The sequence below is a fragment of the Zalophus californianus genome, chromosome 10, assembly GCF_009762305.2.
Source record: "Zalophus californianus isolate mZalCal1 chromosome 10, mZalCal1.pri.v2, whole genome shotgun sequence".
NCBI lineage: Eukaryota > Metazoa > Chordata > Mammalia > Carnivora > Otariidae > Zalophus > Zalophus californianus.
Window position 1 is genome coordinate 5,456,685 of NC_045604.1, and position 250,290 is coordinate 5,706,974.

The window sequence follows — 250,290 nt, forward strand, 5'->3', positions numbered from 1 at the left end:
TGCCAACATCAAAGGCTGGAGTCAAACAAGGTCTTCCAACTCCAAAGCTGGCCATCTTTCCAGGACACAACACACTCCTGAGAGCTCTGAAGGGCACAGTCTGAATTATAACCAGTCTTCTTTGGACATCCATCCATTGGTCCTAATTTTCTTCCTTGAGGCCATCCATAGAGTAGTCTTTAAATTGTTCTATAGCTTTCCATCTTTATTTGTGACCAGTTGGCTTTTTGGACCCAGAGGCAGAATCTTACACTTACTACTATTGAATTTTGGTCTATAAGATGGAGTGTATCGTTCCTGCCTATTAAGATTTTTTTAGTTTTAATTCCAATGTAGTTAACATACAGTGTTATATTAGTTTCAGGTGCACAATATAATGATTCAGCAATTCCATGTATTAGTGCTCAAGATAAGTGGACTTTTTTTTAAAGATTTTATTTATTTATTTGACAGAGAGAGACAGCGAGAGAGGAAACACAAGCAGGGCGAGTGGGAGAAGGAGAAGCAGGCCTCCCACGGAGCAGGGAGCCCCATGCGGGGCTCGATCCCAGACCTGAGCCGAAGGCAGATGCTCGAGGACTGAGCCACCCAGGCGCCCAGAGATAAGTGGACTCTTAATCCCCTTCACCTGTTTCACCCATACCCTCCACACACACAACCCCCCCCGCCAGCCCCTCTGGTAACCATGTTTGCTCTATTGAGATGTTTTTGAATTCTCATTCTGCAAGCTGATGATGTTGCTCTTCTCTTTGCCATCCACAAATGTATGTATGCCTTCTGGTTTTCACCTGTCACTGGCAACATGCAGTGGCTTTATCCTTCATTCCAGAAGGTGGCACTCATAGGCCACTCTGTCCCGTAGATCCTGTTGGGATGGCAGACTCAAGACTTAACAGTCACAGTTGGAGGGGAAACCCAGGTGGACATCATTACTTTCAATGTCCTCTCCTAACACCCACACAGCCACTTCTAAAAAGAAAGTGAACTTGTTTCAGCTCCTCCTCCTCTTTCTGCATTCTTTCCCATTCAGGAAACTTCTCTCCCAGTTGTCTTGAATCCCAGACCTTCCACTTGCCTCATACTAGTTGTGAATTTGGGTAAGTTACTAACATTTGTGCCGCTTTTTCCCCACCTGTGGAATAGGGAAATTAATAATACCCTACAAATAAATTAATGGATGATAATCATTCAACAAGTTACCCCTCCAAAAAATTTTTTTCCATTGCATTAAATTTTCACAGCTAATACCAAAGGGGTACTAAATCAGAGGAGCTACAGAATTAGAGCTTTTTTTCCCTTAAAGTTGCATTTTCTTCATTTATTCCCCTTAAGTTGTCCCCATACCCCCATAAAACATACTTGTCCCTTCATTCAGAAATGGACCAAACCTATTTCCTTCCCTCATCCTTGATCTGTAGATTATGTTGTGGGTTTTTGTTTTTTGGTTTAAGTAAGATCCACGCCCAGCGTGGAGCCCAGCACAGGGCTTGAACTCAGGATCCTGAGAGCAAGACCTGAACCAATATCGAGAATAGGTCACTTAACTGAGCCACCCAGCTACCCCTATTTTTTTTTTTTTGAAGATTTTAAGTAATCTTTACACCCAACATGGGGCTCAAAACCACAACCTCAAGATCAAGAGTTGCATGCTCCACCAACTGAGCCAGCCAGGTTCCCCCATCTGCAGAATCTGTTAAGACAGAACACATCCTGGGGCGCCTGGATGGCTCAGTCAGTTAAGCATCTGCCTTCGGCTCAGGTCATGATCCCAGGGTCCTGAGATTGAGCCCTGTTGTCAGGCTCCTTGCTCAGTGGGAGCCTGCGACTCTCCCTGCTTGTGCTGTCAAATATAAAAAAAAAAAAAAAAAAAAACACATCCTTGACCATCATTTTATCCCCAATCACACTGGGTTCCTGTCCACACAGAATTGCTTCCCCCCAAGTGTTAATTCAATGTAAGAAATGTCCATTTGCATCAACCCCATTCAGGAACAGGCCAACGGTAAGTTTAAGGAATATCAGGCTCTGTGGAAGGATACCTCAAAACTCTTAATAAGACTATAAAGAAGATTTTGAATATCCAAGTCACTCTGGAAGTCCCTCTTCTTTTAACACAGACCTTAAGGATTTAAACAAACTCAATGTGAAAAATAAACGTTTATTACAAAAATGAGTTTTGACATTTCAAAATGAAAACAGACAAGGTGTTTTCCAACTCAAAGGGGCTGTGGTAAATTCCAAGGCTGGTAATAAATGCCTCCTACTCACATGTGACTGAGAGAGTGAGGAACCATTCACCTCAGACTTGAACAATGAATCACCTCTGCTTCCTTGTGGTGTTTTCTCTACGTCCCTCCCACCCCATCTCCCAAGTAGGATACAAAGCTGAAACATACTTTTTTTAAAATCTCATTCTTACTGAACCGTTTCATAATCTCTACTTTTATTGTTTCATTATTTCCATCTGGAATATTTGTTTTTTTATTGGTGCATGACCCTTAACTGATGGTTTGGTTGGCTTTGTTTTTCCTTTTGGATTCTTGATAAAACAATTCTGTTAGGGATTTCCAGATAAGGGAATAAAACATGGCAAAGTGGGGCTCAGCATCCTCCACAGAAAGAAATAAGCAAAATCAGCCCTAGAAAACCCCTTATTTGCCCTCTTACTAGTTAATAAATACACTGGGGGACTGTGGTAGATGGGGAAACAGAAACCTAGGGGCAAAAAAGGGTCCAGAGAGACAGGGGAAAGCAATGAAAGGCAGGCCCACCTTGCTTACTGCTGCTCACTCCCATGCAGACGGCTTCACAGCCTGGTCTCAAACTGTCTTTTCCTTAGACAGCACGCCCCTCTACCCCTACCCCACTTAAATAAAGTAGTAATTACTACTTTCAACTACTACTGAAGGAGTTCTCTAAAGGGTTTGAGGAACCCTCCTGCCTCAGGCTCCAGAGCACTTTGCCCACAACCTCAGAGAAGTCCTATTAATGCATCTGTTTTGGCAGAGGTGGGAGGGTGGGCACTTTCTCCTCTCACTTGGTGGATCAGACCAAGCAGAACCCCAGAGCACAGCCTCAGCTTCGGTGGGGGGGAGGGGGTTGGCACTCCTCCAGAAGGCTCTCCTCCTGCCACGAGAGGGCTCTATAGAATGAGGGTCCAATGCTCCGGCGCTCCACCTTGAGACAGGAACCAGGAAGGGGTGGGACAGGGAGCCAGGACCAACCCAGGTTGCACGGAAATGGGGCCTCAGGCAGCTTCTTGTTTGTACAAAGGAGCCCAGGAACCTCATTTGCCCCACTTCCCACAACAAGAAGCTTTGACAAACCAAGTTTTTATTTCCAGCAACATCCAGCTACACACAAACACACACCAACAAAATCTCACTGAAGAGCTAAGAAGCCCTCCAACACACACCGGTTTCAGTGGAGCTCACACACACACACACACACACACACACACACACACACACACACACACACACGCTCGGCAAAGAGCTAAGACTACTACACACATTCCCACAGCCCTGCAGACGTCTCAACAGCGTCCATCCAGTTGCTCCAGCCAAGGGTGATGGCTACCAGCTCCAGCTTCCTTTTCTTTAGATCAGTGGTTTTAAAAACTCTTCTGCTCCATGTCCCATGAAAGCTCACTATGCTCTCCATAACCAAAGCTCCTGGGTTTTCCTAGACACAGCTGGTGTCGGTCTTCTTGTGTTTAGGACGGTGTAAGAGGATCCCAGTGGCACTTCCCATGGGAAGACAGAACTAAGTGGGCTGCAGAGGCAGGAGAGACTCGGTGTTGTCACCAAACAACCTTTTCAGCTGCTTGGTGTCCAGTCCCCACTCTGAAACAGCCAATACCTCCTTAGCCTGGGAGGAAAGGGCCGAGGGATAAGCTCAAGATCGCTACTAGCGGGCCACGACACACAGGGGGCATGATGCCCACCACTGTTGTCGCCTACTTGGAAGGAAGTCAACGGGCGTCAATCAGGACTCCCGCCTGATCCCTCATAGGGGTGGGGAAGGAAAGCTTTAAACAAGTCCCCGGCCACTCAGCAGTGGGGGGAAAGGAGGGGAGGGATGCAGGATGAAGGGGTACACAGCCGATGTTGTAAAAAACAAAACAAAAAAAAAAAACACATCCTAACTAAAATCAAAGTGGGGACCCCTGTGGGGGCTAGAAGACACATAAGGCATCCTGTGGGAGTACAGACATCACGGGCCAGAGTCTGGCAGCGCCGGCGTAAGGCAAGCACAGAGGACAGGGTATGAGCCGGACCTGGGTCACACCAGGAATGACGAGGTCTGCCTGAAATCCCCCTGGGGAAATAAAAATGCCCAAGTCAACTCTATCTTCTTCTTTAGCTGATCATCTCCCATACCTGTAGACACAGGCTAGAAGCCCCCTCCTCGTCCCGGGGTAGCGCACTCACTTCACTGCGAGCAGTGGGCTGGCTGTAAATCACCTTCTTGCTCGAGGTCCTGCAGACAAGTCAGAAGACAGAGATGCTCAGTCCCCTGGTGCTCTCCTCAGCCCCTGCCTGCCAACTCTAGAGGTGGGACTGAGAGCTTTACAGAAGCACAGAGTTCTCAGCAGGGGCGTGTGGGTGGAGGGAGATAGGACAAACGCAAGGCCACAAGGAACAGGGAGAGGTAGAAACCCGGATGTCCGCCCAACCAGGGCTGCCTCCACCTCCAGCCCCTTCCCCTGGGCCCATCTCAGCTTCAAACCACAGGCATCCATGTTTTCAGGCCCAGAGATCCCCAGGACAGCGCCTCACTCACCCTTTCTTTGTTCCTAAAAGAGAAGAAACGGGACCGTGACTGTGAGTAGGGCAGAAGAGAGCTGGGCACAGAAGGGCGGGGGGACAGCATGCAGCAGGTAGGTGGCGCTCACCCGGGAGATAACCCCGCACATGTGGGCTCACTATCAGGTCAGTACTCACATGGCACCCAAGAACCATGACCTGAAAGGGGGACGATAAAAAGGAGAGCCTTTGAGGGCCAATACTCACTGTCAAAGTAGCCTCGTCTATGGGCGAACCAGATGCCCAAAATCAAGAATCCAAGGAGAATGAGTGTGACGAGCACAGCTGCCACGATGCCCCCCACATTCAACTCCGCTAGGAGACACAAACGAGAGGTCAGTGCCCTGAAGGCTCACTCACACCGCTGACACTGCCACCAAAGCCAGGATGCAAAGCAGACCCCAATCCCCACCCCAGGCCTGAGCTCGAGCCCCTGCTCCACACACCCTTGCTCACCAGCTTCCATGTGCACAGCATCTGACTTCATGGGGGCCCCATACCCATTCTGTGCCTGACAAGTGTATTCTCCAGTATCCGAGGCTGACACGGGATCGAAGACCTGGAGGGAAGAAAACAGTTGGCTTCCTGCCTGAAAAAGCCAAGTACTTATTCTTGGTTTTTTGTTTTGTTTTGTTTGTTTTTTAAGTAAGTTCTACGCCCAACATGGAGCTTGAACTCAGAACCCCGAGACCAAGGGTCGCACGCTCCACCGACTGAGTCAGCCAGGCGCCCCCCTATTTTTGTTTTTTAATTGCACTAGAGTTGACATATGATATTACGTTACTCTCAGGTGTACAACACAGTGATTCAACAGTTCTATATATTATGCAATGCTCATCCTGGTAAGTGTCCAAGTACCCATCTTTTGTCTCCTGACCCTGATGCCAAGTTCACCTTGTTGCTGTTCTTCTTCCCCACCTTGAAGGGTTCTATAACTGTGCCCCCCACACCTTTCCTTGCTACCCCATCCCTACCAGCTCCCCTGTCTTGTGATTCAGGCTATAGGAAGAGTTGCTGAAGGCACGGTTGCTCTTGGGTTCTGTAGGCATCAGGACCCCGTCCTTGAACCAGTAGAATTCAGAAGGGGGAGAGCCGTCTTTCTCAGAGCAGGTCAGCACTGCCCGACTCCCAATGGTGGCAGAGGAGGGGATGTTGACCGTAGGCTTGGATGGAGGCACTGTGAAGGGACAGAAGGGGCTGAGCACAAGGTCAGAGAGCGCTGCCTAGAGGCTAAGTTGCGGACAGTGCCATCCATCAGCTCTAGCCTCTATCCTTCACCATGCCCTCAGCTTCCCCCTACCCAGGGCCGCATCCCCTCTCTGCCGGCACCGTGACTCTGAATCCCCCCACCCGTGAGTGTTCTCACCGTCAGTGAGCTCCAAAGCTTGGCAGAGCCTGTGAGGGTTTAGGGAAGCAAGGAATGCCAAGACCACACAGAAAAAGTACAGCACATACCAAGCACAATGAGCTTGACGGTGACCTCCCCATAGGTGTTGCCGCCTTCCTCAGAGACCATACACGTATACATCCCCGTGTCTTTCCGGGTCACAGAGTGGAAAGTGATGCCACTATGTGAGAAGGTAACTCGGTCCTCATAGGAAGCTACCAGGAGAGAAGGAGGAGGGGCTGAATGAGCTGGGGCCTAAGAGAAGCTGGGGATGGTGGCAGGAGAGGCCACGGGAAGTCCACGGGACCGGAGCCCCCGGCTGCACCTCTCCCCTGGAATCCAGGCGCAGCAATCCCTCCACGACCGAGGCCATCAGGAAGGCAGGGAGCAACTCACCCGTGATCTTGTTGTTATAGCAAACAAGGCTGGTGATGTCACCTTGGGCAAACTTCCACTCCACACGGGGAGACGAGAAGCTGGAGTAGGAGCAGGACAACTTGGCAGCTGCAGACAGGACAGAAAGAAACCGGGGGAAGGTGCAGCAGCAAACGGGAAAGGGGACGTGGCCCCCAACCGCAGTCTGTGCTGGACGCTCTCCAAGTCCCCGGGGGCCCTGCACCTGCTCCTGCCAGCCCCAGACACCCCCCCACCCCACCCCCACAGCTGCCCGGCACTCACGTTTGTTCTCAGCAACTCGGACTTCAGGTTCCGAAGTGTATACTGAACCCTTGCCCCACGCCAGGGAGCCTGAGGAGGACAGAGGCGGACCCATCAGGAGGGGACAGAAGAGCATTCCCGCTGATGGAGCACCTGAGGCTGGGCTCCTCCCACACCTTCTTCAAGGTGAAGAGATTCAGGAGATCCAAGGTCCTCCTGGGTCTCAGACCCCCTCACCAATATCTTAAATATTTTCTTTAAATGCTTTTTGCCACAATTGCAGGCCAATACTTCCATTATCAACGGAAATAAAATATTTCTTTCAAATGTAATTTCTTTCCCTTTTTATGTTTCCCTCTGCAACTCCCAATAATCTTTTTTTAATTTTTAATTTTTTTAAAGATTTTATTTATTGATTGATTTGAGAGAGAGAGAGACCAAGCACAAGCAGGGATAGCTGCAGAGAAAGAGGGAGAAGCAGGCTCCCCACTGAGCAAGGAACCCGATGTGGGACTCGATCCCAGGACCCTGAGATCATGACCTGAGCCAAAGGTAGACACTTCACCTACTGAGCCGCCCAGGTGCCCCTGCAACTCCCAATAATCTAATTAGACTCCTACTAGTCCAAGAACAGCTTCCCAAATGACATTTCATGGTTCAGAGAAAGCTTCTCAACAAATAATTAATTGCAACCACTTGTCAGACACTCCTGGCAGGAAGCCAGCAAAGCTGGAGGCCAGGAGGCAGGGAGGGAGGGAGGGAGGCAGGGAGGCAGGAGGGAGGCAGGGGAGGAGCAATTATGAGGATAATAACAACACTCGACATTTGTAGGGCATTTTGTGTTTTTTAAAGTGTTTTCACATACATTAGGTCGTTTGATCCTTGAAACAAGCACGACAGATCAGCAGGACAAGTGTCATTACCCCAGTTTTCCATGAGGAACCAAGCCAATGAGAGGGAAAGAACCGTGCCTACGATCACACAGCTGGGTCTGAGAGGGAGCCCGGGCTCTAGCCAGAACTGCGCTAGATCCTCTCCCGAAACTCTCCCCCTGCCCAGTGGAAAAGGAAAGGAAGAGGTGGTGGGTACTGGGGGTGAAGAGCTGGGTGAGGGAAGGCAGGGCTAACTGACTGAGGGCAGCGCTGGGTGGGCAGGAGGATCCAGCATTCGACAGTAGGCACCAGTGACGGGACTCTGGGAGACCCAGACTCCGCTGCAAACCTGCACGTGCACAGTCACCCCCATTCGTGTTTTCCACGCTCAAATTCACCAAGTGTGCTTTCTTTACCCTTCTAAGAGTCCCGTCTTCCTTAGATTAATGCAAGCACATTTTTGCTTTATGTAATTACTCACAGAACTGAATATGGTCTTGAGGCTCCCTTTTCTCATCTGAAACATGAAAGGTTTGAGCTTGATGTTCTCTAAAGTCCTTGAGAGTTTTTGTTTTTGTGTTGGCATTAGTATTTAAAGAGTACTTTTATACTGGGGCACCTGGTAGCTCAGTTGGTTAAGCATCTGCCTTTGGCTCAGGTCACGATCCCAGGGTCCTGGGATTGAGCCTCACCCGCGTCGGGTTCCCTGCTCAGCAAGGAATCTACTCCCTCTGCCTGCTTGTGCGCTCTCTCTAACAAATAAATAAATAAAATCTTTAAAAATAAATAAATACAATTTTAAAAGTACTTTTACACATTTATCTCAATTTGACACAACACTGTAAATTAGTCCAGATAAATATTCTCTCTCCCATTTTACATATGAGAAAATTAAGTGTCTAGCCCATGTTTTCATAGCTATGAAATGGCAGAGCTCAGATTAGCACACAGCCTCCCCTTACACCCTCTTTTTTCCCTTTTCTATCTTATTTTTTAAAGACTTATTTTTATTTTTTATTTATGAGAGAAAGAGTGAGAGCCGGGGGAAGGAGCAGACAGGAATGGACAAGCAAACTCCAAGCTGAGCTGGGAGCCTGATGTGGGGGTTCGATCTCACGACCCTGAGGTCATGACCCGAGCTGAAACCAAGAGTCTAATGCTTAACCGCCTGAGCCACCTAGGTGCCCCCTTTCCCCTTTTTATACCATACTTTTATAAGCCATGCTGTTTCTCAGAAAAACCATGATTCAATGGGGGAAAGACTATGTAATAAATGTCGTTCTTTTATTTATTTATTTTTAAAGATTTTATTTATTTATTTGAGAGAGAGAGAGAGAGAGAGAAACAGCATGAGAGGGGAGAGGGGAGAGGGTCAGAGGGAGAAGCAGGCTCCTCGCTGAGCCAGGAGCCTGATGCGGGACTCGATCCCAGGACTCCGGGCTCATGACCTGAGCCGAAGGCAGTCGCTTAACCAACTGAGCCACCCAGGCGCCCCTAAATGTCGTTCTTTTAAAAGTCAGGTCCAGGGGCACCTGGGTGGCTCAGATGGTTGGGCGTCTGCCTTCGGCTCAGGTCATGATCCCGGGGTCCTGGGATCGAGTCCCGCATCGGGATCCCTGCTCCTTGGGAGCCTGCTTCTCCCTCTGCTTCTCTCTCTCTCTCCCTCTGCCTCTCATGAATAAATAAAATAAAATCTTTAAAAAATAAAAAATAAAAAATAAATAAAAGTCAGGTCCATTTTACCTGTGAATTATTTCTACTACATTGTATCTGTATATCTGGCATTACATTTTAATGTCAAATTTATAACCAAACGTAATAACCGATAAGAAATTAAATCAAATAGCCCTCACTTAGTTGAAAACTGAGCACTTGGACATCTCTTACTCAGCTGTTATGGGGAATGAAATGAAAGCTGATAATGAAATGCTTTGATTTTTGCCCCAGTCGGCTTTCTCTGCTTTGATGAGGGGAACTCGGTTTTTTTAAGATCCTCAAATTTTACAACTTGCTACCTGTGATGTGCAGTGTGATGCTCAAGCCTGACCTCCCTGCAGGAATGAAGGACTTGTTTTCCAGCTGCTGGGACTTCTGCCAGATGAAGGCCCTAAGCTATCAGCCCTTTTGAGGACAGGCAGAGGGGCATGCCTTCCACATGGGGCAGGGGCAGCTGGTATCTACTGCCTCACCAATGAATGAGAGGAGGAAGGCAGCTCCAGGGAGCCCCAGCTCTACTGCCCGAATGCCCCAACCCCCAACTTGGGACAACACAGAAAGGCTATTCCTGCCCCAAAGCTCCCCTGGGGCACAGGCTGAGGCTACAATGCAACTCAACTTCCCCCTCCATCCCACCCTACTCTTTTTTCCCTTCCCCAGGTGTGGACCCCAAGAGCACTCCCTAATAAATGTCTCGGTACGATAATTGACACCTCAGAGTCAGCTTCCTTAGAATCCAACCTATGACACGACCCAAATAAAGAATAGCTTCTAATTAAACTAAATACTATTGTCTGAAATAAAGGGCCACCAAAAAAGAAATCACAGCATATGAATTTGGGGATTGTTTCTGCATCACTTCTTTTGCTCAAGTTCTTTTGAGACCTCTCAGACCTTCAGATCTAGAACATTCAAGAATAGGGGCACCCAGCTGGCTCAGTCAGTAAAGCATGCAACTCTTGATCTCAGGGTTTAAAGTTCGAGCCCCATGTTGGGTGTAGAGATTACTTAAAAAAATAGATATGTATATACATACACACACATATATATTTTTTTAATTAAAATTAAATCTTCAGGGTGTGCCTGCATGGCTCAGTTGGTTAAGCATCTAACTCTTGATTTTGGCTCAGGTCATCATCTCAGGGTCATGGGATTGAGTTCTGCATTAGGGCTCTGCACTCAGTGGGGAGTCTGCTGGAGATTCTCTCTCCCCCTCTCCCTGCCCCTCCCCTGCTCACACTGTCTGTCTCTCTCCCCCTCTTAAACAAATAAATAAATCTTTAAAAAGAAGAATTTAAAAAATAAAAAATAAATAGAACATTCAGGAATCACATCACATACACACACAAACGTCCTGGGCTACAGCCATCCTCCCCGGCTCCTCAGAAGTCCTGACCTCTGTTGCCTAGTCCAGCCTTCTCCCGTTTAAAACACAGGGTCTAGCCCCCAGTGCCATCCCAGCCCAGGATCTCGGCTGACCACCTGTGGCCTGATGGCCAATACTCAAGCTCTACTGTGCTCGCGAGTCCCTGCACGTGTCGAGCCCGGCCTCACAAGCACGCCCTCCTTGACACCTCACCATCACGGCCCACATTCCCCGTCCCTCCTGAACAAGCCTCTGGAACCAAGCTGCCTGACTCAAATCCCAGCTCTGGTACCTCCTAGGCTGAGTGACCTGGGCAAGCTACCTTAGCCACTCTGAACCTCGGTTCACCTATCTGTCAAATGGGGATAATAACAGTTTCTACATCAAAGGCCTGGGGTTGAGAGTCAAACAAGCTAATACAAATAAAGTGCCTATAACAGGAAGCACCAAATAACTATTATATCTTCTCCTATTATTATAATTATCATCATCTGCCCATAGGTCCTTCTGTACACACTCATTTTTCTGACTTCAAAATTTTCTTCAATAAGACATATATAAATAAATATAAACTCTGCCTGAAAAATGCTTATATCCCAGCCCACCAAACCACCTGTCCTCTCTCATGGTATCTGCCTTGGAAAGGCTACCTCTTTTCTAGAACTTTCATAGATAGAGAAGCAGAGTGGAGGGCTTTCCCTCACTGCACCCTATCTCCCTCAGGACACCCACAGACTCCCTGCCCATTGTCCTCAACTATTTTGTATTTCCCTTGCCTCATCATGCCCCACCCCTTTGCCCTGAAGCTTGGACCTATACTTGGCTCACTGTACACATACACAGATGTCCCGCTAATGCATGTGGTAAACCAAAATAGAAGGAAAATTCATCCTTTTCACGGTGACATTTGATTTACTCTAAGTTCACAGTAAGAAAAGCCACAAAGTCAAAGGCATCAAGAGATTTTTGGCCCTTTCATGTACAGAAAGCCTGCCTTCAATCTTGTACTCCATAGGACTCCTCAGTGTTTTCAGCCCAACACACTCATTCAGTAGATCTTTGGCTCTCACCTTGGAATTAAAATTGCTTTTACCAACATCACCAGATAGTGCATCTCTCAATTCTAAGATGCCCTGATTATATGATATACATCGATTTAATAATAGCTGCTTGGGGGGACATCATATTAAATGTATACCTAGGCTTTAAGTTGCAACCCAATTTACAAAACACTGAAGTAGTCTTAGAATTAAGGATATCCACAATTTGATTTTTCAGTTCCCTTCAGTGGCCTCTTTAAGACGCCAGGCCCTGCAGACGGTTCCCTTCCTCAGAAGTCACTCTGGGAGCACCTGGGCAGCTCAGTCGGCTGAGCACCCGACTCTTGACCTTAGTTCAGATCATGATCTCAGGGTTGTGAGATGGAGCCCCGCATCAGGCTCTGTGCTCTGTGTGTAGTCTTCTTGAGATTCTCTCTCTCCCTCTCCCCCTCCCCCTCCCCCTGCTTGCTCGCTCTCTCTCAAAGTAAATAAATAAATAAAATGTTTAAAAAAAAAAAAAAAAAAAGAAGAAGTCACTCCGCCCTTAGGTTTCTGTGTGCCACCCCTGGGGACCATTCTCCTTTTTGAACCTTGCTTCCTCTGTCAATCCCTTAATACGAGTGATCCCCAGCATTTCATCTCAGGCCTTCTTTCCTTTCCACATTCTCTCTGGGAAATCTCAAACACAGCCCGAAATTCATCTGCACCCACCGAGGGCCAGCTCCAGTCCCTGCCTCCCACCAGAGCTGCAGATGCCTATGGCTGAGCCTCCTTGTGTCCTCTCCACCAGGACTCCACACACCCCCTCCTGCTCCCGTCTCCAGGTTGGTGGTACCACCATGTACTTGCTCACTCAAACCAGAAGGCTTCCCACAGTCATCACCTCTCCCTCACTCCTGTCAATCAAACAGCAAGCGTTACACGTCACTTCCCAAATGTTCCTCCAATTTTGGCCACCACTTTTTAGTACCATCATCATCGGCAGAATTGCAACTAGTCACTCAATTACACTTGTTTTCTCTGTCTTGTTTAATCTTGACCCACGCAAATCCATCCTCCATCCCACTGCCGGAGGAAGAGCTAATATTTATTGAGTGCTTACCATGTGCCAGGCACTGCTACAAGCATACTACATGGACCGTCATTTATCCCTACAAGACCCTTAGGAGTTGGGTAATACTGTTATTATCATCTTTATTTTTTTTTTTTAAAGATTGATTTATTTGAGAGAGCGAGAGAGAATCTCAAGCAGACTCTCCGCTGAGTGTGGAGCCCAATTTGGGGATTGATCCTAAGACCCTGAGATCACGACTTGAGCCAAAACCAAGAGTCAGCCGATTAACCAACTGAGCCACCCAGGAGCCCCTATAATCTCTATTTTCTACACAGGGAAACTGAGGCCCAGAGCAGCTAAAGCGGTGGTGCAGATTCAAACCAAGGCAGCTTGATACCATACAGCCTTCCTAAAAATGCACATCTAACACTTGCTTCTAGTTTTCAAGGATTCCACGTTGCCTCTCAGATAAAATCCAAATTCTTCACCCAGACAACCCTCTGATAAGCCTTTCTACTCTTGCAGTTTATCCTCTAGCAGTACAGACTCCTTAAAACTCCCAGCAAAGAGCAGTTTCACAACCTCTACTTTGCTCCTGCTATTCCAGCTCTGTGGAGCACCCTTTCCCCTCTTTCTTCATCTGGTCAGCAGCTATGCATCCACATTATTTTCCAAGAAATGACCCACCCACCCCCAATCCTACCAGAGCCGGCTTCAGACCTCTTTCCTAGGCTTTAACTACCCCATGCAAAACAGGGGCAAAGCACTGCCCACATTACAATGACATCATCTGTGCACGGGTATGTCTCCCCTACCAGACAGTAAACCCCCAGGGAGCAGGGACCATGTGTTATTTATTATTCTGAGTACTCAGCACTTTAGCATAATGCCTGGTACGAGTTGACATTGAACAACATAGAGTCTTAACAAATTAGGTCATAGCAGACCATTCACTACAACATCTACTTGTTTAAAGTTTATCTACAAAGATAAGCCCATTTTTCAAACTGGCACACGGGGCCCGCCCAGATGAAGAAAAACCAAACTTGATCCATAGTTAAATCTTTTTAAAATTTTAATAAACTGTTCTATTTTCAGGGGGCGGGGGAAAGATGACTATTCCATTGATGTTTTTCTTTTGTTAAAGATTTTATTTATATTATATTTATTTATGTGTGTGTTGTGGGGGGAAGCAGACTCCCCACTGAGCAGGGAGCCCCAGTTCAGGGCTTGATCCCAGGACCCCAACTGAGCCACCCAGGTGCCCCTCCATTAATCTTTTCCCCAAACTTAGCTTCAGAACTTAAAAATTAAGTGGTTTTTTTCTAAGATTTATTTTTAAGTAATCTCCACACCCAATGTGGAGATCAAGAGTCATACACTCCACCGACTGAGCCCTCCAGGTGCCCCCAAAATTAAGTGTTTTTTAAATTTCATAGTTTTGAAACAGAATGAAACTTCTCTGCACATGGGCAATTTCCAACAGTCATTTTGCAATAGGGATTGATTTCTGCCCCTGGGGCTGCAGCATGTCTGCAGGTGTCTGCACACACAAAGGTAGAGGCTGCTTTTCTGCATCCCCGGAGGTGTGCACAGACAAACGTGGAAGCGCCCAGAGGTTTTTGATGCAAGCTCTACAACAGCAGCAGAGGGGCGCCCGGGGGGCTCAGTCAGTCAAGTGTCTGCCTTCGGCTCTGGTCATGATCCCAGGGTCCTGGGATCCAGCCCTGCGTCAGGCTCCAGCCCTGCATCGGGCTCGGTTTCCCTGCTCAGCCAGGAGCCTGCTTCCCCCTCTCCCTCTGCCCTTCCCCTATTTGTGCTCTCTAATAAATAAATAAGTTCTTAAAAAAAAAAAAAAAAAGCATCCAACTCGTGATTTCGGCTCAGGTGCTGATCTCACAACCTGGGAGATCAAGCCCTGAGGCAGGCTCTGCCCTCAGCGGGGAGTCCGCTTGGATTCTCTCCCTCTGCCCCTCCCCCCACTCATGCATGCTCGTGCTCACTCTCTCAAATAAACAAATCTTTTTTAAAAAAATAATAAAAAATAAAATAAAACAGCAGCAGATGGGCGCCTGGTGGCTCAGGTGGTTAAGCGACTGCCTTCGGCTCAGGTCATGGTCCTGGAGTCCCAGGATCAAGTCCCGCTTCGGGCTCCCTGCTCAGCAGGGAGTCGGCTTCTCCCTCTGACCCTCCCCCCTCTCATGTGCTCTCTCTCTCTCAAACAAATAAAATCTTAAAAAAAAAAAAAAAACAGCAGCAGAAAGTGGGGGAAAGATGTGAATCCATCTAAAACACCCCCACTCTCTTCATGACCACAAGAACAACCAAGAGACTCCAAGTAGGCCCAGGTCAGCTTAGGAGGAGACTGATCAAAGCATTGCCCTTTTTGCAGGGGTAATCTTCAAAATGGTTTATACTTGTTATGGACTGAATTGTGTTCCCCCTAAACCCCAGTACCTCAAAATGTGACTGTATTTGGAGACATGGCCTTCCACAAGGTAATGATGTTAAAATAAGGCCCTTAGGACATGCCCTAATCCAGTCTGACTGGTGTCCTTTATACAGAGAGACACCAACTGTGCTCCTGCAGAAAGGACAAGCCCAACAGTGTGGCTTCACAGGAGACCGACCCCCCATCAGCACTGTGCTCTTGAACTTCCAGCCTGCAGAACTGTGAGAAAAGAAATCACTGTTGGGGCGCCTGGGTGGCTCAGTCGGTTAAGCATCTGACTTCAGCTCAGGTCATGATCCCGGGGTCCTGGGATTGAGCTCCGCATCCAGCTCGAGCTCAGTAGAGTCTGTTTCTCCCTCTTCCTCTGCCCCTCTCCCAGCTCATACCCTCTCTCTCTCATAAATAAATCAAATCTTTAAAAAAATTTTTTTTCATTAAAAATCTTTGCAAATTAAAAAGAAAATAAATTACTTTTGTTTAAGCCCCAGTCTGTGACATTTTGTGATGGCGGCCCAGGTGGATGAACACACAGGTCGGAGTGGAACTTCAGCAGTGGGCGTTCTGGCTGAATCCCCAATGACTACAGCCTGACTTAGGTAATTATGATGACATTTCCACATAGTGAAAGAATCAACATTCTGCACAGCAAAGGAAACCATCATCAAAATGAAAAGGCAACCCACTGAATGGGAGAAAACTATCTTGCAAATCGCATATCTAATTCTAATATCTAATAAATCAATCTAAGGATTAATATCCAAAAAATTGAGAACATATAAAGAACTCACAAATTAACAGCAAAAAAACCCAAACAATGCAATTAAAAATCTCTGGGCAGAGATCTGAATAGATGTTTTTCCAAAGACATAGATACAGCCAGCAGGCACATGAAAAGATGCTCAACATCATTCGTCATCAGGGAAATGCAAATCAAAACCACAATGAAATGTCGCTTCCCGTTATTATCAAAAAGACAAGAAGTAACAAGTGTTGGTAAGGACGTAGAGTAAAGGGAGTATCTGTGCACTGCTGGAAGGAACGCAAACTGGTACAGCCACCATGGAAAATAGTATGGGGGTTCCTTAAGAAAGTAAAAACAGAACTACCATATGATCCAGCAATTCTACTACTGGGTGTCTATCTGAAGAAAATAAAACCACTACTTCAAAAAGATACACGCACCCCTATGTTGACTGCAGTATTATTTACAATTGCCAAGATAGGGAAACAATCTAGGTGTCCATCAATGAATGAATGGATAAAGAATATGTGGTACATATAGGGGCGCCTGGGTGGCTCAGTCGTTAAGCGTCTGCCTTCGGCTCAGGTCATGCAGGGTCCTGGGATCGAGTCCCGCATCGGGCTCCCTGCTCCGTGGGAAGCCTGCTTCTCCCTCTCCCACTCCCCCTGCTGTGTTCCTTCTGTGTCTCTCTCTCAAATAAATAAAATCTTAAAAAAAAATACATATGGCCACCCCAAAGGTCAAAGTAGATCAATTTGTACTAGCACAGAAATATATCCAAAAATATAAAAACAGTATGTAGAATGATCCTATTTTTTAATAATAAAAATAATCTGAGTATATGCATAACAAAATCTCTAACAGACTCCATGCACACAACTGTGCCTATTATCTGAGACCATAGGCAGCCTTTCTTTTCTATCTTCTATATTTGTATAAAGAGCAAGCATGTATTAAGTGTTTTTTTTTTAAAGATTTTATTTATTTATTCATGAGAGACAGAGAGAGAGAGAGAGAGAGGCAGAGGGAGAAGCAGGCTCCCAAGGAGCAGGGAGCCCGATGCGGGACTCGATCCCAGGACCCTGGGATCATGACCTGAGCCGAAGGCAGACGCTTAACCATCTGAGCCACCCAGGCGCCCTTAAGTGTTTTAATTTAGAGAAGAAGGAGGGGGGAAAGGGAATGAAAAAGGGGAAAAAGAAAATCAGATCACAAGGAAGGAAGAATAAAACAAAGCCAGGAAGGAGAGGCAAAAACATTGATTAAGCTTTAAAGGTGGGGGAAAAAAAAAAAACTTTAAAGGTGAAACGAGGTACCAGGTAAGTAAGAAATATGAGATTAGGGGTGCCTGGGTGGCTCAGTCAGTTAAGCACCTGACTCCTGATTTTGGCTCAGGTCATGATCTCAGGGTCCTGAGATGGAGCCCCACATCCGGCTCCCTGCTCAGCATCGAGTCTGCTTGAGATTCTTTTTCCCTCTTCCTCTGCCCCTCCCCCCACTTGTGCTCTAAATAGACAGACTAATTAAACAAATCTTAAAAAAAAAAGAAAGAAAGAAATATGAGATTACTATACCATCAAGATCCTGGAGAGTACAGGTGAGTCTGATAAAATTCAAGGAGAGAAAAAGGGTGACAGCACACATACCTGGAAATAATTGTAGTTGACAACAGTAGGTAGGCGGAGTGGCACAAGGGGGTGGGAGTGGAAGAGGAGGTGAGCTGGGTAAAGAGAAGGGGAGGTGGTGACGTAGCCACTAATACCTAAACCAATCCCGACATGCTTGCGTACATGTCAGAAGAGTTGGTGGTGTAGAAATCTGTAAGACTGAGCATATAATTCTTGAAAATCACTATGTATCTGAATAATAAAACAACTGTGGCAAATTGTATTTTCCAAAATAGACATATGGAGCTATGTGTTTATCTCATCCCCCATGCTTTCCTTACACTGGGACTGAAGTAGAGTCTAGGTTTCCTCCTCTTGAATGTGGGCAAGTGTCATGGCAGAAATGGCACAGTGAGCCCTCCCATCAAGGTTGGTGCCCTATGCATTGTCTCCCTATTTTTTTTTTAAGGTTTTATTTATGTATTTGAGAGAGAGAGAGACAGAGAGAGAGCGCATGAATGGTGGGGAGGGGCAGAGGGAGAGGGAAAAGCAGACTCCTCACTGAGTGGGGAGCCCAATGTGGGACTCGATCCCAGGACCCTGAGATCACGACCCGAGCCCAAGGCAGATGCTCAACCAACTGATCCACCTGCACCCGCACCGTCTCCTTAGATTCCAATCACAAAAATGCTTGAGACAGTACTACTGTTATAATCCCATCTCACCTGGGATGAGAACGCTGAGCTTAGAATAGTTGCCCAAAATCACACAGCTATAAACAGCAAAGTGGGAAGGGAATCCTTTTTTTTTTTTTTTTTAAAGTAATCTCTACACCCAATGTGGGATCAAACTCACAACCTGGAGATCAAGAGTCTCACTCTACCGACTGAGCCAGCCAGGTACCCCATGGTGGGAAGGGAATCTTAACCCAAGTCTGCCTAATTTTGAGGTTCCAAAAGTATGATGCTACAGAGCGTCTCCATCAGACAAGCAAGGAAAGCCCACTCAACCTTCAAGATCCTGTCCAAATCCCCCTTGATCCACTATGACTTTCCCCAGTCAACATTAATCTCTCCCCAACTTCTAGGAATGTAGTCTAAGAAAATAATCAAAGGTTAAGCTTAAAGATGTATGTACAGGGACAATTTCATATTATTTAGCATAGCAAAGAAAAAGAAAACCTAAAAGTCCAACAAAAAGTGAACAGTTAATTATAATATAGCCACGCAGTAGAATACTATAGAATGGAGGTTGTTTAAAACACATTTTGCTTGGGTGCCTGGGTGGCTCAGTTGGTTAAGCGACTGCCTTCGGCTCAGGTCATGATCCCGGAGTCCCGGGATCGAGTCCCACATCGGGCTCCCTGCTCGGCAGGGAGTCTGCTCCTCCCTCTGACCCTCTTCCCTCTCGTGCTCTCTATCTCTCATTCTCTCTCTCTCAAATAAATAAATAAAATCTTAAAAAAATAAATAAATAAAAAAATAAAACACATTTTGCTTAAAAATACATATACATAATATATATATAAAGTATATATACATATATATATCATTATTCATAGAGGAAAGACTGCAATTAAACACAAGTACTGTTTATTTCTTAATAATAGAATTACATGTGATTTTTATTTTCTCTGTATTTCTGTTTTCCCATTTTTCTGCACTGAGCATATACTATTTAATAAAAGTTTATCTTTTTAAAAACTTTATCTCTTTCCTTGTATGCTCCCAAAACATTTTGTACTTTGATGACAGCGCCTGGCACACTCTGCTGTTTGCTGCTTAGTCAGTATATGTCTGTAGTTCGTTGGGAGGAGAATCCAAGTTGTTTGTATCTCCCCAGCTCCTAGCACTGTATTTGCCCAGAAGAGTGTTCCATGCCCCCCACTGAAGCACACCGTGATGATAAGGTGGTCACAGAGGGCGAAGGTGTCTAGACTTAACAGAACCCACCAGCAACCTATCCTTGTACATGCAGATCAAACCCACCACAGAAAAGCTTCCTTCTACTGCTTTATTAAGAAACCTTTGTTTCCTCTATACATCCTGTTAATTATTAGAATGTTCCTTAAGTTGCTTTTGTACCCTGAGTTTGTTTGAATTCCATTTTTTTTTTTAAAGGGAAGGAAAAGGAGGGAAACCAGCCAGCCAGCCAGACTCTCTGGTTTTCTCTAAGAATTCACCCAAACTTCCCCTCTAGGCATATGAGCTTCATAGGCCCCTCCAGCTGTATGGGAGCTACAGCTGTGGAATGAGGAGGAAAGCCAGGGCCTCTGGCTCCGAAAGGCTACTCAGTTTACCTTAAGGTGGGCTAACTGTTTCCAATACCCCTGGCTCCCCTCAGGAGCAAGTGTGATTCACTGCTTTTTCCCTTATCTCTAGCACAGTGCTCAGAACACTGGAGACACCAACATTTCCTGGATTAACAAATGAACTTGACAAAGCAATACCATTAGAACCTGGACCTAGGGCTTCTACCCCCGGTTTGCCCTTTCCTCCCCACCAGTCACCCTGTAAAGACTCAACTGACTCCTGGAGGTGAGGGTAGGACGGATAAGGAATGCGTGGGCAGGAGCAATGCTCTGTGAGCCCAACAACAGGCTGGGCTGAGACTAAGCCGCCCTTCCTGGCTGCGCTTTGAGTGACGTCAGTGGCTGGAATGGCCCTCAGGATGGCAGAAGGTGGGATCAGCAGTGTGGGACAGGAGAGCTTTCACTCCACGGCTCCCTCCTGCCCTCTCTGCAGAATTTCCAGTTCTACCTGCTCCGCTCCTCCCGCTCCCCACCCATCTCCCCAGTACAAGGGAAGGTTGTGCCCCGCCCACCCAGGGCTCACTCCAAGGGCCTGGCATCAAGCCTCCTGTCAGCCAGCTGCTTCCTCCTGTCCTACCCCCAACATTGCAAAACTAATGCCACAGCCGGACTTTAGACAGAAACCCTGCTTATCAGGGCGTCCCAGACAGATGAACTCTGAGTTTTCAATGCCTGGAAAAGCTCAGTATGCATCCACTCACGTGGCTTCCCACAACCCACTCCCCACAACACTGCACCCTCTTTCACAATTACATCTGACAAGTGGTCATCCAGATCTTTCCTGAACCTCTGAAAAGGAAGCAAGTCTGAGTTTAGAGGTCCCCAAGGTCTCTCTCCTCAATACTAACATGTGAAAAATAAGCTCCATTATTTCCCACTCAATCATGCAAAATGGGTATAGTTTTTCAATCTATCTTTGAGCGAAGGTGTCAGCCCTTTCAGTGTCCACAGAATAGGTGGCCTTTGATCCGGTGACTTGGGGGAGGGGGGTGGGGGGTGGACAGTGGTGGGATCTTGAAGACCAAGACCATTGGGCGCCTGGGTGGCTCGGTTGGTTAAGCGACTGCCTTCAGCTCAGGTCATGATCCTGGAGTCCCGGGATCGAGTCCCGCATCGGGCTCCCGGCTCATCAGGAAGCCTGCTTCTCCCTCCGACCCTCTCCCCTCTCAAGCTGTTTCTCTCTCTCTCTCTCTCTCTCTCTCTCTCTCTCTCTTAAATAAATAAATAAAATCTTTAAAAAAAAAAAAAAAAAAGACCAAGACCACAACACCCATAATGCCAATATGAAAAGATCTCCGGGGTATCCAAAGTGAAAAAAAGAACGTGACTGATGGAGTACATGTCTGTGGTGTATATCAACGTATTAACCTGTTCTAAGTATAAATAAAACTTTATTTTTTTTAATTACAAGAGCTCTACCCCAAACCAAAACTAGCCTGGAGACCCCAGGCATGCCTAGGTCACAAAGAAACTAGAAACATCGTGAAGTCAAAGTGTCCTGGAGCCAGGAGGTACAGATGGAGGCGGGCACTGGAATCCCACTACCGGGCATTTCCCAGTTCCTAGTTCCACCTGGCTGCCTGGCAGTCGTCAGCCGCTAGGTTTCAGGGCTAGGTTTCAGGTTTCGAGGGAACAATTCTTTCCTGGGAGTAAATTCAACCAGTGGTAGAGCGAGGGGAAAGGAGAATTGACTCACCAATGTGCAGTTTGAGGTAAAGCGAGCAAAGCTGAACAGCAAAGGTGGAAGGGCTTGAGTCAGAAACATCGGAAGAGAAGACAAGCACTCAGACTGACCCACACACGGGGCAGCAGCTCCTGTCTTCTGGAGTATCAGGTGGGGATCCCCCACTCAAGTGGGATGGGAGAAAAGAACCAGGGTTCCAACCCAGGCTCCCCCTTCTTCCCCGTGGTTACACCCAAAGTCCTCCTATTCACACAAGACGCTGCTATAAGCAGAAATGCCTCTCCCTGCCTGGGAGATTGCTGGAAACCTTTCTAAGTGCAGGCTCCCCGGGAAGAGGGAGACCGTGCTTTTGGTCACTGGTTGTGCTTTTCCCAAGCCCAGTTCCCTCAGTGTTTGGGCTGCAATCCCTGCCCCAGCAGCTCAGGCTTTCCTCTCCACAAGGCTTCCCAGGGCTGGCGTTGGGCCTCTGCTTGAACTTGATCATATCCTGCCTTTTGTTCTTCCTCCCTGATGGCAGAGCCCACAAGGAGCAACAGCCGTGGTGGGAGAAGAGACAACACAAGGGCACCCACATATGCTCCAGACACCCCAGGGCCAGAGGACAGACCAGACACCCAAGAAAAAGCCCTTACCTTTTTACCTTTGCCATTTGGGATCTAGGAGGAGGAAACCTTGCTTCCTTTGACCAACTCTCCTGGGGCAGCATTCTTTCCTCCTCACAAAATCCAAAGGGGTTAACAGCTGCCCAATGATAGTCATCCCTTCATGGACATGTAATGTAGTTATTATCCTGGTCAACCCGCAGGACAAGCATTATTACTCCTGTCCACAGATGGAAAGACTGGGCACTAGCCTAAGATCACAAATATGGCAGAGAGCCAAACTAGAAACCAGGTGAGGTCATCTGATTCCTATTTCCATCCTCATTTTACTAATTAAATTCCTCCCCCCAGGTCTAGCCGGATTTAAATGTGATATGGTCAGTTCCCCCATCCCCTGGGCATGTCACTTCCCAGCACCCACTGTCCTGTCAAGCTAATGCAACCTCACCTCAGGCTCCATGTGAATCCCTGAACAGACTAGAGGACACCCCCAAGCTCAGAATGGGGCTATCCCAACTCTTTCAGTGCCAGTATGGGCTACTGGGGGATGTCACAATGTAAAAAATGAGAGAAGAAGGAAGAGGAGAAGGAAGAAGGATGCCAGCTTCAGGAAGCTTGTAAGCCCGACACACATGGTCACAGATAGCATCACTGATGAGAAACTTCGGGGGGGGGGGGGCGGCGGTGGGAAAGCACTGTTCAGCACGAGGTTCTGTACCAGTAGGAGCACCACAAAGAACCAAAGGAAGACCATGAGTGTCATGAGCAGTTCTAAAATACAGGCAGAAGTAAGAAAGGTGGAGAATAGGAGAAACATGGAAACTGAATCAAAGAGGAAAGTGGAGGCATAGAATGAAAGGGACAAGTTAGAGAAGGTAAGAGAGTGGACCCGGGGGCGTTATGCCAAACTGATGTTTGAAATCATGGTTCCTGTGCCACGGGGTGCTTGAGATGCTGGACCCAGCAGTGGAAAAAGGAGAAGGGGCTCAGGAAACTTTGGTTCCATACCCACATGGAATGTCAATCTGGAAAAGTCATTTCCCCTCTTTGGACTTGTTTCCGTATCTGTACAATAGGGATAGGGTTAGACTTGCCTCTGGTCCAGTTTACCCCAAGGGCTTATGTTTTTGTGATAAGGGACAAAGGAGCTGTCAATCCACCCGTCTAAGGGCAGGGAATCCATTTCCACCCTTCAAAACAGCAAAATGAACTGCCTTATAACCACCGATGCTGACTGTAACTGTTCATTTCTTTTACACTTCCTAAAGCATGGACCTCGAGGGAAAAACAAAGGTTCCTACAGATCACGTACTGACACAAGAATCCACAGAAGCACACTTACAGGCACTCATGAACCTGACAGATATACGTCCAGCTGGGGACACAGGGTGCCTAACTGGGTGACCCAAACCATACACTCTGTCCGCCCAAACCTATCTATAGACAGAGGCATGGCCCAGCAAGTGAGCCTCATTGTTCCACAGGAAAGGGAGTTTACAAAGGAAACAAAAACTCCCAGAAGCGGTCGGGGGAGGGCAGAGTCCTGGCTGTGAGAAGGATCCAGCCAACCAACAGACAGGTCCTCCCCCTGGGAATAGTCACTCAGTCAACATTTATTAAGGACTCTCGAGGTAGCTACCCCAGAAAGGAACTTTAAGTGCTGTGCTCTGAGAAAGGTGAGATCTCAAATTTATTTCCTTTCAGACTTTGCACCCAGACACTTTAGCCAGAGCAACCACCGCAACCCAAAGATCCGGGGGAGCTAAGGAGCCCCCTTCAGCAACAGCCAGGGAAAGAGATGTCCACCCCACCTGACCTCCATTAGATTTTCCGAGGGCCCTTCAGGAACAGGGCATTCAGGGGACAGAGGAGTCAGGGGTGCGAGGCTCAGGCTTCTCTCGGGTAGTGCGCGGAATTCGTGTGCGTGTTGGAGGGCATGATGGCCCTTCCCAGGTGCGTGCGGAGGGGTACGTCTGGGTGGATGTGTGCAGGGCCCTCGACAGTAAGTGAGGCTGGGAAAAGTGGGGCTACCCCAACCCTCGTTTTCGGCTACGTGCGGAAGCCGCGGCTCCCTCCCGGTGGGTGTAAGGGGACCTGTGTGGGGGAGGGGAGCCAGCCACCGCCAGGGTAGGGAGGAGGGGAAACAGGGGAGGGCTGGGGTGGAAAGGGGGACCAGGAGGGTGAGGCTGGCAGGTTTCTCAACTCCTCCCCTCCCGCGGGCGAGAGGCGTGGGGAGCACCTCCCTCCAACCGCTGACCCGACGCACCGATTCCTCCCGAAACTCCGGGAACTTACACAGGATGACCGATGTGAAGAGAAGCAACAGTTTCCTCCCTGTTCTCATCTCCGTCCCCATGACGATCAGGGTACCGATACGACACGGCGACTAGAGCCCCGCGGGGTGAGACAGCTTCACCCGCAGCCGCTCGGGGACTAAACTGCAGCCACCAGGTTGAGCTCCGCCCGGCTCCGCCCCCCCCCACGACGATTGGCCTGCGCCCCGCCCCTGCGCGTTCCGATTGGTGGAGGGAGCCGCCGCTCCCTTGAGTGACTCACCGTCGCCAGGTGCGACCTCGCCCACTCCTCCCCACTTGGACCGATTGGCGCCTTTCCAAGCCCGAGCCGCCTCCGATTGGCCCAGGAGACTGTCGCGTAAGGAGACCGGGCCTCACCTTCTGCAGGTGAGGACACCCTGATTGGGCGGCGTTCCTGAAGTAGGGACTTTCTGACTGGCTGGGTCCTGAGTGAGAGCTGGGGGTGGAGGGGAATACCTCGAAGGAGGAGGGAGGCCAAGTTGTCGTACTGCGGGGCCGCGGAGAGCAGCCTGGTTGCGTTTTCTGTGGTTTGTGTGTTTGTTTGGATGTAAACTGCTGGCGGCTACGGAAACCTTGGCCAGTGAAAACCACACATTCATGTGCGAGGGTGCGGGGAGAGGACCGGGAGAGAAGTGGAATGATACCTGGAGACGAGCCTCGAACCATGAACCTCTGTCGGCCCCACTGGCAGCATTAAGCTTTGAGGGGGACTATGCAGAGAGAAGGGAGGGGAAGGAGAGGGGAAGGGAGCCCTCAACCCAAAAGTGGGAAAAGCAGGATTGCATTCTCTCAAGAACTTTCAACACCCAATATGTACACCAAACACACCCAGGTAATACAAACTGACCTACAGACAGATGTTCTGTAAATATCACTGTGAGTGATTGCATTTGTCCTTTACACATGTTCGATGAATCAGCGGAGCCCTGCCTTTCAAAATTGTTTCTCTTCTCTCTGTGCCTGATAGTTGGGTGCTAAGCCCCTCTTGCCATAGACTATGTTACTACTCGAACTTTCTGTTAATATTTATATTATTGTGTCGCTTTTAATTGAAACTCAACACTTTCACTATTTCTAGCTTTTATTTTACAATGACTTAATTTTAACTGATCTTGCCTGTTGGAAAACTTCCTGAACATTATTTCATTGCAAGTAAGAAGCCCACACCTTTATGCAAAACGGTAGTATTCTTCGACCTTTTGCATCTCGCACCTTTGCTCCCAGTCCTTGGTCCACTTCCAGTTGCACTCAATTTAAAGCAATGGTTATCAAGCACCTAGTGGGTGTTGTAGGGAAGGAAATACAGATAAATATAAATCACAGTCTCTGACTTCAAATGGCTTACTATCTACTCCCAAGACTGATACGGGAAACAAGACAATATGTTACCAAAAGAAACCTCGTGTTACTAAATCGAAACAAATATTTGGGTGCCTGCCATGTGCAAAATTCTGTTCTTTACCCTCAAAGGAATGTAACGCCTTGAAGAGAGAGGCAGATACAAGGGAATGGAAGAGCCAGGGGAAGGAACCAATCACGGGGCGGGGGGCGGGGGAGGGGGCGGGCTGTGAGTGTCAGAAAACTTCAAGATGGGGGAATTTGAGCAGGTTAGAGGAACTCCAATACTGATAGGGAGTCTTTAGGAGGAAGAGTCATCTTAGAGGTTATTTGGGTCATCCTCTTGCCCTGCATAGGAAGGTCCATACAACCAGAGTTTAAACAGCCTCTGCTTAAACTCTTCTGAAAATTCTCAAGGCAGACCATTCTGCTTTTTGTAGGACTTTTTTTTTATTAAGGTTTTATCTATTTAATAGAGAGAGAGAGAGAGAGAGAGAAAGAGAGAGAGAGCACGAGAGGGGGGAGGGTCAGAGGGAGAAGCAGACTCCCCCTCCCCAGCAGGGACCTCCCATGTGGGGCCTGATCCCAGGACTCCAGGATCATGACCCAAGCCAAAGGCAGTTGCTTAACGTACAGAGCCACTCAGGCACCCTTTTTGTACAGCTCTTAACTGTTAAAGTATCCTTTCTGGAATCTGCTTCCTGGTAACTTCAGCCTCTGCTCTCTGGAGTTACACAAAATAATCTCATTATTCTTTGCCAATGACAGCCCTTCCTTCAAGTATTTCAATATTCTTATTATGAGCCTTGTAAGTCTTTCCTTCTCCAAGCTAAACATCCTTAAATCCTTCAAAGAGTCTTCATACAGTATGGTTTCACAAGCCTCCCCCACCCCCGCCCCCCCTACCCCCATCGCACCCCACCCCCTGTCTGGAGATAACCTCTTATATTTTACTGCCAAGATCTGAACTGAGCACTGGAGAAACCAACTCTCCATGAGATGGGCAGATCTCAATTCAAATCCATTCCCCCTGTTTCTAGCTAGTCCTTCGCCAGCTCACATCTCTGAAAATTTCTGCCTACAGAAGGTAGTTATGACAGTAATACCTTCTAGCAAAACAAGGATTAACTAATGTAACACATGTAATATGCTTACACAGCACCTGGTCCATTTTAAGCACTGCCATGCCATGACGGCTCTCTCCATCGCTGGTACTTACAGCACAAGAATGCATTCACAAATACAATAGCCATATCACAACCCTGAGTTAGTTATAGTCAACTTGTGGCAAACTAAAACCCACAAGTCTTTATTTTCACTCGGACGACTGTTAAGTCAGGTCTCTCACATCCTATACTTGTACAGTTGTTTCTTAAGTAAAGTTCATTTGCTTTTAACCTTATTTGATTTCATATTTTTTGCTTTGAAAATGAAATATTAATGTATAGAAAAGTAGGCACAAAAATGTCCACGGTTAAAATTAAATGAAAAAAGTAAATACAAATAGTATGCATCCCAGTTATTTCTATACAAAATATTTGTGTATACAAGTATAAAGCATGAAAATAATTTTGGAGCATGCAAATGATTTGATACTCCAAGTTCCATAAAGTTGCTTACATAAATAGTAAGTTCATAAATCTCATTGTCATTGACATTTGTTTCTTGTTGTCTTTTTAAAATTCTTTTGGTGGGGGGCAACCCAAATGGGACACAAACCTTATAGTCTCTTTTTTTTTTAAAGATTTCATTTATTTATTAGAGAGAGAGAGAGAGAGAGCACCATCACGGGGAGGGGCAGAGGGAGAAGGTAAAGCAGACTCCCCGCTGAGCAGGGAGCCTGAAGTGGGACTCAATCCTAGGATCTTAAGATCCTGACCTGAGCCAAAGGCAGACATTTAACTGACTGAGCCACCCAGGTGCCCCAGTTTTCAGACTGGTGAGTTTGCCTGCAAAGTAGAAAATTCTGGAAAGGATTATTAAACATAAATCTTGATTCTGTCATCCAATACATTAGCATTTGCATCTGAATTTCTGTTATATGCAAGTTTCATAAACATGCTTTCTATAGCATAATCCAATAGGTTAACAAAAATATTGAACAAGGACGGAGTTGAAAACAGAATCCTGAAGTGACCTCTTTCCAAGCCAGCATGGTACACTCCCAACATTCTAGGTATTGATATTCCCAGATGTTCCTGTTGAGAGATGCCACATTTCTGTCATATATTTGTCTTATGGATACCTTGAATTTTATAAGCAATCCTGTTAGGCATTTTGCTTTGGTCTCTAGGAAAACCAAATTCAAATCTGCAATTCAAGTCCAAAAATTGATATACATTCCTGACTCCGCCCGACTTTATCCTGACTACGCTCTGCCATTTTCCGTTAGGCTTGACATATTTTTTTAAAAAATCCTTTATCCTTGGGGCACCTGGGTGGCTCAGTTGGTTAAGCGACTGCCTTCGGCTCAGGTCATGATCCTGGAGTCCCGGGATGGAGTCCCACATCGGGCTCCCTGCTCAGCGGGGGGTCTGCTTCTCCCTCTGACCCTCTTCCCTCTCGTGCTCTCTGTCTCTCATTCTCTCTCTCAAATAAATAAATGAAATCTTAAAAAATAATTCTTTATCCTTTTTGAAATGTAAAGTTTTGTGCACGTACAAACATGCATAGTGACATGCTTCCCTTCAGGAATAAGGACTGACTGCCGCAGTTGTTGGCTTCTTTGGGAGTTCACTGAAGAGAGGCACCTAGTCCAAAGGCACACCCCTTCCCAGGGTCACCTGTATCTAATAACTAATCCTCGTGTGTCATTCATGGGTCATCTTGAAAGAAGTTTCAATGGAGTAGTGGGGTAGGCAATAAAACCTGCATGGAGTAGGCTAAGGAGAGAATGTAGATTAAGGAAGTAAAAAAAAAGGAAGTAAAGACAGTGACCACAAACAGTTCAAAGGGGTTTTGCTGGGAGGGCAGCAGAGAAAAGGAGCAGCAACCTGGAGGGCAGGTGGAGGAAGTCAGAGTATGTATTTTGTTTGCATGGAAACACTGTATGCTAATAGCAATGATCCAGCAGAGAGAAAAAAACATCCATGCTGTATGAGAAAGAGGGGACAGTTGCAGTACCGAGTTCTTGAGGAGAGAGGAGATGAGATGCTCAAGTTGAGCGTTAAAAGGGAACAGAGCTAACCATCCTCCGCAACAAGAGGAAAATGCATGGTACAGGCGGTTCGTTTGTTCGTGGGGAAGTGACTGCTTTCTGTTCTTAGTGGAGTATAGGGCAAAGTCAGTTGCAAAGAGTGCAGAGGGAAAAGGAAGCTCGGGAGATCTAAAGAGTGGGGAGAGCTTTCTGTACCAATAACACTTCCACAAATATGGTGAGTGTTTCTAGAATCTGCCAGACTTTCTGTGACAGGTGTGGTGAGCACCAGCCTACAAAGTGACGCAGTATAAGGACAAAAGATCTGTAGGCTCAAGGGAAGCGGCATGATGACAGGAAGCGAAGTGGCCATGGTGGGCAGACGGAGCTCATTTTCCAGTAAAAGGCTATAATAGTACAAAGAAGAGAGCACTGAGGGCTGAATGTGTTGAGCCCAACTGCAGATCTAAGAGAATGCTGGCTGTTAGGAGACGCAAGGGAGGAGATAAGAAGGGCCCAGTGATCCAGTTTTAAGCTTCATATTTTGTTTTATTAGGAAGACAATGAAATCTTGAGGTTGTGTTAAAAAAATAAATACAGGGTGGGGAGAAGTGGAGACAGGAACTGAACATACTTGGAAAGTGTGTATTAGTACTGGTGAGCACTGTTAACTGCGTACTAATATTTGGGAACATAAACTTTGAAGAAAGACCAGTCACACTGGTGTAAATTTACTCTAGCTGTTTGACTGCAGGAAAAGAGTTAGTGGTTAGTTGGGTTTGACCATAGTTGGGTTTTTCCTAAGCAAGTGGATGGAGAAAGCAGCAAGAATGCTAAAGAGGTTTACATCTCTTACTAGTTCTTTTTTTTTTTTTAAGATTTTATTTATTTATTTGAGAGAGAGAATGAGAGAGAGAGAGAGCACATGAGAATGGGGAAGGTCAGAGGGAGGAGAAGCAGACTCCCTGCTGAGCAGGGAGCCCGATGCGGAACTCGATCCCGGGACTCCAGGATCATGACCTGAGCCTAAGGCAGTTGCTTAACCAACTGACCCACCCAGGCGCCCTACATCTCTTACTAGTTCTTACTAGTTCTCTGTCCTTCCAGGGTTTCTTTTTGCTAAACATAAGCAATTATAAATAATTAGGCAAATTAAATAATTAATTATTGTGTGGATATACATACATACACATCTCCATATTATCTTACTTTTTTTTTTACACAAAAGATAGCATAGAACATCTTTTATCATGTAACAATGCATCTTGGAGGTTCTTCCTGAGTACACAGAGAGCTTTCTCATTCCTTTTTTTTTTTAAAGATTTTATTTATTTATTTGAGAGAGAGACAGAGAGTGTGAGCATGAGATGGGGGAGGGTCAAAGGGAGAAGCAGACTCCCTGCTGTGCAGGGAGCCCCAATGCAGGGACTCGAACCTGGGACTCCAGGATCATGACCTGAGCCAAAGGCAGTCGCTTAACCAACTGAGCCACCCAGGTGCCCCGAGAGCTTTTTCATTCTTTTCTACAGTTACATAACATTCTGTTGTATACTTATGATGTTTATTTAGCCAGTTTTGACTTAGAAACACCTGGATTACTTACAGTCTTTTGCTAACATAGGTAATGAAATGAATAAACGTGCACGGGTATCATTTCACACGGATGGAAGCTTATTTGTAGGATAAATCTCAGGACATGTGAATGCTGGGTCGGTCAAAGGTGTATGCAGATATTGACAGATAGTCCTCGCTACAGTTCGTATCCATATATATTTACATAATCTGTTAGCATATCTATTCTCCCATAGTCTTGCAAAAGAGTGCTTTATCAAACATTTGCATTTTTGCTAATCTGAATAATGTGAACTAAAACCTCAGTTTAGGGGCACCTGGGTGGCTCAGTAGTTAAGCGTCTGCCTTCAGCTCAGGTCATGATCCCTGGGTCCTGGGATCAGCCCCACATCAGGCCCCCTGCTCTGCGGGAAGCCTGCTTCTCCCTCTCCCACTCCTCCTGCTTGTGTTCCCTCCCTCACTATCTCTGTCTCTCTGTCAAATAAATAAATAAAATCTTTAAAGCTAAAAAAAAAAAAGAATAAAGCAAATGGTGACTTTAAAAAAATAAAAAATAAAAATAAATAAATAAAACCTCAGTTTAGTTTTAATTTGTGTATCTCAAACTGAACATCCCCTAACTTTAAGAGTCCTGTGTATTCTATGAACCGTCTCTTCATAGGTTTTGCTCATTTTTTATTGGGGTAGTCTTTTTCTTATCCATTTGTAAGGGCTCTTTACACATTCAGGATTTAGACCTTTGTGTACACTCTGAGTTGATTTTTCCCCCAGTTGGCTGTTTGTCTTTTGACTCGACGTGTGTGATGTTTGTGTCTTTGCCAGGCAGGCAGAAGGCTTTCAATTGCTTGTTTTGTACTTTATCCGTCTTTTCTTTAATGGCTTCTAAATTTTAACTCAAAGTTAAAAATATCTTCCCCACTTTAAGATAATCAAATAATTCTTTGTGTATAAATTTTTTAATTGAGATATACTTGATATATAACATTATGTTAGTTTCAGATATATAACAATGATTCAATATTTGTATATAGTATGAAATGACCTCAAATCTAGTTAACATCTGTTACCATATTTAGTTACAAATTTTCTTTTTCTTGTGATGAGGATTTTTAAGATCCACTGTCTTAGCAACTTTCAAAAACGCAAAACAGTATGAAAGAATTCTTATTGATAGTTTCCATTTTTACTTTAAAGTTTTGATCCATGGGGCGCCTGGGTGGCTGTCATTAAGCGTCTGCCTTCAGCTCAGGTCACGATCCCAGGGTCCTGGGATGGAGCCCCGCATCGGGCTCCCTGCTCCGCGGGAAGCCTGTTTCTCCCTCTCCCACTCCCCCTGCTTGTGTTCCCTCTCTCGCTGTGTCTCTCCCTGTCAAATAAATAAATGAAATCTTTAAAAAAAATAAAAAATAAAGTTTTAATCCATTTGATCCATTTGAAATTTAGTTTGGTATATGGTGTGGTTTATAGAATTCATCTATCTATCCATGCACATTGTTTTAATTACTAACAGTCGCTCCCCTTCATTGATGCTGTTTTTCTAGCTTTTCTAGCTATTCTTAATTTCAACTAAACGGATATATTTAGGAAGTTGAGTCTTCTCATCCAAGAATCTTTTAAGTCTTTTCTTTTGTACAAGACTTTTTTAAAGGTCTTTTCATTGTTTTAACATTTCCTTTTTATAGGCCTTAAACTTTTTTTTTTAAGTTGTTTTTTTTTTTTTTTTTTAATAATCTCTACACACAACGTGGGGCTCGAGCTCACAAACCCAAGATCAAGAGTTGCATGCTGCACCAACTGAGCCAGCCAGGCACCCCATGGTCTTGAACCTTCTTTTTCTTTTTAAGATTTTAGTTATTTATTCAGAGAGAGTGCACAAATGAGGGAGGGGGTGGGCAGAGGGAGAGAGAGAATTTCAAGTAGACTCCGTACAGAGAGCACAGAGCCCGTCACCGGCTTGATCCTACCACCCCAAGATCATGACCTGAGCTGAAATCAAGAGTTGGATGCTTAACCGACTGAGTCACCCAGGTGCCCCTTGAACTTTCTTTCTTTTTTTTAAGATTTTATTTATTTATTTATTTGAGAGAAAGAGAGAGAGAAACAGCATGAGAGGGGAGAGGGTCAGAGGGAGAAGCAGGCTCCCCGCTGAGCCGGGAGCCCGATGTGGCACTACGGGATCATGACCTGAGCCCAAGGCAGTCACTTAGCCAACTGAGCCACCCAGGCGCTCCACCCCTTGAACTTTCTTGATAAGTTGATTCCTAGTTATACAAAGGAATGAGATAACGATGAACCATGCATAGAATCTACTGGATTATGAGGAAAACAGAGGTGTAAGTAAAATAATAAATAGCAAAATTTTGGTGAGGTCAATGAATTGGATGACTTGATAGGTTGAGGAATGATTAGGAATGGGAATAGAAGCAGAATGAATCAGTGGGAAGGATATCCCACTGGGAAATCTGACAACTGAACCTTTTTTTTTTTAGATTTTATTTTATTTATTTATTTATTTTTTTATTTTTTAAGATTTTATTTATTTATTTGACAGAGAGAGACACAGCGAGTGCAGGAACACAAGCAGGGGGAGTGGGAGAGGGAGAAGCAGGCTTCCCGCCGAGCAGGGAGCCCGATGTGGGACTCGATCCCAGGACCCTGGTATCATGACCTGAGCCAAAGGCAGACGCTTAACGACTGAGCCACCCAGGCGCCCTATTTTATTTTTTTTTTTAAGATTTTAAGTAATCTCTACACCCAATGTGGGGCTCAAACCCACAACCCCGAGATCAAGAGTCACCGGCTCCCCCGACTGAGGCAGCCAGGCACCCCGACAACTCAACCTTCTTGACTCATGTTCTCTTTAGAGTCTCTGGCCATGAGCTTAACTTATGTTTTCTTTCAGTTTTAAAAATCTGCTTTCCTATAGTCCTCTTCTTGTGTCTAACTCTGCTTAGTTTCTCTTCTTTGGTTAATAGGAATCCCAGGAGACATGGTATATAAGTCCCATGTAAGCACTGACCACAATGAAGCTGGTAGGAAGCTGAGAGAACAAGCAGACAAGAAAATTCTAGAGAGAGATACAGATGGGAACAACATAATTAATTAACTGGACCTAAGTGACATTTAGGGGACACTATACCCCAAAACTGCAGAATATACCCTCTTTTCGAGTGTTCATGGAACATTTACAAAAATTGACTGCACATGGGCGCCTGGGTGGCTCAGTTGGTTAAGCGACTGCCTTCGGCTCAGGTCATGATCCTGGTGTCCCCGGATCGAGTCCCACATCGGGCTCCCTGCTCAGCGGGGAGTCTGCTTCTCCCTCTGACCTTCCCCCCTCTCATGTACTCTCTCTCTCTCATTCTCTCTCTCAAATAAATAAATAAAATCTTTAAAAAAAATTGACTGAACAGTTGGCCAAAAAGCAAGTCACAACAGAGTTTAAATCTGTGCATACAATGTATGTTTTCTGACCACAGTGGTGGTTAAATGAGTGTGTCCACATTGTAAAAATCCATCCAGCTACACCCTTACAATGTTTGTCTCTTCCATTAAATATATTTTCTTTGAAATATGACATACACTCCCACAGCCTGTCACAAGTTCCCTTCCACCAAGTATCAAAATCCGTATGCTATTTTATATACCTCCTTGTGCTTATTACATATGTCTCTAAATCCACACGTTCCACATGGCACGTACTTTACATTTGTTATCCTAATAAACTTCCACAACTATCCAAAGAGATGTCTTTTATTTATTTTTTAATATTTTTTAATTTATTTGACAGAGAGAGACAGCGAGAGAGGGAACACATGCAGGGGGAGTGGGAGAGGGAGAAGCAGGCTTCCCGCTGAGCAGGGATCCCTATGTGGGACTAGATCCCAGGACCTGGGACCATGACCTGAGCGGAAGGCAGACGCTTAACAAATAGGCCACCCAGATGCCCCAAAGAGATGTCTTTTAACCACCATTTTACAGATAGTTGGAATAGTTAAAAAGTAACTGGTGGTGACCACTATTGTAGCCTTTGCTTGTTACATCATAACCTGCTACCTTTCATAAGTATTTTTCCCAACTCTCTCCCCTTGCATTTTTCTCCCTGAGAATTACTAAACACCTCAACAAAAATTCCACATCTGCAGAAGTAACGCCTATAAGCCAGGTCCTGGTGGAGTTGTTGGCCATACAAAAAGGAAATCAGCAAGGTGAAGAGCCATTAAAGTTATAAGACAGCATGGTAAGTGTGTACCTTATCCCCTGTTCTCCTGGTTTTCCTGCCCTTCATGGAAGCCGGTTATATAATATTATCTGGTTATTTTTCTCCCTTTTTCTTCAGTTTAAAAGCCCTCTGGATGAGGATAGCAAGTGTCCTGCCAAATACATTCTTCTAATTCTTGTGAAATTCGGAGTAATAACAAAAGAGACTGGAAGCTTCCCAAACAGGGGAAATGGTGAGCAAATGCCAGGGTCAGGAGGGAACAGAGTCTACTTATGCCACTAAAGAAACCAGGCTGGTGGCGGCAGGCACAGAATGAGAAGTTTGGAAAGGCAGGGTGACGCCAGATTCGGGCTACAGATTGCTTAAAAGGCCAGGCCGAAACAAGGGCCTGGGCCACTAGACAACAAGGACTTATTATAAATGATCAACTCTGACTGATAAGATAAAAATGTTATTTTTAAATTTTTTCTTTTTCTTTTTATGATTTTTAAGTTATCGCTACACCCAATGTGGGGCCCAAACTCACAACCCCGAGATCAAGAGTCACATGCTCCACCGACTGAGCCAGCCGGGCGCCCCAAGAAATCAACTCTCTCTCTCTCTCTCTCTCTCTTTTTTTAAGTAAGCTCTACGCCCATCGTTAGTCTTGAACTCACCACCCTGAGATCAGGAGTCACATGCTCTGCTGACTGAGACAGCCAGGCTCAGGCAGCAATGTTTCAAAAAGGCTGAAATTAAAAGATTCTGGAAGTTGGCAGGCTGGTGAGGCTCAACAAGCACCTACGGAGAATTTGTGTTGTTCCTCTGGGGCACCGCTGGTCAGGGACTGCAAAGCCGGTTCCTGCCTTTGAAGAGCTCAAATCAACTGGGAAGGGATAACAACAAAAATGTTGAGTGGTGGGTATGACATGAGTATATGGGCAACACAGCCTGCTGCAGACAAAGTCTGAAGAGGCCAATGTAGTCTGGAAAGAAAGGCAGAGAAGGCAAGGGCACGGACTGCTGGTAGACTCGGGCTCCCCCAGCCTCACCTGCCAAAATAGCGATGAGGACAGGGAAGAACTTTACAGGGCAAAGTAATGGGATGGGACAGCTATCAACGTTATGAACCAAAGAGTTAATGAGGGAGAAAGAGGAATGTTCTCTTAACAATCGATGATCAAGCCAGAGGGCACGGTCGGTCATGTAGCAGGCCAGCTCAGTTTACCTCCAGGACCCTCTCTGACCCTCACTGGCTAAACAGAAGAAAGCAAATCATGTAGGTTGGCAGGCTAGGATGGAAGCTAAAAACCTAGTTTATGGTGATAGAAGACAGAAAAGATTAAGGATGCGGTGCCTGGGTGGCTCAGTTGGTTCAGCGTCTGCCTTCGGCTCAGGTCATAAACCTGGGGTCCTGGCATTGAGAGCCCACCCACATCCGCATCCGGCTGCCTGCTCTGCTTCTGCCTCTTCCTCTGCCCTTCCCCCCATTCTGTTCTCTCTCTCTCTCTCTCTCTCTCAAATAAATAAATAAAATCTTTAAAAAAAAAAGGAAAGAGGGCGCCTGGGTGGCTCAGTTGGTTAGGCGGCTGCCTTCGGCTCAGGTCATGACCCTGGAGTCCTGGGATCGAGTCCTGCATCGGGCTCCCTGCTCAGCGGGGAGTCTGCTTCTCCCTCTGACCCTCTTCCCTCTCGTGCTCTCTATCTCTCATTCTCTCTCTCTCAAATAAATAAGTAAAATCTTAAAAAAAAAAAAAAAAAAAGGAAAGATTAAGGATGGAACTGAATGGAAGGAGGCCCCAGAAAAATTCTGGGGATTTTAGAGTCCTAGATCTTATCAGGATGGTAGTCACAAGTGAGCATACAACTGTCAAAACTCAATGAACTGAACACTTAACTGTGCATTTTATTGTAGGAAAAGTATGCTTCCAAAAAAAAAGAAAGAAAGAAAAGAAATGCTATAATCAAATTATAATACTTGAGGAGGGGGAAAAAAAAAGACTAGAACAGGGGCGCCTGGGTGGCTCAGTCGGTTGAGTGACCGCCTTCGGCTCAGGTCATGATCCCAGGATCCTGGGATCGAGCCCTGCAACGGGCTCCCTGCTCAGCAGAAAGCCTGCTTCTCCCTTTCCCTCTGCCTGCCCCTCTGCCTACCTATGCTCTCTGTCTGTCAAATAAACAAATAAAAAATATCTTTTTTTTAAAGATTTATTTATTAATTTGAGAGAGCGAGAATGAGAGAGAGAGTACCTGAGAGGGGTGAGGGCCAGAGGGAGAAGCAGGCTCCTCGCCGAGCAGGGAGCCCGATGCGGGACTCGATCCTGGGACTCCGGGATCATGACCTGAGCCAAAGGCAGTTGCTTAACCGACTGAGCCACCCAGGTGCCCCAAATAAAAAATATCTTAAAAAAAAAAAAAGACTAGAACAGTTAAGATGCAAACAAAGAGAGAAATTAGACCCCAGGAAAAACTTGAACCAGTCTGAAAACCAAAGGGATGTGGGTATTTGAGGAAAGTACAGACATCTACTATTTGCCAAACCTTGGCCTAGAATCACATATTTCGATTTATCTGCAGACCTAGCACTACCCAGATAAGTTCACAGTATTGTGCTGTGGTTCGCCCAGGGGGAGGATGGGAGAGCCGTGACAGAGGACCTGCACAGCCCAGGCGAACAGCAGATTTTGTGACAGTGCAGGGTGGGTTGTGACATAAAAGATGGGGGAGGGGGGCCTAGGTCCTCCGGTCCAGGAGGAAGAAGGGGAGAGAAAGGCAAGGAATGCAAGCTATGTCTGAAGGGATTTCTCCAGAAACTTGAAAATTCAGAAAATTGGGTCCATCCGCGACCCAACTTTCTCTTTCACAAATAAAGGAATAGAATTTCATTTATTTATTTATTTAAGATTTTATTTGAAAGTAAGAATTTATTTATTTATTAAAGATTTTATTTGAAAGTAATCTCTACACCCATCATGGGGCTCGAACTTACAATCCCCAGATCAAGAGTTTCATGCTCTATGGACTGAGCCAGCCGGGCACCTCAAGGAATAAAAGCTTCAAATACCAAACCTAAGAAGTCAGAGCTCTGATGTGAAAACATGTAAAAGGTCTGGAAAGATATGCATCGAACTATACCCCATAGTAGAGGGAAGTTACACACCTACTGGGTAGTGATGAATTTTGTCAGCAAGCATGAGCTTTCTCATTTTATCAATTAAATTTTGTTCAATCCAGTGTTGGATCAAAGAACAGTGCTGACGGCGCCTGGGTGGCTCAGTTGGTTAAGCGGCTGCCTTCGGCTCAGGTCATAATCCCAGCGTCCTGGGATCAAGCCCCACGTCGGGGTCCTTGCTTGGGGGAGAGCCTGCTTCTCCCTCTCCCTCTGCCTGCCGCTCTGCCTACTTGTGCTCTCTCTCTCTCAAATAAATAAATAAAATCTTAAAAGAAAAAAAAAGAACAGTGTTGATAAAAACTGGGGCCTGTCTTTGGTGGCGCCGAAGTCCCCATACCTGCAATCTATGTTTGAAACACCTGTGGGCATGAAGAGTGACATCCATCACTCACTGCTGGGCACCGCCCTTTCGTTTGCTAAAGCCAGTGACAAAGTCTCAGGGAGGTGAGGTTGGGCTGGGGACCTGAAGGTCTGGGGCAAGGGCAGGCAAACCATGTCTAGAAAGGACTAGATAATAAAAATGTTAGGATCTGAAGGACACACAGTCCCTGTCACACTATTCTGTCATTTTTTGCACAAAAGCAGCCATAGACAGTATGTAAAGGAACAGTCATGGCACAAGGCCAACCAAGCGAGGCCTGTCTGCTGACCTCCGGAGCAGTGGGCCTGGCTCCTGACTGCACATCAGATTCACTTCAAAGGCTCATAAAACCACTACTACCCAGGTCCCACCTCCAAGATTCCAAATCTGGGAGAGGGCCCAAACATTTTTTTGTTTGTTTTTAGGTACCAGATGATTCTGATGTGTATCCTGGGCTGAAAACAACTGTTCTAGGGGCGCCTGGATGGCTCAGTCAGTTAAGCTCCTACCTTCGGCTCAGGTCACGATCTCAGGGTCCTGGGATCCAGCCCCACATCGGGCTCCCTGCTCATTGGGGAGTCTGCTTCTCTCTCTCACTCTTTTCTGTGCTCTCGTTCCTCTCTCAAATAAATAGATAAAATCTTTTTTAAAAATACACACACACGGGCGCCTGGGTGGCTCAGTTGGTTAAGCGACTGCCTTCGGCTCAGGTCGTGGTCCTGGAGTCCCGGGATCGAGTCCCGCATCGGGCTCCCTGCTCGGCAGGGAGTCTGCTTCTCCCTCTGACCCTCTTCCCTCTCGTGCTCTCTATCTCTCATTCTCTCTCTCTCAAATAAATAAATAAAATCTTTAAAAAAAAAAAAATAAAAATAAAAAAAAAATACACACACACAATTGTTCTAGAAGGAGAATCACAGTCTCAGGAAACTGCTGGAGTTTTGCGGGCGGGAGTGGAGGGTGCAGGGTGGGGGACAGATGAATGGAGGACCCATGGCTGAACTGAAGTCTAGATTAAGATTAGGACTCTGTGCAGTCCACCTGACAAATTAAGTGCTTCCAGTATTTTGATTAAATGCTCTTTATTTGATGCTTTTGCATGCGCAGCACTATAAGGAGCTTACCCAACCTGAGGAGTCAGCCCCTTCACCACCCTTAGTTAAGGCGGCCATGGGGCCGAGGGAGAGAGGGCAGTAAGTCAGCCACTTTCTACCTAACCTTCTTTCTGGGACCATTCTCTATAGGCTCCTGCGAAGTTGCGAGCCCTGTGGAGACAAAGGGGGTGAGGAAGGACAGGCCCGAGAGGCAGTCCCCAGTCCCTCCCCCAGCTAGCGCCCCACACCTTCCCCATACCCGGTGTATCCAAGGCCTTGCGCCAGCTGCGTGGCCTGCAAGCCCCGCCTGCCCATTTGACAGAAGAAAATGAGGTTCTCCTCTTCCAGCTTCGGCTTCTCCGCGGAGTACAAAGCCTGGAAAGCAGCGGGCTCCATCTGCAGGGCACTTTCCAACTCAGACACTGGGAGGAGTCGCGGGGTTAGAATGCAAAGTCAGCAGTGGGCGATAGCAGGTTCAGACCGGGCCTGGAAGGACTGTGTCCTGGGGCCCGGAACAAATCTCCAGAGGGCCCCAAAACAACATTCGGTGACCACTCCCCCTCCCCTCCAACCTCAAGGACCAGACAGGCCCACCTGCGCAGGAAGGCAGCCAAACAGCTGAACGGGAGCCACCTCCCCAACAGCGAGGAGGAGCGGCGCGGGGGGGGGGGTACCCCACGGGGGTGGGGGGGAGAGGTCAAGCGTAGAAAAGCGGGTCCGCCCCTTCCTCGCCGCCTGCCATCCGCTCGAACTGGAAGGGCCAGTTCCGCCGCCAGGATCCGCCTCCCACCAGCCCTTCTCCAGCAAGCTGGGGTGGGGGGCTCAGAGGAATACAGGACCCCCTGGACCGTGCTTTCCCCACGCCGCCCTAGGAGCCCCTCCTGGACGGCCTCTAGGCCACCCGCGCGGGCGTCCCCTCTGTCCCATACCCGGGATGTTGAGCGCCCCCGGGATGGTCCCCGCTGCCGCCTCCTCCCGAGATCTCACATCGATGAGCCGGGCCTGGCCGGAGGCCAGGAGCGAACGCAGTTCAGGGAGCGAGACCGTGGGCGCTGAGGAAGGAGGCACGAGAGCCCTGAGCGGAGCGGGCTGCCCGGCACTGCCGCGCGGCGCCCCTCCACCTGGCAGCGCCCCAGCCCGGGAGCGGGGCCGAGCGGACCTGAGCCACGCCCCCCCGCCACACCTCCCGGGGGGCTCCACGCGCTCCCAGGGGGGGCCGCAGGTAGGACGGGACGGGGTCCCAGGTCTCTCCCTGCAGGTACCTCCAGCCATGGTGCGCGTCGCCACGGCGAGCCGCAGGAATGCAGCCCCGAGCCGCCTCCTCGGTGCCGGCAGCATCTCCCCCGCCCTCGCGGAGCCGGGACCGGAAGCGGAAGCGAAGGCACCGCCTCCCGCACCGCCCCCGCAAGCACCTGTTCGCTGATACCCGCTCGCCAGGGAAATTCTTGCGATTGCCCAGCGCCGACTGCCCAGCGCCGGCGGGCAAACTGGTCCGGCCTAGGCACCGGCACTCAGGGTAAGGAACACAGGAGCAGCACCCCACCCTAACCTTGGCCCAACCCTTACTGGGCAAAGTGCAATGCGCCTCCCTCCCTCCTGCCCCAGGGCCCACAAAAGGAAAACCAGGTGACAACAGCGGCTCTGAACGTTTTATCTTTAAAAAAAAAAAAAAAAAAAAAAAAGGAAAGGAAGAAAGAAAAAGGAGAGGAAAAACCATCCCCACAAGGGGAAGGCCCCATGTGGGCCCATCTGTCGTCCTCCCTGGCTCCAGAGACTTCTGCACAGGCCTTAGCTCCTTGCCCGCCGATCTCTTCCCGCGGCAGCAGCCACCCACTGCTAGGTATCCTGTTCCCCACTTGTCGCTAAAGCCTGATGCCCACAGTCCCCGAGTGCACATCTGAGCTCCGGGGTAAGGAAGAACCAGGGGCAGCGCCAGAGCCCTGGGGCAAGCCAGAGCATGGCTTGTGAGTAGACCCTCTGCCGGCCCTCTCAGCAAGCACAGGGCAAGCCCCCACGTTGCCTGGGTCCGGTATCCAGCACGGAGACAGCACATGCATCTGCAAGAGCACAAGGGCCCGGGGGGGCTGCGTGGTGGAGCCGGGCCAGGCTGTCAGCGCGCACCCAAGGGTGTGTTTCACACCACCGCAGGTGGCTCTGCCACAGGGCCTCGGGTCAAAGCCACGCCTTCTCAGCTCCCCCTGGTCCCCCGCCAGAAGCGGGCAGTGAAGGAAAGGGGCACGGGGTTAGCCTGTTGCTCCTGGGCTATGTGCAGTTCTCAGAAAGGGGTGGTAGGGCCCAAAGCCCCCAGGTCCCCACAGTTAATTGCTGTCATTCTTGATGACAACCTCGACTCCGTGGTGCCGCAGCTGAGCTCGGAGCAGCAGGTTCTTGTTTTTCAGATCTTCCACCTGGCATGGAAAGGAGGCCGTGGAGAGAGTGAGCAGACAAGCTGGCGCGGCCAGATCCCACACCATATTCACACATCCGCTAGTGAGGGGAAAAGATGAAGCCCCCTCCGTGGAAACCAGAGGCAGGCATCCCTCACTGGCTCACTGGCCATGGAGTTGAGGAGGGCTGGAATGAGGAGGGGTCTGACCTGCTGTCGAAGCACATCATTGTCCAGCTGCAGCTGGTCAAGCCCCTGCAGTTCTTCAGACAACCGGTGGTTACTCTGTCGAAGCTCCTGGATATAATCACAGGCTTTGGACAGAATTCCACCTTTACTCTGCAAGAGAAGGCCAACGAAATGAGGACTAAAATAGGTGACACCTGGCTTGCCTTCCCAAAGCACACACTTGGGACCTCACTTTCCCCTAAGGGTAAAATGTGGTAGAACACTTCACAAGGATACAGGAACCTCAGAGAAAGATAAGCAAAGATTACTGCCATGTGTGCCCTCTCTACTATTTCTGGAAACCATATCAGGAGACAGAATTCAGGCATCCTGCCCACTACCAGGGTCTTGCCATGACCTGGCCAGACTTGGTGCTCTCCATGGAGCAGTCTGGGATGATCTTGGACAGCTGCACAATCCAGTTGTTAATCTTGTCTCGGCGGCGGCGTTCCACTGTGGGGCAAAAGGGAGGACGGGGTGACTCAATGAGAACTCAACCACAGACCCTGTAGAGCTACCTAAGCTCTCCCGCTCAGACACCACTGCTGTCCCCAATCCCACCAAATAATACCTACCTTCGTTATGCTGAGCCCTGCGCTTCTCATCCCGAGTTGTCCTGGGAGCTTCTGACTTCCTGACAACAGAGCCCAGGGTGGCCGGAGTAAGGGAAGGATAAAAAAATAAGATTGGAGGTTGGGGTAAGGATCGACACAGGACTTGGCAAGGATCAGGACCCACCATGGCAACTGAGAAGAACCGGGGCCTACTCACGGGGAATAAGGGTGAGTCCTGGGGGCAATGGAGCGCTGGCTTCCTCCTTGCAATACTTCTTGTGGTGACATCATCACAAAGAACTGTCCTGTGAAGATGCAGGATAGGTTGCGTCAGGACATGGGACTTAGGAACCTCATCAGGCTCGGAGGCCAAGGTCCTAGGCTCCTCCTCTAAAAAGGGAGGCTACTTCCTCCTGCTGGAAGGGCAGGCTCAGGCTCAGTGCTGCCCAGGTCTTAGTGAGCATTAAGGGGTCATGGGAAAGGCCCACCGCCCCCAGCCATGTCCCACGGCCGATCCTAGCCCCTCCGGCTAGCACCCTCACAAAGCTCACCAGTGCCGGGAGGGGTCGCCTGCCCCAGCAGTGCCTCCGAGCCTTGGGTGGTAACAACAGCCGCTGTACCCCCTGATGTGGCACCCCCTGCCCCATCTCCCACTGCAGTGCTGGGGAAGTAAGTATAGTGCGTCTCGGCGGCTGTGCCCTCTGTGTCAACTGCATCATCACTGGTGAATGCACCCTGGATCACCGCCTGGGAAGGGCAACAACAGGACAGAGTCCAGGGACAGTCAGATACTTCCCACTGAGCTACTCTGCAGCTTCTATGCCTGGGGGGAAGGAGGGAGAAACATCCAGAAAGGGAAAACCTAGTGCCTTGAGACAAGGCAGCCCCAGATGCCTCACGCCACCCCCAGCTCCACCCCCATCTCACGGGTTCAGCTTCATCTTACTCCTCGCTGCTCCAGTTCCCTCCCCAGCCCGGGCCCTGGCACCTGGGTCATGGACTGAGTGGCAGGATAGCCACTGATGGCGCCAGTCCCCTCAGTCTGGCCATCCAGCTGCCCCTCAGACACCTGGATCACCCTGTACATCACCTAGAAGCAGCGAGGAAAGGGAAAGGTGGGGAGAGAGAATACAAGAGTCAATGCCGGGGACCCCGGGCCTCTCATAAAGCTTCTCTCGGACAGAGCCCTGAAACAAGAGTGCTTCAGAGACAAAGCTTCAGCCATCCCCCCTTCCGTCCCCAGAGGTTTCAGCCTAGCCCCCACCCCTCGGCACCCCACCCCAACCTCTACTCCAAACCTCCTCCTCCCAGCCCCGCCCCCAATGCCCCCAGCCCCCTCAGGAGTCCACATCTTCACCGCCACCTCCAAACCAGGTCTCCCCACTGACAGGCTCATTACCTCCCTCAACCCCAACCCCAGGTAACACCTGCAGGCAGCTGGCCCCCTCCCTTACCTGGCCCCCATTCTCAGTTCGGAAGACGTACTTGACGTTGGGATCAGGGAAGGTGGCAGCTGACTGGATGCTGGCAATAGCCACACTGGTTGGGTCCTCCCCAGTTGCCACTGCTCCTGAATTAAAAGAGCAAAGTAAAAGTCTGTGACTTACTGCCTTTCTCCCTCTGTTCCGCCTGCATGTCACTTAGAAGGACCAGGGTGCACAGCAGATGTGCCCATGGGGGGAGGCGGAGAGGCCAGGCTGGGCTCCTGGTCTCAGGTCTGTTTCGACCACTCACCCTCCTGAATCTGCACTGTCCCCTCTTCCGCTTCAGCTGTTTTCTGCTGCCTGTTTGTGACAGGACAAAAGAAAGAAGGGAAGAAGGGAATAAAAAGCTCACTGACCCAATAACATATGGCTTCCAAACTCAATGGCATCCCCAGTAGATGCTGGGTTAGGTTAGAATACCAACAGCTAGTATTTACTGAGTGTTTACTGCGTGCATAGCACTGAGCTAAGCACTTAACACACGTCATTATTTAATATTAAGAACAGCACAATGGGGTAAGTAGCGCTACTTGCATTTTGTAGATGAGAAACCAGATCACGCAGCTAGTAAGTGATGGAGCTGAAACCAGAATCTAGGTCTGCCTAACTCGGGAGCCAGTGCTCTTAGCCATTCTGCATTCTCCCAGGCCTCCCATCTCCCGCCCCAGACCCTACCTCTTCTTCACTCACCCCTTCATCTCTCTGTAAGGGGGCACATCCGAGGAGCTGGCCCTTCTTTGGAAGTCTTCGTATCTCCTGCCTCACAGGCCTGAGTGCTAAGTCCTGATAGAAATCAGGGAGTTTGCAGTGAGTCCAGGAAACTGAACAGACTCTGTTTCAAGAAGCTAGGTTCCATGAAGACTCAGCCAAGAACACAATCCAATCAATCCACAGAGGACAGTCCGTTTCTTCCATTCTGATACTGAGAAGTGGGCTACAGCTGGTTGAAAAAGTAACTCTACAAATAGTGTTCCTCCGCCCTCCATTATCGCTCCAGGTCATGGTGGAGAGGGGATGATTATACTTAAGGCTAAGGATGTGGAAACAACAATATCTGGATGGATCATGACTAAAGTTACCATGATGGGCCACTACTTCGGGATTAGGAGGGCCATGTTGAGACCACCACTACCAAAAACACAGGGCCACTGAACGCTAGTGCTTCTTCCAGCTTCTGAGCCACAAACTGTACCAAAAAATTTGTTCTCAAATCTAGGAAGGGGAAACCTCCCTGAACCATAAGGACATACTCGGCCCTTGGGCCTCATTCTACTTGGCCCCTTGGGCTCCTGCCTTGGGGTCTCCAGATTTATGTCATCTGTTAAAGACCCTAAAGTCCAAGTGTATTATTTTCAAGCCCCTTCCCTATTTTCTTCACCAAGCCTTCCCTAGAACAACACAGTTGCTAAAATGTTGCCATGACAACTCCAAATCAACTGAACCTCAGCAAGAAGGGAAAAAAACTCCAGGCTCAAGGTTCGGAAAGAGAGACAATGGAAAAGGAACTCATTTGCAAGGTGCCCGCCTTAGGACCCTGACACCCAGCCAGAGGGCAGGAAAAACAAAGAGCCGAGGAGACAAATGCCTCCAGAAAGATACAGCTCCATGTACAAAGGAACAAAATTATCCCCACACGAACGGGTAAGATTTTGGTCAAGTCTCTACCCATAAGGTCCCCCAAACCTTTCCTATCTAAGGAAAATCTTCAACGGATGAGCCCTGGAAAGTCCGCATCGAAGGAAAGTGTTGACCAAAAAAAAAAAAAAAAAAAAAAAAAAACCAAAACCCAAAAAACAAAAAAATAAAGAAAAAAGAACTGAAAGTGAAACTGTCCGGAGGAAGTAACGCTGCAAGAAGATCCCAGTCCCTAAGGGGAAGTAGCACCAGTGTTTCGGTACCACCTACCTGTCCATCCTAAAACCTACGAAGGGCCCCCTCCGAGGCTTCTGCGCTGACTGCAGGAGGCGGCGATGGAAGAGACGGCAGGGCACAGGAGGCGTCTCTATCGCCCACAGCTGTCAGCCAGGGGCAGCCTCTGAGGACACCCAGCAACCGGGTCGGGCTGCTTATTCAAATCTTAGTTGGACATCCGGAAGCATTTCCTGAGCATTAGGGGATGCGACACGGAAACGCGGACAGGATGTTGTGGCGTGCACGCTCGGGCCAGGAGGGCCCAGCAAGAGCCCCTGCTAAGTCTGGACACAAAGGGGAAAATCACCACGTCCGGAAAGAAGTCCGGCGCCCCGACCTTGCCCGAGAAGGCGGCGTCTCCCGGCAGGCGCGAGCCCGCGAGCCCGCGAGCCTGGGAGCCCGGGCGGCCGCCGCACTCTGCCCGCGGCCCGGCGCTGCGCACGGCGGCCAGGAAAGGGCGCGGGGCTCGGCGGGCCCGCGGTCCCGGCCCGCGGCTGGCAGCTGCAGGAGGGCGGGGACGCGCGCGCTCGGAGGCGGGGAGTGCGCTCGGCCCACAAAGGGGGGCGGGAGAGAAAGAAGCGGGCACGGCCCCCTCCCTCAAAACAAAGGCTTCCTTCCCGGGAGGTCCGCCACCTGAAAACGGGAACAAAATCAAGGCTGCCCTGCCTGCCGGCCCACCCAGTCTCCAGGCCCCCGACTCGCGTCCGGTCCCAAACTCACCGGCCGAGGCAGCCGAGGCCGCCGATCTCCCCAGACCGTGTTCTCCCTCTCCGGACTCGGAGAGCTCCATGGACAGCTGCTCATGCGCACTCCCGGCCTGCGGCCATGTTGGTGAGGGGCGGAAGTGTCTCTCTCGACCCGCCCAGCCTCCTCAGCCTCTGAGCCGCCCCACTTCCGGCCGTTCCCGCTTGATGAGGTTGGAAGATGCGGATGGGTGGGGATGTCGCCGGGGCGGAGACGAAGGAACTCCTGGGATCCGCGGAGAATGACACTGAAGTCTTTGTCGCTCTGGGCAAGAACGGGAGAAAGACGACTAATGTGTGCTACCATCTTTCTGCTGGACAAGGCGTTTTTAGGGGTAGAAGGGAGCGAGGCTGGCTTAGATCAAAGGGAAGGAAGTCGGACGGAGGCGCCATCTTTAACAAGGGCTACTTGGGAGGCCATCTTGGATCAGGCCTCTCTGGTGTCCACTGGAGAGGAGGACAGTTCTGGGTGTACTCTTTTGTATTAGCGTCAGGAGTTACTCACCCAAAGACCCCCAGGGCTTCGAGTTTTTGTGAGGCTTTCAGCTGCTGTGAGGAGGATCTTGATTCCTGTTCCTCTCAGTTAAGACCTACCCTTAATGGATCTGGAGCAGTGTGGTGTGATGAGAAGAGTTTAGCCTCTGGAGCCAGACGAACTCGGGTCTCAAACCTGCCGCTCTCACTTCTTACCTCTGAGATCTTTGGCAAGCCTTTGACTTAATCAGCCTCCCTAACCGACCTCATTTTACAGGTCTCCCATCTGTAAAATGGAGATACCAGTACCAACCTTACAGAATTGTTGTGTGGACTCACTAAAGGGCATAGATTCTTTGCGTGTAGAATACCTAGCCTTTACTGGTAGATAACGAGCATTATGTAAATAAAAGTTTCCCTTCCTCATTTCCTGACCACCGTGAACCTAGCTCCAGTTTCTAGCCACAGGTCTCCATGACAACAACCGAGGAAGAGCACCCAAACAACAACAGCAAAAGGACGTTTTGCCAAACACGAAAATGCGATCCCTATCACCTACGACTCTAATAAGAATAATGAGACTCCACACTGTTTACATATAAAAAGTACAACTTTTATTCTGAGACATTGCTTCTTACTAGAATGGAACCTGTGGCCCCAGCCTGTCTGGAGAAGCGGTCCCATGGCCTGAGTTCTGCCATTCCCCTTCCCTGAAATAGGAGGAAGGTATTCCAGAGGAAAAAGGAGAAGCCAGGGAGATTCGTACAAGGCCTCTTTTCCTAAAGGTGACTGGAGGCAGAGGGTAGGGATTCTGGAAAGGGGGCCAGTCCCTCCTTTGAGGCCTTTGAGGCCTTTGACGAGCTCCTTGACATGTTCCTCCTAATCTGGAGCTAAGAGGGCCTGGAGGTATCCAAGAGCCGAATTAGGATGGGCAGTTCAGAAGTGTTTATGTGTGACAGGCTCTGACCTAGCCCTGTCCTCCCTTCCTCCACCCTGGGCTTCCATGAAGGGAAGTGAACAGCTTCAGAGGAAGGCAGGAACTTTGCTGGAGTTCCCTCTTCATTCTTCACGTTGAAAAACCTCTAAGTATTCTGCCTACTCTATATTCCCTTTGACCAATGAGCCCACTCCCTCATTACAGGATCTTGGTGACTTTCTTGGGAATATCCAAAAGGGATAAGTGAGTGCTTTGTGTCTGAGACAAACTCAGGTAAACGAACTGAGGCAAGGCTTCTCACGGTCAAAAAGAGAAGCTGGAGGGTCAAAAGCCTATGGTGTTGGGCACTACAGCCGCTCAGGCTGCAGAAGAGACAGCCAGGCTGGGACCCTGGAGATTAGAGACAACTTACTGTCCTCTTTGCCCAGTACTATGGTCCTACTCACAGTCCCTCACCTCTCTCAGGGTTAGCCTGTGTTTCAAATGCATATGATCGGCGCTGGGGGGACAGAAGAGGGACAGGGGGCTGGGCTTCCCTGGGAGGCAGACTATGCCGACTTCGGTGTCCAGACCCTTCTGTGTCTTCTGGTGGGAGCTCCAGGCAACTAAGTGGCCGAGAAGAATAGGCAGGGATCATACTACAGGGGGAGGTTCTGGGGATGAGGCTATAGTCCCCACCCCCGGTACAGGTCTGGGTCCGCCGAACTCCCTGAGCCTCAGTCCTCTGGCGGTCCCGGGCCAGGGCCACAGCAGCATCAAAAGAAAGACTGCCTCCATTCCTCCAAGAGGAACGGGAGGCTCGGGACCCCCAAGCCCTTTCCCCAGGAGTCCCATCAAGCCGACCAGGCCTCGGGCATGGGTTTGCAGGTGCCACATGGATCTTGCTACACATTGCACTAGGCATCTTGGCAAATTGTGGTTTGGGGGGCACCACAGGCACAGAGCGGACCTGCTGGACCTGAACCAGGGTGGAAGCCAGGCGCATGCCCACACCACTAGCCGAGCCAAGAGGACAGGGGCACAGATTGCAGCTCTCTGGACTGGGCTGCCCCTCAGGCTCCATCTCCTCTGGCTGGGGTGGCTGTGGGGCTGCCTGTTCTGACTCAGAGGAATGGGAATTGCCCTCTTTGGCACTGTCAACCTCCAGGGACTCTACATGTGACCCTTCAGGAAGGGAGTCCTTTCCTAAATGGTCACCTCCGGCTCCCTGGTCTCTCTCAGACTCTCCATCCCCACCCTCCTGGTCCATGCTGATTTCCCCTTCTCCTTCAGCTGCTGCTTCTGGGCTTCTGCCATCTTCACCATCTCCTTGGTCTTCTCTTGCCTCTTGGTCCTCCTGCCCCTTCTGTCCTTTAAACTCATCCTCTCTGCCTCCTTCAGCCTCTTGTTTGTGTACAGCTTCCCAGCTCTCCTCAGCAACTTGGTTTTCCTGGACCCTACACTCTGGGTCGCTTCTGGCTTGTACCTGGCCTTCCTCTCCTTCCTCAGCATCTTCCTCTCTCTCAGTCTTTCTTTCCATCTGCTTGTCTTTGCCCTGCTCTCCTCCGGTTCCCTCCACATCCTTAGCTTCCTCCATACTCTCATCCTCCTGCTGACCTTTGGCCTCCTCTTCCTTGACCTCTGTCTTTTTCCCGCTCCCTTCTTGCAAACTGGCCATCATCTCTTGGCTTCCCCCAGCCTTCCTTCCCTCCTCACCTGCCTCTCCATCCTCTACCTCACTCTCTGGACTCCCTTCAGCCTCCTTCCTGATGTCCCATGTGCTTTCAGGCTCCGCCTCCTTGTCCTCCCCAACTTTGCAGCATGCCTGCTCTCCCTCAGCCTGCCCTGGAGCCCCCTGTCTTCCACACCCTGCTGTTTCTTCCTCCAGACTTCCTGGACCCTCCCAGGTTGGGTGTTCGGGCTCCAGAAGGGGACTTAGGTCATCGTAGGCACTCAGGAAGACTTCCTCCCCACTTTCCTCCTCTCCTTCGGGCCTGGGGTCAGCAGAGTCCGGGGAACAGCAGCTGGGAGCCAGGACAAACTGCGCCTCATCCAGAGACAGGTCATCCAGGGGTGGCTCCACAGAGAACTCCTCCACCTGTAGGCATAGCATTGTGGCTCAGGACCAGGTGGCCCTGTCCACCCTCTGGCTTCCTTACCACCCCCAAACCCAGCACAGCTCCTCCTTACCTGAGGCCCAACTCCCAGGAGCTCCTCCAGGTAGCCCATCCCAGGGTCGTCCTCCCCAGGGGAGAAGGCTGCTCCTGCTGCTCCTGCCTTGGCCACCTCCCCATCCTCCACCCCCACCCACTCAGGCTCTGAGCTGCTCGAGTCCTCTAGGAAGGAGAAGGAATCCTGCACCTCCTGGGACAGGCAGTCCTCCAGGGCAGGGGCCATGTCCTCTGGGCCACCGTCAGCCAGGGGACCTGCGACTGAACTTGCCTCCAACTTCTCATCTGTTGGGAGAAAGGTATTCTCAGGAACACAAAGATGAAGATCAGCCTCGATCCTTTCCAATATGGGTCTTCCTAACATTGCTACGTACAGGCCCAACACTCCCAGCCTAGATACTCCATGTGGCTGATCCTCTCAGATCAATATCCCTAACTACTGGCTTATAGCTGCCTTGACTGAGCTCCCACCAGCTGCCAGGCACCAGGCTGTACATTTCACAAGGCATTATCTTATTTCTTCCCCACAAAACAACTCTATGATGTAGGGTATTTATCCTCATTTTAAATATGACGAAAGCAAGACTCAGATTTGTCTAAGATCCCAGCTTTGCCACCTCCAACCTAAATCAACAGCAAATAGCTTAACCTAGGTCTCCAGTTCCACTGCAAGCAACAATAACTGTGTCATAAGGTTATTTTTTGAGAGTGAAATAAGCTGATGCCTGCAAGTCCTTATCACGGCACCTGGCGCATAGTAAGCCTTCCATAAATGTTAACTATTAGTATTAATACCATAATAATTGTTGTTATTATTATTACCACAATCTATTATATCTCCCCACCTTGTACTTAGTAATCCCTACTGTATACGTCTGACACAAACTCCCATTCTTGGGTATATCAGTGATCTGAAGGATGCCAGAGATCCTCTCTCCATAAATTTCACAGAACCGATAATATTACTGGATCCCTCCAACCTGGAATCCAGGGAGGCAGCTGAAGGTAACCACCCAAAGCCCAAGGCCCGAGGCCTCTGCCATTCCCAGGACAGATCCCTGGCATCAGAGCTTCAGCTCAGAGTTCTAGTCCCTTCTCTCAGTCCTGGGAAATCCCTGGGGCCTCACCTGGGGGGCCAGGGCCTGGGCCAGGGCCTGGGCCAGAGGCAGGGTTTGGCCGGGGCTGTAGGGCGGGGCACTCAAGGCCACGGGTGAGCCTGGCCAAGGAGACATTAGAGATGATGTTTGGGGGCACGCTGAGGATGGAGGTGATGTGTAGAGGGAGGTTGACATTGTAGGGGTCCGAGATGTGGACTCCAACACAGCGCTCTGCACGGCTGCTGCCCCCGGCGCGGATCACTGACCGCCCCGCTCGTGGCGTGCCTGGCTCAGAATTCGTGCCGCCCGGGGCCTCTGCCTCAGGCTCCTGTTCACCTTCTGCTGTCTCCACAGAATCATTCTCCAAGCTGTCCGGCAGCAGTGGGCTTGGCCGGGGATTGCTGGGTCCTGCCAGCCCCTCTGGCTCTGTGGAGAAGAGAGAGGGGAGTGATAAGCTCAGCTGCCAGGGGCCCAGACACCTCGGGAAGGCTCTGGGGGATGTCCCCTGCTTTCTCAAGCTTGAGAGCCAGGACAGCCTGGAGGGCACCCAGTCCAGCTTCCCTGGGCCACTCCTGCGAATGCTCCACAGCCAGCCAGTGCACCTACACTAACTTAGGAACCCCCTTCCCTCTCTGCAGATACACTCGCTGGCCATCACTGCCCCCCACCCCCCACAGACACACACACCACTCCGAACCTCTATGTACACTCATATGAACACACCCATTGATTAGATGACAAACTCACTACTAGACCTAGCATCTGGGACTGTGGCTGGTGTGTCATAGGCACTCGTTATATATTTTTGAAATTAGCACACATGGCCACGTGCACAGACACACAAACACACAGGAATGCACACACAATGGGCTCATCCATAATACTGTTATTCCTTTGCAGACACATTCACAGACATGCTTGCACACAGGTGTTCACCAGCCTGTGCATGCACGTACACACACGCACCGAGTGCACACCTATACTCACCATCACTGGCCCCAGCTGCAGCACTCAGTGAGTCCATGCTCTTGGCTGGCCGCAAAGTCCCCTTCTCCGATTTGTCCTCTGCAAGACACAGGTGTTTGTAGTGCCAGGGTCTGGTACCCCTTCAGCAGAGCCCCCCCTACATCACTGCAGACTTACCCCTGTCCTCAGCCCCCCGGGGAAGTTTACGCTTGGTCTCGTGGCCAGAGCGACCCAGATTGAAGATAGATCTCCATTTCCTGACCTTCAAAGACCCCTTTCTCCTGGAGGGAATAGAGAAAACATTAGGGTTGGAGCCTGGTGGTCAGTGTAGGGGAGGAGGGCCCAGGAAGGAGGCCTTACTTGTGCTCTGCAAACTCGATGATAGTGTGGTAGGGCCGCATCTGTGGGGGTCCGTCACCAGCCTGCAGGATGCTAGGCAGGTGGTAGGGCAGGGACCTGGGTGTAAGGTCTTCGGGGCTGCCTGATGCATGGGCCCCTGGAAGTGATCGCCATCCACTCTCCATCTCCGCACCTAGGGAAAGAAGAGGAATTGGCCAGCTGAGAACAGAGATGAGAGAGGGCTTCAGGTATCCAGATCCTCATGGCACCCCCCACTCACCAGCTAACTACCAGGCTACGGGTATACTCAGAGACCTTTGGAGGCAGACCTTCTGTGTCTAGCTCCTCAAGAGGGAATCCTCAGGGACATGGGGCAGGAGATCCCAGGACACTGGCCCTGTGGGCTAGGGGTGGGAATGATCAGTCAGTAGCCCCAAGAACCAGGATGGTGCTTAGAAGGTCAAGTTCTGCAGGAGGGGTCTGCTCAAGTACAGACTACACCATCATCTCCCCGGGGTCTTCTCCATGTGACCATAAGCAACATCCTTCCATGAGACTCAGTTCTCTCATCTGCAGAATATGGAGACTTAACTAGGTGACCTCTGAGGCCCTCTGTCACTCTGACATGACTCCCCAGGCAGAGTGTGGTGGTGTGGTGGGTGGGAGGGACACTGACCAGAGAGAGCAGCGCCCCCGAAGAGCTGGTCCACGTGCGTGAGGATAAACTCGACCACGATGGACTGCACACGCACCTCCATGAAGGCTGCTGTCCCATTGAAGCCGGAGGCCTCTATGTCCTTAGACCTGTGGAGATGTGGAGTTATTCCCATTGGAATTCTCCCTAAAAATACCCTAAACCCTCTCCCTTGCATGCCCTTAATCTCATCTCCACCTCTTAAACTACATGCATGACGGGCGCCTGGGTGGCTCAGTTGGTTAAGCGACTGCCTTCGGCTCAGGTCATGATCCTGGAGTCCCGGGATCGAGTCCCGCATCAGGCTCCCTGCTCGGCAGGGAGTTCTGCTTCTCCCTCTGACCCTCCCCCCTCTCATGTGCTCTCTCTCTCATTCTTTCTCTCAAATAAATAAATAAAATCTTTAAAAAAAAAAAAAAAAAAAAAACTACATGCATGATTCAAGTCTCAAATGCCACTTCCTTCAGGAAGCCCTCTTGGACACCCCCCTCAGAATTAATCTCTACTTCCTTTGCACACGAGAGTGCCTTGTTATAATGAATATCAGGATTTCTTACAGTCTGCCTTGCATCACAGAGAGTGATATGCACGCCAGTTCTCCAAGAGACTGTAAGATGTTTGCTGAACAAACATTCCACAAGGACTCTTCCTGTTCCAGTCCCAGAGCTCAGTGATACAGTGTAAGGAGACACAAAGGCCTTGTGTCCAGTGGGTAAACCCCATCCCACTCAATGTACTTCTGAACCTTCCTGTTTCTCTCTGGGCTCGGCAAGACCCCCACAGCCCTCTCCAGTGCACCCACACAGACACCCCCATTCCCAAGCAGCCTCTGGGGCTAGGCTCTGCCCAGACCCCCGCCCACCGCTCATGCATATGCCCACCTAAGCAGGTTGGGGGCCCACACGATGGCCAGGTTGCGGGCGTGCATGTTGGTCTGAGCACTGAATGAGGCCATGTGTACCAAGTGTCGCATGAGGAATTCCAGGGTCCTGCAAAAAGGAGGCATCAGGGGCCAGAGTCAGACAGAAGACACCCAAGGCAGTGGGTAGGATGGAGGTCTGGGAGCCGGAAGAGAAGAGACAAGTCAAGGCCCCAGGGCTGTTTGGGGGTGGTCAGGACTCTGGGAGCAGGGGAGACCCACGCACCTATAGTTTGGGTCAGGGAGTTCTCGAAGCACCTCTAGGATCTTGACCAAGCGCTCAGGCTCCAGTTGCACTCCCACGGCATCCTGATTGGGAGGAAGATTCAAGAAACAAGTCAGCTCTGGGGCGTCTGGGTGGCTCAGTCATTTAAGCGTCTGCCTTCGGCTCAGGTCATGATCCCAGGGTCCTGGGATCGAGTCCTGCATCTGGCTCCTTGCTCAGCGGGGAGCCTGCTTCTCCCTCCCTCTGCCTGCCGCTCCCCCTGCTTGTGCTCGCTCTCTCTCTGACAAATAAATAAAATCTTTAAAAAAAAAAAAGTCAGCTCTCCTCCTGCTTACTCCTGGGAGCACTGAGCCCGACTCTCAGAAACAATTCTGTGCTGTACCCCACACCATCCCCCACCCCAGATCTTTCAAAGGACGCTGACATAGCAGACAGAGCTCAGAATTTGGGGCCTACGAGGCCTGCAGCTGGGTCTTGACTATGCCACTTAAGAGCTTTGTGACCTTGAGCAACTTCCTGCCATTCTGCCTTAGCATCCTCCTCAGAAGGCTCTGGCACAGGACTACCTTAGTGGTCCCTCCCTGTGGGTGTTCCAGGGGCTGTGCAGTTATTCCAAGGTGCCCAGGAAGGCCTGTGCCCACCCAGTCTAGCCTGTGTGGGCTGAACGGTGTGGTCTGCTATTCTGGATTTCTAAATGCTATTCTTAATAAGATGCAACTTATTTGTAAAATTTACTGAATTCAAGATAGCATTTTTGTCATGTGTTTTCTTATTCCAAAGATGTTCGACATACAATCTGCGCCTGGAGGGGCGTGCCTGAAAAAGTGCTGACTTCTAAGAAGGGTTCTCATTCTCTTAAATGTAAGGAAGCTCTGTCTAGGTGATTTCCAAAGGCCCTCTGCTATCCGTCTGGGTTCTACTTTCCCCTAGTCTCGCCCCTGCACTGTGTGTGATCTGCAGGCCTTATGAGGAAGGGCGAAGAGAAGAGGGACGGGAGGGCAGAAGTAGCAGGCCCCGGGGGGATTTGCAGGGAGGGGTCTTTTCATTCTCAGGTGGTCTTGGTCATTCAGCATCACAGAGACACTGTATGGCATTGGACACACTTGGGAGGTCAAAACCAGAGCAGTCACCCCTCATCTTTGTCTCCCACCCTCCTTGCTTCTCAACTCACAGCAAACTTATCATAGAGGCGGTAAGTGAGCAGGGGGTCTGGCAGTTCTCTGAAATAGGCCTTGCACAGGGAGGAGACGCAGTGAATGTCCTGGAGGTAAACATCTTTCCGCAGGTCTGGCTTCCGCTCTGCCTCAAACTCCTGCCTGGGGAGGTGCAGAGTGGTCAGGAGTGGTGGGGGGCTGGGGGAAGACGGGAGAGGTGAGAGCTGCGCCCAGGGGCCCAGACAGGGTCGAGGGTCAACATGCATGGGCCTTGGAAGGAGGCTGTTGGGCATGTGTATACGTGAGGCAAGCGGACGTAGATGCACATGTCACTGTGTGGAGTGGGTGTGCGGGTGGGGGAGGGGCTAGGGAAGGGGGCTGCGCATGAACAGGCATGCGCGTCAGGGATGTAGCTGTGGGTGTGAGTAGCAAGGGTGGGGTATGTGGGACTCAATAAAAGTGGAGAGATGAACGTACCTGTTTCTGGGTAGATGTAAAAATGGAGGAGTGTAACTCTTAGAAGGAAACATAAGTGTAAATCTTCATGACCTTGCGTCAGGCCACAGTTTCTTAGATAACACACCAAAAGCACAAGCCGCCAAAGAAAAAATAGATACACTGAATATCAAATGACAACCTTTTGTGTGTCAGAGGACACTACCGAGAAAGTGAAGGCAACCCGCAGAATGGAAGAAAATATTTGCAAATCATAGACTTGGTAAGTGTTTAATATCCGGAATATATAAGGGCGCCTGGGTGGCTCAGTCGGTTAGGAATCTGCCTTCAGCTCAGGTCATGGTCTCAGGGTCCTGGGATCGAGCCCTGTGTTGGGCTCCCTGCTCAGCGGGGAGACTGCTCTTCCCTCTGCCTCCCCCCCTCACCACCCCCCCCCCAGCTCCCAATGCCCGGCTTCTGTTCTCTCTCTTGCTCTCTCCCTCGCTCTCATAAATGAATAAGATCGTTTAAAAAAGTATCCAAAATATATAAAGAATTCTTACAACTCAAAGGAAAAAAATAACCCAATTTAAAAACGAGCAAGGGATTTGAATAGAAAGTTCTCCAAAGAAGATACACAAACCAGTAATCTGCTCGAGTCACTAGCTATTGGGAAACGCAAATACAGGTGAAGTATCACTTCACATCCGCTAGGATGGCTGTAATTCAAAAGACACACAGTAGGGGCGCCTGGGTGGCTCAGTCCTTGAGCGTCTGCCTTGGGCTCAGGTCATGATCTCAGGGTCCTGGGATTGAGCCCCACATCGGGCTCCCTGCTCAGCGGGAAGCCTGCTTCTCCCTCTCCCACTCCCCTTGCTTGTGTTCCCTCTCTCACTGTGTCTCTCTCTGTCAAATAAATAAAATCTTAAAAAAAAAAAAAAAAGACACACAGTAACAAGTGCCGGCAGATGTGGAGAAATTGGAAGGCTCGGGGATGTGAGATGATGCACTACCATGGGAAAGCAGCTCGACAGTTCCTTAAAGAGTTCAACATGGAGTAACTGTATGACCCAGCAATTCCACTCCTAGGTCTATACTCCAGGGAATTGAAACCGTAGGTCCACATGAAGACTTATCGTGAATGTTCGCAGCAGCATTATTCAGAATAGCCAAGAGGTGGAAACAACCCAAATGTCCATCAGCTGATGGATGGGTAAGCGAAATACGATTCAGCCACAGAAAGAGATGAAGTGTTAGCATCTGAGACACCTGTATGAACCCTGAAATCATGCTAAGGGAAAAAGCCCGACACAAAATCCTCCAGTTATACGAGTCCACTTATATGAAAGGTGTGGAGAAAGCACAGTCATGTAGATAGAAAGTAGGCCAGTGGTTTCCAGAGGCTGAGGGAAAGGAGAAAAGTGGAGCGACTGTTTTTGGGTGTTTCTTTTGGGGCTGAGGAAATGTTCTGGAATTAGATAGTGGTGAGATGGTGGTGCAACCTTGTGAATGTACCAAAGAAATCACCAGATTGTACATTTTTAAAGAGTGAGTTTTATGGTATGTGAATCATATCTGAAAATTTTAAGCTGGGTGGTTGTATGTGGGAGCAGAGACGTATGTGTGCGTGTAGACACATGCATGCCAGCCTGGGGGGAATGGGGTGCGTGGTCGCAGCCTTTCCTGAGGAGACTCCAGAGCGTCTCCCTGAGACAGCACCTGGCACCCATGTTTGCTTCTCTCCCCTTCCCCTCGCCCCTCTGGCTCCCTGGCCTCCTGGCCCATAGAGCCCTCCCCTCACTGCCTGACTCACCGGAGCTTCTGGATGTTGGAAGAGACCCCTGAGAGACGGTAGATCCCGTCCACCACTCCGTACTCCTCCACAAACTCTGCACAGCTCTTTAGCACCTGCGGCACTGGGGACACAGATGGGGCAGAGAAAGAGAAATCAGGCCTGGGAGGTCAGAGACCACAGGGGACTTGAGATACGGAAGGAAGCATCGGGGAAGGGGTTCGGGGAGACTGGAAGCAGAGCTCATGAATAAAAACCTGTCAGAAGGATTCTTAGAGGACATCAGCTCCAGCCTGCCAATCTCTCTGCCCACGGGGTTTAGAGCCTCGGCATAAATCCCCCCGAGGGAGGGGGGGCGCACTGCCTCTCCAGACTGCCCATTCCTGTTAGAAAGCTCTGTCTTCATTGAACTGAAATATGTCGCTCTGTAATGACTGGTTTGCTTTCTAGAATTTTCAAAGGGGCAGCTGGTTGAAGGGCACCACGAGTATCAGGACAGGTCTCGAAGGTACGTTTATTGAACATTCTGTATAAGATGAAGGAACATTCGTTGTCCTGACCCAAATGGGGCGGAGCTGACAGGGACGATTGTGAAGCACACTCTCTCGTAAGCAAGTGCGTGGGCATCGGGTCTGTCCTCGGAAGGTACACAAAATTGGGACAGGTCAGTTCAGGAGAAAAACACCTAGGTGCCAAGCACTGTGCATTAGGTATTCTAGTCCCCAGATAAGAAAACTGAGGGTCAAAGAAGTAACAAGTGCCTAGTATTGCCCAGCTAGGGCCAGGATCCAAATCCAAGGGTGCAAAAAGTTGTATTCTCTCTCCCAACCCAGGCCCCCTCCCCTGTTACTAGACTGTAAGCTCCTTAAGGACAAGATCTAACTGTGACCAATTTTTTTTTCTTTTTTGGTGCCCTCTCTGAGGCCCGAACAGAGTGACCAATTTGATGTCTCTCATGTTTTCTGACATGGTGTCTCAGACACAGGAAACCCTCCAACACCAGGTGTACAATCCCATCTTCACAAGGCCACATATTTATCCTTCTGAAGCCTTCCCTGCCTTAAATCCTTTGCTCCATAAACATCTTGCTGCACCCCAATCTTCATTGCTCACCTCACAGGTCTAGAATGGAATATAAACTCAGCACAGTATGTTTAAACCCTTCACAAACCAGGCCCAGCTGCCTGGTTCAGGGATCCAGGTTCAGTTCCGGTCAATTCCCCGACAAACCCTCCGATCCAGCTCTTTGCTACTCCATGGATAAGCCTTGGTATTTACCTTGCCTGAAAATACCCTTCCCTCTGTCTTCTACTGGTCAACTCCTATGACCCCTCAAAACACAGCTCAAACATCACCTCCGATTCTGAACCCTTTGCTTCTCTCTGTATTATAGTACCTACCGCACTTTGTTATCTCTAGTTTCTTTTGTGTCTACACCTCTGACACATAGTAACATTTTCCCCATCATTTAGCACAGTGTTGAAACAGAGCAGGTGCTCTATAATGGTTTATTTATGACTCAGAGAAGTAATCAATCAGTTTTGAGGCTTGGTGACACCCCTTGGAGATTGAAATAGAGAAGAAAAGAAAAGACTAAGTTCAATTAACCAAGACTCGCCAGAGAAATCCCTCTGTGTCAGTGTCAGAAAGAGCTGCTTCTCCTTAGCCATCTTTTTTTTTTTTTTTTCTAATGGGCTTTAGGAGTCTTATACCTGATTATGTTTATCTCTTTACTTGAATTATCAGGAAGCCCAGAGCCCACATCTAGAAACCATATAGCATCATTTGATATGCATTTCTGGGTACCTACCTTACCTCCTCTTCTTGTTTCTCCTTCAACACAATTCCTTCAGTCATTTTATTCTATCTTTTTATAAAATTTTGGGACTTAAGATTTTATTTATTTATTTGACAGAGAGAGACACAGCGAGAGAGGGAACACAAGCAGGGGGAGTGGGAGAGGGAGAAGCAGGCTTCCCGCCGAGCAGGGAGCCCGATGCAGGGCTCGATCCCAGGACCCCGCGATCATGACCCGAGCCGAAGGCAGACGCTTAACAACTGAGCCACCGAGGCGCCCCAAAATTTTGGGATTTGGATCACGATTTTGTCACAGTTTTGTGTACCTGCCTATGACAGAGCTGAATCTCATGCACTTGCTTACCCACACACTCCCATCCCAAGTTCTTGGGGAAATTAAGTAAGATGGAAATACAGAAGGAAGGAAATAATAAGCCCATCAACCATGATTATAGACCCTCCTTGTATGACCCAGTTTCCACACCCTTTGCCCCCCTGCACCCCAGAGCCAGGATTTGGGTGAGATAAGGAAGGCACAAGGGTGAAGAATTTAAGGAGGCACCCACTACTAGGGCTGTTCAGGCACGAACTGCACACACACACAACCTTGGGAGTGAGAGCCTCCTTAAAAAAGAGCCACCCAGGGGCTCCCGGCTGGCTCAAGAGCCATGTGACTCTTGTTCTCAGGGTTATGAGTTTGAGCCCCACACTGGGTGTAAAGATTACTAAAATAAATAAATAAATAAACTTGAAAGAAAGAAGAAAAAAAGAAGGAAAGAAAGAAAAAGAGAAAGAAGAAAGAAAAAGAAAGAAGGAAAGAAGAAAGAAAGAAAGAAAGAAAAAGAAAGAAAGAAAGAAAGAAAGAAAGAAAGAAAGAAAGAAAGAAAGAAAGAAAGAAAGAGAAAGGAAGGAAGGAAGGAAGGAAGGAAGGAAGGAAGGAAGAAAGAAAGAAAGAAAGAAAGAAAGAAAGAAAGAAAGAAAGAAAGAAAGAAAGAAAGAAAGAAAGAAAGAAAGAAAGAAAGAGAAAGGAAGGAAGGAAGGAAGGAAGGAAGGAAGGAAGGAAGGAAGAAAGAAAAAGAAAGAAAAAGAGAAAGAAGAAAGAAAAGAAAGGAAGGAAGGAAGAAAGAAAGAGAAAAAAGGAAGGAAGGAAGGAAGGAAGGAAGGAAGGAAGGAAGAAAAGAAAGATGGAACCCAGGGCACTGGTGCAGCCCGGAGAGTGAGGGCTTTGTTGAATTTTGCCTCAGTCGTGGCCGTACAGTTCACCCACCATCCCTCCTTCCAGGACCCGGGTCCATTTGCCAGGGTCGCCCCCCTCAGGTTCCCAGCACTGAATGCAGAAACGGGGCGGACACTTCTCCGTTGGGTTGCTGCTCTGTGCTCAGGTACCTAACGCCACCCCAGCTCTTTCGGCCACCGCATTGCTCCGTTGGCTCCTAGTCCACTGTCACCGAAAGCTTAGGCTCTTTTCACAGGAATGGCAACGAAGTCAGATCTTCCCCCCTCCTGCCTTCTCTGTGGATTTTGAATCTCCTGAAAAGGCCCTTAAAGGGGTGCCTGGGTGGCTCAGTCAGCTAAGCATCTGACTCTTGATTTTGGCTCAAGTCTTGAGCTTAGGGTCGTGAGATCAAGCCTGGTGTCTGGCTCCGTGCTGGGCGTGGAGCCTCTTAATATTCTCTCTCTCTCTCTCTCTCCCTCTCTCCCTCCCCCACCACCTCTCTAAAAAAAGCGGGGAGGGAGAAAAAGAAAAAGAAAGTATTCGAGAGCCTAAGGAATCAGAGCCACAGAGGAAATGGGTCAGGAGATGAGGGGAGAGATAACAGTCAGAGAGAGGGGGAGTCAGGGAGATAGAGGCCAGAGCCGGAGCATGGGAGATGAAAGTAAGAGACAGCTGAGGTGATGGAGTCAAGGAACGGAGTCATCGGGGAATGGGGGCAGCGGCAGGGAGGAGGGCCCAGAATTTAGAGACCTGGGGAATCGGAAACCCGAACAAGGTAGCAGAAAGATAAAGTTTAGGAAAAGGAGGAGCTCAGAACAGGTAGGGCTTGGGGAAGGAAGAGACCGGCCTTCGCAGGGCCGGGAGCGGGGAGAGGCCACTGGGACGGAGCAGTTAAGGGTGGGGAAAACAGCCGATCAGGGAGGGTGAATTAAGCGGGAACGCAGATCTCCAACAGCGTGGGCTTCCTTTCGTGCTGAGTCTTGGGTTAAAGGGAGAAGCCATTGCCAGCGTCACATTGTCCTTTCACTTCCCACCTGTCTGTGCCAGGGGGAGGGGGAGGGGGGGAGGGGGAGGGGAGGGGAGGGGCGGGCCGCCACTGCTGCTCTGGAGCCTGAGATAACGCCACCCGTGGGCTCAGGTGAGGTTCCGAGGAGGGGCAGGAGGGGCTCCTCTCCTCCTCCGGGATTCGCTAGGACCAGGCCCCCACAACCAGATGTCTAAGCCTTCAGAGAACAGGCCCCTCACCTGCTGGGAATGCAGGGGCCGGGAGAGGACACAGGAGTGGGGTCTGGGCTGGCTTGCGGGGGGCGGGGGCGTGGGTCCTGTGTTTTAACACGGGGCTGCCAGGGGCCACAGGGAAGGGCAGCACCGGGATGAGGAGACCGAACTGAGGGTTCGCAGAGAACTGGAAGAACATCAGCCCCAGTGGATCATGTGGCCCTTGGCCAAGAGTCGTGGTTCTTCAAGAGGAATCCCTTGTAGGCGAGGCAGCCCTGTGCTGGCAGCCGGGCTCTCCGACCCGTGAGAAGAGAAAGGCGGAGCAGGGCCTTCTCAGCTGAAGCTGTGTAACACTCTGCTCTGGGGCTCGGGGGTTTCCCTTAACCGAGGCCAGTGGGGATGGGGGCCTCTGGGGGAGGAGAAAAGGGGAAGGAGGTGTTTGGGGACAAGGGGGCGGGGCTCAGGGCAGGAAATGAGCTAGGAACCACCATCACCCTCCCTCCACTGCAGGAGCCACAGCCCAGAGCTGAGGAGAGGACAAAGAGGAAATGACAGATTGGGGTGGGGTGGGATGGGGAGGGGGGGAAACGTGCCCCGCTCTGGGAGGAGCTCCAAGTGCCAAAAACAAGCTGGACTGGGCAGCCAGGATACCTGCGGTCAATTTCAAATCAAATCAAGCTAAGTTTGTGAGTGGCTACTCCATGCCAGGATGAGCCCAGGGTTGTCCCTGCTCCTGCTGGCTTCCGAGCCCCTCTAGGGAACCCAGGGAGGCAGTAGACAGGCCCCAGAGACAGTCCCACATCCCCTGCTTTGCACCCTGCACCCCTATCCTCCAACCAGCCCCAGGGCGTCTCTCTTACCCTACCCGCATCCCCCATTTCGGCAGCTTCTCCCCTCGCCCTCCGCGCCTTGAACCTGTTCCTCCTGTGCACAGGGAGGGTCATGGAGACCGGGGAAAGTCCCACCCCACACCCTCACCTGCAGCCCAGCAAGGCTGCAGAGGGCCCAGAGCCCCACAACCATGTCCCTGGGCACTCTCCTCCAACCAGGAAACCCCCACCCTCCCCAGTGCCACCCTCAGACTCTCCCAGGGCCCTTCTCCTGCTCCTTTCATTCAGACCCAAGGACCATCTATCGGCCCTTCTGCCACTCATCTGCTGACCCTGTCATCCTCCCAGCCTCCCGCTCGGTCCCCAGCAGTGATGCCGTCACCTCTCCTTTGCCGACTTCTCTCAGTTTCTCATCTCTCCATCCTCTCCCCAGCCCCAGCCTCCCCATCCCCAGGTAGTTCCGCAAGGGAGCTCCCCTGACTTCTCCACTCAGCCACATTTCCTGCCCCACTTGCTCGTCAGCTTCCTGGGCGCCGACCCCAAGCCACTGCCCCTTCGCCATGTCCCTCGGACCAGACCAGATTGCAGAAGCTCCATGCGCCCCACCCAACAGCAGCCCTGAGCCGCCTCCTTACCCTCCTGGCCCGAACGCTGTAGCTGCTCCTGCAAGTCACACCCAAACACCCGCTCCTTCGAGCTGCCCTTCTTCTTTCCTTTCTGCCGAGACTTCATGGCTGGAGCCCCCCGGGCCCTGGCCCAGCCACCTCTGCCCCCCCCAAGACCTTTGCCCTACCAGCCCCCCATAGGATCCCAAGCCCCTCTGGGCTTGGCCCGGCCCCACGGGGCAGGGCTCCGAACTGGGGGTGGAGGGTGGCCTGGGCAACAGGCAGCAGCTCCTGCCTCTGACTCTGGGGGCCCCCCCGGCTACTACACGGAAGTAGCCGTGGAAGAGGAAGCTGCCAGGACCCTGACAAGAAGCTGTGTCTCGTGGCCCAGGCTGGTACTCGCCCCTCTGGCCCTGCTCAGCCCTGGGGGAGCAGGAAGCTGTGCAGCTTCTCCAGCCCGCTTCCTGTTAGAGCATCTTTGCAACCACAGGGCCTGGGGTGGGGGAGGCAGCTGACATTCACATCCTCAACCCTTCACTGGGACTTCACTCATTGGTCAAGGCGATGTGACATCAGAGCCCTGGGGTGGGGTGGTGGCGCCTGGGGCGTGAGCAGGTGACTGACACCCTTAGAGACCAGAATTCGGGGGGTCTGGGGTGGAGACTGGAGGCTGGCTTGAAAGCAAGTTGGCACAGTGCCCTGCAAAGCACCCCCCGGAGGGAGGATGCCCAGGCTCAGCCCCAGACAGGCCTATGACCTCAGTCAAGTCACATTACCTTGCCGAGCCTCAGTGTCCACACGTGTGACCACGAAGGGGGTGAACTAGGTGATCTTTAATCCTTCCAGCTCTTTTTTGTGGACCTCACTTGGGTGTTAGCTTCTTTGTAAAGAGTGTACGTACTGCTGTTCGCTCCCAGGCCTGTTTTGGGGAGACTCCGACGCGACCCAGGAGTGACGACACTGCACACGAAGGCGCGGGCTGTGCGGGAAGGGGCTTTTCGCTCTGTCGGCCTGCCCGGGGAACTCTCAGAGGCGGCAGAGGGCATTTCTTTCTCCTTAGCCTCCCAGCCACAGGCGTCCTAGCTCCTCCCCTACTTGGGGCCAAGGGGAGGAAGGTGCTGAGAGGGTGTCGAGTTGCCCAGGGGCAAGAGAGGAACCAGGCAGAACAGCTTTTATCTGTTTATTTAAAAACAGAATATCATTTTATGTACAAATATGCACATATTTACACAAAATGTACATCCTAGGACCCCAGATCGTTGGGCTCCATGTTCAAAGTCCTGGGCTGGCTGGGGAGCAGGGGATGATGTCTCTCTGTTGGTCCAGAAATCCAGCAGATTTCAGGCCAAGCAGGGTTTGGGCACAAAATCTAGGTATTCTGGCTGAGTGTGTTCAGGTGGGCCAGGCAACAGTGGACCGTATCTAACCCCAGCCCAGACCCGCAGCAACTGCCAGAAGAGCCCCAGGTTGGTGACCCCAAGGCCCCTGGGGAAAAGGAGACATTCCTGCCCCCAGCAGCTCCTTCCCCCCCGCCCCGCCCAGAACTCCACCCCCCGTCCCTTGGGCTGTGATCACTACCCCGTCTCCCCTACACCACAACCAAACCAGGAGCCCTTGTCACCCAGTCCCCGCAACCTCCCCCCCCAAGGGACCACAGACAACTGCCGATGCAGCGAGGAGCAGAGAGGCGGCTAGGGGAAGGGCCCAGGACCCCACCCTGTCCTCCTGCAGCCAGGGACCCAGGGGCTCACGCCCCGACTCAGACTCCACAGTGCCAGGCTCCCTCCCAGGAGGCTGCCTAAATTCAAGTGCCTTAGAAGGGGCACCTTTCCGAGGCACAGGCATGAACCCCCTGCCGGGGTCTGCACAAGGCCTAGCTTTGCTGACTTTCCGTGGAGGCTGGCCTCACGCTAAGCAAGCCAAGTAATAACAAACATCCAGATAAATCAAAAGTTTTGTTTTTTTTTTTTAAAGATCTGTTTCTCTTATTAAAGTATTCGGAGCAGTATTCCTTAAAAGAAACTCCCCCAGCAGATTTACTTATAGAAAATATGCACATGCAGCAGGCCCAGAGAACACCAGAGGCCACCAGAGGCCACCAGAGTGCCAAGGGCTTCTCCAGTAAGGGCGCTAGTCTCTGGCCAACCCCTGGGCTGGCTGCTTCAGCGTTCGCCCCTCGGCTGCCAAGTGGCGGGAGCCCGGCTCCCCAACTCAGGAGGCCAGAATCCAGTTCCAGCTATGCCTGCACACCTGGGTCTGACCCACAGTCTCCGCCTCTCGCCTCCAACTTTGCGTCATTAATACTGCTCTGGGGTCTGAGGAGATAACCTGCGCTTCCAGGTAGAGGTCACACAGCCACGCCATACACAAGCCAAGCCCATCACAGTTCACTTGGACTCTGACGCGCACACACACACACACACACACACACACTGTCTGTAAACACACACAAGCACAAGCGCGCGCGCACACACACACACACACACACACGAAGGGGGTGGGGAGGACTCAACCGGCAGAGCCCCCCACTGTCAAACAGAAGGGTTGGAGGAAAAGGTCGAGCAGTCAGTGGGATGGGGAGCATCTTCCTCAAGAAATAAGGTGTGTAGGGAGGCCTCCGTGTGATGAGTAGAAATCCCCCAGGTCAGCAGAAAGAGCCGGGTTCGGGGAGGGAGGCAGGCCTGGGTCAGACCAGATGCCCCCGCCCATTGATGTAGATGCCATTGCCCGTGGGTTTGGCCCGCAGGGTCCCATTCTCTTGAACAAAATGGTTCATGGCCTGTTTGATGCCTTCATCCCGATCCTCCTCCTCCTCTGCCCGCCCAGAGCCTGGAGACAGCAGTTCCGTCTGTGTTTCAATCTCCCTCACCGTGGTCAGCGTGGAGTAACTGCGGCCCTCCGGCTCTTCACTCTGGACACCAAGGGCAGGGGCGCGTCAGGAGCCAAGGCAGGGCAGCCAGACCGGCGGTGGCGGGGGGGTAGGTGGGGGAGCGGTGGGGTCAGAGGTCAGGTGCAAGCTCAGGGGCTCAGAGCTGGGGGCCGGTAGCGAGTGTCAGGCATGGGGAGGGACAGCCGGAGAACAAAGGCACAGCAGAGGTGCCAGGGCTGAGACACGGGGACTGGTGTGGGGCCACTGGCCCACCACATCCGGGAGCAGGAGAGTGGTGGGGACGCCGGTGGGGCCGGGGGCCTCACCATCACAGAGCAGCTACTGTTGTCCTTGAGACTATCAGGGTGGCCCTCGGCTCTCAGCCCTACACTCTCCTCCGGCTGTGGGGCCCGGACACGGGGGAGGAGTCAGAACAGGGCTCCACCTCCTCCCTCACCACCGCTCCCCCCAACCCGACCTGTCCACTCTCCCTGATGCAGACGTCCTCACCGCCCCCGACCCAGCCCCACCCTGGAACCGGTGCTGATGGTGGCCTCCCAGAGCAGCCCCCAGGCCCGTGGTGAAGGGAACCAGGCGGAGGAGCCCACAGACCCAAAGCAGCTGCGCCCCCAGCTCCACCCCCAGCCCCAGCTGCGAGTCCGGGCCAGACCCGGTGGAGGGCCGTGCTCCTGGTCCGCAGAGGGACCCCCGGCCCCGGGGGATGCACTCAACCTTGGCACACACCTGGCTCCTGGGGTCCGCGTGATGGGAATGCAGCCTCCGGATGGAGTTCTCCCTGGTCAGGGTCAGCTCCTCCTCACTAGGGAAGACACGCCCCTGTTAGCAGCTGAGGGTAGCAGCGGCCTCCCAAGGTGGGCCTAGCTTTGGCCAAGCCTATGTGACACCGGGCTGGAGGGGCTGGGCTCTGTGCTGTCCCCGCGAGTGTGTCTGAGTGGCTGCAGGGGGCGGGGTGTGTGTGTGCGCGCACATGTGCCTGCACCCCGTGTTAGAGTGTGCGTACTTGGTGATACCCGGGCATATGGATCCGACCCTCACTCAGCAGTACGGTTCTCCCCATTCAGCCGTGGCCCAGGCCCTTCTCACTTCCCGAAGGACTCTGCCCGCCTCCGAAATAAGCTCCCAGTCTCTCCTCTCTCCCGGGGCCTGGCCCGCACCTCCTGCTCACCTCGTCTTTGCTCCCAGCTTAGCTCTACCCGCCCAAGTGCAGCCAGTACTCACTATTTCTGGGTCATCTGCTGAGCCTTGCGCCGGTGGTAACGGGACATGAGCACCACCACCACCACGAGAAGGCAGAACAGGAGCGCAGCGATCACACCCACCACCACCACAGAGGCTGACACCAGGTCCACCTGCTTCCCTGGGGCATCCTGAGGGTCTGCTGGAGACAGGCCTCTGTCTGAGGGGGATGCTCAGATCCCTGACCCACCCCCCGCCCTCACAAACCCTGCCACCTGGTCCTCACCAAACACATCCCAAACCACCCCCTCAGTTTGACCCCCTGCAAAGTTCATGCAGTCTCGCCCCTCCGAATCAGCACTGCCCCAATTCACCCTCTCCGTCTCGCCTGCTAGTGCCCCTCCAGGCCCTTGGCCCAGGCCCCCGCGGCTGCCCCGGTGCTTACCAAGAACATCCACAGTGACCTGAGAGTCCCTGGAGGAGAGCTCATTGCTGACGTGGCAGACATAGATGCCACTGTGCTCTGTGGTCAGCGGAGGAAAGCCCAGCGTGTCCCCTTCCGCTCGGACCCCACTGGGCAGAGGCCCGTCCAACCTGGAGGACAGGGAAGCTGGGGCGGGCGGAGGCTGCCACCACCCGACGTGCCTGGGCAGCTCTCTACCTCCCTCCCCCATGACGTCACCCAGAGCCGCTGGCTGTTCCCACGGTGCCCCTCCCTCCCCCAGGCAGGTCCAGGCAGAGGTCCCTTCTCCCTGCCGCCCAGCCTGACCCGGGCACCCCCCACACACACCCGGAGAAGATCCACACGTGTGCCATCCCACAGGCTCCCACGGGCATCACGTCATCCAGCCCCGGGTACCAGGCCGACGTGGCACGAGGTCCACACAACGGGACACCCCTTTCCTATCTGGGCTCAGATGTACTTGGGAAAATGTGACCGCACGCCCCAACACCCAAGATGTTGCACGGCAGGGTATATGAACAGAGCCCGAGGCACAGGCCAATGCACGGCTCAGTGGCTCACACAGGAGAACGTGCCTGTCGGGGGCTCCCACACGGGTGCACCTGACCCCTGCCTGAGTCCCTGGACGTCTGTGGTGGTGGCGCCGGCAATGCCAGGGGGTCAGAGTGTCACTTTAAGAGCAATAACAGCCAGATGTATCTTTTTGTCTCGTCCGCTTTAGGTACTCACATAAATACATAAAATGCGGTTCTTTAAATACTGTATTATATTTCATAATTTGAAAGTTAGGGGGGAAAACCAAGGACTTATTGGCTTATTCCCTACCAGTGACCATGTATTGCAGACTCCCTGGTCCAAGTCAATAATAATATTTGGTGACCATGCACATTCTTGCATAGGTCTAAGCATGTGCCCCAATTTATTTGGAGTTCAGGATATATTGTCCCAGCCCATAAGGAGTACACAGGACTGTGAAGGCAGGACCCTGGTCCCAAGCTACGCCCTCCCCCAGGGCCAGGCTCTTACCGTGTCCAGTTGTACGAGGGAGGGGGGTGCCCTTCACTCAGGCACTTGAGTGTAGCTCCTTCTCTGCCAACCTGCCACAGCTTTTGGTCTTCAAGGCCCCTCACAGAGGCCTCAGCGAGGACTGGAATGGGAGGTGGAAGGAGAAAGAAGGGGAATGAGGCTTTTTTTGATCATGCTGTTCCTCGAAGGACCCCTGCCCCGCCACCACCCCGCCCCTCCCCCCTTCTCTGTTTCTCTGTCCGTCTCTGCAGCCGAACCTAGCCCAGCGCATCCTTGCTGGGTCCTTGCCACATGGCTCCCTCCCCTCTCTGAGCTCAGAGTCCACACTGATTTATCTGGGCAACGAGCCTCTAAGTCCCTCGGAAAAGATTCACACTTTTTCTGAATCCCCTGTTGTCGCCAGCGGAGTCACAGAACAGGTGTTCGGTAAACTCTCCCTGATTCTCCAAAGGCTTAACAATCCTACTCATTCACACATTTCTTTAACAAACATTTGTTGAGGACCTACTTTGTGCCAAAGGCTGGGTTAGTATGAATAGAAAAGAGTCCTATGCCTGAAGAGGCTCAGAGTTTAATGCCAGGAAAACCTTATCTATTGCTTACTGAGTACCACCTAATGCACTATGCGTTGTGCGAGATGCTTGGTCTTCGTGGCTTCTAATTCCCATCAGAACCCTGTAAAGTTCATCTAATTATACTCCTTCTGCTGCTGGGGACAATGCAGACAAACAAGACTGAGTAACAGCCGGTATGGAGCAGAAGTAGGGCTTGTCCAACGAGCACGAGGGCCAAGCAGTGGGGCCGGCAACCTTCAGCAAGCCTGTCTGTCTTCATGGGCGCCTGCGTGGCTCAGTCGGTTAAGCGTCTGCCTTCGGCTCAGGTCATAATCCCAGGGTCCTGGGATCAATCCCTGCATCTGGCTCCCTGCTCGGCGGGGAGTCTGCTTCTCCCTCTGCCTCTCCCCTTGGCTTGTGCTCTCTCACTCTCACTCTCTCTCTCTCTCCCCCCTCAAATAAATAAAATCTTAAAAAAAAAAAAAAAAGCCTGCCTGTCTTCGGGTATTTCCAAAAAAGTGCTTTCAATCTCATGTTTATACCCGATTCTCCCAACAACCCTGTGGAGCAGGGCAATCTCCTTTGTAAACAGGAGGGCACTGAAGGTCAGAAGGTCAGAAGGTCAGAGGGGTCTGAGTGATCTGTCAAGGTCATCTGGGATGGGCTCCTGGGCGTCTCCCTTCGCACTAGTGCCCTCTAGGCCACACCAGGGGGCCTTCGGGATCCAGCCTGGCCAGACTGGGGTGGTTCAGGGTCTCTCTACCCAAGATCCAAGTACTCACAGGCCACTTGGAGGATGTGGGTGATCCTCTGGTCCTGGAGCAGGCCAGGGTGGGACACCACGCAGGTGAGGGGCTGCCCATTCATGCTGCGGCTTGGCACCAGGTGGAACTCTGAAGTGACAGCAGCTGAGCGGGAGTGCTTGAAGGAGCGGCTGGACGCTGTGCCCTTGACCTCCGTGTCCCAGGTCACGCTGGGGGCTGGGCTGCCCTCTGCCGTGCAGGAGGCTGCCAGCGTCAGGCCCTGGCCCTCTTCTAGCGCTGGCCCGGGGTTCAGTGAGGGCAGGGGAGGCACTGCAGGTGGTGGGAGGCAGGGGTCACGGGTCAGCACACCCATCAGGAGGCCCTGCCCCGTCCCGGCTCAGTCTTGCACAGGCAAACATTTTCAGGCTCTTTTTTTTTTTTTCTCTTATTTCACCAACACAGGCACCAGATGAGTGGTGGAATTTCAGCCGACTTCATATCTTTCTCTACTGTTCAATTTTTTTACCATGAGCATGGATCATTTTTTAATAAACATAATGAAGCAAATACAAAACCAACCAGACAACATCTATATCCTAATAATCATAGCCACCACCTATTAAGCACTTGCTATGAGCCAGGTATCGTGCTAAACACTTTACCAATGTGATTTCATTTAATCCTGTCCACAGACCAGCAAAGTAGGGATCGTTACCCCTGAGTCACAAGAGAGGAAACTGAAGCTCGGGGAGGCTAAATGATTTGTCCCAGATCGTCAGCTCTAAAGGGGACGAAGTCTAGATTCACACTCAGGATTTTCACCCCCAAGGCTAGCATTACTAAGTTCCACGTGGATAAAGGGAAACTAAAGGCCTTTATTTTTTATCTTCCTAACATGAACAGCTCAAGCACAGGATGGAAAAGATTTAACTAGACCACAGGTCTAGGGCATCCGTGGACCATAAGAGCCCACAGTGCAAAGTAGTGGTTTACAAGCGATTGTGATCTCCAGTCCAACCACATTCACCCAAGGTCCAGATCAAGAAAGTTATCAGCCTCGCTGGTCAGAGCTGGGTCTGCACGTCCATATCTCAGCCCCACATTTTTAAAACCATGGAGCCCAGGACTGCGAGAGAGGCTGTGAATGAGTGCTTTGGGTAGAACTGTAGCAGAGACTAGCACGTGTAGCTTCCAGAAGAGGAGATGGGGGTGGGGTGGGGAGAGGAACGACGAAGATCCCCAGCCCTTTGAAAGGCTGGGCTGCGGAAGACAGAATGAGCCTGGGCCACATGGCTTCCGACGGCGAAAGTGACCAAGGTGGGGAGTGCAGGTCAACGGAAGGAAGAATATTCTCATACATGGATTCTTCCCCAAGGCTGACGGAGCTGTAGGGAGCAAGCTGCTGAGGTCACTTGCCGAGAATTTCTAGATTGGCTGGGAGGACGAGCTGGATGCGGATCCCTCACCCGTGCAGGGCCCCCCTCCCCTCTTCTTCCCGCTCTTCCTCGGCCCCGAGCCTTTCTGCAGACCCCATCTCTGCGTCCCCCGGCTTCTGCCCTCGAAGGCGCGGGCGCGGACCTGGGGCCCCTGCACACGCAGCCGCCCCCCCCCCCACCCCGACGACCCCGGGCTGCCCCACTTACCCAGCACGCGGAGCCGCAGCCGCGCCTGGAAGCTGCCGGCGGGGAAGGTGCTGACGCGGCACTCGTACTCGCCCTCGTCCGCCTGCACCGCGTTGCGCAGGAGCACCGCGCCGTCCAGGGGGCTCCGTGGGGGGGGCGGCTGCTCCACGCGGCCCTCGTAGGCCGCGCTCACGTGCAGCCCGTATTGGAAGTGCAGCAGCGCCAGCTCCCGGGGGCCCTCGCCCGCGTCCACCCGCGCCCACGCCACCTGCCCCACCTGCTCGCCGGGGTCGCCTCGGTAGAAGCAGGGCAGCTTGGCGTCCTGGCCCAGCACCACGGTCACCAGGTCCGAGGTCTCCAGCTCGCCTGGCCGGCACCGGCCTGCAGGGGGCGGACAGGAGCGGCCAAGATTAGGGGAGCCGCCGGACCGGGGGCGGGGGGGGGGGGGGGGGGACGGGACACTTATGCGTGATGACAGCGAAGGCCACCAGAACTCCTGGAGCACTTTCTGCTTGCCAAGCGCGTTTCGTCCATTACCTCATAAGATCCACAAAACCTTCCCAAGAGGTGGGCGTCATTATCAACTTTTTAACAGCTGAGGAAACTGAGACCCGGAGACAGGAAGTGATTTGCCTAAGGCCACTGGGTCGCTGGCGGCAAGAGTCACACCCTCTCCCAGCCCAGGATCCTGTCCTGGGCAAGTGTGAGGTGGGAGGCTCTAACTGGAAGAGAGTTACCCAGCCTCTGCCCTCAGGGAGCTCACGGTCCTCTCGGGGAAATGGATTTTATGCACCCAAAGACCAGGGAAGCCAGGGACAGACTTTCACCGAAGGTCCAACCTACCACGGGGGGTGGGGGGTGGGGGGCGGGGAAGTGACTGCTTTCAGGAGGTGTGGCCAGGAGCCAAGGCAGGGGTTGAAAACAGTTGGCGTCTAGGATGGGGCATGTAGTGTGGGAAGGGTCCATCCCGAGAGGCCCTTCAGAACATTCTTTTCATGGCTTGAAGATGAGAGACCTGGATTCCCAGAGAGAAGAAGGTATTCCATGTGGGAGGAATGGCATGAACCAAGGCTCGGATACAGGAATGAGCAAGTCATCGAAGACAGAGAGGCCCCAGGTCAGAGGCCCGGAGAGGTGAGGTCAGGGCAGACACCCCGCGACAGGGTCAGGACGGGGAGCCCGAAGCCGAGGAGCCGAGGCGGGGACCAGCGAGGAAGGGTGCCTCGATGAGGAACAGTAACAAAGCACCCCGGGGTAGCTCTCACGTCACCTCATTTTCAAAGAAGGATCCCTTCCTTGCCCTCATGGAACCTGAGATCTGTTCAGGAGGAAGAAGTACATTTGCGGACAAATACAGAAAGGTGTGACAGTCTCGGATTTAGTGCTCAGTGGCGTGTTGCAGGCTAGCTGTGGGATGGGACAGTTACTGGGAACCTGAGTTCTGTGGGAGGGCCTGAGGCGGGAGTTGGGTAGGACCAGGAGGGGGAGAGACCCGGAACGGGGTTCCAGGTGAGGGGCCAAGGTGGGCAAACCCAAGGGGTGAAGAGGTTGGTTGGTTCAGGAAGCAGAGGGGGAAGGACACACCTAAGGCAGAGGGTGTGTGTTGAGCAGGAGCGGGACACGAGGTCGGGCCTTCCACACCAGGCAAAGGGAGTCATGGGGGGTCACTGCAGCGGGGGGCCAGTGCGACATGCCCTCCCAACTAGAAAGCAGGGACCCTGAAGACCCGAGACTCACTAGAAACCCTTCGTGCTACAGCACCGGGGAGGAGGGGACAGCCCTGGGGGAGACTCAGCAGGATTTGATCACTGACCAGAAGGAGAGATGAAAGACAAAAGACAGGGGCGCCTGGGTGGCTCAGTCGTTAAGCGTCTGCCTTCGGCTCAGGTCATGATCCCATCCCCCACATGGGGCTCCCCGCTCAGCCGACAGCCTGTTTCTCCCTCTCCCACTGCCCCTGCTTGTGTTCCCTCTCTCTCTCTCTCTCTGTCAAATAAATAAATAAAATCTTTAAAAAAAAAAAAAAAAAGAAAGAAAGACAAAAGACAAAGGCAAGTGCTGGGTTTCTAGGATGAGTAACTTAGGAAGGAGGCAGGGCTTGAGGAAGCTCAGGGTCGGGAAGAAATAAATGTGGAGCTGGGGAATAAAGCGTGGGAAGCATAGGGCTGGGGGCAGAGTGAGGGCTCTCCCTGGGATGGCAAGAGCTTCTTGCCTTGGAACGGACATCCAGCAACAACCAGAAGTGCATAGGCCCTGCCTCTGACCAGCACTGCGCACACCTTGCTCACACTGTGCGCCTCCTGGAAGGCCCTCCTCCCTATGTCTGGTAGCTCCTACTCATCACTGTCTGGGTAACTCCTACTCATCCTTTAGGACTCCGCTTAGACATCACTTCCTCCCGGAGTCCTCCCTTCCCCACCCCCACCCCCACCTCGGGCAGCGTGAGGTGCCCTCCCCTGTTCTGCCCTAGCGCCCTGCTCTCACCTCACCATCGTACTTTATCCCCTGGATGGTGTTCGCCCTTTTCTTGTCCACCTCTCTCACCGGACAGAGCTCCCCGAGAGTAGAAACTGGGTCTCACATCACATAGGGAAACCTGGTTTCTGATTTAGTGCTCAGTGACACATGGTTGGCATTCTTGGCACGTAACAGGTGCCCGATTAATTTTACTGACTGACTGAATGAATGAGAGCAAGAGAGAGAGAGGGGGGTAGAAGAAGGAAAGGGTAGAAGGAAGAGGAATGAATCTTTGGTTGGGCTGGGCAGACAAGGAGGGGGCTGGCATGGCAACCAGGGGTGGAGGCAGGCTAGGCTGGCTACCTGGGTTCGCTGCCAAAGGGAGCAGCTCTGGACTCACATAGGGAGAAAGAAGTGGGCGGAGGGGGCAGTTATGGAGGGAGAAGGTGAAGCCCCACTAGAGTGGACCAGAGGGTTCCAGTGAGGCAGAGCCCGGGCCAGGGGGAGAGGGTCCCATGGCCCTGCTAGCAAGGGTGGAGGGAGGGGGGATGCTGTTGGGAGGACCCGGACAGGACGGGACAGACCTGCAGGGCCAGATACCAGGGCCCTGACCTGCCTAAGCTGGTCTTGGTCCCACCCAGCCCAGCCTGGGAGTCCAGCTAACTACCCGTGCCCCTCCCAGACACCTCCTCCCGGCGCTGGAGGGTGCAGGGCTGCCAAGGAGGGGCTGGAGGTGGGCTTGAGATAGGGGCTCAGCCCCCGGCACATGGTGTCTGCGGTCCCACGGATCCCAAGCCCTGCTCCACCAGGACGCTCAAACCTTCCTAAAGACTATTTCTGAGACAATGTCAGATGGCATATTTTCCTTCCCTATCCCTACACTTGCCAACCATCTGCCTCTCTCCACAACTAGTCACCCACGTTTTCCCCGACATATACCTTCTCCAGGGCACAACAGGCATATATATGCCTGAGTCACAATCCTCCACGTCCCTCCCTGTGGGTGCAAGATCCCCACTCCCCAGTGATAAGCCCAAGCTTTGCGGGATGAGGTACCCCGGAAAACAGGAGAGTCCCTTCAGGACCTCTCCCACAGCCCCCCACTGTCCTAAATCCACTATTGAGCCGGAGCATCTCAGCTGGGGCAACACCCTCCTCCAGTTCATGCACACACACACATGCACGCGCGCACACGCACGCACGCGTGCACACACGCACGCGCGCACACACACGCATGCATGCACAGGCTACAACGGAAGGAAGAGAGAACTTGGGCTCTAGAATCCCCGTCCTGGGCTAACTGGACCCAGAAGCCCAGACTTCCAGGCCAGGGCAGGCCAAGACCGCCTCCTCCTCCTCTCCCCCACCCGGTGCCCGCCCGGCGTCAGCATGATGATGTCACCAGAGCAAAGGAGACACACCGCCTGCCTGGTGAGGTCACCCCGCGGGCATGTAGTTGCCAGGCCGGGCCAAGCCCACGGACCCTTCCGCAGCACACTGTTTGCTGAGGCCCGTGGACTCTGCTGGCTGGGCGCTCCTCCCTCCACCCGTGCCCACCCCTCCTCCCGGGAGCACCGGGACGCTGGTCCGGAGCCGCGGTGATTCAGAGGCTGCCACACAGCAGCAGGCCTAGCCACAGCCGCCACCAGCCACCACCTTGCGCAAGGGAAAGAACAGGCCCAACTGGCCAGACGGGATCCCTGCCCTCAGCCTCCCCCACCCCTGGCCAGGCCCCCACGGGCCTCTTTGGGGCCCTGCCCTCTGTGTACCCCGCCCGCTCCCAGACAGGCCCTCCGCTCCTGGCCTGGGTTGGCTGCCTTGCTCCCTACGCCGGGCCTGGGTCCCAGCTTCCCTCTCTGGGTGAGGCCCGGCCTCTGATCTCAGGAGGGGACACTGAGGCTGGCAGCCACAGATCACAGCGTCTTTGGGGAAGGAGGCTTCTCTTTATGAGGGGCCTTTCTCCATCAGTATCCCTGCTGGTGCAGATAGGGGCACACGCAGGGGTCCTGGAGGAGGGTCTGTGAGGGGGAGGAAGGGAGTCAGTGTGAGCCTCCACGTCTGAATGTGTGACATCTTCGGGAGAGGGCCTGGCGGGTCTCAGTGCTGGGCTCACAAGGGAGGCCAGCTCCTTCCTTCAACTGGGGAGTGTTTCGCACTTGTATGTGCTCTTGGTCTCATCTTTAGGGAAGTGTAGGTGCTTGTTGGCGGCGGGAGAGAGGAGCCGTGCAGTGGCACATGCGTGTGAACGTGTGTGCAGACGCTGTTCCGTGTGCGTCTCACCAGTCTGCATGCACGGTGCACGTCCCTGGCCCGCGCGAGTCTGAATGCAGAGTAAATATTTTGATGTCGGTTTCTCCTGGGGCTGCTGCATGTCTGTCTGTCTTAGCTGCCCTTGGTGTGTGGCTCTGCACCTTGGCCTCTGCAACCCAGCTGGAGTGTCGCCAGGCGCCCCTCCCCACCTCACCCCAGACTTGAGGGCAGATTCATCTCAGGTGGAGATAGGTACCCAGAGATGAGGTCACTGTCCCTCCAGGTGATGGGAAATTGCCACCCAGGGCTCCCCAGCAGAACGAAACAAAAGCTCACCCTACCCTTGCTCCTCAGGTTCCTGTTAGAAGGACTGCCACCCTTCTCATCACTCCCCCCGGGAGCCCCCCCAGCCCCTCTGGCCCCCCAGGAGGCCTCTCCCTGGGAATCTGTCAGGCCTCTGCTGCAGCCAGCACCAGAAAAACCAGCTCCAGCTCCAGGCCTGGGGTGAGGGTTGTCTGGTGTCGGTTTGGTGGGAAGGGGGGGGGTCTTGCCTAGGGCTAAGGGGAGGGGTCCAAACTGGGGGGGGGCTCATTCTCCTTTGTTAACTCTTGCCTCCCCTCACCACATGGCAACGGCCTCTACCAGACAGAGCTAGAATATGGGGGAGAGTCTGGGGTAAGAGAGGACCTGGGAGGAGCCCCGAAGCCCCCCATTTGGGACAGGTGGCATCAACAACCTGTGAGCCCGTTTTCTCCCCCCCTCTTCCCCCCCCAACAACCTTGGCCTTGGAGTGCTAAGGAACTCTGAAAACCAGGAGATTCTCCCTCTGCCTTCATCCCCATCCCTCACTTAGCCCCCATTGTCCTAAGCCCCCCAGCTTAGTGAGAGCTTCCCAACCCGGGCAAAGTGCCCACCCACAGATTAGTGTCTGGGGAGGGGGGCCATACCAATCCCAAAGGGAGGCGAGAACAATGCAGGAGGACAGGCCTTGAGGCAGCCCGGCTCTGGCCCAGACACAGCTCCCAGCACAGATAAGTCCCCTAAACCCCCCGGAGCCAGAGTCTGAGCCCGGCTGAGTCACCACAACAGCCACACTGTGGGTGGGAGACCCGGCATTCAGCTTCTCCCAAACTCCTGAGATCCTAGCCACCCCCACCCCGAAATCCTGCCAGCCAACCCCCCCAAAGTGGGGGCCAGCTCTGCCCCACCCCAGATCATCGCCTCAGCCCAGCTCTCAGGACACACCAGTCTTAAAGGCCAGCAGGAAGGGGGTGGCCAGCAATCTAGGGGAAAAGCTCCCGAGGCCAGAAGCTCCCAGGCCCAGTGAGACAGATCACCCCACCTCCTTCACAGGCCCCCAGGTCTGAACTTGACCTTTGACCTTCGTGTTAGATTCAGTGTTCAGATCCAGCCCTGGCTCCTCTCCTCCCTTCCCTCCTGACTCAGCTCCTCACCCCACTCCCAGCCCTTCTCTCGGCTGGCCCTTGGTCAGTGCTAGGGGAAGTTGTGGGGGCCAGAAAGTCCCCGCCTCCTTCCCTCACGAGGCCTGCTCCCTACGGTGGCTGTCCTCCTCAGCCTAGAGGGCTCCAGGGCCCCGACATGGTGCGCTAGAAGCTGGGACCATGGGCTCTGCGGCAAACCCCCCACTGCTATCTCTGTAGCGAGGGTCCCCTTAGGCCAGCCCCCCTGAAACACTAGGTTGGGGCCAAGGTCACTGGGGCCACAGGGCTTCCCTGGGATTCCCCTAGTTCCTGCTACCTTGGGTGGGGAATATGCCTCCCTTTCTGGCTTCCCTGGGTTGGCGTAGGTCCTGCAGGAGAGGGCCTGCCCCCCTCTGTAAACAGGAGTAGAAAAGGAGGGATGGGGCCCCTCCCTTTCTAGGGAACTAACCTCAGGTAGAAAGCTGATCCTAACCCTTGGAGGGCAGACCACAGAATTCAGGGAAGCCCTCACCCTCTGGTCCTACAGGACCCAGTTGGGCCCAGACAAAGAGCTAGAAACTAGCATCCTACTGGAGGGGTGCCTGTAGATTTGGGCCCCTCGGCCCTGGGGCAGGAGATGGGGGAGGGAGAAGGGAGGGGACCTCACCCGGAAACTCATCCCATTAAGAAGAGACAAAGAGCTGTGGTGTCAGGAGCCTCCCAAGCCTGGGCTCCTCTCCCTGTTGGGGTGGGGCAGGGCCCTGGGGCTCAGAGCTCTAATGGCCCAGGAGTTGGGGGGGTGCTCTGATTTGCAGCAGGGCAGGGGCAGAAGGCAGCATCCAGGATACAGCCACCCTTGGTCCCCACTGAGAGATGGGTCAGGACATTTCCCCTGGCGTCACCACAGCCAGCCTCATCTCCTCCAGCAGCCCCCCCCCCACCCCAGGGGCTGGACAGTCACAGAGCCATAGGATTGCAGAGCTGGAAGGCCCGTGGAGACCGTCAGGTCTTACCTCCTGGTCTGCTGAAGTCCACCCTCTTAGCTGCCCAAGGTCACCTAGCAAATTCATAGCGGAAATGGGGCCAGAACGCAAGACTCCTGACTGCCAGCCCAAGGCTTTTTCAGAGACAAGAAATAGTCCTGCTTCCGGGGGGGTTACACACAGTGGAGCCAGAATGGGGTGGCAGTGGAGGTGGGCATCAGGCTGGGAAGCTGATGTTGGGAACCAAGCTCCAGGCTTCAGAGCACCCTCCAGCTGTGCACAGGTCCTAAGCAGCTGCAGCAGAGTGGTGGCTCACTGGGCACCGGCCACCGGGGATAAGCCTGGGGCCAGGGTACTCCCGAAGCCACGGCACCTGTCCATCAGGCAGTGGGCAAGGTCAGGGTGATGCCCTGATTACAAGAGGTCTCCTCTCCCCTTCCCTGGGCTTCTCTTAGCAAGAACAGCTTTGTGTCCTGGAAAAAGAAGGCAGGGACCATGTCTTGTCCCCACTGCGTCTCCAGCACCTGGTACCCCAGCTGCACCCAGTGTGCACCCAGATGTGCGAGCCTTTAATGGGCGAGGGGTTGGGAGACCAAGACACTCACCCTGGTCATACTTCTAACACTAGTAATCCTTTTTTTTTTTTTTTTTTGAGGGAGAGAGAGTGTGTGTGTGAGCAGTGGGTGGGGGAGGGGCAGAGGGAGAGAGAGAATCTTAAGCAGACTCCATGCCCAGTGCCAGCCCAATGCAGAGCCCAACACGGGCCTCAATCCCACGACCCTGAGATCATGACCTGAGCTGAAATCAAGAGCCTGATGCTCAACCGGCTGAGCCGTCCAGACGCCCCTAACATGGAGTAATCTTAAGACGTCACTTGCCTACCTATTTCTCTCAGTTTTCCCATCTGGAAAATGAGGCAGTTAGAGTGGTGACCTCTCTGATCCCTTCCACGTCCTGAGACCCCATGGCTCTGTCCTTCAGGGGTGGGTAGATCCCGCAGAAAAGTGGCTGCCAAGTAAGTTCCCTGGCCCCAGGGACAAGACCCCACCCTCTGGGCCTGAGCACGTGAGGAGGATTGTCTGGAAAATGGGAATTAAGACAGGGGTGAGAGGCAGGGGTTGGAGCTCAGTATCCTGTGATTGGAGACCGGCCAACGACCCTTCCGTCCCTTCCATTGTAAGCTCAGCGCAAAAGCGATGCCCACCCACCCACACATCTATGCCTCATTCTCCCCACAGCTTCAGCTGGGGACAGAGTAGGGAGTCACTGCTGGGTGCTGCCGGACAATGAGACTCCCTTGCAACTGCACCTGGGCCGATCTAGGTAGGGCTCTGTCTTCCAAGGACCAGGATTCCTCAGTTATTCTTTACCTTGGAAACAGCCTAGGGAATCCCACTGTGGCCTCACCGTGCACACACACGCATAGACACACACACACACACACACACACACAGTCTCTGTCTCTGTCTCTGTCTCTCTCTCTCTCCCCCCCCACTCCAAAGATTATAAATTCCTGTAATTTATATGCACTAGGCAAGAGCAACATAAGGCATCTAGTCGAGGAAATAAGGGGACAGGGAATAAACAAATGAGGCTGCACCCTATCTAGAAGGTACCCTACCCTACACCCCCACTCATCTAAGTATCGCGCCCACCTGACCACCCTGGCATTTAACAGCGTGCCCAGGGAAAAAGAGGGGCCAGAGTGAAGGAGCTTCCAGCTCCCCAGTTGTCTCCCAGCAGGGGCTCCGACCTCTAGGACATCATGGAGAGGAGAGAAGGTAACAGGAATGCCCTGTCCACTCTCTGGGGCATCAGGCTTCCTACACCCTGATGACTGCTAAAACCAGCTCAGCCCTGAGTCAGCCCAGCGCCAGTCAGCAGTTTTGGAGCCTGGCGTGGAGGGGGAGGCAGGCGAAGGAGCCTCCAGGAAGCCCTGGGGTGAGAGGGTCCCAACCTGTGCCGCCACCCCCCCCCCCCCCCGGCCCACCTGTCCGGGGCCAGCACGTCTCTCCCCCCGGAGGCAGCTCTGGCTTAGGCAAAGCGATGGCAGAGGTGGTTGGGGACCCCAGACATAGTGACATGGCCCGGGGCAGAAAGAGGTCACGAAGGGGGAAGAGTGACCCCGGCTCTCGTGGGGGCACTCCTGGCGGGGGGGGGGGTGGGAGAGAGAGATCGGTTCCTCAGTCCAGAGTCAAAGGAAAGAGAATGTTTTTGTGTGCGCGCGTCAGTGCGGGTGTGCGTGCGCGTGCGCGCGCTGGCTTGGCCTCAGACACAGGGGTCCTGACGGTCCGGCCGAGTCCTACCTGTAAATGATGCCAGCAGCAGCAGTAGCAGCAGGGCCTCGGGCCCCCACATCTCGGCTCCCAGGGACAGGGCCATCGGTCGGAAGGCAGAGCTGCCCAGTGGTTCTGAAGTTCCACCGAGTTCTCCCTGGGAGCCGGCTCTAGAGCTGGAGAGGGCACCGACCCAGGAGGCAGGAGATCACCGGGTCCACCTGCCTGTCCCTCTGGGGGTCTCTGCTGGGGACCCAGCCCCGCTCTGCCCACCCAGCTTGAGCTGCCCCCAAAAAGCCGTGGTCGGGAGCTCCGAGCTCCCCCAGAGCTGCTTCCCACGCCGTGGCCAACGACGACGGCGGCAGAAACCTGGGAACCTGCTCAGCAGGTCAGAACAGGTGCGTCTCCGGGGGTGGGGCCTGGCACGGAGACTCAGCAGCCACCGCCCCCACGGCCTGGGCTAGCTAATGGGCGCCACGGAGGGAGGGAGGGAGGGAGGGAGGGAAGGACCTGGCGGTGGGTGGGGGGGGATCCCATTGTCAGCTCCAGGCTTTACCTGGCAGCATGGAAGGGGCTGGGAAGGGAGAGGCAAGGTGTGTGTGTGGGGGGGGGGGGGCGGGGTAGAAGAAGGCCCAGGGTGGCTCAAAGAGGGAGGCACCAGGCCAGGAGGAACAGGGGCAAGGCCCTTGTGGGTGGAAAGGAACCCAAGCATCCCGCACCCTAACTAGCCTTGCTGCCTCCCCAGGGCCTTGCCAAGTTCCCCAATCTCCTGGAGGGGCTCAGCTTTGATGCTGAGAATCAGAGAAGCCGGGAACTGAGAAGTACAGTATTGGCCCATACACCTCATTCTCCAGATGAGAAAAGGGGCCCAGAGAGGGGAACGGGCTTGCTGGAGGACACACAGCTTCGATGGTAACACGGTTTTCTTGGACATCCCTATCTCTGAGACAGGGATCTAGTTCAAAGACCCCGGAGAAGGAGCTTAAGTGACGCCCTCCTGGGTCCCATCATCCGTAGGAGAAGCCAAAGGACTGATGGAGAAATTAGCCCTGCAGACTCCTGGCCTCCCTGGAGGGACCCTCCCTCAGCTTCAACACCTCCCTGTTACCCGGCCAGGAATCCCCAAAGTGCATCAGCACCAACTCTCCATGGTTCGTTTTACCCTTTTATGCCATGGTCATGGGACGAGAGCACATGTCTGGACTTTGCAAGGGTAATCTTCATTTCAAATACTCTGTCCTTGTATCCTTGTAAGTATACTCACACTCGTAGGACCATGTGCATAAAATGTCACCACCAAGTCACACAAAACCTTCCTGGCCAATCTGGGGTAGCCAGAGGAAGGGAGCAAGCTCTGAACTCCCTGAAAACTGGGTGAAGGGGAGGGACAAGCTCACTCGCAGACTGGGGCTAAAAAAAAAAAAAACAAAACAGGTAAGGGGCGCCTGGGTGGCTCAGTCGTTAAGCATCTGCCTTCCGCTCAGGTCGTGATCCCAGCGTCCTGGGATCGAGCCCCGCATGGGGCTCCCTGCTCGGCGGGAAGCCTGCTTCTCCCTTCTCCCACTCCCCCTGCTTGTGTTCCCTCTCTCGCTGTGTCTCTCTCTCTTTGTCAAATAAATAAATAAAATCTTAAAAAAAACAAACAGGTAAATATGGAGTGAAACCTGAGAAAAGGAAATATAGGTTAAGCTTTGCAGCAGGACTCTTTTGTGTGGCCAGAGGCAGGAAGGAGGACTCGAGAGCAGTAAGGGAGGGTCATCTTGTGTAGACTACTTCCCACACCCCACAGCCCACACCCCCAACTCTGTCAAAATCGCATTCATCTTTCAAAGCTGACCTCAGATGCCACATCTTCCACGAAGCTTTCTCAGCTCCTCCCACCCAAAATGAATCTTTCTCCCTCTGTTCTTCCCCAGCCTCTGCTAGTCCCTTTATTATAGCTTATGTACCATAATTTGTGCACATCTTATCTCCTTACCTAAATGTAAGCTTCGGTTCACAAAGCATGGATTGGAGCCTGCTGCGTGCCAGGGACCCAGCAAATGTGTGAAGCTGAGGCACAGGACCAGAGCTGGGGTCTGTGAACTCCTGGAACCGTCAGGCTTGTTTAATGACCTCGCCTCCGTCACCCCTGCTAGGTCAGCCCGCGGCACTTGGTGGGCACTGAACACACTTTTGCCGGAGGCATGAATTGGTGAGTGGATGGACGTCAGTATGGAAAGGGTGGTCCAGGAGGGTCAGTAAAGGGGAGATCCCGACTCCCCTGGTCCTGGGCCGTCCCCCGGACCCTCACCCTGCCTCTGGACCATGACCCCCTACTCTGGTCTAGATCCAACTCTTGGCAGTGACCGTGCTCGTAACCTCTTCTTTGAGGGCTATTTCCAGAGGGTCAGGGGTGGCCTCAAGGGCCAGGCCAGATGCCCAAACTCCCCAGTTTCTCTCCACCTCCACCTTGGCAAACCCCTTCCCCTCCTTAGGTCCCCGCCTGTGCCGGAAGGGCAGCCTCACCCCGATGCCGCTTTGAGATCCGCTGCGGCAGGGGCGGAGTAGGGCCGGGGGGATGGGAGGGGGGAGCATCCCGTGTTATAATTATAATTATCACACCTTGGATCCTATCGCATGGTTTCAGAGGAGCTCCTTTCCTTCCCACGGATTCACCCCTCCTGGTCCAGGAAACCGGAGGAGAAACTGAGGCATGGGGGGTGGGACAGCAGTTAGGTCACGGGGTGGGCATCCAGCGCCTGTATCGCCTCCACCTTCCCATTCACAGTGTACCCCCACCCCTGCACAGTGCCACCGGCCAGGAAGTCTGTGAGCCCCTCCATCACTCACCCCTACTCCGCCATTTGGAGCACTGAGGGGAGGCGGGACTTGCCCGTGTGCAGTCAAATAAATATTGACGTACCCGGTGCACTCAGGCCAGGCGGCCACCCCTGGCCTTGGTTTGAGGTAGGAGTCTGGCCCGCCCTCATCTAACAAATACCCATCTCCAACTCACTCTCCGCCCTGTGCCCTCACCCTTGTGCGTCTCACGAGGGCCGTGCTCTTGGGGGAACAGGCCGTCACACTTAGGCTTTTCCTTCCCTCCTCTGGGATGAGGCCTGGGGAAAGGCAGATTCCAGGGCTGGGGCTGGAAGAAAATCCTGGCTGGGCAAGACCTAGGCCAGTGCCTGGTTTCCTGGGTTCTGTTCTTTCTTCCTCACTGAACCCCCATTGCCCTCGTGCCTCACTGCCTCCCCTCCCCCCACCCAAATTCTGGGCCCCACGAATGGGAGCAGTTCAAGCCCAGGTGGCATCTTCAGCGCGTGTACCCACCCGAGTGGCATCGCCGTGCGTGCCTGCCTGCCTTAGTGTACTCACAGACACTTAGTGAGCACCGCTTTGGGGTAGGCTCCAGGGAGGGGACAGGGACACCTAACACAGGGTCCCTGTGCCCTCCGTGAGCCCTCAGTCAGGAGAGCTGGGACACAGAAACTTAAGGACGCTGTGGTCCACCAACCTGTGTTCCCTTCCTGTCTCTGTGCACCTGCCGCATCCAGATTCGGGGCTGTTCCTGCGAGTACAACTGCAGATGTTCACAATCTGCTTGTGTCCACGCATCTGCTTACAACTCATCTCTGTCCCCATGGCAGGCTGCACGCCTAAGCCAAACCGGTCCGAGTGGGTTGTGCTGAAAGTTTTGTTTGTGTCAGTGGGACTTGGAGGTGAGTCAGGGAGGGACAAGGATGCATGGGGTGGGGTGGTGAGAAGAGTGAGAGCGAGGGTCGGGCCGAGGGGGGGGAGGAGCTGGTCAAGGCGGGGGAGGGGTGGGCCGGGGGGGGGGGGGGAGCAGCTGGTCAAGGCGGGGGAGGGGTGGGCCGAGGGTCGGGCCGAGGGGGGGGGAGCAGCTGGTCAAGGCGGGGGAGGGGTGGGCTGGGGGGCAGTCAGGAGGATGGGTTGGGGTGGGAGTAAACCAGAGAGCTCCTTGATGAGCAACATCCCTCTTTGCGGTGAGATCCCAGGTCAGAGAAGAGTCAGAGGCTTGGGGGGCGGGGGCAGGGGAGACCCTCGGGCTTTGGGAGAGACGAGAGTGGATTATAAATTGGCGGAACGAGGTAGAAGCCTGGTGTGGACAAAATGTCTGCCGCCCATTTCTACCCGGCTTTGTTTCTCCGTGTGAGAGGAAGCTGTTTCTGAGCTGCTCATTGCCTTGGTTTCTACAGTTTGTACAGAAAGGCTTTGGGGGTGCTGATCGACGTGGTGGTGGAAGACTGCTCATATGGAATCTGATGCTATCCCCCAGGACCAAGGCTTAAAGCTCACTTCTGCTCCTTCCTAGGATGCCCCCCACATGCAGAGAGCCCCATACAGAGCATGGTTTCCAGGAGCTTTTCCTCCACTGAAAAACACCTTTGCCCCCTGGGGCTGGAGCCACTGGGCCCAGTATTAGGATGGCGGCATCCTGTTTTCCAAGAGATTGCATCTGAAGGCTCCATCTGACACGTGCGGTGCTGTTCCTATCTCCCTGTGCTGCAGGCCCAGTGACGCCCAGGGACGCCCAGTCCCCGGCCCCATTCCCTCATGGCAACCACACTTCCTGGTTGCCTCCCACCGCCCCTTGGAGCTCAGGGGGCTGGAGCTGCTTGTTCCTAAAGGTGTCTACAGCTGGAGTGACCCACCCGGGGAAGATGGCTCAGCAAAAGGCACGTGCGGGCCCTGTTCCCCAGAAGGCCGTTGGGTGCAGAATCCCCTCCTCCTTGCTCTCACCCCATAGGCTCCCCAGGCATCTGCAAATACAGGACCAACTCAGGGCCCGGGGCCTGGGATAAGAGACAGATGCCTTTATTCTTTGACCCTGTGTCTCTGGATGGGCTGGCACTTTTAGAAGGCTCCAGAAACAGGTCGTGGCAGGTCTAGGACGAGAGTGGGAGCCCTCATGGAAATCAGTCTTCCAAGCGGGGACAGTGGCAGCGGGGGGTACAGCAGCAGGGAGGGGTAAGAGCAAAGGCAAGCAGGGTCCTGGGTGCTTGGCAAGAGAACGGATTCTAGTGAGGATCCCAAGCTGTGCCCCCCTGCCCTCTCCCAGTCTCCGTCCCAACCACACAAGGCACCAGGCTCCTCCCAGGAAGCCCACCTGTGGGGGAGACGTGGAGGCAGCCCCCAGGGCCCAGGTGGCCTGCAGAGCCCGCACCACCAGAGGCGCCTTCAGGAAGCACCAGGCCTTTGGAGTTTCTCACACTCATCCAAACATTCAGCTTGGATGCGGCGGGTATGCTGCCTCTGCCAACCAAAGACAGCCGCTTCCTGGCCATCGCCTGAGCTCCTGTCACCCCCGACTCAGCTGCCCCGGTCTGTGGCAGAAGGCAGGGGTGCAAGCCCAGCAGGGCAGGCCCCGGACTCCCCTCCTGAGCATCTCCCCACACTGGCCCCAAAAGGCACTGCAGGCCTTCCTTGCAGGCAGCCCTAAGTCGCTGCCCTCCGGCATCACCTCGAAGCATTTTTGAGCCTGTTTCTCTTTCAGTTCTAGAAGTGGTGTAAAAAAAGAAGGGCCAGGAAGCAAGAAAGAGAGCGAGAGTTCTTTCCTGTGATAGTTTGCAGGATCAGGGAGCACTGGTCCATGAACTGGAAGGAAAGGGTAGAGGAGCAGAGATGAGTCTAAGTCCCCCTGCTAGCCTGCTTCCCTCCTGGGCCCGGGCCGCCATGCTCTACGGTCTGCTGTGGGGAAGTTCTACTCCCTGGAAAGGGCCCATACACTGCAGCTCACTCAGGTACCCGTCAGGAACTGATACCCTGGGACAGTGCCCGGGGACAGCCTCCAGGCTACAATGCAGCCAAAGGGGAGAAGCCTGGCCACTCCTGGAAGGTTCCAAAGCTCCTTGCAGGAAAGTCCGAGTGTTGGCTCTGTTCAGCAGGACTGAGGGCGAGAGAGAGCAGGGCAGACTGAGAAACCCAAAGGTAGAGCTGGTGAGAGACAGATCTCAGGGCACACGGAGACAGGCAGACGCCTAGAGAAAGAAAGGAGTAGGGTGGGAAATAGACACACACGGAGGGATGATGAGGAGTAATTCAAAGAGACAAAGAAGCTGAGACAAAGTCTGCAACAGAGACAGAAAGACCAGAAGAGAAATTTCTGAACGCCGCCTTGCCCACTGCCGCGCCCTCCGCCTGCTTCCCTCTCCTGCGCTCCACTTCAACCACTCAGCATGGACCCAGTGACATTTTCCTACTGCGCATCACCAAGTCCCTTAACAATTCCAGTTTTTCCGCATCCTGAGCCCACCTCCCCCCACCCCAACCGGCCTGATCGCCTCTCCACTCCACCTTGTCTGCTCACAGTCCCGACTTTCCCTCACACTCCTTCCTGCTCACGTCTCAAGGGAGCGAGAGCTCTCACGATCTGGCCTCTCACCGCCAGCTCTGGTCCTGGCCATTCCTCTGTCCTTCTGTTCATCCATGTCCTTATTCTGGCCGAACTAAGAGCAAAGAGCCAGCATTAGGGCCAGGAAGGCATGGGGCCAGGCAGTCAACTGGCCAGAAGGAGCTGGGGAAAAACGCAGAAGATCAGAGGACAGCAGAGGAGGAGCCAGGCAGGGGGGTGGAGGCGGTCTGGAGAACGTCTCCAGCCTTTGTGCCCGGAACAGTGCTGAGAACCGGGGATGGCTCCAGGGTCAGAGTGAAGTTAAGGGAAGGAGAGAACAGAGTTAAGAGTTCTGTGGAGGGTTGAGACGAGCAGGTAGCGGTCTGGGGCGGGGACAGACATCTGAGACTGGGAAGCCGGGCTCTAGGCACCCTTGCTCACCAGAAGCGGCCACCAGAGGGCCCTGTCAGGCCTGGGAGACTTTCAGGAGGGTCTGGCCCCCAGCCCCGCTCCCGCACAGAGGTTGTCCCTGGATATTATTAGCAGGTGAAAGCAGGGCCAGAAAAGGAGCCCTTCTGGCTGCTCTTCTCCTATTCTCACACAGTCCCCTTTCAGGGCCACCCTTCACTCTGTCTTAATGCCCCTCAGTTTCTGGAACACTGACAGGGCCATCACAGACCACTTTAGATGCTGCTCTGGGGTATGAAGCACATGTCACACAAAGGCAGACTGGCTTTTCTTTCCTTTTTGTCTTGTTCTCCCCCCCCCCCCCCCCCCGCCTTCCTCTTTCCCCTGGATTCTTTTCTGCCTTCTCCAAGATTTGGGCTCGATTCCGACTAACCAGAGGAGGTAGGAGTCCTAAGCAGCTCCTCCCCTGGGTCTATGCAATGGAAACACCTCCAGCTACTAGATGGGCCTGGAGGGGGGATGGTCAAGGAGTACGTGAGGTTCAGGTTCTACATCCCAGTGAAATGCAAACTAGCGAGGACACAGAGTCAGAGTGGGAGCCGGGGAAAGGAACACTGAGCTGTGAGAGAAAAGCTGGAAAGGCCCCTGGGATGGGGAGGCCCCTGTTCCACCCAGGAGAGGCGGAAAATGAGTCTACCCCGGGGCCCCTGGCGGGCTCAGTCCGCAGAACATGTGGCTTGATCTCGGGGTTGTGGGTTCGAGCCTCACGTTGGGTGTAGAGGTTACTTTGAAAAAATAAAAGCTCTGGGGGAAGAAAAGAAAGAAAATGAGTCTGGCAAAATGTGGATATAGGCCACCAAGGGCCACCCCCCAGACAGCTCCTTGCCTAAATCCCGGGAGTATGATAGATCGCGAGTCCCGCTGTTAGGAGCCTAGCCAGTCAGGGAAGTCTCGGGGAGAAGGCTGGCTTTCGGATTTCAGTCAGGGACATCAGAAGTCGGTGATACGGGGGGCACCTGGGCGGCTCAGTTGGTTAAGCGTCTGACTCTTGGTTTGCGCTCAGGTCACGATCAGAAGGTCGTGAGACGGAGGCCCGTGCCGGGCTCTGCGCCCGGTGAGGAGTCAGCTCCAGATGCTCTCCCCCTCCCCCCCGCCCCTCCTCCCACTCGTGCTCTCTCCCAAATAAATAAATAAATCTTAAAAAAAAAAAAGTTGGTGATTTTTTTAGAGATTTTGTTTCCAGGATCTGGGAAAACTGAGGATCCTCTCTGTTAGACCTCGTAGACCCTGGGAAATCTGGAAATGAGTGGGTAGAGACTCTCAAAGCTCTTCCTGGATCTCGGCTTCAGGAACAAGTGGGAAACAGGTCTTGTGACCCTCTGGTCTCTCTGCGCCTTCCGGCCCACCATCTCTCCATGCTGTTTCCTCTGAGGACCAACGGTTCAGGTCAGGGGCCTGTGCCATCGGACCCCTGTATTACACGTTCCTCCGCACTGCAGCCCTGGTCATTCTCTACGCCTCCATTCCTGGGGCATGATGGGGAATTAGCTGATGTGTAGAAACCAAAGGCAAAAGGAGCAGCCATCACTCCCATTCGCAGCCCGGCACTGGGGACACACGTCCTGTTTCTGTCCCACACTCTGTTTCTGCAGAGTAGAAATCGGTCTGCATTTCCTCCCGTAGCCAAAATTAGTCAGCTTGGATCTGGGCCTCTTCATTCTCCACTGGGTCCTGGAGGGACAGAGTTGGGAAGAGGCTCAGGGACTTGGCTTGAATAAAAGGGAGATGCCAGGGAGGGGCGGGAGTCTGTTCCTCTCCCTCCTCCCCTGCTACACCCCCATCCAGCTTCTAAGGCTGGGCAGCTTCTGCCCTGGATCTTACAGAAACTCCCTGCCCTTCATCTCCAGTTCCAGATGCCACCGTCCCGCAGTTTCCTTGCATTGTATCAGCCTAAGAGGCAAGCTGAAATAAGGAATTATCCATCCCAGGACTCAGTAGTGAAAAGTTCTCGGAGGCTTAAGCATTTTTCCCTCACCGACCCCCAACCCAACCACACACACACTCTCTCTCTCTCTCTCTCTCTCTCTCTCTCTCTCTCTCTCTCTCTCTCTCTCTCTCTCTCTCTCCCCCCCCCCCACGATGTGCCCTGAGAGGCAAGCTCTACCACCCTCTAGTGGCCAGAGCAGAAAGGACGCTCCCCGCCCCCCCCCCCCCCCCCCCCCCCCCCCCCCGCCCCGGATCCACCAGGACCGTCAAGGCTCTAGCAGGGAACGTCTTCTGAAAGACACAGCACAGTTTATAAATGAGAAAGCCGAGGAGGCCTACAGAGACTCACCCTGAGAGTCAGGGACACGGTTGGGACCAGAACCCACGATCTCCTGACTCCCAGGCCAGTGCTTGGGCCCCGTTCCCGGCCTCCCCCTCTGACTCACCCCTGGGGAGGTCAGGTGGATTTGGAAACGGGCTGTCCCCCCTGCCCCTGCAGAGCCGCGCCTGTACCTCAAATCCGCTCGCAGCTTTGATAACAGGGGTCCTTCTGGGGCCCTGGCTGCCCTCCGACTTCCAGGATTGTTCTGGACCTCGCCCAGCTGCCGTCGCCACGGTGACAGCACCGTCCATTCCCGCAGCTACCCAGGTCTCCTGTCTCCACGGTAACCGGTGCTTTTGCGACCTTCACTTTGCAGCGGTCGCGCTGCCGGTGCAGCGACAGTTGCTGGGCGACGGTAGTGGGAGGCAGGGACTCGGGAAGCTCCGGGGGCGGGGGGGGGTGCGGGGGGTGCCATGGCGCTGGCGGGGCCCCCGGGGGGCGCGAGCTGGACCTGGCGGCCGGTGGCTCGGGACGCGCTCCTGGCGCGGGCCTTCCACTCCTGCACTGAGCTGCGGGGCCGCTTCTACCTGGTGGGGGGCCTCCGGGCCGGAGGGGCAACAGAGCCGAGCGGCGATACGGTGGTCTTCGACCCGGCCGCGGGCCAGGCGGTGCAGATGGGCGCCCGGGGCGGCCCGCGGCGCAGCCACCACGACGCAGTGCCTGCGGGCGGACGCTGGCTCTGCGTGGTGGGCGGCTGGGATGGGGCGCGCCGCCTGGCCACGGTGGCCGCGCTGGACACGGAGCGCGGGGTGTGGGAGGCGTGGAGCGCGGCCCCCGGCAGCTGCCCCCCCGCCGGCCTCAGTAGCCACACCTGCACCCGCATCTCAGACCGAGAGCTGCGGGTGGCAGGCCGGGAGGGTGGGACCCGCACTCAGCGTCGCTACGGAAGCATCTACACGCTGAGGCTGGACCCCGGCGCCCGCACCTACTGGTATGGCACCCCCTGCCCCAAACGTCTCACCCTCCCTTCATCCATGCTCTAGAAAAGCGAAGGCTCGGCAGAACCGCGGGCACCCTGTCCACACCCTGACCCCCCCTTCCCCCGCATCCACCGTGACAAGAGAGCACAGCGCACTCTCGGCTGGTATCACCCTCCTCTCCTCCGCCCACGGCACCGCCCGGCCTCCTTTCTGGGCTTGCCACGAAAGGAAGGTGCTGGGGCCCAGGCAGTACAGCCCTTTTGTTTTCCGGGCCGAACTTCTGCATCCCCACAGCTACAAGGAGGAGGGCTGCCACACAGCCTCCCGCTCGGGTCACTGTGCCGCCCTGCTCCGGACTCCCGGGCCCCACCCAGCTCACCAGCTGCTGCTCTTTGGGGGTTGCAACTCGGCTGAACCAGAAGTAGCTGGGCATTGGAGTCCGGGAAAGATTAAGGTATTATCTACTCACATCTTGCTGAGGGTGGAAGGGGGCTAAAATGGTGAGGCCCAAATCCCCCCAGCCAACCTCTTCTTTCTTCCGGAAGGAGGAACCACCTGCTGCCCCCCATTTGACGGAACAGCTTGCCAGGCTTGTGAGCACTGGGCAGGGGTCCCAGCAGGGGCCTCGGGGACTTCGGCATCACTCATGTTCTGTGGTGGGGCCCTTCGCCGTGCTGTTTGGTGGAGAAACGCTGACCAGAGCCAGAGATACCATCTGCAATGACCTCTACGTCTATGACACCCGTGAGGGCTGGCTGGTTGAGGAGGGGAGAAGGTGGGGAGAAGGTGGGGACATGGAAGAACCTGCAGGTGCAGAGAGAGGACAGAGTGATGGGTAGGGAGGAGCAAAAATTGACAAGTTAAAGGAATACACAGAGTATTCAACTGTGAAGAGGCCCACAAATCAAGTGAGGAGAAAAAAGGCGGGGCAAACCTTTGGTCTTGTGAGGAGCAGAAGCCCCACGGTGCCGAGATGCTGCTGCCTCACTGAGCACTTTCTGACCCAACAGGCAAGCCCCCTTCCACGTGGTTCCACTTCCCCTGCGCAGACCATGCGCTGAAACGTGTGGGCCATCGGACCTGCCTTTGGAATGATCAGCTTTACCTGGTTGGGGGTTTTGGTGAGGATGGCAGGACACCTAGTCCACAGGTGTGCACCCTGGACCTATTTATCTAAAGAGCAGTGCCAAGACACAGCCTCTGCTTTGTTGCAAACTCATAAACCATTACCACCAGAGCTATCTGTCTCATTTCAAGTGCTTATTAAATTCCGATCTGAGAGTCAACTTTGTGAATCTTTTTTGGGGGGAGGGTAGTCAACAAGTAGCCACATCTTTATTTGCAAGGGAAAGGATAAAATATGGGACCTCCTCTGATATCATGAGCCATTAGCCTGCTGGAACCAAACCCCACAAGTCATAGGCTTTCCATGCCTCATGCAGATCCCACCCCTCATACTGGGAGAAAGCTTCAGGCTAGAGCTAAGCATTCTGACCAAAACATTTAATTAACAAAAAAATATTACAATAGCAGAGAAAATAATAATAATAACAATAAAGAGAAATTAGAAGAAGTGGGAGTTAGGGTAGAAAAAAATGCAAAGGTCTTGATCCCTAGGAGACCAACACTCCGGCCGAGCTGGACTTCGCCCCAGCCCCTTCTGAGTTCTCCTTGGCTGCTGGTTTCTCATCTTCCCCCATGAGACGAATGTTGTGCTTTTCCCGGAATTCATTTAATTCTCTTCCCTTTGCCTGAAGCTGCTGTGTGAGTGTCTCAATGATCTTCTGTATCTGGAGGGCAAGCGACAGGGATTACATGAGGCTTTCAGGACTCCCTTCCCCTGCCTGGTACGGACTATGGCTGGGGATGTGATGGAGGGATGATACCTCTAGCCTCACCAAGTATTAACAGGAGAGCCAGGCACTAAAAGTATGCCTTTCTCAAACACAATGATTTATAAACTTTAATGTACATTAAGAACCACTTGGGCTGTTTGTTTTTAAAACGCTACTCCACGGGTGCCTGGCTGGCTCAGTTGGTAGAGCATGCGACCCTTAATCTCAGGGTTGTGGGTTCAAGCCCCATGCCGGGCGCCGAGATTACTTAAAAAAAAAAAAAAAAAAGCCACTCCACAGGCCCCACCTCCAACTGTTCTGAATCAATGGGTCCAGGAAGCTGCATTTTAAAGTCAGTCCTCCAGGTGACCTGGATGCAGGTATCCATGGACTACACTGTGAGAAACACGGCTCTCCCTGCCCCCTCTCCCCCAGATCGGCCAGGTCACAGAGCGCAGGGAAAAAGGCTGGCAGCCCGAAACTACTCCTGTCTGAGTCTAGACTTAACAGAGCATAAAAAGCACAGGCTAACAGGCTTTTTATGCTGTCTTCAACATGGGTTCCTACCCACTGGCCTACACCCCTCAGCTGCCCAGAGCTTCTCAGGGATCCCTGCTCACCTGCTCCTTGTTGCTCTCCAGGGCAGGCAGCACCTCTTTGACTGTCCGCTCGACCAGCACACCTCCAACCATGCGGTAGCACTTGCGGGCCTCATCCACCTCCTTCAGCGTGTCGATCACGAGGCTGCGGCAGGAGGACAAGGCGCAGCTGAGAATTTGGCCCCACCGACTGCAACCAGCCCTCACAAAATGGCCCGGCCAACTCTCCTTCCGTTTGCTGCTCCCCAACCTCCTCACCTGTGCTCGTTCAGCTCCATCTCCAGCTCAGCGGCTTTGGACGCCAGACCCCGCTGCTCCTGCCGAAGGCGATTGAAGCCAGCAATCACCTTAGAAGACGAGAAAGAGTTAAGTGAGAGAGGAGACGGTGGACATGGCAGAGGCTCCAGAAACAACACAGGAGGGCAAGCTCTGGACACCTACCTTGGAAAAGGAGTGGAACCCAAGTTTGTGATTTCTACCTTTAGTCTGTCAGGACTTCCACTCGCGCAACACTTACGGAGAGCCTACTGCGTGTGAGAACTGTGCCGGGCCCTCCTGCGGCTTCCGCGTGGGGAGGGACAGGCGCGTGTACTACAGGTGGGGGGGGTGCTCAGACTTGCAGGGAGAGAGAGAGCTGTCTGCAAAGGCTTTGTAGTGGGTAACTCTCGTTTGGGTCTGCCCAGCATTCCTCCCACAGGGAAACTGCCCTTCCTGAGCTCAGTGGGCTGCTTGTGGGGCTACTATTCACAGGACCCATGCTCCCTGACCACGGGGGCAGCGACCTGTTCTATACCAGAGTCTCTGTATAGGAACCAATTTTGGGGGAGAGACAAAGAGGTCTAGAAGACAGTGGGAGCCAAGACAACCAGCTGTCCTGCACAGATGATCCTCGGTCCCTCTTCCTGAAATCCCCAAAGCTGCCCTGGTTCTTGAACTTGGTGTGACCCAGTTCTTGAATCTTTCTTCTCATTGTGTTCAATTCCCTGAATGACCCACTCTCCTTCCAAAACACTACTTAAAAAGAAACAAAAAAACGTTGGCCAGAGTCCGTTTCTGTAGCCTAGAAACCCTAACATGGGCTTGCGGAGACACACTGCCTTCACTGAAGCCTGAAGGATGAGAAACTGGGAGAAGAAGGAGTGCAAGAGATGCGTAAGAAGTAACGTATGTAAAGGCCCAGAGGAATGATTACTACGAGCTCCTTGTTCCCCAGAAACGGAGCAGGGAATTAAAATTTCATGAAAACCAGACTGGGTACTACTATCACCACCCCCATGACTTTAAGTACAGGGCTGAGGACTGTGTGTGGAGAGGAACATCAGATGAAAGGTAGAAAAGGTAATGAGGACAGCAAATTGTGGGGGTGGCTGGGGTAGGAGAAAAAAAAAAAGGAAAACCTGGGGCCCGGGGACAAAAGACCGGGTTTCAGGTTTTGTCTCTGCCGCATACTGGCTCTATGGCCTCGGACATTTAACCATATGGTTCTCAACCCTGGCTACACATCAGAATCCCCAGGGTAGCGTGAACAGTGGCGTCTCAGAACAATTACACAATCACTGGGTGAGGCCCAGGCATAAGTATTTCTTTCTTTCTTAAGATTTTATTTACTTTTAGAGAGAGAGAGAGAATGTGCATGCACGTGGGGGAAGAGCAGAGGGAGAGAGAGAATCCCAAGCAGACTCGCACTGAGCCCGGAGCCTGGGGCTCGATCTCATGACCCTGAGATCATGACCTGAGCCGAAATCAAGAGACAAGTGGGACACTTAACCCTGAGCCACCCAGACACCCCAGGCCTCAGTATTTTCAAAAGCTCTCCCACATAATTCTATTAGTGCAGCCAGAACTGAGAACCACGGGGTTACTCTCTTCGAGCCTTAGTTCCCTCACGTGTGAAACACACAGGGAACCTACTCTATTGAGCTGTTGTATCCTGTGAACCAGTTAGTATGAAAGGACTCTCTAAGCAGGAGAGTACATTAACTACTATCACAGCCTTCTCTCCAAACCCACACGGCCTCCCCTCCGGCCCCTCCTGCTCAGTGGAGAGCAGTGAGCCCACCCACTCAAACTACTGCTGAAGCTCTCACTCCCGTTCACATCATGTCCAGTCTCACTGCCACTAATGAACAACCACCTCAACCTTACTAGGATCTTTTATCTCTAGCGCTCTCTGCAAGGCTCACTGACAGCTAGTCAAGATCCTTTTTTTTTTTTTGAAAGATTTTATTTATTTAGGGCGCCTGGGTGGCTCAGATGGTTAAGTGTCTGCCTTCGGCTCAGGTCATGATCCCAGAGTCCTGGGATCGAGTCCCACATCGGGCTCCCTGCTCCTTGGGAGCCTGCTTCTCCCTCTGCCTCTCTCTCTCTCTGTCTCTCATGAATAAATAAATAAAATCTTAAAAAAAAAAAGATTTTATTTATTTATTTGACAGAGAGAGACACAGCGAGAGAGGGAACACGAGCAGGGGGAGTGGGAGAGGGAGAAGTAGGCTTCCCGCAGAGCAGGGAGCCCGATGCGGGGCTCAATCCCAGCACCCTGGGACCATGACCTGAGCCGAAGGCAGACGCTTAACGACTGAGCCACCCGGGCGCCCCCAGCTAGTAAGATCCTAACGGCTAACCTGTGCCACCCCTACATCCCTCTACTGCTCAAAAAGCCAAGGAACAGGTCTGGCTAGGACCCCGCCACTCGAGCAGCGTGCTGCATCTCCAGGCCCCCACCGATCCATCTCCACTCCGTCCACTCCGTCCACTCGTTCCAACAGACGCCTTGAGAACCTAACTCGTTTATAAGCTGTTCTTCCTTCACCTCCACCGCCTATACCAAACTATTCCATTTATAGTTAGCTTTTTCTCCACTGTCAGTGTTACAGATCAAAATAATTTCACCTAAGGGGCGCCTGGGTGGCTCAGTCGTTGGGCGTCTGCCTTCGGCTCAGGTCATGGTCCCAGGGTCCTGGGATGGAGCCCCCCATCGGGCTCCCTGCTCCACGGGGAGCCTGCTTCTCCCTCTCCCACTCCCCCTGCTTGTGTTCCCTCTCTCGCTGTGTCTCTCTCTGGCAAGTAAATAAATAAAAAATCTTAAAAAAAAAAAAAACACAATAATTTCACCTAAGAAAATTCCATAACTAAACCAGATTCTAGATGCTCTCCTAGCACCCAAATGACCCACTCTTCTAGATGTATGTTGTTAAATACACCAATGAAATCAGCTTAAGAGTCTAAAATTTCTGAGGCCTGAACTTATTTTCCTTAGTAATTAATAAGAATCTACTTTTCAACCACCAATTTAACACAACTAAAGGCAAAAGAGAGATTTTTTTTAATTCCAATTTTTCTTCAAACATTCTTGTTAATAAACAACCCCTATTTCCTCCTGGTCCAGTTTATGAACTTGTAATCAAATGTCAAACTAGAATAAATCTATTTAAGTGTATGAGTTACCACAGTTTTATGGAAAATTTCAGCCACTGGTGTACTTAAAGAAAATGACATCTCTTAGCAGCTAACTGTAACCTAACTGGAAATTAGATGTAAAATAAACTAATATTAACCTGCCATCTCTGGGGTCTGCCACATAATGAAGACAGAAGGGCTGTGATCTATTCCCACATTCTTCCTGTTAAAATACAACTTTTCTAATGGTCTTCTCCCTTATGGCTAGAATTAAATTTCCTTCTCTTTCCCTTACTCCCCGTTCTCCTAAAGTTGTCTGGTATAAGCAGGGATGGCCAGGTCAGTGTTGATTCTCTCAACCCTACTAAAATCATCATCTTACATGTAAACATTCCTACTGAAAAAGAATCCAATTAAATTAAAATACCAGCTGTTTATTCAAAAGTAACTGCAATCCTGGTAACTATGCAGAGCTCTTTACATTCTCATAATTGGCACATACAAACAATTTTATACAGGACATGGTTTTCTTCCCCCGCCCCAGCTTTACTGAGATATGACATATGACATTGTGTAAGTGTAAGGTATACAACATTATGACTTGATATATGTACATATTGTGAAATGATTACCAAAATAAAATTAGTTAACACATCCCATATGTTAACCCCTTCTATGTGCTCACATATAAATGTGTATCATGTCTGGGTGGTTCAGTCAGTTAAGTGTCTGACTCTTGATTCTGGCTCAGGTCATGATCTCAGGGTCATAGGATGGAGCCCCACATCAGGCTCTGAGCTGAGTATGGAACCTGCTTAGGTTCTGAGAGAGAACCTCTCCCTCTGCCCCTCCCCCTCACTCGAGTGTATGCGGCTCTCTCTCTCTCTCTCAAAAAAAATAATAATAAAGCATATCGGGGCACCTGGGTGGCTCAGTCGGTTAAGCATCTGCCTTCGGCTGAGGTCATGATCCCAGGGGCCTGAGATCAAGTCCCGCATCGAGCCCTCCATTGGGCTCCCTGCTCTGTGGGGAGCCTGCTTCTCCCTTTAACCCTACTTGTGCCCTCTCACTCTCTCTGTCAAATAAATAAAATCTTTAAAAAAAAAATTAAGAATAAAATAAAGCACATCAATTCCTTAAATTTTTTAGAAGATTTTATTTATTTGAGAGAGAGCGAGAGACAGCAAAAGTGGAGGGGGAGCAGTAAAGGGAGAGAGAGAAGCAGACTCCCATCTGAGCAGGGAGCCCGATGCGGGACTCGATCCCAGGACTCCTGGATCATGACCTGAGCTGAAGGCAGATGCTTAACCAACTGAGCCACCCAGGCACCCTCCTTAAATTTTTTTGATAGAAAATTATTCCAATTTTAGGGGCGCCTGGGTGGCTCAGTTGGTTAAGCGACTGCCTTCGGCTCAGGTTATGATCCTGGAGTCCCGGGATCAAGTCCCACATCGGACTCCCTGCTCAGCAGGGAGTCTGCTTCTCCCTCTGATCCTCTTCCCTCTCGTGCTATCTCTCATTCTCTCTCAAATAAATAAAATCGTAAAAAAAAAAATTATTCCAATTTTATTGCGTTCCTAACTTTCAATCATGCAGCCTGCCTTCTAATCTTTGTTACCTTCTTTGAAATTTTAAATATGCAAATGCAACCTCTTTTTAAATACCTATATTTTCCACAGTCCTACAGTAAAGCACCTTCCTCCCAGTTTATAAGTAAAAGAACACTACTATATGCCAAGCACTCTGCTACTCTTTATCTCATTTAATTCTAAAATAAAAACACAGTTTAAGACACGTACTTCACTTTATAGCAAGGCTGGTAGGGGTGTGTGTGTGTGTGTGTGTGTGTGTGTGTGTGTGTGTGTGTGTGTGTGTGTGTGTGTGTGTGTGTGTGTGTGTGTGTGTGTGTGTGTGTGTGTGTGTGTGTGTGTAACACAGTGAACCAGTGTGTGTGTGTGTGTGTGTAACACAGTGAACCAGTGTGTGTGTGTGTGTGTGTGTGTGTGTGTGTGTGTGTGTGTGTGTGTGTGTAACACAGTGAACCAGTACTTCTACCCAGGTTTGTTGAACTCCAAGAATCCATTTTCTACTGATGTATTATTACTGGCTTGTCATGTATCACCTCTCATTAAGGTCAAACTAGGGGCCGGCACTTCTACCCAGGTTTGTTGAACTCCAAGAATCCATTTTCTACTGATGTATTATTACTGGCTTGTCATGTATCACCTCTCATTAAGGTCAAACTAGGGGCCGGCCCCTGGCGGGCTCAGTCAGAAGAGCGTGCAACTCTTGATCTCAGGGTTGTGAGTTCCAGTCCCACGATGGGTGTAGAGATTACTTAAAAAAGAAAGTCTTAAAAAAAAAAAAAAGTCGGGGCGCCTGATGACTCAGTTGGTTAAGTGGCTGACTTCGGCTCAGGCCATGATCCTCAGGACCCATCAGGCTCTGTGCTCAGTGGGGAGTCTGCTTTTCCCTCTCCCTTTGCTGCTCCCCCTGCTCATGCTTTCTCTCTCAAATAAATAAATAAAATCTTAAAAAAAAGGTCAAACTATTTCCGATGATTTATTTTCCCATTTCCTTCCTTCTTTTTTTTTTTGTTGTTTATTTAATCAATACCACATAGTGTTGATAACTTCAGGAAAAATCTATAATCATTACCTTTATCTCCAAAATGTCCTTTGGTCTTCTTACCTACATGATGTTTACTCTTACTGGGTTCAGTGAAAAATAGAACAACAGATCAAGAATTATGACTAGATGCATCTGGAAAAGCATTTTCTGGGGTGTCACTAAGAATCTTCTTTTCAGTTTAGTGCCCCCTTTCCTGACAAACATACTCAACTATCAAGAAAACGTCTTTGACCAGGGGCGCCTGAGTGGCTCAGTCGGTTAAGAGTCTCCCTTCGGCTCAGGTCATGATCTCGGGGTCCTGGGATCAAGCCCCACATCATCAGGCTCCCTGCTCAGTTGGGAGTCTGCTTGTCCCTCTCCCTCTGCCCCTCCTCCCTGCTTGTGTGTGCTAACACTCTCTCTCTAATAAATAAATAAAATCTTTTTTAAAAAAAGAAAGACAAAAATAAAAAAACGTCATTGACATTACTACTCCAACAAATAACGGTTCTCAGCCCTTCTCTTCATCTTCTACTTTAGGACTAGTCTGTACTCATTGCTTCTACTTCCTCACCTCCCCCTTCACTCCCAACCCACTTTAAATTGCCTTCTATCTATACTAGTTATTAAATTATTATTACTTACTAAACTACCCTCTCAAAAATCATGAATGGCCTCCTACCGAATTCAACAATTTTTTCTCAATTTTCACTCTGCTTCTTCAAACTCTCTTCCTTTAAGTAGCAACATGGTAGGGTGGAAATAGCCCAAACTTCTGTGTCTGACATGGGTTCATATCCTACTATTGCTCTTTACTTGCTATAGTGACCGAGTTACTTAACTTTTCTCTTGGTCTCCTCATTTATAAAATGGAGTTCATATACCATACAGAAGGGTTTCTAAACATCAGCACTACTGATACTCTGGGCAGGAAAATACTTTCTTATAGGGGGCTATCCTGTGCATGGTAGGAGATTTAGCAACCTCTCTGCTGCTACCCACTAAAAGCCAGTAGCAGCTCCTACTTGTGACAACCAAAAATGTCTCCAGGCATTACCAAATTTCTCCTGGGGTAAAATCACAGCAGGCTGAGAACCACTGCCTCAGGGTAACAAGGAGAACTAAACTGAGGGAATATGTCCAGTGCCCAATACAAGGAAGGTTCTCTTTTCTCTTTCAGTTTCCAGGACCCTTTGGTTCATTGGTTCTCCTACCTCTCTTAACACTCCTTTCCTCTTTCTGAAGTTCCTCCTCTCATCCCCACAATGGAGACAGGATCTAAGATTCTTTTCATAGTACTTCTCCCTTTATTACCTAGTCTATTTCAATTCGTATCTTAGCTACTTCTATGGCTTCAACAATTGCCTTTATTCTACTGCCTGCAAACCCAGGCCTTCTCAGAAATTCTAGACCCATACTTCCAAGTTAGAGGAAGGAGCTCTGAAGTCGGTAAGAAATGGTTTCACAGTCTAACCACGAGCAAGTTATCTCTTTTTTGAATCTTTTCTTCACCAATAACATAAAGATAATAACTGTCTCCTAGGATATTGTGAAGATCAATTAGTTACATCAAGGACTTAGGACAATATCCAGTATATAACAGGTTGTCAATAAATAGCTATTAGTACAGAACATTTCCACTTAAATGTCCTACAGACACCTTAAACTCAGGTCATCTGAAGCGGAATTGATCATCTTTTACCCCGTTTTAAACTGTTCCTTTTCTTGTCTCCATTTCTTTTTTGGAAAGATTTTATTTATTCATTTAAGAGAGACAGAGAGAGGCAGAGGCAGAGGGAGAAGCGGGCTCCCTGTGGAGCAGAGAGCCCAATGCGGGACTTGATCCTAAGACCCTGGGGATCACAGCCTGAGCCGAAGGCAGACGCTTAACCGACTTAGCCACCCAGGCACCCCTGTCTCCCCTATTTCTGCTAATGACACCACTCTAACCCTCCAGGTAGGAAACCCTGGTTTCATCTTTGAACACACCCTTATCCCAACAACTGCCAAATTTACTGCACCTGCTTCAGCAATTTTTCTTAGGCTCTCTCTCTCTTTTTTTTTTAAGATTTTATTTATTTATTTGACAGAGAGAGACACAGCGAGAGAGGGAACACAAGCAGGGGGAGTGGGAGAGGGAGAAGCAGGCTTCCCACCGAGCAGGGAGCCCGATGTGGGGCTCCATCCCAGGACCCGGGGATCATGACCTGAGCTGAAGGCAGACGCTTAACGACTGAGCCACCCAGGCGCCCCTTCTTAGGCTCTCTGACATCACCCTAGTCCGAGCCTTCATTACCCATGGAGTCTGAACTACTCCTGTAGTCTTCTAAATTATCTCCCTATTTTTGGGCTCTCCAAATTCATCCTATACACTGCTGGTAACTTAATTTTCCTAATACTTGGATGACATAGAAAAATGTTCATGATATATTAGACTTAAAACACAGACTACAGGGGCACATGGATGGCTCAGTCGGTTAACTGTCTGCCCTTGGCTCAGGTCATGATCCCAGGGTCCTGGGATCAAGCCCTGCATTAGGCTCCCTGCTCAGCAAGGAATCTGCTTCTCCCTCTGCCCTTCCCCCCTGCTCACGCTCTCTCACTCTCTCGCTCACGCTCTTTCTCCAATAAATAAAACCTCTAAAAAACAAAACAAACACAGATTACAAAAGTATACATTGTATAATACTAATATTATAAAGTATATAAATACGTAAAGAAGACATGTTCTCCCTTTCCCTCTACACAACATACAAAAACATAAAGGAGGGGGAGAAACCTCCTTTGGAGTATTATCAAAGGATATATTCCAAAATGGTAATAGTAGTTATCTTTGGATACTAGGATCATGGGCAATTTATTTTTTATTTTGTACTTTTTCCTGTGTTTTCTACATTTCCACAATGAACATGTGTTATTTTATGTAAAAGAAAAATAACAACAGCATACCATACATCCTTCTGTGACTCCCTCACTGCTTACATTAAAAAGTTCCAAATTCACAGACATTGGGGAGGGTATGTGCTAATGGTGAGCACTGTGAATTGTGTAAGACTGATGAATCACAGACCTGTACCTCTGAAACAAATAATACATTATATATTAAAAAAAAAAAAAGGAGATAGGAGGAAGGGAAAAATGAAGGGGGGGGAAATCAGAGGGGGAGAAGAACCATGACAAACGATGGACTCTGAGAAACAAACCGAGGGTTCTAGAGGGAAGGGGGGGGATGGGTTAGCCTGGTGATGGGTATTAAGGAGGGCACGTTCTGCGTGGAGCACTGGGGGTTATATGCAAACAATGAATCCTGGAACACTACATCCAAAACTAATGACGTCATGTATGGTGACTAACATAATAAAATAAAATAAAAAAGTTCCAAATTCTCTGCCACGCAAAGACTCAGCTTGCTTTAAGCACCACATCTTTCTTATACCTCATGATTTAGCTAAACTCGCCAGTCCCCGCACCTCACGTCAGCCTGCGCCTTCTCAGTCTAGCTCTCCTCTTCTTATCGTGTTCCCTACGTTCTATTTCCATTACCACCTGTTCAAATCTACCCATTCCTTCAGGCTCAGTTCAAGTATCTTTAATATGATCATGTATACATGGAAAAATATGTCTGTCTGATTCTCAAATCACCCACTCAAGTGAAAGCCCTGCTCTTCCAGTTACTGACTTTGGGTAAGTTAACTAGAGTCTCTGAAATCCAAATATCCTTACCTATAAAGGGAGAACAACATAACCTACTCCAAATAGCAGTAATTAAATAACAGAAGAAAAAATGAGTACCTAGTACAATGTGTTACTTCCTTCCATCTTGTTTATAAGGGACATATGTAGCTCACATTTGCAAGAATGATAAATCATATATATATATTTTTTAATTTTTTAAAGTAATCTCTAGGCCCAACATGGGGCTTGAACTCACCACTCTAAGATCAAGAACCACATGTTCTACCTACTGAGCCAGCCAGGCACCCCAATAAATCTAGTATTTTTTACCCAGTGTTCTCTCTGGAACACAAAGGCCACACATTGTTAAGCAAGAACAGCCTCAGAACTCAATTACCACAACTGCTCAGTTTCTTTTGAGGGCTTCTTCTCTTTCTCCATAACCCCTTATATTGGTTCCACCCTTGTTCTGCTTTTTTCACTTTCTGTACAAACCCTAGATGATTTTGCCCATAACTATGACTTTGTCTACCAACCATAAGCTTCTAATTCTCTAATCTGTATCTCTGACTCGGATTTCTGTAACTCAATATTTGTAAGTCAAACCGACTATTAAAAATGTCTCTGCCTGAACATCCTACAAGAAACCCAAACTCAAAACCCCCAAATAAACTTATTCCCCAGCCCCCTCCCCCAACATTTCCTATCTTCCTACATTCCCTATGACACCAGCATCTATCAAAGACAGAAATCTGAGAAACATCCTAGATTCCTATTCCTTTTTCTTTACATTGAAGGCTTGCATTCCATCCCATACTTTAAGTCTACCTGCACCCTAAACATGCCAGGCAGGTTCATGCCTCAGTGCTTTTAAGCATATGAGTCCCTCTACCTAGGAAATTCTCCACTTCCTTCTTGCTTGACTAATTTCTCTCATCCTTTAGAATTGAACTGAAGGATTATGTCTTCCAGAAAAACAAACATACTATATTCCAGTCACTGTGCAAAACACTTTGCATGCATTTCTTGTCTAATAATCAAAATAGTGATGAAGTATGCACCATTATATTTTTACAGGAGGGCAAGGTGAGAGAAGTAACTCACAGGAGGTCATCTACACATAATAAATAGTAGAAATGTGATTCAAGCACAAATCTGCCAAACCCCAGGGCACTTCTTACGCTCTTAGCCACCCCACTATACCACAGCTCCCGTTTCCCACCCACTCTTCAAATCCCATAACCTCCTGCTTAGTTAGAGGGTCCCTCTTCTAGCTACCATAAAGAGGGGCCTGTGTGGAATACTGTACATCTTTACTGTTTGGTTTGTCTTTTCTCAAATGAGTCCGTGAGCAATCTTGAAAACAAGGTCATTTCATGTTATCTTTTCCTGTACCAAGCAGAGGGCCTAGCACATGGTAGAGCCTCAGAAAATATTAGGTTCCTTCCCCCTTCCCTTCCACCACAACCGCTCCCCCCCCCACCTGGGGGCAGAAACCATCCTTTACCCCGTCCGCAAATTCCCACAGCACTTTATACCTGTTAGGACACTCATCCGTTGCCTCATGTTAGCATTTTGTAGGCCTTATTTTACTATGAGCTCTTTGAAAAATCTTTATGCAGACACCTTTGCCTGTAGTAACTGTTCAACAAATAACTGATAAGTGAACCTGTAATTAAAAGAGCTGTTGTTTATGTTTTCCTTTCTATTATGTAGATTTCTTCCCACCTCTATTAAACACTAGCCCCCACCATTAGCAAACTATGGCTCCCACGCCACAGAAGGCTTTCGGAGTTATTTATCAAACGTTTCCCGATCCTAGACACTGGGGGAAATGCAAACTCGGGTTAGAAAAGGGTTTCTGGCCGCTAAAGAAATCCAATCTAAGAAGGACTTGCGAGTCAAAATAGTATGGAACACTAGACTCTTCAAGTATGTGAGTCACGTGGCTCTGCAGAGTGAGGGCGACTGTCAACGTCGTTTCAGGGTCACGTAACAGACCACACAACCAGCCCGTTGACTAATCCCCCGGGATTCGTTGCGAGCTGCCTGGCCCAGCCTATCCTGTTTGAGGGTGCGGAGAAGTGGGGAAAGCGACGACCTATCTCCCCTCACAACAGTGCAACCTCTCACACGCCGCATTTCGGGGCTCGGCCTCCTGCTGGCTCACCCAACACCCCAAGGGAGGCGTGGCCTTCACCTACCAACTCTCCGGCTCTCTCCCCGGGGGCTCCGCCAGCTTCTCCAAGGACCCTCCCCTCTCTGGGCGGCCTCGCAAAGGTGAGACCGGAGTGAGGCCTGCACCAGCCACAGGCTCCCCCCTCTCCTCGCATCGATTCCGGACTCGGCCCGGTTGCCCTCCTTCGGGTTCTCCGCTCCTCACCTGCTCTGCCGACACCGCCCCTTTCCCCGCGCCGCTCCCGCTGCTCTTGCCGGCGCGACCGCTGCTCTCCGCCATCTTCGCCGCCTGCTGGGCTTCCGGCGTGCGTAGCTCCGCCCCGCCGTGCGTCACATCCGGCCTGCGAGTTACCGCCCACTCGCCCCGAGGCCTCCGCTTCCAGGCGGCTCTTCGCTCTTCGGTTCGGATCCTGCGGATGGTTTTGGCTCTATCTTCATGTAGGACCTCCTACCTATCCCGCCCGCCGCGGTGAATTTCACCTGCGGTGCTTTAACTTGTGCAACAGAGACACTGTCCCTGGGAGAGGTGGAAAGGACGGGTTAACCCGAGAGTAGAGACGCGGGTTGGGATCTGCGTGGGTGCCAGTGCCCTCTGCCCTCCACCCTCCACGGAGTGGTGGGGAACGAGGGAAGGTGAACTTCCCCTCCGAGATTCTGGGGTAAGGGGGGGAAATATGCTTTGAGCAGTAAAGCTGAGCAGGTGCACAGTCAAGAAGAGAGGCTGGGAAAAGCAAGGAAGTTTCTTGGAGATGACTTTTGAACCGCGGATACGATCCGCTGGGGAAAAGGGCTTGTTTAGTATGCAATCCCTGGAAGTGGAGGTATTCAGGTGCCGAGCAAAGCCCTTTCCTCCATCTTCCCACTTTGTGATCTCTTCCTGTAGCCCATAATTACTTACACTAAACAGTGTTTTGAAGACTTAGGGTGTTTTACTGGGAGGGCCCTGATTCAGCCAAACAGTATGAAGAGAGAAGTCAGAGAATCCTAGAAATATACTGCTTGAGGGAGCGGTTGGTGTCCTGATTTCTCACCTTCCTCAGGCTGGGCTTCATCGTCAGACCTTCTCACCAGTTCCTGTCCTTTCTTTTGTGTCCTGGACTCCAGATACCGCGACTCTCAGTACTTTGTGCACAGCGCAGGTAACGTGTTTTGCTCTGACCTCAGTGCCTGGCACTTAATTGATGCTCAAGAAATGTTTGTTAAAAGAATAGATGGTGGGAGACACTGGGGTGCCAACCATCCGCAGAACATTTCATCAGTGGGTGCCCTCAGGAGGAGAAATCAAAGGGCCATGCAGCCCTCCTGCCTCCCCATTTGAGACCCTTATCATTAAACTTCCATTTCCCCATGCTGGGAAATCTGAGTCCTGCCTGTGCCATCCACAGGCCCAGAGCCATGGCTATCTCCTCTTCTTCCTGGGAACTGCCGCTGGTGGCTGTGTGCCAGGTAACATCAACACCAGACAAACAGGAGAACTTTAAAACATGCGCTGAGCTTGTTCGAGAGGCTGCCAGACTGGGTGCTTGCCTCGCTTTCCTGCCTGAGGCATTTGACTTCATTGCAAGGGACCCCGCAGAGACACTACGCCTGTCTGAGCCACTGGGTGGGAACCTTTTGGGAGAATATACCCAGCTTGCCAGGTATCGGGGAAAGGGGGAGGGAAAGGTGGTTTCTTTGTTGGGCAGTGTCCCCGAATTGGCAGATAGGAGGGTAGAACGTTGAGAAGAGTTGTCAGTTTGTCTCCTCCCCTCTGCCTTCCCTCCCCCAGGGAATGTGGACTCTGGCTGTCCTTGGGTGGTTTCCATGAGCGAGGCCAAGACTGGGAGCAGACTCAGAAAATCTACAATTGTCATGTGCTTCTGGACAACAAGGGTGAGACTTCATAACTTTTTAGCTGTCTCTTTCCAGGCTCTTCTACCTAAACTAACATTCTCCAGAATTGGTTCTCAACTCAGTTTCCTTGGTCAGGAGTTTTCAGGGTGTTTGTGCTTCTGATTCTAGCTTATAAGCTAGCTCCCTGGGAGCACAGGCACTAAGCTGGGCTTCTAGAGCACCAGCACTGAGTCTTCCTTCTCTTCCTCCAGGGTCAGTAGTGGCCACTTACAGGAAGACCCATCTGTGTGACGTGGAGATTCCAGGACAGGGGCCTATGCATGAGAGCAACTCTACCATTCCTGGGCCCAGTCTTGAGTCTCCGGTCAGCACACCAGTAGGCAAGGTGGGAGTTGTGAAAGGACGAGGTGGGGAAGAGAAACAGGAGGGAGAATAAACATACTCAAAGTAATAGAGGATGGAAAGCCCTAAGGAGTGGGGTAGGTGGTGGGTATGACTAGATGCTATGACAAACAGGACAGGGGTATTAGGCTGTTTTTCATTCCAGATTGGTCTAGCTATCTGCTATGATATGCGGTTTCCTGAACTCTCTCTGGCATTGGCTCAGGCTGGAGCAGAAATACTTACCTACCCTTCAGCTTTTGGATCTGTTACAGGCCCAGCCCACTGGGAGGTAAGAGGACCCCTGTTCAAAACATAAAGGACTTCAGGGTGCCTGGGTGGCTCGGTCGGTTGAACATCCGAGTCTTGATTTGGCTCAGGTCATGATCTGGGGGTTGTGGAATCGAGCCCTTCGTCGGGCTCTGTGCTCAGCATGGAGTCTGCTTGGGATTCTCTCTCCCTCTGCCCCTCCCACCTGTGTCCTCTCCCCTCTCAAATAAACCCAACAATCTTTAAACACACACACATACAGGCCTTCTTTTAACTTCATTCTCCTCCCTGGGCCCTACTAGCTGAAGGATTTTCTTTCCCTCTCCACCTAGTGGGAAAATTCATTCCCTAGATTGTTGCCTCTCGTGATGTTAAAGAATAATTAACATAGTAAATCATTCCCAGGCAATTATAAGAATGGTCACAATGAGTAGATTGGTCTGTAATGTTCATCACCTATCAGTTTCCCACTAGATGCTACCTTCTTAAGTGAACACACATTTCCTCATCCCCAGGTGTTGCTGCGGGCCCGTGCCATTGAAACCCAGTGCTACGTAGTGGCGGCAGCACAGTGTGGGCGCCACCACGAGAAGAGAGCAAGCTATGGCCACAGCATGGTGGTGGATCCCTGGGGAACAGTGGTGGCCCACTGTCCTGAAGGACCAGGCCTCTGTCTTGCCCGAATCGACCTGCGTTACCTGCGGCAGTTGCGCCAACACCTGCCCGTGTTCGAGCACCGCAGGCCTGACCTCTACGGCACTCTGGGCCACCCGCTGCCTTAAGACTTTGACTTCTGGGACTTGAGACTCCCACTGTGGGCTGGCGTGGCCAGGACCTGAAGGCAGGGCCCAGGCGCAGCTCCCCTCACTTGAAGAACCTTGACTTTCTCGATGGAACACAGGCTCAGCTTCTTGGGAAAGAAGAAACTTTCACCTGAGCTCAGATTTCAGCTTCAGAAAGGTGGAATTTTATATAGTCACTGTTTATTTCATGAAAACTGAAGTTATGCTGAGGGCTGAGCAGCACTGGCATTGGAAAAAATATAATCATCATAAAGTCTGTGTCTGGGCATCTCCTTTGGGAGCTGAAAGGGGAGGTGGTGGTGTGCCAGCTGGACTAGGCTCCAGCTCTAGGCCTCCTGGCTCATTCGACATGCCTCCCTACCCAAATAAAAGTGCAACACTCGTGCATGTCCCAGCCCCGCGCTCCGAAGCTTGGGAGTGGGATAGAGAATGGGGAAGGAAAGAGAAGACAGGAGGTGACACTGAATGACTTCACTCTCACCTGTTACGCCCTTTGCCCAAGCCAGAAGAAAGCCAAGGGGAAAGGGCTGCAGGGTACATGATTTATTTTCACTTGAACATGGAAGGGAAGTCTCACACTCCCCCTTCCCCTTCTCAGGGGGGAGTGTATTTTAATCAGCACCCCCTTCTCCGTCCGCCCTGTCAGGAGGGGCAACTCGGCTGACCCAGTCCTCCCTTGAAGAGGGCTTGGCAAAGGGGACAAAGGACGGAGCCGCACCAGAGGTCTGAAGCCCTGGAACGGAGGGAACGGGGCAGAGAGGAGCAGCACCAGAGGCCAGGAGAGAGCGGAAAGGGCCACAGCTTCTTCGTTTTTTAAAAATTCTATAATTTGGGAGAGGGTGGTGATTCATTTCCAAAATACACTTCAGAGTCCCACCTTCCACACAGCTCCCTTACTCACAGCCCTTTGGTTTTTCAGACAAAATTGAAGAGCCCTCATAAAGCCAGAAGCACGGATAACCCCGCGACGCACCCAAAAGCAGTGTTCGCTTCCATCCCTTACAAAGACTACGTTCTGTAGCCTCTGCTTCTCCCTCTACGTTTGTCTTACGGCTCAGTGGCAAGGTGGCTGTAGAGACACATTAGGAGGGTACGTGGAAAAGGGAAACAAAGGGGAGGCCCAGGCACGTGGGAGCAGGGAGGGCTGGGGAACACCACTTCCATTTTCTTTTCCTTTAAAAAAAAAAAAAAAAAAAAAAAAAGGCAGGGGTGTGATCGGTCGGAAGGGCAGAGAACCAACCCCAGAACAGTATGTGAGCTCCAGAGGCGGGCGGTGGGAGCAGTCCTCCAAGAGGTGAGAGGGGAAGGTCAGGGCAGTGCCTGCAGCATCAAGTTCCTCAGGAGTTTCTGCCGGCCCAGCTCGTAGTCCTCCTCATCCACGTTCACCAGCAGCTTGATGGCTTCGTGGCCCACAGCCTGCTTGAGGGAGTCTGTGATAAAGACGCCTTTAAGCGCCTCTAGCAGCGAGCCATTGATGTAGTCGCGCCAGAATGCGTCGAGGTAGGTGAGCTCAGAGAACTTGATGTCACAGATGATGGAGCCCAGGTCCCGAGACTTGAGGATGGTGTTGGCCTGGTTAAAGCGCTCAAACTGGCGCTCAAGTGGGTCCTGCTTGTTAGAGAAGACGTTGCCTTGCAGAGCGGTCTCATGCTGGCAGTACTCAGCCCGCACCCGCAGTCTGATGTCTGTGGGGAAGAGAAGACACGCACGAGTGGTTGCAAGGGGGGCGGAGGGGGCGAGACAACCCATGCTCAAAAGGTGGAAACGAACAGCTGAGCAGTGAAGTTGCGCGCATCGCCTGCCAGCCTTTCTGCCCATCCCCCGGGACTAGTTCTTTTCTATGTACCCCTGAAATCCTTGCCTGAATGCAAGAGTTTCCCTTAAATGGGCCAAGCCCAGGTCAGATTATCACTACTGCTCACAAGCAGCACCTTAACTTCTAGATCTTTTCCTAACTAACAGGCACACAAGTTCATTTTAGTACTCGATCATGCTTGGTTCATCCTACAACAAAGATGTTGTAACAGCATCCCTTTGATGTAGTATTAACTAGAAAGAGCTGAAAGGTACTCTGCCACAAAGAGGAATTCTCTCCCAAGAGACTAACGCATTCAATCCCACCACATCATTCAACCATTCAACACGAGCCCTGCGCTGCCCGGTATCTCAGCAGTTCTTTCTGTCGCCCCCTCAGGTCGCTCCGCCTCTAGAACCCTTCAACTTCCTCACCACATGTCTGCTTTTCCTTGGGGTCTGGTGTTACTGACTTCCGGCGTTTTCGTTGGCTCCCAAGTGTGGCTCTCCCTCGAGCTGGCCGCTTGCTACACATCTGAGGGCCCGAAGTGGGGCAGCACACCACAGGATAGTGGGGAGGCACTGATCAGAGAGTAAAAGGGAAAAAAACATCATAGAGTAAAAGCAGAAATGCAAACACTTCCCTTGGAATGAGAAAGGACTCCTTTAGAGTTAGCACCAAAAACTGTATCAATAAAGTGACCTGAAAAGAAGACAGAAGGTGGGGACAATTACAGGACCCAGGTGAAGCATTAATACCTCACCTGATTTTCATGGGGGCCAGATACTGGGGGGGTTGAGGGGGCAGTGAGAGAGACACAGTATACTTTCATTCAGGCTGGCAAAGCTGGGAAAATGATGGGTTTTCCTCTACAAAGAGGAAAGAAAGAACGTGCACATCTCTGTGTGTCAGGTGGGTGCCCAAGATGTCAAACATGTGGTGCAGGGTTTTTTTGTTGTTGTTGTTTTAGATTTATCTATTTATTTGAGAAAAAAAGTGTGTGTGTGCAGGGAGGAGGGGCAGAGGGAGGAGGAGGAAAAGAGAGAAAGTCTCCAGTAGACTCCCCACAGAGCAAGGAGCCCAACCCGGGGCTCGATCCCACGACCCCAAGATCATGACCTGAGCCGAAATCAAGAGTCAGATAGATGCTCAACTGACTGAGCCACCCAGGCACCACACACCCCCACGCCCGGCCTTTTTTTAAAGATTTATTTACTTATTAGAGAAAGAGAGAGAGGAGGGAGGGAGAGAGAAAGCACACGCAGGAGCACGTGGGGGCGGGGGGGCAGAGGGAGAGAAAATCCCAAGCAGACTCTGTGCTGAGCATGGAACCCAACACAGGGATCGATCCCAGGACCCTAAGATCACAACCTGAGGCGAAACTAAGAGTCGGATGCTCAACCAACTGTGCCATCCAGGCACACCCCCCTTTTTTTAAAGTAAACTCTATACCCAACACGGGGCTCGAACTCACGACCCCGAGGATCAAGACTCAGATGCTCTACTGCCTGAGCCAGGCGCCCCTGGTTTCTTCTTTCTCGAATACGAAAATTGGGAGGAGTTAATATTTTCTTACCTGTTTTGGGGGGTTGTGGAGGCCTCGGTTCTGGATCGCTGAGGGCTCTGGGGGTCACATAGCGAATTGACGTCTCCTCCAGATACTTGTCTACAAGATCAGGGCACACTATAGGAGGGGAGGGAGTCATTCAGGAAAAGATCCACCCCCCCTTCTAATCCCCCCCTCCAGGGAGCCTCCTAACTTGTCCTAGGTACCCCCTAGGGTCAACACCTCCTCCCACTTGGACTCCTACGCTGCTCAGTCCCGGCCTCCCACAGCTCTGCCCAGATTCCTGTGTCCCCAGCCCCCAATGCACCCTCACCAGCCCGCCGCCTCTTGAGGGTGACGTAGGGCAGCAGGTCATGACGAGTAATGATGCGCAACAGCTGCAGCACCTGGCGAAAGTTACTCTCATCACAGCGGCCCTGGCGCTCCAATGCCAGTAAGAAGTCACGTCCGTTTCGGATGAGGCCACGCTCATGGTCATCAATGACATCAACAAAGAGGAAGGAAAGAACGCGCACGTCTCTGTGCGTCAGGTGGGTGCCCACGATGTCAAACATGCGGTGCAGGCTATACAGCCCGTGCTCCCGTTCACCTCGCTCTTCCGGCCACACCTGGCTTGCCCGCCGCTTTAGGCCCGCCATGCTGGGGGCTCAGGTGCGCAGTGCTTCCCAGAATCCCTGCTCGGCAGCTGCAATCCCCACTATACTGTAAGGACAAGGAAAGAACCTATGAGCTACTCAGTGGCAAGAACTGGTCTCATTCACTTGTCTATCCCCAGTGCCTAACACAGTGCCTGGCACGGAGTAGTGCTTACTAAGCCTTTATTAAAAAAGCGTTCATTGAGAAATAAAGCCTAGAGCTCTCCACATCCAACAGATGTTGTCCTACGTCCAGACCCTACTGGAGAAATACAGTCACTTCCCCTAAGTGAGAATGTTCTATGCAATTTCAGTGCTGCATATTCAGCCGGAGTTGCTATTAGATGTTACCCCAATTGATTGTTCTCCTGTCCCCAATATACTACTTTTGGTCCCTTGTGCTCTCCCTCCCACCCCCCGACTACCTCACTTCTTAAATGTACGCAAAACTGAGAAGAAGTAGAGAATTCACTCTTAATATGGCAGCTGCAGCAGATGAACTTACGGACTGACAGCAGGGAAACTGAAAATCTCTAGGTTGAGAACTAGTTTAAATTCTGCCTGTGTCATTCACAAGCCGTGTAGCTGTAAGACCTTACACGAGTCACTTCGCTTCAAAGCCTCACTGCCCCCATCTACAAAACACGAATGAAACTACTCTTCAGACTTGTCAAGGATCCAATTAGAAAATACATGTGAAATTGCTGTGTCAACAGAAAGAGATTTCAGAGAGATAAGCATCCTTAACCTCTGCAGTCCAGACCCATCCCCCTACATTCCTAACCTCATTTTTCCTACAATCCAACTAAGCTCAAAAGCATAACTGTGCAGGTTAATAATATTCACCAAAATTCATGGATTTAGATCAACAGACATTATTAAGCTCCTGCATTGAGCATTCTTCTAATTCTCCTATGCCAGGTGTACTCCCTTGATGGTCACATACCATGTGGATATACCCCCTTCTAACCTTCCCTCCTGGTTGTCATCTGCCCATCCCCTCAAAATGACTGACAGCAGCCTGACACTCATTCTGTAATTTGGTGTTTGATTCACAAAGTTCCACCATCAAGCTGGGTAATGTCAATGACCAGCCAGTAACCAAGCCTCAAGTCCAGAGGCTTTCATGTCCACTCTAGTCACACATGTGTGCTGCTCCTCCAGACAGTGCCATCCAATACTGCTCCACCCCTGACCACAGCTCCAATCACTCGAATCATTATAAATTCCATTGAAGCTACTTCTAAGTATGTCTTAAATCACCTCATCTTTCCACTGCCACTGCCCTGGTTCAGGTCCTGATCTCTCACCTGGACTATGGTAACACCCTCTTCAAGGGCTCTCCTTACCAACAATCTTAACATACCTAAATCCATTCCCCACATCCAGCTGAATTAGCTAGCTACAATGCGCAACTGAGGGGCGCTTGCGTGGCACAGGTGGTTAAGCATCCGACTCTTGGTTTCTGCTCAGGTCATGATGGCAGGGTCCTGGGATAGAGTCCTGCATCGGGCTCCACACTCAGCACAGAGTCTGCTTGAGATTTCTCCCTCTACCCCTCCTGCTTGTGCTCACTCTCTCTAAAATAATAAAATCTTTAGAAAAATAAATACAATGCACAACTGACCACATCACTTTTCTGCTTAAGACCTATCTACAGCCTCCTCCTTACCTATAAGAACACTGGTAAACTCCTTACACAACACACCAAACCTCTGAGATCAGGCCCTGCCTACCTTTCAGACCTCATAACCCACTTTTTATTCTCCTCCATTATCAATTTGGTTATAGCTCAAATACAGCATGCAGTTCATTTCTCTGTCCCTTTCTTCAGCCTACTCCTTTTGCCTCAGTGCCCCTCTCCCTTCACTGTCCCATATATGCCCCATCACCACCCTTTTTCAGATGGCTAAACTCCTACTAATCCTTTAAAAGTCAGCTAAGATCTTCAAATTCATTCTCCACACCTCCATGCTGGGGCTAAGTAGTACTCTTCTGTGCTCCTACGGAACATCATGCATACTCTCTTTAAACCCCTTATCAAAGTGTACTAAAACTATCTGTGTATTATTATCCTAGTATAGACCTTAAACAACTCACATAGACAAAGTCTTATTCATCTTTATATCCCCAGTGCCTAGCAATGGATAGAGACTGGCACATAGTACTCGCAACCTACTGAACTCAGTGTCCAGGGCATCATTACAAGCAATATCAATTAAGAAACTCACACAAGTCTGAGAGAGGACTTCGTTAGAAACAGATACACACAACCTAGCTACATGCACACACTCTAGCTAGCTGCAGCCTCCCCTACACTGTGCAGAACTGCCCACACCACAGCACCCTACTCAGCAACAAGATAGGCTGTCCTGACAATTTATATGCCAAGAAACTGAGGCTAAGTTAAGAAAGAGAATAAACGATAAGCTGCTTCAGAAGAGTCAAGCTGATGGGCTCTCAGAAAACTGAAGAGCAAGTACGACCTGGTCCTCTCTTGCTCAACAATCCTAAGAAAGAAGCAGAGACTCCTTCCCTTAAGAAAAGGGGAGGTCCACCCTGGAATCACTTAGCCCCATATCATGGGTTCTGATATGTGGACAAAAAATATAGCTCATATCTGCTTATGAGAGCCTAGATGCCCCCACCCCACCCCCAACCCCGAGCATGGGAAACAGCTGGGAAAACAGTTACCCAACTATGGGCTGGTTTTCTCTGCCTCTTCCTCTTGTTTCACCTGTTGTAGTTACTGGGTACAAAGTGGCGGGGGGGGTGGGGGGGGCGGGGGATGAAGGAAAGTAACTCCTTGCTCATCGCAGGCAACATGAGAAAACTGAGCCTTAGACTTCTTGTTCCCCATCCCACCTGTTCCTTTGGCCAGCTGTTGATTATCCCAGAAAAAGCAGATGGGCAGGTTTCACATTCAACCAATCCAAAGAGTAGGCTGCTAGAGAGCTCCCGAATTCTAAGTGTCCTGACTATAAGCCCCTAGAAATGAAGGAATATTGTCTCCACATACCTTCCCACTGGAAAATGAGGCCATAGGAAAGCACTATGGTCCTAATTATGTATCAATGGATGCAATTCTATAATAGGTCTCAGTCCTCTGAGGGTTAACTCTCTAGATATGAGAGAAAAAACAGCCACCTTTAAGTCCTAGATCCCAGGCTAGATCATTCAAAGTACCAGGAATTATCATAGCTTCTAGGTCAATGGTTCTCAACCAGGGAGGATTCTGCCCCCCAGGGGACATGTGGCAATGTTGCGAGACATTTTAGACTATTATGACTGGAGGGGGGCAAGGGACCGCGCTACTGGCCTGCAGTGAATAGAGACCATGGATGCTTCTAAACATCTTATAATACACAGGACAGCCCCCACAACAAAGAATTATCCAGCCCAAAATGTCAATAATGAGGGATGCCTGGTTAGGCATCTGCCTTCGGCTTGGGTCATGATCCCAGGGTTTGGGATCAAGCCCTGTGTCGTGTCGGGCTCCCTGCTCAGTGGGAGTCCGTTTCTCCTTCTCCCTCTGCTCCTCCCCCCTCTCATGTTTACATGCGCTCACACATGCGTGTGTGCTCTCTCAGATAAATAAATAAAACCTTAAAAAAAGGGGCGCCTGGGTGGCTCAGTCATTAAGCCTCTGCCTTCAGCTTGGGTCATGATCTCAGGATCCTGGGATCGAGCCCCACGTCAGGCTCCCTGCTCCACAGGAGGCCTGCTTCCCCCTCTCCCACTCCCCCTGCTTGTGTTCCCTCTCTCGCTGTGTCTCACTGTGTGCTCTGTCAAATAAATAAATAAAATCTTAAAAAAAAAAATCTTAAAAAAAGAATAACGCTGAAGCTGAGAAACCCTATTGTAGATGGACCATGATGAAGGGTCAAAAGAAGAGAGACAGCATGTCACTTTCCACCCTAGATCTAGAGAAGGATGCCATTGGGTCCTTCCGACCCAAACCCATCAAACAATATTACAGAAGAAAAGAAAAGCCAGTCAGACATAGACTTATTTAACTCCTAAGTTCAACGAGCACTAAGGAGCTCCATCCCACTCCAATCCTGGCTTCTCTATCACCTGCTGTTGCCATTCAGGTGAGCAACCAGTGGTGGGGCTATACTCTCCTCTGCCCCACCCCAGGAGGTCGAATGTGACCTAGTTCAATCTGGACCTCTGTGAAGAGAAATGCCATCCTCTGCAAGACAAACAAAAAGGATCCTGCACTTAACTCTCACAGCCATCTTTAAAGTCCTGAAACTAGGGGCGCCTGGGTGGCTCAGTTGGTTAGGCGACTGCCTTCGGCTCAGGTCATGATCCTGGAGTCCCGGGATAGAGTCCCACATCGGGCTCCCTGCTTAGCGGGGAGTCTGCTTCTCCCTCTGACCCTCACCCCTCTCATTCTCTTTCTCTCAAAAAATAAATAAAATGTAAAAAAAAAGATATTTAAAAAAAAAGATAAAGTCCTGAAACTAGACCAGTTGCAGACCCTTCCTTGTTTGACTGCTGATCAGATATTCTGCTTATTCAATGAAGCAAAATGTAGAAGTGTAAGTTTCCCAAGGCCATGTCCTTGAAAGAAATGTCAGGAGGCTGACATGCAGGCTAACAGGCAACCCACCCCCCACCCCTTACTTATCGTCTAGGATGGTGAGTTCACTCACTTAGCAATCCAGATGGGGTTCCAAGAATCTAACTTCAGCATTAAAAGAACATGGCCAACTTCCTCTTAAACCAAAATATACTCAGCTTTCTGTGGCAATGAAGCTTAGGAACACAGCTTAAAATATAGAGAGATCCTAGATGAAAGATATCAGAGTAGTAAGAAGAACGTACCCCCTGTAAACAGTAGATTAAAAAGAACTCCTAAGTCCTGAAATATTGCCAGATATCAAGAGACAAACAAAACACTCCAAAGAGTCCTGATCCCGCTGGCTGGTTTGGGTCCGTTTGGGAACCCAACATGAGTCCCCCCTGTTACAGTTTCCCAAGAATATATATATATATATATATATATTTTTTTTTTTTTACCCCCAAGAATAATTCTGTATTCCCAGGAATTGCTGCTTCATTTCCTGGAGTTGTAGTTTTTTGTTTGTTTTCTTTAGGGAGGTCCAAACCAACCAAATGCCAACAGACGGTTTGTATGTATCTACAGAACTGCCTATCAGGTTTCTACTTCCAAGCAAAGTCTAGTCTCATCTCAACCAGGAATGACATCTGTATTTTTTGAGGTACTTGACTCTCTCGGGAGTGCGTAGAGGAAAGTCATGTGTAAGAAATACAAAAAGAGGGGCGCCTGGGTGGCTCAGTCAGTTAAGCATCTGCCGTCGGCTCAAGTCATGATCTTAGGGTCCTGGGATCGAGCCCCACATTGGGCTCCCTGCTCGCAGGGAACCTGATTCTCCCTTTCCTCCCTGCTCGTGCTTTCTCTCACTGCCTCTCTCTAATACATAACAAAAATCTTAAAAAAAAATACAAAAAGAATGATTTCTTGAAACGAAGATGAAAGTCTAGTTTCATCTCAACAGGGATGGCATCTATATTTTCACAGAACCAGAAGTATTTGACTCTCTCTGAAGCCCTCAGGGAGGAAAGTCATGTGGAAGAAGTAAAAAAGAGTGATGTCTTGAAACTCGGAATGAAAACGACATGGAAAAGCTTCAAGATGACTTAGAGAAAGTAAAGACCTTTCTTGCTGATGGGACAAGGAAAATGTAACCAAGTATCTGAAAGTCAGAATTACATAGTATGTTTTCAAAAGGAAGATTCCAGGAACCCTGAACAACTAGAAGGAAGAGTAAGCTAGAGGAAAAGCCTTCCCATGGAAGGTGCCTCAGCAACCCCCCCAAGGGTAACATTAGTAGATACCGTGTTAGAGTACAATGTTCCATATGTTAAACAATGTTTCTCTCGGAGCAGACCAAGAAGACTAGATAGTAACAAACCAAAGCTGGGGGCCTGCCCCCAAACACCTAATTTCTGCTCTCTTTTCCTTCCTACCAATCTCGTTACCCAGAGAGACAGTGACTGCAACAGATCTTATTCACTCAGCTGTGTACGTGAATACTCATTTTCCCTGGCATCTAACCCATTACTGGGCCAACCCCAACACACTTCTCATGCCATTCCCATCCATTCCCTTCCATTGTTCAAAAACAATAAAAAGTTCCAGACTTACCTTTGCAAGAAAATTAATTTCCCAGGTCTCTTCCTAGCACAGGGTTGGAAGCCAGCAGCAAAACAAAAACAAATAAGGGGGGGGGAGGGGGAAAGAGTCAATTTTCAAGCCTTATTTTGAAACATCAAAGGCCCAAAGAGTTAGTCTCAGTTACAAAAATACACAAACACACCTAAAGCCATTTCGATTAAAGTGATCCACTCCGAGCGAAATGAGAGAACTCATCCCCAACCAAGTCCCCAGGTTTCCCTCTCTACTAACCAATTCACAAAACAATACCAAATCAAGAGTTTCCAGACTCAATGGCTCATGGCAACTTGTGAGAAAACCAATTATCCTCTGATACCTTCTCACCTGACTCTTCAGTTCCTTATGAGACCCACCTATTTTGTTACAATATTAAGGCTGATTTTCAACTTTAGGGAGAACTGGGGGCGGAGAAATGGTTACAGCCAAAGAAGGTACTTTCTATCACTTCGCTTATCAGACCAGAACTATCCTCCAAATTTTGTCTTCTGCCCTTTCCCTTAGCACACAGAACAAAATATCCACTGGGGCCGAATTCACTCAGGCATCTACATTTCACCAGGGAACGTTTTCTATATGTGAATACTGACCCCTCCCTCTTAGCACATAAACAGCAAAAGAAAGGTCTGGAAACTAAAGCACTCATTTAATTATCCAGGTTGCCTAGATGCCATCATGTTTTCTGTTCCCTTTCTCGGACTTCCACAGCCTCCTCCTTGGCATATAGGGGTCCAACTCAGCACGGCTGTTTCCCCAGTCTTAAAGTGCTAGTTGCTAGAAACTAGAAAAGTCCTTTACTCCTTCTACATTTTGGCGGGGGTGACACTGGCTTCCCCATTTCCCCTTCTTTCAGTAACCAGGAAAAACAAGGGAGCAGTAAGTCAGGGAGCCTTTGGAAAGCAAATCCAGTTGAACCTTCATCCAACCCCAATTCTCTGAACCATTCCCTTCTGCCCTTCCCACCCTATTAAAAGCTAAAGGCCTGGCAATTAGAATTGGTTGCAACTGATGCTGCTTAACTCTGCTCTCTCTTCCTTTCCAAGGGGGGGGTGAGGGGTGGGGGAGGGGGGAGCGGGGAGGGGGGAGGGAAACCCCCAACCTCTATCACCCGTGCAGCTCCACTGTCCTATCTACCAGCCCATTCCCCTTCCTCCCAAACTTTCCGCCTAGTCTCTCACTTTCCCCATTACCTCGTCACACCGCCACGCTCTCCATTCCCCCAAAACCTCCGTGCTCTCCTTTTCCACCCAAATTCTCCCCTAGGCCCTTCCCCCTCCCACCTCCAATTTAACACTTTCAAAGCCTCCCCCAAAACGTCTGAAGTCCCTTCCTCATCCTTTCCCACCTCCTCACAACACCACTCTCAAGCGTCCAGTCCCTCCCACCACATGCCACCAGCCCCTTCCCCTTCGCACCCTCCGCCGCTCCCTCCCGAGCCCACCGCCCTCAATCCGGCGGGATCGCAGCCCCACTCCCACCTCGGCCGCGCCAACACCCCCGGCCCGGCACGGCCCTTGTTTACGCCCCTCCCCGCGCCCACTCCCCCGCCTCGCCCCTGCCCTCTCCCACAGTTGCCACCTCCCCCGCACGCCCCCTCGGCCGCTCCCCTCCCCCACCTCGCAGCGTCCCGTCACCTCCCTCTCTCGAGGTTCTCGGGCTGGACGTCGCCTCCGCCTCCCCCTCCACTTTCCTTCCCCAAGCCCTCCGCGGCCCCGCCCGGCCCCGCCCCGTCCCGCTCGCCTCCCCCTCCCCACTCCGCCGCCCCGCCGCCTCACTCTCGGCTCAGGCTCGGCGTCGCCATGTTGGATCCATCCGCGCCGCCCTCCCGTCCCGTCGCACGCCGCCGCATCCGGGCTCCAGCCGCTGCCGCTGCCGCCGCCGCCGCCGCCGCGGGCGTGGAGGGGGGGCGGCCTCGTCCTGAGCAGCGCCTCCCGGAACCTGGCCGGTTAGCAGCGGCTTCCAAACCATAGCGAGGCTTGAGCCGAGGTGGCCATGCTAGGTGAGGGCAGCCTGGCAGCGGCATTAACCGGGGCGTGGATAGCTTCACTTTGGGAGGAGAGACTAGAGACTGGTAGCCATCTTGCTTTGGGGCAAGCGGGCACCGCAGGTTCTTCCTGACGGCGGCTTCAGGGCCCTAGTGAGGAAGTGAGGATTGTATTCTCGAGTGTGAGAACATTGGGGGCGCCAGAGCTGGCTGGTGTCGACTTCAAGACCCATCGAAAGACTGGGACTAGCAGCCATGACTCATAAGGGCGGAATATTGCCAAGGGTCGGACTGCCCCGCGAACTTCGGGAAAGGTTCACGATCGGGATTTGACCTTTGCCTTGGACTTCCGGTAAATCCGGACGTTCCGTAAACCTTAGTCCGGAGCTGAAAGCGCTGCCCAGATGCTCCTCGGGTTTCATTCTTTGAGCATTTGCCTTTTAAGCACCCGCTTCCTGAAGGAAGTGGTCGCCTGAGCCGAATCCTGGACTGGTGGGAAATGGGGCTGGGGGGCCGGGTACGTTTTGGAGCTGTCAGCAGCCTGTTGGTTAAAGGAGAGGTAATAAATGAGGCCCGTGAGAATGGGAGGGACCGATTACGCAAGGCCTTGTAAATTAGTTGATTTTATCCGAAGGGCAACGAATAGGCTTAAAGAGCTTGGCTGAGACGTGAACAATTGTATTTGCGTTTGTAAAAGATCGCTGGTTGCGGTGGGGAGAATGGATAGGAGGGAACGAAGTTAGAGGCCAGAACAATTGGGAAGCTCTTCTCCAGGCAAGAGACGGCAGTGGTCTGACCGAGAGGAGGGGGACTGAGGATGGAAAAGAACATCAGAAATGGGAATGAGGCAGAGGTTATTTCCCAGTATTCTGAGTTGGGTAACCGGGGGAAAATTATGCCATTTTCTCTTTGGTTTGGGGGAAGAGAATGAGTTTAGGTGCCTGTGGATGGATATCCATCCATTAGTTGAACATTAGATCATGTGGGTTGGAAACCCAAAAGTTTGAGGTGTGTGCGCGAGCGAACGTGTGAATACAGTTAGGTGTTGAAGCCATGGAATTGGATACGGCCTAGAGAGGAGTATCTGCATCTGGAGAATGAGATGAGGGAAGAAAACAGAAAAAGGGACACTGAGAAGGAGCAGACAGAAGGGAAAGAAGTAATCCAGGAGTGAAGTACCAGGGAAACTGGTCAAGGTGTTAAAGGTAACAGATTAGGTAAGGTATGTACTACAATGTGTCCATTGGGTATTGCAAAAGGAAGTCCTTTGGTAATTTTAGAGAAAGTTGTTTTCAGAGATACGGTGGGATAGAAACCAGAGTGAGGTAAACTGAATATCTGGAAACAGACAACGTGTAAGAGTTTTCTCGTGGTGTTGACTGTAAAAAAGAGGCTAGGGGTAGGGTGTAGCATGAGGCAGGATTCCAAAGAAAGGGAAGGACTTTCAGATGCCTGTGGGACAACCAGACCTACTGTACCAATGGCAATTGAATACACAGATCTAAATGTAGGAAAATTAAATGGAAATTATTAAATGAAAAAAAGCATGAGTAGAAGAATACATATGGCACGTTTACACAAGCATTTAAAAATTAACCATGGGGGCGCCTGGATGGCTCAGTCGGTTAAGGGTCTGCCTTCTGTTCAGATCGTGATCCCAGGGTCCTGGGATCGAATCCCATGCTCGCTCGCTCGCTCTCTTTCTCGTGCCCTCTCAAATAAGATTTTTTTTATTTTTTTATTTTTTTATTTTATTTTTTTAAAGATTTTATTTATTTATTTATTTGAGAGAGAGAGAATGAGAGATAGAGAGCACGAGAGGGAAGAGTGTCAGAGGGAGAAGCAGACTCCCTGCTGAGCAGGGAGCCCGATGTGGGACTCGATCCCGGGACTCCAGGATCATGACCTGAGCCGAAGGCAGTCGCCTAACCAACTGAGCCACCCGGGCGCCCCAAATAAGATTTTTTTTTTAAAGATTTATTTATTTGAGAGAGCGAGAATGAGAGAGAGAGAGTACATGAGAGGGGAGAGGGTCAGAGGGAGAAGCAGGCTCCTCGCCGAGCAGGGAGCCCGATGCGGGACTCGATCCCGGGACTCCAGGATCATGACCTGAGCCGAAGGCCGTCGCTTAACCAGCTGAGCCACCCAGGCGCCCTAAATAAGATTTTTTTAAAAAAGTAACCATGAAGAGTGGGTCTGAGAAGGATGAAATTTCTACTTTTTATTTTAGATCCATCTTTACTGTGTGGATTTGTTTTACTATGTACATGTATTACTTTTATAGAAAACTACTTTTTTAAAACTCCAGTGATGTATAGGCCAGAAATTCTGAATCATGAACATTTCAGTGGCAGTTGAAGCCATAGATTTGGGCAAACTCCAGAGAACAGCAGAGGGCTAAGAAGAGTGCTCTGGGGGAATTCCAACATTTGTAGTACGCAAAGAAGAGCCCTTGGAGAATCTTTGAAAAGGAACAGCCAATGAAAAGGAATAAAAATTAGGTGATGATTCTTACAGAATCTGAAGGAAGAGAGTGTTTCTTTTTTCCTTTTTTTAAACTAATTTATTTATTTATAAATTTATTTGAGAGAGAGAGCATGAGCAAGAGGAGGGACAGAGGGAGAGGAAGAAGCAGACTCCCTGCTGAGCACAGAGTCTCATGGGGCTCCCTGGGATCGGGACCTGAGCCGAAGGCAGAAGCTTAACTGACTGAGCCACCCAGGTGCCCCTTTTTCTTTTCTTTTCTTTTTTTTTTTTAAAGATACTATTTATTTATTTGAGAGAGGAATAGGGAGAAGCAGACTCCCCGCTGAGCAGGGAGCCCGATGCCAGCTTTGAGGCTCGATCCCAGGACCCTGGGATCATGACCTGAGCCAAAGGCAGATGCTTAACCGACTGAGCCACCCAGGCGCCCAGGAAGAGAGTGTTTCAAGAGGATCAGAGTTGTCCCCAGAAAGGCAGCTAACAGGAAAGGTGATTTTAGCTCCAGACCTAATTTTCCTGGAAGCTTGGTACAAAGGTCAAATCCAGATCATGAACCTTCCCCCCAGATAATATGTGGAATTTGATCCCTGTGCTGTTCCACCCTTAACGCATCATGGCTGCCAGTCCCCGTCTTTCAAGGGTCCTTGAAGCCCACTCTGGCGCCACCAGTGCTGCCTCTCCCATTCCTTACTATGGCCCTGAAGCTGCTATCAAGGAAAACCTGGGGGCGACTGGGTGGTTCAGTCAGTTGAGCTCAGGTCATCATCTCAGGTCCTGGGATCGAGTCCCTCATCGGGCTCCCTGCTCAACGGGGAGTCTGCTTCTCCCTCTCCCTCTCTCCCCGCTTGTGCTCTCTCTCTCTCTCTCCCCCAAATAAATAAATAAAATCTTAAAAAAAAAAACAAACCTGTGTGGGGGTGCCTGGCTGGCCCAATGGGTAGAGTATGCAGCTCTTAATCTCAAGATTGTGAGTTCAAGCCCCACATTGGGTATAAAGATTACTTGAAAAGATAAAAGAATAAATTGGAGGTGGATTATCTCTTTAAAAAGAAAGAAAGAAGGGGGAAAAACCTGTGTTGCCAGAAATGGTGAAGATAAGGAATTGAAAGTAGGAGTAGGGGTTGGAGTTGAGACGGTCAAGCAGTAACTAGGGGGAAAAATATAAATAAAAATAAACTCATTAAAAGAAAAGAAATAACTAGGAGTCACATGGATTTTCCTAAAACCACCCAGAATGAGGGGAAGAGCTGGCTGAGAGGTTAATGAATAAGGTGCTGATGTCAACAAGCACGAGGGCTAAAGGGCCATAGAGCCAGTGGCATCAGCTTCAAGGAGGAACGAGTTTTTGCAAGAAAATGAAAGCACAGTCGTCTGAAGATGAACAGCCTCTGCTTTAGAAGGTTGCTTCCGTTAGACAAAGTCAAAATTTCTACCCCACTCATTTTCCCTGAGCCCACGGGGAATTCTGTTCCTTTGTACGCACCCTCCTGTATATCCTCATTTTCTTCACAGAATGCTCCCTGGCTTTTCCTAGAGGAAGACTCATCAGGGCAGAGGTGACTGTGCTGTTCCTTTACATCAGCTCCTGTCCCTTCCTTGGAGCCTCAGCAGAGAAATCGTCCCTCCAACTTTCCAACACTGGCCCCTTCAGCTGGACCCCAATTCCCTTCCTCTTCTGCTTCTCAACACTATTCCCACAGCTGCCTCTTCCTTCAGTGGAGTCTTCACCGTGACAGCGCTCAGCTACCTTTCACGTACTCGCATTTCCGCTATGTCCTCCCCTATAGTTCTTAACTCACTAATGCTCAGTGATTAGGAAAGCATTTTTTCTGAACTTAGAAAAATCTATCACTTCTTATTGGTCCTATTTTCCCCGCTCCGGGTCGGCACAGCACAGCTTGTGTATCAGTGCTCCAGATAGCTACCATGTCCCCACTAAATGTTTTTTTTTCCGAATCAATGATCATACCAATTCAAATAGTAGATGTCATATCTTTGTTGATCTGAATACTCTGTTAAGACCGCTTGTCGCCGTCCGTGCTGTTCCCCAGCTCTGCCAAAATTAAAATCTTTTCAAACTAGACATTCCCTTAAAGAAGCCTCCACTGTTGTAAGTATCCTCTTGACTCTTTGAGGGCCATTCTGATTCCTGTATCCCCGTCCCCTTTACTCTTGAACTTTATCCTATAGTGACTCTCTGACCTGACAGTTCTCTCCAGTTCTTGGGTCCCCCTTAACTGCAGGCTGTTCCTGTTACTCATTTTCACCCAGCATCTTGCTAGCTCCAAACTTCGTTTGAGCTTCAAACCTAAGTATAAGCCCTTCACTAGAATTCCAATGTCTCCTGGCTCCTGAATAGAAGAGGAAGGACCACAGTCACTGAGTCCTAGTGATCTGTCTAAAAATCTCCTTAGTCTGTTCCCTTTTCTTCGTTCCCCTCTGACTCTCACCAATAGGACTTTGGGCAAATTACTTAATTTCTCTGAGCTTTTCTCATCTGTACAGGGCAAAGATAGCATCCACCCCATAGGTCATTGTTTTAATGATTATATTAAATTAGCATATGAGATGTTAGCATACGGCCTAGCCCATTGTAAGTGCTCTAAAAGTGTTACCTAATATTTATGCATTACGCTTTTCACCGGGTTTCAGAAATTTCCAAGGTTCTTTATCAGCGCTCTCTGCTGCCCCCATGGGGATAACTTTTTCTGAGTCACTGGGTATCCTGCAGGCCCTGCCTCAAAACAGCCCTGTTACACCAACCTCACCAGCTAATTAAGAGAATCAGTTCTTTGGTTGGTTGTTCAAATGAAAATGCTTCTGTATTCCAGCCCATTCGCTATCTTTTTAAAAGAATGTGTCAGGAAACCTGTGTGTTTCTGAAATCAAGACATACTGTCTGACATTTCCCTAGTTTCGTTAATTTAGTAACACTGGCAGGTGCACCTGGGTGGCATCAGTTGGTTAAGCATCTGCCTTTGGCTTGGGTCATGATCTTGGGGTGCTGGGATCGAGCCTCACATCGGGTTCCCTGCTCAGCGGGGAGCTTGCTTCTCCCTCTCCCTCTACCCCTCCCTCCCACTCTTGCTCTGGCTCGTGCTCTCAAATAAATATATTTTTTAAGATTTTTTTTATTCATTTGAGATAGAGCGAGAGCACAAGCAGGATGGAGGGACAGAGGGAGAGGGAGAAGCACCCCGAGATCATGACCCAAGCTGAAGGCAGATGCTTAACTGATTGATGTCACCCAGGCACCCCAATAAATAAAATATTTTTTTAAAAAAGAAAGATTTGGTACACCTGGGTGGCTCAGTCTGTTAAGCATCCAACTCTTGGTTTTGGCTTAGGTCATGATCTCATGGGTTGCGGGACTGAGTCCCACAGCTGGCAGGCTTCCTGCTCAGTGGGGAGTTGGCCTGAAAGATTATCTCCCTCTGCCCTTCCTCCCACTTGCGTTCTCTCTCTCTCTCTCTCTCAAAGTAAATTGTATTTAAACAATCTAGTAACACTGGCAAGGAAAGTCATTCAGTCATTTACTTAATAAGTGTATGGTAACCATCTACTAATGTCAGATGCTGTGATAAGCATATAGGAGAGGATACACAGTGGTGAACAAAACAGACATGTCTTCACGGAGCTCACTAAGGAAAGAAAAATACTGTAAATTGAGATAGGTGCTATGAAGAAAAAGAACAGAATGCTATGACAGACAGAAAAATAAGTGATCAGGGAAAGTCTCGTTGAGGAGGTGACATGGAAACAGAGACCAGAAGGCTAAGATGAAGCCAGCCATCTTGCAGAGAATGGGGAGGAGTATCCTAGGCTGAGGACACCTGCAAAAGGTCCAAAGGCAAGAAATAATCCTGCACCCTGGGAGCCTGGATCACTGTAGGCATCTGGGGATCACAGCCTTCATTGTTTGTAAATCATTCTTTAATAACTCCTCTATAATTTTACTAAGAATAATCTGTTTTTTAGTTTCCAGAATTCACCATCTAGAATTTCCCTCTTTTTGAAAATGTGGACATTTGGGGCGCCTGGGTGGCTCAGTCATGAAATGTCTGCCTTCCGCTCAGGTCATGATCCAGGGTCCTGGGATCGAGCCCCGCGTCGGGCTCCCTGCTCGGCGGGAAGCCTGCTTCTCCCTCTCCCCCTCCCCCTGCTTGTGTTCCCTCTCTCGCTGTGTCTCTCTCTATCAAATAAATAAAATCTTTTAAAAAAAAGAAAAAAAACTGTGGACATTTGCTGTATTGTGAGTTCTTTAGATTATATAAAGGGGACACAATTTCACTTACATAATACTTCTGATTTCTAGAATACCATGTGTCCAGGGCCTGAACTCATTTAAAAATGCTAAGAATCCTGTTACTATTTTAGTTTATCATTAATGAACTTATAACTAATAAATTTTCCTCCTCATATTTCATCATTTCTTCATGTTCCAAGCTATAGCTATTGATATACAGTTTTATATAGCTAAAATAATGTAATTAGCTTTATTGCAGATGATGTCTTATTTACCTAGACAACTCATGAGAATCCACTTTAAAATTACTACAAATAATAGAATTGGGCGCCTGGGTGGCTCAGTTGGTTGGGCGACTGCCTTCGGCTCAGGTCATGATCCTGGAGTCCCGGGATCAAGTCCCGCATCGGACTCCCTGCGCAGCGGGGAGTCTGCTTCTCCCTCTGACCCTCCCCCCTCTCATGCTCTCTCTCGCTCTCTCATTCTCTCTCTCAAGTAAATAAATAAAATCTTTAAAAAAATTTAAAAAAATAGTAGAATTTAGTTAAGTGGGAAAAAAGTAACATGCAGAAATAAATATCCTTTATATATATAAACAGTAAGTTAAAGATGTAATTAAAGAAAAGACTCCATAGCAACAAAACAGATAAAATGCCTAGGAATAACCTTAACAAGAATGTGCAGGATCTGTCTGAATTTTAAAATGCTACCCACATAAAAGAAAACTTGAACAAATGGAAAGTAACATCATGTTCTTGGATAGAGAGAATGAATATATAATGATGTCACTTTCCCAAAGTTGTCTATAAATTTAATATGATCTGTAGAAAAATATTGGCAGGATTTTTTTAAAGCAATTTTTAAAGATTTTATTTATTTGAGAGAGAGCACAAGCTGGGGGGAGGGGCGGAGGCAGAGGGAGAGATAGACAAGCAGGCTCCCCGCTGAACAGGGAGCCCCATGTGGGGCTTTATCCCAGGACCCTGAGACCATGGCCTAAGCCAAAGGCAGATGCTTAACCAACTGAATCACGAAGGCGCTCCTTGGCAGAATTTTTAAAAATAAAACAAGCTTATTTTAAGTTCACATGGAGAAATGAAGAATTGAAAGGAAAATCCTGGGAAAGAAAAGGAACGAATAGAAACTAGCCCAACCAGATAGAAAAAATGTATTACAAAGCTACAATATTAAAACAATGGGAAAACGCCCTATGGACAACTTGATGGAACAGAATAGAAGTGGAAAGACCTAAATACATACAGAAATTTTGTATTGATAAAGGTGTCACCTTAGATCAGTGGAAAGAATTTGTGTTACTTAATATGTGGTGTTAGGACAAGTTAATCAACATCTAGGGGGAAAATGTCATACTCTTCACCAAAATTAATTCCATATACATTAATAGCCAATCACAATTAATGTAAAATACTAGAAACTAAAACATAAGGGCACAAAAATGTTGAAAGTAAAACAATGGCAAAAGATCCACCATGCAAACAGAAACCAAAAGAAAATTATGTAATAACAGATAAAGTAGATTTCAAGGCAAAAACAGTACTAGAAATAAAGGGCATTTCATATCAATAAATTCAACTTACCAGAAAGCTGTAAATTTGTATGCATTTAATAATCTCAAATTATGTAGAGGAACAGAGCTACAAGGAAAAAAATAGACAAATTTACAGTCATGATAGGATATTGAACATACCTCACTGTAAAGAGCGTCCCTTAACTGATAGAGAATATTTCTTTAAAAAAAGGGGGGGGTGCCTGGGTGGCTCAGTCATTAAGCCTCTGCCTTTGGCTCAGGTCAAGATCCCAGAGTCCTGGGATGGAGCCCCGCATTGGGCTCCCTGCTCCATGGGAAGCCTGCTTCTCCCTCTCCCACTCCCCCTGCTTGTGTTCCCTCTCTCGCTGTGTCTCTCTCTCTCTCTCAAATTAATAAATTTTTTAAAAAATCTTTTAAAAAAAAGATTTAGGGACGCCTGGGTGGCTCAGTCGTTAAGCGTCTGCCTTTGGCTCAGGTCATGAGCCCAGGGTCCTGGGACCTTGCCCCGCATCGGGCTCCCTGCTCCACAGGAGGCCTGCTTCTCCCTCTCCCATTCCCCCTGCTTGTGTTCCCTCTCTCACTATCTCTCTCTCTGTCAAATAAATAAATAAAATCTTTAAAAAATTAAAAAAAAGTTTTATTTTAGAATCAATAGACCAAAAAAATCAGTAAGGATATAAAAAACTTAAATAATATGAGCAGCAAGTTGAATTCAGCAAGCATATATAGTTCGCTATACCCAACAACTGCAAATTACAAATTATTTTCTTTGTCATTTGTTTGTTTCAAGTTTTTATTCAAATTCCAGTTAGTAAACATATAGTGTAATATTGGTTTCAGGAGTAGAATTTAGTGGTTCATCACTTAACATTTAACACCCAGTGCTCATCACAGCTGCCTTCTTAATACCCATCACCCACTTAGCCCATCCCCCACCCTACAAATTATTTTCAGGCACATTTGGGACATTTTAAAAACTGACATATTGTGCTATAGAGCAAATTTCAACAAATTTCAAAGGATTGAAAATATACAGTGTTTCTTGTTCTCATTACAGTTAAGCTAGAAATCGGTGACAAGGTGACTAGAAAGTCTATTTAGAAATTATGAAATACACTTCTAAATAACCCCCCAAATTACAAATGAAGTCAGAGAAAAATTTGAACTGAATGATAATAAAAATACTATATGCCAAAACTTACGGGATGGGGCTAAAGCTATGTTTTTTTTGTTTGTTTTTATTTTTTTAAAGATTTTATTTATTTGAGAGAGAGAATGAGAGATAGAGAGCACAAGAGGGAGGAGGGTCAGAGGGAGAAGCAGACTCCCCGCTGAGCAGGGAGCCCGACATGGGACTCGATCCCGGGACTCCAGGATCATGACCTGAGCCGAAGGCAGCCGCCTAACCAACTGAGCCACCCAGGCGCCCTAAAGCTATGTTTTAACAAGAAAATATGTAGTCTTAAGTGCACGTATTAGGAAAAAAGAAAAGCCGAAAATGCATGAGCCTTGCATTATCTCAAGAACTGAGAACAGTAAATTAAACCCAAAGAGAGTAGAAGAAAGAAAGTGTGCACACAGAGATGTCTGGAAGGATATATACTCAAAATGATATCAGTTTTTAATCTCTTGGGGTAGGATTTTTAATTTCATTTTTCTATATCATTTAAGTAAGGTACAATAAACAAAGCCATTTTCATTTTAGGAAAAAAAGTAGTAGAGGAAAACATGGGATAATCTTTTTGTTGTTATTGTTGATGTAGTCTGTACACCCAACGTGGGGCTTGAACTCAACAATCCTGAGATCAAGGGCTGCTAATTCTAAACACTGAGCCAGCCAAGTGCCCTGAGGGTAACTTTTATAAGATAATCTAGACTGTTGTGGTGACATACCAGAAGCTGTAAGTAAAAAGACTGATTAACTCAGGGCGCCTGGGTGGCTCAGATGGTTAAGTGTCTGCCTTCGGCTCAGGTCATGATCCCAGGGTCCTGGGATCGAGTCCCGCATCGGGGCTCCCTGCTCCTTGGGAGCCTGCTTCTCTCTCTCTCTCTCTGCCTGTCATGAATAAATAAATAAAATCTTAAAAAAAAAAAGACTGATTAACTCAACCTCATATGTGAAAAATGTATACATGGTTAGAGATATTGTGAAAGAGTGCCAGGGTGGCTCAGTCGGTTAAGTGTAGGACTCTTGGTTTCAGCTCGGGTCATGATCTCAGGGTTCTGGGAGCCTGTGTCTGTCTGGCTCCCTGCTCAGCGGGGAGTTTGCTTCTTCCTCTCCCTCTGCGCTTGTGTGCTCTCTCTCTCTCTCAAATAAATAAATAAATAAATATTTTAAAAATACTGTGAAGAGAAACAAAGACTGATAATAAACAGGGAAGATTATAACTCATCACAAATGTCTAATTGCTTTGATACAATGACAACAAACCCTCACACAAATCACTAAGAAAAAAATGAATAGTAATTTTAAAAAGGCGAAAGATGTAAGAATTTATAGAAAAGGAAAAAGAAAATACAAATGAATGCTAAACCTCAGAAGACATTTAGCCGGGGGGCCTCGCTGGCTCAGTTAGTAGAACATGTGACCCTTGATCTCAAGATCCTGAGTTCAAGCCCCAGGTTGGGCACAGAGCTTACTTACTTAAAAAAAAAAAAAAAAAAAATTAAAAAAAAAACAACTATCTTGAGATTCCACTTCTTCAATTAAGGAATTGGCAAAAACAACTGATTTGTTTTGGAGGAAACCTTGATATTTCATTTATTGCCAATGGTAATACAAATTGGTTTAATCTTTATGGAGGGCAATTTGGCAATATTTAATAAAATTTAAAATGCACATATCTTTTGAGGCAATAGTTCCATATCTGCGTATTTATTGCAATGTACAAAATGGTGGGTGGACAAACCTATTAACTGCAGAACCGCTTGTAATAACAAAAACCTGAACACAATCTAAATATCTATTCACTAGGGTCTGGTTGAATAAGTTATGGTAGATCCCTACAGTGGAGTGTATCTACTACAGAAGAAGAGGGGGAAAGAGAGAAGGAAAAGAAAAATGAGATAGTGTTATAAGCATTAACATGGAACAGCCTCCAAGATACATTATTTAGTGTGGGGCACCTGGGTGGCTCAGTCGTTAAGTGTCTGCCTTTGGCTCGGGTTGTGATCCCAGGGTCCTGGGATTGAGCCCCGCATCGGGCTCCCCGCTCCGCAGGAAGCTGCTTCTCCCTCTCCCACTCCCCCTGCTTGTGTTCCCTCTCTTGCTGTGTCTCTCTCTGTCAAATAAATAAATAAAATCTTTTTTTTTTTAAGATACATGATTCAGTGGGAAAAGGAAAGTGCAGAAATGTGTATGGTGTGCTGCCATTTGTGTAAAAAGTTTAAAATATATATGTGTGTGTGTAGATATTGGTAAGTGCATAGAATATATCTGGAAGGATATACAAAAAAACTAGCTGGAGGAGAGGGGCCCTGGAGAAGGGAACTAAACAGCTAAGGAATGGGGTAAGAGGGAGACTTGACATTTGACTCTATATCCTTTTGTACCTTTTGAATTTTGAGCGGGTACATGGGTTAGCTATTCAAAAGCAAATATTTTAGGGGTGCCTAGGTAGTGCCCGACTCTTGGTTTTGGCTGGAGTCATGGTCTGGGAGTCCTGAGATGGAATCCCACATCGGGATCCACGCTCAGTGTGGAGTCTGCTTATGACTCTCTCCCTTTCTCTCTGTCCCTCCCCCCCACAACCAGCACTCTCTCTCAAATAAATAATCTTTTAAAAAAAGGGGGGGGTGTGCCTGGGTGGCTCAGTTGGTTAAGCATCTGACTTTGGCTCAGGTCATGACCTCAGGGTCCTGGAATTGAGCCCCCCCACCCCCGCCCTTGAGGTCCCTGCTCTGCAGGGAGTCTACTTCTCCCTCTCCCTATGCCCCTCCCCTCATTCATGCATATGTGTGTGTGCGTGCGCGCGCGCGCCCACTCTCTCTCTCTCAAATAAGCAGAATCTTTTAAAAACATTTTAGGGGCGCCTGGGTGGCTTAGTCATTGGGTGTCTGCCTTCGGCTCAGGTCATGATCTCAGGGTCTTGGGATCTAGCCCCACGTTGGGCTCCCTGCTCTGCGGGAAGCCTGCTTCTCCCTCTCCCACTCCCCCTGCTTGTGTTCCCTCTCTCACTGTCTCTCTCTCTCTCTCTCTCTGTCAAATAAATAAATAAAATATTTTTTTAAAACATTAAAAAAAATAGGGGGGCCTGAGTGGCTCAGTCGGCTAAGCATCTGCCTTTGGCTCAGGTCTTGATCCAGGGGTCCTGGGATTGAGCCCCACGTTGGGCTCTCTGTCCAGGAGAGAGTCTGCTTCTCCCTCTGCCTGCCACTCCACCTGCTTGTGCTCTCTCTGTCAAATAAGTAAATAAAATCTTTAAAAAAATTTTTAAATAAAAATAAATAAAAGCAAATATTTTAAAACCACATGTATGTAAAATTTTGTGTTCTGATATATTTATTTCACAAGTATTTTCATATAGCATATGGCATAGAATTAATATAATATTAATGGTTTTTAGGAGCATTTTCCCCCTTCTGTTATAAATAATGATCTGGATATTTGCTATTAATGTGATATTTTCTCATGCCTTCCTGCCTTACTTGTGCTGTCTGCCTAGAATGCCATACTTCCCCTGCTCTCCTTGTACTCATCTTGAGAGTTCTGGTTCGAATGCCATCAGCCTTACCCTATTCTCTCAGGCATTGTTACTCAGACAGTACTTTGTATATTTCCAGAACAGAGATTTATTTTATGATTGTCTGCATATTAGTTTCTCCTCCCCAAAGACTATGTCTTTTCATCTTTGTTAACCAAATCCTCTGGCACCCCAACCCTTGCCCGGATCTTACTAGCTAGTAGGTAGAAGTGAAGTCACATGAACAGTTAAACTCAAAGTCCATAGTTCCAAAGTTCCTGTGAGTCCCCATTTCAGCCCATTTCAGGGAAGAGGTTGGTTGTCTCATATACGTGCCTGCCGTTCTGCAATGCTTGGCTCAGAACTACCAGATTCTCTTTGTGTTTCCAGGAGCCCAGGTTTATTACTGAGAGCTGTCTGCTCTTTTGGAGTCATCAATAACCCCTTGCCACCACCTCCAATTCCTCATATCCCAGTTGTTAATTTTATTTTGGCCTGGAAATGGTAGAAGGACATATCTGTTGGTTAAAGATGTGATCTCTAGAGCTAGACTATCCAGGATTTAATTCCAGTTCTAAAAAAGCCCTATATGACATAGTCCATTTACTGACTATGTCATATAGGGCTTTTTTCATTGAGCCTGAGTGTGCCTCAGTTTCTTCAAATGTAAATGAGGATAATGAGAATACTTTCCTTAAGGTTGTTGCCAGATTTAAATGCTTAAATGCTTGGGACATTTGCAAAATGCTTAGGACAGTGCCTAGCATATAGTAAGCACTGTATAAATGTTAGTTATTATCATTCTCTTTACCCAGTGCTTCTAAGTACAGACCCAATTTCCTGCAGCATAACAGAGACCAAGTTATGATTTACAATAATTCTTTGCTGAAGAATCAAGAATAATTAAAGTCAGTAACAGAGAAAAATTTCCAAAATTGTCCATCTACACTGATTCTCTTTAGGGTGGCTCCCTCTCTGTAATAAAGCCAGCATTTCCCTCACCATTCTTTTTTTTTTTTTTTAAGATTTATTTATTTATTTGAGAGAGCGAGAAAGAGAAGGAGTGTACATGAGAGGGGGGAGGGTCAGAGGGAGAAGCAGACTCCCCGCTGAGCAGGGAGCCCGATGGGGGACTCGATTCCAGGACTCCAGGATCATGACCTGAGCCGAAGGCAGTCACTTAACCAACTGACCCACCCAGGGGCCCTCCCTCACCATTCTGAGGTATCTTCCTGCATATTGGAGTCTGGACCAACCCCTTAAAGACCAGAATGGGGAAAGATTTCAATTTCTTCCCTAATCCAAGATTTACTTCTCCTTTTGTCCCAGGAGCTACCTTTTCCTATGATGACTGACGATGGGACTTTCAACTACTTTCAAGGGCTCTCCCATATACCCAACTGTACTATCCCATTAAAATAATGATCTGACATCAGTGCATTTTCTAGAATTGAGTTATCCAATCAATACTGTTCAATTCCTTTTTGTAGCTGTTTTAGGATAATTTCCATGAGGGCAAGGACTCTGCCTGCCTGGTGCACTACTGTGTTCCCAGTGCCTGGATGTAGTAGGGATTCCATAAACATTTGCTCATGAATGAGTTCCTTTGAAAAAAGAAGTTCAGGGGTGCCTGGGTGGCTCAGTCAGTTAAGCATCTGCCTTCCGCTTCGGTCATGATCCCTGGGATTGAGCCCTGCATCAGGCTCCCTGCTCAGAGGGAAACCTGTTTCTCCCTCTCCCATTCCCCCTATTTGTGTTCCCTCTCTAGCTGTGTCTCTCTCTGCCAAATAAATGAATAGAATCTTAAAAAAAAAAAAAAAAAGTCGCATGCTCTACCAACTGAGCCAGCCAGGTACCCCGGATTTTTATTTTAAAAATATTGGTTGAGCCCTTACTTTGTGCTAGGCCTTACAGTATTACATTTTAGAAATACAGCAGTGAACAAGATAGACACATGGTCTCTACCTTGAGCTTCAAGTCTTTCAAGACAATTAAACAATTAACAAAGTGTGATGTGTCATTAACATAGGGAAGTATGCTAAGGACTAGAGGTCTGCCTGCATTTGAGTAAGGGCAGCTCTGCATTGACCATTTTTGTATTTTCAGATTCCAAGTCAAGATTTTCTTTTCTTTTCTTTTCTTTTTTTAAGATTTTATTTATTTATTTGACAGAGAGAGAGATAGCGAGAGCAGGAACACAAGCAGGGGGAGTGGGAGAGGGAGAAGCAGGCTCCCCGCAGAGCAGGGAGCCCGATGTGGGACTCAATCCCAGGACCCTGGGATCATGACCTGAGCCGAAGGCAGACGCTTAACGACTGAGCCACCCAGGCGCCCCAAGTCAAGATTTTCTTTGTAAATTTTCTTCACTACTACAGAAAGCTTGAAAATTCTTGCCATATATTTAATCTGAGTTTCATTCTGAAAGCCTATTATGTGAGTGAATGAATGGACACTGCATATAGAGTTATAACCCTGTAAGCATTACTATCCTCCTTTTATACATGAGAAAATAGTTACTCTCCAAAATCTTTTTCCCCCAACTGTATTGAGGAGTAATTGACAAATATAATTGTATATATTTAAAGTGATGATTCAATATGCATGTATGTGTATATATCATAAACATATATGCATGATGATTATAAATACATATACATTGTGGAATGATTACCAAGATGAAGATAATTAACACATGCTTCATATAGTTGACTCACATTGTTAATTCTTTTTTTGTGTGTGTGAATGCTTAAGATCTACTCTCAGCAACTTTCAAATATACAATACCAGATTACTAACTATAGTTACCATGTTCTACATTAGATCCTCAGAATTTATTCTTTTTATTAGAAACTCTGCACCCTTTGACCTATATTTCTCCATTGTTCCCTCACCCCATCTACAAAGTCTTGTGACAATTAAATAGAAAGCCTCATTCCAAATCTCTGTACTCTGTACCACCGCACAGTGCCCACACCCAAAAGTGAATAAATCTTTATTTCCCCTAGAAGAGCAGTCTCTAGTGAGCTACTACAAAGCTTTGCCTTAGCTTTCTCCAGCATGTAAATTTTTAAAAAGATTGTATTTATTTATTTACTTGAGAGAGAGTACAAGACGGGGAGGGAGAGAGACAAAGAGGGACAAGCAGACTTGGTGCCAAGCATGCACTTGATCCCACCACCAGGAGACCAAGGCCTGAGCAGAAACCAAGAGTTGGACCCCCAACCAACTGAGGCCCCCAGGCGCCCCCCAATATGTAATGTTTTAAAGAAAGTAATATAGCATTCTAATAAAAGACAAAAACTACATTATCATTCTAATGAACACAGAAAAAGCATTTAGAAAAAAATCCAACATCCATTCATGATAAAAACCCTCAACACCAAGATAGAAAGGAACTTTCTTAACCTTACAAAGAGCATGTACAAAGAGCTTACAGCTAATATCATACTTAATGAAAAAAGATGATGCTTTCCCCCCTAAAACCAGAATAAGACAGGGATCTGTGCTCTCAAAACTTTTATTCAACATTGTACTGGAAGTTACAGCCATTAGAAATTAAGATATAGCATGCTTATAATTAAGACACAGCTTTGTAGATGGACTATAGAATTTGATGATTAATAGAATCTGATCCAGAATTACTGCCACAGGCTGGAAGATTAAGGGAGTAAACATGAAATATAAATTAAAGCCAAAATTAGTGTGTTCAGGGTGAAAAAGCAACAGGAAGATACAAAATTCTGCAAAAGCATTAACAGGTACCTACTGCGTGCCATGCACTAGAATGCACTAGATTCCTCGCTAGGTGATTTGATTCCACACCAAAAAAAATGTCTAGGCTAGACTAAGGCAACTTTTCCTGCGATCCCTAAACTCCTTTGACACTTATTAAGAATTCTCTAATTCGACTCTGTTAATTCTTCAGGATCGAGGCTGTCAAGTATACTTAAGATTTTCCATGGTTTCCAATAATTAGCACGAGTTTAATGCCCTTCTATTGGATGACTGCTTTGCTTCCGCTACCTGAGCCAAACTACACAGAAGCTAAGGAAGGTTATTTACACATGTGAACAGCGCATTTCAGAAAGACAGTGCCCGGCACGGTGCCTAGAACAGCCTGAAAATCTAACAATTTTCCCAAGTTTGGGAAGGCGTCCAGGTTTTCTGAGATTACTTTTCTGAGCATGAGCGGAAGTCACCCTTTGGTGCTTTGGGCAGTCTGCGGTTTTTTTTTTAAATGATAGGTGCTATATTAAGGAGCAATCAGCTTCATTCTGCGTTTCCCGTTGCACTCACAAGCAAGTGCCCAGGTGGCAAATTTGTCTTCGTTACAAGAAAATAAAGACCGCGCTCACAGGAGTCCTGAGGCAGCCCAACACCGCATCTTCCCATAGTAAAGCTGGCGGCCCCCTGACTACAGACTACAGGCAGTACCACTTCCGCGTTTTTCTTGCGCCCTCGTCCAACATGGCGGACGAGGCCACCCGGCGGGTGGTGTCCGAGATCCCGGTATTGAAGACTAACGCCGGACCTCGAGATCGTGAGTTGTGGGTGCAGCGACTCAAAGAGGAATATCAGTCTCTTATCCGGGTTAGTCGTGCTTCTGCGGCCGACCGCGTCGCAGAAGGGTTGCGGGTAATCAGGTGTTCTTAGGAATAGGCTCCGTGTGGAAGCCGCTTCCGGTTAGAAAATTTAACTCCCAGATTTCATAGAAGCTGGACGATTGTGGGGCTGGGGGAATTTAGGGAGCTATGTGGGGAGGAGGCAAAAGAAACTCTGTTTAGGTGCCCCATTGGGGCCAAAGCAGCAGTTATTTTAGGGATACGCCCTCCCGGAAGGTGACGTGTCCCTCTGGCTCCAGGTGTTTGCTCTCCTGGATGTAGGGGAGGTGGTCCAGAGGAATTCCTGGGGCTCTAAGTCCCAGTCGCTTCTCTCTGTTCCCTCTTTTACTCTTCCTGAGGGAGGAACACACGCTAGGGGTGAAAATTCAGGTAAGCGTTAGTTGCAGAGGGTTGAGGAGTTAAGCTCACGTTAGGAGTGAACCATCTTCTCAGCAAATCTCCCTTCTGTGGAAAGAGAAGATAGTTTATCTTCCTTGCAGTGGTCTCTGCCTGTTTCAAAGGCCAGCAGCTCTCCTGACACACGTATTTATTTTCACTAAAACAAAAACAAAAACACACATTTGTACACCTAGCACCTATGGACAGGAGCCAAATCCGAATAAGGTGGAGCCTACTGAGATAGATGGAAACAAATCATTATAATAACATTAAGGGGAGGGAAAGGGAGAGAGTGCTAGGATGTTTTGAGAGCAGACAACTCATCCACCTTGGGTCTGGTTGGGAAAGGCTTCATAGAAGAGGCAGTGCTTGAGCTGAACCTCAAAGGGTAAACATAAGTTAGCCTGATAAGCATGCGGATGAGAGAGGGGTGTTCACGGCAAAAGGAACAGCATGAGCAAAAGCATGGAAGTTACAAACAAATGGCATGGTGTGTATGAGGAAACGTAAGTTCAGAGTTGCTAAAGCATCAAGTCTATGGCAGGGAGTGATAAACAAGGCTTGAGAGATAGGCTTGAGTACTTGAATTTTATCTCGGAGGCACTGGGATGCCTTTGAAGTGTTTTAAGCTGAAGAGTAATCTGCTCAGATTGGATTTACACCAATCACAGTGAGTAGAGAGGAAAATAGAGGGCGCCTGGGTGGCTCAGTTGGTTAAGCAACTGCCTTCGGCTCAGGTCATGATCCTGGAGTCCCAGGATCGAGTCCCACATCGGCCTCCCCGCTCAGCGGGGAGTCTGCTTCTCCCTCTGACCCACCCCCTCTTATGTGCTCTCTCTCTCTCTCTCTCAAATAAATAAATAAAATCTTAAAAAAAAAAAAAAGGAAGGGCGCCTGGGTGGCTCAGTTGGTTAAGTGACTGCCTTCGGCTCAGGTCATGATCCTGGAGTCCCAGGATCGAGTCCCGCATCGGGCTCCCTGCTTGGCAGGGACTCTGCTTCTCCCTCTGACCCTCCCCCCTCTCATGTGCTCTCTCTCTCTCTCTCTCTCATTCTCTCTGTCTCAAATAAATAAATAAAATCTTTAAAAAATTTAAAAAAATTTAAAAAAAAGGAAAATAGAACTAAAAGAGATAAGATTGAAGGCAGAAAACAAATTAGGAGGCTGTCATTAATCCAGGCAAAAGAAAGGTGATGATCTAAACTGGATAGTTTTAGAGAGGACAGAGAGAAGAGGTAGATTTGAAGAAACTTCAGACACCGTGAAGGATTGGTGGAGAGGAGAGGAGAGGGAGCGTCAAGGATGATTCCCACGGTTTGGCTTGCATTACTGAGTGAATGCTAATAGTGTCATCTGAGATTGATGCAGTGGAGAAATGGTCTGAAGAACGGGGGGAAATGCTGAGTTTGAGGTACCTGTGAAATGAAATTAGAAATTTCAGTATATAATTGGATATAGAATCCAAAGCTCTGAGAAATGGTCTGGATTAAAATAAAGATTTGGAAATCAACACCATGTGGGTACTAGTCAAAACCAGGACTATATGAGGTCCTCCGGGGAAGGAGTATACCATAAAATGAGTTGTGGGCTGTGGGCAGACACTATCAGAAGTGGGAAGAGAACCCAGACAATGTCATCAAGTATTTTGTCCTTGCTAAACTGAGTGGGACCCAACTGTTCTATTCTCTGCTCTGAGCAAGTCTTCTGCTTACCAGTGTAACTTTGTCTTCATCTTTGCTTATGTCAGAAAAGCTGGGTACATACTAAGAGAGAAAGTAATCACATGCTTTTCTTTTGAGGGAAGAGGGACTGCCTTTGGCCTCAACTTCCCTCTCAAAGACCTCATTCTCTGCTTTTAGTATGTGGAGAACAACAAGAATGCAGACAATGATTGGTTCCGACTGGAGTCCAACAAGGAAGGGACTCGGTAGGCAGACCCTCTTGGGAGTTTTGGGGGTGGGAATCTTACGTGGCTTGAGCATTTTAACATCCCAAAGCCCACTGCCGGGCCTTCCCTGCCTCCTGTTAGCTGTCTCCACTCCCACAGCTCCAGAGTTCCCCAATTCCCATCCCATGAGTCTCCCAGAAGAACGGGCAGATTGGACTGAGGTTTGGTGTTTGTTATAGGTGGTTTGGGAAATGCTGGTACATCCATGACCTGCTCAAATATGAGTTTGACATTGAGTTTGACGTGAGTATGATGAAATGGGAAGTATGGAGGTTAGTGGAAGGGGAGGGATTAGGTGATTGTTAACAAGCTAACCTTTCTGGAGGGACCAAAGAAAACTTTTAAAATGGGAGGGAAATGCTGAGGTTTGAAGGAAGCATAGATTACAGCTACTCATCTCCATATCCAGAATCCTGGTGTGTACATGCTTCTTGGTGGGGGGGTGGGGTGGGGGGGTGGCATTGTCAAACATTTCAGTTCAACCAAGAAATGGGTATTGATTAGATTAGTTCATTTCTATCCTACTATCCTGCTTCTGTTTCATTAAGGCCTTGTAATTTCTCCAGATTCCTATCACATATCCTACTACTGCTCCAGAAATTGCTGTCCCTGAACTGGATGGAAAAACCGCAAAGATGTACAGGTGGGACTCAATAGGAGATGGGAAAAGGGCAAAGGGGACTTAGGAGAGAACTCTGGGCCAGGAATTTTCCCAGAGTCAGCTTGCCTCAAGGGCCTCTAGGCCTCCCTCTGCCAAGTCTGGGCAAAGTACTGAGCTAACCTTGTGCTCAGTTCTGATCACTAGTAGTTATATTGTGCTTCCCAGAGGCCACTATGCTTTATGGTAAACTTTGCATGTCAACACCTTCTTCCTCTTGTCCCTGTCATAGGGGTGGCAAAATATGCCTAACTGATCACTTTAAGCCTTTGTGGGCCAGGAACGTGCCCAAGTTTGGACTAGCTCATCTTATGGCTCTGGGGGTAAGTTTGGGGTATTTGATATATAAGGGGAGGGGGAGGAATTAGGCACGGAGCAATATAAGAAAAGTAACTGAGAGTAAACAAGGAATGACAGTGTTTTCCTTGGGCATGTTCCCATAGAATCTCTCTGGGAATGAGCTTCTGATGGAGCAAGAGGCATCAACCGGGTGGTAGTAATCTCACAGGGTCTCCCTTGTATTGCAGCTGGGTCCATGGCTGGCAGTGGAAATCCCCGATCTGATTCAGAAGGGCGTGATTCAGCATAAAGAGAAATGCAACCAATGAAGGATCAAGCCACTGAGGCAGGACAGAGGGACCTTTGATAGGCTACGTTCCTGCTTTCTGTGCATCACTTACTCATCCAACTGCTTCCTCCCATACCCCTTCACCCATCATTGTTACTAAGTAGCTGCATCAGGCATTGCTGAAAAAAAGAAACAACAGCATTGCTACTGAATTTCTAAGGCTACACAGGAGGGGAAAGACTGGGGCTTTGGGGAACCAAAAGGCAATTTGTATCCCTTCCCCAGGTGGAGCAATGTGAGATCCAGGAAGGATGGGAGTGCTGAAAGTGGGTGCGTAGTCTTTTTGGTTTCTGGAGATAACTCATCAATAAAAGCTGCTTCCTCTGGTGGCCCGTGGTTCTCATTGGTGGCTGTGAAGAGAGGGTGAGCAGGCTAACACCCAAGACACATGTACAACTACATTAGTTTGGGTGGGAGGGGAAAATGGAGGAGGATGCTGTGGTCAGGAGCTGGGAAATGAAAGGAAATCTTGGACTGCTCTCCCTCCTGCTGAGATCGGCTTGCGGAGATCTGCTCGTGTCCTTTAGCGGGGTGCCTACTGCTTTGGTCTGCAAGATGCTTGAAGAATGGTTTTGCAGGACCAGCATTCCCCGCCCTGCAGGGATCTTCCCATCCCTATGTGGAGTGCTGGATGCTTCTCCGCTGGTCTGCGGGCTGGACCCAGGCATTGCAGCTTCCCACACTCGCACCCCTGCTGCCTAGGAAGGATCTGTGCTGCAATCCTGGAGGCCATACTACGATTATCAGATCTACAACCCTATGGTTTGGAGCGATGGTTTTAAAACAATTCAGGGCAGATCTGGGAACCCGCGGTCCTAAAGTTGGCTGCGTTTCCATGGTGTCGGCGGCGGAGCCAAGGGGGCGGGTTCACGCAAGCGCCGAGGAAGCAGGTGGGTGGATTCCGAGTGGGGGTGCGCAGGCGCTATGAGAGGCGGTGAAGCCGGTGGCCGGTGGCCGGGCGGGACCAACAAAGATGGCGGCGGCCCCTGCGGCGGGAGAGATCTGGGCAACAGCTGCGGCTAAAGCTGCAGCCCGGCCCTCGGGGGGGCTGCACGGGGGTAGTAGGGGGTGGCCCTGAGCTGGGGCTTGGCCCCGGCTGGCCTCCCCCGCCGCCTCACCGGGGGACAGGTACGGGCCGGGGCGCTATGGTGTGGGGGGGCCGCGGGAAGACTGCTCCGGACCCGAGAGGACGCCCTCCACAAAGGCAGGGCGCGGGGGGCCCAGCAGGCCTGGGGGAACTGGGCTGGAGGGACAGCATCCATGCACCGCAGGGAATACGCCGCTGGACCCCGTAGCCAATCAGCGGCCTCGGCCTTTCTGCCCTCGAGAGGGGCGGACCCGGCTGAAGCCCTGCTGTGGTGGGAGAGGTGCGGGAGATTAGGGTCGGGAAGTCGTTCCTCCTCCCTCGCCGCCGCTGCCCCTGAGCCCGGACACCTCGTTGGAGCTCAGGGGTGGGGGAAGGGAGTGATTCGCAAATCACTCATTTAGTCTGCTTCATTTGCAGCCCGGAGGGACAGGGGTTTGAGGGTGGAATGCTGTCTTTTGGGTTGTTTTCCTGACATCCACACCCTCATTTGTCCAGAAATCCTGAGTTACCCAGGGCACATCCCACTTGATTAGCCAGGTGTGGGGGCCCTTGTCAAGAGCGGTTAGATTATAAAGACTGCCGAGATAAGAGACTATCATTGGCTTTTCAGTAAAGCTGTATTCTGCAGGAAGGGCGTGAGGAATTTATAAAGAATCAAAGCGGTGCGCTGCTATCATTCATTCATTTACTCAGTGGATACTAAGTATTTACTTTGTGTCAAACACTATGCTAGGTACTGGGGATACAGTGACTGATATGACAGACACAGTTCCTGCCCTCAGTGTATGTAGAAGCTAGAGCTAGTGTGGTAATGTAGGTTGCCATCTCCCTCCACATTCAAATGCTGACCCTCTCTTCTCCTCCCAGGTCCAGCCCGTGGTGTCCACAATGCCCCAGGCCTCTGAGCACCGCCTGGGCCGGACCCGAGAGCCACCTGTTAATGTCCAGCCCCGAGTGGGATCCAAGCTACCATTTGCCCCAAGGGCCCGAAGCAAGGAGCGCCGAAACCCAGCCCCTGGGCCGAACCCCATGTTAAGACCTCTGCCTCCCCGGCCAGGTCCCCCTGAGGAACGGCTCAAGAAACTGGAGCTGGGACGGGGACGGACCTCAGGCCCTCGTCCCAGAGGACCCCTTCGGGCAGATCATGGAGTTCCCCTGCCTGGCTCACCACCCCCAACTGTGGCTCTGCCTCTCCCTTCCAGGACCAACCTAGCTCGTTCCAAGTCTGTGAGCAGTGGCGACTTGCGTCCTATGGGGATTGCCTTGGGAGGGCATCGTGGTGCTGGAGAGCTAGGGGCTGCACTGAGCCGCTTGGCGCTCCGACCTGAGCCTCCCACTCTGAGACGTAGCGCCTCTCTCCGCCGCCTCGGGGGCTTTCCTGGTCCCCCCACCTTGCTCAGTATACGGACGGAGCCCCCTACTTCCCATGGCTCCTTCCACGTCATATCTGCCCGGCCCTCTGAGTCTTTCTACTCCGATGACAAAATGGTGAGGACTTGCCAGCACACGTGGCCTTTCATGCCCATGAAAGGGGCATGCCTCCAGCTTTCTTGCCATCACATGGCTTTCTTTTCCCTCTTTTCCCCGAGTTCCTTTCTCAACCCCTCATTACAGCAGCTTGGACTCTCCACTCCCTTACCTAAGTACCCTTGAGCTTCATAGACCTTTTTCAGGTTTTCTGGGAGTCTCCAGCGTGGTGTGCCATTTCAGTCTCCAGGGAATTAACCCAACCATTTGGAATTCTTCTCTGGGTCCCCAGGCCCTTACTCTCCCTCGCTTCACCTTCTCTCCTAGGATGCTGCCTAGGCCTAATTAATCTCTGGAGCTGAAGAGGGGCGGGCTCAGAACATCTGAGTTAGTGTGGTTGTCCATTTCCCGAGCTAAGTGAGCTAGGTTTGATTGCAGTTGGAGCTATCAGGAGAGGGTTCAGGAAGGGGCCACGGGGGCAGGAGGGGGCTTTGGGAGAAGCAGGGTGGGTGTGGGGAGCAGCTGGGCAGCCATGCCAGTGCTTGGGGAGCTGCCCCAGGAGCTGCAGCGCCGGCTGGCTGGGCAGAGGAGTAGGTGGGGAACAGGTGGGACAGCCCTGGCTGAGTCCGTGGCACACTCAGCCGTGATGGGCTTACTGTTCATGGCCTGTGAGGTAGGGAGCCCCCAAGACCCTGTGAGGGAAAGCGGGTGGAGTTTGGGCGTGAGGTTCAGGGGTGGGAAAGCAGCGGGCAGCATGCTGTTGAAAGGTTAAAGAGCCAGGTGGGAAATACATGGCACCCTGCCGATTCACCTCTGACCTTCCAGGCTCATCACACACTGCTTCTGGGCTCCGGCCATGTTGGCCTCCGAAATCTGGGGAACACGGTGAGAGCCGCTCTCCTGCCCTTCGTCTCTAACAGGAATGTGGAATGGTGCTGGGGGAGGGGCGCCGACGCGGGGAAGGCGGGAGGGTGGGGAAGGAGAGCCCTGAAGCTCTTCTAGGCCTCCTGGCCCTGGTCTGCAGAAATAATGGCCGTGTCTCTCCTGCTCCCCCAGTGCTTCCTGAACGCAGTGCTACAGTGTTTGAGCAGCACTCGGCCTCTTCGGGACTTCTGTCTGCGAAGGGACTTCCGGCAAGAGGTGCCTGGAGGGGGCCGAGCCCAAGAGCTCACGGAAGGTGGGGCAACCACTCCTGCTCCCACCTCGCCAGTCGCCTCCCCAACTTCGGGGTCCATCCGCCAGTCACGGTGGCCCCAACCCTTAAATCTGGCGGTTGTGTTGTTTTTTGCTGGTGCCTGCTTCCCTAGAGATTGTTTTCCACCCTCTGAGCCTGCTTGGGCTTGCCTCTTCCAGTCATGAACCTCTGTTTCCCCACACCCACCCCAACAGCCTTCGCAGATGTGATTGGTGCCCTGTGGCACCCTGACTCCTGTGAAGCTGTGAATCCTACTCGATTCCGAGCTGTCTTCCAGAAATACGTTCCCTCCTTCTCTGGATACAGGTGGGAGAGCTAGAGGGTACAAGATTTCTCTCTGGCCATGTGTCTGGGGGTTGGGCCAAGCCGGGGCCCTGGTGGCGCTGTTCGGAGCCGTCGGGTGTTCTTCATCCAGGAAGTGGGGACCAATGTCTGGGCAGGAGATAGTGTCTTTGGATTCGGGGACGGGGGGTGGGGGAGGTGACAGTTGCCCACACTCTGTTTCTGGCTGTAGCCAGCAGGATGCCCAAGAGTTCCTGAAGCTCCTCATGGAGCGGCTACACCTCGAAATCAACCGACGGGGCCGCCGGGCTCCGCCAATCCTGGCCAGCAGTCCAGCGCCCTCTCAGTCCCGCCGGGGAGGAGAGCTGCTGGAGGAACCTGAGTTGAGGTAAGGTCACCCTCCCTCCCGTGCCCTCCCGGCAGTTTCGCAGCAGCATGCATCCTTCACGGAATGAGGATGGGAAAGGCTCAGTCCAGGCAAAGGCTCAGCCTAGAAGATGGTCTGAGAAGCAGCACGGAAGGAGGAGGAAGGAGGCTAAGGGGTGGGGATGGAGGCTGAGGCTAGGCAGGGCTGTCCTTCGGCTGGAGGGAGAGGGGCTAGCTAATTCACAGGCCGGCGCAGAAAGAGTTTAAGGCTCAGGGAAGTCAGCTGTTCTTCTCTAGTTCCTTTATTTTCCTCTCACCTTGGATTTCCCCCCAAAGTCTTCTGAAGCGTTACTCCTTTGCCGCTTCTCTGAAATGTCGAGAAGGAGCTGGGGTGTGGGTGGGGTGCAGGACTGTGGGTCCTTTCCGTGGTGCTGGGGTGCCCACTGATCCCCCCGTCTCACGGGCGCTCCTGCTTCCCTTGATCTGCGGTAGTGATGATGACCGAGCCAACCTAATGTGGAAGCGCTACCTGGAGCGAGAAGACAGCAAGATTGTGGGTACGGAGTGGGCAAAGCTGCACAGGAGGATTGGGGTGTGGGGGGGGGCGGGCTTGGGAGAGGAATTGACACTGTGAAGGGGTGTGGGGACAAGACTAGACGATGAAAGTGTGGACGGACAGGGGCGAGGGGTTTGCTAGGAGTGCTGGCCTTGGGAAAGGAGGGGACGGGCAGAGGGGTGGGAAAAGACGGGGACCCAAGGAATCTCAGGCACCCCACAGTGACTGTTTCTCCTGCCTCTTCTCTTCTATCTAGACCTGTTTGTGGGCCAGTTGAAAAGTTGTCTCAAGTGCCAGGCCTGTGGGTATCGCTCCACGACCTTCGAGGTTTTTTGTGACCTGTCCCTGCCCATCCCCAAGGTGGGATTCCAGAGGATTCCAGGGGTGGATGGGACATGGGTTCTGTGACCCATCCCTCCCCACCCCCAGAGCGTGGGAGGGAGCCCTGTGGGTCTCTGGAGTAGAACTGAAGCCTGGATTGGTTGAGAAGACTTGGAGAAGGAAGTTTCAGAACACGCTGACCTTTCATTCCCATTCCCTCCCCTCCCCCCAGAAAGGATTTGCTGGGGGCAAGGTGTCTCTGCGGGATTGTTTCAGCCTTTTCACCAAGGAAGAGGAGCTAGAGTCAGAGAATGCTCCAGTATGTGAAGTTTCACAAGGGCTACAGTAGGGGTGGGAGACCTGGGCAGGCGGGGGGCTGTGGGTGAAAGGGGTTGCATGATGCTTTGGTATGGGGAATAACACGTGGATGTCGGGCCTTGTGTTGGAGTCTCAGATGTGTCCTGATAAGCCTCGGGCCAAGGGGAGTAGCCCGGAGGGTACAGAAGTCACGGGGAGCGGAGTGAATCGTGCTCGAGTCAGGGGTCAGAAAAGCCAGTCGAGGCAAGGAGCGCATTAACATGACATTATTTGACATTTATTCAGGTGTGTGACCGATGCCGGCAGAAAACACGAAGTACCAAAAAGTTGACAGTACAGAGATTCCCCCGAATTCTCGTGCTCCGTATCCTAATCCTCAAATTCTTACTTCTCCCGTCGTTTTACCTCCCCCCCCCCCCCATGCTCCATGTCTACAGAGGCGGCACACTTGGGAATTGACCTTTCCCACCACACTCCCAGGGTGTGTTCCCAGAGGGGAGTGTGGACACCATTCACGACCTCGGCCCCCCAAATGCTCCTTAACTCGGGCTTAGATCTTAATCGATTTTCCGCCTCCCGAGGCTCTATCAAGAAAAGTTCAGTAGGTGTGGATTTCCCGCTGCAGCGACTGAGCCTAGGGGACTTTGCCAGTGACAAAGCCGGTGAGTCTGGAAGGGAAGGACCTGCCGAGCTCCTCTGAAGGGGAGGGAGAGTGGGCGCGGGCACAGCTCTGACGGCAGAATTCGATGGCCTCTAACCCCTCAGGAAGCCCCGTCTATCAGCTGTATGCCCTCTGCAACCACTCGGGCAGCGTCCACTATGGCCACTACACAGCCCTGTGCCGGTGCCAGACTGGTTGGCATGTGTACAATGACTCTCGGTGAGAACAGCCTCCCTCGCCATTCCTGCCCCGTTCCCGCTGCAGCGCGCACACGGCACACACACTTTTCCCTAATATGAAGCGCCCCGGGAGAGCAGAGTGCTCTCCCAGCTGCTGGGAGGTTGCTCGGGTGGGGAGCAGGGGATGTACAGGAGTGACCCCAACCCCCACCCCATCTGCCTTCTTCCCAGTGTCTCCCCTGTCAGTGAAAACCAGGTGGCGTCCAGTGAGGGCTACGTGCTGTTCTACCAACTGATGCAGGAGCCACCCCGGGGCCTGTGACACCCCCTTTAAGCCCTGGCACCTGTGAAACCCGTTCAACACCCTTAAGCCCCAGGCTCCCCATTTACCTCAGAGACGTCTATTTTTGTGTCTTTTTAATCGGGGAGGGGGGAGGCGGTGGTTGTAGCTCCCATTATTTTTTTTATTAAAAAGCACCCTTCCACGTGGAGGCTCCCTTGTCTCCCAGCCCCATGTACAGAGCTCCCCAGGCCCCTGCCCGTGTACAGCCCCCAGCCCCTCTACAATCTCACTTTTTGTGAATAAATTTATTAAGAAAACGTGATGTCCTTATTTCTATTTGTGCTTAGGGGGTGGATACAGAACTGGGCCGAATTGGGAGTGCTCCTCGGACCCAGTTCCCTCTGAACAGATGGGGTGCTTTCGGAGCCGGGGGTGCCGGACGCGGACACGCGGGTGCCGCCGTTTGCCCAAGCAGCGAAGGTCTACGTTGGGGGGAAAGAGGGAAGGCGAACCGGGGCCCCGTGAAGCTGCGGAGAAGCCGGTGCAAGCACTGGGGCGCCGGGTTCTGCCCGGAAGGGGGCTGCCCCTCGAGGGCGAGGCACCGAGGACCCCTGTTGACAAACACGGGGCACGTTGCCGGGCGGCCCCGGCTCCCGTAGGCCCAGGCTGTTGCCAACATCAAGGAGCTGTTTACGGCGCCGCCTCCCCACGGAGCAGCCCCAGCGTCCCTATCTGCTCTCCCCACACCCCGCGCTCGCGTGGCCTCCCCGCGGGCCGTCACCCTCCCCCGGCCTAGGAAGCCGGGGTCCGCAGACCGGGCTCCAGCCCTCGCCGCCGCAGCCCTGGGGGCTGGCAGGGCCGGGCCGGGGCGGGCCGGGCCGAGCGCCCTCCCCCGGCTGGCGCCGCACCAGTCAAGCGCCGCTCCCCGCAGCGGCCGGGCTCCGCGGGGCGGGCGGAGCCGCCGCCAGCTCTGTGCTTTCATTGGCTGACGTGATCCGGGCCTCCCGGGGGCCACCAATCCGGAGGCGGGGGAGCCCGGGGCCGCGGGAGGGAGTGGACGCGGAGTCGAAAGGCCCGAAGAGGGCGGACGGAGCGGCGGCCTTAGGGCCGCGGGGGCGCCCCGAGCCCTGCGCTGGCAGATAGCGTGGGTGGGGCTCTTATCTGCCCCCCCCCCCCGCCGAGCGCCGGCCGGGGGGCCCCGAGACCCGCTCTCCCCCTGGTTCCCTCCGTCCTCTCGCGGGTGAGTCCTGGGCTCTGGGCGGGAACCTCACTGGCCCCACCTCGTCCGCCGGCTCTGCCGTAGTTTCCCCCGAAGCAGTGAGTGGCCGGGGGTGGAACGTGGAACCTGCGGGGGGCTTCTGCAGAGCAGGGTGCTCCGCGGCCAGCCTGTCCGATCGCCCCTCTCCCCTAGGCTTCCCAATGGGCCGGACCGTGGTCGTGCTGGGCGGTGGCATCAGCGGCTTGGCCGCCAGTTACCACCTGAGCCGGGCCCCCTGTCCCCCCAAGGTGAGTGCCCCATCGTGCCAGAGGGAGCCTCCTTTAATACTCTCCTCCCGTTTCCGGCTAAAGGGAGCGCGCCACCGTCTTCCCCTGCGGACCCTTTACCCCGAGGCTGTAGGTCGTGCAGCGTGTCTCCCTCCTGTCCCCAGGTGGTCCTGGTGGAGGGCAGTGAGCGTCTGGGAGGCTGGATCCGCTCGGTCCGAGGGCCAGGTGATGCTATCTTTGAACTTGGACCTCGAGGAATTCGGCCGGCGGGAGCCCTGGGAGCCCGGACCCTGCTCCTGGTGAGAGGATTATGGAATGCCCGGGAGGGCTTGCCGGAGGGGCCTTCACTAGAGGACAGACTTGGGAGGAAGTATTGGTGGGCCAGTCCTTTCCTTAGTTTCTCCTCTTCTTGAGGATGTGTGGAGAGCAGGTTTCTGAGCTTGGCTTGGACTCAGAAGTGTTGCCTGTCCGGGGAGACCACCCAGCTGCCCAGAACAGGTTCCTGTATGTGGGTGGTGCCCTGCACGCGCTGCCGTCTGGCCTCAGGTAATGCTGTCACCTCCTTACTGCCCGTCTTTCTGCCTTGCCCGCATGCTCTCACCCGTTCCATTTCCCCATCTCCCAGTCTGTCCGCCCTCCCAGCAAGAGGAGCCAGATGAACAGAAATGACTATGCCTTCCTCCGTGCAGGGGGTTATTCCGCCCTTCACCTCCCTTCTCCAAACCTCTGTTTTGGGCTGGACTGAAGGAGTTGACCACGCCCAGGGGCAAAGACCCTGATGAGACTGTGCACAGTTTTGCCCAGCGCCGCCTTGGACCTGAGGTAACACGGCCCAGAGGCCCCCAAGTCCCTCTCCTCCTAAGCAGCAGCAGAGCCCCCTGCTCAAACCTTCCACCTGGGGGCTCTTCTGTATCATTTGGGAACATCCTCTCCCTCTCCTCACCCCCAGTAGTCCCCAAAACTCAGCGTTGGGACCGAATTCCTCCACTTCCTTCCCATTCTTTTGTTATAGGGGGACTGCTCCCCACCCCAAAGCCTAGTCCACCTCCCGTCCCTACGACACAGCGGCACAGGAAAGTAGTCTGTGCAGCTTCTCCCTTGGCCTCTCACTCCCAGTCTCTCCCTCAAGGTGGCATCTCTAGCCATGGACAGTCTCTGCCGAGGAGTGTTTGCAGGCAACAGCCGGGAGCTCAGCATCAGGTCCTGCTTTCCCAGTCTCTTCCAAGCTGAGCAAACCCATCGTTCTGTTTTACTGGGGCTGCTGCTGGGGGCAGGTGAGTGGGGGTGCTGGTTCAAGGGACGAAGATATTAAGGATCGCTGGAGTAAGGGACTGGAGGTCAGGGGTGCTGTTTCAGTGATCCTTCTTTGCCTCCTCCTGTGCAGGCCGGGGCCCACAGGTGGACTCGGCACTCATTCGCCGGGCCCGAGCTGAGCGCTGGAGCCAGTGGTCACTGCGTGGAGGGCTGGAGACGTTGCCCCAGGCCCTTAACACCCACCTGACTAGTAGGGGGGTTCGTGTTCTCAGAGGGCAGCCTGTCTGTGGGCTCAGCCTCCAGGCAGAAGGGCACTGGAAGGTAGGAGAGCCCCCTGGTGTGTAATGTGTGTGTACGAGTTTGCCTCCATCTTTGCCTAAATGGCCAGGGTTGGCAGGACTAGTTACTCGTTGTTTTCCTGCCCTAGATGCTATTTAAACACGGGCTATCTTAGGGTCTTGGGCCTTATTTGTAGACGTTCGTCCAAGACCTGTTGGATCCAACTCTGGACAGAAGTGGTGTTTGTGAGTGGCTTAGGTAGGGGAAGGGTCAGCCCAGCCCCACTGCACATCTCCGAGTGGCCACGCTGGCTTCCGTCCGGCCCACTGCCTGGAGTGATGGTGGGGGTGGGCTCTGTGCCGACCGCAGCGGGGGGCGTCTCTTCATCCTGGGGCAGCACTCAGTGTCTCCTGCCAGTTCGGTGCCTGGGAATCTGAGGCAAAATTCCCAGTATCTCTGTGTTCTCACATGTTTCCATCCTGTCAGGTGTCTCTGGGGGACAGCAGTCTGGAGGCAGACCACGTGGTTAGCGCTGTTCCAGCTTCAGGTAATGGGGTAGCCCCCCTCTCCATCCCCAGCCAGAGTGAGGCCGAGTGTAGCTTCCTGGGCCCACGGGACCACGCTGTGAACGCCTCCTGAAGCAGGCCCCTGGCTGCTGTCCCCTAGTGCTCAGCAGGCTGCTCCCTGCCCAGGCCGCACCTCTGGCCCGTGCCCTGAGCACCATCCCTGCTGTGTCCGTGGCTGTGGTGAACCTCCAGTACCAAGGAGCTCGTCTGCCTGTGCAGGTGGGCGTGGGCACAGATGAACGAGAGCCACAGGCCCAACCGGAACCCTCCTTCCTGACCCGGGCTCTTCCTTCCTCCAGGGATTTGGACATTTGGTGCCATCTTCAGAAGACCCGGGCGTCCTGGGAATCGTGTATGACTCTGTTGCTTTTCCTGAGCAGGACGGGAGCCCCCCTGGCCTCCGTGTGACGGTGAGAAGCAGCAGCTTTGCTTAGTGGGGGTTTCCAGAGGGTCCCTCTGTGCCCACTAGGTCAGGCCAGGCTTGTCAGTGCCACGTTCTCTCCCTAGGTGATGCTGGGAGGATCCTGGTTACAGACGCTGGAAGCCAGGGGCTCTGTCTTATCTCAGGAGCTGCTCCGACAGCAGGCACAGCACGCGGCTGCCACCCAGTTAGGGCTGAAGGAGCCACCAAGTCACTGCTTGGTCCACTTACACAAGGTGAGTTGAGGACGCGCTGTTCGGCTCCCACTGGAGGCAGGGACCGGTGTTATCTGTTCGCGTCTACTTGGGCTTGGCCGTCACCAACCAAAATTTCCCCGCATCCCCTCTTCTCTCCTCAGAACTGCATCCCCCAGTATACGCTAGGCCACTGGCAAAAACTGGGTGAGTTGGGAAAGCGGCTGTGTGAGGAGGGCAAGGAAACCAGACCCCCAGCGGTAACAGTCCCTTCGTCTTCTCCTTCCAGAGGCAGCGACCCAGTTCCTGGCTTCTCGGAGGCTGCCCTTGACTCTGGCTGGAGCCTCCTATGAGGGGGTTGCTGTCAATGACTGTATAGAGAGTGGACGCCAGGCAGCAGCCCGGGTCCTGGGCTCGGAGCCTAACGGCTGATCCCCAACTCCCACCTCCTCGCCCTGCTTTACCCACGAAAATACAAGTTGCTGGAGCTTGGCTGGGTCTGCGGATGTTCCTCCAGGCATACGGTGGCGGGGGGTGGGGGCGCTGGGGGTGGAGGAGCGGGTCGCAAAGGTAGGCACAAGGTGCCTGGGATGTAGCAAGCAGGAGCAGAGGCAAGACAAAGTCCTTTATTAGAAAATATATCAAAATCCCAGCCCCCTGAGCCAGGTCCAGAAGAGGAAGTGACTCCAGCACTGGCAGAAAGTACCCAGGGAGGGGCTTCCTTCACCAAACGTACTTCCTCGGAACCATAAATAGAATAAATATTCACAGAGGTCCCAGGAAAAGCCAGATCACTCTTCTCTCCACGGAAGAGGAAGGGACTTGGGGTCCAGCCCTGCTCTTACCCCAGGGGCCAGGGACTCTGAGGAGTCATCACATAAAATCATGACATCAAGGATTCACAGTCATAAGCCCTAGCAGGTGACCCTAGAAAGAGGGACCGCCCAGGACTGAAGGAGCCCAGCTCCAGTCCAGCAGTGAGGAGAGGCCCTTGCCTCCAGCGCAGCCCTGGAGTTCAATCCCCCCACATCCCTCTAAGACCAGTGAGGAGCTGAGGGTGGGGAGAGTACAACCCCTCTGATTCAGTTTCATGATTGAGGAGGGCAGGAAGGAGGAGTCAGTGGGAACCACGGGGGGCTGTGTGGTTGGCGGTAGGCAGAGGGCCAGGCCTGGCTGGGGGCCGGCGCTGCAGCATCTCTTGACGGAAGGCCTGGGAGGAACCAGGTGGGTAACGGGGGCCAGAGGGAGTCCGGGGGCCCCGAGGGTCAGTTCCAATGTCTGCCGTGATGTTGGTATAGAGAGGGCCCAGCTCTCGAGCCAGCAATCGGTATGTCAGTGAGTTCATCCCATCTTGTGTCCAAGAATTCTGAGTACGGACCAGGAGGTCAAATCTGAGGGTCAGAGGTTGGAGAACTAAGGCCCAGAAAGAAACAGCCAGGAACCTAGGGAACGTGAGGATGCAGTACTTTCCCTGGGGGTGCAGAACCCTATGGAGCCACAGCGACGCCCAGGCAGCCCTCCCTACCTGTGGGGGTTTTCCTCGTTGCCCTTATCGCCTCGATGCTTCACCATCTTGTAGTGCCCCACCGACGTGGGGGGGCGAGAGATCTTCATCCCAGCCAGACGCACCCTGCGGGAAAAGCGAGGGCACCTTGGAGGACCCCAGGTGGAGGAAAGCTGCTGACAGGTCAACAGGGAGAGCTACAGCCCCCGAGGAAGCAGCAACATGTTTCTGTACACAGCGACTGGGACTAGTTAGGCAAAAAAAGTACCACGTACTGGAAGAGAGAAAGTCAAACAGAGCAAAGGAAACGGCACAAGAGAATGTAAGGGCTGGACACAGCCAAGCCCGGGCACCCTTTGGCCTTTTAACAACGGGCAGGTAGGTCCGCACCTCCCATCTTTGTTTTCTAAGTGGCTCCCAGGAACTGCCCCGGCATTTGCTCAGAAGGACAGGACAAGCCCAGGAGTTGCAGACCCAAGCTCAGCAATTCCTACCTAGAACAGTGGCTGAGCTGCCTCGACTCCCTCACCCTGCACCACCCCCCCCAACCCTCAGTGTTAGGAAAAGCATGGAACCAAGTAATCAGGACCCCACCTCCGACATACAGAAGCAAGAACTGAAGATGGCCTGGGAAAGTACTGAAGGAATAATTCCGTACATTTAGAAATTGCTGGGTCCTTTACACACATACAGAGGACAAGAATTCAGAGAGGTCATCTGGAGGACACGAGGGGGAGGGGAGGCAACGGGTCCAGCACAGCAAGCCCAGATTTTCACACCACAGATAGGAAATTGGGTCAGCTGAGGCTGAAGGTCAAAATGTTTCACATGCTAAAAGTGAGCTGGCATCATGCCAATGGCACAGACTTAAAACCGGAAAGCGATTCGGGGCGATATGGAGCAGAGCCCCTCCTCCACAGCCCCATAGGAAGTGGTCTGGATGCAACGTTAGCAGAAGGCAGGACTGAAGTATCTCTAGGCCCCTTTCCAGCTCTGGAATCCCATGATTACTACAGCCTGTTGATCTTCTTTTCTCTCCCAGAAACAGAATCAACAGATCTAGGAGACTGAAGGGCGACAGAATGGGGAACAGCACGAAAAGCCTAACCTGGTAGATGGGAAAAGCTAAGGGAGAGGAAAGGGCACAGTGCAGGAGCCAGAAGCTAAAGACTGGTGTCAAAGGGTTAGAGCCAGGGGTGGTCTCAGAGGATGGATCCAGGCCAAGGTGGGGGTGGGGAGTGGTGGCAGGAAGTCTGACCTGGTAGCAATGTCGTCATCCTCACCACCCCAGCCCCAGTATTCATTGGGGAAGCCATTCATCTTCAGGTACTGGTCAGGAGTGAGCGCCGAGACTCCTCCAAAGTACTGGGGGTACGGGAGGCTAGGGAGAGAAAGATCCTTGGGTTCCACGAGTCTCTTGGGGAGACATCCCTACCCCACAATCCCCTTGGCTCTCCTTCTTCCAATGGATGGTGCGTGTCCCTACTTCCCAGCACCCTCATGCCCTCTACCTGTAGCCGAACTTGTTCATGGCAACAGCAACATGCCGGGGTCCCCGGGGGTCACACACATACAAATTGTGGTCGTTCTCGGGCAGAAGGTCCACGTCGTGCAAGAACAGGCAGTCCCACTCCTCATCACGCAGGGCCTCCCGCACCCCAACGTTTAACAGCTTGGCCCTGTTAAATGTTCCATTTCCAGCCTGGAAGGTAATGGAGAAGAACCAGACCATATCTGTAGGTAGCAGCATGGAGAAGTTGGGGGGGGGGGGGCGGAAGTACAAAAGTGAGAGGAGGGGGATCGAGGGGGGGTGGGGCAAGAATGAAGAGAAAGCCAAACTTTCATTTTTTCATCCAACAAATCGTTTTTGAGCATCAGTATGTGCCTGATTACTTACATGCTACTGTTTAGCATTTAATCCTGACAACCAACAGCCATGGAACACAGGTGTCTATTAGTTTTCATTCTTTGCCTCACTTTAGGGGGTTAAGAATCTTGTTCAAGGTCACATATGGGACAAATGGCAGAACTGATTTTAGTCCACATCTGTCCAATTCTAAATTTGTGCCATTCCCAATTCAACCAAGGAACCATCATGGAGAGTACAGGGCAGTCGGAATACCCTGAACAGAGTAAAGAGGACTAGGGGCTAACAAGCTGGGAGAGCAGGGCCAGGTGCTTCTCCACATTCAACAGTCTGACCCTCTTAAAATGATTCCCGGGACCCACAGTCGGAGAGCGGTGCGGCATTTCCTCGAGGCTTCCTTACCGGAAAGTCCGAGTGGAGGAGGTTGGGAGTACCTGGTGGATGACATAGATGCCGTAAGCAAGCTGCTGACGCTGCAGGAAGGGGTGCAGGTGGTAGAGCAGCAGGCGCAGGTGGTGCTCCCGGGCCCGGTGGGGCACAATGACGGCTGTTCGGGAGCGGGGCTCACACCCGGCGGGGCGGTACCGGCCCCCCGGTTCCACCCGGGGATTCCTCTCCACAATCTCTGCCAGTGACGGCACTGGGCTAAAGGACACGGACACGGGACCCACTGTTGGGAGGGAATGGCGAGGTCAGGGATTAGAGGGGCGACGAGAAAAGAAGGACCTGCAGGGCCTGGGAACACTGCTGGCCCCGGCAGTCTGGTTCTCGGACTCTGCTCCCCCAAGGGCTTACACAGAAATCTACACACCTTGAGCTTCCCATCATTGGAACAGCTTTGCAAAGTCTGAAAGGCGCAGGCTCTGTACTTAGCCTATCTTATTTTAGGGTTCCACAACTCCTGCCTCACTAGGTTAGAAGATGGAGAACACAGAAGGGCCTCCAACTAACTAACTAACCCGGGGCTCATCTATAAAAGATGCAATCCCCGGCCTAAGGCAGCAAGAGCACATGAATGGCCAGGCAATGAAAGGTTGTGGCTCAACCCAGGAGTCCAATCTAAATTCCAAATCCAGAGCCTGCTGATCTCAACCTCTGCCCACCTTTGGTTACATTAACCCCAGGTCCTAAATCTCGCGCCTGCCGCCCTAGCCCTGTCCCCACACCCTGGCCTTCCCTTTACCTCCTCCTCCTTTCTGCACTCACCTAAAAGAGGAGATCGTTCTGGACAGTAGGGCAGACCTTGAGGAGCTGGAGGGGCCCCTGGGGCAACAGGGGCCCCAGGTAGGTGACTGAGGTTACTGTAGACATCATGTGGATGAGAATAGTCAAATGTCGGCCCCTGCTCTCGGCCAAATAGGGCACTGAGGCTTCGGAAGCCCCCCAGTGACAGGTACATCATGACAGCCAGCTGGGAGCCCACAAGCAGGGCCAGTGTGCAGGGCCGCTCCAGCAGCCTCCGCAACATCCTGGGCTCAGGTCTGAGGAGGGAGAGAGGAGAGTTCTGGGGGCAGGCAGCGAAGAGCAAGCCAGCAGAGAGATCATCAGTTACGAGCCAAGGTGGTGCCAAGAGTTGAGAGGAAAAGACACAAAGAGCAAAGTCACAGAAGGGAGCACACAGGTGTACAGTCATGCGCGGAAAAGAAACAGAATGTAACCACCAGCAGCCCTACCACCTGCCAGTTCCAGCCTAAGTTTCACTCTCCTCCACCTCCTCTCCAAACCACTCAGACCAATTACTCTCAGTCCCCACCCCCAAGGATGCTTACATCATTCAGGTCCTTTCCAAAGGAGTCTCTGGAGAACCTCCCTCCCAATTTTAGAGAGGGGCGGACTCACCTAGGTTCAAGCTGTCTTCTTCGGGATCATGGGGACTTCAGGGGGTCCCGGGGGGGCAGAGATGTGAGGCATTATCTAAAATTGGAAATGTCACAGAGGACAGAGAAAGGCTCCATCCAGCACTCCAACAGCGATCCTGGGACCAGCTGGAACAGAAGTGGTCAAGGATAACCACTCGCCCAGAGGGGCAGAGATCAAGATCTCTGGTGGAACTGGTTTCCCGGCAGTGGAAGTGAGGGAAGGTGGTCTGGGAAAGAAAAGGGGAGGACCCAGAGATGCTAGGTCCCTGGCCTCTGCCCCAGCTGCCCTGGAGTGTCAGGTTTATGTGTACTTAACCATACCCCAACCCGACAGGACCAACCTGTTTGGGGAGTGGGGACGGGGCTGCTAATGGAGACATTATTCTCGCCAAGGGGTGAGGCAGTCACGACAGGATTGTGGAGTGGCCTCAGGAGAACCCAGGGCGGAGTAAGAAACAGGTTCCTTTCCGTTCCTCACGTGCCTGGGAGCCAGCTCCGCAGGTGCAGAGAGCGTGACCACCTGGGAGCTGCAAGCAAGCAGCCCCGGAGCGCGGCGGGGGGTAGGATGGGGGTGGCGTCCTCTACCTTTTCTACCCTACCCCAGTCCTAGCGGGGGTAGGGCGGAGGGTTGCCGCCACAAGTGAGATGGGGAGTGGGAGGGCTGGGCAGAGCCCGTCGGGGGGACCTGGGCTGGCTCACCTAGGGGGAGTGGTCAGCGCTCTGCGGAGGGTCACAGCCCAGTTCTTTCGGAGCACCCCAACCTCCTCTTGCATTTGCAACGTGAGCCCACCGGCCTCTATCCATATTTCCACCTGGGACCCCCTCCCTGCTGAAGCTGGTCTCCAGCCTTTACCCGAAACTTCTCATCCTCCTAGTCGCCCGAACCTTTCTCCCGGGCCTCTCACCCCATCACCCCCAGCCCACATACCTGCTCTTCTGCTTCCCGTCGTCACCGCCACCCCGACAGCCTGGCAGGCATCGTCACCGCCATCTTGGAAGCGGGCGCCGCTGGGCGGGGCCTCGCGTCACGGGGCGGGGCCTCGCGTCACGGGGCGGGGCCTGGGGGAGCCGCCCGGACGGGCGGGGCGCCGGGCGGCTGGGGGTACCGAGGCCGGAGCGCAGCCCCGCGCGGCGGGACCGCTTGGGGAGTCGTCGGGGGCCTCTCCCCTGCGGTTCCACTCCTGACGGGATGCCATTTCCCACCCCTCAGACTGGGAGGATAGCAGCTCAAATCAGGACTTTCTTGCAGCGCCGAGCCTGGCCCAGAGGCCAGTGCGACAGTTTCTGGCGCGTCCCAAGGCCTGTCACCGCGGGCCAGCCCCTTCCCGGAGTGTTCGTGGTGCCCCCGCAACTTAGTGCCACTTAGTGTCAGAATTGTTTTTTGCTCAGGGTACATCGTTGCGACTGCTCTGGCGCATTTTTGTATCCCCATGGTGTCCCGCAGGCCTTGAAATAGAAAACGATTAGTTAATAAAACAAGGAAACATTGAGTGAGGAGGGAAGGGCGGCGTCTGCTTTAATGTAAAATTGTGTTTTCCCAGATACTAGAGTGAAATGGACCCTCCATTAGTACGCAATATGTTTATCTTGTGGTTTCCACTACCCTCTTAGCATGTTGTGTTTCTTAGAAGCAGATGTTCACACCCAGGAAACTTAGCATAACTCACAATGTGTGCCTCCAAAAGGGAGGGGTATAAACAATACAGTGCGATAAATATGATTGCCCAGAAACTGCAGCTCATTCACACGCAGAGACTTGGGAAAGACTTCCCGGAAGTGATGGTTAATGGGGAACCAGAAGGACTCATCCATCTGCCCTATGAGATTCTGTTTCCGAGGGAGCTATTTTACAACTCTGTGTAGGTAACTGATCCACCTGCAAATTCTGTGAGGACTGAGGTTCAGTGAACCCCCCTACTCCCTACATTGTACAAAACAAAAAACAACAGTTTTTGTTTCCATGTTCATATTCATTTCTGTGTTCCTGATCTGTAAACGTGTGTTCTTTAGATTTCTTTTAAACTAGGTATTACATTGCGTTGAATGGACAGAGGTTCCTGTGATTTGTCCTGCATAACCAACCACCCCACCCGCACATTGGCAGGCAAGCTAAAGAATGTTGTCTGTGAGACGTAAGTGACCCAAGGAGCCTGGTTAATTGACATTAACTGGCCTCCAGGTCAGAACTGGCCCTTCTGGTCTGGGCGCCAAGAGCTATAAAATCTGCCTACAGCCGCACCGTCTCCAGGCTGGGCTGGCTCCCCAGAATGGAATCCGTCTCCAGGCTGGGCTGGCTCCCCAGAATGGAATCCGGGAGGGGAGGCAAACACACCTAGCCCAGGCTCCTTGAATAGGTAAAGACAAGATGACATAGGAATGCAGCTAGCTCCAAACTGCACGTAGGCAAACAAATGTTGAACTTCAGACCCCAGCATTTGCCCTACTACAAGGACGGCCCTTATAGGGATGGTCAGTTGGAAGTCTCAGCTGGAGAGGCCTCTCTCCAGCGGCCTTCCATTTTGGCTGACTCCATGGGGGCTTCCCTACCCGCTGATGAGGTTGGATGTTGTAAGTACTCGATTCGATTGCCTTCATCTATGCGCAGATTTTCCTCTTCTTCAGTTTCTTTTAGATTTTTATAATATCAATAAAGTGCTTTTTTCCCTTTGAAGCTGAGAGTACAGCTGCTGAGAATCTTTTCTTTAGAACACACATCTGTCAGTTCCCATGTGAGTTAAATAAAATCTGTAACACACGTTTATTTTTTTTTAAAGATTTTATTTATTTATTTGAGAGAGAGAGAGAATGAGAGATAGAGAGCATGAGAGGGAAGAGGGTCAGAGGGAGAAGCAGACTCCCTGCCGAGCAGGGAGTCCGATGTGGGACTCGATCCCGGGACTCCAGGATCATGACCTGAGCCGAAGGCAGTCGCTTAACCAACTGAGCCACCCAGGCGCCCCACACGTTCATTTTTATTTGGGTATTGACAATAACTCTGTCCTTGGCCAAACTTTAGACAGGCTCCTCTCAGGCTTCTTTTCAAATAAGCCTCATCCTTGGACCACTGGCCACTTTCAGGAAGAATTCTGCTGAATCAGTTTAGCCAGAATCTCCTCATCCCTGATGTAATCATCCACTGACCCTATACATATCCCCTCGTCCTGATTGTATTCAGAGTCAAGTTCCACCTCTCTCCGGTTGGGATAGTCTTCACACTTACTGCAATCATGCTGAAAAAAAAGTCTTCCTTACCTCTTGAACAAGTGTCAGAATAATTATCTCTTCAGCAGTGGGAGAGTCATAACTTCACCTTTTTCTGAACATTGTGTTTTATATATTTTTAAGATTTTATTTATTTATTTGAGACAGAGCACGAGCAGGGAGAGGGGCAGAGGGAGAGGGAGAAGCAGACTGCTTACAGAGCAGGGATCCCAGGACCCTGATCTCATGACTGTGAGCCTAAGGCAGACGCTTAAATACCTGAGCCACCCTGGCGCCCCAGAACATTGTATTTTAATAGCTGTCTAGCGTTCTGGACACAGGAAACCATAAGTGCAAAAGTCTAAAAATGAGAAGAAAGGAGGGAGTTTGGGAAATTAAAAATGGATCAGTAAGGCTAGCCAGTCGGGTTGAAGGGCATGGTGAGCCAGGAGTCAGAAGAGATGAACAGGTGCCAGGTAGTAAAAGTCTCCATAAACTAGTTAAAAAGAATGGGTTTTATCCTGGGGGAAGAGGAAGGCGGGGAAAGTGCTCTAAACAGAGAGTGCTACTGTCAGAACTTTAGGAAGTTCACTCCGGTGGAAACACAGAGCATTCACTGGAGTGGTCAAGACTGGATGCAGGAACACCATTTCAGAGGTCACTGCAGAAATCGAGGAGTGAGGTGAGCCTCATGCAAAATAAGGCAATATCAGTGGAGGGGGGGGCGCCTAGGTGGCTCAGTTGGTTAAGCTTCTGCCTTCTGCTCAGGTCATGATCCCAGCGTCCTGGGATCAAGCCCCCATGGGGTTCCCTGCTCAGCAGGGAGCCTGCTTCTCCCTCTCCCTCTGCTTGAGCTCTCTCTGTCAAATAAATGAATAAAATCTTAAAAAAAAAAAAAAAAACAAGCAAAATCAGTGGGAATAGAGGGAAGAGGTTGTCTTTGAGGACTTTATAAGGCCAATAGGGCTTGGTGATTGCATGGATGTGCCTACTCAGGGAGTCAGAGGACTCCTCGATTCCTAATGTGGGCCACTGGGTGGATGGCGGCTCCTTTCAGTAAGAAACAAAACTTAGAAGAGACACATATGGGTGAAACAGTAGAGATGACAAGTTAAACTTTGGACTTAATGAGTTCGAGATACCTGTGGAGGCTCAAAATGAGAAAATACTGGGTTTCAGTGTAATTGGTTCTGAACCCCACTGGCTGTGTGATATTGAACAATACACTTTCTGGGTTTCATCTATAAAATGAACCCCATATAAAGGGGGGTTTGTGATAATTAGAACTATGGGACAGTGATGGCAGAAGTTAGATATTCAGTATATCTGAATTTTGAGCACAAAGTAGGAGCCAAGTAAAAGCTCTGATATTTTAAGGAGCTCACTGGGTAGTAGAAAAGACAAACATATGGAAAATGGAGGGGCACATGGATGGTTCAGTCGGTTCAGAGTCTGACTCTGAATTTTGGCTCAGATCATGTTGATCTCCGGGTGGTGGGATCGAGCCCCACGTGTCTGGCTCTGCACTCAGCGGGGAGACTGCTAGAGATTCTCTTCTTCTCCCTCTCCCTCTGCACCTCTCTCCACTCTCTTTCTCTAAAATAAGTAAATAAATCTTAAAAAAAAGAAAAGAAAGTGGAAATGTGGTTCTCCCCGAGGACCTCTGTTCCTCCATGGTGTTCAGTTCTGTAAAACTGACCTTCATCTTCTTTTTTCTTTTTTAAGATTTTATTCATTTATTTATTTATTGGGAGTTTTTTGGGGGGAGGGGGGTGCAGAGGGAGAGGGAGAGAGAGAATTCCAAGCAGGAACATGGAGCCTGACTCAGGCCTGGATCCCATGACCCTGAGATCATGATCTGAGCCCAAATCAAGAGTCAGACGTCTAACTGACTTAGCACCCCGGCACCCCCTTACCTTCATCTTCTATCCCAGCTCTCTGCCTGCCATGTGCTACAATTGTCCTGTATTCATTTTATAAGCTTCATGTTTTCAAGAACTCGCACCTCCACTCCATCTCACCCTGGCCACTCTTTGGACTTAGTCATCACCCAGAACTGCTACATCTCCTTAAGCTTTGATTCTAATGTGCTGTTGTTGTTGTTTTTTTTTTTTTTTTTTTTACCACAGTATCCTGTCTTTATATGTTCTGAATAAATTCTGGGGCTTCTAATGGCCCAGTCATGACACGCAATGCAATAGAAGAAACCCAGTCTAGTACTCAAAACTGCTTCAGAATGATTTAAATCTCTGGTTTCTCAAGGAAACATCGGAGGAGAGCATGGAGCGGGAGCACATTTAATGCATGGCCCAATGTCTTTAAAACCCTCTCCCCCGTTCAACATTGTCCCCTGAGATGGTAGCTTCTCCCCAAAACTCTCCCTTCCAACCTTACTTGGCTCCTTACAATATTATCCTCCAGCTTCAAGTCTGTTCACTTTAGGGTCTCCTTGGTTTTGCATAACAGAGAAGAACCCTGGAGCTGACTTAGCAAGCAGAAATTCTTTCCTCCTCCTTTGTCATCCCACTCTCCTTAGGGGCCCTGCAGTCTTACAGCCTATTTCTAGAAGGGGAGGCAGATACCTCCTCCAAGAATCCTTCTCTGACCCCATATTCTGTGCTAGGCGCCCCTCATCTCTCATGACATCTGTCACACTGGTCTGGCATTTTGGTCTCAGCCACCAGACTGTGAACTCTGAGAACAGGGACCACGTCTTCCCTTTTATCGTCCCCTGAATGTAACCGAGAGACCTTTTAGCATAAATTCGACAAAATAGCCCATCTTAGATCTGACCTAGACAGTTCCTTGGTAGAATTATTTTCTGATGCTAATGCAGGAGTGGGAAGGGGGACTGGCAAAGGAAGAGATCTGAGGGGAAGACAGTCAGCATGTAGTGACACTTACTAGAAGCCAGACACGGGGCCAAGCATTTACGCCATTATATTCTTAAGTTCCGACAACCTCACCATAAGGCAGGTGGTAGTAATACCCATTTTACAGATAAAGAAACCATGGCTCCCAGAGATCAAGTAACTTAAGATCACATCATTACGTGTAAGTAGCAAAGCTTAGATTGAGTCTGCCTCCAAAAATCTGTGTCCTTTCCCGAAGCTGTGAGAGCATGGTTTGATTCCAGTGTATAACCCAATGGCTTTATCTATTGAACAAACAAATGCGGTAAACAGTCAATTCTCTTTGGGAAACTAGGTCAATTAATATATTTTCCTCTGACCCATTTTCGGGCCCAAATTCTCATATTTTCAGCTTCTCAATGCTTATTACCTTATCAAGAGAATGTGCTGGTGTATCTTGGTGAAGTTGGACAGGTGTATGTCCAAGTGCGTCACTGTGTACTTGTCTATTACTGGGTTGGTTAAGTCCTCTTGCTGGTTTCCCAAAGACTGTGAGGGATGCCTTAAATGAACTCCATCCCCTCCCTTTCCTTCCTAAGGCTACTCAGTACTCTGGACCTGTCCCTATATAAGGTCCTTTCTGGGGAAATTGTTCAGTATTGTTGCTCTCAGCCCCCAGTCCCCCCCCTCAACCCTGTTCCCCTCAGCCTTTCTCTGAACATTTTTAGAACTGGTGGTTTCCCTTAGCTGTCAGCTGCTTAAGTCTTGTTGCCAATGATTTTGGCTTCCCTTCTAGCAACAGTCAATGGGGAAAATATTCAATTGGTTCAGAAGCATTCTCTTAGCCAATAAAATATTAATACATCGAATTCCACTTTCTTCCCCCTTCTTCCCCCACAAGCCCTGACCAATGAGATGCTGGCATTTGTCACTTACTGTCAACCTGGTATTTCAGAAGACACAATACTGTGATACTACGTAGAGATTAAAGAAGTGGGGCTAGGGATGGAGTAGAGGTGTGCACGAGTAGCTCATCCCGAAACCTGGCTTTCCCACCCCCACCACAAAAATAGAGGTTGGACAAATGCCTAGATTTCCTCTGCTCTAACCACAGACACAGAGAATCTGAGGGGCAGAAAGAGCTTAAAGAAATCGGCTTGGCTCAGAGTTATTGTTCAACTTCCCCCACCCCAAACACACACACACACACACACACACACACACACACACACACACACACGCACACCACTTACCATCCCATAAAATGGTTGTCCAAACTCTGCTTGAACTTCCCCAGGGACAGGGCACTCACTGCCCCCGGCACTCCCTGACTGGTCTTTCTTCAGCTCATCATTGTTCCCTCCTTTCCCCTCTAAGACCAGATACTTGAACTGTCTCGATGCCTGCTTCCTTCCTGTTATTCCTGGTTTCTCCTGATTACATGCCTACACCCCAGCACAGGGCCATGAAGGCAACGAGTAGGCAGACTGGGGAGAGAGCTCATCGTAGCTCTTGCAGGGAGGTATGAATTCCCCTCATCCCTAGCAAGAACTTGTTGGACGCTTGGGTTCAGGATATTAGGCAGAGTCTACAGCCCGGCTATGGGAAAGGTGGGATGGGGGAGGGCATTCCAGAAAGGGGTCGGGCCTCGCCTGGGAGGGAGGGCTGTGATGCCCGTCACTTCCCTTTGGGGAGCTAGCTCTCTCTGTCCTCCTCTCTCACAGTATGCCTCCGCACACCCACCCAATCACCGACGTGGCCACTAAGCTCAATCCCTTTCTGGGAAAAACTTCTTTATGCCAATCAGAACCCTACTCAGTGAGTGAAGAGCCTCTGGTTAAAATAATACACACGAAAGTGGTTTACGAGGTGGGAATTACCACGAGTGTGACGGGAAGGTGAGGAGGCCATCAGGATGACCTGTTCCTCAGCGCAGCTGCGACTCACCCTCCTTAACCCTCGTGGCCATCAAGCCTGGGCTCGGGCTCGGCCGCACCATGCAGTTCTTTGTGCCATCCCCTTGTTTCTCTTCGTGGGGGCGCAGCACGCCCCCTCCCGTGACGCAGCCAGCTCCTCCAGTCACACATTGATTGTCTGTACCTTGCGTGTACTTAGTGCGGAGCTTGGTTTGTTGCGCCATGAGCTCATGGTACTAAGATCTGTAAACATGCTGTTGGTGCTCCAGCTTTGCTAACTAGAGGAGACAGTTGAAGACCTTGTCTCAGACTCCCGGTTACATCTCCTCCAGGCTGGCTGGTAGGAGCGCAGGAGGGAAAGCCCCGGGCCAAGCGGCGGGGGGTCAGGCACGCAGGAGGGAGAGAAGGGACCAGCCCTGTTCCTGTCGCTGCCCAGCCGGGCGGCGGAAAGTATAAGGCGCTGTGTGAGGCACCACCTGGGACAGACCTCGGTGAGCAGAGCGCACACAACCACCACAACCTCCACGGCCGGCCTCAAGCCCCAGCCCCAGCTCCATACCCCAAGAATCTTTGGAGGTGAGTGAAGTGGCTCTAGCTCCCCCATCCTCCCCTCTTCCACCCCCACCCCAGGGGCTTCTTTACCCACGGATCCTCCCTCACCTCCATATTCAGTCCCTTCCCCAGTCCCCAGCAGTCCCATGACTGCCTGTCGTTCTCGCGGGACCCACCTGCCGCCCTTTCCCAACCCCGCATCCTTCACGACACACGCAGGATTGCCAAGCGACGGTCACCTGCTCAGAAGGAAAAGCAGAGCTGTGTCTCGTGCCCTGCTGCCTGTCAAGTGTGCTACCTCCAGCTAATGCCTGGCTGCCCGTCACCCGAGACCGGCCTCCGCGCCATTCTTCTAGCCCCCTGGACGGCCCCCCACCCACCCAGGTTCTGCTCCTCTTCATTAGATCCCGGTCTAACCTCACATCGGCAGAGAAGTCTGCTGGGTCCACACTGGTTGATTCTGGGGGCCCCCGTCCCAATCACTCAGTAGTCATAGGATAACCTCTCACATGGTTCAGTCTTTACTATTTTGAAAATATTGTATCATTTGTTCCCAGAACAAGCTGGTGGGGACAGGCATCATTGGCCCCCTTACACACATGAGCCACCTAAGGCTCAGCATCAGTGACTTAGCCAACACCACAGCTAATAAGACACTGAACCCCCGCTCAGACTCAGACCCATGGGCTCCCCTCTCCAGCGCTCTCCCCACCGAGGACGACGCCCCAGGGCCCCCCTAGAGCTCTCATTACTAAGGGCCTGTTGGCGTGGACATAGCTGTTCCTGTTCTCTTTGCGCCTTCTTGTTCTGATCAGTTGTGCTTGGAGCCGAGTATTTATGACATCTCCGTTGACTGGAGGTCTCCGGCGATCAGGGACGCAATTGTCCTTTCTCTGATCGTCCCTCAGAATCCAGGACAGCGTTGTGCCAACCAGAGGAACTGGGCTTGGGGGCAAGGGCAGGCACCGCTAGCGAGAGCTTTCCACCTTCAGGGGCGCTGCAAACCCCAGGGGCAGCGGAGAGGACAGCAAGGCGGGCCTAGTGCTAACGTGCTGGGCGCTGACCCAGGGCCAGGCGTTATGTGGTTCTTTATTTACATTATTTAGGCCTCACAACATTTCCAAGGGAGGTATTGTTATTGGCAAACGAGGAAACTCATGTTCAGAGATGTGGAGCCAGGGTGCAACCCACATCTGTCTGAGTCCAAAAGGAGTGCCCATAAATAGCAGAAGTCAATATATATTTTAAAAATATGATAATCCCTTACTCCCTGAAGGCCTATCCTACCCTTGACTCTTCCTTTCCCAGAAAATAGAATTCAGGGAGAGGAAAGCGAGGGCGGGATGTACCTCAAATATGAACACGCGCACGCACACGCATACACGCACACACGCACGCATACGCGCATGCGCACGCACACACGCACACGCACACACACACACACACACACACACACCAGTTATGCCTATTACCACCACCCTGGACTTCCTAGCCAGGGTGAGGGTTATGAGGGATGGAAGTCAGTTTCCCCAGGACCCTAGCCCTCATCCCCTTCCCTGCTGCTAAATAAAAGTGAATAAATACTAAATAAATACAACTGCTCCTCCCCCACTGGCTTCCCCCTCCCTCCCGTGACCAGCAGGGCAGAGGGGGCAGTGTAGATGGGGACGGTCTCCCAACCCCTTCCTTCCACCACCCGTCCCTGCCGTCCAGGGCAGGAAACCAGGGCAGGGCCAGCCTGCACATCAGGGCGGGGAGGACGGCACGCCACATCCTCTCAGCCCCTCCCCACTGTGTCCGTGTGTCCACGTGTCCGCATGAGGCAGCCGCAGAAGCCCCTCTTTCTGCCAACTCAGTCCGAGGCCCCGGTGCCCAGAAAGGGCAGCGGGGATGATGAGGTTATTTCCTGCCTGCCCAGGGGCGCCGCCGGAGGATCTCCAGAATCTGTGCCTTGCGGTGCAGCCAGTCCTGGGGAGGGGGACGCGGTGTGGACGGGGCTGGCTGGGGCACGAAGAAGCTGTATCGCAGGCGAGCGTTCTGGGGGTTGCCGGCTACGAGGACCTGCAGCGTTAAGGGCTGGGCCAGTGGCCCGTGGCCTGACAGTGTCTCAGAGGCTGCAGTGGCCCCGCTGTAGCGGAGACTGACAGCCCCAGGCAGCACCACGTCCGTGGGCGAGGGCATCAGTGTGTATTCACCGTTGAGGGCGTGGGAGCCATCTGGAAGCTTCAGGGCCAGGTAGAGGCTCCGGACACCAGGGGCCCCCTGCTGCCGGACCAGGATATGCGTGGCCCCCGCGGGGATAGTGACCACGTTGTTGTATCCGTACCTGAGAGGAAGGAGAAGATGGGGAGCTCAGCATCCTCCTGAATGCCCTCAGCCTTTCTGAGCTGTGTTTGTATGACTGTACGTGTGAGTTTGTGTGTGCAGAGTTGCCTCCCCAAACCTATGTGAGGTGTCCAGCCTAGATCTGAGCTACATGCCAACGCACCCTCCTCCCTCTCCCCTCTCGACCCCTTACTGGGGTGCCCTTCTGAGCCCACCTCTTTGGTTGGTGCCGGTCCAATTCCCACTCTCCCTCCAGGAGCAAGTCCTCCCCTGCCCCGGAAGCCCTCCCTGATGCCCACCAGGGCCCTCACAGCAGCCCCAGGCTGAAACCTGTTGAACAGGTGGAACACTGTGCTGGAACTCGTTACTCATCTGTCTCCCCGACTAGACTGTAAGCTCTTTGAGAGGAGAGACAGTGTCAAGTTCACCTCTATACCCCCAGGGCCGGGGAGGAGGAAATCAATAGAGAATGAACCTGAATTTTCTGAAGGAGCCAGACTGTTTACTGCAGCTAGAGCCATCCCCACCGCACACCATGCACTTGTCAAACTTCTTTTTGGAGCCAATGACACGGTCACAGCCAGCATGAATGCAGCGGCCCTGAACACAGACCGAGGAGCTGTCCGGGGAACAGGGAGTCCCATCTACCACCTGCCAAGAGAAGGAGCGATGCAAGGGTTCTTCCTAAGTCAGGAGGGGTCGGTGAGCCAGACCAGACCCATATCCCACCAGGGAGGGGACGTCATAAAGGCTGGGTGGGAGGGGATGAAGATTAGGTGTGGAGTGAGCCCCAGCCGTGTGAAGGGGTAATAATCCTAACAACAATAGTAATTGGAAAAGCCACCGTTCTCAGAACACTCACTCTGAATCAGGCACTGTGCTAAGTGCTTTATGAACTAGAATATAAATCTCACAACCACTCTCTGAGGTTTCTAGAGATGGAAAACTGTGGTTCAGAAAGATGAAGAGACTCTCCCCAAGATTAGACAGCTGGCAAGCAGAGGAGCCAAGATGGAAACGGCAGGTCTGAGTCTCCACACCAGCCCCGAACCTTGATGGTAGCGACCCAGACGGACGCTAGAGGGCGGCCGACGTGTAAGAATGCTCCCCAGGGGAGGGCCAAAAATTCTGCGAGGGCTTGTTCTTCCTTCTGCCTTCGACACCCCACCCTAGCCCAGAGAGGGAGCGCAGGGACGCCACTGTCTCCAAGAGGCCTGTCCAGTGAGGCGCCGGCCTCCCGTGAGCCCAACGAGGCCACCCCTGTAAGTGATTAGAGGAGCCCATAGAAAGGGGTCAAAGACTTGTCCAAAAGGCCACGTCCGTTCTCACGCAATAGAGAGATGGGAACCGGGAGATGGGAAGAGAAAGATAAAGAACCCAAGGCAAATGGGAAGGGCTGGAGCTGCCTGACTGGCAACTAATCCAGACCCTGGGGCTTGTTTTCCAAATACCCGCGGCCAGAGAAGTATGAGTGGACCCTGGGCGGGCCTGGCACGGCTGCGGGAGGGCCAGCAAGGGTGCTACTTTGGAGGATCTTTGCCGTCAGAGAGCAGGGGGCTTCGGGAGAGAGAGGGAGCACAGACGGTGCTGGGGGGGGGGGGCATCTGGCCCTCACCCGTGGCTCCAGCACATAGTAGTAGCCCAGGGCCCGGGCCTGGCAGGTGAGCTTGCACTGGTCCCGGGGGGCCACACCCGCGTAGCGAGGGACCCAGTCCATGGGCCCTGGGAAGCTCTTGAAGAGGTCGGTGCGGTGGTTGTAAGCAGCACATTGCTCCTCACGGAAGGTCAATGCTGTAGGGGGAAAGGGCCAGTCAGAGTCCTCTTTCCTCCCAACATCCCATGTGAGCCCCTCCACCTAAGCCCCTCAGAGCTCTAGACAGCCAGATTGCCAGAGAAGGTTCCCAAAGGGTGAAGTTACTCCCCTCAACAGCAGGGACAGTTCCCCTCCCCGGCCCCTCCCCGGCGGCCCCACTCCAGGGACGAGACGGTTCCTGCTCTACCACCCCCTCCTAATGGCTTCTGTCCCTCCCACTCCTCACCTGAGCCACTTGGGCAGTCCTGGGTGTTGCAGGAACGGAAGCGGGTGCGGCGGCCCTCACAGTACTTGCCACCGTTCCGGGGGACCGGCCGCGTGCAGTCCCGGGAAGAGAACTGGACGCCGCCCCCGCAGCTCCGGGAGCAGTCGCCCCATGACCCCCAGGGGCCCCAGCCTCCAGCCTGTGGGATCTGCAGAAACACAGAACGGAAGGGTGGCATCTAGACACTCTCTGCTGGGCCCAGGGCCAGCCCCTCTCCTCCAGGCCCTCCGCTCCACCCCTGCCCCGGGATCTCACATTGAAGTCCTGAAGCTGGTCCACATGGAGGCAGCGGCCCCCCATGCAGGCCTGCGCCGGCCCGCAGGGGGTACCATCGGCCCAGGGTGAATGCTTGGTCTGGCACATGGCGTGGCCATTGAGGTGGCCAGAGCACCAGAGGGCGGCACAGGGCGGCGGCAGCTGTGGACAGTGGCGCGAGTCGGGCCCGAAGGTCAGCTGACACTGGCGATCGGCGTCATAGTCCTTGCCAGGGAAAGTCATGGGCAGAGGCAGGGGGGCCGCTGGCTGGTCTAACAGACAGTGCCCTGGGGAGGAGGTAGGGATACGAAGTCAGCCACGGGCCGAGGAAGAGTCTAGATTGCTAGCTGAGAGTCTGGACTCCCTGGGGCCTGATGGGATCCTGGAATCCAAATCCTGGGGCTGGAAAAAGCTTTAAGTAGCAGGTACAATTTATTGGGTGCTTATTATGTGATGAGCGTTGGCTAAATGCCTGTCCAGCCTTTCTCATTTAACCATGGCAAACACCTGCGAGGTGGTTACCATTTCATGCTTGCTTTACAGATCAGCCACACGGACGTGAAGAAACTCAGTCACACATCTATCTACACGTGTCTAAAGAACAGAATCAGGGTAAGAACCCGAAGCGCTAAGTCTTCCTACCTGTTCTAACCGGCTACAGACACCTCTTGAGCCTGCTTTGTCTCAGCATCCCTGCCCAGAAGTGGCCACCGTGCCAGGCTTGCACACCTCCGGTGACAGGCAGTCACTCCCTTCACAGCCAGCCCGTCCTCGTGTGAACAGTTCTGACCCTTAAAAGGTCAGATCTCATTCTACTACACCAAAACTTGCCTCCCTTGGCTGTGCTATTTATGCTAGAGGAAGTGGGAACCACACAAAGACAGAAGCATTTCTCACCCCATCCCACACTGCAGAGGAAACTCATCTGAGGCAGTCAGTTTGGCCCATGCAGAATGCAGCAGAAGAGAGAGTACAGTGCGGGGCGGGGGGGGCGGGGGCAGGAACGGAGCGCCGCACAGGGAGAGGGGGATGCCATCTGCTTACCATAGCCATTGTCCAGGAAGTCAGTGATGAAGCGAGCACTGCAGGGGGACCAGGGCTCCTCGGGGTCCACGTGAGCCATCACAGGAGCCATGACGTGGCGGGAGGTGCTCCCAGGCCCATTCAGACCAACACATGGCTTTGAGTTGTCATGGAGCATGTTGAAGACGTGACCTGTGAGAGCAGAGGCCTTGTTAGGGTCCCAGGGTCCCATCTCTGTGCCCTCAGGGGGCTTCAAGCCCATAATAATCTGGTTGCAGCTGTGGATGGTCAGATCCATTCCCTATCCCACACTGTCCCCAATTTCCTTCTGGTGCGCTAGGGCTCCTCAATATGGAGCCCCCACTGCTCTGTCTCCCCTTCCCCCCAAACACACTCAGGGCACCTCCCGACCCTCTTTTCCTTGTAGCGAACATTCCTAACCCTGATCCCACCCATTCCATCACTGACTCTTACGAATAACATCTCTTTCTTTTTTTTTTTTTAAGATTTTATTTATTTATTTGAGAGAGAGAATGAGAGATAGAGCGCACGAGACGGAAGAGGGTCAGAGGGAGAAGCAGACTCCTCCCCGCTGAGCAGGGAGCCCGATGTGGGACTCGATCCCGGGACTCCAGGATCATGACCTGAGCCGAAGGCAGTCGCTTAACCAACTGAGCCACCCAGGCGCCCCTAACATCTCTTTCGATAATGTGCCCTCCCCAAACACACACACACATGCACACACACAGAGTTCACAGTAAGTTTCCACACACCATCTCATTTAATGGAAAAATCTGAACATCTACGCCCACAGCAGAGAAAGATAATGGCCCTGGACCTAGGCCTGGGGAGGAAGAAGCACCACTTTGTGACCCCCTATCTGCCTTCTAGTGAGCCCACTGTCCCCTTGCCCCAACCCGATAGCTCTCACGCATCCGGTTGTCCCACAGCCCCACGCCCACCTTACCCAGTTCATGAGCAGCAGTGAAAGCCGACTGGAGCCCATCATCCTCCACAATAGCACAGCTCCGAGCCGGGTCACACACAGTGCCCACATCAGCCATGCCCAGAGTGTCACAAGTAGAGACCCCACACAGGTCCTGTGAAGAGGGATCACAGAAGATGCATGAGGAGCCAAGACTCCAGAGTCCACTGGGATGAGATCTAGCCTCGTGGGGACCTGGGCCTTGAGGAGCCAGTGCCGCCAGGGCCCAGATGGCGTTGGCAGCGTGGCTGGGGCTGGATGCCCCGTGGAACACCTCCAGGGGCACCATTTCCAGCACAGCGTACCCGTGGGGCTTCTTGGAGCTCCGTGGCGCGGGGCCCACGGGGCTGATCGGGGCCTCACCTGCCGGGTGAACAGAATGGCCGTGTCAAAGTGGTCTGGGTCCGAGTCCTCAGGGGTGTTGAGTCCTCGCTGCCAGGTGCAGAAGCTGCGCAGGGTCTGGGCGGCACTGGGCCCCACTTGGGGCCCTTCCTCGCCCGGCCCGAGAATCACGAGCCGAGTCACCACCAAGCTGACGGGGTTGCGGATGCTCGGGTGCTTGAAGGCCTTGGCTGCGGCGGCCATAACGGTCAGCAGGTAGCGCTTCAGCCCTGCCCCGTGAAATGCTGCCATCTTGTCATCTGCCACGACCAGAGTCTCCACAAATCGACTCAGCGAGGCAAAGCGCTGGATTGGAAAAAGGAGGGGAGCATCCTGAGAGAGCCTCCCAGACCCATGGCTCCTTTTCCCCTCCCTTACTTCCTGGGTCTGGAACTCAGCAGAGCCAGCTGGGCCGCACATACACCGCGGGATTCCTGACCGGTCTTGGTTGGGCCCTCCCCCAACCCCAAGTTCCAGGGCTTTTGTGGTAACTAGAGGAAATCAGCTGTTGGTGCTGAGAAGGGGAAGGGAAGGGGATGCCCCGTCCCAGGGCTGCTGAGCCCCAGGGGTGAAAAGCAGCTGGGATTGCCTCTGGGAGGGGCTTTGGGGTCCCCCAGGCCAGAGTGCGCTGGGGCCTGCAGGACTGGAGCTGGAGGGCCGGGCTGCAACGTGTCGGCCCTGTGTGGTTGGAGGAACAATTCAGTCAGCGGCTAGGGCCAGGGCCAGATCTCAGCGTGGCGGGTGTGGAGGGAGAGCGGCTGGTCTGGATTAAAGCGAGAGAGGGAGGGAGGGAAGAAGGGGGAGGCTGGGAGTGGGAAGGGGGAAAGGATGGAGCGTCAGGCAGCCTTACAGTCCGTCCACAGTGTGGGAAGGGGACTGACCAGAGGAGGTATGGGATGCCTTTCCTCCCCGTCCACTTTTGCCCTACTTTGCAATTTGCCAGAACTATTTTGAAGGCAGCACCAGAAGCCAGAGGTCAATCCCTTGGGCTTTAAACCTCACTCCTTTAGCCGGCAGTGGGGGTGAAAATCAAATTTGGGGCACAGAAAAGAGTCAAGGCCCAGGGGGCTGTTGGGAAAGCTTTCCGGCAGGAGATGGTGCCAGGAGAGCGCCGTGGCCAAGCAGGGCTGGGGTGGGCAGAGGGGTGCTCATCCCCAACACAGAGTCTCTGACCCATGTCTGAGAACCCTCCTCGGGGTCAGCAGCCTGGCCAGGGGAAGGGCTGGGGCAGGGAGAAACCAGAGCCTTCCCAAGAAAGGAGGCTAGCGGAAAGAGGAGAGGAAGACAGAAGGCAGGGAAGAAGCAGAATGGCCAGCAGGGGAAGTGGGTGGAGAGAGGGTGAATGGGGGTCAGTGGGACAGACATGGCGGGAGGACGCTGCAGGACACAGACTCCGGGGCTGCCTACCTTGGCTCTTCGAGGGCTGGGGCTGGGATTCCCGGGAGGAGCCTTGACGTTGCACATGGGGCCCTGGCCGCTGGCAGGACTCTTCCGGCGGAGGATGTGAGCCCCAGGCCCCCCGGCAGAGTTAAGGGTGCCTCCCTCCAGGGGCTGGATGTGGAGTTCGGTCCCCCGATACTGCAGCACCCCTAACAGGGCTCCCCCGTCCCAGTGCAGAGATGCTACCGACTCTGGATCTCCGTTGACGGTGCCGGTGAGGTAGGTGCCTGGCTCGGCCCCTCCCAGCAGCTCAGGGGCTTGGCCCAGGTACTGCACCGTCAGCCCCTCGACCCGCACGCCGGGGTCCTGCTCCAGCTCTAGCAGCAGCGTCTCCCCAAAGGCTGGCAAGTGGTACAGAAGCCTGGCAGGGGCGCCCAAACCAGGCAGGACGCTGCCATTGAGCTTCTCTGGAAACACGATCTCCTCCTCCCGGGGGAGGGGGCTGGCCGGCCGGGCTGAGGGCAGGAGGGAGACCAGCGGCAGCAGCAGCAGCGGCAGCAGCTGCCCCACCAGCCGGGAGATGGGCACGGCGGGGAGCAGCAGGCGGGGTTGGACTCCCCCCGGCCAGCACCCCGCCAAGCCCCTCCTGGGATGCCGGTCCGTCCGGGACATGGCACGGGCGCTGCAGCTGGGAGTGAGTGAGGCCGTCTGGGCACCGAGTTCTCCCTGCCCTGGCTTTGGAAAGCTCCTCTCTGCAGCCTGGGGGCTCGGACTTGTGCCAGGGTCAGAGGCAGAGTTTTCAGAGGGGCTGGGGACCTTCAGAGGAGATGGAGAAAACTTGGCCCTTAGGCTTGGGAGAGGCGCCTAGTGGCCTGGCCCCTCCAAACTCTCCTCTCACACCCCCTCCTCTCCCAGGTCTTTGTCTTTCCCTGCCCGTGTCTTCTGCAGCTTCTCGGGCCTCTCCTTCTGGGCTCCCTCAGACTGTCTGGCTTTGCCTCTGTGCCTGCCCTGTCTCTGGCTCCTTCCGCTGTGCCTTTGTCTCTGTCTCTCTCCTCCTCTCTCGCCCGTGTCTATGTGTCTGTGGGTCTCCCTGTGGGTTCTTCCCAGCCTCTCTCCGCGCCAGCTCTTTTAAGCATCCCGAGCTCCTGCGATTGGCTGAGCTATAAGCCATTCAGACAGGAGCTCTGTTGGTAGGACTCAGATGGGTGTCTCATTGCTTCCCAAAAATCCTAGTTTTTGTTTTCCTTTAAAAAAAAAAAAATGGGACTTGCCCAGGGGAGGGGAATCTCTAGCAGCCGGATGGATCACAGGCACTGGGCCAGCTGATGACATAGCCTTTCCCCAAACCCCACAGTCGGCTCTCAGCTGTCTCTTTCCCTTTTTGGTGGGACAGAGCCCCAGGAGGGGTAGGAAGTCAGGGAAAGGGCCTGGTCAACACGCACAGAAAGGCCACGGTCCTGGGAGATTTCTCGCTCCCATTCTTGAATCTGGCATGGCCTCCCTTTTCTCAGGGTTTCCTCGTGCTGCCCTCTGCCCCTAGAGGCTGGTTTCCAGAGCTGAGGCAACTGAGTGAACTGCCAGGGAAAGACCGTGGGGAACAGGTAAGGAAGCACCAAGAGAGCAGAACAAAGAAAGGAGGTGGCTGGACTTGGCTCAGGATGGGACCAAGTAGTGGGAGAGAGAAGAGGCTGCGGAGATATGGGGTATGTAGGTGAGGAGACAGTGATCAGGGAGCTTACTGCCCAAAGGCAGGATGGGTCTGCTTAGAATGGACACATGGAGCAGGCAGCAGAGAAGGCAGGAGGGGTTAATGACGTTTCCTTTATAGAAGGAGGATCCAGGGTGGCACCTCCTCTTCCTTAACTCCTCTCCTTCAGGCTCCCTGTTCCTGAGTTACCACAACCCACCCCCTCCAGAGCCCAGAACAGCCAATCCGCCTCCATTCCTCCCAGGGCTCCCCCTCCCCACTTCCTGACTCCCCATTTCCCTGGCCCAGCTCCCAGTAGCTTCCCCCAGGCTCTTGGCCCTGTTCCTACCCACTCCCAACTGCCCCAAGTCCTCCCCCAGCCTCAAGTCAGCCAGCCCCCAGCACAGAAAGACTTGCTCTCCTAGAAACCCAGATGCACCCAAAGTCAGTCCATCCTAGGGAATCCCCACCTGGCTCCCTCTTTTGGCCCCACCTTGCCCTTGAGAACACAGTCGCTCCTGGAATATCTAGTAATTTTTTATTTCTCATTCCCCACGGGACATGGAGAAGGTGGAGGATGCACTGTGTATAGAGGGAAACTAGAGTACTGAGAAACGGGAACCCAGCGCCTGAGGTGGGGAGAGTGCCTGGGGAGGAGGAGGTAGTGGTGGGAGAAGGCAGCCAAATGATTCCCTTGGTTTGGTTCTGGACAGGAGAGAACTCAGCAAAGAGGTCTTGGGGGTGGACTCTCGAGATAAGGAAGTAAAGGGTACAGAAGTAGGGGCAATCTCTGCCCACTCAATGCTATGGCCACTCCTTTCCCCAGGATATCCCCAGGAAAGAGAATGCAGTCAGCGGTCCCTTTCCTTTCCCAGAGGCACATCACCTGCCCCTACCCCCATTCCTCTACCCACTCTCTGCCTTGTCACCTCCTGTCTCCCAGATCATATCCGCCAGAATGCTTCCTTCCCCCCTCCCTTCCTGCTCAGGTCACGAATACCTGCCCCGGTGCCCACCACTTCCTGACCTGCCCACCACTGCCAGACCTACCTCTTGCCCCACCACATGCCCTGACCCTGGTCCTAACTCTGGAGGGGGTTGGGGCTGTGGCTGCGGGAGTCAGACAAAGGACAGGAGGCCAGAAGGGGCAGGGGCAAGAGGAGCTATCACCAGAGGACTCTTACTGCCCCTTTCCAACCCCCCATCTGAGATGAGGACAAAGGGGGTGACTAAGCAGTGAGAGACAAAGGGCCTTAGAGTCACAGCAGCAGGGTGGGGGGGGGGTGTTGGCTGCAGGGAGAAGGCACAAAAGATGCAGTGTCCTAGGTAGCCCCCCAGGAGCCCTCACCCCCGTCCCAGCTCAAGTTGCCACCAGGGCTAAGCAGCCCAGACTCTATCCTGACTTCTCCCAGGTTGGATTAGGGCAAATAAACGCAGTCCCCACACCTCCCGGCATCGCCCTGCCCCCTCATCACGGTCACTGTGTTCCAACTACAGAGGGAGAGCAGGCTCAGGGAAAGGGTGCGGCGGGGGGGGGGGGGGGGGGGGAATGAGGGAGGCAGGGAGGGAGAGCCTCTGCCTGGCTGTGGGGGCTGCCCAGTCCACCCGGGTTCCAGTCAGTTCCCACAGCCAGGGATATGGCCCCACCCTTTGGTACGGTTCCCATTAGGTCAACTCCCAGGCTGGAAGTCTGGCTCTCCCCTCTTTCTTCACAGCTAAGAATTCCCTCTCTGCCACTTTCCTGGTGTCTGCCCCACCCTGCTGCACTGCTGGTGGGCTGTCTCAGGGACCCTGTCTGGGGGGGATCTGGGGACTGCCTCTTTCCGGGCTCAGAGTGGGAGGCATGTGCAAACTCAACGGGTGGCCCAGCTGGAGCTGGGCTTGGAAGCAGAGGGGAGCGAACAGGGACTAGCCTCCAAGGCTGCAAAACCCTTGGTCTCTTCCATACAGAACTGGGATCAGACTCCTGGTGGCACTGGGACTAAGGCAGGGTCAGAAAGACATGAGGGGAAGAGGACTTGACCCAGGATGGAAGTAGGGGATGAAACATCTCTAAGGGCGCTTCCCGGGTCTGTCATTCTGCAGCTTCTGGAAACCTGGCAGACATCAGGGTCTCCCAGAGGGGCCCTCCCTCCCGATCTGGGCTGAGGTGGCTCCTCTACACCCAGCAGCCGGCTCCAGTGCCGGTGGCCTTGGCGTCCTCCTCTTTCTTCGTTTTTGGTTTGGCGGGAGCTCTCAGACCCGCCCAGCCGCGCTTGGGCCCCGGTTCCCTAGCCCATTTGGGCCATCTGGTAATTAGCGGGCTTCCTCCGCTCCGAATCTTTTGGCAAAGCCTGGGGCTGTCCCGGGAGGACCGGGCTCCGCCGCCGCCACCGGGAGCGGGGCTCAGGCAGGAGGCGGGGAAGCACGCGGGCGAGCGAGCGCCGGGCCCCGCGGGAGCCGTAAGTTTCGCCGGCTCCCGCCTCGGCGAGCCAGTCACGAGCAGCGAGAAGAACCGCGCCCGGCCGCCGCTCCGAGAGCGAAAGCGCAGCCTAGGCGCAGCCCCCGGACGTTGTCGGCTCGCGGCGGCGGCGGCCCCGCCAGCTTCCGTGAGGGCGGCCCCGTGGTGCCAATAGGCGGGAAGCCGCAAGGAGGCGCGCAGGAGGCACTTCCGCCCGTTCTCCTTCCCGCAGTCCGCGGCGGGGCAAGATGGCGGCGCTGAGGGCTCTGCGCAGCCTCCGGGGCGTCGCGGCCCAGGCGCTGCGGCCCGGGCGCCGGCTGCCGGTTCAGGCCAGCAGGTGAGGTTCCGGGCGGCCCTCGACGCGTAGCCCCCGACGCCAGGGTCTCTCGGGTCTGGCGCCTCCGCGGGCCCTGTGACCCCCTAGGAAAGAATGACCCAGGCCTGTGACCCCTCGCCCAGGCCTGCTGTCCCGGGCTCCAGGATGCAGTGGCGCCCGCTCCGGCCGAGGGAGGAAAGAGGGGTGAAATCAGCTGAGGGGAGACCCTGCCCCTGAACGTTAGTGATAGTGTCACCTTCCCCTTGTGCCCTGCTGCTTCTCCCGAACCTCATCATGGGTGGCGTGCGGCTGGTGAAAAGTCTCCTTAGACGAGAAGAGGGAAGCACTCCTGTTGGAGTTAAAGGAGGAACATGAACCCAGACAACTCCCCCAACGCCCCCCCCCACCCCCGTTGGTCCCCAGGACATCATTTAGGTCTCACCCGGGCCGAGCCAAGGAGCCAGCATGCCCCTCTCCCGCGCCCCTGCACAGGCACCGCACACCTCTTAGTCTTCGGTTGACCTTGAACACACACCTTGCTTGCGTTCATATTCCCCAAGGTGGAAATACGAATGTGATGCGAAGTTGAAGGAGCTAGGATCCCCAGCCTTGCATGCACAGGGGCGATGGGTGCAGTGATTCCAAGAGTAAGTTGTTAGTAGGAATGGAACGTCTGGAGTTCCAGCTTGTTCTGCGAAAGCTACACTGTGTGCCAGGGGCTGGGCGTTGGAGAATCCGAGGGCCTTTCCCTGGGCCCACCTGAGAGTGCATGGGAACAGAGGAACCCAGCGCTGTTGAGGCCCTGTGTCTGGGATCTGTCTTTAACTCCCTAGAGGTGCTCGGCAATGGCAGCCAGATGCGGAATGGGCAGAGCAGTTTGGGGGAGCTGTCATGTACCCCACCAAAGAAACAGCCCACTGGAAGCCTCCGCCTTGGAATGGTGAGTTCCCAGAGCCCCTGTGCCAAGCTGATTTCTGAGTGCTCTTGAGCTCTGTCAAGGCCAGTTTGCGCCCTCGCCCTTTCTGCTGCTTTCACCAGCACTTTAACAAACACAGTAACACTGGTAATAGGGCGGATATTTATCAAATAGAGAAGGAAAGGAAGAACATCCCAGGAGAAAAAGAAAAAGAGTAGGTCCTAGTCAGCCCTTGGAGAGCCCTACCAGATTTATATTTTTAGCTTCGACTTTTCCCGGAGGTTCAATATATTTCCATCTTCCTTTGGTAGAAAAGGCTTTTCCCACTGGTACTCAAATGACATCTTCCAGACTGCGAAGCGTTTTGCCGCCATCAGAAGTAGCTCTTCCTTGTGACTTTTTGGTTTTGATCAGTGGTACCCACCTTCTCCTAATTTCTCAGGAATGAAACATTTTAGTTATCTTTGGCTCTTTTTTCTCTCTTGCCCTCCCTGTCTAAATCCAAGAAGTCACCAAACCATGCACATTTTTTTTATAATGTTACATATCAGATCATCTTTTCCTTTCTTGTTCAGATCTATTTTGTATTAGACCTTAATTATTCAGCGGTCTCTTCACTGGGTTCCTGCCCACTGATCTGGTCCCCCTCCAGCTGTGCAGAACAATGTAATCACCTTCATCTTCCCCAAACATTTTACCATGGCATTCATTCTCTTGCTCAGAAACCTTCAGAAGCACTTCCAGTTACTTTTCAAAAATCTTAACAGTAACAGTAGCCGAGTGTTTACCATGTGTCAAGTGTTTGGTGTGCGTTATTTTACTTAGTCATTGCAACTCCATGAGAGCGATACTAGTGTTATACCACTTTTGAAGAAATCATGGTGCAGGGAGATAAAAAACTTGATCAAGGACTCCTACATGGATTTGTACTCGGGTCTATGTGACTCCAAAGCCCATGGTGCAGAATTTTGGTTGAAAGGTTAAGCTCTGGTTTCAATTCTCTGCTCTCCCATTTACCAGTGAATAAAGTGCCTATTTCCTAGCATCACTGTAAGGATTAAATGGGATCATAACATGAATCATTTAGTGTAGTGCCTGGCACGTGGTAAGTCCTCTGTAAGTGTTGTTATTGATACTGATAATGGAACCACTACCCCCTACTGACTGCCAACACTCATCTTCTGCCTCTTGGTAGATAAGAGAGTTCCACAGATACTTCCTTGTTTCCAAGATTTCACCTTTGTTGATTCCATAGCCCGGGATGCTCTTCTGTCTACGTGTTTGAGTCATTCCCTGTATTTAAGAACCAGCTCATATGCTGCCTTCACGAAGTCTTCACAGTGTTCTTTTCTTCCTTTAAATACTTAACGGCTAAGCCATTTACTTGGTAACTTGTGAATTTGGCCTCTTACTCGTTCCTCACATGTACTTATTTCCCAAATTAAACTCTGTGCTTTTTGAGGGTAAACACTGCCATTCGGTAGTAGTAAGAATTAAGTATACATTTCCTGATTGGGTGGGCATTCATCAGATAGATTTGGAGGGCAGTGTATCATAGTGGTTAAGAATGTGGACTGTGGAGCTGAACAGGTTGAGATTGGTCCTGACTGCCAGTTGCTAGCTCTCTGAGAAGTCATTTATCCTCTCTGGCTTCAGTTTCACCAATAAAATAAGGATAATAATAGGACCCACTACTCATGTGGTTATTAGGGGAATTAAATGAATTAAAATCAGTGCTTAGGGTAGTGCTTGGCACATAATAAGGACTATATGAATGATGTTAGTAATATCTCTGGGTTTTGTTTTTTTTTACGATTTATTTATTTACTTGAGAGAGAGCACGTGTGCGTCCGGGCACAGGTGTGTGCTGCGGAAGGGGCAGAGGGAGAGGGGGAGAGAGAATCCTCAAGCAGACTTCCCGCTGAGCATGGAGCCTGACTCAGGCTCGATCCCAGGACCCTGAGATGGTGACCTGAGCTGAAATCAAGTCAGATGCTTCACCGACCGAGCCACCCAGGTGCCCCCAGTATTACCATCTTTAGAAAGGTACCTGGGAGACATGGAAAGAGTAAGGTTTGTGTGTGGTTCCTCTTGTCAAAAAATTTAGATCTTCCTCCCCTTTCTCCCGTGTAATGGTCTTCTTCCTGGTTATGTTGGCGATTAGGGAGTTAACAGGGTGTGGAATGGTGACACGGAAGATCTGTAGGGAGAGGCTAACCCCTTGCTGTCTCTTGGGGGTTCTCTAGGGAATTACCATTTGGCTCTGAACTCTTTCCCACTTCTCAGATGTGGACCCTCCGAAGGACACAATGGTGACAAACCTGACCCTGAACTTTGGGCCCCAGCACCCAGCAGCCCACGGTGTCCTGCGACTAGTGATGGAATTGAGTGGGGAGATGGTGCGCAAGTGTGACCCCCACATCGGCCTGCTGCACCGAGGCACTGAGAAGCTCATTGAATACAAGACCTATCTGCAGGTGTGGGGGCGAACAGGGGCCTGCTGACGGGACCTGGGGATGCCGTGGCCTGGGACTTTGCCAGTTTGCTGCCCTCCAAAGCCCCGGGGAGGAGGGCGTTGGGGACATAAGAACAGTCTTGGTTGGGGAGATGGAGGGATGTTCCAGGGGATGCGTGACTGAAATCCATCTAGATTTGGTTTATCCAGCAGAAATGCTTGGGAGCCAGAGCTACACCCCCAGCTTTTCTCCGGATGACTTTTGGCTGGCCCCTTTACCCTTTCTCTAGTGCCTCAGTTTCCCTGTTCTTATATCCTACTAGTACGTCAAAGCCGTTGTCTCTGGGGACAGGGGAAGAGGAAAGAGACGTAAGCTTCCTAGGATTAACAGCCGATTCTTGTATCATCCGGCTGTCTCAAATTTGTTTTCGAAACACTCAGTGAGTCAGAGTGACTGGGAGGGAGTTTGTGGCAGTGTGCCGTTTTTAGGAGAGCTCTGTGACCCAAGTGGTGCGGGTCAGATTGGAAGGAATTGGAGCTGGGACAGGCATCTGAAGTTTTTTCTTACTGTCATGAAGAAAGGTCTTGCTCACAGAAGGTGACGGGGGTAGGTTACAAGCAGCTGACTAGGACGTGCTGCCCCCAGAGAGTCCAGGCAGGGATGGTGCCTGGTCGCAGGGAGTATGGAGCTAAACCCTGTAGCATTAACCCACGTCACAGTGACATCAGGACAAGAACTGGCTGTCCCAAAGACGGGTGTCCTAGCCCCGCCTCCTTCCTGGAAGCTGAAGCGGGTTCAGCAGACGGCTTGACTAGCTTTCTTGGCATTCTAGGGAAAGAACCATTTCTCCCCGATCAGAAGCCAATCCAGTCCTTCTCGGGGCTCTGTCTTCTTTAAATCCTTCCTTCCCACCCAGTTAGTCCTAAGACTGGTTACCTTTCTCCTTCAGTATCTCAGAGAGGCACTCTTGTTTGAGACTGTTGTGGGCCGGAGGAGTGTGACCAGAGGTATGCTGGAGCAGCTCCTACCGGCCCGCAAGAACAGATTAAGCTTTCAGGAGTTTTGTGAGCCAGTTGTTAAACAGAGCCATTATTAAAAGTTAGATTATGTTAGCTCGCAATTTAGTAAATTATATCAAAAGGTAAGAAGTACTCAAAGCTCATCCCTTTCTTATTTTGCTTTGCTGTGCTCTGAGGTTATGTTATTGTATCTGCTTGGCAGAAATACCATACAGTGCCGCGCTACTCTACCTAGCACCGGGTTCAGTTACGTGGCTTACAACTGGCGCTGCGAAGTGGATTTTCACCATGGAAATTGGCACACACAACACATAGGCTTCCCTTCCACCCCTTCAGAGATCTGATTTTTAAGCATTTCCCAGCATGTACTACTGGGTATTGGATGCTGTCTTGCTTAGCTCCGGAGACTAGAAGGCTTTATGCAGCGCTAACTTCTGATGCCCATGGAGAGCAGTGCTTTTGGCAGGCTGTATGAGGGCTCCTGGCCTGTTAGGTGTGACCCAGGCTCTTCCCTTTTCCCAGGCCCTTCCATACTTTGACCGGCTAGACTATGTGTCCATGATGTGCAACGAACAGGCCTACTCACTGGCTGTGGAGAAGTTGCTCAATATCCAGCCTCCGCCCCGGGCTCAGTGGATCCGAGGTAAGCCCTTCACCTTCCCGTGGCCCTCCCCGGCCATTGCCCAGCTTAGGAGCATCGCACGCAAGCTTAGTATGCAGACCCCAGGCTCTGCCCACAACTGCTGTGTCAGCGTCGATTCTTGGCTCCTATGTCCTCTTCTTTTTTTTTTAAGATTTTATTTATTTATTTGACAGAGAGAGACACAGCGAGAGAGGGAACACGAGCGGGGGGAGTGGGAGAGGGGGAAGCAGGCTCCCCGCGGAGCAGGGAGCCCAACGCGGGGTTTGATCCCAGGACCCTGGGACCATGACCTGAGCCGAAGGCAGACGCTTAACCACTGAGCCACCCCGGCGCCCCCATCCTCTGCCTTCTTGTCTTCACCTGTCTACAGTGCTGTTTGGAGAAATCACGCGGCTTTTGAACCACATAATGGCTGTGACTACACATGCCCTGGACATTGGGGCCATGACCCCTTTCTTCTGGATGTTTGAAGAGAGGGAGAAGGTAAGAGAAGGGGGATAGGCTAGGCAAGGGGTGCAAGAAGTGGAGAAGCGTCTTTTTTTTTTTTTTAAAGATCTTATTTATTTATTTGAGAGAGAGAATGAGAGACAAGAGAGCACGAGAGGGAAGAGGGTCAGAGGGAGAAGCAGACTCCCTGCCGAGCAGGGAGCCCGATGTGGGACTCGATCCCGGGACTCCAGGATCATGACCTGAGCCGAAGGCAGTCGCTTAACCAACTGAGCCACCCAGGCGCCCGAAGTGGAGAAAGTTCTTGAAGGACAGACGAGATTTAAAGGAGAGAGAACATAGAACACTTAAAGGAAGAAGGTCTAATTAATTTGGGTTATGTTCTTTTTTTTTTTAAAGATTTTATTTATTTATTCGAGAGAAAGAATGAGAGAGAGAGAGAGAGAGCACATGAGAGGGGGGAAGGTCAGAGGGAGAAGCAGACTCCCCGCTGAGCAGGGAGCCCGATGCGGGACTCGATCCCGGGACGCCAGGATCATGACCTGAGCCGAAGGCAGTCGCTTAACCAACTGAGCCACCCAGGCGCCCTTGGATTCTATTCTTAAGGAACTCTGTGTCGTGAGGGGTTGGTCGGGCATCGGAAGGCAGGGGGCGGGGGAGTGGACCAGCATGTTGCTGGATTTGGGGCCCAGGACTTTGTCACTAATTCCCAGTGTGTCCTGTCAAGATGTTTGAATTCTACGAGCGCGTGTCCGGGGCTCGGATGCATGCTGCTTACGTCCGGCCAGGAGGTGTGCACCAGGTGAGCCAGCTCCCCTGCCTTCCCAAAGCTTCCAGCCCACGCCTGTATCCTCCATGGCCACTGGAGGGCAGCGCTGGCCGATGGAAACGCTGACCCTGAAGCCAGGGGGCAGGGAGGCTGCGCCCCGCTCACTGTCATTCTCCATTTGGCTCCTAGGACCTGCCCCTTGGGCTTCTGGATGACATTTATGAGTTTTCTAAGAATTTCTCTCTTCGGGTTGATGAGTTGGAAGAGGTAAGATAGGAGCCAGTGGGGAAAATCCCTCTTTTCCCCTCAAGAAAGGCTCGTGGGGTTTTAGTCCCTCGTAAAGAACCACAGAGGCATCTGAAGGGAGTTAGAAAGAGCGTTCACATCCAGTTTTCTTGATTAATAGATGCTGACCAACAATAGGATCTGGCGAAATCGGACAGTTGACATTGGGGTTGTGACGGCCGAAGACGCGCTTAACTATGGGTTTAGGTGAGAGAAATGTGACTTCTGCGCTCGGGTGAGGGGATTCCAGCCTAATACCTTGGCTTCAGGAAGGTGTGGCGCCATCCGTGCAGTGCTCTGAGATTAGACCCCGTGCCCAGAGTGTGTGTGTCTTGGGGGGCAGGGAGACCAAGGAAGAGGGTGCACCTCCATTCCTGGTTCATGGAAAGGGACCCTTGCTCCCGTCCCACTGCCCAGCGGCGTGATGCTCCGGGGCTCAGGCATCCAGTGGGACCTGCGGAAGGCCCAGCCCTATGACGTTTACGACCAGGTGGACTTCGATGTTCCTGTTGGCTCCCGGGGGGACTGCTACGATCGGTAAGGCCCAGACGTCTCAGCCCGGTTCCGGCTGTTTTTCCCTTTCTGACTCTTCTTCGCTTGGCTACTTTCTTTTTTTTTTTTTCTTTAAATGTTTTTATTGTTATGTTAATCCCCATACATTTACATCATGAGTTTTTGATGCAGTGTTCCGTGATGCATTGTGTGTGCATGACACCCGGTGCTCCCTGCAGGACGTGCGCTCCCCAACACCCGTCCCCGGGCTCACCCAGCCCCCGCCCCCCTCCCTCTAGAACCCTCACTGTTTCTCAGAGTCCATCGTCTCTCCTGGTTCGTCTCCCCTCCGACTTACTCCCTTTCGTTCTTCCCTCTTGGCTACTTTCTTTATTTCCGTGTTTTCCAGCAGCTACTGGAGCTCTTGTGTCTATTAAACTAGGTGGTTTTTCAAAGCCATTTCTTTTGCCCTCTCTTATGTGTCATCTCTTAGATGGCACTAGTTCGGGCTGCATTTTTATAGCTGAGAAAGCTGAGGTGTAAAAGTTAGAGACTGGCCTGGGATTATCCTGTTAGTGGTGGTTGAGACTAGAATCCTCCTGATCCAGTGCTCTTTCCACTGGATTCTAAGCTTCACATTCCATTCCTGTTTGCTGACCCTGAGTAAGATTGGCTTCTGTTTTCTTTTCAAGCCAATTTGACCCTCCCCCGTCCTATAGTCCAGGAAGTGTCTAAGAGGGTAACTGAAGAGGGGACTCCTACAGGCCATGGGCCAAGAAGATGAGGAGAGGACTTGGGGCAGGGGCCGGCACCAGAACCAGAAGACTAGAGCTTTTACCTGGGCGGCCAAGCCAGGCAGAGATGCCACACTGGGAGGAAAGAGGGTGGTAACAAGTCAGCCGGCCCTCTGGGCCGGCCAAGGGCGTCGTCACGCCTGATGCTCTGAACCTGCCTCATCCCCTTCAGGTACCTGTGTCGGGTGGAGGAGATGCGCCAGTCCCTTCGAATCATCGCTCAGTGTCTGAACAAGATGCCTCCCGGGGAGATCAAGGTTGATGATGCCAAAGTGTCTCCCCCTAAGCGAGCAGAGATGAAGGTTGGCTCTGGCGAGAGGGGTGGGGGGGAGGGGCCGGCAGCCAGGGATGAGTGTCCTTGGGTTGCACCCTACTTCTCGTGTTTCCTCTTTGAAAGAATTCACTGTAGGAGTCTTCACCTCCCATAGACTCCTCTTTTGCTCACAGTGTGGGTTTTAGTCTCCCCCAGGGGGGCAGGTTATTTCCTGTGCTGCGGGGAGGCCTGGGAGACATTTGGATCTGGCTCACTGCTGCTCCCTTTCTCCTCTTTCCAGACTTCCATGGAGTCATTGATCCATCACTTCAAGTTGTACACGGAGGGCTACCAAGTCCCTCCGGGGGCCACATACACTGCCATTGAGGCTCCTAAGGTGAGGAGAGTCAGGAAAGGAAGAGGCAGCCCAGGGCCCCGGGGGTGCTGGGGACAGGTGCGCAAATAGAGGCTTGGGCATCAGCGAGAGAGGGCACACGCGGGTGAGTAGAGAGGCTTCGTTGGCAGAGAAAAGTGTTGTTCCTGTTCACGAAGGCAGCCAACCTTCTTCCTCGGACAGGGAGAGTTTGGGGTGTACCTCGTGTCCGACGGCAGCAGCCGCCCTTACCGATGCAAGATCAAGGCTCCTGGCTTTGCCCACCTGGTAAGAAGCGACCCCCAGTGATTCTCACTCCACTGAATGAATCCGTCATTAGCCACCTTGGGTGAGATTTTGGTGAACTTCCCTTCCTCCTCGTCCTGCCCTGCTAATCTTGCCCAACACTATTGCTGTCTCCGTCTCTCCAGGCTGGTTTGGACAGGATGTCGAAGGGACACATGCTGGCGGATGTTGTTGCCATCATAGGTACGAGGCCTGTCGTGTGGCACAGATGCCGTAGACGAGGGAGTTTGGGACTCTAGCGGGGGCAGAAACCGAGCGCTTCCTGTTCAGCAGAGACTGTGGGCAGGGACTCCGATCCTCAGTCCGCTGGCCACGGTCGTGAGTGCTGGATTTTCGATAACACCGCTTTTTTTCTCCTCCCGCTGATCTCTTAGGTACCCAAGATATTGTGTTTGGAGAAGTGGACCGATGAGCTGGGGAAAGCGTTTGATCCCCCTGCCTGTCTGCTTCCTCCTCGGAGCCTGGCCGTCCCTGGACCGGGCCTGTGTGTGTGCGTGTGTGTGTGTGCGCACCCCCGTGAACACTCAGCCGTCAGGCTTTCTGTGCATGTACTAGAAAAGGAGAAATTATAATAAATTAGCCGCCTTCCGGCCCCTCTGCCCAAACCTCTGATAGGTTTTTCTCGGTATCTTACCGTCTTTGACCTTGTTGGAAAAGTTAAGAATGTGAATCAACCCTCCAGTTGTCCGTGAAACTCAGTTATCGCCAGTTTTTCCTGTTCATCGCTGCCCCCTTCTCTGACTCTTGGCCTGCCCACTTCTCCATTCCCCATTTCCTCCTTTCTTCTCGGTTCCCCTTGCCCAGACTTGGCTGCCTGCACAAATTGGTAGACCTCTCCAATCAAGACGGGGGTAAAATTGCATGTGGAAGGGAAAGGGCTGCGGTGGGGTCTCGGGGACTCTGAAGGGACAGTTTATTCCAGATGTATCTGAACATGGGGTGATGGCCGATTTAGCCTTTCTCCAGCACAGGCGTCGCCCGCCCGTCCCTCGGTGCCCGGGGCTTGCTCGCTGAGGACTGAGGCATGAGAGCCCAGATCTGACTCCCTTAGTTGGCCCTTCCGGGAGCCGCCCGGGCTCTGGTGCAGGAAAGGGAAGGGGCCAAAGCTGGGGGAAGGCGGGGCAGGAAGGGGGGAGCTCTGTGGTCAGGGAGCTGCTGAGCACAGCTGCGCAGTGGTGGCAAAGCGTCCGATCCCCGGCTCACGGCCCTTCATCCCCCGGCCCAAGATGATTCCAGCAGTGGGCTTGCTCTTACTCCTTTCGGTTGAACAAGCAGGTGAGAGGGTGTGGTGAGGGCTCAGGAGCCGGGCCCCAGGGTGGGAATCGAGGGCATGCGTCTGAGGGCCGAGGCAGGGGCAGATCTGGAAAGGACGACAGGTGAGCGCAGGGCTCGGGTGGACACCGAGACCTTGAGGCTGGTCCCTTCTGGTCCCCATCAGGGCACAAGAGTCCTAGTTCCTTCCTTTCGTGTCTCCTTACTTTTTCAGGATTGGTCATGGGGAAGGCTTCAGTTTGGCAGGGGAGAGAATGGTTGTATGACACAAAAAGCTGGGGAGAAGCTCCTTCTCCCATGATCAGCGTTTCCTGCGTGGTGCCTTTGGGCCAGTCCACTGGGAGCTGATCTCTAGCTGGGTAGTCCTATTCATCGAGCCCCTCTAGGAAGGCGGGAGCCCGTCCTTCGGCTTGGGAGTGAGGCAAGGATGGTCAAAGTAGACCTGTTTTCTGCCTCTGTGGGTCATCCCCTGCCTGGGCCACTCTGCCGACAGCTGCTATGGGGGTGGGGCGCAGCACTCGGTGCCCAGTTCTAGAGGCCCGAGCACCAGCCAAGAAATGGAGGCGGACACGCGACAGTCTCAGCAGCCCAAGACTCCAGTCTGTCACTCAATTTCTGAACTGTCACGTCTTGCTGGCTCTGGGCTGGCTGTGTGCGTGTGTGTTTTGACGAGGGTTCCAGCTGGGGGCTGGGGAGGAGGGGGTTCGTGAAACTTCAGGGAAATGGGAAATTGAAAGAGACCGGCCGGGGAGTCCAGCAGCCCAGCTGTGAGGTGGAGGGAAGGATCCCGTTGGTGCCAGCCTGCTGTCACCAGATGAGGACAGAGCGGGGGCACCGAGGCAGAAAGGTTAGGACACGAGCTCTGAAAGCAGAAAGCCTGGATTTGAGCGCCAGCCTTGTCACTTAGCCCTCTGGCCCTAAAGGAGTCACTTAGCTTTTCGGAGCCTGCGTTTCATCCTTGGTAAAATGGCGATAATGATGTCGTCCCCCCCCAACCCCCCAGCCGGTAGTTTTTCGATTTATGCAATACTGTACAAAAGAGCGTCATCGCACGTGCCCGTGAGCCGTTCAGATAGGGACTGAGGGCTTGACAGAGGCTGGTGCTCAGACCCTATTTGATTTTTTAAATTGCACAAAACTTCCTCTCTCTGTGGCCCAGAGTGAGTGAGTAACAGGGCAGAGTGCCCAGAGGCGGAATCCGGCTTGTGGTCATCCCCCCGGAGCCTGGGCAGAGACGCTCGCCCAGCCGTGCGCAGAGCCGTCGGGATCTATAAGGCCTAGGAAAGCAGATACCTGTTCTCCCCTTTTCAAGCCCCCCATAGCGGGCCGGAGAGTGATGAGCCTGAGGCTCAGATACGACCAATAACCGGGTAATTGCCTTCCCTCCCTGCCTCGGTTCACGTTCTTCCTGTCCAGCCCTCAGCCACAGGTCACAGGACTTCGCAGAGACACTCCTGTGGTTTCTTCAGTGAAATTTGTCACTGCATGGCCCTCACCCTACCCCTCTGGGCTGAGGTTTTGGGTCTTCGCCCAGTGAACAGAAATAAGTCCCTTGAGGGCTGTGAAGCGCTCAGTGGTGCCTGAGGGACCGACAGGGCGAAAACCAGAGGGCTTGGGGCCGCGGGGGGGGGCCCTGCGGGGGCTCCCTCTTGGGCTCTCAGCTCCTGTAAGCTCCATCAGAGCAGGCAGCAGAGCGCCCCCCACTTCCTGTCCCAGCCCAGCCCCAGGGTGAGGCAGAAGGGGGAAAGCTGAGAAAAATCGGCTCCAGGGAGGAAGAGCGAGTGTCTCTCCTGGGAGGCTCCCCACCAGGCCCCGGACCACCTGCCGGTCCTGTCCTCGGAGCGCTGGACCTTGCCTGATGCTCCTGACCCCGCGGGCACCCTCTGTCCCCTCAGCCGCACTGGGAGAGCCTCAGCTCTGCTACATCCTGGACGCCATCCTGTTTCTGTACGGTATCGTCCTCACCCTGCTCTACTGCAGACTTAAGGTGAGGTAGGGGAGGGGCTGGCGGGAGGCCTGGGAGGGCCCGGCTTGGCTTTGAGGAGAGGGACTGACAGGGGTCCCCCGCAAAGGTGGGAGGGATGGGGCTGGGCCGCTCACTTGGCCTTTACTGATTACCTCTCCCCCCACCCCCCACCGGCTCCAGATCCAGGTGCGGAAGGCAGCTATCGCCAGCTACGAGGTATGGCCCCTTCTGCGCCTGGGGGTCAAGGCTACAGACGCCAAGCTTCCCAGGTCCCCTGCCACTTCCCCCTACCCACCCCGCCGCCTAGCCAAGTCACAAGTGAAATACTCAGCCGGCGACAAGGGAGAGTGGGCAGTGACACTGAGTGCGTGAGGGTCGTACGCGGTGTGTGTGTGTGCGCATCGGCAGCCACGCGGGCAAACGGACGTTCATGCCCCGGAGCCCCCACGTGCCCTCTAGCCCGAGCGGCCAGCCAGCCCTGGCCACAGACCTCACCGGGTGGGGAAGAAGAGGCCGAGGGACCCCGCAGGAGGCGTGGGTGTCTAATGCCTTGTCCCTTTTGCCTCCGCAGAAATCAGATGGCATTTACACGGTGAGTGAACCTGCCCTTCCCCCCCCCCCGCCCCCCTCCCCCCCCCCCAGTGCTGGGAAGTCAGCAGAAGAGGGTGGGGTTTTGTGTGATCTTTGGAAGACATGGGGGTCTATGGGGGTGGGTGGGAGCCCTGTGATGGGCTCAAGCTCCTGACCATCCTCTGACCTCCACCTCCAGGGCCTGAGCACCCGGAACCAGGAGACTTATGAGACCCTAAAGCATGAGAAACCACCCCAGTAACTTTAGAACAGATGCCCTTGGCCACCTCCTTCCCCTTCTGGTTCTCCTCCTGGCCCTCAGGTCGGCGTCTCCTTTGCCTCCCGTTAAAGCCAGCGGGCCACCTCTTTAATGACGCTATGTCCCCCATTACCGCGCACCCAGTGGTTCTTCCACCCCACGAAGACCTCCGTTCAGATGCTAATCATTAATGTTTATATTCTAATCTCACCGCCTTTCCCCACCCTTCTCTTTCCCGTCTCCCACTCCCACTCAACAATGGAAAGAGTACCACCAATAAAGCCGCCGCAGCCTGGACTCTATTCATTTACCATATATTTATTCAGCCCCTACTAGGCGCTAGGCTGGGGACCGAAGATGCTGTTTTGAGTAACCAGCCCCCGACCGCACAGAGCTCATAGTCTGGTGGACGTCGGGGCGAGGTTGCTCGCTCGAGGGGTGAAAGCTGACCGTGGCTGGGGCAGGGATGAGACCCTCGGCCCCAGGTCCGCTGGCATGGAGCTGGAACAGGGAGGGAGGTGTCGGGAGTCTAGGCACGTTCAGAAACGTCGGAACCTAAGAAATGACATCTGCACCCAGCTTGGCTTTCCGTGTCCGGCAACTGAACCAAGGTTGGGTCGTGGAGTAGCCTGGCTGTGCAACCCCAAACAGTCACCAATCCGGATCAGAGTGAGCTTCAGGGAGCAGCGTGGGGACAGCTCCCCACACGCACGCATCTGGGCATTAGCACAGCTGGGAAGCCAAACATGCAGAGCGGATGGCCCAATGAAGCCTCGTGTGACACCCCTGATGGAAGGGTTTATGGGAACAGTGAGTTTCAGTGGGTTCTGGGGCAAGAGGGACCTTAGAGGGCCAGGTAAGTGTTGGAGGTGGGTAGGGCAAAGGGGAGCAATGGGGGTCTAGATGGGAGGTCAGTTCCTCCGAGTGCCCGGGTGGGTGGCTAAGGAATCGCTGTGGTCAGGTCCGTGCTGGTCCTGTTTCCGGCTCCGCCAGGAGGCAGCATTTCCTGGAGTATCTGCATCCCATCAGATGCCGCAGGTCCTACCTCCGACCCAGCAGCCGGGGCAGAATGGGTTTCGGGTCCCCGGGCCAACCCCCGGCCCCACCCGTGCTGGGTAAGACTCAGCACTGCACAGCGACTTACACCGTCCACTATGGTTCCTGGCTCTCTTGCACTGTTGGATCTGCTCACTGACCCCGGGAGGAAGATCCAGCTCTTTGAAGTTAATTAACCTGTCCAAGGGCATCTCGCAAGGGACAGACTGAGCTCTTTTTGTCCCCACACATCTTGCCGCGTGAGAGAAAAACAGAAACTAGGGAAGAAACTTGTCACCATGAGTGGTGAGGGCCCTGAAGGCGAGACTGAAGACTGATGAATACACGGAAGGAATTGGAGCCATGTCTGGTGTCTGGGAAGCAGTGATTTCAGATGAGCTATGAGAAATGAGCCAGGGAGGTAACTGCTTTAAGTGTGAAGTGGGAACAAACTTTTATTGGAAGATGCCTCCTCTTCCTTGAGCTCCACTTTGGTATTGTGAGTCTCCCACATCGGCCCAGCCTGATTTCCACTCCATTTTGATTTAATCCAGGAGACCTGTCTGGCCCCTAGCTGGCCTCATGTCTACGAGTTCCAGATCTGACCACCCGGCCAGTTCTGTGACTAGCACCCAGATAATAGGGGGAGAGGTTTGGAATGGGTGTTCCCCAGAAAGGGGGTCTAGGTGAGAGATTTTATTTTATTTTATTTTTTAAAGATTTATTTATTTATTTGAGAGAGCGAGAATGAGAGAGAGAGAGAGAGTACATGAGAGGGGGGAGGGCCAGAGGGAGAAGCAGGCTCCTCGCCGAGCAGGGAGCCCGATGTGGGACTTGATCCCGGGACTCCGGGATCAGGACCTGAGCCAAAGGCAGTTGCTTAACCAACTGAGCCACCCAGGTGCCCTAGGTGAGAGATTTTAAATGGAAGGAGGGTTTGAGCACTTTTGGGGAAGAAGAATGAATCTGTATCTTTTCTGTAGGATGGGGGGAAGCATGGTATTTCCCTGGCTCAGAAGGGAAGCCAGGGTCTCAGCTGACACCTCTGGGTTCATTTATGGGAAGCCTTCTTCTCTTCATAGAAGGATCAAGAGGAAGTTCTGGGGGAGGCGGTGCCCTCCTTTCCTGTGACCTCCAGTAGTCTAGGGGCTCAGTTTGTGAAACTTTCCTGCCGTTCACTGTCCCTTGTGCAGTGCAGAGACTAAGCCTCTGCTGCAGAGCAGATCCCAGGCTGGGGGAAGATGTGTTGGGCATGGAGAAGAATCACAGACACCACTTCCCCGTTGCTTCCACCATCTGTCTCTTCATCCCTCCCTCCACTCCTCACACCAAACCCCTCTCCTACCAGGAGCAGGCCTCTCGGTTCTCCCCTCACCCATACCCCTACTTCTCCCAGTCCCCAAAGCACCAGGTTCACACCGACTCCTTCAATATTTATTGTAGAAAACAAGGAGCATGTTGGGAGAGGGCTCCAGACCTGGCCAGTGGGTGTTCTAGGGGCCAGCAGGGGATGGAAGACAATGGTCTGGACACCTCACTGGGTGGCAGGCTGTGTTCTGAGGTCCATGAAATTGCTCAAGAAGTTGATCAGATCAGTTCCGGCCTTCTTGACCAGGGGCGTTAGCTGCTCCTGTGTCTTCTCAAAGTAAGCCCTGTATGTTCAAAGGATTAGAGGTCAGTTCGAGAGACCGTAGGTGCTGCCAGGGGCCTCGTTGCTCGTGGGAGGTGAGACCCAGCTCCCCAAACTCTAGGGCCTCGTCCATCCTGGCATGGCAATGCTCCCAGGAGGGGAGGCAAGCCCTCCATTGAGTAGAGGAACAGATTCTAGAGAGAGAAATTCAAAGCCTAGTTCCTGCTGGCCCTCTCTGTCCAAGAGGTCCCTGGGATCTACAAGGTGGTGAAGGAATTATTCTCTCCAACTTAAACCTCACCCTCTCTAACTCTCACACTTGAGCTCCATCTTCTGTGCAACCTCCCATCTTCTCTTCTCTCTCTCTATAGCTCCCTGGTTCCTGAACCCCTTTCTTTCTTTCTTTGTTTCTTTGTTTCTTTGTTTCTTTCTTTCTTTCTTTCCTTCTTTCTTTCTTTCCTTCTTTCTTTCTTTCTCTTTCTTTCTTTCTCTTTCTTTCTTTTTCTTTCTTTCTTTCTCTCTTTCTCTCTCTCTTTCTCTCTTTCTCTCTTTCTTTCTTTCTTTCTTTCTTTCTTTCTTTCTTTCTTTCTTTCTTTCTTTCTTTCTTTCTTTCTTTCTTCTCTTCTCTTCTCTTTTTTCTTTTTTCAAAGATTTTATTTTTAAGTAATCTCTATACCCAGTGTGGGGCCTGAACTCACAACATGGAGATCAAGAGTTGCATGCTCCATTGACTGAGCCAGCCAGGTGCGCCCCCTGAGCCCCTTTCTCTAAGACTTACTTGGCCTGGGCCTGAAGCTCTGGGCCCTTGGCCTTCTCCACCAGGTCCTTGCCGTAGTCAGTCATGGTCTGGAAGTACTGAGAGACCAGGCTCTGCAGATTCGGCTCCTCCGCCTGTCTCCGAACAAAAGCCCCTACACACACACACACACACACACACACACACACACACACACACACACACACACACACACACACCCCTCGTCAGCTGGGTCCCCAGCAATGAGTCCTGGCCTCCTGCCATACCTCTGTCAGTAGCCAGCCCCCTCTCTCAGCCCCCTCCCCAAACAGGTACCCAGCTCCAGGTCTTTGGATGAGCTTTCTGAGCTTTAGAGAGGGAGTGATCTTTCTTCGGAGCACTCTGTCATGGGAGCACAGACAGATGTGTAGCTAGGACCCCTAAGGGCACCTTCTCCTTCCTGGGACCCCTCTCCATATCACACTCACCTTCCAGGCTACAGACGGTGAGGAGAAGCACAGCCAAGGCAAGCAGTTTCATGGTGGTAACAGTGGGGATGGTGGCCTGGAAACAGTTGGGGGTGCGGGAGGAATGAGCTTCAGCCCCTCCCCAGAGACCTCTACCTAGGTGCCCACTCCACCCTGGTTCCCTCCCTTCCCACCATTAAAACCTGGCCCGCTCTGGATCCTGGCCACACCGCTCGCTCCCTTACCCTACCTGGTTGGCGTCTCTGCCCTTGCTGTCTGTGTCTGGCCTGGCTGGGGAGACGGGAGCTATATGCATTTCTGCTTCCCCACCCCCCTGTCAGGTGATAAGGACTGTGGAAGAGCCCCAGTGGGGCAGGGCCCACGTTGGAGTAAACAAGGGGGAGAAATGGGGGAGGAGGGGACAAGCATGTGGGGGATCATGATGATGAGGTGGGAGGCAGGGGGTGCAGGTCTTAGTGGAGGCCAAGGGGGTATACTTCAGGCTTAGTCAACTTTCATTCTTTTGGGGTCTGGGGCTAGCTGTCTTTGGATTTGAATGCTGCAGGAAGCAGGATTCCTAGTTTTCTTCCAGAAAGCCCTGACATATAAGCCCTCAGCCCTTGGTAACTTTGTCCCACTGTGGCTAGATTTTGTCTCCCCAGCCCTATCCCCTTCACTGCAGCTTTTGGTAGAGAGGTATTGGGGAACAGAAGAAAGGGGAAAGGAGTCGAAATCAGGAGCATTAGGGGATTGAGGGGAATGAGGATTAGGAGAATAAGGGTTAGGGCCAGAGGGCAGGTGTGATTGAATCTGTCCTGTTTTCAGTTAATGTGTAATGAGATGAGGGAGAAAACAGGAGAGCCCAGAATGACCCTCCTGAGGGCTGATAAGTGAGTGCACCCTACCCCCAATAAAACAAATTCAGAAAGTAGCCTCTGCCTTCTCCTTCCCAAACGGTGGGCTCCGGCAAGAAAGGAAGTGAATGAGAGTCTTCTACCAAGGATAAAGGTTGAAGTTCCCTGGTCACTGGATTACCTTATCATTCTAAGGTGATGGTCACCCAATATGAGTCAGCAGGGGCCAGAGCATCCCTCTGACCAAGGCTCCAGCCCCTGTGCCAGCCCTAATTGTGAGGGAGGACAAAGGTACATTCCCCAAGCCCGAGGCATTTGGGTGAAACCAGCTAAATAGATATCAGAAGCATTTGTACCTTTTGCCCTTTTGCCCTCAAAGTGTACACAGAGAGCATTCTTGAGAGATGGAGATGGAGGTGTGAGGGCTAGTGAGGGAAGTGACCGGGGCCTTAAAAAGTCTTACTCCATCTGCAATTATTCCTCTGCAGAGTGCTTAGTACTTGACTGTCCCTGGCTCTGGAGTGGAGTGCATTTGGGGGCCAGAGCCCGTATTCCTTGATTTTATCTGCCAACTATACCTGGGCAATGAGGAAGGGTTAGCCGATAGGGGGCAGTTGCTTCCGGGAATCATTCTGCCAGAACTAAGGCTGCGACCCCTGCTCCTCTGCCCCAAACTCTCACCCAGTCCCATTCCACCAAGAGAACTACAAGGTGAACTTTGAGAGGTGTAAACCTCCGTGTCTCCGTAGGGGGAGCGGTACTTTCGAGTAGTACTCATCTGGAGGTGTGTACTGTGTTCCGTGGCGTACTATGGGGGGCTGTGAGGAGTCCCTAGGGGGCTCGAAGTAGGGGGCACCTGGGAGCCGTATGAACCAGGGTTCGAATGCAGCATTCGCGATCATTCCCTCTGCCACCCTTCACAAAACGGAAGCCTCCAGGCTGTGCGGCGAAAGGAGTTTCAGTGGCCCAAGCTCCAAGATGCTCCCTCTGGTGTCTAGTACATTCACAGCGTTTTCCCGACCTTGTTGAGGCCGGGGGATCTAAGGCCATCTACTTGAGTTAAGTCTGAGGAGCAACCAGTCAAGTCCCGCCCACCTCTGCAGTGCTTGGGTTGGAGCTCTCTTGGACCTGATGCTTCCTCCTCTCCCATTGGCCCCTGGGAGAAGCAGGCAGCTTTTTTTTTTTTTTTTTTTAATCGATTGGGCGGGGCCCAATCAAGGGAGGGTCGGGTCTTTGATGTCTTTTTTGCCCGATTCCAAGATGGCGCTCATGACCACGCTGATAATGCAGCGTGAAGCCGCAGTCCTGCCATCACTCAAGATGGCTGCCCCCATCAAGATGACCGGGGTGTGCCGGGGGAAAAGGGGCAGCATGATAATCTGAGACGGTAAGGGCTATTGCTTCATTCCAAGCCTCCCCTTGGGGCCTAGGAATGGAGAGCAGAAAGACTGGGAAGCTGGGTGAGGTCTGTGATGGGAGCTAGGATTAGAGAATGGGGGAGGGGACGGGGTGACAGGTGGGGTGAAGAATCAAAGATGGGACGGGAGTGTGCCTTGGGTTCAATCTCCCCACCGGTACCCTCTCCCCACTCTTCCTCTTCCAGGTCTAGCATCGGACCATGTGGAAGTTTCTGGGACGGGGGAGTCGGATGATGGGGGGTGGGACCCGTGGGGGGGAGAGGGAGCAATAGCGTCCTTTCTCAGGCTAACCCCGGCCCCTCCCCTGTTCTCTGGACTGAAATGGGGAACACACTGGGCCTGGCACCGATGGGGGCTTTGCCCCGCCGGAGTCCCCGTCGAGAGGAACCTCTGCCCAACCCTGGGAGCTTCGATGAGCTGCACCGGCTATGCAAAGGTGAGAACTTGGCATTTGGGTGTCTCACGTTGAAGGGGCAGAGGAGGGGAGGGTCTTGAATGCTGGGTGTCCCGTGATGGGAGCAGGAAAGGGGAGATCCCAGCTGGGGCATCCAGGCTCCGGGAGGATCAGGTGCCCGAATGGAGTGGAACATTTCGCGGTAGGACTTGAAAGGAGGTCAGTGCCTCCAGAGTGTTTTCAGTGGGATTGCAAGGGGAGACTACTTCTTGGGGTAGGGGTTCCTTGTCTGTGCTTATATTCCTCCCCTCCCCCTCCCCTCCACCCCCTTCAGATGTGTTCCCAGCACAGATGGAGGGAGTGAAGCTCGTTGTCAACAAGGTTCTGAGCAGCCATTTCCAGGTGCTCCCACTTCTCTGGCCCTCCTTACGGTTCCTCTCTGCCTATCCCTGGATCCTCTCCTCCTTGCCTTTGTACTCAAGCCTTAACCAGGCTATGTGGGACAAATGAGGGAGGATGCGGGGCTCTCTTTACTTCCCTTGCCTGGGGGACTTGTTGCTTTTAGTTTTGGTGACCCTCTGTGTATGCTGGGATATTTGGGATTCTTATTAGGCCTTCTAGATGGGGAGAAGAGGAAGGGTGGAACGGGGATTGAAATGGGCAGGAGTGCTTTCCTCCATGACTTCTCTTTCCTCAGGTGGCTCACACTGTGCATATGAGTGCCCTGGGCTTGCCAGGCTATCACCTCCATGCGGCCTATGCAGGGGACTGGCAACTTAGCCCCACCGAGGTGAGGACTCCTCACACCTGGGTCATCTCCCTCAAAGCCCAGCCGGGACTCGGGTCGAGAGGAGGAGGAAATGAGTGCGTTATGGGGAAGAATGTACAGGGCACCTGCTTCTCTGTGTTTCCTCTGAATGGGAGTGGGGGAAATATTTGTGTGATGAGCCGGAGTTTGTCTCTGTGGCTCCACTAGGGGGCGCTGGGTACTGTTAAGAAATCCTGGCTGGTTGGATGGAAGCTGAGTGGTGCCCCCCCCAGCTCAGTGTTACTGTGTCTGCTCTTCAACAGGTGTTCCCCACTGTGGTAGGGGATATGGACAGCAGTGGCAGCCTCAACGCCCAGGTCCTGCTCCTCTTGGCAGAGCGGCTCCGAGCCAAGGCTGTCTTCCAGGTGACCCATGGTTCCTGCCTCCATCCTGAAGCATTTCCTCTTTCCCCATGAGTGTCCTGCTCGGGGGGGGGGGGGGGGGGGGGGGGGGGGGGGGGGCTCCAGGGAGAGGAGCCGGGCGGGGAGGGGGGGCTTTACTCCTTGTTCTCCCTACCCAGACGCAACAGGCCAAGTTCCTGACGTGGCAGTTTGATGGCGAGTACCGAGGAGATGACTGTACAGCCACTCTGACCCTGGGGAATCCCGACCTGATTGGGGAATCGGGTGAGGAACTGGGGCGGGGTGCTTTGTATCTTGGCTGCCCGCTTGCTGATGTTGCCTCTGCCTTCTCATCGTCTGTACAGTTGAGGGATTAGAAACTTCTTGGGCAGGCTGGGGTGGGGGAGCAGGCCTGGATGCCGTCCCTGGGACCGACTCCGTGTCTCCCCACTACCCCACAGTGATCATGGTGGCTCACTTCCTGCAGAGCCTCACCCATCGGCTGGTGCTGGGAGGAGAGCTAGTTTATCACCGGCGGCCAGGCGAAGAGGGCGCCATCTTGACACTGGCTGGGAAGTACTCGGGTACGGGGTGAGGAGGAATCGTGACAGGGAGGGGAGATTCCGAACTCGGTGAGGGTTGCTGGCCTGTGTCCTGCTACGGTAACGCTCCTTGTCTCCCGCATTTTGGTTTTTACAGCGGTACACTGGGTAGCGACACTGAATGTGGGATCAGGTGGGGCCCACGCAAGTTATTACCACAGGGCAAACGAACAGGTGAGACTACCGATGCCGTCCCCCGCCCCAGCAAGTCAGTGGTGAACTTGTGCCCCCCGCACGCCTCCAAAGGCCCCGCTGCCCTGCGGTGCTTCCCACCCACACGGCACAGATGTTTCCCGCATGCCTCCGTTTCACTGACCACGCCCTCCCCGTCAGGACTCCTCTGGTCCTGACTGACACACATCCTTCTCCCCTCCTTGCCCGTGGTTCGCAGGTCCAGGTTGGAGTGGAATTTGAGGCCAACACAAGGCTACAAGACACAACCTTCTCCTTTGGTTACCACCTGACTCTGCCCCAGGCCAACATGGTGTTTAGAGGTAAGGGTTATGAAGATGGCGTTTGGAGGTACGGAGGGACCGGGCGGACAGAGGGAGGAGGCAAGCTTGCTTCTGAGCCCTGTCTCCGAGCCTGGGAAATAACCTCGTGTGTATCCTGTTCCCCAACAGGCTTGGTGGACAGTAACTGGTGTGTGGGTGCTGTGCTGGAGAAGAAGATGCCGCCCTTACCTGTCACCCTAGCCCTTGGAGCCTTCCTCAATCACTGGCGCAACAGATTCCACTGTGGCTTCAGCATCACTGTGGGCTGAGGGGGTCCCAGAGCCAGCCCCCACAGACGCTGGAACCTCCAAGTCAGGTGCCCTAGGGCCAGAGACTAGGCCCCCTCTCCAGAGCCCACCTTGCCGGGTGACCTGTGGGTCCCAAGAGCAGAGTCGGGGACAGGACCGTGCCCTCCTCCGAACTGGAGCTCCCACAGGGGCAGCTGCTGCGGCAGTGGTGTGAGGCCCCCACCTCTGCCACCGGCCCCAGGCTCCTCTTCCCATGCTCTTGTGGCTCTGGACTAAGGGAGGAGGATTAAGGGGTGTGTCTGGCCAACTTTTCTCCCCTCACTTCCCCCCCTCTCCGTTTCCCTATCGATTAAAGCTCCTAGCTTCTTCCTCTTCAAAGCAGAACAGTCTGCATGGGATTAGCTCCCTGTCCTGTTTTCCGTCCCAGAGTCTCCCAGGGCTGGGAAGAGGAGGGCTGAAGGGCTAAACCTTTGACCTCAGAAAGTGCCCCCCGCCTCCATTCCCAGAAGGAGCTTCTTTACCTCTTAGCCTTGAGGCTTCCTCCTTCCCCATCTTCCATGCTTCCAGAGAACAGCTCTGTCCCCGTGATCATCCCCCACCAACCCCAAGACTGCATGAAGAGGCAGTTATTGCTTTAGTCTTTCATTGCAACCACTGGGCTCCCTTTCTACTGGTCCCAACCTCTGGGCCCCCCCCCCCCCGCCCCAGCATTTTCCCCTTTCCAGTCCAACGTGTGCGGATGGCTGGGCTGGGGAAGGAGGCAAGCTGGGGCCTCAGCTGCAGATCTCCTGGAGCAGTGGCATCATGGCGGACAGTCCCTGGATGTGCTGGATTTGGTACCCGTATGCGTTGTTAATGCTCCGGAGCTCAGCCAACAGGCCCAGCAGCTTCGCATACAGAAACCTTTGGAGGAAGTAGTGGGGTCACCAGGGAAAGAAGAAAGTTAGGTGGCTGAGAGTCTTGTCTTGAGGTCCTGCTCCCCTAAACTTTCCTTCAGTGAAGCTAGGTCTGAACACTAGAGAAACTCATGCTCTGGTATGACAAATTTATCAAAAATTCCAAGGGTCCCCGAGGTCTTCTCTCACCATGCTGTTTTTCTTGAACCCAGAGGTCTGAGGGCCAAGTGTGAAGAAAGCCCCAGACTTGGTCAGAACTTCACCTGTGTGGAATCTGTGGATCTGGCCTTCTAGAGCAGGTTCTAGAAGGTGGGTGTGTTCTATGGTCTAAAGCATCCCTCTTCTGGCCAGACTGGCTTGTTGAGGAACAAATGAGAACAAGCAGAATGTACCCCAGAGCCTGGATAGATCATGGACTGTTGAGCCAGGGACTGGCTTTGGCCATGAAACTGAATGACCATAATAACTTCAAGGGGGATGAAAAATTAAAGGAATGGGCCAATGGAGAGGAAGGGAAGGGTGAAGGAAAGAGAGCAAACAAGAATCTTGGAAGGCTGCTTTAGCCTGCAGAGTTGGATGGGTAAGGTGATGGATGCCATCAATCTCAAGAATGCTATTATACGGAGCCTGTGAGCTACTACTTTGCATCTCTACTGAATAAAAAAAAAAATCTGGAAAAAATCAGATGAAACAGCAGTAGGAGGGATTTGGATGCCAGAACCATATGAGGTGCGAGGGAAGGACAAGAGCCCCCAAGGGACCTGGTTTCCCAGAGGAAAGGACAGTAAAAGCATTCCTCCCGAGCTCCGTGTTTCCCTCGCCTTCCTGCCCCCGCGCAGCCTCCAAGCCCCTAGGCTCCCCCATACCGATCCCGAGGCCTTGGCGGCTGGCCTTTGATGTAGCTCTGCAGGGTCAGTGCCATCACCTCTTGCAGACGATCAATCTCCTCCCTCCGGGTAACCCCAGGCCTGTCTGTAAGAGAGGGGGGTGGGGGACGGGAAGGACAGATGGGGAGCAGGCATGGGCCTACAGCACGCTGGACCCAGGCTGGGTTTGAAGCCAAATCCCTGGCACGGAGGGATTCACAGGGCTGGGAGTTTGGGCAGAGGTGGAGGAGCAAAAGTTCTGGGCTTTGGGGGATGCTCACCGGGAGAGAAGAGGGCCATGGCGGCCATGAGCACATACTCAGGCTCCTGGAGCTGGAGTCGCCTCAGTGTGGCATGGAAGCGAAAGAGCAACTCTAAAAACTCCTCCTGGAACCCCACTGTGGGAGATGCTAGCCTCAGGATCCTTCCGGTCACCCGGCCACAGACCACTCGGCAAGGGCCGCCTACCCGCGGGCCTCACCGTGGACGCCGTCCTCCAGCGCGTAGCAGAGCGGCCCACAGAGGAAGTTTCGTGTTTGGAGACAGAAAGTGGTATTGAGTGCGATATGGCAGATTTCAACCGCTGCTCCCTTGAGAAGGGAGATCTGGTCCTCCATGGGCAGGGACCTGTGGGGAGCAGACAAGAGCATTTTAGGCTCTGCCCTGAACTTCAGAGAGGGAGAGGAGCTCCCAGTTCTGCTTGAGATACTTAAAACCAAAAGAGGGAATTCAAGACCTGGTGCTTGGAAAGTCTGCAAGATGGGTTTAGAGGGTCAGTGACTGTTTTTGGTGTGTGTGTGTGTGTGTGTGTGTGTGTTTATAATTTATTGGAGGGTTTTCCTCCTGAAAGGTAAGGGGAGGTCACATACCGGAAGAGGGGCAGATCCTTGGTGAACTTGATGACTTGCTGTACCATGAAAGTGTTGACCTCTGCGAAGTGCTTGAGCAGAGGCAGTGCGGGGACCGGGATGGGCAGGCGCTGGTGGTGGATGAACAGATGAGCTGGCGGCTGCAGAGATCAGAGCCCGAGTGAGTGGCCCTGGCCCCAGGGCTCTCTCCAGCCCTCTCCTGGAAGAGTTCCGGGCTGAGGAGCCTGTCAACGGTGGGGTTCTGGGGAAGTCTTGTCCTCCATATTGGGGCACGGCACACCCGCCCCCTCCCTCGGGTCAGCCTCCTCGGGCGCCCTGTTGGTCCCCTTTCAGCCCAAAGCCCATATAAAGGCTCACCCTGAACTGCACAAACTGGTCAAACATGGTGCCCACGTGGCGGGCGTGGGCCCCCAGGAGTGTCTGGACTAGCTCTTGCTGCCCCTTGCTCAGCTGCACAGGTGCCCACTGGGCCCGCCTCTGGGCCTGCTTCGCCCGCCGCTGGACCAGGGCTTCTGCCGACAGGATCACTGTGCCCAGGGAAGATGAAGGCCAGTGCCATTGAGACCCGCGGGGAGCACCTCTCTCTGCCAGCCCCCTGTCTGGGAGCCTTCGGGTACCATGAGCGACGAAGGATGTGGGGAGGGAGCAGCATTCCTGCAGCCTCCTTGGGCGCGGCTGAAGTCCTAGAGGCCCCAGCGGATAGGGGATCCCTGGCCACCTTCCCCAACCCAGGAGGCCCCACCGCGGAAAACAAGGTGCCAGCTGGGGGAAAGGAGGGGTGGAGAATAAAGTGGTCGCCGTGAAGGGAGATGTTTGGTTTCTGGGTGACCACTGAAGAGGGAGGGCTCTTGGTTCCTAAAGCATCACCTTCTGTTTACATAGCCCTATAATGTCAAGGGTTCTGAGGTTAAATCTCGCTGGATGAAACAACCCTATGGGTAGAGGGTAGACAAGGCAGATGTTATTGTCCAGATTTTTCAGATACACAAGCGGCTGGCATTCCAGTGGCAGGTCCAAGGTCAGAAAACACTGAAGTGATGCGAGTCAAGATTTTTTGACTTCTACAGTTTCTGCTGCTCCATATTGAAAAGTAGCGTGCTATCACGGGAAAGCAAGGGCTTGGGAGTCAGATGGAAGGGTCTGAACATGGACGCAGTAACTTTGTATCTGAGTGAGCTCCGGCACATTGACTTCTGTGAGCTCCGGTGACATGGTCTGTTGGGAGCATAGCCTAATTATGTGGCACAGAATAATGGCATGCGATGATTCATTCAACAGTCATCAAGTACCTACTAAGTGACATGCACCTTACGTGAGAGACAGAAATTCAAGCCATGTGGTTATCTAGGGGAAGAGCAATCTGGGTGGAGGGACTGGCAAGTGCAAAAGTCCCCAGGAAGGTGTGCTGGGTGTGCTTAAGGGTGTCACTGAAGTCAGTGTGGCTGTGAGTGATGGGGCAAGGCGGAAAGAGTAGGAGAGGAAATCTGGGGGGCTGTATGGGGGAGTTAGACCACGAGATCTCGGACCGTAAGAGAGGCGGGGAGCCTTTGGGGTTTTGAGCAGAATAGAAACATCTGACTTGTCTCCAAAAGCTTACTCTTCTTGTGTGGAGAATATGCTTTGGGAACGAGGGCAAAGCGGAGAGACCTAGTCAGTGGGTTTTTGCGTTGGTAGGGGGCCAACTCACTTTCCTTCTTCATGCCAGCATCTAGGCACTTCTGCAACCTGCAGGCTGGGCAGTGGCGCCTCTGGGCCTTGTTGACCTTACAGTTTCCAGCAAAGGGGCAGGTGAGACCAGTGTTTTTGCTGACTGTTCGTCTGTGAGAGATGGAGACGTCCGGGAGGGTGGTTGCGGATGGCAGTGAACAGGTGGTATGTGAGGGGCTGAGAAGATATGATCTACAAGGATGTGTGGGGACGTGGGCTAACCTGAGCTGTGCCCAAGGGTCCCTAAGGGTGGGTAGGGTACAACACATCTCAAGCACAGGGGCACAAGATCACTGGCTTGGTGCTTTGCAGGTAGTGAGTACAGAAGAAGTGCTCTTGACTAAGGGGTTGTGACCACAGGACAGACACGGCCTTCCCCCTATTATTCTATTTATGCCCCTATTTATGAGATGTTGAGGTTGGCAAGATGTAGCATGCTAGCCACAGCGCAGTTAGGCTCCATGAGGCAGGAGTAACATAGCTGGACAAGCTCGGGCATGTGCCACAACTCAAAGGCTGCCTGGTGGGCAGTTTGGCAGGTTGTTTCTCCTGGGGAAGAGGCTCTTACCTGAAGAAGCCCTTGCAGCCCTCACAAGTCAGGGCGTGGAAATGATAACCGGTGGCTCGGTCCCCACATACCATACAGCTCCTTGGCCCATCCTCCCCACTGGCCATGGCTTCAGATGTTGCAATGGCCGTCACAGGCCCCTGGATGTGGGAAGGGTTAGCAGTCAGCTGAAGGCCACCCTTGACGTTCTTCTCCCCCTTCTTTAGAACCTCTTCCCAGACCTGCCCTGGGCCTGACCCTCTGCATTATCTGTACTTTATTGCTTTTAGTCTCTGGCCCCCAAAAGATTTCCTACCTGCTACTCTTAGGCCTGTCACCCGCAGGCCACAGAATCTGGTGTGGGCTGCCTCTCCCCAGACTTCCACTCTGCCCCTACTTTCCCCTTGGTCTCAGGACCTGCCAGTGTTTGCAGTTAGGGATTATGGCCCTCTGTACCTGGAAAACAAGGAACTTCTGCTGTGTATGGCCTCCAGTTGTTCTCAGCAACTACCTAGATAAGGCACAGACTCTGGACCCAGGGCAAAGGCCCAGGTGGGAGGTTTTCCCAGCATGCCCATGGTGTAGGTTGCTGGCACCTGGGGGACCTCATGACTCACTAGAAGCTGCTGCTTATCAAACCCATGGAGATCTTCCCTACTACTGAGCTTCAGGCTAGATCTGTAAGCCTCCTTTGAACCTGGATCTTGGACAAGCTGGGAAGAGAGAAGGAGAGACAGAGCAAGGTTTTTCACGTGCAGTTTGACAATAGTAAAAGAATAGGCATACCAATTGCACAAGGCTCCCAAAAGGAAGGTTCTTGGAAAGAGACCGGGGTCTCGTTAAGAACTTATGCAAAGAGCTAGTGAGATCTACACTTCCTAACAAGGGAGGGCTGAGAATTACATCAGAGTGTCCTCTTAACAAATTAGAGGTAGTAGTTAGGATTGATTTGAGGACTCTTGCACCGAGCTGGCTTCGTGGGCATGTGACCTGTGCAGGCACACAGGACCCTGGCCTCGAGGGGTCTCGGGTTTAGTTTAATGCTCTGCCATTGCTGTCTTGAAATTCTCAATGGTTTTTGAACAAGGGAATCTGCATTTTCATTTTTCAGTGGGCGCCACAAATTATGCTCTTGGTCCTGTCTGGAGCCAAGATGGACTTCTAATGAGTAGGTTTAAGAATCGCAAGTAGGAGTCTTCACCAGGGTTGTCTAAGTGCTTCATTGGCACTGAAGAATATTTTTGCAGGGGAGAGAGAGAGAGAGAGAGAGAGAGAGAGAGTGTGTGTGTGTGTGTGTGTGTGTGTGTGTGTATTCTCCCAATATCTATGAACAGAAAAATATCTCAAGAGCTATTTGGATGTTTTGGGGATGGACAATATGTTAGTTATGTCTATGTCTATATCTATCAGATCTATGTTGGATAGATCTGATATCGTACACACACCGGAATAAAGTCCAAAGCTGAGTCTTCTTATTTGAAAGGTCCTTCTCACCACAGACCTCCCCGGGTGTTTGGGCTTCTGCACCTGTACGGTCTTCTCCCACTAGAAATAAGCATTTTCCTTTTTTTTTTTTGGTCCTATCTTTTTCTTCCATTAAGAGTTCAATTAGAATTAATGTTGCCCTAAATATGAGTTTAAAACCCACGTGCAGGTTGGAGTCATAAAAACACAGAGACAGGGAGGAGACAGAGCCTTGCTTAGGTCCCCAGAATGAATTGTATAAGCTATTACGTTTTGCAATAAGTGGAGTTCCAGAGAGCACAGGTGCTTAGATCTGGTTCTTGGGAGATGCTGAGCACATCTCTGTGTGTGTGCATCTGTTGGTATGCTCGCCTGAGTGTGACTGTGAGAATGTGTACTCATTCATTTAATCAACAAATATTGACTGACCACCTACTCTGTGGTAGACAGGAGGGATGAAAAGATGAATAAGATGCTTTTCTGGCCTTATGGAACTTAAATGTGCTAGTGAGGAAGACAGACCTTTGCACAGACATAAAGAAACATAATCAGATCAATGACGGTGCTGTGCACAGAGCATATGGGACCACAGAGGAGGGGCACCTAATCCGCTTTGGCAAAAAGGTGTTGAGGAAGAGGCAGGAAAGGCTTCCTGGAAGAGTGACAACTGGGTTGATTTTGAAAAGATAATGAGGAGTTAGGTGAAAACAAAATGCAGTTCAGAATGCAGAGAGTGCAACCTGAGAAAGTTCCAGAAATCAGATACAAAAAGGTGTGTGTGTTGTCGAGCCACACACAAGCCTCTCCTGCTGGAGCCCAGCACTTCAGATTGGGAATGGGAGGGGAGGATTCTGGAGAGGTGGGCCAGGAGGCCGAGGGGTGGGCAGGGCCAGTTCACGGGGGACCTTCTGTCTCCCAGACTAAGTAGCTTGCATCCATCAGAAGGCTTCTGAAGAGGAAGCGGAGAAAGGACATGGGCAGACCTATTCTGGATTGATCTGTCTTATTCTCAATATCTTACGTTGCTGGCTTTTTGGAAGACGGATTTGATGGCGCAGGACCAAGGCAACGGGACCAGCAAGGAAGCTATTGCCATAATGTAGTTAGAAGAAGATTATGCCTGAGCTAGCCCAGTAGGAAGCTGCGGAGGAAGAGAGGGTTTTGAGGAATACATGGGAGGTGCTGTCTTTGGAACTTGGTGGCTACTAGCACGTGCTGAGGAAGAGGAAGAGGAGTCAAACATGACTCCAGGTTTCTAGCACGAGTGATTAAGTGGATGCGGGTACCATCCCCTGGCAGAGAGATGACCCGAGGATGGTGTTCTGCATACACCCACCAGTTTATTAGCGGACTTCACTTGGATGTCACATAGGCATCTCGAATTCGGTAGGTCTTAAAATGGTGCCGTACGATACCTAAGGCACAAGCAATGAACTTAAAAAACACACTAGTAGGACTGTATCAAACTAAAAAGCTTCTGCACAGCAAAGGAAACCATCAACAAAATGAAAAGGTAACCTACAGAATGGGAGAAAATATTTGCAAAGGACCCATCCAGTAAGGGGTTAATATCAAAACTATATAAGAAACTCAATAGCAAAAAGCAAAACCAAAAACAAACAGCCCCCACCAATAATCCAATTAAAAATTAACAAAGGACCTGAATAGTCATTTTTCCAAAGAAGATATTTAAATGGCCAGCAGGTACCTGAAAATGTGCTCGGCATCACTGATCATCAGGCAATGCAAATCAAAACCCGTGAGAAGCCACCTCACACCAGTCAGAAGGGCCATCATCAAAAAGACAAGAGATAACAAATGGTGGCGAGAATGTGAAGAAAGGGAACCCTTGCGCGTGGGAATGTAAATTCACAGCCACCGTGGAAAAGAGTATGGAAGTTCCTCAAAAAACTAAAAATAGAACTACCATCGGATCCAGCAATTCCATTTCTGGGTGTATATCCAAAGGACATAAAATCTCTGTCCTGAACAGACATGTGAATCCCTGTGTTCATTGTCGCATTATTTACAATAGCTAAGAAATGAAAACAACCTGGGTGTCCATCAAGAGATAGATGGATAAAGATGAGAATACACACACACACACTCACACACACACACACAGTGGAATACTATTCAGCCATAAAAAGAAGGAAATCTTGCCATTTGTGGCAACATGGATGGACCTTGAGGGCATTATGCTAAGCGAAATAAGTCGGACAGAGAAAGACAAATACTGTGTGATCTCACTCACATGTGGAATCTAAGACAAACTCATAGAAACAGAGATCAGATTTTTGGTTGCCAGAGGTGGATGGTGGGGGATGTGGGGGAATTGAGTGAAAGTGGTCAAAAGGAGGGGTGCCTGGGTGGCTCAGTTCGTTAAGCGTCTGCCTTCATTCTTTCGGCTCCAGTCATGATGCCAGGGTCCTGGGATTGAGCCCCATGTCTGGGGCTCCCTGCTCTGCGGGGAGCCTGCTTCTCCCTCTCCCTCTGCCACTCCCCTTGCTTGTGCGCTCTCACTCGTGCTCTCTCTCTCTCTCTCAAATAAATAAATAAAATATTTTTTAAAAAGTGGTCAAAAGGTATAAACTCCTAGTTAAAAGATAAAAAAATTCTGAGGATGTAATGTAGAGCGTGATGACTCTAGTTACCAATATTGTGTATTTGAAGGCAGCTATGAGAGTAGATCTTAAAAATTCTCATTACCAGGGAAAAACATTTAGGGCTATATCAGATGAATTGTTTCACAATACATACATATGTCAAATCATTATGTTCTATACCTCAAACTTATATGATGTTATATGTTAAGTATATCTTAATAATACTGAAAAAAAAGATAAGATGAACCACTGTCAACCCCCACTAACTTCTGTATTACCTAACTTGGTGACTACCCCAGCATGAGAAAGTGGAAAGTGCGTGAGTTTTGGAGTCATACGGACTTCGATTTAAACTCTGACTCAGGCTGTTGCTAGCTGAATTACTTTTGTTGCTCCTTCCCTAACTATTTGACGTCACTGAGACCCAGCTCCGTGAGAGTCCGGTATCACCAGGCTGGGACAATCCCAGACAAGGGAGGCTGACTTCTTCCTCCCAGATCCATAGGAGATGCTGAGAGGGGAGTTCAGCTTGGTGGAGAGATGCTCTGGCCCAGGGCTGTCCCTTCTTCTGGGGTCCAGGGATCGCCCTGAGCCTTGCTCTTCCTGTAGGTGCCTTTGGGACATGCCTCTCTGAGCACAGAGTGAGTACAGAGGCGCACTCCCAGCCTTGGGGTGCCCGGCTGGCTCAGTCGAAAGAGCGTGTGACTCTTGATCTTGGGGTCATGAGTTTGAGTCCCATGTGGGATGTAGAGATTAGTTAAATAAATAAAACTTAAAAAAAAGAAAAAGAAGCGATCCCAGTCTTAGAGTCTCTCCCACAGAGCAAGACTGACGCTGGGAGCTGCTGGGGTATGCCCCTGACCTCCACAGTGAGCAGGCTTTCAGGGTTAACGGGTGTCCTTAGCGTCCTCCCACATGCCTGTCCCAGGGTCTGAAAAACATCTGTGTTGGTTATGGCCCTAGTGGGTTAAACTCTCTGAACTTCAGTTTTCTTCTCTGGAAAAGGGGGTTCATAACACCCACTAGCCAGGTGTGTTGTGCAGATTACATAAAGTAATACATGTAAAGTTACTTAGACAGTGCTTGGAACATGTAAGGAAGTCGATACATATTCATTCTCTTACCCTCTCCCTTCCTTCCTTCCCCTCCATTGCCACCTGCTCCCAGATGCCGAGCCAGAAGCTGGGGCGTCCCCTAGCCTTCTTTCTCTCCCTTGCTCCCTAAAAATGATCAGAGTCAAGGCTGTCATGCCATCTCCCAGCCTCTTAGCTGAGTTCAGGCCCTCCATTTCCCACCTATTACTGCAGTAACCTATTAAATTATTCTCCCTACGCCCAGCCTCATCCCCTTCCAGCCCCTCCTCCATGCTGTTGCTATTTCTAAAATGCAAATTTGATCATGTCTCTTTCCTGCTTAAAATTCTTCATTTGCTTCCCATCACCTTCAGGATAAAATCCAATCTCTTTAGCATGTCACACACAGTCCTTTGTGATCTGGCCCTGATCTATCACTCTGGCCTCATCTACTCCAACCCCACTTCCCTCCCCTGATCCAACACGTCACATTTTGGCTCTAGATGTGCTTAAACATTTAGAGATCCCTGAACATGCGATGCTCACTCACCTCTGAGCGTCAGCCCTTGTTATTCTGTCCGGTTGGACTTGCCATACATACCTCCACTTCCAAATCACCACACCCCTCCTCCCCGGTGCTCCTGGTCCGCCTGGCCCTTCAGGCCTGAGCACAGAAGATCGCCTCTGGGAGCCTGGGGGTCAGAGCTGCTACACCTCTGCACACACATCTGTCACAGCACTTACCACATTGCAGAGCAATTGTCTGTTTCTTTCTTTTTTTTTTTTTAAATGTTTTTCCTTTTTTTAGATTTTATTTATTTATTTGAGAGAGAGAATGAGAGATAGAGAGCACGAGAGGGAAGAGGGTCAGAGGGAGAAGCAGACTCCCTGCTGAGCAGGGAGCCCGATGTGGGACTCGATCCCGGGACTCCAGGATCATGACCTGAGCTGAAGGCAGTTGCTTAACCAACTGAGCCACCCAGCCGCCCCTGTCTGTTTCTTTCTGACACTTGTCAATCAACTGTGAATTGTTGAAGTCAAGAGCCGCCTCTGTCACTTTTAGATCCTTAAGGTTTACATACACCAGGCACATTTAGTACATGTTTATGGAATAAATAAGTAGGCTAGGGTATGCATTAAGGTCTGATTCTAAGCTCATGCCCTTCCCACGTGGTGCATATGTTATTATTTGGGAATGCCTTCATTCATTTAGCAAATATTTAATGGAATCTACTTTGTGACAGGCCTGTTCTAGCAGTGCAGGTTCCGTGGGGTCGCCTGGATACATTCTTGTTTCCCTTTGTGGTCGCTGTCTTTCAGAGCGGATCGTGATCCTTTGCTATCCTGATTCTCTGACAGGATACTTAGTCTTCTAGTCCGATTCCCGACTCCATTCTGACTTCCGAACCAGCGCTGTCTTTGGTTCCTACCTGCCATGTTTGCATTTGACATGCCACTGACCTCACTCCGGTGTCCATGGAGCCAAATCTCCAGTCTCACTCAGCCTGCTTTTTCCCGTGCACCCCACCCCCCATCCCGGGTTCTGGCTCAGACACTTCCCTTCTCTTCTGTTACTTTCCCTACACTCACCCAGAGTCTTACACGTTGCACAACAGCTACATCTCCATCCTGTTCTCCCGGCTCCTAATCTTTCCCTTGCCAAATTAGTCCTGTTTCCTCCGCAAGAATAGTCTAAACACGCTGTATGTGCGAGGGTCAGGTTTACATTCCTCGTTCTGATGTTCAAGGCCCTCACACGTCTCCTGCAGCTTCCCTGTCACCAACCACAATCTTATTTCAACATTTTTCTCTTGTTAACACCCAAAAGACAGACAGATAACATCTTTTTTTTTCCTTCTTCCCATTTCCTTCCATCATTTGCCTAAATTTTATTATTCCCTTGAGGCCCAACCCAAATCCCATTTTCCCCAGGAAGCTTTTGGCTCTTTTTGCCCAGGACCATGTCTTTCTTCTTTGATCTATTACCATTTACTATTTTACAACTCACACTTTGTAGCACACTTAGGTAATGTAATCATCTATGGCTGGTGAGCCAGATCTGGCCTGCTGCCTCTTTTTGCAGAGCCTATGAGCTAAAATGGTTTTTACATTAAAGTTTAAAAGGAAGAAAAAGAATATTTTACGACACATAAAAATTATATGAAATTCACACTTCAGTGTCCACAAATAAAGTTTTATTAGAACAGAGCCCCACTTATTGGCTTATCGTTTAGGACTGTTTTCAAGCTGTAGTGGCTGGCTTGAATTATTTCAACAGAGACCATCAGGCCTGCAAAGCCTAACGTATTTACTATTTGGCTGTTACAGAGAAAGCTTGCAGACCTCTGGCCTGGGATCTTAGATTCTCTTTATAATCTTTGCATAGTTGTTTAAGAAATTTGGAGAGGTCTGCTTCATTAAGGACAATCTTTTCAATGCTAGTTAGGCATTTATTAGAAAGGTGGGGGAAACCAAGAAGAGTAGGCTGCATAGAGTGAGTAGGAGCTAGCCTAGTTAGAAACTGGTTGACTTAGGCAACTGCATCCCATTGGTAAGTGAGAATCAGAGGATCTCAGGTGGTTGGGGGAAAAGACCTGATCTTGTCCCCCTCTTCTCTGTTTCTGATTTGGCAGAGAAAGTGTAAGAGCAGATTGGGTGATGCATAGAAGTGTTGAATCACTATATCGTACACCTGAAAGTAATATAACACTCTGTGTTAACTATATTGGAATTAAAAAAAAATTAAATTCATGGGGCGCCTGGGTGGCTCATTTGGTTGAGCATCTGACTCTCGGTTTTGGCTCATGCCATGATCTTGGGGTCCAGAGATCCAGCCCCGCCCTGCATGGGGTTCGGTGCTCAGCGTGGAGTCTGCTTGAAATTCTTTCTCTCCCTCTCCCTCTGCCCCTCCCCCTGCTCACACATGTGCTCTCTCTCTCTCTCTCAAATAAATAAGTAAAATCTTGAAAAAAAATGTTTAAGTACTAAGGAAAAAGAAAGAAAATGTAAAAGCACAGAGGAACTAGCTAGAGAAAGGGTATTTGAGGTCTTATCTGAATCTGGTTATTGAAAAGAGGTCAGTGGTTCTTGGCTGAGAGTAGCTCAGCTATTAATGACTCAGTTATTACAGGCCATGAAGGAAATTATCAAGAGGGTGTCGTAGCTGAAGCTGAGAGAGTTTAGTTTTGACTCACCGAAGCTTTATGTAGGCTAAGAGGTTTTACAATGCCTAGAAGAATCACAGGCAAGAGAGTTTGAAGGATTTCCTGAAAGCAGAACTGAAGCCTAGATATTTAGATAAACAGGAATGGCAGTTGAAGTTATCAGGGAGTTCATGACTTTTCCCTAGGTGTTCTGCTTCTCTTCATCTTGCTCAAATCATATTTTTTCCTTGAAACTTATATGACATAATTGTTTAGTAAAATTCCATCTTCTCGAAAAATAATCTCTACAGATTGGACTGTGGGCTTCATCTTTCACATCCATTCCCTACACCGCACTTGGCTAGTAGAGTCTAGTTCTCAAACACGGGCCACCAGGTGGGTCGCTCCTTGAATTGCAGGAAGATGCAAGCTAGACTCTCGGAGGCAGGACTTGCAGGCTGAAACCCATTTTAAAGGTAACAATGGGTGCAAAGTCATAAGTAAGTTATTGCAATAATAAGTGTATCTCCTTTTTTTATAGTTCACCATCGTGCCTGGCACAGCGGAGGGCATATTGTCACCGTGAGACTGAATGAATAAGCAGTTGTTTTTTGTTTGTTTTTTAAAAATAAGTTGTGGGGCGTTTGTAGCTTGAACACTGGCAGGGCGGGCCGGAAGCTTAGTGTTGTGACCTGTTTTTAAAAATAAAGTATCTTGAAATAAAAAAAAAAATAAGTTGTGGGATTTTTTTTCTTTTTTTTTTTTTTTAAGATTTTCTCTATTTATTTGAGAGAGAGAAACAGTGACAGAGATAGAGAGAACACAAGCGGCGAGGAGAGGGAGAAGCAGGCTCCTGCCGATGCAGGGCTCCATCCCAGGACCCTGGGACCATGACCCTAGCCGAGGGCAGACCCTTAATGACCGAGCCACCCAGGCGCCCCTGAATAAGCAGTTGTAAATTAACTTTGGTGGAGAGCCCATTATCTATTCAAGTGGATGCTAAGGGACCATCTTTTTTTTTTTTTTTGAGAGGATTTTTTTTTCATTTTGTGGGAGGTAAGACTGATGAATCGTAAAATGTCTTTCTACTCCTGAAATCTGTAATATTCCCACTCAAACAGGCACTTCACAATTTCCCTGTTCTTGGCCACGGAATACGCCACTTGCTTTTGTCTGTCTCCTCTTCCCTCTTTCTTCCTCTCTTCCTACCTTGTCTGAATCAGACTGCCATCCTACGACTAAACCCTGATCTGCAACATCTCTCGGCTTTACCCCTTCCGTTCACGGGTTCCTGCTTCTTAGGTACCCTCCTGATTTCCTTCCAGCTCTTCTTTCTTCGCTCCCACAAATTCGCACACTCCTTTCCCTCCCTCTCCTTCCTCCTTCGTGTACTACTCCTTCCTCTCCTCCTCTGCCCGCGTTCCTTCATTTTCCGTGCTCTCATCCCCCGACGGTCTGCCCCTCCTTCCCGCTCTCTGGCTGTCTTACCCTAGTTTGGAAATGCGGCAGAAATCTGGGCCTGCCACCATTGGATGCGAGGGGCCGTCACTCTGCGGCAGGAGGCGCTCCTATTGGTCGGGCTGGAGGCGGGTACGGAGCTGACTATAAAAAGTGGGCCCGGAGGCGGTGCGCGGAGCGGCTCCGACTGGACCGGGTCGGAAGGGGACACCTGGCGGGAACCTGGTCCCCGAGAGCCGGGGTGCGGGTTCCGGAGCAGCGGCTCCCCGCACTAGACTCGGCTCTGCTCGTCAGCCGGGGCGCGCCCCTCGGAGCCCGGCCACTCGCGGCCGTCGCCCGCGCAGCCCCGAGGGCCCCTCGCCGCCCCTGCACGTGCCGCGCCCCGCGCGCCCGGTCCGGCCGCCGCGATGAGCGAGGTGAGCGGCGCTGTCGGGCCCCCCCACCCCCGCCCCCCGCTCCGGGCGAGCCTGCGGCGGGGAAGCCGGGTCCCGGGGAGCCAGGGAGGGCGCGGCAGCCGGGAGCCGCGGAGACCTCCGGGGGCGCCCCACTGCCCCTCCGGGGAAGCTCCCTCCTCTGGCGCTAGGAAGCGACTGGAAGACGGAGGCTTCAAGCCCCGCACTGTGCAGGGAGCTTTTTTTTTTTTTTTTTTTTGGTGGGGGGTGGGGACTGGAATCGGGTGTCAAGTGGGACTGCGGGCTCAGGCGATAAGTCATCTCCTCGGGATACCACCCTCTGCATTTGTCTTGCCGCTCGGAGGTCACTCGGGTTTCCCTTCAGTCCCCGGACTTGGGAGAGAAACGCTCGCCTGTACGGTCCTTCTCCGAGGGCTGTGTTGCTCTTGCACTGCTTAGGTAGCCTTCAGCAAGAACTCCAGCCTAGCCCCCCTAGGGTGGCCACATTTCCCCTTTTAGGAAGGGGGCATCCCACCCTCCACTCATTCAGACCGGAACCAACCATTGGAGGGACCATGTCTGATATTCCGGAGCCCCTGTAGCGGGGGCATGTCCACTCCTGGAGAGCTGTCCCCTTCAAGAGAGACCTCCCTCTGCAGTGCTTGTTACATCCTAGGTCTTCTTGTCGGGATCCACCGTGTTCATCTGAGCCAGAGCCAGTCCATTAACTGGGATTTTTCTCTTTTCCCAGAACACCATCCATAGGTAGGGGTCAAAGCAGAGACTTGGAAAGACCTCTTCCATTGTTTGAATGCATTCCGTAGGATCCAGAATCAAGGATCTTCCTTCCCAAGTGAAGTCGGTATGGACAGTAGCATCACAAGCCTGCTCCACGCAACCCCGTTCCCAGTGCCCAGGATCTGGTGATAAATCCAACCTCTCGGCTATATGCCAGGTCCCAGCCCTACTGCTTACTAGCTATGTGGCCTTAGGCGGGTTCCTAAACCTTTCTCTGCTTCAGTGTTTAATCTACAAAATTGGGGTAATACGGATTGTTCTGATTCAATGAGATAATATATGAAAAGTACTTAGGACATGGCACAGAGGAGGCACTCAATCTACTTTAGCTATTATCATTCTGTCCCTGTTCCTTCTTTTCTGTTTTGGAATATTACAGAAAATGAGCACAAGACTTCTCAAGAATACCAGGCTAGTGGGGGGACAGGACCCTGGAGCTGGGTCTCAGTTTAGATCTTTATCTTTAGTAGGAGCTCTGCTGACCTCCCACCAAAAATTGTCATCCAGGGAGCCAGTTAGTGCTGACTGCTATGTTGTCTTGGTTGCCATGTCCACTAAGTTTATCCTGGAAAATTCGGCTAGTCTGGGGGCTGCAGATGAACTAAAGTGGTTTCTAGTCCCTCAGCTGGTTGTGACTGCGACCATGGCAGCCTTTCAGAAAGAGAAGGAAAAATATGTATATATTGTTCAATCTTCTTTCCTCTTGCTTCTAACATGAGCAGCCGTGACATGAGAAGAGAGGTGTTCTTTGCCCTCTTTTTCACTGAAGGCCGGAGTTCAAGGCCCCCTCTAGAGTTTCTAAATCTGCAAGTTGCAATTCAAGCCATCCCCTGGGAGTCTGTGATCCGAAGGCTGTGCCAACATGAAGATGTGTGGTTGGTCTGAGCTTTTGGGGACAAGTGCACAGACTCTGTAGGACATGCCACAGGGGCTGGCATTTACGGTGGTATTTGGTGGAGTTCAAAGCTGTTTCAGCAACAGGGAAAACAGTTGCGTGTTTGAGGGGAAAGTCAAGTCTTGACTTAGTTGCTGAACTTGGCTAGCCTCACTCAGGAGCTCAGCAGAATGATGACAATAGGATCCTTGGATGGGGACTAGCTGTCAGTGTGTGTGCAGGGCTGCCCAGCCTCCCAGGCTGTCAAGAGCGAGTTGGTTCTAACTAGCAATTTAGCTGTCAAAGCTGCCTTCTAATATGGAGCTGAGCCTGGCTTCAGGAATGAGTATTTATAAAATCCAGAAGCAGCCACCTGGGTATACACAGAGACTAGCTCCTTCTGAGCCAGATCCCCAGAGGGGCTCTGCTTCCCTAGAGGCTAAGACCAGGCCTGTTTTCTTCCTCTTGAAAGAGCTCTGATAAAAAGCGGAAGGATTGCTCAGGGCTCTGGAGCTCTAGGGAGACTCCTGACCGCTTCATTTCTCTTGGCGCATCCCCACGGGGCTCCTTGCTCAGGCGGAAGTGCCCAGCCCAGGAAAGTCCTGTGCACCCTGAATCTTATATAAGCTTCACCTCCCCCACCTGCTTATTTGCTTGCTTCAGAGAAACTGCATGAAATGAGAGGAGTTGGGATCTCATGAAGAGATTCCCATTCCAACTGAAGAATAAAAACTGGAGAGCAGTCTTCAGACCTGGCGCGACCGGAGAGTAAGGGTGCTGGTGGGGCCGCTGGGGAGGGTCTCCAGCTCTACGTTGCCTTCGTGGCTGTTTGCTGTCCCTCAGTACTGCAGCAGAGCGTCTCTTGTCCATGTGTGTGTGTATTCGTGCACAGAGGAGCTGCAGGGACTCATCCCCATCTTGTCATATTCACAGCTGCAGGCCCGAGTTGATTGCTGTGAATCACAGTCTGTCTCTGAGAGTTTTCGTAACTTTTCGCTAGTTTCAGTGAGGGATGGGAATGGGAGATGCATTCATCCCCTGGGGGCTCTTGCCTGTAATCCTTTGTCATATGGTGGAGCTGGCTGCTTCAAAGTACACTTGTTAAGTTCCCCTGTGATCCTTCCTGTTGCATTTCTCAACTGGGAGGAGCCCAGCTGGGGCAATCCCTTGGTCTGGCAGTCATTCTGTTGCAATGAGGGTCATGGATGACTGGGAACTGTCCTCATGGTGTCCGTCTTGTGTTTGGGCCGGCAGGGGCTGGAGCAAGGAATGGATCAATGAGAAATCTCACTGGGAGAGAGCTTAGAACTGATACCCCCTCCTTTATTATTCTGCTTGCTGTCCTCTTTGGTAATAGGAATGGGATATCACGTTTGGGGGATCCCATTCTCTTTCCTGTGCGTATCTGTCAGAATCCCCACGACAGAAGTGTGGTCAGGTTGCTATCACTCCGTTGTCTTCACTGAGCCAGTTTTTAGGGAACCTGGTAGGGACTTGGAGGAAATCCAAGTGTCTCTCTCTTTGGTATTTTATTATGATTATGGTTCTGTTGGACAAATAAAATAAAAGGGCTAGCTACTTAATGTTGGGATGCCTGCCACCTCTGGAAATAATCTGTCTTCCACAGTAAGGGAAACCGGAACTTGGTTCTAGAACTTGCTCATCCCTTTCTTAGTCCCCGATCCAGGTTGTTGTCTCTGGCTGCTCGAGCAGGAGCCTGTCACTGGGAAAAGTGGATGACAGTTGTCTTCTAACTCTTTCTCCTAAGCTGCAGCTGGGATCTGTTACCTCTCAGAAGGGCAAGTCTCTATAGGGGCAGGCCCCCATCAATAATGTGGCTGGAGTCCAGATACACAAACCTGATGCCTTTTTCATGTCTGTCTGCGGAGGGTCTTAACCGATGAACTGGATGGAGATAAGGTTGAAGGGGGAGAGGGAGGAAGAAGGATCAGGTCAGTAATTGTCTTTTCAAGGTAGTGTTCTATGAATGCCTTTCCCCATTTTCTGTTTTCCTATAGTTCCAAATTGTCTTTCATGAGTCTGTTTTATCATGGAAAAAAAATGAACTTGGTTTGCAAAAATTCTTTCAGATAGAAATATAGGTATATCTTTCATCAAGAGACTCTCAAATAATATATCCAGATATTTTAGTGACATAATTTTAGATTTATTAAGAAGCCCTAAAGCTCATCTGACCCCATCTTCTGATCTTATACATGAGGAAACTGAGGCCCAAAACTCATGTAAGTTTACACAATGCTAGAACCAAGACGAGGGCACAGACTTCTCACGGCAAAAAATTCCTTTTTTTTTTTTAAAGATTTTATTTATTTATTTGAGAGAGAGAGAATGATAGATAGAGAGCACAAGACGGAAGAGGGTCAGAGGGAGAAGCAGACTCCCCGCTGAGCAGGGAGGGAGCCCGATGCGGGACTCGATCCCGGGACTCCAGGATCATGACCTGAGCCGAAGGCAGTCGCTTAGCCAACTGAGCCACCCAGGTGCCCCATGGCAAAAGAATTCTTAAGAGTCCTTTAATGTGTTACTCCGGTGAGTACAAATTGCTTTAATTTATATGCAACTGTTAAAGAATAGATTGCTAAGTACTTTTTACAGGAAATCTGAGCAGTGTGATTTAATAAATGCTGAACCAGAGGGGGGAGAGAGAGAGGAGAGACCAGCATGAGATAAGAGTTATCAGCAGTGGACATTTGGGTAGAATACTGGGCAGAACGAGTACTATCCTTCCTGATGCAGGATGATGTCTGGTCATCCTGGAAGTGGGTGCTGAAGTGACGTGGGAAGCCTGGAGGCCCCCTTTTGTGGTTCTTAGTTCCTGGTGTCCATCATTGATCCCCATAACTGCAGAGCATCAAGGACCAGAAGGAGCGGTTTTCTTTCTGAAAAGGAAGAAATGAGAGCAATGCTCTTAACTCTATAAAGTACTTGACTTGGAGGACCCAGTGCTGGAAGTAGAGTTGGTGTCCCTGCTAACCAAACAGGCGCTGAACATTGAGCCCTTCGTTGGGCTCCTTGACTTCCAAGAAGAGTACAAAGGCTTTGGGAGGAAAACTCTGAGAAGGGGGGGAACAGGAGAATGTATTCGATCTGCTAAGTAAGTGATGGGAGCCTACTGGGATCCCAGGGTCCTAAGTGCATGGTGTTCTACATCCATACCCCGGACCGGCCGCCCAAAACGCCTTGACTTGCCCCAGAATTACTTTGCCTGCAAGAGTAAGCCAAGTGAGAAGCAGATCCGAAACCACTTTCTCTAAGAGATCTGCATCCCTGCAGGTGCCTATAAACCAGTGCCTCAAAACCTGGCCCTTGTCCCGTTCTCCTCCCCGAGGTCTAATGATTGCCTCATTCCAGGCTGACTCCTGAAGGCCTGCCCACCTGGGTTTCCCAGCTCCCCCCCACGCCCCAGGGAAAAGAGGCGCTATTTACCACTCTTGTCCTTGGTGCTGCCTCCCTCCCACACAAAGCCCTCCAGCTGAGTGTTTGCTTTGTCGGCTGCGGGGGGATTAATACATTTATTTTGGGACATTAACGCCATAGGTGGGCTGCACATTGAAGATTATAGTAATAAATGATGCTTTGGCACTACTCGCTCTCCCCCACCCCCTGCCCTCAGTACGGGGTAGAAGGCACAGCTCCAAGCTGTGTGCAGAGCACCACAAATAACCACTCATTAAACCGTGGCAGCCCATGCTGGGGGGGAGGGCCGGGGCTGTTGACTCACTGCATACCGTGAGCTGGCATGGCCAAGGAACTCTGCCTTGGACTCCGGTGGGGGGTTACTGCTATTCCAGGCAACAGGGCTGGGGTGGCTGAGACGACAGGGGGCTTGGGAGCTTGGACTCTGCTTGGGTTCTATTCCTGTCTTGGGAGGCATCTGAGTTATAAGGTATTTAGGTTGTAGTCCTTATTTGAGGAGAAGAATGTGTGTATAGAGAGCCTGAAGGAAGAATTCCTGGTTCTCCTTCTGTTAGTATGTGGAGGGTGACCTTGAACAAGTCTTTCCGAGGCTGTTTGAGGACTGCGGCTGCTTGCCGCGCTGGAGGAATTGGAAGGGCTCCAGCCGCGCTCCAAACAGCCGCCTGGGGTCTCTCCCAGGCAGCCAGGCGGCTCCCGGGGCCCCTCGGAAGCCCTGCAGCAGCGACCTTCCTCTAGCATCGGGGGAGGATACGTCAGCAGGGGGACAAGGGTCCCTGGGGACCCTCTTTGTCACCACTTGGAAGCAGGTGCACTCACTCCGGTCCGCCTTCACTTTCTGCACCTCTAAAGCAAGCCGGGAGCTGACAGAGCCTAGGATTTCTGACAATACACCAGCGAGGAAGGGGTCTTTTGGGGCTCCTATTTAGGACTTTTAGGATTCAGGCCCTTTGGAGGTTTCCTGCTCTGGACCGCAGGACAGGCTTCTGAGTACCTGTGCCCATTCACGTGAGCCAAGTGACTCCGGCGGAACTATGTATATGATGTGTTTTCATTTGCAAAGCACCCAAGCCGGATCATGCAAATCCGAGTGTGCGGAGGTGCTCCTTTGTTCCTTCTGTTGCTGCCGCTAACAGCATGTGATGCTGCTTTTCAGAGCCCCGGGGCAAGAGGGGTACAGGGAATCTGCGCAGTTTCCCTTCCCCAGGTTAGGTCTCACTTGCTGCTTGGAGCAGAGGGGGTGACACCCTCTTGCCTCTTCTGGTGACACGGGTTGCTGTGGCAACAGCATCACTGAGGAAAAAGACAAAGAAAGGAAGAAACACAGCCCGGGCAGGAGGCAGGGGGAGCCAGGCCCAGCGGGAGAAGTTCTCTTCCCCAGTTACCACTGCCTGTCTGCTCTCAGGCTCTTTGCCGAGACAACACCAAGCAACCATCCCTCTGAGATAGCGGGTAGATTTGCACAACCATCTTTATGATTAAAACAAAAACATGTGTGTCGTGTCTTAGGGTTCTTTGAAATGAAATATGAACCTTTACGGGGGTTCAGGACACCCCCTCCTGTGCACCTGGGAGGGGCTCCAGGAGGCTCCAGGCTCCAGACGTGGGCAGTGGCCGGACAGAAGGCGGTTTCTGCCCAGCAGACCATTGCTGGGCCCTTTACCAGAGGCTTAGAGCCCTCGTCAGCATTTCTGGGGACAAACGTAGGGAAGATGGAGACTTTGACTTCCAGCGTCGGTTTACAGTAAAAAGAGATCGGTTATGAAGCTCCCACGGTGGCAGAATAAGCCTCAAAGGCCCTTAGAGCAATCCTGGGCATCGTCTTCCTCCTTCAGTTTTACTTAGTGAAGACTGACTCGGTGGCCACTTTAGGCTTTGATCCCAGGACCTTAACCACACATTACCCCAGGGACTGGACCTGGTCTTTTTTTTTTTTTTTTAAGATTAATTTATTTATTTTGGAGGGGAGGGAGATGGAGAGAGAGTCTCAAGCAGACTCTGTGCTGAGCACGGAGCCTGACACAGGGTCACTTTCACGGCTCTGAGATCACGACCTGAGCTGAAACCAAGAGTCGAAGCCTAGACCAACTGCACCACCCAGGTGCCCCATCCCCCTTGACCTATTCTTATATATAACTCAGAGTGACATTACTTCAAAAGAATAACTCTTTCATATATGCTGGGCATTTTACATATACTATCTCCAGTTCTTTTCACCCTTCGAAATAGTATATTAACCTTTTCTGCAGATGAGAGATTTGAGCACAGCAAGGCCAAGTGGTTTACCCAATGTCACACAGCTGGGAATGGCAGAGCCGGGATTTGAAGAGAATCGTGCAGATCCAGGATATGAAACCAGATCTGTATAGCTCAACCTCATATGCCACAGTGCTCCTCCCAGGGATTTGAGGCTTGCGACATTTTCATTCACATAAATATGGCGTACCTACTCTATGCAAGCCATAGGTTGTTGTTACCATGACATACAAATAAATGGTAACCGTGGACTTTGCTTTGAAGGGCATGGCAATGTGGTGGGTGAGGAGGGTGCCGAAAGAAAGGCAAATACACAGTAGCTCTTATACAGGTAATAGGAAATACACTTCTAGAGAAGTTCTCTTTCACCCTCAGCTCCTTTTCAGGCCCATAGGCTGAGCTGAGGAAAAGCAGTGACCTGGCTTCTGGTGTCTTCACCATCTCTGAACCGGTGATGCTGCGGCCCTCAGCAATCGGGAAACAACTTTGATTTCAGAAACCTAGATGCGGTGGCAAAAAGAGCCGAGTGGGGACGCCTTTCATTCATTCCACACATATGGAGTGCCTATCATGTGTAAGGCCTTGTGCTAGACCCTGGGGGTAAAGCAGTGAAGAAGACACATAGAGCCCCTACCCGCATAGGAACTTGCACAGAAATGGAAGAGAACACATTCAGTATCTATCCACGGAATTAATCTAGTTAAGCGAGTAATAAGTGCTACCAAGAAGAAATCTAGGTGCTATTAAAACATAATGAAGGCCCTAGATGGGACGCCTGGGTGGCTCAGTCAGTTAAGCGTCTGCCTTCGGCTCAGGTCATGATCCCAGGGTCCCGGGATCGAGGCCCACATGGGGCTCCCTGCTGAGGGGGGGAGCCTGCTGCTTCCCCTGCTTGTACACTGTCTCTCTCTCTGACAAATAAATAAAATCTTAAAAAAGAAATGAAGGCCCTTGCTGAATCTGGGGAGCTGAGAAGAGCTTCCTGGGAGGAGCCCTTGAGGGGAGCTCTGAAAAATAAGCAGGAATTAACCAAATAAATAACTAAGAAAAACCGAGAGAACCATGTCCCAAGGTCCTGAGATGGGAAGGGACAAAGTATGTTCCAGAGACAAGGTTACTGAAGTAATCAGAGGCTGCAAACGTAGGGCCCTTGTGACCACATTAAGGATTTTCTTTATCCTAAGGGCATCGGTAACCACTTGGGCTACTGCCGTGGTCCACGTAGGAAACAGCTGTGTGAGGGCCGTCGCAGTGGGGAGAAGTGAATGGAGTCAGAGATAGTTAGGAGATAAAGTTAACAGGAGTTAACACCGAACCGGATATGCAATGTGACGGGAAGAAGGTGTCAAGGATGCTTTCCAGGTTTCTGGCTTGTACAAGTAGATGAGATAGAGAATCTTTGCAGAAGATTCGGTTGGGTCAGTAGAATTATGAATCCAGTTTGGGACACATAGAGTTTGAGGGTTTTTTTTTTTAAGATTTTTTTTAAAGATTTTATTTATTTGAGGGAGAGAGAAAGAGCATGTGGGGGGGGGGCGCAGCGAGAGAGGGACAAGCAGACTCGATGTGGGGCCCAATCCCACAACCCTGAGATCAAGACCTGAGCCGAAATCAAGAGTCGGTTGCTTAACCGACAGAGCCACCCAGGTGCCCCTAAAGTTTGAGGTTTCTGTAAAACCTCCGGTGCAGGTGTTTTAAAACACGAAGGAGAGGTCTGGGATAGAGATGTGCATGTGAGCCCTCAGTGGCGTGGTGTGCTGCTCGGTATAGTAGCCGCTAGCCACATGTAGCTATTCTCCTTACTAGTTATTTAATGGACAATGATTGACTTATTGATTAAAATTAAATAAAATTATCAATTTTATTCCCCGGTTGCACTAGCCACATTACAGCGTATTCAACAGCCACACGCACCTCGTGGATGCCATACATCAGACAGCTCAGGTGGAAAACATTTCGATCATTGCAGAAAGTTCTATTGCAAACTTTTTCTGTCACGGGCCAGATAATAAACATTTTTCGCTTCGTGGACCATATGGCCCCCGTTGCAACTATTCAGCTCTGCTGATGTGGTGCCAAAGATAAGACGTAAACAGTGGGTATGGCTGCAAAACTCTATCTCGCCTGCAAAAACAGGCTAGAGGCCAGATTTGGCGGGGGGCTGTGGTTTGTCAACCCCCATGCTACTGGGTGGAGCCGGTATAAATGATAACAAGTCACAGGGACAGATAGGATCATCTAGGAAGAGAGAACGGAAGGGAGCCTAGCTCTAAACCTGTAGAGTCGCCACTGCTTAAACATTGGGAAGAAGTGCCCAGAAAGATAGGAGAAAATCAGGGAAAGCCATGATGCCTCAGGAACCAGGGAAAGAAGATGGGAGAAGGAAGGTGACGTGACTGAGCATCAAATGCCTCAAGAGGTCAAGCCAAACGGAGCTTGCCCCTGTGCATTTGACTTGGTATCAGAGAGAGCATTGGGTTCGTTTCTGGGAGTAGGGGCCGGGAGAAGTGAGGCGGAGGTGGGGTGGAGAGTGTGGGAGCTGAGGAAGTGGGAGAGAGTACGTGTTCGGGGGGCTCAGCAATGAAGAGGGGGGAGCCGGGAGAGGCCTGCCCCCCCCCACACCCTTCTCCCCTGCCTTTCTGAGTGCTCCTTCTCAGTCTTGGCCAGCCTATTGACCTCTCCTTAGCTGTTTTCCACACTTAAAACATTAAGGTATAATTTCTATGCAGTAAAATGTGCCCTTATCAGTGTATAGTTCTGTGAATCTTTTTTTTTTTTAGATTTATGTATTTAAAAAAGATTTATATTATTTTTGAGAGAGGGAGAGACAGAGACAGGGTGTGCAGGGTGGAGGTACAGACAGAGAAGGAGAGCGAGAATCCCAAGCAGACTCCCCACGGAGCACAGAGCCGACGTGGTTCTCGGTCTCATGACCCTAAGATCATGACCAGAGCCTAAATCAAGAGTCGGACGCTTAACCGACTCAGCCACCCAGATGCCCCAGGTCTGCAAAGTTGACAAACATGTAGTCGTGAAACCACCACCACAATCAAGATACAGAGCAGTTTCATCATCCCCAAATTCCCCACTTCCCCTTTGTAGTCACCCCTCCTGTGACCTCAGCTTTTATCAGGCACCGAACTGATCTTTCTGCTTTCACTATAGTTTTGCCTTTACAAGAATGTTGTATAATTGGGTCTTGCTTCTTTCACTTAGCCTCATGCTCCTTTTTTTTTTTTTTTTTTAAGTAAACTCTTCGCCCAACGTGGGGCTTGAACTCACGACCCAGAGATCAGGAGTCACATGCTCTGCCGACTGAGCCAGCCCGGCGCCCCTAGCATAACGCATTTGCGGTTCATCCACATGGTTGTATGTATCAGTAGTTTATTCCTTCTTTTATTTTATTTATTTATTTTTAAAGATTTTATTTATTTATTTGACAGAGAGAGACATAGCGAGAGAGGGAACACAAGCAGGGGGGAGCGGCAGAGGGAGAAGCAGGCTTCCCGCGGAGCAGGGAGCCCGACACGGGGCTCGATCCCAGGCCCCGGGGACCATGACCCAAGCCGAAGGCAGACACCCAACCGACTGAGCCACCCGGGCGCCCCTTATTCCTTTCTTTTAATTGCTGAGTAGTATCATACAGTATGGATGGAACACACTTTGTTTATCTGTTCCTCGGTTGAGGGACGTTTGGTTTGTTTCCAGTTTTTGGTGATTATAAGTAAAGCTGTTAGAAACATTCACTTACAGGTTTCTGTGTAGAGGTTTTAATTTCACTTGAGTAAATTCACTTGAGTAAAAAAAAAAACCCTACTCACCTAAGAGTAGGGTTGCTGGTGTTAGCAGTAAAGGTGTGCTTAACCTGCCAAGGCAGCCGCACCATGTTGCATTCCCAGCAACAATGTATGAGAGCTCCAGACACTCCATATCTTTGCCAGCACATGGCATTATCATTTTAAAAGAACCATCCTAATAGGTATGTAATGGTATCTCAGTGCGGTTTTAACTTGAATTTCCCAAATGACCAATGATGTTATCTTTTCTTGTGCTCGTTTGTCATCCATGTATCTTCTTTGGTGACACGTCCAAATATCCTGCCCACTTTTGCAAATTGCATTCATGTTACCAGGATTTGAAAACTCTTTATATACCCAGGATACAAGTCCTTTGTCAGATATATGATTTGCAAATATTTTCTTCCAGTCTGTAGCTTGTCTCTTCATCCTCTTGGGAATGTCTTTCAAAGAGCAGTTCTTGTTAAAAATAGAGCCACCCTATGATCCAGCAATTGCACTACTAGGTATTTGCCCAGAGGATACAAAAATACAGATTCAGAGGGGTACGTGCACCCCGATGTTTATAGCAGCAATGTCCACAATAGCCAAACTGTGGAAAGAGCCAAGATGTCCATCGACTGATGGATGGATAAAGAAGATGTGGTGCATATATATATATACATATATACATACATACATATATATATATATGCTTTGCTACTTCTTAGCCGTATGACTCTCTCTCTCTCTCTCTCTCTCTATATATATATATGTATATATATATATATATAATGGAATATTGCCCATCAAAAAGAATGAAATCCTGCCATTTGCAATGATGTGGCTAGAACTAGAGGGTATTATGCTAAGTGAAATAAGTCAGTCAGAGAAAGAAAAATACCATATGATTTCACTCATATGTGGAATTTAAGAAACAAAACAGATGAACATGTGGGAAGGGGGGAAAAGAGAGAGAAGGAAGCAAACATAAGAGACTCTTAATGATACAGAACAAACTGAGGATTGATGGAGGGAAGTGGGTGGGGAATGAGCTAGATGGGCGATGGATATTAAGGAGGGCACTTATGATGAGCCCTGGGTATGTATGTAAGTGATGAATCACTAAATTCTATTCCTGAGACCAATATTACACTATATGTTAACCAACCAGAATTTAAATAAAAATTTGAAAAAAACAACAAAACAAAACAAAGAGCAGTTCTTAGTTTTGACAAGGTCTAATTTATAATTTTTTTCTTTTATGAATTCTACCTTTGGTATGTCTAAGAAATCTTTGCCTACCCCAAGGTTGCAAAGATTTTTTTTTTCCTATATTTTCTTCTAGAAGTTTTATAGTTTTAGGTTTTGTATGCATTTGGAGTTAATTTTTGTATGAAGTGCGAGGTTTAGATTCAGTTTTTTTGGTTGTTGGGGTTTTTTTTTTTTGCATATGGCTATTCATATTTTTTGAAAAGATCCCCCTGACCTTTAAATATTGGGGTTCCTCAATGCATGGTCCTAGGCCTGCTTCTTTTCCCTGTAATGGTAGTTGAAGAAGGAATTCAGGTTGAGGAAGCCTTCTTTTCCTTTCTTAAAAAGAGGGAGAGGGGCGCCTGGGTGGCTCAGTCGTTGAGCGGTTGCCTTCGGCTCGGGTCATGATCCCGGGGTCCTGGGATCGAGCCCCGCGTCGGGCTCCCTGCTCCGCGGGAAGCCTGCTTCTCCCTCTGCCGCTCCCCCTGCTTGTGTTCCTGCTCTCGCTGTCTCTCTCTGTCAAATAAATAAATAAAATCTTTAAAAAAATAAAATAAAAAATAAAAATAAAAAGAGGGAGAGGTTTTATATATGAGAGTGAGGGGAATTGATTGTAAGGACTCCTGAGAGGGAGGAAGAAGAATGGGATCTTAAGCTCAGAGGCAAGGACAGGAATTCGTCCGAACGCTGGTGAATGCCCTGGGAGGAGGTGTCATCCAGGGAAAGGGAGGCCGGGGCCATGTCAGATCCCTCTCTGCGCTCTCCAAGCCTTTCTTTAGGCCAACAGGCCTTGCCTGCCCTTTGCCTCCTTCCCCCGTGGGGAGGGAGAGTCCACAACTTTGAACTGCAGAGGCAACAGGGGTATATTCACGGGGACCCGGCAGCCACCGCCAGGATGACGGAATGGAACGTTGTCAGGCCCAGAGGTGAGGAGAGAAGGAATACGGGAAGGTAGGCAAGGGGAAAAAGTAGGGCCCTCTGGGGAAAGGTGAGAGCAAATGGGCCTCAGCGTTGCTAATTAGTGTCTGGTGCGTGTTGAGAAGTGAGAAAGATTGAGTCCTGTGTGCGAGGTGAGACTGAACTGAACCAAGCTCCAAGCTCACTAGAAACGTGGAATAGCAGACCTGAATGTGGGTGAGGGAGTCATTTGGAATGAAAACCAGTGGGGTGGTCCTACCCACGGAATTCTCAGAATCTGAAGGGCTAGCATCTGGCCCTGGGAGTGACGAACATACCCTCAGGTGATAGCTGTCGCCCAGAGGTCAGCCTAGTGTGTGCCGGGAGGCCCACCGAACACATGTTGAGATAAAAGGCAGAGTCAGGGTAGTCTGCTCAGCTAGCAGAGTAGGACTTTGAGTCAGTAGGCGTGGTCTGGGATCAGGCTCTGTAATAGCAGGCAAGATCTCCCCATAATGGGCGGACAGGACACTGTTCTCCATGTTCCCGGTAGAGCACACGTGAAGAAAGTGCTGGGGACTGTGGATTGAGAGACAGACCGGTCCTTGATGGTGGGAAGGGTAGGAAGTCACGATCCCTAGGACTTTCCTTCCCACCTTCCTTCCTCGGCTAGACTTGGAGAGACAGCATAGCATGGTGTTCAAACGCAGGGACTCTGGAGTCAGACTGTCCCCTTTTTTTTTTTTAAGATTTTATTTATTTATCTGGAGAGAGAGAGCATGAGAGGAGGGGCAGAGGGAGAGAGAGAAGCAGACTCCCCATGAGCAGGGAGCCCAATGCTCCATCCCAGGACCCTGCGATCATGACTCAAGCCAAAGGAAGACGCTTCACCGACTGAGCCACCCAGTGGCCCTATGGAGTCAGACAGTCTTGATTCAAATTCTGGCTTTGCTACTTCTTAGCTGTATGACCATAGGCAAGTTAATGAACCTCTCTTACCTCAGTTTCCATACCTGTAAAATGAGAATAGTTACAATAGCCGTCTTATGGGGCTGTTATAATGACTCAGCGTGCCAGTGTTTATCAAGTGCGTAGAGATGTGACTGGCACATAGAAGGTATTACACCTGTGATGATTAACAAGGCCGGGGGCGGCGGGGGGGCGGGGGTGGTGGCGTGCTGCAGTCCGGGATCTCTTCGCGTTCTCCTGCTGAGTCCTATGAGGAAAAGGAAGGACTTGCTAACCCACTTCACTGTTGTTATTACAGGTCAGAGGAGCTCAGTGTTGAAAGAAGCAGAAGAGCCTCCGAGAGTTTGTAATCCATACCTGGCTAGGATGTGAGGCAGAGAGAGGCTGAGAGACCCTCCCTGGTCACAGCTCCTGTGGGTTAGCATCGATCCTGTGGAGGTGTGAGTTTGTGGGAGAGATGCCCTTACGGAGCGTGTGGTCTCTGGTTCACCCAGAGCGGACCTCCGTGCCTCCTTGGTTTACCCACAGTCCAGCTAGTCTGATTGCTTACAGGTGATGTACCAGAGGACCTTGATTCATCGAAAATCGCTGAGTTTCTGGAAAGCAAACAGAGGGTTGGGGCAGAGACCAGGGACTAGTAAAGGGCTGAGAACTATAGAGAGTGTGGGAGCTAACAACCTGTGATCTAACTGTCCCCACCCCCAACCTCAGCAAATCACCAAAAACTAAATCTAGAAATCCCGTGTTCTGAGTGGCTATTTTGAGAACTGGCTGGAGAGGGTGGAGGGAGGAAGGGCAGGAGGTAGAAGACTCAGCATAGTGCTTTTCAGCAGAAGGTGCGAGGGAGGTTTCAAGGGGCCATTGGGAGCAATAGGGGTCTTCTCCTCCTTATAGCACCCTTTTCTGGTCTCCCCAGCGCCCTCTCATACATTTAAGCCAAATGGAGCTGGGAAGCCCTGGAGGACCAGACAGCAGCTGAGCTGTGGCTCCATTCCAGGGTCGGTAATCTCAGGGGAGACTCAGGAAGGGGGACAGCCTGCTGGGTGGAGGGAAGCGTGGCCCGGGTGGTTCTGTCCTGACCCGTATTTGGGCTTGGAGGATGCTCAAGATTAGCTGATCCGAGAAGCAAAGTAGAGGAAGAGACAGCCATCGGAGGGGAGATATTTAGAATTGGGTCCAGATTTTCCTCCAAAGGGGAGGCCCTGGGGTGAGAGAAAAGAGTCGGTGGATTAAGGGAACAGACTCAGAGTCAGACAGAGGGATAACAAAGCAAGGATCAGAGTCGGGGATTTGCTGGCAATCTAGAAAGTAGAATTTAAAGTCAGAGATCATGGGACTATAGAATTTGCCTCTTGACCCCTGACCCTCTTGTCTGGACTATCGCCTGTTAGCCTATTACCCATCCATGGGCTGCTTTTGCAATATGGGCAAACCTCTTGTGATGACGGGGTACCAGAGTGGAGCGTGTCAAGTAGGTGACTGCTGGGCCATTACATCAATCGTGTGCAAATAAATAAATCAATCATGACTATGACCACAGGAAGATCATGGAGGAAGAAAGCAATGACCTGCCGGTCTCCCAAGAATCTCAGGAATAACCTTTCTTTTCATGCGTCCTTTCTTTTGGTCAAAGGGGGACTAGCAGGAATTCCATAGAGTTTCAGGAACACTTTTGTGAGTGGTCTTCCAGATTTTTAAATAGATAGATAGATAGATAAGCAGTCTATATCTTTTACAAAGTTGGACCATATCAATCTACAGCCTACTTTTAAAAAAATAATAACTTTTGTTTTACTTTAAATTAATATTTTCTCTTTTCCCCCCCCTAACTTTTTATTAGAAAAATGTATCGGAGTTGAAAGACTAATAGTTCAGTGCGCATCCATATGTTTTTCACCTAGATTCAGTCATTGTTAGCACGTTACCATATTTGGGCGAGCATGTGACAATATTCCATGTTGTGGGAATAGTAGAGCCTGGTGGTTGAATGTGGAGTCCGCTGCTCTGGGTCCCAAAGCCAGTTCTGCTGGTTTCTAGCAGTGTGGCTTGACCTTGGACAAGATCTTTAGCATCTCAAAGCCTGTTTCCTCAACTATAAAATAGGGATGACACCTCGGAAATTTCAGAGGATTCAATGGGGTAATGTTGAGCATGTAATACATTCTCAGTAAATATTGTTTGGGTACTTGTCTTACCTCTTCACTCAGCCTGGAAGTTAGGGACAATCTCTTAACTGGTTTCACTTTAAATCCGTGTCCATTACCCTCATGTGGCCCTAAGTACTGCCTGGTGATCCTACCTACCACAACTCACCGTTCACTCTCTTACTTTCTTACATGATTATCTCACTCTTTCTCTTTTCTCCTCAAACCTTTTTTTTTTTTTAATATTTTATTAATTGATTTGAGAGCGAGAGAGAGAACACAAGCAGGGCGAGCGGCAGACAGAGGGAGAGGGAGAAGCAGGCTCCGTGCCAAGCAGGGAGCCCGATGTAGGGCTCGATCCCAGGACCCTGGGATCATGGCCTGAGCCAAAGGCAGACGCTTCACCAACTGAGCCACCCAGGCGCCCCTAAAGTGATTCCTTAGAAACAGATCAAACCATGTTTCCCTCTGCCCCAAACTTTGTAATGCTTTTCCATCAACTCAGAAAAAAGTCCAAGCCTTTGCTCTGCTCCAGAGATATTCATATTCTGGCCACCCACCCAACTTCATTTCTTCTGCTCTCTCCCTTATTCACTCAGCTCCAGCCATGCTGATTTCCTTACTCTTCCTTGAACATAACCAGGCACAAAACCTGCCTCAGGGACTTTCCACCTCACGTTTCATCTGCCTAGAAGGCTCTTCTACACACTGACAGGGCTTCCTTTTATATGTCATTGAAACCTCTGCTCAAATGTCACTCATCAGAGAGGCCTTCCTAGACGGCGCTGTTTTATTTTTCTTCTTGGAACGTGTCACTAGCTGGCATAGTTGTTTAATGAGTTCAGGAACTTTATTATGCTCACTGCTGTGTCCCCAGTGTCTAGAATAACACTTGGCATGTGTGAGGCACTGACATATTGGTTGAATAAATGAATCTCGTGTTTCTTCTATACTCTATAAGTGCATAGAACAAAACACAACTAAGTGGTTGATAAATATTTATCAAAATCGGGTCTAAATGGCATAATCTACATAACATAAACTGGATTCTATCAGCTTATTAAAGCAGAGCCCTGGTATCTGACAGTCATTCAACCAAGGTCTGCATCAGTAAAATGGGGGAGAATGCTGTATACTCCACTGAACTATTCTAAGGATTCGATGGCAAAACCTTCGTGAGAAGCCTGTATTTTGGCAAATAGCAAGTACTCAAATTGTGAAATGAGTAAACAGACTCCAAGGGTACCTAGAAGCCCACAGGCGTGACTCTGTCTCAAGATCAAGTGTACCTTGAGATAGGAACGTCCAGATGGAGCAACTCTATTGATACAATTCCAAGGGAGGGGAATTCCTATTATTTTGAATTTAACTCTCCATCTGGACAGAGAAGCTAGAAAAAAGCACACATATCAGTTGACTAATCCAATTTCAAATTCATGGCCATGGCCTTAGGAGGGGCCCCAGTGCTTCCCAGCAATGGGAATATTACCGTCCCCTAGTTCATTCACTTTCCTACTCTGCTTAGAGACTATTTCATACTTTCTTTCCCCCTTCTTTCCTCCAAGACCTCTTCCCTCCTCCTCTTGGATGATGACCTTGCTACCTATTTTACTTCAAAAACAGAAGCAATGAGAAGAGACCTTGCAAATGTCCCCACCTGCCTGCCTCTGGGCCTATAGGATCTGCCTTCCCTCCTGTGGGTGATCCATGCTTAGCTCCTGTTCAGGGCCACCCGCTACTTAGGCACTAGATCTTACCCCCTTTCTCCTCCAGCAAGGATCCTCTTTCTTTTCTTTTCTTTTTTTTAAGATTTTATTTATTTATTTGACAGAGAGAGATAGTGAGAGACAGTGAGAGCAGGAACACAAGCAGGGGGAGTGGGAGAGGGAGAAGCAGGCTCCCCGCCGAGCAGGGAGCCCGATCCGGGGCTCGATCCCAGGACCCTGGGACCATGACCTGAGCCGAAGGCAGACGCTTAACGACTGAGCCACCCAGGCGCCCCAAGGATCTTCTTTCTGTCCCTACAGTTTGCCCTTCTCTACTGAATCATTTTCTTTCTTTCTTTCTTTTTTAGATTTTATTTATTTGAGAGAGAGAGAGAGAGAAGGAGCATGAGCAGGGGGAGGGGCAGAGGCAGAGGGAGAAGCCGACTCCCTGCTGAGCAGAGAGCCCGGACTCCAGGCTCGATCCCAGGACCCTGGGATCATGACCTGAGCTGAAGGCAGATGCTTAGCCCACTGAGCCACCCAGGCGCCCTTCTACTGATCATTTTCATAAAACACAATCATTCTATAATCTCTGCCATCTTAAGTCAAATCTTCTCATGCCCTGTATCCCCCTCAAACCACATCCCCACCCCCATTTTTTGGGAACTCCTTCTCTCTTTGCTGCTTCAATCTCTCTCCTCCATTTCCCTCATGAACCTACTCTAACCAGACTTTTGCTCCCTTCCTCCACTGTGACTTCTCTTGTCAAAGCCACCAGTGATTTCCACACAACAAAACCCGGCGGTCAATCCCCAGTCTTCATCTTACTTGGCCTACCTGCAGAGTTGGACACAACTAATCACTCTCTCCTGCTTGCAATAGTTTCTTCACATGCTTTCTAAACTCCTATACTCTCTTGGCTTTGCTCCTGCCTGACTTCTCAGTTTTCCTTACTGAATTTTCCTCATGTCTACAACCGCTAATCACTGGAATGCCCCAGGATTTGACCCTTTTCTCTCTATCTGATGGTGATCTCACAGTCTAATGGCTTTGAATGTCATCCATGTGTTAATAAAGGCCTAATTTATATCTCTGGGCCAGATCCGGCTCCTTAACTCCTCTTGGGCATCCAGCAGCTTATAAAAGCATCTCCTCTTGAGTAATTAATAGGCCTCTCTTTTTTCCTAAAACCTGCTGCCCCTGCTGTCTTCTCCATTGTGGGAAATGACAATTCTGTTTTTTTCAGTTCCTCAGGCCAAACACTTTGGAGTCATCCTTGACGCCTTTCTCAAAATGCCACTTACCCCATCACCCAGTCCCTTTGGTCATAGCTTGAAAATATACCCAGGATCGAACCACGTCTCACCACCTCCACTGCCATGATGCTGACCCCAGCAAGCATTACCTCCTGCCCAGTTGTCTGCAGTAACCTCCTAGCAGGTTTTCCTGCTTCCTCCCTCGTGCCCCCTTTGTGCAAATTGATGGTCTCCGGTGCCTTCTCATCTCACTTGTAAAAGTCGAACTCCTTAAGAGGACTCCCAGGGCCCTACGTCATCTGCCCACCCTAGTTATCTCTGATCTGGTCTCCAGCCCCCTTCCTCCTGCTTCCTTCCTCTCTCCACTCCAACTGCATTGGTCTCTTGCTATTCCTCAAATAAGTTCATCTCACTTCTGCCTACGGTCATTGGAAGCTTCTGCCCGGACTCGGGTAACCCTTCCTCCCTTATCTCTTTTAGCTTTTGGCTCAAATGCCACTTTCAGACAGAATTTTCCTGACCACTCTGGATAAAACTGTATTTCTCCATTCCCACAAGCACTCACCACCCGCTTCCCTGTCTTTTCTCTGTAACACTTACCACCACCTAACCTAATATTTTATTAGTCTCTCTGTGTACTAGAATGTAAACTCCATGAGGGCAGGGGTTTTGTCTGTTTTGTCCTCTGCAATGTCCCTAGCACCAACAAATGCTTGTTCAATGAATTTTGATGACTTTTCTCCCTTTCTCGGATCTTCAGACCCACTTCTTCAAAAGATTGAGGAGGGCACCTAGTGATAGGAGGACTTGAAAGTGTTGATGGTGAGTCTAAAGGGATGGCACCTTAATACTTCTATGACTATCTAATGCTCTGATTTCTCTTTTCCAGCTTAATACCAAAACATCCCCAGCAACCAACCAGGCACCTGGCCCAGAGGAAAAGGGTGAGTGGGGTTGGCCCAGGTTGTTTGTAGAGTGGGTGATTACAGGGATGTGAGGGCAGGTAAGGCTATAAGTCTGGAAGCTCCTAGAGTGGGATGTAATTGGAATAGGAATGCGGACGAGTGAAACAAAGCACTAGGTTGGAAACACTATACCTGTAGGCTTTCTTCCACTTTTTCCTAAGAAGTAAACCTACCAGTATTTACTCCTCGATCGTGGAAGCTGGCTCTGGAGTGCTTGGAAACGGGCACTGTGATAGGAAGAGGCTCATGAGATAATCCAGCCACTGTCTCAATCAGAAATTGAGGGAAAGCTGGGGGGAAAGTCAGTATGCTCTGGGACTCTGAGTTGTAAGACTGAGGAATAAGTGATGATAGAAGACATTTGTCGTCTTGGTCTAAGAGTAGCAAAGCTCCTAAGTAACTAGAGCTAGTTCTCAGCCTCAGTACCCCAACTCAAGCTTCCAGGAGAGTGATCAGGCGTTCTTGGTCCTAGCAAAGAGTGGAGAACCTCCCAGAGCCCAGCAGGAAGTGGACCCTAGCCACTGTATTTGGGGCCCGGAGAAAGGTGCAGGGGCAACGCCGGTTTACTCATCAGTGAATCCCTCAACTCTCTGCAGGGAAAGCTGGTGGTGCCAAGAAGACTGAGGAGGAGGAGGAGATCGACATTGATCTGACAGCGCCGGAAACAGAGAAGGCTGCCCTTGCTATTCAGGGCAAGTTCCGGAGATTCCAGAAAAGGAAAAAGGATCCTAGCTCCTGAATAACCAGCCTTGTCCCTCACTCTCTCCCTTTTCTCCCCTTCGCTGCAGTTCTGACTCCTACGTGTCTTTGTCTCTTTGTCCCTCCAGCCTCTTGCTGAGGCAAGTTCCATCCTTATATATTATTTTCTCTGGTCCCCCCCAAGGCATTGCAACAGTGGAAGCACAAGGAACGTGGGGGAAGACGAAGAATTCAATTGGCAGCCACTTGCCTAAGGGTGGACCAGTTTGTCCTTGGGACAAGCCTCCTTGACCAGCACCTATGCCTGGCCTGTGAGGTTGAAGAGCAAGAGGCTTTGAGGTTGAGAGAGGGACCCCCGGCAGTCGGGGTGGGGGAAGCAGTCAGAGTTGGGTGCCCGAGGGGGGCCTAGGCACTGTTCCACCAGTTACAACAGTCACACTTCAGGTAACATGTTTCTGCTCTTCACATCCTTCTGCACCAACACATCCTCCTTCCCTCCTATGAGCTAGGCGACCGTGGGGACCGGAGCCTCCCTCTCCTCGAGGCCAACCCAGATCAAGCCCCTTCCACATTAGTGCATGCTGAGTAGATGAGTTCCAAGGCAGGGAGCCTGGGACGGGTGGAGGCCAGAGAAAGCTGCTTTCACCGTCCAGTCTAGGACCGTCAGGGGCAGAGGCAGAAGAGGTTTCAAAGGGCCGCGGGCAGGGAGATGGGCCTAGAGTAGATTTGGGGGGGAAAGAGAGGTAAGGGTGGGGAGCTTTCTGGAGACACAGCTACTGCCGGTAGACGTGTACTGCATGTACTAGACAAAGGATTTCTGCTACCCTGCCTACCTCTACCCTCCCCAATCCAGCCATCCCTAGAGGCCGCGCCAACCAAGGGACCCCTGTAGTTTCCACCTGCCCCACTGTGGAGTCAGAGCAGAAGTTGAGTAGCCACTCTATGTGATTTGAGCATGTTTAATCATGATTAAACAAGAAAAAAACCCCAGGGGGGTCATCTAACCTCTACTTCTGTGTTTTTCTTGGGAGGAATGTGAATGTAAGCCCTAGCTGGCCTCAGGGAGGGTGGGAGACTGACCGCATGGACCACACCACGGCACAGGAACCGAACTTGTAGACTGAAGCCCACCCCTGCCTCCCCCGCCCCCCGCCCTTGCCCTCACCTTGATTCACCGCCCACACGGTCTCTGAGGCTGTCACCGGCCCCCGTGCACACCCGTGAGGCTGCTTGCCGCCTCCCCGCTCGCCTTCCGGATCAGAGCACGCTTGGGATCTATGCCTTGGAAAACAAACCCAACCTTCCTTGCTCCCTATACCCAAATGATCTGTCCGCCCTGTCCCTCCTGCTCTGTCTTCCTCCCACATTCCCTCTCCCTCCCGCTGTTTCTCTAACTTAGGGGAAGGAGAAGATGACTCTGGGTCCGGAGAAAGCACCACTGAGCACCACTGATGTGCTGAAGATTTTAAACCATGAATTAAATAAAATGATGGCATTCAAAGGTGCTTGCACTGCTGAGAAATGGTCTCTATACAGTGAAACCGGAAGAACATTGGAAGATCAAGCAAGAAAAGCTCATTCTCACACACTCTCTTCACTTCTTAACATTCACCTTCCTTTCCCGATTCAAGAATACAGGAGCTGAGGGGCGCCTGGGTGGCTCGGTCGGTTGAGCATCCGACTCTTGGTTTCAGCTCAGGTCGTGATCTCGGGGTTGTGGGATCGAGCCCTGCGTGGAGCTCTGTGCTCAGCAGGGATCCTGCTTGAGATTCTCCCTCTCCCTCTGCCTCTCCCCTCGCTCAAAAATAAGTAAATAAGTAAATAAGTAAATAAATAAATAAATAAAATCTTAAATTAACAAAAAAAACGCAGAAGCTGAAACCATGTAGCAGCTGGGAGTAGGAAGCAAGGGACAATATCCCTGGAAGACAACCTATATCCCAAAGTTGATCCTTGCCTAGCAAGCCCGGGGCTACAGGATATTCCATGGACATGAGATGGGTGTTGGCCTGGCCTCAGCTTGGTCTGCCCCTGTGGACGCTGAGGTAAGACAGGTGCTCCCTGTTCCCGGTGATCTGGGCTTCTGAGAGCGGGGGTTGCTAAGCCAATGGCGGGGTTCGCCACCAGCCCTCTCCTATTGACTCTGCTGCTTGGACGGTTATCTGTCTGTTGGTTTTTTTGCCACACTGATCTAGAGCATGGTGCTGAAATGTTTTTCCCCTTCACCATTTCTTGCTCTAGAAGCGTTACACTTGCCCTCAGACGTCTTTTAAAAGAAAGGGCATTGTAGCAAAAATACCGTCTGTAGTTTTGGGAAAGATGGTTCTAACCAGAAATGTTTGGGCATCTTTCGTGGAGCCACTGGTAGTTCTCAGTAAAGGTTCTCAAAGCTAGTTTCTCTCTGCCAGTCCTCCCTACTCCTACTGCGCGGCGCTCGAATTGACCCTCTTCTGTAGCTCTTCCTTGGGACCCTAGGCTTGGGCTGGGATCTCTTGCTTAGGGCCCTAGAGCCCTATTTCTCTTCCCTGTCCCTCTGGCTCCTGCCGCTGGAGACACAATCCTGGAGTATTGGTCAGTAAGGAATTGTTCTTGGGTACTTTTGTTTTGTGGAGCAAAGACTGCAAGTCTTTGGGGACTGGTGAGCGCTCTCCTAATACGTGGCTTAACAGAAGAGACAGGCAGAAGCAAATTCAGTTGTCACATGTCTATCACTGACACGCCTTTCGGTGCTTTTCCGTCTGTGTAGGGAGGGGTGTCGAGCTGGGAGGATAGCCCTGATGAAAGTGGAAGAGGTCCGGAGACCCGAGCAGGGGGAATACTTCAGAATATGTTCCCAGAGGCCAGACTTGAGGGCGAAGGTTTTGGGAGAAATTCAGGCAGCTAAAGGGGACAAGGATTCTGCTTCCCAGGACAACCTACTTTCAGGGACTTGAAGTCCTTGCTGGGAAGGACTCTTGACCTCTCCTTGATCTGGCCCCAGTATAGAGGGCAGCTTTCCCATGTCCATCTCTTTCTCTTGCCCTTGACTCCTGCCCTAATGTCCTTCTGGGGAGCTGCCCTTCCGGCCCACTTCTACCTCTCTCTGCCCCTCCTCCCCTTGCTGTGTTTCCTTTATTTCTGGGGTTGTTTGTGGGGGTGAGGGGTGTGTGGCTATTCTTGGGAGCGACTTCGTTCCTGCTGTACTTGGTCCCTGAGACTCAGCCCTTACGGGAGTCACTCTCCAGTGAGCTGTTCCTTCCTGTTCTTCACCATCTTCTCTCCAAATGCAGCACCTCTGCTGCCTGTGCCTCTGAAGACTGAGGGTTTGGAGGTCAGGAGGTTTGTTTCTTTTCTGGTCGTTCGGGTAGCAGCTCAGACTTGAGATCTACAAAGGCAGAGGCTCACAGTCCATAGATGGTAAGAAAGTAAGCCCTTTCTCAAGGTTGCAGGAAACGCTTCCTTATTCCCTCCCTGACCACGTCCCTCCTCCATCCAGCCTGGGCATCCACAGCCCTCCCTCTCCATCCAGCATTCTATTTTTCCCTTAGTGTGATGATGATGATGGTGGTGATGAGGAGGAGGATAGTAATTGGCCTTTTTTACCTAGTCACCTAGATCTTATCAGCCTAGATCTTACCAGTCACCTAGGTCTTATCAGCCTAGATCTTACCTAGTCACCTAGATCTTACCAGCCTAGTCTTACCTAGTCACCTAGACCTTACCAGCCTAGATCTTACCAGTCACCTAGGTCTTACCAGCCTAGATCTTACCTAGTCACCTAGATCTTACCAGCCTAGTCTTACCTAGTCACCTAGATCTTACCAGCCTAGATCTTACCTAGTCACCTAGATCTTACCAGCCTAGATCTTACCTAGTCACCTAGATCTTACCAGCCTAGATCTTACCAGTCACCTAGATCTTACCTAGTCACCTAGATCTTACCAGCCTAGATCTTACCTAGTCACCTAGATCTTACCAGCCTAGATCTTACCTAGTCACCTAGATCTTACCAGCCTAGATCTTACCTAGTCACCTAGATCTTACCAGCCTAGATCTTACCTAGTCACCTAGATCTTACCAGCCTAGATCTTACCTAGTCACCTAGATCTTACCAGCCTAGATCTTACCTAGTCACCTAGATCTTACCAGCCTAGATCTTACCTAGTCACCTAGATCTTACCAGCCTAGATCTTACCAGTCACCTAGATCTTACCTAGTCACCTAGATCTTACCAGCCTAGATCTTACCTAGTCACCTAGATCTTACCAGCCTAGATCTTACCAGTCACCTAGTCACCTAGATCTTACCAGCCTAGATCTTACCAGTCACCTAGATCTTACCAGCCTAGATCTTACCTAGTCACCTAGATCTTACCAGCCTAGATCTTACCTAGTCACCTAGATCTTACCAGCCTAGATCTTACCAGTCACCTAGATCTTACCTAGTCACCTAGATCTTACCAGCCTAGATCTTACCTAGTCACCTAGATCGTCAAGAATGAAACCAGGGAACCATCTCTGCTAGATTAGCTGCAAGTATTCTTACTCACACGTAACTCTGTCAGCTTCGGTTTCATCATAGTGAGGGTCCTTAGGAATGCTCATGCCCCAATTTGGGGTAACTCCCTAACCTAATGCTCCCTGAAGGGCATGAATGGTGATGACTATAATCATATCTAAGATTTGCAAAATACTACATGCCAGACACTGTACTAAGCATTTTTGTGTAATCAACTCATTGAGTTCTTAGAACCGTATAACATAGATACTATTATCCCCATTTTACCCGTGAAGGAACTGAGGCACAGAGAGATGAAATAACCTTCCCAAAGCAAAATGAATGGTTGAGCAAGGACCGGAACCCAGGTGGTCTGGCTTCAGAATCTGTGTTCCTTGTACCACCTTGTTAAGGGACAGGATGAGTGAAGGCAGACAGCTTGGAAGGCACTGATGTTGTCCAGCCAAGTTTGAGGGCAGAGATTCCCTTAGCTGAGCTCAGGCATGCCTACTTGGTCTCCTGTGGCCCACACGGGTAAGATCTGGATCCTCTCTGGCCCCCCCTCCTTCCAGGGAAGGACCAGATCTGGCTTTACCTGCCTGCTCTGCCAGACTCCTTCTAGAATTCTATTGGTGCCTGGTCTCATCCAGCTGCCTCCCCTGGTCCTGGATGAAGTGAAATGGATAGAGAAGTGGGCCTCAGAACTTGGGAGGTAGGGCTGATATGTGGGCCCAGAGGGAGGGTCGACAGACTCACATGAGGTCTAAGGGGGAGTAGATGCGAGCATCATGAAAGGAAACCAAACTCTTCGTTAACTCACGGGAGGGTTCCTGGTCACATTTAGTCCCCTCAGCCACTTCTCAACCGGGGGACGTACTGCCCTCTAGGGGATGTTTTGGAAACCCGTGAGGGTAATTTTTGGTTATCTGCATCTGTTGGGGGGTTGGGTGGGCATGGAGGAGGGTCTCCTGGTATTATTTCATGTCTTGGGGCCAAAGATGCTAGGCATACTGCAATGATCAGGACAGCGCTGCACAAAATGTCCCACATCCCACATGTGTTTTCAAAAGTCCCACCGGATACCAATGTAGGTGAAAAACCTCTTATCAAGGGAGCCTAGGACTCCGCTTCATTTTAATTATGAACACAAAGTATTTTTTGAACCATTTCAAACACTGAATCTTCCAGAAATGCAACTAACACGTAGATTGAAGGAACTTATCGTTTGCTTTGTTCAGAACTTTCACCAGGAGTTGCTTACCATTTCAGAAACCCATGTCATCAAAGAGACTGCTACTTGTGGTACCCGAGCTGCTGATACCCATCCGTGTGCATCTCTTGCTGTTGCGCTCACAAGGATTCTGTATTAAGTTCAAGGCTCTGACTATTATGTGTAGTCATACCTGACGTTCATGTTAAAATGCTTTCCATTTTAGAGGTGCTTGGGTGGCTCAGTTGGTTAAAATACTTTCCATTTTATTACAAATTAATCTTTTATTTCACCTTTATAATATAGTTAGAGAGAGTATTAGGTTCACTTTTCAAAAGTAGGTATCTAGTTTATATTGCATATGAATATTGTTCAGGAGAAAAAACAAGGGCCACTGGACTGAGGGCATTAGGAACTATTGCCTTAAGCCTTTGGAAAGCCAAGCCCAGCACTAGCCTGAAGATTCAGGTCTCTGTCTTTCTTCTGCTTCCATGCCTTTTCTCTCTAAAGGAGACCCCCAAAGCTTCCAGCTAAGCTTTAAGTCTTTACCGTGGGTGGGGCACTCAGAGAGGGACCACAGGATAAATAGCAGGATTTGGGGGGGAGGGGGGCTCAGCTGGGAGCCACATTTAATGCCTAGGAAGGAAAGCCTTTGCAGGACAAAAGGACCATGTCTGCCTTGTGATGGTGTCTGAATTGTGAAGCAGACAGCGATAGACTGAGATCCGGACCAGAGGACAGTAAGTTAGGTCCTTCTCCCCAAGGGTGCTGGGGGAGAAGTTCCTCTACTTCCTTCAACTGAAAAGAGAGGAAAAGAGAGGGAGGTAGTGAATGATGAGGCACTAGCATGGACAGGACTTCTACTCTGTGCCAAGTGCCTAGTGACATGGCTTACATATGTTCTCGATGTCTTTGAAATGCACCATAGGTTAGATATTAACTTAACCAAACTCAAGGTTTTGAGGTCAGGTCATTTGTCCTAGCTCACAGAGAGCTACAGCAGGAATTAAAACCAGGTCTGATTTGATGCCTGTTTTAGGTCTTGCCAAAAACAGGGGTGAGTTCCTTCTCCAGACCATTCCTAACTGGTGGTTCTTTTAGAATAAGCAAAGAGATTTAAGTGAGTCAGATTCTGCTGAATCATTGTTCTACCTTAAAGCAATACTAGACAACATTCACACGCTAGAATCAACCCTCTGCTTATGAGATTGCTGTCTCTCACTGTGTGTGTGTGTGCGTGTGTGTGCGTGTGCGTGCGTGTGTGTGTGTACAGACACATTTGCTCAGTCCCAGTCATCCTACTTTTGTGGGGGAAGCCTACCCATTTGGCTTCTTCCACACTGGGTAACTGCTTCCTAAGGAAGTGTTCTGATCTCTTTTATTTCCTGAGCATGACTAACCAGGAGTGAGGAAAGCCAGGGAAAACTACTATCTTGATGGAACCTGGCTCAATGGACGAGACACTGCTCTTTAGCTGTAATTTCTCACAAGGACTTTGCAAGCATTGCATGTTGTATTTATTTCAATACACAAAAACTGTCTTCTGGGAAGGAATAAAGAACATAGATTTTGATTTAACTTCTTTTTTTCCAGCTTTTTTTTTTGAGCTATAATTGACCCATAACATTGTATAAGTTTAAGAGTATACAACCTGTTGATTTGATACATTGGAAAGCGATGAGCACCATAGTATTGGCTACATCCTCATCTCATTACATAGTTACCATTTCTTTTTTGTGGTGAGAACATTTCACATCTATTCTCTTAGAAACATGCAAGTATATGATTCAGTATTAGTAGCTATTATCACTATGCTGTACATTAGATCCCCAGACTTATTAATCTTATCTTGGTATAATTTTTTTTAAAGTAGGCTCCTTGCTCAGCATGGAGCCCAACGTGAGGCTTGAACTCACAACCCTGAGATCAAGACCTGAGCTGAGATCAAGAGTCTGATGCTTAATGTACTGAACCACCCGGATGCCCCGGTATAATTTCTTAATAGTCATTTTGTCAATTTCATTTTTTCTAAGAGAAGAATACACTAAATTACATGGTGAGTATTAGGAGGGCTTCAGGACTAGAAAGAAAGATCTGATTTAAAATCTTCTAGATGACCCCAGGGGCACCTTGGTGGCTCAGTTGGTTAAGCAGCCGACTCTTGATTTCGGCTCAGGTCACAGTCTCAGTGTTGTGAGATCGAGCCCTGCATCGGGCTCTCGCTGGGTATAGGGTTTGCTTAAGATTCTCTCTCCTTCGCCCTCTGCCCCTCCCCCACCCCTCTCTCTCCCCCCTCTAAAAAAATTATTTAATTAATTATTTTAAAAAGGGGGTAGCTGGGTGGTTCATTCAGTTAAGCCTCCAACTCTTGATTCCGGGTCAGATCTTGATCTCAGGGTCATGAGATCAAGCCCCATGTCAGCCTCTGCACTGGCCTCACGCCTGCTTAGGATTCTCTCTCTCCCTCTCCCTCTGCCCTCCCAACCCCCCGCATGTTCTCTCTCTAAGAAAAAAAAAAAGTAAAATCTTCTAGATGACCCCAAAGCACTTTCTAAGGAAGGAAGCTGTTATTGAAGGTTTTTCTGAATCAGCAATGACTCTTTTTATTCTAACTCCAATCTAAAAATCTGACATTCAATATTTCTCTTGTATGGGTTCAGCTCCCAATTCCAACTTGTTTGTGTTTGTGTGTATATGGTTTTCCCACACGACCAAGCAGTTCTCTAACACTACTTGTGTGTCCTACAATTCAACTCAATTCTAACACTTGGGGATAATGTCAGACCCCCAAGGTTAAGGGTTTAATCCTACAAGACTGCTCCCCACCCCCTTCGGATGCCCATTGCTGGTCCAGGTTTTCACTTGGGCTTCTGACCAACTTGCTATAGGTCATAGGTTTCAACCCCCTCCTTGGATTTGATTAAGTTGCTAGAGCAGCTGACAGAGAAACATTTTACCTACCAGATTACTGGTTCATTATGAAAGGATAGAACTTTAGCCAGATAGAATATAGAGGGCAGTGTATGGGGAAAGGGCCAGGAGCTTCCATGCCCTCTCCAACTACACCATTCTCCCCACATTTCCAAGTGTTTGCCAAACCAGAAGCTCTCTGTACCCCATCCTTTTAGGTTTTTATGGAGGCTTCATTACACAGGCATGATTGGTTAACTCGTTGGCCATTGGTGATTGATCCAACCTCTAAGCCCCCCTCCCCTCCCTGGAGGTCAGGGGGATGGGACTGAAAGTTCCAAATCTCTAATCACGCGGATGCTTTTCCTGGCATCCAGCACCATCTTTAGGTTATCTAGGGGCTTTCCACATGTCACCTCACTAACATATCAAATGACATCTTTATTGTTCTCATCAATTAGGAAATTCCAAGAGTTTTGGAGCTCTATGCCAGAAACAGGATGAAGACCAAAGATGTATTTCTTAATATAAATGTCAAGATCACACCTTGATTCTCGTTAACAATTATACAATATCACACCCATTTAATAAATTGAGAGGGGTTCAGAGGGGTTAAAAATCTCCCTTAAAACTTTAGGCCCTTCTGACTCCCTAACTCACATTTTATTCTGCTCCCCTAATTGGTCTCCTGCATTCAGAAATCGTGTGTGATCCACAGCCCCTGGCTTATGGGCCAGGGTGGAACATTCAGCTCCCTTGAGGGAGCTAAGCAGGAAAAGATTAGAGAACATCAGGTGACTATGGGACCTGAGCTTCCCATCATGGACCAGCTGTTGTTTCATTCACCTAGCGATAAGATTGGGTATACACAACAGCATTTTACCATTAATGGAAGCTGTATATAAAGAACCAAGCTTGAACAGGTCCAGAAGGTAACTTGTAAGAGCAGGTGGCCCAGGATCCTTTGACACTGCATTGCCCCCTCTTCCTCGATGCACGACCAGTCAACGGAATTAGAAACAAACAAACAAACTTCAGCCTGGTTTATATGCAGGTACCACCCTAAAGTGAAGAGCTAAAGGGGGGGTCTCAACCGGAATAGCATGCGACTCTTGATCTTGGGGTCGTGAGTTCAAGCCCCACATTGGGTGCAAAGATTACTAAAAAAAAATAAATAGGGGCACCTGGGTGGCTCAGTCAGTTAAGTGTCAGACTCTTGATCTCAGCTCAGGTCTTGATCTCAGGGTTGTGAGTTCAAGCCCAGTGTGGAGCCTACTTAAAAAAAAATTATTTTTAAATAAATCAATAAACAAACTTCAAAAGTGAAGAGCTATAGCATTATAGCTCCCTCAGGAGTGACACTGGAGGACAATGGTGAAGGAAACTTCTCTCAGTGAAGGAAAAAGACTAGTCTTAGTGGTAGTGGGTAGTACATTTGGTTGTTTACTCTTCGGAGTGAGAAATGGCCAGAGGTACAGATCTACCCTGCTTCAAGGGCAGTTACTAACGGTTTGGCTGGATGGTCAGAGACCAGAAAGAACAGGATTGGAAGACTGGTGGCAAGGAAGTCTGGGGAAGAGATGTGTGAACAGAATGCTGAGAATGGGCTTAGAGGGTGAATGCCCACCAAAGGCCTCTTTCCCGGTTCACCCCAGTGCTTGCTCAATGGTCTCTTGAACAAAGTGGTCATGTTGGTAGGCCTGGAGGCTGTGAATGAGCTCAACAACATAGATTTCTCAGCAAGGCTGATTTGGTTAATACAATTGCTGAATGCTGACATGTCAACAGCAGAGCCCAACACTGAGTCCCTGATATGTACTATTCCCTGGGAGAACCAGCCAGACATCTGATGGCAGGTTAATTATATTGGACCTCTTTCATCACAGGGGGTGTATAGATTTGTCGTCCCTGGAATAGTCATATTCTGGACATGGATTTGCCTTCTTTGCTCATAATACTTTGCCAGCACCACCTTTGGTGGATTCACAGGATGCCTTACCCATAGTTGTAGCATTCCCTATAGCATTCTGTCTAATCAAGGAACTTATTTCATAGCCAAAAAAGTGCAATAATGGGCTTGTGCTCATGGAATTAAGTGGTCTTGCCATATACTCCATCACCTAGAAGCAGATGCCTATTTGAAACATGGAAGGGCTTACTGAAGACTCATAGCAATGGTTGGGAGACAACACTGGAAGAACGGAGCTCTGTCTTACCAGATGCCAATAGATGCTTTGAATCAGAGACCATTATATTGTGTTGTCTTCCCCACAGCCAGAGTATAGGATTCAGACGTCATGGGGTGGAAGTAGGGTGGCTCTTTCACTATTACACCTAATAACCCCCTCACAGAATTTTTGTTTCTCTCAGCAACTTTGAGCTCTGCTGGTTTGAAGGACTTAGTTCCCAGAGGGAGAATGTTTCTACCAGTGAACACAATTGTTCCATTGAACTGGAAGATGAGACTATCACGTGGTCATCGGGGAACCAAGACGTTCAAGGATTACTCAGCTGGCTGGTGTGATTGATCCTGATAACTTAGAAGAAATTTGGGCTGCTGGTGCACACTGGGATTGGAGAGCTATTTCTGGAACCCAGGGGATTCTCTGGGCACCACTTAGTACTTCCATGCCTTATAGTAAATGTTAATAGAAACGTAGCACGGGGGTGCCTGGGTGGCTCAGTCGTTAAGCGTCTGCCTTCGGCTCAGGTCATGATCCCAGGGTCCTGGAATCAAGCCCCACATCAGGCTCTCTGCTCCGCGGGAAGCCTGCTTCTCCCTCTCCCACTCCCCCTGCTTATGTTCCCTCTCTCGCTATGTCTTTCTCTGTCAAATAAATAAATAAAATCTTTAAAAAGAAAAGAAAAAAGAAACATGTAGCACCAAAAAAAGACAGGGCAATTAAGAGCTCGGACCTTGAGTCAGAAATGGAAGTTTGGGCCAATTTACCAGGTAAAGAACCCTGACTATCTGAGATTCTGGCTGAGGGCAGGGGAAATACGGAATGAGTAGTGGAAGCAGTTCCTAAATATCAATTATGGCCTCTTGTCCAATTACGGAAACAAGGACTGAATTAACATATTTTCTATTTGCTTGTTTTAGACAAACAATTATGGCTTCTTTTTTTTTTTAAGATTTTATTTATTTATTTGACAGAGAGACACACGGCGAGAGAGGGAACACAAGCAGAGGGAGAAGCGGGCTCCCCGCGGAGCCAGGAGCCCGATGCAGGGCTTGATCCCAGGACCCTGAGATCATGACCCGATCTGAAGGCAGACGCTTAACGACTGAGCCACGCAGGCGCCCCTCTGGCTTCTTGACCAATCACAGAAACAAGGACTGAATTGACATATTTTCTATTTGTTTGTTTTAGATACGTGTTTATTTGTCTAAGTTAAGCATTTTATTCATCTCTTTCTTCTCATATTTATGTTATCATAAAAGTTGTTAGACGTTAACTTCACAATCTAGTCTTTAGGTAACAGAATATTCAGTGGGACTGTGGCTGGGTTTGAGGAGTAAACAGTGTAGCCAGAGATGAGCACCATGACTTGTGGTCCGGTTGAGGAGCTGTGAAGAGCTCTGTGTGTGTAGTCTGACTACAGCGTCCCTACCCCAAGCTCACTCCCACCCATAAATATTTGTCCAATTTCTTGGATGTTTTAAGGCAGGGAAGCAAATTCATACATTAAGAGTGGTCAGGCAGGTTAGGAAATGAGTAGCGAGAATGCAGGTCTCACCTGGACAGGGGAACAATATCCAGCTTA

The 250,290-nt window shown here is 51.2% G+C and overlaps 20 protein-coding genes, 2 long non-coding RNA genes and 1 other non-coding gene across 61 annotated transcripts; 11 read left to right on the forward strand and 12 right to left on the reverse strand.

Moving 5' to 3' along the window:
- Positions 1-2,141: 2,141 nt before the first annotated feature.
- Positions 2,142-24,896, reverse strand: F11R (F11 receptor). Of its 3 annotated transcripts, XM_027611457.2 has the most exons (11): positions 24,594-24,896; positions 6,874-6,942; positions 6,592-6,699; positions 6,264-6,410; positions 5,783-5,985; positions 5,265-5,367; positions 5,016-5,123; positions 4,786-4,798; positions 4,434-4,482; positions 4,280-4,320; positions 2,142-3,774 (listed from the first exon to the last, which is right to left on the reverse strand). In XM_027611457.2, exons 1-10 carry the CDS (start codon positions 24,652-24,654, stop codon positions 4,285-4,287), a joined length of 897 nt encoding a protein of 298 aa, XP_027467258.1. In that variant the 5' UTR covers positions 24,655-24,896; the 3' UTR covers positions 2,142-3,774; positions 4,280-4,284. The 3 variants fall into 3 exon arrangements, with proteins under 3 accessions (XP_027467258.1, XP_027467257.1, XP_035578158.1); XM_027611456.2 differs by lacking the exon at positions 4,280-4,320 and having other exon boundaries at positions 4,383-4,482; XM_035722265.1 differs by having other exon boundaries at positions 2,142-4,320; positions 24,594-24,676.
- On the forward strand, positions 24,843-38,982 carry LOC118356032. Of its 3 annotated transcripts, none has more exons than XR_004819366.1 (4): positions 24,843-24,979; positions 34,805-34,899; positions 34,999-35,113; positions 38,819-38,982. It is a non-coding gene; the product is annotated as an uncharacterized LOC118356032 (long non-coding RNA). The 3 variants fall into 3 exon arrangements; XR_004819368.1 differs by lacking the exon at positions 38,819-38,982 and adding an exon at positions 35,504-36,415; XR_004819367.1 differs by having other exon boundaries at positions 24,848-24,979; positions 34,767-34,899.
- A 473-nt stretch (positions 38,983-39,455) lies between these two features.
- Positions 39,456-40,969, reverse strand: TSTD1 (thiosulfate sulfurtransferase like domain containing 1). Its single transcript, XM_027610967.2, has 4 exons — positions 40,747-40,969; positions 40,414-40,536; positions 39,744-39,906; positions 39,456-39,655 (listed from the first exon to the last, which is right to left on the reverse strand). Exons 1-4 carry the CDS (start codon positions 40,820-40,822, stop codon positions 39,604-39,606), a joined length of 414 nt encoding a protein of 137 aa, XP_027466768.1. The 5' UTR covers positions 40,823-40,969; the 3' UTR covers positions 39,456-39,603.
- A 150-nt stretch (positions 40,970-41,119) lies between these two features.
- USF1 (upstream transcription factor 1) lies at positions 41,120-46,457 on the reverse strand. 2 transcript variants are annotated; one of them, XM_027610964.2, is made up of 11 exons: positions 46,042-46,457; positions 44,827-44,919; positions 44,387-44,436; positions 44,107-44,222; positions 43,641-43,742; positions 43,204-43,399; positions 42,870-42,957; positions 42,674-42,732; positions 42,457-42,551; positions 42,081-42,209; positions 41,120-41,892 (listed from the first exon to the last, which is right to left on the reverse strand). In XM_027610964.2, the coding sequence occupies exons 2-11, from the start codon at positions 44,832-44,834 to the stop codon at positions 41,803-41,805; spliced, it is 933 nt and encodes a 310-aa protein (XP_027466765.2). In that variant the 5' UTR covers positions 44,835-44,919; positions 46,042-46,457; the 3' UTR covers positions 41,120-41,802. The 2 variants fall into 2 exon arrangements, with proteins under 2 accessions (XP_027466765.2, XP_027466766.2); XM_027610965.2 differs by lacking the exons at positions 44,827-44,919; positions 46,042-46,457 and having other exon boundaries at positions 41,657-41,892; positions 44,138-44,222; positions 44,387-44,438.
- Positions 46,458-47,758: 1,301 nt separating this feature from the next.
- Positions 47,759-64,081, reverse strand: ARHGAP30 (Rho GTPase activating protein 30). Of its 4 annotated transcripts, none has more exons than XM_027610959.2 (12): positions 63,670-64,081; positions 57,995-58,097; positions 55,764-55,944; positions 54,593-54,675; positions 54,329-54,436; positions 53,430-53,557; positions 52,775-52,946; positions 52,592-52,695; positions 52,436-52,513; positions 51,479-51,874; positions 50,371-50,636; positions 47,759-50,278 (listed from the first exon to the last, which is right to left on the reverse strand). In XM_027610959.2, the coding sequence occupies exons 1-12, from the start codon at positions 63,764-63,766 to the stop codon at positions 48,644-48,646; spliced, it is 3,351 nt and encodes a 1,116-aa protein (XP_027466760.1). In that variant the 5' UTR covers positions 63,767-64,081; the 3' UTR covers positions 47,759-48,643. The 4 variants fall into 4 exon arrangements, with proteins under 4 accessions (XP_027466760.1, XP_027466762.1, XP_027466763.1 ...); XM_027610961.2 differs by having other exon boundaries at positions 55,764-55,908; positions 63,670-64,080; XM_027610962.1 differs by having other exon boundaries at positions 55,764-55,904; positions 63,670-63,702.
- Positions 64,082-65,210: 1,129 nt separating this feature from the next.
- Positions 65,211-81,793, reverse strand: NECTIN4 (nectin cell adhesion molecule 4). Of its 4 annotated transcripts, none has more exons than XM_027612309.1 (9): positions 81,531-81,793; positions 72,135-72,494; positions 70,531-70,821; positions 69,195-69,315; positions 68,151-68,299; positions 67,748-67,904; positions 67,253-67,328; positions 66,835-66,909; positions 65,211-66,550 (listed from the first exon to the last, which is right to left on the reverse strand). In XM_027612309.1, the coding sequence occupies exons 1-9, from the start codon at positions 81,604-81,606 to the stop codon at positions 66,326-66,328; spliced, it is 1,530 nt and encodes a 509-aa protein (XP_027468110.1). In that variant the 5' UTR covers positions 81,607-81,793; the 3' UTR covers positions 65,211-66,325. The 4 variants fall into 4 exon arrangements, with proteins under 4 accessions (XP_027468110.1, XP_027468109.1, XP_027468112.1 ...); XM_027612308.1 differs by having other exon boundaries at positions 67,748-67,907; XM_027612311.1 differs by lacking the exon at positions 66,835-66,909.
- Positions 81,794-89,449: 7,656 nt separating this feature from the next.
- LOC113931902 lies at positions 89,450-90,881 on the reverse strand. The gene is made up of 2 exons (XR_004819342.1): positions 90,745-90,881; positions 89,450-89,976 (listed from the first exon to the last, which is right to left on the reverse strand). It is a non-coding gene; the product is annotated as an uncharacterized LOC113931902 (long non-coding RNA).
- Positions 90,882-90,994: 113 nt separating this feature from the next.
- KLHDC9 (kelch domain containing 9) lies at positions 90,995-92,862 on the forward strand. Its single transcript, XM_027610064.2, has 4 exons — positions 90,995-91,544; positions 91,828-91,987; positions 92,079-92,277; positions 92,544-92,862. Exons 1-4 carry the CDS (start codon positions 91,027-91,029, stop codon positions 92,708-92,710), a joined length of 1,044 nt encoding a protein of 347 aa, XP_027465865.1. The 5' UTR covers positions 90,995-91,026; the 3' UTR covers positions 92,711-92,862.
- Positions 92,863-93,015: 153 nt separating this feature from the next.
- Positions 93,016-106,174, reverse strand: PFDN2 (prefoldin subunit 2). Its single transcript, XM_027610079.1, has 4 exons — positions 106,032-106,174; positions 94,226-94,314; positions 93,989-94,112; positions 93,016-93,323 (listed from the first exon to the last, which is right to left on the reverse strand). Exons 1-4 carry the CDS (start codon positions 106,104-106,106, stop codon positions 93,147-93,149), a joined length of 465 nt encoding a protein of 154 aa, XP_027465880.1. The 5' UTR covers positions 106,107-106,174; the 3' UTR covers positions 93,016-93,146.
- TRNAK-CUU lies at positions 93,554-93,626 on the forward strand. Its single transcript has one exon. It is a non-coding gene; the product is annotated as a tRNA-Lys (tRNA).
- NIT1 (nitrilase 1) lies at positions 105,722-109,369 on the forward strand. 10 transcript variants are annotated; one of them, XM_027610072.2, is made up of 7 exons: positions 105,722-105,928; positions 106,867-106,965; positions 107,212-107,466; positions 107,595-107,698; positions 107,911-108,044; positions 108,207-108,332; positions 108,826-109,369. In XM_027610072.2, the coding sequence occupies exons 3-7, from the start codon at positions 107,222-107,224 to the stop codon at positions 109,090-109,092; spliced, it is 876 nt and encodes a 291-aa protein (XP_027465873.1). In that variant the 5' UTR covers positions 105,722-105,928; positions 106,867-106,965; positions 107,212-107,221; the 3' UTR covers positions 109,093-109,369. The 10 variants fall into 10 exon arrangements, with proteins under 10 accessions (XP_027465873.1, XP_027465874.1, XP_027465868.1 ...); XM_027610073.1 differs by lacking the exon at positions 105,722-105,928 and adding an exon at positions 106,102-106,227; XM_027610067.1 differs by lacking the exon at positions 105,722-105,928 and adding an exon at positions 106,131-106,264.
- On the reverse strand, positions 109,277-122,987 carry DEDD (death effector domain containing). 4 transcript variants are annotated; one of them, XM_027610076.2, is made up of 6 exons: positions 121,091-122,987; positions 119,289-119,321; positions 112,789-113,177; positions 112,485-112,592; positions 111,343-111,489; positions 109,277-110,798 (listed from the first exon to the last, which is right to left on the reverse strand). In XM_027610076.2, exons 3-6 carry the CDS (start codon positions 113,111-113,113, stop codon positions 110,422-110,424), a joined length of 957 nt encoding a protein of 318 aa, XP_027465877.1. In that variant the 5' UTR covers positions 113,114-113,177; positions 119,289-119,321; positions 121,091-122,987; the 3' UTR covers positions 109,277-110,421. The 4 variants fall into 4 exon arrangements, with proteins under 4 accessions (XP_027465877.1, XP_027465878.1, XP_027465879.1 ...); XM_027610077.2 differs by lacking the exon at positions 121,091-122,987 and adding an exon at positions 120,932-121,055; XM_027610078.2 differs by lacking the exon at positions 121,091-122,987 and adding an exon at positions 119,461-120,816.
- A 15,495-nt stretch (positions 122,988-138,482) lies between these two features.
- Positions 138,483-142,823, forward strand: UFC1 (ubiquitin-fold modifier conjugating enzyme 1). Its single transcript, XM_027610910.2, has 6 exons — positions 138,483-138,850; positions 141,120-141,187; positions 141,388-141,451; positions 141,775-141,851; positions 142,099-142,189; positions 142,394-142,823. Exons 1-6 carry the CDS (start codon positions 138,728-138,730, stop codon positions 142,472-142,474), a joined length of 504 nt encoding a protein of 167 aa, XP_027466711.1. The 5' UTR covers positions 138,483-138,727; the 3' UTR covers positions 142,475-142,823.
- Positions 142,824-143,414: 591 nt separating this feature from the next.
- On the forward strand, positions 143,415-150,045 carry USP21 (ubiquitin specific peptidase 21). 2 transcript variants are annotated; one of them, XM_035722139.1, is made up of 13 exons: positions 143,415-143,622; positions 144,449-145,069; positions 145,874-145,933; positions 146,105-146,225; positions 146,438-146,549; positions 146,758-146,913; positions 147,384-147,448; positions 147,704-147,807; positions 148,001-148,087; positions 148,372-148,450; positions 148,641-148,748; positions 148,852-148,966; positions 149,557-150,045. In XM_035722139.1, the coding sequence occupies exons 2-13, from the start codon at positions 144,470-144,472 to the stop codon at positions 149,612-149,614; spliced, it is 1,665 nt and encodes a 554-aa protein (XP_035578032.1). In that variant the 5' UTR covers positions 143,415-143,622; positions 144,449-144,469; the 3' UTR covers positions 149,615-150,045. The 2 variants fall into 2 exon arrangements, with proteins under 2 accessions (XP_035578032.1, XP_027466710.1); XM_027610909.2 differs by lacking the exon at positions 149,557-150,045 and adding an exon at positions 149,158-149,526.
- Positions 150,046-150,307: 262 nt separating this feature from the next.
- On the forward strand, positions 150,308-153,900 carry PPOX (protoporphyrinogen oxidase). Of its 3 annotated transcripts, XM_027610900.1 has the most exons (13): positions 150,308-150,449; positions 150,621-150,715; positions 150,859-150,993; positions 151,125-151,240; positions 151,384-151,516; positions 151,824-151,968; positions 152,079-152,269; positions 152,714-152,774; positions 152,894-153,012; positions 153,093-153,203; positions 153,301-153,450; positions 153,573-153,615; positions 153,698-153,900. In XM_027610900.1, exons 2-13 carry the CDS (start codon positions 150,629-150,631, stop codon positions 153,838-153,840), a joined length of 1,434 nt encoding a protein of 477 aa, XP_027466701.1. In that variant the 5' UTR covers positions 150,308-150,449; positions 150,621-150,628; the 3' UTR covers positions 153,841-153,900. The 3 variants fall into 3 exon arrangements, with proteins under 3 accessions (XP_027466701.1, XP_027466703.1, XP_027466702.1); XM_027610902.2 differs by lacking the exon at positions 150,621-150,715 and having other exon boundaries at positions 150,326-150,449; XM_027610901.1 differs by lacking the exon at positions 150,308-150,449 and having other exon boundaries at positions 151,109-151,240.
- A 114-nt stretch (positions 153,901-154,014) lies between these two features.
- B4GALT3 (beta-1,4-galactosyltransferase 3) lies at positions 154,015-159,674 on the reverse strand. 5 transcript variants are annotated; one of them, XM_027610907.1, is made up of 8 exons: positions 159,567-159,674; positions 158,619-158,693; positions 157,986-158,283; positions 157,214-157,449; positions 156,424-156,614; positions 156,171-156,293; positions 154,934-155,038; positions 154,015-154,799 (listed from the first exon to the last, which is right to left on the reverse strand). In XM_027610907.1, exons 3-8 carry the CDS (start codon positions 158,245-158,247, stop codon positions 154,526-154,528), a joined length of 1,191 nt encoding a protein of 396 aa, XP_027466708.1. In that variant the 5' UTR covers positions 158,248-158,283; positions 158,619-158,693; positions 159,567-159,674; the 3' UTR covers positions 154,015-154,525. The 5 variants fall into 5 exon arrangements, with proteins under 5 accessions (XP_027466708.1, XP_027466704.1, XP_027466705.1 ...); XM_027610903.1 differs by having other exon boundaries at positions 157,986-158,260; positions 159,567-159,673; XM_027610904.1 differs by having other exon boundaries at positions 157,986-158,260; positions 158,619-158,764; positions 159,567-159,646.
- Positions 159,675-167,664: 7,990 nt separating this feature from the next.
- On the reverse strand, positions 167,665-176,797 carry ADAMTS4 (ADAM metallopeptidase with thrombospondin type 1 motif 4). Its single transcript, XM_027610896.2, has 9 exons — positions 175,614-176,797; positions 174,189-174,512; positions 173,808-173,940; positions 172,862-173,032; positions 171,818-172,104; positions 171,524-171,710; positions 171,100-171,275; positions 169,960-170,135; positions 167,665-169,485 (listed from the first exon to the last, which is right to left on the reverse strand). Exons 1-9 carry the CDS (start codon positions 176,256-176,258, stop codon positions 169,059-169,061), a joined length of 2,526 nt encoding a protein of 841 aa, XP_027466697.1. The 5' UTR covers positions 176,259-176,797; the 3' UTR covers positions 167,665-169,058.
- Positions 176,798-176,984: 187 nt separating this feature from the next.
- NDUFS2 (NADH:ubiquinone oxidoreductase core subunit S2) lies at positions 176,985-189,387 on the forward strand. 2 transcript variants are annotated; one of them, XM_027610899.1, is made up of 14 exons: positions 176,985-177,187; positions 180,863-180,969; positions 183,232-183,422; positions 184,943-185,063; positions 185,434-185,546; positions 186,238-186,312; positions 186,469-186,546; positions 186,686-186,771; positions 186,982-187,101; positions 188,023-188,152; positions 188,405-188,500; positions 188,681-188,764; positions 188,908-188,965; positions 189,157-189,381. In XM_027610899.1, exons 2-14 carry the CDS (start codon positions 180,921-180,923, stop codon positions 189,192-189,194), a joined length of 1,239 nt encoding a protein of 412 aa, XP_027466700.1. In that variant the 5' UTR covers positions 176,985-177,187; positions 180,863-180,920; the 3' UTR covers positions 189,195-189,381. The 2 variants fall into 2 exon arrangements, with proteins under 2 accessions (XP_027466700.1, XP_027466699.2); XM_027610898.2 differs by lacking the exon at positions 176,985-177,187 and adding an exon at positions 179,950-180,050 and having other exon boundaries at positions 189,157-189,387.
- A 247-nt stretch (positions 189,388-189,634) lies between these two features.
- On the forward strand, positions 189,635-193,151 carry FCER1G (Fc fragment of IgE receptor Ig). Its single transcript, XM_027611746.2, has 5 exons — positions 189,635-190,057; positions 191,950-192,041; positions 192,201-192,236; positions 192,592-192,612; positions 192,790-193,151. The coding sequence occupies exons 1-5, from the start codon at positions 190,009-190,011 to the stop codon at positions 192,850-192,852; spliced, it is 261 nt and encodes an 86-aa protein (XP_027467547.1). The 5' UTR covers positions 189,635-190,008; the 3' UTR covers positions 192,853-193,151.
- A 2,153-nt stretch (positions 193,152-195,304) lies between these two features.
- On the reverse strand, positions 195,305-196,822 carry APOA2 (apolipoprotein A2). The gene is made up of 3 exons (XM_027612546.1): positions 196,739-196,822; positions 196,293-196,425; positions 195,305-195,536 (listed from the first exon to the last, which is right to left on the reverse strand). The coding sequence occupies exons 1-3, from the start codon at positions 196,788-196,790 to the stop codon at positions 195,419-195,421; spliced, it is 303 nt and encodes a 100-aa protein (XP_027468347.1). The 5' UTR covers positions 196,791-196,822; the 3' UTR covers positions 195,305-195,418.
- A 2,010-nt stretch (positions 196,823-198,832) lies between these two features.
- On the forward strand, positions 198,833-202,548 carry TOMM40L (translocase of outer mitochondrial membrane 40 like). 4 transcript variants are annotated; one of them, XM_027613135.2, is made up of 10 exons: positions 198,833-198,958; positions 199,175-199,425; positions 199,718-199,785; positions 200,081-200,173; positions 200,455-200,556; positions 200,712-200,817; positions 200,994-201,116; positions 201,232-201,308; positions 201,526-201,628; positions 201,758-202,543. In XM_027613135.2, the coding sequence occupies exons 2-10, from the start codon at positions 199,311-199,313 to the stop codon at positions 201,895-201,897; spliced, it is 927 nt and encodes a 308-aa protein (XP_027468936.1). In that variant the 5' UTR covers positions 198,833-198,958; positions 199,175-199,310; the 3' UTR covers positions 201,898-202,543. The 4 variants fall into 4 exon arrangements, with proteins under 4 accessions (XP_027468936.1, XP_027468938.1, XP_027468937.1 ...); XM_027613136.2 differs by having other exon boundaries at positions 198,894-198,958; positions 199,275-199,425; positions 201,758-202,545; XM_027613137.2 differs by lacking the exon at positions 199,718-199,785 and having other exon boundaries at positions 201,758-202,548.
- NR1I3 (nuclear receptor subfamily 1 group I member 3) lies at positions 202,510-207,881 on the reverse strand. Of its 3 annotated transcripts, none has more exons than XM_027613132.2 (9): positions 207,218-207,881; positions 206,783-206,922; positions 206,195-206,325; positions 204,865-205,034; positions 204,508-204,647; positions 204,120-204,265; positions 203,920-204,036; positions 203,639-203,744; positions 202,510-202,779 (listed from the first exon to the last, which is right to left on the reverse strand). In XM_027613132.2, the coding sequence occupies exons 2-9, from the start codon at positions 206,887-206,889 to the stop codon at positions 202,650-202,652; spliced, it is 1,047 nt and encodes a 348-aa protein (XP_027468933.1). In that variant the 5' UTR covers positions 206,890-206,922; positions 207,218-207,881; the 3' UTR covers positions 202,510-202,649. The 3 variants fall into 3 exon arrangements, with proteins under 3 accessions (XP_027468933.1, XP_027468934.1, XP_027468932.1); XM_027613133.2 differs by having other exon boundaries at positions 202,624-202,779; positions 207,078-207,881; XM_027613131.2 differs by having other exon boundaries at positions 202,624-202,779; positions 206,195-206,922.
- An 8,811-nt stretch (positions 207,882-216,692) lies between these two features.
- PCP4L1 (Purkinje cell protein 4 like 1) lies at positions 216,693-238,936 on the forward strand. 3 transcript variants are annotated; one of them, XM_027611749.1, is made up of 4 exons: positions 216,693-216,921; positions 227,509-227,629; positions 237,152-237,206; positions 237,824-238,936. In XM_027611749.1, the coding sequence occupies exons 2-4, from the start codon at positions 227,564-227,566 to the stop codon at positions 237,964-237,966; spliced, it is 264 nt and encodes an 87-aa protein (XP_027467550.1). In that variant the 5' UTR covers positions 216,693-216,921; positions 227,509-227,563; the 3' UTR covers positions 237,967-238,936. The 3 variants fall into 3 exon arrangements, with proteins under 3 accessions (XP_027467550.1, XP_027467552.1, XP_027467551.1); XM_027611751.1 differs by lacking the exon at positions 227,509-227,629; XM_027611750.1 differs by lacking the exons at positions 216,693-216,921; positions 227,509-227,629 and adding an exon at positions 217,694-217,759.
- The last annotated feature ends 11,354 nt before the right edge of the window (positions 238,937-250,290 follow it).

Coding starts and splice junctions, on each gene's coding strand:
- F11R (XM_027611456.2), bottom strand. CDS start 24,654: ATGGGGACGGAGATGAGAACAGGGAGGAAACTGTTGCTTCTCTTCACA. Junction 6,700..6,873: donor CCGAGTTGCTGAGAACAAAC/GTGAGTGCCGGG, acceptor TCCTGTCTGCAG/CTGCCAAGTTGTCCTGCTCC. Junction 6,411..6,591: donor CTATAACAACAAGATCACGG/GTGAGTTGCTCC, acceptor CTCTCCTGGTAG/CTTCCTATGAGGACCGAGTT.
- TSTD1 (XM_027610967.2), bottom strand. CDS start 40,822: ATGCTGCCGGCACCGAGGAGGCGGCTCGGGGCTGCATTCCTGCGGCTC. Junction 39,907..40,413: donor GGGGGCGCTCAACATCCCGG/GTATGGGACAGA, acceptor GACTCCTCCCAG/TGTCTGAGTTGGAAAGTGCC. Junction 39,656..39,743: donor CAAGGCCTTGGATACACCGG/GTATGGGGAAGG, acceptor TTGTCTCCACAG/GGCTCGCAACTTCGCAGGAG.
- USF1 (XM_027610964.2), bottom strand. Junction 42,552..42,673: donor CAGGGCTCAGCATAACGAAG/GTAGGTATTATT, acceptor TTTGCCCCACAG/TGGAACGCCGCCGCCGAGAC. Junction 41,893..42,080: donor ATGATGTGCTTCGACAGCAG/GTCAGACCCCTC, acceptor TTTCCATGCCAG/GTGGAAGATCTGAAAAACAA.
- ARHGAP30 (XM_027610959.2), bottom strand. CDS start 63,766: ATGAAGTCTCGGCAGAAAGGAAAGAAGAAGGGCAGCTCGAAGGAGCGG. Junction 54,437..54,592: donor CTCCCTGACCCAAACTATAG/GTGCGTGGGTCT, acceptor TCCTTTTTGCAG/GACCCTGGAATTCCTCATGC. Junction 52,947..53,429: donor CGGGGGCGCTGCTCTCTCTG/GTCAGTGTCCCT, acceptor TTCTTTCCCTAG/GTGCGGAGATGGAGAGTGGA.
- NECTIN4 (XM_027612308.1), bottom strand. CDS start 81,606: ATGGCCCTGTCCCTGGGAGCCGAGATGTGGGGGCCCGAGGCCCTGCTG. Junction 72,495..81,530: donor GCTGCTGGCATCATTTACAG/GTAGGACTCGGC, acceptor CGCCCCCTGCAG/GCCGGTGCCGGCCAGGCGAG. Junction 66,551..66,834: donor ACAGTAGCTGCTCTGTGATG/GTGAGGCCCCCG, acceptor CTTGGTGTCCAG/AGTGAAGAGCCGGAGGGCCG.
- KLHDC9 (XM_027610064.2), top strand. CDS start 91,027: ATGGCGCTGGCGGGGCCCCCGGGGGGCGCGAGCTGGACCTGGCGGCCG. Junction 91,988..92,078: donor GGAGTCCGGGAAAGATTAAG/GTATTATCTACT, acceptor TTCTTCCGGAAG/GAGGAACCACCTGCTGCCCC. Junction 92,278..92,543: donor CCTCTACGTCTATGACACCC/GTGAGGGCTGGC, acceptor CTGACCCAACAG/GCAAGCCCCCTTCCACGTGG.
- PFDN2 (XM_027610079.1), bottom strand. CDS start 106,106: ATGGCGGAGAGCAGCGGTCGCGCCGGCAAGAGCAGCGGGAGCGGCGCG. Junction 94,315..106,031: donor GGGCGGTGTCGGCAGAGCAG/GTGAGGAGCGGA, acceptor TCGTCTTCTAAG/GTGATTGCTGGCTTCAATCG. Junction 94,113..94,225: donor ATGGAGCTGAACGAGCACAG/GTGAGGAGGTTG, acceptor CTCCTGCCGCAG/CCTCGTGATCGACACGCTGA.
- NIT1 (XM_027610065.1), top strand. CDS start 106,243: ATGGTTTTGGCTCTATCTTCATGTAGGACCTCCTACCTATCCCGCCCG. Junction 107,467..107,594: donor GAATATACCCAGCTTGCCAG/GTATCGGGGAAA, acceptor TCCCTCCCCCAG/GGAATGTGGACTCTGGCTGT. Junction 108,333..108,825: donor CAGGCCCAGCCCACTGGGAG/GTAAGAGGACCC, acceptor CCTCATCCCCAG/GTGTTGCTGCGGGCCCGTGC.
- DEDD (XM_027610076.2), bottom strand. CDS start 113,113: ATGGCGGGCCTAAAGCGGCGGGCAAGCCAGGTGTGGCCGGAAGAGCGA. Junction 112,593..112,788: donor CCTCAAGAGGCGGCGGGCTG/GTGAGGGTGCAT, acceptor CCCCTCCTATAG/TGTGCCCTGATCTTGTAGAC. Junction 111,490..112,484: donor TCCACAACCCCCCAAAACAG/GTAAGAAAATAT, acceptor CTCTCTGATCAG/TGCCTCCCCACTATCCTGTG.
- UFC1 (XM_027610910.2), top strand. CDS start 138,728: ATGGCGGACGAGGCCACCCGGCGGGTGGTGTCCGAGATCCCGGTATTG. Junction 141,188..141,387: donor TCCAACAAGGAAGGGACTCG/GTAGGCAGACCC, acceptor TGTTTGTTATAG/GTGGTTTGGGAAATGCTGGT. Junction 142,190..142,393: donor CTCATCTTATGGCTCTGGGG/GTAAGTTTGGGG, acceptor CTTGTATTGCAG/CTGGGTCCATGGCTGGCAGT.
- USP21 (XM_027610909.2), top strand. CDS start 144,470: ATGCCCCAGGCCTCTGAGCACCGCCTGGGCCGGACCCGAGAGCCACCT. Junction 146,550..146,757: donor CCCTCCTTCTCTGGATACAG/GTGGGAGAGCTA, acceptor TTCTGGCTGTAG/CCAGCAGGATGCCCAAGAGT. Junction 146,914..147,383: donor CTGGAGGAACCTGAGTTGAG/GTAAGGTCACCC, acceptor GATCTGCGGTAG/TGATGATGACCGAGCCAACC.
- PPOX (XM_027610900.1), top strand. CDS start 150,629: ATGGGCCGGACCGTGGTCGTGCTGGGCGGTGGCATCAGCGGCTTGGCC. Junction 151,241..151,383: donor GCGCTGCCGTCTGGCCTCAG/GTAATGCTGTCA, acceptor TCCTCCGTGCAG/GGGGTTATTCCGCCCTTCAC. Junction 153,616..153,697: donor AGGCCACTGGCAAAAACTGG/GTGAGTTGGGAA, acceptor TTCTCCTTCCAG/AGGCAGCGACCCAGTTCCTG.
- B4GALT3 (XM_027610907.1), bottom strand. CDS start 158,247: ATGTTGCGGAGGCTGCTGGAGCGGCCCTGCACACTGGCCCTGCTTGTG. Junction 157,450..157,985: donor AGAACGATCTCCTCTTTTAG/GTGAGTGCAGAA, acceptor CCCTCCCAACAG/TGGGTCCCGTGTCCGTGTCC. Junction 156,294..156,423: donor ATGAACAAGTTCGGCTACAG/GTAGAGGGCATG, acceptor TTCTCTCCCTAG/CCTCCCGTACCCCCAGTACT.
- ADAMTS4 (XM_027610896.2), bottom strand. CDS start 176,258: ATGTCCCGGACGGACCGGCATCCCAGGAGGGGCTTGGCGGGGTGCTGG. Junction 173,941..174,188: donor CCATTCTGTTCACCCGGCAG/GTGAGGCCCCGA, acceptor CCCTCTTCACAG/GACCTGTGTGGGGTCTCTAC. Junction 171,276..171,523: donor GGACTGCCCAAGTGGCTCAG/GTGAGGAGTGGG, acceptor TTCCCCCTACAG/CATTGACCTTCCGTGAGGAG.
- NDUFS2 (XM_027610898.2), top strand. CDS start 179,962: ATGGCGGCGCTGAGGGCTCTGCGCAGCCTCCGGGGCGTCGCGGCCCAG. Junction 186,313..186,468: donor GGCCAGGAGGTGTGCACCAG/GTGAGCCAGCTC, acceptor TTTGGCTCCTAG/GACCTGCCCCTTGGGCTTCT. Junction 186,547..186,685: donor GGGTTGATGAGTTGGAAGAG/GTAAGATAGGAG, acceptor CTTGATTAATAG/ATGCTGACCAACAATAGGAT.
- FCER1G (XM_027611746.2), top strand. CDS start 190,009: ATGATTCCAGCAGTGGGCTTGCTCTTACTCCTTTCGGTTGAACAAGCA. Junction 190,058..191,949: donor CCTTTCGGTTGAACAAGCAG/GTGAGAGGGTGT, acceptor CTGTCCCCTCAG/CCGCACTGGGAGAGCCTCAG. Junction 192,237..192,591: donor CAGCTATCGCCAGCTACGAG/GTATGGCCCCTT, acceptor TTGCCTCCGCAG/AAATCAGATGGCATTTACAC.
- APOA2 (XM_027612546.1), bottom strand. CDS start 196,790: ATGAAACTGCTTGCCTTGGCTGTGCTTCTCCTCACCGTCTGTAGCCTG. Junction 196,426..196,738: donor CACCGTCTGTAGCCTGGAAG/GTGAGTGTGATA, acceptor GTGTGTGTGTAG/GGGCTTTTGTTCGGAGACAG. Junction 195,537..196,292: donor GAGCTTCAGGCCCAGGCCAA/GTAAGTCTTAGA, acceptor TTGAACATACAG/GGCTTACTTTGAGAAGACAC.
- TOMM40L (XM_027613135.2), top strand. CDS start 199,311: ATGGGGAACACACTGGGCCTGGCACCGATGGGGGCTTTGCCCCGCCGG. Junction 200,174..200,454: donor GGCAACTTAGCCCCACCGAG/GTGAGGACTCCT, acceptor GCTCTTCAACAG/GTGTTCCCCACTGTGGTAGG. Junction 200,557..200,711: donor GAGCCAAGGCTGTCTTCCAG/GTGACCCATGGT, acceptor CTCCCTACCCAG/ACGCAACAGGCCAAGTTCCT.
- NR1I3 (XM_027613131.2), bottom strand. CDS start 206,483: ATGTGTTGTACCCTACCCACCCTTAGGGACCCTTGGGCACAGCTCAGG. Junction 204,266..204,507: donor AAGGATCTGCCCCTCTTCCG/GTATGTGACCTC, acceptor TGCTCCCCACAG/GTCCCTGCCCATGGAGGACC. Junction 203,745..203,919: donor CATGGCCCTCTTCTCTCCCG/GTGAGCATCCCC, acceptor CCTCTCTTACAG/ACAGGCCTGGGGTTACCCGG.
- PCP4L1 (XM_027611749.1), top strand. CDS start 227,564: ATGCTCTGCCGACTGAGCCAGCCCGGCGCCCCTAGCATAACGCATTTG. Junction 227,630..237,151: donor TGCGGTTCATCCACATGGTT/GTATGTATCAGT, acceptor TCTCTTTTCCAG/CTTAATACCAAAACATCCCC. Junction 237,207..237,823: donor ACCTGGCCCAGAGGAAAAGG/GTGAGTGGGGTT, acceptor AACTCTCTGCAG/GGAAAGCTGGTGGTGCCAAG.